This window comes from Podarcis gaigeae (genome assembly GCF_964106915.1).
Source record: "Podarcis gaigeae genome assembly, chromosome: 5".
Classification (NCBI taxonomy): domain Eukaryota; kingdom Metazoa; phylum Chordata; class Lepidosauria; order Squamata; family Lacertidae; genus Podarcis; species Podarcis gaigeae.
The window spans coordinates 7,182,162-7,410,203 of NC_139681.1; the positions used below are offsets into that span (position 1 = coordinate 7,182,162).

General features: G+C 44.5%; 1 protein-coding gene across 1 annotated transcript; it reads left to right on the plus strand.

Moving 5' to 3' along the window:
* Positions 1–18,047: 18,047 nt before the first annotated feature.
* Positions 18,048–171,941, plus strand: ANO2 (anoctamin 2). The gene is made up of 24 exons (XM_083738731.1): positions 18,048–18,253; positions 24,564–24,947; positions 49,589–49,687; positions 52,032–52,183; positions 53,646–53,700; positions 54,554–54,605; positions 57,671–57,726; positions 59,800–59,841; positions 67,139–67,203; positions 73,554–73,688; positions 77,319–77,479; positions 80,892–80,974; positions 91,668–91,751; positions 139,571–139,645; positions 141,586–141,787; positions 144,473–144,584; positions 147,000–147,057; positions 147,768–147,868; positions 152,569–152,717; positions 162,720–162,872; positions 163,015–163,067; positions 165,967–166,148; positions 170,876–170,981; positions 171,659–171,941. The coding sequence occupies exons 1-24, from the start codon at positions 18,224–18,226 to the stop codon at positions 171,938–171,940; spliced, it is 2,871 nt and encodes a 956-aa protein (XP_083594857.1). The 5' UTR covers positions 18,048–18,223; the 3' UTR covers position 171,941.
* Positions 171,942–228,042: the final 56,101 nt, after the last annotated feature.

A 228,042-nucleotide genomic window follows, 5' to 3' on the forward strand; every position in this document is an offset into this window, starting at 1 on the left:
TGCAAGCAGACCCTGATCACAACAGAAGTCTCTCCACTTGCGATTCCCAACAAATGACATTCAGAGGCCCATCCAACACTGGAGTTAAAACTGAAAGCCCTCAACAATCCCCTTATAAAGGCCATCACTACATTTTAAAGGGAGTGAATTCTATTGTTTCACTAGGTGGTTTATTTAATCTGTTCTGTATCTTATAACATACGGCTCATCTGGTACGGGGCTAAGTTGCAGCTTGCCCATGCGAAGCTTATATACGCCTGGCGGTGAGGTGTGATTGGCTGGTGGGGTGCAGCCAATGTCAAGAGCTCCTGTGATGGTGTTGGCATGACTGGGGTTGGAGGGGTGGGGCATTGAAGATCTCCATCTTGGGCCCTTCCATTCCTTCTTGTGGTGGAATTTCTTTCGCTACCCATTCCTCACCTTAAGCGCAGTCCCTTAGTCACCTTTCCACCTGCGCTTCTTCCTCTGCATGGTACCTCTTTTGGGGGGTTGCTAAAATGTGTGGCACTTACTGTTAACAACTTCATGATGAGTAGCGGCACCTATTTTTCCAGAAAAAAAGCACTGGTGCCACCACTGATATTGTATATTTAAATACGTTTTGAACTTGCCCCAACCATTTCAGCCAATTGGAGAAGAACTGATTTAATTGCAGCTCACCAGAGAAGATGGATTACAGGAACATTAAATGGATTTAGGGAGAAGTTTTATATAACTCCTCAATTATTAACTACATGTAATCTCTCAGTCAACTTTAAAGACTTTCAAGCACTATTCTCCTCCAGTACGTGAAACACTATCTAGCATAACGGCATTATTTGTCACAGCTCTGCATTATCAGCTAACACCACTCTCCTAGCCTTGGGAAGAAAACAAAGACACCCAGTGAAGTTGGAACTAGGATGCTTTATATAATCTAAAAACACCTGTGTTTCTCTATTCATCTCAACTGAAAGTTGTACTACATTTATCATTTATTTAATTGGACATGTAAACCACCCCAAGGTCTTGGGTGAATAACAATATACCCGTTATTCTGTGCTATCCCTGGACACCAGAATCCAGTTTGAATAAGGACATCTCACAACATTTCCCAAAGGCAGAGAAGAGAGGTTGAGGTTCTGCTGAAGAAGTAGGAGGTGATCCCAAAGTTGAGTAACAATGTACATGACACCAGTCAAGCTTGCAAAAATATACCATTTACCCGATAATAAGTGTTGGAAGTGTAAAGAAAATGAAGGTACATTCTTTCACCTTTGGTGGACGTGCCCAAAGATTAAGGCTTTCTGGGAAATGATCTATAATGAAATGAAAAAGGTATTTAAATATACCTTTCTGAAGAAACCAGAGGCCTTTCTCCTGGGCATGGTCGGCCAATTGGTGCCAAAGAAGGATAGAATTTTCTTTATGTATGCTACAACAGCAGCAAGAATACTCATCGCAAAGTATTGGAAGACACAAGATCTACCCACCTTGGAAGAATGGCAGATGAAAGTGATAGACTATATGGAATTGGCGGAAATGACTGGCAGAATCCGAGACCAGGGAGAAGAGTTGGTGGAAGAAGACTGGAAGAAATTTAAAGACTATCTGCAGAAACACTGTAAAATTAATGAATGTTAAAATGATGTAGGATTGAAATGAGATGGCCTTAGCAACAAAGTTAAAAGAATATGTAAAAATGGATTGATAATTAGATGAAAATATGAAGTTCAACATGTTAAGATATAAAATTATGATAAAATCAAAGAGGGTAAGGATTTGCTGAATTACCATGTAAACTGGAATACAAAAAAGGGAGGCGTGAAGAGGTCAGGAAAATAAGTAAATGAACCTTAAGACGTGAAAAGATTGATTTGTTTTTAATTGTGTTTTTTTACTTATCACTTATTTTTTATGTATTTTGAATCTTTCATTTGTATTCTTGTATTTTTTCCCCTATTTTTATTTTTTCTCTTTTTTATTTTGTAACTTTTTCTTGTTTTAAAATTTTAATAAATATCTTTTTTTTAAAAAACAACACACAAAGTTGAGTAACAATGTCCCGCCACCCACCCATGAAGATCTGTTGGTGTACTTAAGACAGCATCCTTTATTTTGGCAGAAACTGAAAAACAGATTGAATCTTGGTTTGTCACCATGTCTTATGTTTCTTTTAAAAAATAATGAATTATTTTCCTCCCCAGATCTTCTGGGAGATATCTCACCTTGTCAATATAAACAGCAATTGGGGATCTGTGGGAAGATAATTGTTTGAGCTTCCAAAAGGTGGGTGGTCAAATAGAAGGGGAAGACTCCCTTCTAGTCTATAGTCCAAATTTTTAACCTCCTTAAATGCATAAAAAAATCTTATGAAACTGAAAGTTTTGACAAGTATAAGGTATCCCTTGCTTTCAAAGATTGTAGTTACTGACTTTAATTGTAAGCACCACTGAGGAGGATAACTAAAGGAAGATTCATCTTCATTATATAAAAAGGTAATATCTATCCCCCTGGTAACTGACTTTAACTGAAACCATCTGAAATAAATTTACAATCTCCAGGAATACAAATGGTGGAGGTCTCAGGCTCTACCAGAGGGATGTGTCAATGGACAAGGAATGGCCTACTTCATATCCTGTAAGCTGCTTTACTTGGCTATGTAAAAGTTAGGGTCTTAAGAAGATTTTGAACTGGTTACAAAGATGTTAGCCTCGACTAGATGAAGTAAATAACAATTCCTGCTTTGGAAGGGTGTTTTGGGAAGTAGTCAGGAATTGGGGCTCTGGGTAAAAGCAGACATAAAGCCTTACATACAGGCAATGGTAGGGGACGTGGGTGGCTCTGTGGGTTAAACCACAGAGCCTAGGAATTGCTGATCAGAAGTTTGGCGGTTCGAATCCCCGCGACGGGGTGAGCTCCTGTTGCTTGGTCCCAGCTCCTGCCAACCTAGCAGTTCAAAAGCACATCAAAGTGCAAGTAGATAAATAGGTACCGCTCCAGCAGGAAGGTAAACGGTGTTTTTGTGCACTGCTCTGCTTCACCAGAAGCGGCTTAGTCATGCTGGCCCCGTGACCCGGAAGCTGTACGCCGGCTCCCTTGGCCAATAAAGCGAGATGAGCGCCGCAACCCCAGAGTCGGTCACAACTGGACCTAATGGTCAGGGATCCATTTACCTTTACCTTACAGGCAATGGTGGAATTTGGGGTGGGGGGCAAAATGGCAATCCAAAATATACCACAAAATATTGCCTGCCTTCTTTATCTCAGCAGAGACATTCCCATGGCAGCATGTAAGAAAGAAATACAGACTTTCCTTGGATCAAAGACAAACTTCACACATGATTCTTTCATGGTATTGTTTCCTGTGGATGGAACAAAAGGTGGTAGATTTAAGCAAATGGTGAAGTTAAATTCGTATTTGATGTTAAATCTTTGCCTAAAATGGGAGGGGTTGACCTTAGAAAGGGGTGCAAAGAGGAGAAACTGATTCAACAGAGTTGCTGACTGAAATCAAGAGAGGTGTTTTAGTTTATATAATCAACCTAAAAAAAAATAATTCACAGCTTGGGCAGCCTTTCAATTTAGTCATAAGTGCAATGCAACATTCAAGATATTTACTTCCCATTATTCCTGCTGTACCTGTAACTGTTGCATCTGTGTAGAGGCTTTTTCAAAGTGGATGGACATTGAAATTATTTGTACGGTTCTCAGTGGTGGACTTGGGTACCATGGCACCCTGTGTGAAGCAAAAATTTGGCGCCCTCCGTCCACGTACTGCCTTCCCAAGGGCAGGCAAGGAGGCACCTGACTTTGGGAAGGAGGAGGGAGGACTATAGGACCCGGTCAGAGCATAATGCCTCCTTCTTCTTCTGCTGCAGGTTTGACCCTTGGTGTCGCTTCTGGCAGGTGGACTGGAAATCCAGCGCCTTTGCCAAACCTCTCACATCTGTTGTCAATAAAGCTGTGGCCTTATTCGATCCAATCTAAGTGTGTTGTGTCCATCATTGCAATGACCATGACAATTGGCAGAAGATGGTGCTTCATGACTGATATGCAAAGTAATATGACTGTGAGCGGCTGCTGAGTCCACATAACACTGGTCTTGAAAGACCTACATTGGCTCCCAGTACGTTTCTGAGCACATTTCAAAGTGTTGGTGCTTGACCTTTAAAGCCCTAAACAGCCTCGGTTCAGTATACCTGAAGGAGTGTCTTCACCCCCATTGTTCTGCCCGGACACTGAGGTCCAGCTCTGAGGGGCTTCTGGCAGTTCCCTCACGGCGAGAAGCCAAGTTACAGGGAACCAGGCAGAGGGTCTTCTTGGTAGTGGAGCCCGCCCTGTGGAACGCCCTCCCACCAGATGTCAAAGGAAAAAAAAACTACCAGACTTTTAGAAGACATCTGAAGGCAGCCCTGTTTAGGGAAGCTTTTAACGTCTAAAGGACTGTTGTATTTTAATATTTTGTTGGAAGCCGCCCAGAGTGGCTGGGGAAACCCAGTCAAATGGCAGGGTATAAATAATAAGTTGTTGTTGTTGTTGTTGTTGTTAGCTAACTGAAGCTTCAAAACTGCCTTCAAGTTTCAGGTTAACAGTTTCAGGTTAAGAACGGACCTCCAGAACAAATTAAGTTCTTAACCAGAGGTACCACTGTATTTAAAATACACCACAGTGATCTGGAAATAACTAGATCATGAATAACCTAGGCCATCTATAGTTTCTGGTGAAGCTCAAAACAAAGGAATTGCAAAGTGGTCCTAGCCACTGCCACAACATTTCAGTTTAGAATAATGGGACACATTTTCACGGGTAGCATTAGAAAAGGCTGATATCACTCTGCACAATGACTACAGGCCAGGCAGAGTCTCATGTTGTCAACAGTTTAGTGGTATTACGCCTATCAACCAAGACAATAAAGAGCACATGAAGTCACTCGAGAGCTTGGGGCCTGGCTAGATGCTACTAAATGAAAAGAAAAGTTAGGAGAGGTTTTTGTACAACAGCGTCTGGCCTGACTCATCCTAGTCCTGTTGTAGCCAAAGCAGTCTCTCCCAGGTGTTGTTGGACTCTGGTGCTCTCAACATGATCAGGGATGATAGGAACTGCAACCCCACAACATCAGGAGGGCACAATGTTGACTATCTGAGACGAGAACTTGGCATCGGTACCCTGCAACCATTCTTAACTCACCCCAGATTTACCAGCCACTCAGCATAAATAAAGGGACACAGGTGGCGCTGTGGGTTAAAGCCTCAGCGCCTAGGACTTGCTGATCGAAAGGTCGGCGGTTCGAATCCCTGCGGCGGGGTGCGCTCCCGCTGCTCGGTCCCAGCGCCTGCCAACCTAGCAGTTCGAAAGCACCTCCGGGTGCAAGTAGATAAATAGGGACCGCTTACCAGCGGGAAGGTAAACGGCGTTTCCGTGTGCGGCTCTGGCTCGCCAGAGCAGCGATGTCACGCTGGCCACGTGACCCGGAAGTGTCTCCGGACAGCGCTGGCCCCTGGCCTCTTAAGTGAGATGGGCGCACAACCCCAGAGTCTGTCAAGACTGGCCCTTACGGGCAGGGGTACCTTTACCTTTACCTTTTACAGCATAAATAAACAATACATGGCCTTTTAAACTGTGTGTGTGTGAGAGAGTATTGATTTTGTTTGTTACTATGGTATGCATTTCTGTTTTTAAACTGCCCTTTGATCCTTGGATGAACGGTAGTATAGACATCTAATAAATAATATAATATAATATATATGTATTTATTTGACAAGCGTCCCAAACATGCAATGCCATGGCAAGCGAAGGAGGAAACACCCATGAAAATAGAGGCACATATTTTGCACAGCCCTTTCACCACTAATCTGTTTCCTAGTAAAGAGGTCAGTGATCTTTTTGGAATACTAATCTAATGTGGATTGGTTCCCTGTGGCTCTGTCTCATTTCCTAAACCAATAAGAAGCAGCAAGTGTCTTTTTAGATTATTGCTAGTTGAAGAAGGGAGAAACTCTTGCTGATGTGAACTAATTAATACCACACTGACTACAGTTAATCCCTGGGTTTTATTCTACCCTGTCATTAAAGAACACATGGTCAGCATTTCTAAGAGGCAAATCTTTTGCAATGTTCTGTCTTTTTGTGCTTTAAGGAAAATGTTTTCAATAAACAGGCAGCCTCATTTTCTATTTCTCCCATGTGAGAGATGTCACAGTACAAAATTGTCTAGGCTACAGAAGACAAAATAAAAAATCATTTGGGATACCAATGGCAAAGGGAAATTTCCCCGGGGATCCACACTTGCAACATTTCCATTCTTCTGCCCAAGAAAACTTTTACCAGCAAGAGCTCAAGCACAGACAAGGACTTGCTTTCGCCTCGGGGTTCGAGGCTAAGTAGGACCCGGTGGCCTTGCTCTGATTATACCATTGATTACAAGATAATCCCTTGAATATTTCATGTTGAAATGAGCATGCAGCGACCAGGTAGTATGGTAACATGAGCAAGCTGAGGTGCAGGCTTTTAAAAAGTCTGCCACACTTACCTCCTGCCAGGTAGCATTGTCCACTCTTTCAGATGAACTGCGGCTTTTTGCGGCAGTAATAAGCTAGGATTCCTTGCCTAATCCTCACCGACAGAAGCAGCTGCTCCCTTTGGCTTTTGAGCAGAGCGGATTCTAACTTAAGACACTGGCTTTGCCCTGGATTTTTCTTTTTCTTATCCCTCGCTGTTTGTGCTCTTGCTTTTGGCAGTCTGTACAGCTGGAGGCAGAGATGCTGCCGTCCCACCTAGGAGATATTCTTGAGCGTCAGCGGCTGGTGGCTGGTTATTTTTGCTCTTTGCTTAGATGGTGATTCTTGAAACAGAAGATCTGGCTAATTTGCTTTGGCTCGTGGTTGACTTTCAGAAAGCACAGGCTAGGATGGAAATAGCTGCTCATCAATGATACCCCAGCGTGAGACCAACGCAGCCGCGTCCTCTTAGTGTCCGGGCAACTTCTAGGCAACTTTAAGCCCTCGTTGAAATATGGAAGCCCACGGTAAGGTTACCCTTGGTTTCACTGTTAATTTGACACTAGGAGGCGAACTCATGGAGGGGAAGGAATGGAGGTGACTTCAGAATGGTATTTGACTGGTTTTCTTAAGTATGCTTTCCCTCCTAACAGGGTCCAGGAAAAAGGTCTTCTTGTATCTAGTTTTAAGTTTCTTTCTGGGAAAATATAAATTGGCACAGGCAACATAATCTATATGGGAAAACTAGAAAAAGGGCAGGGGTGATAATTTGAGTATTATTATCTGCATATTTCCCCATATTTGTGGATTCTGAGATCATGTTCACAGGTTGCTGTCCTACGAGGAACTGGGGAGTTTTCAAAGGGCTTAGGCATGCTCTCTAGCCTGCATATTTCACAGGCTACAGCAGTGGGAAATGGGAAGTCAGACTGGGATAAGAGCATCTTAGCAGCAGAGAGAGGGTGGGTCAGGCCTCTCAAAGGAGGACATTCTGTAACCTGACTGCAGTGGCGGACCATGGGGTCTCAAATTTCAGCGACACCTATTGGCGCGACACCAAAATCTGGTGCCTCCCACCTCTCACACTCCACTCTGAATCATAGCTGCACCGTCCCCTGAGGCACCCCCAAAGCTCCACACCCAGTGCAACTGAATCAGTAAAGTAAAGGTAAAGGGACCCCTGACCATGAGGTCCAGTCGTGACCAACTCTGGGGTTGTGGCACTCATCTTGCTTTATTGGCCAAGGGAGCCAGCGTACAGCTTCCGGGTCATGTGGCCAGCATGACTAAGCCGCTTCTGGCGAACCAGAGCAGCGCACGGTAACGCCGTTTACCTTCCCGCTGGAGTGGTACCTATTTATCTACTTGCACTTTGAGGTGCTTTTGAACTGCTAGGTTGGCAGGAGCAGGGACCGAGCAATGGGAGCTCACCCCGTCGCGGGGATTCGAACCGCTGACCTTCTAATCGGCAAGTTCTAGGCTCTGTGGTTTAACCCATAGCACCACCCACATCCCTAACTAAATCAGTAGTGCTCCCCTAAATCCGCCTCTGCTGGCCACCACAACAGGGAAGGGCCAAGTGCATTGCAGGGGTGTGTGGTGTGTGCGGCCCACTCCGGGTGTCCCCACTGGGGGTGGCAAAATGGTGGGCAGCACTCACCACGGGGCCTGTGCCACGCGTCTCTCCTGGGAGTGACGCGGTGGCTTGAGCACCTGCAGGCTCCATGCTGCCCAAACGGTCTGCCTGTTGCCTCCCCCCCAGCTGTAGGAGGAGGCAGGCAGACTCCTCGGAGGTCCCGTGGAGCATCCTGCCCCAGCTGCCCCCCTCCCCGGGCACAGGGCACGTGCACCACCCCAGGTGCCCGATCGGCTTGCTCCGCCGCTGAGAAGGTCCTGCCAATCTGAGCCCCAGTGGGAAAGAGATGCCAGTTAAAACTAGCCGTGTTGAAATCAATTTGAACTGGAGAAACCATTAGCCTGCTTCAAGCAGCCTGGTCCCAAACAGCCAAACCCTCTTCCTCCCCTGCCTTATTTTCCCTGAGGTGCCTTTTGTCTCAGTATGGCTCTTGGACAGAGCTGGACAGAAGATCAGGCTGTGGGACTCACTGTGCACGCCTTTTGTAAAACTGGGACCTCATTCCCCCCCTTTTTTTATTTGAGTGGGGCTGACATACAAATAAGAACGGTGCCTACCCCATCAGATCTACTTTGGTTCTGATGAAACACTTCATGCAGAACTTTCATATGAGTGTAATAAATAATTATTATTATAATAATAATTTTATTATTTATTTGCCGTCTGCGGGGCTCCCAACAAAATATTAAAAACACCACACACTAAAAACTTCGCTGAACAGGGCTGCCTGTTTATCTCTTTGGCATCTGATGGAAGGGCGTTCCACAGGGCAGGTGCCACTACCAAGAAGGTCCTCTGCCTGGTTCCCTGTAGCTTCATATCTCGCAGTGAGGGAACCACCAGAAGACCCTCAAAGCTGGACCTCAGTGTCCAGGCTGAACGATGGGGGTGGAGACGCTCCTTCAGGCAATTAGCTTCATCCGCTAATTGTTTACTGAAGGCAAATGAGTGCAACGGTCACAAATCCAACTCTTCGGGATTGGCACAGTCCTTAAGCTGCAGCAAAACCTTAAACTTACAATAATACTAAAACCTTAGCACTTAAAGATGCTATGTACAGATCACCACACAGGGACGAAGTAGAGAGAACCAAGAAAGAAAGAGAAAGTGAAACCAGCCTCCTTCTGGCTGTTTTATAGTTAGCATGACCTTGAGAGAGATAATAGAATCAGTTTGAATCATCTTAAACCAAAACAACACCTGCTCTCAGCACAAAGGAAACTTACTTGTCAGCTAGAAACTTCCAGCTTGCACCAAACAGAGAAAGTTCCAGAACCTTCTTGAATCAAGTAGAATAGAAAAGATCCCTACAATTTGAACCAATACTTTCTGTGCCAACAAAAATGCCAGCCATGACACTGTTGCCCCATTCAGGACCCGGGAGTCCCCCATACCTGCCCTCCCCCTGTCCCCCAGAAACAGTAGTTCTGTCTTGTCAGGATTCAATCTCAATCCATTAACCGCCATCCAACCTCCAACTGCCTCCAGACATTCACATGCCCTCACTGGTAATGCCTGTCAATGGAGGCAAATTCACACATGCTACTGTGAATCAAGTCCTAAGTAGGTAGTGAATTATTCAGTTGATTTAAATATTACAGAATTATTCCTCTTCTTGACCTTTGCTCCTCAGATATGCCTTTAACTCTCCCACACCCTGCCTACAACAGAAAAGTCACCCAGATCTCTGCTTCAAAAAACAGCAAAAAATACCTCACCGTTCCTCAAAATCAGCGCTCTGTACATTTTGGAAGAGTCAATGGAGCTTCAGAACCTTCTGGCTACAGAGTGACTCATAAAAATTCTGTAAGTAGAATCAGTGGAATGACCATTGACTTACTTGAACTTATCTGGGATCTGGTTAATTAAGCAGTTATGAATGAGTCAGGATATGTCTGATTAAAAAGTCGATCTTAGCAACTGGCTAACTGAATGCTCTTCTGCTAGAACTCCCACCACCAGAGCTTTTTTGCTAGTCTTACCAAAACTCTTCTTTCCTCAATATTCTTCAGACATTTCACCTCAAAAATGGGTGACATTTGATTGCAGCTTAAAGATGTGTGGAACCTCCTCCATGTGGAAGCTCACTAGCCTTATCAAAAGCAGCAACAGGTGTGCTCCTCAGGTGCAGCCTGAAACATCAGAGGGGGTTGTACAGAAGAAGAAATTTCAAGCAGGAGTATCTTACCTTGCCTTTGCAGGGCTGCATCTACCAAAATTTGTTCTTGCATCACATGGAGTCTTAGCTTTTCTATCACTGCTCCTGGCTGTTGTTGCTTTATAAAAAGACTCCGTCTTATGTCTCTCCACAGCCACTACCACTTTTGCTGTGTGAATATATATGTCTTGTCTGAACTTGCATTGCTCTCACACTCCTGTCCTCTCTCCAAACACTGGAACCATCCCCATGTGCAGGTAATCTCTGGGTTGGCCAAGGCCAGGCACTCCACACCAACCATTGCAACTCATGAGCGGTTTTTCCTTGCAGAACCACACCCCAAAAGCACAGAGGGGAGCAAGCTGTCACCACAGTGTTTGTTACCAGAAGGAAAATGGAAGGGGTGAGTATACTCGCAGTCACTCTAACCTCCTCCTTCCCCAGTGGCAGGACCTAAGGGAGCCCGAGGCACCTGGCATTGCACTCAGGTGGCACCACTCCTGCCCAAATGGCTTCTGTGCACGCAGGGGCAGGGACCATGTGCTCCAACTGCTGCCCTTTGCTCTTCCTCTGTGCCTTTCCTTCTTTTCCATTGATGCTCTCCAGCTGGCACAGGACCCATTCTGTGCTGACAAGAGCAGAGGCCCGCCACCTTACAAGCAGCAGCAACCATGATGCTCCTGGTGTTCTGCTGTGGGGGTTGCTTCATGCAAACTCCTACATTCATACATTGCCAGAAGTTCAGCCTACACTTGAGTAGGACCCTGGTAGAGACACATGCCTGACTGGCATGTTCCGTCCCTCCTGGTCTCTCGTTCAGGAGCTTCAAAAGCTTTCTTCAGCCCAAACATCACAGCAACTGATGCCAACTGACACCGGCACACTTAGGGATCCGCAGAGTTTGCGCAGTTGGGTAACAGACCTCAGCAACTCAGCATTTTGGCTAATCTACTTTATATAAGCACACACTGCAACATGGCTCCCCCTCTCTCTCTAGCGTCAGACAGCAAAGAGAAAAAGAACAAAGGACAATAGTCCCACTTCACGGAACACAGGAACACAAACACCCTGCCTCCGTCACTTCCCACTCTGTGGAGTCAAAACATATACCGTCATGTGAAAGACAACAATCCCATGAGTGCAATCATGGAGCAGGAATTCTAACAGTGCTGGTCTCCTTGTATCGAACTGGTGGCATAAGGGGCACTCTGTTTGCTATTCTGATGTCGGTCTTGACACCCCCCCAAGTCATAGGAGCCCTGCAGGAGGGACTGGCTGGCAACCCTAAATGTTGGCGTTGCGTTTTTAGGATCTCCTCCATCCCTGGTGCTTTTCACTCAAGGTTTTAACTTTATTGATGGGGAGTGGTAAGCAGGGCCCCTTGCCCACCTCAGCTGCCTCAGGAAGAGATTCACTCGGGTTCCCAAGGTTGTGAGGGAACAGACTTCTCATGGTACTCATGGGGGATACTGCCATGGTGTGAGAGATAATCACAACAATACGAACACAACCCATAGAGGATATATAATAGAATAATGATATCATTCAAATTGTAGGAATAAGCTAACCAAAATTCATACGTACAATATAACAGCAAGGACCGTCAAGCCGTGTGTTCAGAACAGATGTCTAAGGACAGTCTCGCAATAGTCTTTCAAAAGTTTCAACAGAAGACGTCTCAAAAGTTTCAAAAGTAAAATCTCTCAGTAGTCTTTCAAAAGTTTCAACGGAAAACGTCTCAAAAGCCTCAAAAGGACAGTGTCTCCAGAATGATACTACTGTTTTGTAATAGTCTTCATCAGCTGGAAATAAGATACAAGGCATACAACTGATGAACTGAGCTACCTGCATACACATTGTTATTGTACATATTAATTTTGACTGGCTTATTTCTACGGGTTGTGTTTGTATTGTTGTGATTGGTTCTTATTGCAACACAGGGGTTTGTTTTTGGTTCATGGTGTGAGAGATAGGCAGTTGGACATGGGAGGGACAATTGACTGGTAGGGAAGAATGCAGAGTTCTATCGGGCTACAATGAGGGGGCAGCCAAAAGAGTTGGTTGACCCATGAAGGAGCCAGGCTTTTGGTTTCTGCAGGGCTCCTGCCAATTGGCTGAGGTGTGAGCCCCCTCCCGCCCCATATGTCATTGTGCCTCAGAGACAAACCAGGAGTCTTCCACACGCATGTTCCCTGCTCCCCAGAGCCAGATTCCTCCAATACCCCCTAAGCTTGTGGGATCTTTGTTGGGACTGGGGGAATGGCCATCTGCAGCTGTGGCTTAGCGGTTAGGGTGCAGCTCTGTGGTGTCTGCAGTGTTTGAGCATAGGAGCTTGTTGATATGGAAAAGGCAGGGGGGTCACCTTTCCCCCTGGTGGTGCTTGAACTCCTGCCTCCAGCTTATCTAGTGGACTTTGCCATTGTAGCTACCTATCCATTCTTAAGGAAATCAGCCCTGAGTGCTCACTGGAAGGACAGATTATGAAGCTGAGGCTCCAATACTTTGGCCACCTCATGAGAAGAGAAGACTCCCTGGAAAAGACTCTGATGTTGGGAAAGATGGAGGGCACAAGGAGAAGGGGACGACAGAGGACAAGATGGTTGGATAGTGTTCTCAAAGCTACCAGCATGAGTTTGACCAAACTGCAGGAGGCAGTGGAAGACAGGAGTGACTGGCGTGCTCTGGTCCAGGGGGTCACGTAGAGTAGGACACGACTAAACAACTAAACAACAACAACAACAACATGCTGGGGTGTGTGTACAGAACATTATTGGGGGCTGCTGTCTCCATATCTCTGTGCAGAGACAGCAACTGTGGGCTTTATCTTTAATTAGTTACTATAGGGTGCAGCCAACCTATTCCAGTGTCCAATGCTTTTTTCTGCTGGACTTGTCTTTTCATCCTGTTATTTTTTAGCCTCCCATGCTGGGCTGAATAGGTTGTGGCCAAAACTCAATTGGGAAAGTGCTGCTAAACCTGGCATAAATGGGAATATAGAATTGATCTCCCCAAGTCATGTTGCTTCTGAAATTGGAAGTTGCCTATATAACTAGTGGCCATTGGTTAGACTCCTCTCCCATGAATTCATTGACATTTTTTAGTTGTCAAAATCCATTCAAGTATGTTGTCAAAATCCGTAACTGCCTGCCACACAAGGCTCAGATGAACATAACACCTTCTCTTTGAAGCTTTGTAGCAGTTCTGTATATGTACAGAACATGATTTATATCTCTTGCAATGCCAAGCCCTGGGTCCTATTTACTGTTCTGAAAGACCTAAGCAAACAAGGATGATTTTGAAGGCTAGAAGAACCAGGGGAAAAGCCTTGTGATGCTTCAAAGTCTGATGTCAGAGGAAAGCTATGCAGCTCCTGAATTTGTCTCTGGAAAGCTTCTAACTCCAAGGAACCAACAGCATGTGTAAAAGGCTCTGATATTTCCCATATTCTAATTTTTATTATTTATGGTGAGAAATTGGAAAAGATAATGGCAACAACTACCTCCTTGATTGCTTGGTGCTTAATGCATATTAATAATCCATACAAGACACCAAGGCTTCTTCATGGCAGTCTTTCCTCCCCGCACCAGAAGAAAACAAATCTTTAAAAACTGAGATGGGGGGGTGGCTAATTGCAGGAGACCAAGTTGCTGTTTAAGTGTACAGTACAAAGTGATAGGGTAAAGGGTAAAGGGACCCCTGACCATTAGGTCCAGTCGTGACCGACTCTGAGGTTGTAGCACTCATCTCACTTTATTTATCGGCGTGCAGCTTCCAGGTCATGTGGCCAGCATGACTAAGCCACTTCTGGCGAACCAGAGCAGTGCACGGAAATGCCATTTACCTTCCCACCGGAGCAGTACCTATTTATCTACTTGCACTTTGACGTGCTTTCGAAGTGCTAGGTTGGCAGGAGCAGGGACCGAGCAACGGGAGCTCATCCCGTCGCGGGGATTTGAACCGCCGACCTTCTGATTGGCAAGTCCTAGCCTCTGTGGTTTAACCCACAGTGCCACCCGCGTCCCTTGTACAAAGTGATAACCAGGTGCTTATACAACAGTGAGACCAGGCATCCCGTATCAGTGAACACAGGAGCATGAATCTCTGCTCATTCAGTGCTCTCATCTCTGTGAAGGAAATCCTATGAATGCAGAAGCAGTCATCTTCAGATGGATGCCAGCCATGGATCAGTTGGGGTGGCAGCAGCAGACAGACTGCTCCCTGTTGTTGAGGGGGTTGACTAACCCTATGGGTTCCCATTGACCCTGTCAGACATTTGGTACCCATGCACACTGAATGCCTGAACAGAACTTAGCTCTAGGCTACACCTTTAACAGTTGTCTTAAAGGAGGGAATTTTGTTACGAAATGTTTGCTGTGCAAAGATGAAAGATAGTGAGGGACTTGGTTAATTCCCCTCTCTACACAGTTCTGCAAGGCAGAAGAAACATTTGGCTATCCTATTGTTTAAGATCATTGCAAGATGTAGGGGAATACTTTTGAAACATAAATGGGCTATAGAATATTTAAAATGGCTATTTAGAATAAGTGATAAGCTAAACAAATTATGAAGCTAAATGCAAATTGCTGTTAATTAGCTGACTGATCATGCATGGAAGGGACCCTGGAATGTTGTGATAATAGGGGCATTTCCCCGTACACATCTCTGCATCACCAGAGCACCTCTACTCCAGCCTCCAGTAGCTCACTCCATTGGGCATTGGCCAGCATGCTTCCAGTCCCCTCTTGCATGCTTTGGACAGGTGGGGTGAGCCACATTGGGGTCCAAGACTCAAAGCCACACTGCAAGCTCCACAGAGCTGTTCTTTGACCACTCAGCCACAGCAATTAATGACTCTCCCTGGATGTTCCCAGTCAAAAGATCCAATCAGGCTCCACAGGAGCTGCCTTAACCACTCTGCAAAAATGCATACGTCAGAAGAAATTCACACAACAACGCCGATGAATTTTCATGAGGACTCTTTTAAAAAAGAGAGAGAAATAGCAAACTGATGCAGAGGATCTGAGGTTGGAAAAAGGTGAAAGAGACAGACACACACACACACCCGCCAACGTGGTTGTGGTGCTGGCCAGGAGGTGGGCCTCTCTTCTGGCCAGTGTGGAAAGGGACGTGAGGGGGGGGCGCTGCACCTGTGGGAGAGCAACCTGTTTGAGAGCAAGGGGAGAGACCGAAAGAAAGGTTCAGTCGGCAGCTGGAGCACATCATCCCTGAACCAGCATGCACAGGAGGTCCTGTGGGGGGAGGAGAGGAGAGGGCATGGTGCGACCTGAGTGTTCAAGTGGGTCTCACGCCTCAGCCCCCTGGAGAGGGAGAGACTTCAGTGACTGCGAATGTACGTACTCTTCTCCCCCGTCCCCCGCCGCCGCCCTGTTTGGGTGTGGCAGTGAAACACTGCATGTATGGTGACCGAGTCTTCTGCTCCATGTATGTGGCCATGTGAGGTACAGTGGTACCTCAGGTTAAGTACTTACTTCGTTCCGGAAATCCGTTCTTAACCTGAAACTGTTCTTAACCTGAAGCACCACTTTAGCTAATGGGCCCTCCTGCTGCTGCCGCTCCGCCAGAGCACGATTTCTGTTCTCATCCTGAAGCAAAGTTCTTAACCTGAGGTACTATTTCTGGGTTAGCAGTGTCTGTAACCTGAAGCGTATGTAACCTGAAGTGTATGTAACCCAAGGTACCACTGTAATTAAAAAATGCCCTTGCCCTTAGTTTCCCCTCATGAGAGTTCCCCATTGTGAGCAATACATGTATATAGCAAAATGCCAGAGATATAGCCCCATATCTCTGGATGTGACTGGAGACTGGAATAACACTATAAACAAACCTCTATTGTAGCAACATAGGCAGGGCTCCCTCACGGTGAAATTAATGGAAGGGAAATGTCTTGCGCCAGAGTTGGTGATGGTGCAATGGATGCACCAATGTGGGCATCAAGGTGTATAGCCTTTGGTGCATGTGTGTCCAGCGCCACATTCTTACTCTGTTTTCTCCCAGTCCAGCAGTGTATCTTCACTGGGGGAACAGTGCTGGTGGAGTGTACCTCAGGCTTCACTCACAAGGTAGAACAAGGCTTCCACCAGATTGCATGACATTTTAGCAGACAGATCTTGAACAGAGGAGGATTGTGACATTAGTCCCACTAAACATGCACTGCAGTGAGGCAGTCCAATCTTGTGCATCTTTACTTGGAAGTAAGCCTTGCTGAGAGGGATGCAGGTGGCGCTGTGGGTTAAAGCCTCAGCGCCTAGGACTTGCCGATCGAAAGGTGGGCGCTTCGAATCCCTGCGGCGGGGTGCGCTCCCGCTGCTCGGTCCCAGCGCCTGCCAACCTAGCAGTTCGAAAGCACCTCCGGGTGCAAGTAGATAAATAGGGACCGCTTACCAGCGGGAAGGTAAACGGCGTTTCCGTGTGCGGCTCTGGCTCGCCAGATGCAGCTTTGTCACGCTGGCCACGTGACCCAGAAGTGTCTCTGGACAGCGCTGGCCCCTGGCCTCTTAAGTGAGATGGGCGACAACCCCAGAGTCTGTCAAGACTGGCCCGTACGGGCAGGGGTACCTTTACCTTTACCTAAGCCTCGCTGAATTCAGTGGGACTAGACTTTCAAACAAGCGTACCTAGGCTGCAGCTCAATACAAAATTACCCAAGAGCAAGCTGTGATGAACTTCAGTAGGATTTGTTTCCAAGAACTATGCAAATGCTTAGACCTTTAATCATGGATGTGGTGCATGGCGTTTAACAGTTCATGTTGAAATGATGAGTTGACCAAAGATGAGTGACCAAATTTAAAACTGTGAAACCGTTTTTTCTATCAAAGTTTTGGAAGATGATAGTGGTGGCAGCAAGGCATGGGATCGGATTTTATTTTACAAATAGTCCTTCCTAAATTTATTTGCCATATAATGTGAACCTAAGCATATTTAAAGGTAAAGGACCCCTGACCATTAGGTCCAGTCATGACCGACTCTGGGGTTGCGGCGCTCATCTTGCTTTATTGGCCGAGGGAGCCGGCGTACAGCTTCCGGGTCATGTGGCCAGCATGACTAAGCCGCTTCTGGCGAACCAGAGCAGCACACGGAAATGCCGTTTACCTTGCCGCCAGAGCAGTATCTATTTATCTACTTGCACTTTGACGTGCTTTCGAACTGCTAGGTTGGCAGGAGCAGGGACAGAGCAACGGGAGCTCACCCCGTCGTGGGGATTTGAACCGCTGACCTTCTGATCAGCAAGTCCTAGGCTCTGTGGTTTAACCCACAGTGCCACCCGCGTCCCAAGCATATTGACCGAGATGCAAATTGAGTGAGTTCAGTTAGACTTACTTCCTATTAAGCTTGCTTTTGATTGCAACCATGCAGCCGAATTGTATGTATATTTATTTGGAAATAGCTTGCACAGGGTTCAATAGAGCTTGCTCCCACATGAGTGGCCCATAGGATTGCAACCATAGGATTCAAAACTGTGCATATATCCCTTGCTCCCTTGAATCTTTAGTGCCGCAGAACCCACCTGAGTCTGTAACTTTATGCAACCAGAGGCATCTTTGCAAGCTCCTGAAGTTCAGCCTCTTTGCAGCCACACCTGCTTCTTTGTCTCTGGTGTTGCTATGGTGACTTCTCAGGTGGCAGCCATGGAATGAGGCCCCTGGGTACCTCGAGATGATAAAGAGCACAACACTTTCAGCAACAACGACACTGGTGTTGTTCTCTTTCCTTCTGGTCCGGAGTGCTTTTTAAATATATATATATATATATATACTTTTACATGCAAGGAAGGCGAAATAATACTTGAAGACCAGCTTATCTAGACTTGGCTTATAGATTTCCTGGGATTCCCTCCTGGGCCAGCAACTACGAAATGGTGCTGTGTACGGTGTGTCTCCCTTTGAAAGGGTAGACTGAAAATCTGAGTCTAGGCATTTTCACTCTTGCAGGGATGGAACCAGAAAATCTGCATGGACTGCCTGTGAGTACAGCATGACAATTACGCAGTGGGGGATGCTATAATCGACCCAGGGCTATGTCTCAAATAAATATGTAACTAGTCTGCACCAAGAAAGCCACGTTTCTACATTTCCCCCATGTAATTTATTCTGCTTTTCCTATTCATGGAAGGAGGGAGAGTTAAGTTCTGCAGGGCTCTAATGCTTCTCATTCAGCCAATGAACGTTCTAATTCCTCTGTTCCTTTAGCTCCAGAGATTTCACCAGGCATTGCCCACACACTTTACCTGAAGGTGTGAGGGCTGTAAACTTTCTTTTTACAATCAATGCCAGATTCTATGGCTGTTGCGCACTGCAAAGCACTGTAGAGTACACACACAAGGCTCTGAATATGCTATCACCATCGCTTCCTCAATCTGCCAGTGATAAGTGTGTATAGAGGAGGCATGACATGGAATGACATGGAATCTGTGCTCTGTATTTGAATGTGACAAGTAGGTATGTCTTTTGAATGCAGTGCATCATGAAAAATAAATAAATAGACATGCCTGAGTTGTAGGTATGGCAGATGGGGAAGGATGGAACACAACACAATGGAAGAGTGAAATTCTGTCTCCAGAGAAGGTGACAATGAATTTGTTGGGCAGGGGGGATATTCCAAAGAAAGCAAAGGCTACTATTCACTACTGTGTGGCTACAAAAGGAAAGGTATATCAGCTAGCTGATTTACATGGTGCTATAAGCAAAATAAACTATCAAAGGGAGGGGGGGAGTCCAAAAGCAAGCAGATCCTTGCTTCAAAGACCTTACAATCAAATTTTCAACAAGTGAGAGACATGAAAGAAGGGAAAGCAAAGCCAAGAAGCAGGGATGAATCAGAGAGATGCAATTACTTGTTTTTAGGCTTTGTTTTAAGTTGCAGGTGAGGCTAAGGTTAAGGGGTGAGTGAGGAAAGATTTGAAAGAAGAGAGGAAGAGGCATCCTAAAAATAGTCCTGTGTATAAGAGCTCAAATGCACAGCATTATACACAAAACTGAACGTCAATGTTGAATGAATTGCCTCCTTATTTGCATTCTGTTGCTAGGCTGGGTTTTCAAAGAAGGACTTGTTTTCAAATTCATATATCCCAAGACAATAACTTCCTCACCCACTATTCCCTTGCTCTTGACTAGAGGTTTACAGAAGCTGAAGCCATATTAAAATGAGGGTTGTTGCTCTGGGAGTTTCGTAGAGCAACCTGGCATGCCTTTATTGCTTTGCTTCTTCAAGTTAACTTTACACAAAATACTGCACCTCTATGTCCTGCAACAGCTGAAATAGCTTCTTGGGGTCTGTCGGTTGTATATACAAGATTTATTCAAAGTATTTGAAATGTTCACTCCAGGTGAACATCCAGCTGTTCCTCCTTCTGCTAGGCAATATTCTTCCATTCTGCATATCTCAAGTTTGTTGACCTACCACACAAAAAGTTTCAAAGAGATTCTCTGAAAAGTATTATCGATAAAAGCCAATAATAATCTTCCCCCAGTCCAACATAACAACTTTGCCTCCAATATTGAGAAACAAGACATCCTTTATCTTAATTCCCTCAGGGGACTATTCGCTGTGGTCATATACTGAGACAGTAATCCAGTAATTGCTTATTGTTTATTCATTAATTCACATCAAAGTCCATATTTTCCAATTCCATTTCCTGTTTTCCGTCCCTTTTTTTAAAAGTCGGCTTCCGTTTTCTCTTCTTCCATTCTTTTTTTCAACAATGTTGTCAGAGACTTAGTAGCTTTGCCCTCTAATTTAACTCCAAATTTTATGCACCTCTGTCTCTGCTGACTCAGGATAATTATTAATTTCTCTGTTCATGGTTTCCTTCTCCTCCAACATCATAACTCCACCATTTGACTGTTTAACTTCTCCAGACAGCTATGTGGAAGACGTCTCGATTTCATCATCTATTGCCTCCAGCTTTACCATTCCATTCTCACATTCTGGCAATCCTCCATTAGTATTTTTCCCCAAGTACTCTTTCCCCCTCAGTCCATTTTTATTCACTGTTCTATGCATTTCTGTTCTAAGTTCTTCCAATTGATCATTCAATAGTTGTTGCATGATACCAGCAATCAGTGGGGTGTTTTTCCAGTATTTTCACCATACTGAGTGTCCCCCCCCCCCCGAGATCCACACAGTCCTTGCTTACATTCCTAACATTCAACTCTCACAGTGAGCAGCCATGTAGTTTTACATTACAGTCAGCACATTCATCAGTGAATAGGAGGATTTAAAATAAGACAAAATAAAGTGAAAAATTCTCAGAGTTGGAGCATCTCCTGTCTGTTTATAAAGTTTCTTTGCTATTTATTACTGGAGCATAATTTTTGCTAGTTTTTCTTTCAGCCCCTTAATGGTTTCTCCTCTTAAGCCAGCAGCCTGGTCATATTGCAGACGAACATTTTAGCCAGCAGAGAGATGGCCTTGGTCATAATTTATAGAAGTTTTGGAAATAATTGAAGAAAGGGAAGTTAGCTTATATTTGTCCTAAGGACTAACACCTAGGATGGTTATGCAGTGTTCAGGAATGATTACAGTTCTTCTACTCTTGGATGCTCACTCCATCTGTCGAGGTCCTTTGAAGATTTATTGTTCCCGCAGCATGGGAGCAGCCCTTTTAGAGCACTGGAAGTTAATCCCTGTTATCCCTGTTCCTCAGAGGTCACTGTTTTACATGCTGCAGGTCCTTTTGTGCCATTAGAAGCACAAAGCATCAGATACTGAATAGCCCTTGATGGACATCATTGCAGTAAGCGCTACGGCAGTGAGTCGCTCCCCTTCCTCCCTATGCCATTTTGAGAAATCGAACTGGCTTGCATTCCAGTGACCTTCTCCCAGTCTTTTTCACGTACGTAGAACTGCACTTTGATAGGTTTGCACCCATAAAGTTACTGAGAAGCCCCCTTCATGGCAAACACATGTATATAAATTGGACGTAAAGCTGGTGGGGATGTGGATGTTGAGGTTCTGCATGCAACCACCACCAACTTCTAATAAGCCTGAATATGGTTTATATCTCTTCCAGTTTGTTTGTTTGTTTGTTTGTTTGTTTGTTTGTTTGTTTTAAACTCCCTCAAGTTCCCTGTGGGAAATTCTTAGCAGAGGTAAGAACTAATCTTTGTTTATGTGGGGCTGAAATGACTCTTTACTGGTTTTGTAGATACATTTAAGCTGCAATCCTTATCTATATACCGTATTTTTTGCTCTATAAGACGGACCAGACAACAAGACGTACCTAGTTTTTGGAGGAGGAAAACAAGAAAAAAAATATATTCTGAATCGCAGAAGCCAGAACAGCAAGAGGGATCGCTGCGCAGCGAAAGCAGCAATCCCTCTTGCTGTTCTGGCTTTTGGGATAGCTGCGCAGCCTGCATTCGCCCTATAAGACGCACACACATTTCCCCTTACTTTTTAGGAGGGAAAAAGTGAGTCTTATAGAGCAAATCAATCAAACCTTTATTGCATTAGCATACAGCCATAGCAGGATAAAAAAAAAAAATGCTAGAGACAAACAACCAAACAAAATTCAAAGCGATATTACTGCGAATGTATATAAAGTATATAATGGCCCCAAAATAGGCTCGGGACATTAGGTTAAAAAGGTAATAAAAGAATTAAGACAGGTCCAGGTTTGGACACACTACCCCGTCAGAGTAGCCCTGAGTTTCAAGGCCTGCACTATAAAGATTGCCACCCCATGTGTAACTTGGGGATTTGCGTCCACAAGAAGCGATTTCAAACAGTCTTCCTTAGATGTGATGGTGGACGGGATCAAGAGGAGGAGCTTAGTTCTTATTAGCTCATAAATAGGGCAGTAGAAAAAGAAATGTATGAAGTCCTCTACTTCATTCATTGTGCATGGACATAGACGCTGAGTAATAGGGGTCTTAGAGTAAATCCCCTGCAGGAAGGCCGTGGGTATAGAATGGAAACGGGCCATGGTAAACGCTCTTCTCAAATTGGGCTCCGTCAGGTCTATCAAGTAGTTGGCAAGTGATCTTACCACTTTCACTTTAGGGAGCCACATGGAGAGGTGAGCTGTGGTGGACTGTGCCCGGTCCATGGCCTCGTCATAGAGCAAAAAATACGGTATTTGGGGGAGAATGCCCCAGTGTACACAGTGGAACATGTTTCCAAATAAACATGTAAAGAAATGAGTTACAAATCTGATGCATTTTCTTTGACCTGAAAATATTGTGGCCCTTTAGAGTCAGAGAAGTTTTTCTTTAACCCCTACATACGATGGGGGGGGGGGAATTCCTCCCAATGTCCCCAGGAGCACCAGAAACTGTCTGAAACATGATGCTTGTGCACCATGAAGATGTGCCCAATTAAATGTTATGGGGGTTTTCGCATAATTGGGAGTTTAATTTGCTGTATTCGGGATCAAAATAGAATTTCCACAGGTCAGATTTGCAATGGTGAAGCACCAACCATCTTGCATAGTATATTTTTAAATTTAAAGCCACTGCTGCATTTTTTAATTTACAGAGCAAGAATGAATACTCAGAATCTTTTTTTAAAAAAATTAAGTGATCTGGAGCAGTGTTCCCCAACCTTGGGCCTCCAGCTGCTTTTGGACTACAACTCCATCATCCCTCGCTAGCAAGACCAGTGGTCAAGGATGATGGGAATTGTAGTCCAAAAACAGCTGGAGGCCCAAGGTTGGGGAACACTGATCTAGAGTATCTTTAAGAATATCAGAAGAACCGTGCAGCATTAGGCCCAGGTCCACTTAGCTCTGCACCTAGATCCACATGGATCATTTCAAGGAATACTGGGAACAAGCAGGTACAGTGGTACCTCGGGTTAAGAACTTAATTTGTTCTGGAGGCCCGTTCTTAACCTGAAACTGTTCTTAACCTGAGGTACCACTTTAGCTAATGGGGCCTCCCGCTGCCACTGCACCGCCGCCTCATCCTGTTCTCATCCTGAAGCAAAGTTCTTAACCCGAGGTACTATTCCTGGGTTAGCAGAGTCTGTAACCTGAAGCGTCTGTAACCTGAAGCATCTGTAACCCGAGGTACCACTGTAATTGGTGGTCCACCAGAATTTGGCCAATGGAACACTATGAACCTTCATCTTCTTTCTGTCCACTTTTCTTTCTGGATTAAAATGTGGTTTAGAAGAACATGACACATATTTCATGACATATAATTTCTGATATATAATTCCTGCATTGCAGAGGGTTGGACACTAGATGATCCTCAGGGCATCTTCCAACTCTATAACTCTATGATTTATAAAAGTATGAACAATGAGGAGAGAGGAGCTCCCCCTTCTCATAAATTAGGACTTGGAGATCCCACAGTCAAGCTGATTGACAGTAGGCAAAAAAATGTACTCCTTCATCTAGTCCATAATTGACTTATCCGGTTCACTAAGACAAGGTCTGGGAATGACAAGTGGCTTAGATGGCTTTTAGAAAGGATTAGACACATTCACAAAGGATAGGACTTTCAGGAGCTATTAGGTAGGCTAAGCAAACATAACTTCTGTGGGGGGAGTTGCAAATGAAAAGATGTCTATGTGTCTTGAACCCCAAGCAGACTGACAAGGGTCAGGGCTTTGTGGCTATCAGGACCAACAGAATTTTGAGAACAGGTGAGGATCAGCTGAAGGGATGGGGGTAGGATTGTCAAGCACAACCAACACCAATAAAGTTATAGTACAGTAGAGAGGCCAAACTCCACACTCTGCATTATATAAGGAGGATTCAGGAAAGATATTATCTCTCCCCACCCCACCCCACTTGCTTCTTCCCCAACTTCCGCCATGTAGCAGGTTCTTGCTCCAAGCTGGCAGGAGCAAGGAACTGGAGCACCTTTCTTAGGGGGCGTAAGATAGCAGGTCCCTCCTTCTCACTACCAAATGTAGTCAGGGGAAAAACGAAAAGGGGTGGCAGTCACTCCAGTGCCCTGCTGTTGAGTACGCCGGGGCATCTGACTAGATGAGATGACCTGATCCATCAAATTGGCAGATACAGCAAATCGGTTCTTATGTTCTTAGGGGGCTGGGGGTTGTGTCTTGCAGTCCATGGCCTGGCTTGAATAATCTCAAGTTATTTGTTCCATAAGACGCTTTCTGCAGGGCACCTGCACTCTGTTGCGTTATACTGCTTAATCTGAGCCTCATCCGTCTCACTCTTCTCATATAACTGCTAATCGCTGCAGTTGCTCCACGTATCACGTGTCTCCATGGCTTATGGGCAGGAAGACATTGAGTCCCCTTTCTTGAATTTGTCACAGGAGGCTTCTTTCAGTAACTTTCTTTGAACTTTCCTCCAGGTTATCAACAACTACCTGGATGGGGCTCAAGCAGGTTCCACAGAAAGGCTCACACCTGGAGGGATGCACTTCCGAGACAGCAAGAGGAAAGTGGACTATGTTTTAGCTTATCACTATCGGAAATCTACCTCGCAGTCCAGTGGTGGTTCTCCAAGCATCTCGCAGAGACCTCCTTCTTTGGCTATCATTTCTAATGGGGAGACGGCCAAAAGTCAATCTGAACAGCAGCCGCTGCCGCCACAAGGCCAGGAAGCAGCTTCTCCAGATGCCGAGGTCATCGATCTGGGGCCGTTGGAGGCTCTGGAGGAAGCAAAACGGGAGCAGAGGAAAGAGTTTGAAAGCAACCTGATGGAAGCTGGTCTGGAGATAGAAAAAGATGCAGAGGTAAGAGGAGGAACTGCCAACAGACAGGTAGGAAAGATCTGATGGATGAGGCCAGAAATCAGACTGGACTGTTGGCTTTCATTTTGCAAAGAAAGTAAGTACCTAAGGCAGGCATGTCCAGAGTCCGGCCCGTGTGGCAGTTTATTTTCTGGGGGGAAATCCTAAAAAAAGCTTCAACAACTTTTGATAAAAATCCTCCCCAAAGCTCAAGAACTTCAATTCTAAAAAAAACAACGCTCAACAACAACAATTTCAATCCTAAAAAAGCTCAACAACTTCAATCCTTAAAAAAGGTCAAAAAAAAGGTCAACAATGTTGGTCGGCCCTCACACATGTTCACTTCATCAAATCTGGCCCTCTTTGAAAAAAGTTTGGATACCCCTGGGCTCTTGCTCAAAAGTTGCCAGACAAAATGCGAGCTCCTCCTCCAGCCCCAAACGTCAATGAAATGGGCTGCCCTGGCTGGTAGTCCCTGCCATAGGGGGTTTTAGCCAGTTAATCCCATTTTGGATATTACACAAGAGCTAGTGATTTCTAGAGCTCCCTTTTCTGCTTCTGTCTCATTGTTGCCCAATCCAGACTTGCATGTTGGTAATAGTAGTGCCCGTGTGCATAGCAGTAGCTGTCCACGGCCCATCCACTTCCTCCTCTCTCTGTGTCCTTCCAGGCATGCACATTCAACAATTTCATGGCTGATAATAAGTGTACATGCGGCTTTAATTTATGATTATTTTTGCAAAAAAAGGAGGATGTTATACATTTTATCTATCAACTATGTTTGGAGAGAAATATAAAAGTGTATATTCAGTTTATGATGTCATTTAAATGTGTTGTACTCCCTTCTCAATGTTTTAATATTTTTTATTTAGTAGACTGATACCTCTACACCTTCCTCCAAAGGAGTCTAGAGCTATAAGAAGTTTAATTTTTCCTGGGTTTCTAAACCGGACAGCTTGGCCTGTTTTGAATCTGGTCTTTGTCAGCTTCCTATACTCACTTTTCTGTGAGTAAGGCTGCAATCCTAATCCTATTTATCTGGGAGTAAGCCCTATTGAATTTAGCAGGACTTATTTTTCAATAAATGTGGTGTGTATGTGTAGTTTTTCTTACAACCTGTGAGGCAGGTTGGGCTGAGATTTGGTTCAGTCGCCAAAGCACACAGCATGCTTACAGTATTGTGTGGGTTTGGTGTTTTGTTTTTTTTGCCAGAGTTGGCAAGCTTTTCTCTTTCTGTTTGATATAGCTCTTGCTTCACAATAACACGGCAGTTGAAGCAAAAGCACAGTGTCCCTTTTGCAGCGATTTTATACCTCCTGCACCTTCAGCCATGTGAGATACGTTTAGATGAAAGTTGGTGGCTAGTCCAAAGCAGTAAGCCCAACAATGATGAATTGAGTGACTTTTAAATGTTTAAACCGTATGTTTCAGAGGATGTATGTGCATACCTGTACCTGCGTATCTAGTTATCAAGGTTGGAAAACTGGTTTTGCTTTTCGCCTGCTATGAAAAATTAGGAGTGGAGGGTGAGAGGTTGCCTGTTTTCCTAGGTTTGCTTGTGTTTTTATTTCCAGCGTTTCATCACCTTTTTATTCCAAATTATACGGTTGTAGAAGTTAGTTTTTAATATATTAAGCTGCTTGGATGTTTTGGTCCTCTTGTTTTTACAATATGGAACAGGGGAATGCTGGTATAGAGAGAAATGTGCTTTATAGTAGGGAGTGTAGTTGTTATCCAATCTCTTGGAGAGTGTATTTCTTCTAGGGCAGGGATAGGCAAACTAAGGCCTGGGGGCTGGATCCGGTCCAATCACCTTCTAAATCCGGCCTGTGGATGGTCCGGGAATCAGCGTGTTTTTATATGAGTAGAATGTGTGCTTTTATTTAAAATGCATCTCTGGGTTATTTGTGGGGCCTGCCTGGTGTTTTTACATGAATAGAATGTGTGCTTTTATTTAAAATATAGTCTGGCCCCCACAAAGTCTGAGGGACAGTGGACTGGCCCCCTGCTGAAAAGGTTTGCTGAACCCTGTTCTAGGGAAATGCAGCAGTCAGATAGCGCATGGAGGGGGGGTGTTCGTTAAGTTGATTGTGGCACCAATTGGCAGGAAGAGGTGATTAGCTGCTTTCCCACCCATGGAAGGAATTGGGGGTTCTTAGAAGTGGGTTGGTGCTGCTGGAATAAAAACTTAAATGAATTGTTATTCAGAGAGTTTGAGGTGGTGTCCATGGCTCTTTCCCTTTCCATTTTATCCTCACAAGATCCAGGGGAACCAAGGGAGCTTCATGGCTGAGTGGGGATTGTAAATCCTCTGTACTCAGAAGATCTTAAATCTTCACTGTATTCAGCATGAGCATCTGAACAGAGTCGCTGTAACTCTCAAATCGCTTTTGACCCTCCCTCTGTAAGAAATGCCATGCGCAAGATCAGCAGGTGAAAGACTGACAATAACATAACCCCTTTGGCAGCTCATGAAACTTGATGTTGTGTAGGACTGCCATACGTATGGTATTTCCCGGACACAGCCGGTATTCAGCTGTCGATAACAGTGCCTGGGCAGAAAACGATTAAATGTCCAGGAAAACCCGGACGTATGGGAACCCTCTCAACAACTTTGGCCAAAAAAACCTTAACAACTTTTGTGTCCGGATTTTCACTTTTTGAAATATGGCAACCCTAATGTTGTCCCAGCTGCCCTGCCCTGGTTTGGGGGTGGCGTGGAGAAGAGCAGGGTTCTCATGCCTTAAACAGCTATATGACAAGCAGATATTAAACACAGTAAGCAGTAGAGAACTACAATTATGGGGGAAACGCCGCCCTATTTAATGATCTGTTCATTGGTGCATTACTTTTGACTCTCTATCCCAACCTGCAAAAGAGGAAACAACTTTCCTAGAAACATAGAATTGCAGGGCTGGTTCTATTGCATGCATGCATGTACACACATACACACACACACACTGAGCGATATCTCTCTGCCCCACCCCCCAACAATCATGCAAGCCCCTTTATATAGCTGGTGGCCTCTGAGCATGGGCCCTCCTGAGGTCATGAGCGCTCACCCAGTGCCCCACTAAGCCAGCCACTGCCCATAGCTGTCAACCGTCCCTTATTTGGCGGGAAAGTCCCTTATCCCAGTGCCGTGTCCTGCCGCTGTCCCTTATTGATGATGTCCCTTAAATTTCCCGGGTTTCAAAGGAAGCAGCTCCTCTCCCTCCCTCCCTGCCGGCCAGGGAGGAGGGAGGCTCCAACTGTGTTGCTTGGCTGCGTTGCTCACCCAATAAGGAGTCTAAGAACGACTGGGGGGGTGGAGCTTGCATGCTTTGTGCCGATCAAATTGGCCGTGTTGCCTGGGGACTTGCTTTTGCTCAGCGCTTCCCAGCAGAGAGGTGACGGTGGGTTTCCTTGCTGCAAACCTTTGCTGGGTTGCTGCGCTGTGGGAACCACCGCTTGAGGCTTCGTTTGGCTGCTGGTTGACTAAAATCCCTTATTTTGGCTGCTGATCCCTTATTTCCGAGGCTGCTGGTCCCTTATTTTCAAATCTGTAAGTTGACAGCTATGCCACTGCCCATGATTCTGATGTTCACGCCCATGATGCAGTCACGCTTATGAACATAAGAAGTGCCTTGCTCTATCAGACCAAGGCCCACCTACCCCACATTCGCAGACTCTACCCCTGCTCTACATGGACCATCAGTAGTTAAATGAAGCTTCAGTTGCGCTGCTCTTTAATAACCACAAATGGATCCTTTGCTGGATTCATTCATTATAGTATATGTCAAAGCCATAATAGGGCAGTCATTTGAGATGAGCTTTGGCACCTGGACAAAAAAGATTGTCTTGCAGGCTGTTGTGAATGAAATGCAGATTGAAAGGCACAGAGCATTTAGGAGATGAAGGCTATTTTTTAAAAGCAACCATTTTTTGATTTTTCTTCTAAAGGCAAGTAACCTTGTACCTCTTAGGACTTGGTCCCATAAACCCAGAGTTGTATACAACGCAGAACATCTTTTAGGCAAAACATCCCTGGTAAAGAAAGCAGAAAGGTGTCTGGTAGTTGCCTAGATGAAGATATAAGGCATCAGTTTATGTTTCCTTGCTTAAAGATAGAGATGTTCTTATATTGTGATTTTATGTTATGAATTGCCCTGAGACCTGCATGTATAGGGTGGTATACAAATATAATGCGGGTGGCGCTGTGGGTAAAAGCCTCAGTGCCTAGGACTTGCCGATTGAAAGGTCGGCGGTTCGAATCCCCGCGGTGGGGTGCACTCCCGTCGCTCAGTCTCAGCGCCTGCCAACCTAGCAGTTCGAAAGCACCCCCGGGTGCAAGTAGATAAATAGGGACCGCTTACTAGCGGGAAGGTAAACGGCGTTCCGTGTGCTGTGCTGGCTCACCAGATGCAGCTTGTCACGCTGGCCACGTGACCCGGAAGTGTCTGTGGACAGCGCTGGCTCCCGGCCTCTAGAGTGAGATGAGCGTACAACCCTAGAGTCTGGCAAGACTGGCCCATACGGGCAGGGGTACCTTTAACTTTACCTAATAATAATAATAATAATAATAATAATGCTCCTACTTAATCCAGCTCCATCTATCATAAATGCTCCTCACCTCTGCCAATTTTGGCTCATTTATTGAAGAAAACTACTTGGCGAAAAGTGGAAGCAACAGGTTCCTGCACATTTATTCTCCGTAAGAAGTTGGATGCCAAATTAGAGGAAATTCTTAGATATATATTTCAGATTCTGAGATCAACAAGTCAGCTGGCATTAAGTTTCTTCAGAAATATGTCACTATTTACAAAAACAGTGGGTGAGGTTCAGCGCTGGTCCTTCTCAGAGCAGACCCATTGAAGTTAATGGACATGATTAACTTGGGGTCATGGATTTCAATGGGTCTGCTCGGCACAGGACTTAGCTGAATGCAACCCATTATGGATATGGATAATTGATAATCTGGGATAATCTGCTAGGGAATGAATGGGACTATGAACACCCTATTCCCACACCCCCTGGGGTGCCTTGAAGATGACCCTTTGTTGTTGCTGTTTAGTCATTTAATTGTGTCCGACTCTTTGTGACCCCATGGACCAGAGCACGCCAGGCACTTCTGTCTTCCACTGCCTCCCGCAGTTTGGTCAAACTCATGCTGGTAGCTTCGAGAACACTGTCCAACCATCTTGTCCTCTGTCATCCCCTTCTCCTTGTGCCCTCAATCTTTCCCAACATCAGGGTCTTTTCCAGGAAGTCTTCTCTTCTCATGAGGTGGCCAAAGTCTTGGAGTCTCAGCTTCAGGATCTGTCCTTCCAGTGAGCACTCAGGGCTGATTTCCTTCAGAATGGATAGGTTTGATCTTCTTGCAGTCCATGGGACTCTCAAGAGTCTCCTCCAGCACCATAATTCAAAAGCATCAATTCTTCGGTGATCAGCCTTCTTTATGGTCCAGCTCTCACTTCCATACATCACTACTGGGAAAACCATAGCTTTTACTATACGGACGTTTGTTGGCAAGGTGATGTCTCTACTTAGGGTCCCTCTACAATTCTAGGATTCTATGGGTTGGGTATATGGCTGGTAGGAGGAAGAAGGGGCCAAGACTAGAATAGGGACTTCATGTGATAACTGAGTGAAAGCATCACCAGGAGTACAAGGGGCTGCACTACTAACCCCAACCATAAAAGCCACATTTGGAAAACTAGCAGAATCTAGCAGACGTTCCATGCTCATTTCTGTGAGATTTGCTCCGGGGAAATCTGTTTGAAGCTTTGTTAACCCAGAAAATCATGGGGATTTTGAGCTGTAATTTCATGTGAAGAAATTTCAGGTGGTATTCTGGCATACAGATATTTTTCCCCATCATTTGAAATTTAGTGCAACATGGCAGTATATTGATTTTTTTAAAAAATTACAGTTCCATAACAGAACGGGTAATGCAGCATAAAAGGAACTTCTGGGACAGAAGTGCTAGCGTTAGAATCAGGAAAATGAAGATGGCCATCTCCTCTTCTGCACATCTCTCATTGCTGGTTCTTAAGGGCAGCTTTCTGATGGTGCCATAGAGGCAGGATTCTAATGTCCTGTTAGCCTGTGATAGCCGTGCAGCTCAGCTTCCACCCTGCTGTCCTTCCATTAGTGATCTTTCAGCGGAGTCATCATCCATTCAAACCATTCACTCATAGGATTACAGTACATAATTAGGAAATTAAAGACAGCAGTAGCAACAGAAAAGGTGTGAGGGCTAGGGTTGCCACTCTTCCTGCAATAGTACAGGATTGTCCCGTATTTCAGTGTTTCAAAGTTTGTCCTGTATTTGCGTGTCGAGGTCCCCAGGGCCACCCCAATAACTCACACATCACACAGAATTTTTGTTTAAGGTATTTGGCATAATTTTGGCCATAACTTTATTAAAATACATAAATGTGAGTGGTTGCTTAGGCATTGGTTACTTGCCCCCCACACCCCCATGGGGGACAGACTGACATTCCGCACAATGCGAAAGTCAGAAAAGGGGAATACACTTGGGGGTAGCGATGGAGCAGGGAACCTGCCCTCAGCCCTCCCCAAATGCAGCCAGGAGCTCATTGCTATGGCCCGAGCCCCCTTGACAGAGTGGACAAGCAATAGTTAGCCCCCGATTCCTTTAACGGAATCTCTTGCAGCAGCAGCAGCAGCATTAGAGGGGCAGGCACAGCCAATCCATGCCCCTCAACCAACCAAACCATAAACCAATGCCTAACTGCAACCTTACAAGTTGTGACGATTTGCTACGCAGTAGGCAAAAACCAAATGGCCCCAGCCAATCAGCCAGATGGACAAAATTCCTACCGGGCCCCTGCCCCAAAGCAGATGACTCCATGACAGGCATAGCAAGGTCAAAGTTAACAACCCTAAATATAGGGGGGGGGGGCAATCTGATGCACGGGCAAAAAGAGGAAGCCCTAGCCTCGTGCAAAGAGTTTTAGCATTTCTGGCTGTCAATCAACAAATGGCAACATTAACTTCTTCCCAATGACAAGCGAAGCCCAATCACATCAATTAGCCCATCCCCAACTTTGGAGTGTCCTGGCGGCCCCCACTGCAACACGTGATCTCCATGAAGGAGAACACGCTTTCCCCTATTTCCACTCTGCTGCTTCTCTCTCTCTCTCTCTCTCTCTCTCTCTCTCTCTCTCTCTCTCTCTCCTCCCTCCCTCCCTCCCTCCCTCCCTTCCAAGATAAGGATCCTTTCTAAATGCCCATCTCTGGACTCCAGCAGGGAAGGCTTGGCTGGAGAAACCTCCCCTCGCTTTCCCCCTTTCCTCTTTTTGCAAACACATGTGCTGAACCCTGTCTGTGGAGCCTACCTCCCCAAAGAATGAGAACCCCAAAGTATGGGTTCAAATTGGCCACAACTTTATTTAACTTCAGAATGTGGGGAACTTGGCATAGGCCTTGGCATGTAACCCTCTCAGCCCGTCCGGGACTGAGGATGTGCAGGGCAATGAGGTGCAGTGGGAGGGGACGGTAAAGCACAAACTTACACAGCGTCCCCTCGCACCTCACCTCTGCCGGGAGTTTGACCTACATGCTGCAGCTCTAGGGCCAGGGACTCCTGCAACCAATCCTTTTATGAAATGCCTCCCCCCAACTTGAAGATAGACTAAAGGATACCTTGCCAAGGCCTAAAAACCACCAAAGTTGTGATGAAATGATACGGGGAAGGCAAAACCTTCCAATGCAAGGAAAATTCCTACCCGGTTCTGAATACAGCAACCATCTTACGACCATAGCAGCTCCTGCTGACCTGGAATGGAAAATATTAGGCTGCAAGGAAATATTATTAATTTGGGAGGGATGGGTGGGCGAACCTGGAAGAGGAAGAAACAAAGTGAGGTTTGGTCGAGGGGGTCGGCCTCTTTCCCTTGGCCTTTGCTCCACCCCCAGCTGGCCGTCCATTGTCCTCCCAGGCCAGGGGTGGGACGATAGCCACCCTAACCCAGGTGGGAGGCACCAGACCAGGTAAACCTGCTCGGTGTCGCAAACCCCACCTACCTGTTGGGAAGGGAGGGTGGAAATTTTCTTCGCTCTCTCTCCTCATCCCGCCCCCAAGGAGGAACAAACCATGGCAAGGCTTTCATGTTGCCGCTTCCATTTCCCCGAAATTTCGGTGTGGGTTAAGGCAGCCATGCACAGAACTGCAGCCTAGGAGCACCGGGCCTCATCCTTCATGAGAGCAACAGGTTCTGAGTCCCTAGAAACAAGTGGTTTTGTGTCAGTGTGGCCCAGAAGCCCAAATTCTGAACTTAGTTATCTGCATGACATTTAAGAGAGGAGGGTGGGGAGAAGTACTGTATTTTTTGCTCTATAAGACTCACTTTTTCCCTCCTAAAAAGTAAGGGGGGAATGTGTGTGCGTCTTATGGAGCGAATGCAGGCTGCGCAGCTATCCCAGAAGCCAGAACAGCAAGAGGGATTGCTGCTTTCACTGCGCAGCGATCCCTCTTGCTCTTCTGGCTTCTGAGATTCAGAGTATTTTTTCCCCCTTGTTTTTCTCCTCCAAAAACTAGGTGCGTCTTGTGGTGCATCTTATAGAGTGAAAAATATGGTAGCTCCCCACAAGACTTGCCCTCCCCTCCTGACACCTAATATTTTTATATCTCAGAAATTTGACAAGTGGAACAAAGCCTGCCCCCCCATCAGAATATGCCCCCCCCCCGCTGTTTATTTATTGCCCTGGTCTGTATGTATTGCTGTACGCAACTGGATGTGTGTGAAAGGGTGTGTCAAAAGTCATGTATTTAAGCATGGGTAGCGTAGCATAGGCAGATTTACAAATTCGTATGTGTGACAAATTTCAAAGCAGCCCTCTGGTTAGGATGCAATAGATTATAATGGATTGCCTTGAAGTAATTTCAGCACCAGGTGGGGGGAGGAAAGCCTCCCGCCTCCCTCTGCCATCCTGTCCTTTATTTTGCCAGAACAAAGGTGACAACCCTATGTCAGACAAAAGAGAAATATAAAACAGCTGTAGAGGCACAGCACATTATAAAATACATAGCTCAATACTTCACATAGTACATTCTGCTTGACTTGTAAGAATGCAGAACCACAGAACAGAGGTTCTGAGAGAGACAGAGAGACAGACAGGCAGACAGACAGATCTGGACTCTGAATTAGCCGGTTTCAAGTAGATAAAATACTGAACCACACTTTTTAAGGGAATCTGAGACCAGTAAAAGTCAGACCCTTGATAGACACAGACTGTTGTTTGGTGTGCTGGTGAAATGTACTTTGTTATGTACTGAAGCTCTCACCCTGGGCCAGCAGGGGGATACCATAGATAGTTTTCACTCAGGTCCACATATGCAAATAAGGGATTGAAAGTGACGTTCAGTGATTGGATAGTTACAGAAAGTGTTACAGTTGCGTTGTAGTGGAGCTCTATATAAGCAGGCTGGCTGAACCCTTCAGTTCAGTTCAGTTCTGGCCTGTGAATAAACAAGAGCTGTTTGAAGAATCGCTGTGTTGTCTGATATGTTCACCCACAACTTAACATACTTCCTATCTGAAGTCGGTGACCCCCGTCACCCTTGAAAAATGTTGTGTGCACCTCCTTAATTATACTTTACTAACCTTACAGAAAGACTAGCCTCAACTACCTGAAATATTGTAAATAAAAGAATTAATCTCAGAATGCATATTGGGAATAAGAGACAGGACATCAGTCAGTCGTAGGCTTGAGATGATTGCAGACCTCCATGCTCAGTGCATGGGCATTGTGGAAAAGGGTCAAAATACTGCTTGACTTGTACTTGAGGAAATCCCTTCCATGATTCATGTGCGAGCAGGAGGCTAGATATCAGGGCCCGTGGGAGCCAGTGCTGCCCACAGGATTTACAGACCCGAGAACATAGAGGAGAGAAAGAGTGAGCTGTCTCCAGAGAGCGTAGACAAAGAGACACTACAATCCAGGGAATGCTGTTTAAATGCTTTTGTAATGTTCTTAAATGGGTCCCTTGTGCATCTACGCACATGGTCACATTGTCAACCGAGCACCACAGCAGGATCCAAGAGAACAGCAGAACGGTGGCTTTACTAACTAAACAGATGATAACAGGATTAGCTCTGAGAGCAGCTTACAAAGAACTGCCTTGGTACAGGGCCAAAACACACACACACACACACACACACACACACACACAAACACGTCATAAATCTTGCCAAGTCATAGGAAGAACTATGGTTTCAGTGTTCCCAAACAGTTCTTTAGAATAGACGACCATGCCACTAGACCCCAAGATAATAATAATTAGGTAAGTAGGGTTCAACCTTTAAAAGAACCAGGTAGGCAAGATTTTCCCCAAATCCCATTCCTGCCATTCTTAGAAAAAATTGCTTTCCAAATCTCCCTGCCTAAAGAAGGGTGAATCTGTATGTTTTGATCCTCTCAGTTTCTCATTTTTCTAATCTTAAATTCAGTTCTCCACATTTATGCAACAACTGAATACTCGGTAGCTCAGTAGGCAGAGCATGAGAATTTTAATTTCAAGGTCATAGCTTTGAGCCCTGTTTTGGGCAAAAGATTATTGCATTGCAGAGGATGAGACTGCTCTTGTGGTTCCTCCCAACTCTACAATTCTATGGTTCTCTTTGAAACGCATTTTTTAAAAATCCTTTGAAAATTCACCAGCATGGGACCATTTGGAGGCTTGTTGGGAATTTGCGGATTTAAAACTTTATTATACTTTGAGCGTTTTTGCTTAGTGCTTTGGAATCAGGAAAAGAGATAGGATCATTAGTCCAGCAGAGAAAATATTTCTCCATTGATTTGTTTTGCATGCAGTTGTAGTAAAAGAGCTTAACAGACACCAGTGGATATTCATTGCTCAGCCCAGGAAAGCCCTTTGTAATTATCAATGACTTTGTTTTTAGCAGAAACTGATCTTTAAATCAAACCCAGTGGGAAAGTCAAGGCAGGAACTGGTGGATGCCTCTAGGGAACACTTAGCAGTACATAAAATACTAGAAGCAACATGCGCATAGAATCTCATGGGAAGGAGTGATTGGTGGTTGATTTGGAGTGACAAAGGTTGGTGGGGAAATGTTGAAGTGTAACTGCTTTTCAACTCAAAATAGCCCACCTATTCTGCTTCTTTTCTTTAAGAAAAAACAGAACTCACCAACAATATGAATATTGCAATAATCAATATGGGGAAATAAGAAGGGAATAAAGGAAAACATTGGTTGACTCTGTAGGGCAGATTTTAGAAGCATCAGTTAATTGAAACTGCCAAGACTCAACAACAGAATATGAAAACAGAAACCCTTGCATTGCAGGGGGTTGGTCTCTGCAGTACTATGATTCTGTACCTGAGGTGAACAAAACTGCATATTAGCAAGAAAAAGAGATAATGATGTTGAGCGGCAATGCAAAGCCAGAAAGAAAAACGGAAGTTCAATTTTAGCACTGTAAAATTTGAGAGAATGCGTTTATGGCCTGTTCTAATCAGATTATTATGAATTAAACATGTCTGATCATAGGGTCACACACTCCTTATCCCCATCTCGTGCAGAAGAGCTGGATAGCAGCACGTCTTTGGAGAAAATAATAAGAACCCTTCCGAAATAGACCAAAGACCTTCATAGCCTAGCACCCTGATGCCCACAGTAGTTAACTAGATGCATCTGGGAAGCTCACAATAAGGTCATGAGAGCAATAGCCTTGTCCTTGATCTTCCACCATCTGACATCACCAACTGATCCTTGAGAGGGAGAAAAAGGTTTCTCTCACTACTTTCTCCATACCATGCAAAATTTTCTAAACATCGCTTATATAACCCCTTCCCCATCTATTGTTTCAAGGAACCTATGGGGGTATTATTTGGCTAAGATTTGGGGGAAGTCAGTAGGGTTGTGGCTCCAGGTGCCTTGAGGCCATGATCAGCCAGGGGCTTACATGGGAAGATGAAAGAATCATGGGAGAATTGCTTTGGGATAAAATAGGTCATGGTTTTATGGATTACAGATGTAAGTAGGTCTTGGCATAGGCATTGTAACCTGAATCACCCAGTCTGATTGTTTGATGGGATAGCTCAGTCGGTAGAGTATGAGACTCTTAATCACAGGATTGTGGGTTTGAGTCCCATGTTGGGCGAAAGATTATGCAATGCAGGGGATTGGACAAGATAACCCTCGTGGTCCCTTCCAACTCTACAATAATATTATTCTATGATATTATTCTGTGATTCCAAGTGTTAATCCCAGGTTAAGGATCATCTCACAATGTACATTAAATTTTCATCACTAGGGAGGGAGATGTCATCGCGCCACTCCGTAGTGTGTGGAGTGCCCAGGACGCAATCCTCTCCCCGATGCTTTTTAACATCTTCATGCACCCCCTTGCCCAGATTGTCCGGAGCTTTGAGCTGGGCTGTCACCAATATGCTGGTGACACTCAGCTCTATCTGCTGATGGATGGCCACACCGACTTGGCCCCGAACACACTGACCAGATGCTTGGAAGCTGTGGCTGGATGGTTTCGTGGGAGCTGATTGAAACTAAATCCTTCAAAGACAGAGGTCCTATGGCTGGGTCAGGATGGCATGGGGATGAGGGACCAACTCCCTTCTCTTACAGGGGCCCAATTAGTGCCATTGCCTTCCGTTAAGAGTTTGGGTGTAATCCTTGATGCTTCCCTTTCCATGGAGGCACAGGTTATAGCAACAGCCAAGGCGACATTTTTCCACCTTCACCACATTAAGCAGTTGGTCCCTTACCTCTCCCACCCCAATCTGGGCACAGTGATCCATCTTCTCACTAACCCTCAAGCAGAACCTCAAGCAGAAAGTGAAGGGTGGCTGGCTGGGGTTGCCGAGTGCCAGCTGAGCTCCAGGCAGGAGGTGTGGCCTGGCTTTATAGTTTTCCCTTGGGTCCGCTCCAAAGCCACAGCCACCATGTTGCCCACGATCAGTCAGAATCCAGAGCAAACCACCAGAGGGCTGTGCAACCAACTGGGGGAAGAAATGGCATTATCCCCAGCTGTGTGGGAACACAGCGCCTGCCACCCGCCCCCGGGGCCGCTCACCAGGAGAATAGTAAGTGGGTTTTTTGTGAACTTCCTTTTCTTTCAAGCAGTGACTTCAAGGAACTAAACCCTTCTTTGCCCATGTTTAAGTTGGTCTTGGGAGGTGAGGTAAAAAGGTAAAGGGACCCCTGACCATTAGGTCCAGTCATGGACAACTCTGGGGTTGCGGCACTCACACTATAGTAAAAATAAATGACTTTTTTTCCTGTTCATTTTTTAAAAATAATACTTTAGGACAACACCTGTTTTCGTGTTTGGTCCCACTTTTATAATCCTTGCCGCATCTAACAAATGAATTCTATTCCCAGAGTGACAGTTAGCGTGTAATGATGTTCTGGCACAAACAATCGTGTTTTGTCCTTTTGTTGTGGAAAGGCTGTGGAGTTGGTGCTGGAAAGAATGCAGAAGAGAAGCATTCATCTTCATAAGCAGAAAGCAAACTCCTCCTCCATTACTTCTAGAATTTTCTATACAAGCTGTTTTTAAAAAGCAATGACAAAGCTGAGGATGCACATTTGTTCACTTTTATCGCTTCTTGCTTTTTCAAACGGATTTTTCCCTGGGGTGGGTGATGAATTCAAAAGGACATTATTAAAACGCATGAAGATAAATATTTAACCAGTTGTAAAAATACACAATAAAGCAGTACTATACAGTACATTAAATGCAATTTAAATTAATTTAGCAGTTGCATTCAACTGCCTTTCTTCACAGCTTTAGGATGTTAAAATTGAATATTATTTTCTATGGTTTTTAAACAATCTTCTCCGTCAGTTCTGATATCAGTTTTTGGGTCTATATTTTCTTTGCACAGCTTTACAGACAATATGCACACATACATATTCTCCCACACTTATCAGCCTCAAATAGATCTAAACTTTATGTCTTGACAAGAACAGGTTTCTTTTTCATTCTTTTCTAGCAGAGTACTGCTGATCAAGTTCAATGCTGTGATTATAACACTCTGGTTTGGGCAGGAGTGCTTTCTCCTAAACTTTTTTGATCAGTGCTGTTTGTTTGTGCTGTTATCACCCGTCATTTAATTGTAAAATGTATTTCCTCTGAAACGGCGATTGTAACACCAGCAGTAGTTGAAGAGTACCTTGTAAAAAAATGCATGCTAATTTAAGACATTTTGCAGCAGTCTGTTCCAGCAGTATGTGCCCCATACACTGGGGAAAAGAGGTGGCTAACTTTGTCCAATTTCCTGTTGGCGGACTGTCTGTTCACTGCATGTTGTTGTTGTTGTTTAGTCGTTTAGTTGTGTCCAACTCTTCGTGGCCCCCTGGACCAGAGCACGCTAGGCACCTCTGTCCTCCACTGCCTCCCGCAGTTTGGTCAGACTCATGCTGGTAGCTTCCAGAACACTGTCCAACCATCTCATCCTCTGTTGTCCCCTTCTCCTTGTGCCCTCCATATTTCCCAACATCAGGGTCTTTTCCAGGGAGTCTTCTCTTCTCATGAGGTGGCCAAAGTATTGGAGTGTCAGCTTCAGGATCTGTCCTTCCAGGGAGCACTCAGGGCTGATTTCCTTCAGAATGGATAGATTTGATCTTCTTGCAGTCCATGGGACTCTCAAGAGGCTCCTCCAGCACCATAATTCAAAAGCATCAATTCTTCGGCGATCAGCCTTCTTTATGGTCCAGCTCTCACTTCACTTCACTGCATGGTAGCGGTCATCTACATTCTCTGCTCATCTATATTCCCATCCCAGGCCCCAGGTTTTATAGGCATTATCTGGGCATGAGAGGGACAATTGCTGGGCACCCCGCTCAGCTCCTGGAAATAACAGCGATCTTCTGTGATATTATCCCAGTAATATGCATAGCAAGCAACACTCCCATTTGAGTACAAAACAAGAACACCACTTAGGGCACAAAGACAGGCTAATGTTTGGCTCTGGGGAAATGAAATAGTTTGGGGGATAAAAGAGGGAAATCCCCAGTTCACAATGCCATGCAAAACGCAATGTTCTGTACAGGCACTCACCAGCTAAAATGCCCCTTTGCTACCCTGCCTGTGCCTCTTTGTCATTTCCGCTGCATGTCAGCTTTGCACAAGCTTAATCTCTTGTCATTTGCATTTCATAAAATACATGGCAGCTCTGCCTGATCTTGCTGTTTGGGAAGACATCAATTCTTCTGTGCTGAAGATTTCACTGTCTGCTACCTTTAACCACGGCCTATCATCAAGTCTCTGTTTGTATGCCCCCAGGGGTATTGTCATTCGTCTATTTTCCTTGAAGTCATCCAAGGAAGTTGTGGCCGTTGCAGGAAGGTGGGGAATGAAGAGGACTGAGATTTAGTACTTTCTTTTACTATTTGACTATTTTTATAATTTTTTTTAAAAAAATAATTTTATTGAAGAAATTTTAACATAATCAAACGTTCTGATTACCTTTTACAATTTCAATTAACACCCCACCCCCACGCAACTCCACCCAACTTCCTTCCCTGGTTTACAACTTTTTTAAAAAAATGTTTTTACTGTATTTTATAATTGGTGTTAGCTGCCCTGAACCAGGTCTTGGCCTGGGAGGGCGGGGTATAATTATTATTATTATTATTATTATTATTATTATTATTATTAATTTCTTCTGCTTATATTTTTATATAGCTTATGTATATTTTTACTTCATATTTATATTTTCTATTTGCATTTGTCCATTGTAAGTGTATTATTCAAATCCTGAATATTTGACCACGGTGGTACCTCAGGTTAAGAAATTAATTCGTTCTGGAGGTCCATTCTTAACCTGTAACTGTTCTTAAAATGAGGTACCACTTTAGCTAATGGGGCTCCTGCTGCTGCTGCACAATTTCAGTTCTCATCCTGAAACAAAGTTCTTAACCTGAGGTATTATTTCTGGGTTAGCAGCATCTGTAACCTGAAGCGTCTGCAACCTGAGGTACCACTGTATTTTTAAAGTTGATCCATTCATCAATTCTCAGTTGTGTCCTTAGCCCTAGCTGTTTTTTGTTCACTGTTTTGGTGCTGCTGACAAGTCTAAGTTGTCTGTAATTGTTCAAAGGATCTGTAAAGTTTACTTTCTCTTTGAAGAAGGAGAATTCATCTTGGCCATAACTCTGTGGATTAATACTAGCTAGAAGTAGTAGTAGCAACAATATCATTTGTTTAGCTTTAAGGCATAACAAAGAAAAAAATACCCGTATTTTTCGCTCTATAACACGCACCTGACCATAACACGCACATAGTTTTTAGAGGAGGAAAACAAGAAAAAAAATATTCTAAACGAAACAGTGGATGTATGATTCTTGTGGTTCATGCTGTGGCCACAGACATGTGATCTGACAGTGAGTTTGGAGTAGCCCAATGCAAAAATCCTGAGGATCCATGTGGATCCGTGCTTTGTAACCACGTTTTAAGTGGGGAGGGAAGGAAAAGCCCTCAAGGGACAAGGAGCACACGTGGGGTGTGTGGAGAAGGATGCTGCTAATAATGCAGAAGAGGGGTATAAGGGGAGAAGGCTCCTCTCCTCTCCCACTTTGCTCCTTTAAATCAAGCAGGCTCTGCTTTTCTCCCTCCTCCCCGCTCATCCCCGGCTTAGTGAGCTGAAAAACTTTGCTGCTATGTAGCGAGCTAAGTGGGGAGGAGAGAGGGACAGAGAGCCTGCTTGCTTTAAAGGAGCCAACCGGACAGGAGTGGCTCCCCTCCTCTCCCGCTTTGCTCCTTTAAAGAAGCAGGCTCTCTGTCCCTCTCTCCTCCCCACTCAGCAGCTCTTCTCCCGCTTTGCTGTTTCAAAGCGAGCCACGGAGGAGGGAAGGAAGGGGAACCATGGACCCTCTGCTCACGACTGCAGCAGATCCCCCCCCCCCCGCCACCCGTAGGCATTCCCTCCATAACACGCACAGACATTTCCCCTTACTTTCTAGGAGGAAAAAAGTGAGTGTTATGGTGCAAAAAATACGGTACTTTGAGGGTTGAGCCACAAATTACCTGGCAGCCAATGCAAATAGAGAAATGTCCAAGCTGACATAATTTTCTTTGTCCAGCAACAGAAAGTACACAAACTCACTTGATGAAACAATCATGCCGATGAACTCAGACATATATTTTTCATAAGGATCTTTGAGTAGGTCATGAACCTCCAATTTCTTATAACTCATCCATAAAGGTAGAGGACAGAACACAATTCTGTAAAAGCAATTCTATGAGAAGCCAATGTAATTACTGTTAATTCCAAGAAGTCAGTTTTCCAATAAGGTGGGACAAACCATAGCAATGATCCTTGGAGGAATAGAAATTTCTAAAAACCAGCTTGCTCTTCACACAGAATACAGTTGAAGGAGACCTACTTCTACATCTTATTAAGTAAAAAAGTGGCATATATTTTACTACTACTACTAATAATAATTTATTATTTATACCCCGCCCATCTGGCTGAGTTTCCCCAGCCACTCTGGGCGGCTCCCAATCAGTGTTAAAAACAGTACAGCATTACATATTAAAAACCTCCCTGAACAGGGCTGCCTTAAGATGTCTTCTGAATGTCAGGTAATTCTTTATCTCTTTGACATCTGATGGGAGGGCGTTCCACAGGGCGGGCGCCACTACCGAGAAGGCCCTCTGTCTGGTTCCCTGTAGCCTCACTTCTTGCAATGAGGGAACTGCCAGAAGGCTCTCGGCGCTGGACCTCAGTGTCCGGGCTGAACGATAGGGGTGGAGACGCTCCTTCAGGTATACAGGACCGAGGCCGTTTAGGGCTTTAAAGGTCAGCACCAACACTTTGAATCGTGCTCGGAAATGTACTGGGAGCCAATGCAGATCTCTCAGAACCGGTGTTATGTGGTCCTGGCGGCCACTCCCAGTCACCAGTCTAGCTGCCGCATTCTGGATTAATTGCAGTTTCCGGGTCACCTTCAAAGGTAGCCCCACGTAGAGCGCGTTGCAGTAGTCCAAGCGTGAGATAACTAGAGCATGCACCACTCTGGCGAGACAGTCCGCGGGGAGGTAGGGTCTTAGCCTGCGTACCAGGTGGAGCTGGTAGACAGCTGCCCTGGACACAGAGTTAACCTGCGCCTCCATGGACAGCTGTGAGTCCAAATTTTAGAAGAGATAGCCAACAAACTGGTTGACTTCTTATTCTGCAGAAAATAGGGAATACTTTTTTAAAAAAATAGGATAAACAACAGAAGAAGTGAACACATAAGATGGAAATTAAAACAATAAAACAATTTATTTAAGGTAAACATTTCTACAAAAATCTACAAAAATCCCCATTTTTCAAAGAAAATGTTTTGTTTTTCAATGTCCCTTAATCTGGTTTGAATATTGCAATAGATATATTGCTCACTTGAATTATACAAGAGTTCCAAGTCAATACCAATAGATCTGATTTTGCTATGTAAGAGTTGGAACCATCTGGACTTATAAGAGTCCTTAAGTAAGTTGGAGAGCAGGCTCGAAGGTTGGCAACGAAAATGGCAACGCAACCAGTATTTTATAGTGCTAGTCGACACCCAATATTCCGTCGTGTGTATATCTAGTTCTGCACACATCGTCTCATACTTGATTTAACTTGGGAGCCCCAGGATATGTCTCAAGAAACTTGAGTTTTTAAATGAAAACATAAACTGTCAGTTCTTTGAATTTCCATCTTCTCCTCAGTTGAAAAAAAGCCTCTTTGTATGAGAAATAAATGAAAAACATGATATTAAGAAGACTAAATAAAACTTGTGTAATTCACCATGACCTCAGTTTTCTTTATAAAGCTGCTCATAGTGCCATTAAGCATCATTACCTTTTCGGCACCCTAACCACTTGCAATCCTGTCATGCAATGGGGAGGAGAGCTATATAGGTAGGAGACAGGGTTTGGGAACCTACAAATGCCTGTTAATGGCTACTGTCATCACTTCAATAAGTGATTCCCAAGAGTTCTTGCGAATATATATTTCAGTATTCAGAGCTGACAATGAAATGCATTGCACAATTATAATGGTCTGGTTCAAAAAGTTGCTAATTGTGTTTTGTTACCTTTTCGCTGCTGCAACTTAATATCACTAACACTTGCATGAAAGCCCAATCAGCGTATAAGGTAAAGCGACCCCTGACCATTCGGTCCAGTCGTGACCGACTCTGGGGTTGCGGCGCTCATCTTGCTTTACTGGCCGAGGGAGCTGGTGTACAGCTTCCGGGTCATGTGGCCAGCATGACTAAGCCACTTCTGGCAAACCAGAGCAGCGCACGGAAATGCCGTTTACCTTCCCGCCAGAGTGGTACCTATTTATCTATTTGCACTTTGACCTGCCTTTGAACTGCTAGGTTGGCAGGAGCAGGGACCGAGCAACGGGAGCTCACCCCATCATGGGGATTCAAACCACCGAATTTCTGATTGGCAAGTCCTAGGCTCCGTGGTTTAGACCACAGCGCCACCCGTGTCCCAATCAGCATATAAATAATTGCAAATGAGAGATCAGGACTCAGCTTGCATTGAGGTTTGACTGTTTCAAAACTCATAAACCTACTGTGGAGTGGAGTGGACTAGGTGGGGGGGGATCTCAATCCCAGCTGTAGGGGGGAAGGTCTCTCATTTTGCAGAGAAGGCCCACCAAGATGATCAAGGATCTGGAAACCAAACCTTATGAGGAACTGTTGAGCAAGTTGGGTATGTTTAGCCTGGAAAAGAGGCTCTCCCATGGAAAATGGAGCAAGTTTGTTTTACTCCTGCTCTGGAGGTTAGGACCTCCTGTGGTGCAATGGGTCAGTGCGTCTGGCTGTTGTTTGGTGCTTTGAGCCCACCCAGGGATGGCTGTGGGCAGAATTCCTGCATTGCAGGAGGTTGTTTTGAGACTACAATTCCCATCACCTCTGACTCCTGATCCTGCTAGCTAGGGATCATGGGTGTTTTAGGCCAAAAACATCTGGCAGGCTGAGTTTGAGGAAGCCTGGACTAAATGATTCTTGGAGTCCCTTCCAGCCCTAGAATTCTATAATTCTTTGACCCAAACCAATGGCTTCAAGTTACAAGAAAGGAGATTCTGACTAAATGTTCAGGAAGAACATTAGTAAGAGCTGGTCGACAGTGTTCAGAAAGCGGTGGACTCTCCTTCTCTGGAGGTTTTTAAACAGAGACCATCTGCAGGGATTGCTATGATCGCAGGGGTTAGAACTAAATGATCCTTGAGGTCCCTTACAACCCCAAATTTCTATGATTCTGCAACATGCTATGGCTTAGCTCAAAGTAGCGGGAGAACTGGGGAAGGAGTAAAATGGCTTCTATCTCCTGTTCAGGAACCCTTGCATTTGCAGAAAGCCACGATTTGTCCCAGTCAGTGGCGTAGCGTGGGTTGTCAGCACCCGGGGCAAGGCAAGTAATTTACACCCCCTAACTCGTGGATTTGCACCCCCTAACCCTAACCCCCAGATGTTGCGCCCGGTGCGGCTGGCCCCCCCTGCACCCCCCACGCTATGCCACTGGTCCCAGTGTTCCATGTGAACCTGATCACAGAAATGGAGCCAGGAAAAAATGTTGATAAAATATTTTTTGCTTATATTTTAATGTAACAACATAAACATTATTATTCAATGGAATAATGATGGAGTTGTGGGGGAGGCGCCAGAAATCTAAACTGAGCCCATCTGAAAATGACTCAAGCAAACTGTTATTTCAACAGCTCAAATGCAACTACTAACAGGTAGGACCAGATAGTTCGAGAGATCATGAATTAATATGCGCAGGGGCATGATGAGCACAGCCTGATTGTTAATATAAGAAGCATTTTCCCCAAGGTATTAGTTCATCTCTGAATGTTCAGCCCTTGTATAAAACTGTTTTAATGGGGTTGAACCAGAATGGGTAATCCATGATGAAAGATTATATATTTCTGCATCTTTCAACAATAGAATCATTCGTTGTCAGCTATTTTTCCAACCAAGTAAACAAATGCTGGGTTTCAGCTCTTCTGGACACATTAATTAAATTTTGCATCTTTCAACAAGGGAATATAACAATACAAAGGTTATTCAATAAACTGAAATTAAACACTGTGCCATTGTTACTGCATGCAAAAAAAAAAAAAATCAGACGAGAAATATTATAAATATATTTTATTGTTCCTAACATACTTAGTGTTTTAACAAGTGGGGCCTACAGAAAAACGTTTCAAACTCCCCTCACCCCTTTATAGGCATGCTCCTGTTTAGGGCGCCAGCCAGTTATGTTGTCCTTCAGGGTGGTGCTGTGGTCTAAACCACTGAGCCTCTTGGGCTTACCGATCAGAAGGTTGGCGGTTCAAATCCGCACAACGGGGTGAGTTCCAGTTGCTCAGTCTCAGCTCCTGCCAACCAAGCAGTTCGAAAGCATACCAGTTCAAGTAGATAAATAGGTACCACTGCAGCTGGAAGGTAAACGGCATTTCTGTGCACTCTGGTTTCCATCATGGTGTTCTGTTGCACCAGAAGTGGTTTAGTCCTGCTGGCCACATGACCCGGAAAGCTGTCTGTGGACAAACACTGGCTTCCTCGGCCTGAAAAAAGATGAGTGCTGCAGCTCCATATTTGCCTTTTACTGAACTTAACTGTCCAGTGGTCCTTTACCTTTACTTTATTTTACTTCAGTGGGACGCGGGTGGCGCTGTGGTCTAAACCACTGAGCCTAGGGCTTGCCGATTGGAAGGTCAGCGGTTCGAATCCCTGTGACAGGCACTGGCAGAGGAAGAGGAGTGTGGGAGGAGCTCACCAGCCCTGGCAGCACGATCCCAGTGGGGTGCCATTGTGGCTGCCCCCCATCTCCACTGGGCGCCACGGCCCCAGGATGCGCACCAGCCCTCTCCCTGCCTGCTCTCCCCCCCCCCCCAGTGCTGGAGCATGAAGCTCTGCCACTGGCAACGGGGTGAGCTCCTGTTGCCGGTCCCAGCTCCTGCCAACCAAGCAGTTCAAAGGCACATCAAAGTGCAAGTAGATAAATAGGTACTGCTCTGGCAGGAAGGTAAATGGTGTTTCCGTGTGCTGCTCTAGTTCACCAAAAGCGGCTCCGTTATGCTGGCCACATGACCTGGAAAAACTGTCTGCGGACAAACATTGGCTCCCTTGGCCAGTAAAGCGAGATGAGCGCTGCAACCCCAGAGTCATCCGCGACAGGACTTAACTGTCAGTGGTCCTTTACCTTTACCTTTATATTAGGTATGGTATATAGTTTAAGATGATGTTATCCTCTGAATTTTTTTAACTCTTCCCCCACAATAATACTTATACATCCAAAAAATTGCTAACACTGCACTGGAATTACTCTCAAAATGTAGATTAATCTGGGAATAATATTCATTTTGAGAGCATTAACCCTTCCCCACAGGGTACGGTTTAGAGATTCCCATCTATCAATAGCTAAATAAACCTCATTAATTACAAATATTCCTATATTACTGGAAGCTATCAGTCATTATTTTTCAACCAATGAGGACACCTACATAGAGATTTCTTTTCAATGCAGTGACCCGGAATCAGGTTTTGCAGTGCAATTCCCATTAATATTAAAATGAATTATATGATTCAAATCCCATACACAAACATGGAAAATCTGTATCTTGATGTTTGTTAATTCAATGCACATTGTGAATTGCATGGTAGCTCCCTGGGACTAGTGACGAAGCAATTTGTGTAAGCAGAGGCAGTACCAAGTGACCCAGAAGGATTCTGTAAATACCCTAGACACCACCTCTGAGCGATAGCTGGTCTCACTTTACATCAGAACTGCAATAAATCAGCAAAAAATACCCAACAAAAAATCCCATTTCCTTGGCTTCATCTTTTAGAGATGTATTTTTATAAAACGAACAGGAGCAGTTTTATTCACAGTTTCACTTGATTACAAAGCAGCTGTGTTACCTAACTCTGTCAAATGTAGTAAACAGAGCCCCTGAGTGTGCTGGGTGCCTTGAGAAAAGTGCATAATAGAGCATGAGAACTTAGGAAAAGCCATTTCCCATTCCCGGGGAGATGACGTTGTGGGCTGGGAGCAAGCCCTCCCCACGCGCACAGGGTGGAATCACCCCTACGCCATTGGATGGTCCTTGGCCACGTCATCCTTAGGCCGTCCAATCCGGATGGTCCAGGGGCGTGGTGCAGGCTATTTAAACTACCCACGGCCGAGGGCTTGCCCCTGTTTTTCTCCCTGCTAGGTCAGTTCTCCCACCCTCCCTCCCTTAGGTTAGGCTCTTCTGTTTCTTGACCTTGCTATGGACCTTGGTTGGTCGCCTTGGTTGTCCAAGGGGCCTGGTAGGAATTTTTCCACTTGGCAAATTTGCACCGGCCATTTGGATTTTTCACCTACCTTGTAGCAAATCGTTACAACTTTGTAAGGTTTAGCGGTTAGGCATCAGAGTATTAGGTTGAAGGTGAAGGGAGGTGGTGGCCTCACCTACCCCTCCTAATTTAAGGGTATTCCGTTAAAGGAATCCAGTGGGCGTGGTCTCCATCCAAAGCCCCGGGGGGGGGGGGCTGGGGCCATGGCCGACCCCTAGCAGTGACCCTGGGGGAGTTTCTGGTTGATGTCCATCAGCAGGGCTCCCCCTACTGGTGGTTAACCATTCCAAGACTCCTGGAGATGGGCAGAAGTCAGATATAGTCAGGTGGTTTCCAATGCCTAAGCCAATACCACTCACATTCTGTAACCAATAAAGTTGTGGCCCTTTTTGCCCATTAACCTAAAATACTGTTTCATGTGTCTTTATTCCAATTCCTGGGAGGGTTTAGGACCTTGCCACGCAACTCCTTCACAATGATTAACAGGATTGATCTATGTAGCCCAAGTGTCAATATTTCTAGCAAGATACGACATGCTACCATCCATATCACCAGTACTAGGACTATTTAAAGTGTTGTTGTAGCATTGTTCGAAGGACAAGAATCTAGCATCGTTAGTGTTCATGTTGCATTACAGAAATAGCATAAACAAAATATGGGTCCCTGACTTGCAGGTCTCTTTATGTAAATTAAGGATAGGTTTAATCTTAAATGAAGAAAAAAAACCCACCCAGTAATTAGTCAGAGCATCTCTAACTGATTTCTCTCTTGCCCAACGATTTAAAAAAACAACCCCTCAACTCTAGTTACTAGCTCTGTACATATTTTTAAAAGAAAAAAAAGGAAGGATATATGTTGTATCCTAATTATACATTGTGATATTTTTTCATTTTTTCATGCAATGTAAATACCAATTCTCTTATTTAATGCACTATCTCAACCACCTTCTTTGTGGTTCGGGCCATATTGATATATTGATATTGATATGCAGGCAGGAAAGTGAGGTTGAAGATGGCTTTTCCAAGATACCCAATGGCACTCCAGCTCAAGCTGAATGAGACGTGAGCCCAGGATGCTTCGTGCCTTTAACCCTGAAACACTTTATCCACTATAATTAATATGTTATCACTGAAACAACACTATAAAAGTGTGCTCTGTTTTGAAATTGGAAAATACGAAATAAAGGGCATTACTTTTATATAATCTGCACCTTCTTTTTCAGCTGCCTCTTTATTTTGTATGTTGCGCCTTTAGTTCCTCTAATTTAATTTGTAATTTAATCTGTATTTCAAGAAAATATGTCCTCTTTTCACCTTTCAGAATAAGACACAAGGACTGAGTTTTGTCCGGATACATGCACCATGGAATGTACTTAGCCGAGAAGCAGAGTTTCTTAAAATAAAAATGCCCACTAAAAGGGTAAGTAGTACGCAGCTCTGTTTTAATTATTTTGAAACTTGCAGAACATTACAGAGGAAAGACAGTGAAGGCTGGTTATTTCTAACTTCTGAGTATGGCAAAGAAGAAGCCCCTCTCCCCAGTGACTACCTATGATATGCTCCCCTCCACTTATAACGTTGTTGTTGTTGTTTAGTTGTTTAGTCGTGTCCGACTCTTCATGACCCCATGGACCAGGGCACGCCAGGCACTCCTGTCTTCCACTGCCTCCCACAGTTTGGTCAAACTCATGTTTGTAGCTTCGAGAACACTGTCCCACCATCTCGTCCACTGTCGTCCCCTTCTCCTTGGGCCCTCCATCTTTCCCAACATCAGGATCTTTTCCAGGGAGTCTTCTCTTCTTCTTTTTTTAAAAGATATTTATTAAAGTTTTCAAGAAATTATATATAGTAAAAACAAAAAAGAAAAAAACAGAAAAAGCAATAAGACATGCATACATACAAAACAAATACAATAACAAGTATAATTTCAATCCCTTATATTCATATAACTTACTTTCCGGACCTCCTCATACCTCCCCTCTCTGTATTCCAATCTCTAATTAAATCAATTCAGCAAATCCTTCCCCTAATTTCTGTTTAATTTTTTATCTTTCTTTTCTTAATTACATAATCATTACAGCTAAAAACCCCTTAATTTCTAAATCAACATCGTTCTAACATTCAGTAGTCTTCTCTTCTCATGAGGTGGCCAAATTATTGGAGCCTCAGCTTCAGGATCTGTCCTTCCAGTGAGTACTCAGGGCTGATTTCCTTCAGAATAGATCGGTTTGATCTTCTTGCAATCCATGGGATTCTCAAGAGTCTCCTCGAGCACCATAATTCAAAAGCATCAATTCTTCATAGATCAGCCTTCTTTATGGTGCAGCTCTCACTTCCAGACATCACTACTGGGAAAACCAGAGCTTTATAAGGAAATTGGCATGACACACGTTTCAAAATGTTAGTTGTTTAATGGAATTGTAGTGTTGGGAGGGACCCGAAGAGTCATCTCGTCCAACCCTCTGCAATGCAGGAATCACAGCTAAAGAGGCCCTGACAGATGGCCACCGAACCTCTGTTAGGAAATGTCGACTATCTGAGGTTGGGGGTGCAGGTGGCGCTGTGGTGTAAACCACTGAGCTTCTTGGGCTTGCCGATCAGAAGGTCGGCGGTTTGAATCCCCGTGACGGGGTGAGCTCCCGTTGCTCGGTCCCTGCTCCTGCCCACCTAGCAGTTCGAAAGCACATCAAAGTGCAAGTAGATAAATAGCTACTGCTCCGGTGGGAAGGTAAACGGCGTTTCCGTGTGCTGCTCTGGTTTGCCAGAAGCGTCTTAGAAGCTGGCCACATGACCCTATAGGCTCCCTCGGCCTATAGAGTGAGATGAGCACGCAACCCCAGAGTCATCCACGGCTGGACCTAATGGTCAGGGGTACCTTTACCTTTACCATCTGATGTGGTTTGTTCCACCTTCAAGGAACTCTTAACCCCCAGACAGTTCTACCCAATGCTTAGTCCTTTCTTGTAATCTCTTGATTTGTAGCAGCATCCACTGGTTTGAACCATCTTCCCATCAACAGCTGATACGCCGGCTCCCTCGGTCAATAAAGCGTGATGAGCGCCACAACCCCAGAGTCGGCCACAACTGGACCTAATGGTCAGGGGTCCCTTTACCTTTATCCTGTGCTGCAGATCAACTGAACGAATGATGGCTGAGAAGCACTATTGAATGTTTGTACGTTAGTAAAGCCAAAGGCAGAGACGTAATCTTTTTGTAAACCACTTTGAGGTTTTATAAAAGCAGTATATAGATAGGACCAGCCCAAAACATTTTGGCACCTGAGGCGAACCACAAAATGGTGCCTCTTCACTGCCAGCAAAGAAGGGGTGAGTAAAGACCTATATCAAGAACAGGGGGGGATAAAGATCTACTTTGGCATCTGCTGCCCCTGTGGATCCTACTGCCCAAGGCAGTTGCCTCACCTTGCCTCATGGGTGGGCCGGCCCTGACACAAATGTTGTGAAATGATAAAATAAAATAAATATTCCTAGCTAGCAGTTCATATATTCCCAGGGTCTATTCAGACATTGCAGACAACCACTTCAGGGGGTGACATTTTTTCTTTAAATAGGAGCTCATTTTCTGGAACCAAAACTGGTGGTGGGACAATACTCAGTAATTCTCCTTCAATATTGGTGCTTCACTAACTTTTATTGGATATGGGCTCTGGGAACACTGCTGGTGAAAAGATGCCATTCAATTATTCTAAACAAATTAATATTTGGGAAGCCACCTGCTCATTCATGCTCTCTTTGTTTCTCCAGACGTATGAAATAACAGAAGAAACGGGAATTGTCAATAAGTTGTCTGAAATATGGCAGAAGTTTACAAAACCTTTGCAGCCCAATGTGCCACAGCAAAATACCACCAGAATGAAGCATTTATCTTACCCTTTTTCCAGAGAAAAACTCTATTTGTGAGTACTTAACAGTATAATTCCCTGAGAAATATAATTCATTGAGGAATGTTGTGGTGATTGAGACTGCACATACCGTAACTTCCCATCGTATACAGTCTTCATGGGACTGTACTATTTAAGAAAACAGTTGAAAGAGTTACATCTTTGAGTGCCCTCACCTACCATGTATGGTGTCAGGGATCTCAAACTGAGGATCGTAGCATCAGAACAGGCACCTAGATGCTTACAGAATTTGATTTCAGACCTAATCCTCTCTAAAGTTAGTGTGCAAATCAGAGCGTGTGTAAAGGTGTGTGCATACATATATATTTGTTAAGTATTGTTGCGTGCTGAGGTCCCCAAGACACCCCTACCCCAATAACTCACACACCACACATTATTTTTGTTTAAGGTTTTTGGCATAATTTTGGCCACAACTTTATTATCATACAAATTGTGAGTGGTTGCTTAGGCATTGGTTATGACTAGCTGTCCCCCCCCCCCGCCTTGGGGGACAGCACTGACTCCTGGATTCCAGCGAGAGTCAGTGTGGAGGAACAAGATCAGGGATAACTGGAGCTGCCACACAGACCCTCAGCTACTCCCCGCATGCTTCTTGGAGCTTATGCAGCCCACACCCTGCACCAAGGGTTTGGACGAGGGGATGGTAAGCCCGAGAATTCCTTTAACGGAATTCCCGTGCAGCAGCAGCATTGGAGGGGCAGGCACAGCCAATCCATACCCCTCCACCAACCAATTTAACCAATGCCTAACCGCCAACCTTACAAGTTGGGATGATTTGCTACGCAGTAGGCAAAACCCAATTGGCACACACTAATCAGCCGAAAGGAAAAATTCCTACCAGGCCCCCGCACCAATGCGGACGACCCCATGACAGGCATAGCAAGGTCAGAGCAAAGCCCAATCAAGGGAGGGTGGGCGGGTGATCCGGTGTCCACAGCGAAAGAGAAAGGAACATGCTGTGGACCTTGTTTAAATAGCCTCTGATCCCACCCCTAAATTGGCAACATCAAATTTACCCCAGTAACTCCAACCTCCAATCTGATCCAAGCCTCTTGAATCTAACCTGCCTGACAACCATGGGGGTGTCTTGTTTGGCCCCATCCGCAACCCGTGCTCTCCTTTAATGAGAACACGCTTTGTTTAAAGTTGCAGATGCAATAAATCCTGTATTTTATCTTGGCTGTGTGTTGTTGTTGTTGTTTTAACCAGCTAGGTTTGGAATGTATAGATTCTTATTCCTCATATACGAATTATGATAATGATAGAAAAAGAAATTGTGCAGCTCAGCAGGTAGAGCATGAGACTCATGCTCTCAGAGTCTGGGTTTGAACCCCACATTAGGCAAGTTTAAGGGCCTTACTCTCAGGGAAGTATGCATAGGACTGGCCTTCTTTTGCTCTTCTGGGAATTGCGTAAGGCACATTTTAACTGATCTTGTCTATCACTGTTTCTCAAGGTACAACATTCAAGATAAAGACACGTTTTTTGACAATGCTACCCGCAGTCGAATAGTAAGTCAGCTGAGGGGGTGTGACGCATGAGGGAACCCCCCTGTGTTTAATTGCATTCACTGTTATTGCTGATAAATACATATTTTTTAAAAATCTATATTTGTGTCTCTCTACAAGTGGGGGAGGGAGTTAGTGGTTTGTGGGGATTTTGCTTCTTGTTTTTATCATGTATTTTGTGCTTTTATCTTGTATTTTTACGTTGTGAACCACTTGAGATCTGCGAAGGAAGGGTGGTATTCAAATTTCATCATCTTGGGTCCCTGGTTGCGTGGTGATTTATAGTCACTGAATAAGGCAGAGGCTACAAACCCTGATTATTTCCAGTGCTTTTTTTTCTGGGGAGATGCAGAGGTACACAAACTCCCAAACATTTTGGGAATCTTTGTAATTTTGTCCATTTACTGTATTTATTTTTCCTGATTTGAACTATAAAATGGAGTCAAAATGAGAGTACCCCTAAACTTTTTTTTTTTTTTTTAGAAAAAAGCACTGCTTATTTCCATTATTTTTCATTGGGGAGGGTATCTTCTTTAATTTTTATATACTGTACGTTGTTGTTATCAAACCCTTGATGGGGGAAGCCATGACGGTCAAACCCTTGATGGGGGAAGCCATGACGGTCAAAGAGATGGGTTCAAAAGCTTCCAGTTGCTTGAGTCTCAATCTGCAGTTTGACATAGCACAGGACTATGAAATACTGGTTGAAGAAAGCTATTTTATTTACGGTAAATATAGTTTAAAAAATATGGTATGGTGAACATCATCTTTATGTCTTACTGGCTTCATGCAGAACATCTATTTCTTGGAAAGAAGTTATCTGTTAGTTATACCATGTTTGTGTGTTTTGATGCAGGTACATGAAATTTTGAAGCGTACATATACTACGAAAGCCAAAAACAGCATGGGTAAGAAATAATTCACTTTTTAAAAAATGTTATTTCGGAAGCTGCTTTTTAATATTCTTGAATTCTTGTTCTAAATTTTGAATCTCAGATGCTTGTTAAGATATATTTATAGTGCATTCTGCTATGTCGTAATGTTGTTGTTGTTGTTTAGTCGTTTAGTCGTGTCTGACTCTTCGTGACCCCATGGACCAGAGCACGCCAGGCACTTCTGTCTTCCACTGCCTCCCGCAGTTTGGTCAGACTCATGTTTGTAGCTTCGAAGACACTATCCAACCATCTCATCCTCTGTCGCCCCCTTCTCCTTGTGCCCTCCATCTTTCCCAACATCAGGGTCTTTTCCAGGGAGTCTTCTCTTCTCATGAGGTGGCCAAAGTATTGGAGCCTCAGCTTCACGATCTGTCCTTCCAGTGAGCACTCAGGGCTGATTTCCTTAAGAATGGATCGGTTTGTTCTTCTTGCAGTCCATGGGATTCTCAAGAGTCTCCTCCAGCACCATAATTCAAAAGCATCAATTCTTCGGCGATCAGCCTTCTTTATGGTCCAGCTCTCACTTCCATACATCACTACTGGGAAAACCATAGCTTTTACTATACGGACCTTTGTTGGCAAGGTGGTGTCTCTACTTTTTAAGATGCTGTCTAGGTTTGTCATTGCTTTCCTCCCAAGAAGCAGGCATCTCTTAATTTCATGGCTGCTGTCACCATCTGCGGTAATCATGGAGCCCAAGAAAGTAAAATCTCTCACTGCCTCCATTTCTTCTCCTTCCATTTGCCAGGAGGTGATGGGACCAGTGGCCATGATCTTCGTTTTTTTGATGTTGAGCTTCAGACCATATTTTGCGCTCTCCTCTTTCACCCTCAATAAAAGGTTCTTTAATTCCTCCTCACTTTCTGCCATCAATGTTGTGTCATCTGCATATCTGAGGTTGTTGATATTTCTTCCGGCAATCTTAATTCCGACTTCGGATTCATCCAGCCCAGCCTTTCGCATGATGAATTCTGCATATAAGTTAAATAAGCAGAGAGACAATATACAGCCTTGTTGTACTCCTTTCCCAATTTTGAACCAATCAGTTGTTCCATATCCAGTTCTAACTGTAGCTTCTTGTCCCACATAGAGATTTCTCAGGAGACAGATGAGGTGATCAGGCCGGGCACTCCCATTTCTTTAAGAGCTTGCCATAGTTTCCTGTGGTTGACACAGTCAAAGGCTTTTGCATAGTCAATGAAGCAGAAGTAGATGTCTTTCTGGAACTCTCTAGCTTTCTCCATAATCCAGCGCATGTTTGCAATTTGGTCTCTAGTTCCTCTGCCTCTTCTAAATCCAGCTTGCACTTCTGGGAGGTCTCGGTCCACATACTGCTTGAGCCTTCCTTGTAGAATTTTAAGCATAACCTTGCTAGCGTGTGAAATGAGTGAAATTGTGCGGTAGTTGGAGCATTCGTTGGCACTGCCCTTCTTTGGGATTGGGATGTAGACTGATCTTCTCCAATCCTCTGGCCACTGCTGAGTTTTCCAAACTTGCTGGCATATTGAGTGTAGCACCTTAACAGCATCATCTTTTAAAATTTTAAATAGTTCAGCTGGAATACCATCACTTCCACTGGCCTTGTTATTTGCAGTGCTTTCTAAGGCCCATTTGACTTCACTCTCCAGGATGTCTGGCTCAAGGTCAGCAACCCCACTACCTGGGGTGTACGAGACATCCATATCTTTCTGGTATAATTCCTCTGTGTATTCTTGCCACCTCTTCTTTATGTCTTCTGCTTCTGTTAGGTCCTTACCACTTTTGTCCTTTATTATGGTAATCTTTGAACGAAATGTTCCTTTCATATCTCCAATTTTCTTGAACAGATCTCTGGTTCTTCCCATTCTGTTGTTTTCCTCTATTTCTTTGCATTGCTCATTTAAGAAGGCCCTCTTATCTCTCCTTGCTATTTTTTGAAAATCTGCATGTCGTAATAGGTTAGGGCAAATCCTGGATAATCAAATAAAAAGACATGTTTCTGAATCCTGCTCTGTTGGACATCATGGAGAATAAACTACGCAAAATCGTAAAAAAATAATAAATTTATTATTGACAGAATAAATTGTCTAAAACCAAAGATTAACAATCTGCATAATTTATACAGGTTACATTATTAGTTTTTTTGTTGGAAGAAAATGTAAAGGTTTTGTTAAATCACAGATTGCACACATTTCTTTGAATTTTCCATTCAAAGAAAAGCATTCTCCTTGGGCCAGTATGAACAACACCTAACATTAGGGTGCAAACTGTTCTGGAAACATTTTGTAGCTGAGTGAATTCAGAATGAATTCCCTGCAAGAAAATAATATTGCTTGATTTTAATTTTAATTTTATGGCTAATATTGAGCCGTGAGCTTTATTGGCCTTGCCTAGAATATAATTGGAAACTTCCCTTCCCCCTTCTCCCAAATTCTCTTCTGCAGCTTCTGTTAGATGACATAATCTTTAGTTCTACAAATATTCAGTGCATAGGTGGCATTGAACGTCGACACTTGATATACGCTTATTTTTCAGTAGCACTCACAGTTTAAGCACTTTTGCTTGGAGTGGCAGCAATATGTAAGCAGGTGACAGTAAATTTTGTTCAAAATTGGTGAATTGAGATGCTGCAATCCGAAAGCTAACTCGGATGTGACAAAACAAACCAGCTAGATTTCAGATTCAGATGCCAGGTTTTGATTGCAGAGTTCAAATCATTTTAAATTACTGTATTTTTCAAATGCCCCCATGTTTAAGATACCCCCTATTTTGGGGGACTCCAATTTAAGAAAATGGGGGGAGATGGCCCCTGTGTATAAAACGCCCCCAAATTTTTGACATTATTTTTTAGGGGGGAAACCTAGTCTTGTACATGGAAAAATACGGTACTTTTAATTTTAACATTACATTCATAAACTGGAATTCACATTGATTTAAGGTGGCATTGGGGGAAGAGAAGGGAGGAGTTCCATTGTGCTAGTGGTATTGCATTCTTTGGCCGAAAAGCAAATATATATGTGTGTTTAAAAATAACTATTGCTATCTTTATTTTTCTTTAGGTATTAACACATTAATAGCAAACAATGTTTATGAAGCAGCCTTTCCCCTCCATGATGTAGGTATACACTCTCTTGTCAACTTTCTAAGAACCTTGTTAAAAGTGAAAGAATGCTTAATTGCTGCTACATATGAGATTCCGCTGGAGTGCAAACCTCCCGTTAAGAAGCAGTATCCTTCAAATAAATAATGGATATTCAGTGTTATGTTGGAGGGGATGCCAGGAAACAGGGAATTATGTTCACATGTGGTGAGGGTGTAAATATGTACAATTTTCTTAAAAAATATATTTATTGAAGTTTCAAAAATTATACAAAAAAACAGTGATAAAAACAAAACACCAACACAAAAAATAACAAATATAACACACAAAAAACAAATATAATAAATATGTACAAATTTATTGGCAAAGGGTGTTTAAGGAGATAACAGAAATCACTGGATTAAAGCTGAGCAAAAGTCCAGAGGTAGCATTATTATCAATTTACAATGGGGTGGAAGGTTCGCAGACTATGAAGGACTTGCTTACAAATTTAGTGACAGCCGCACGAATCATTATAGCTAGGAAGGGGAAGGGGCAAGCACAATATAAAATGGGAGAATGGTACAAAGAGGTTTGGGATATAGCTATTAATGATGTGCCATTAAGGTAAGATGGGGAATATGTAGGAGAAGTGATTTTGAAGAGATATGGAGGGTGTTCGTAGAATTTGTACTGTTAAAACGGAAAGGGGTTAAACCAGCACAAGAAGTGTTGAAATTTTGGGAGGTTGGATAGTTATAATGGAATGGTCTTGGTGGTGGGGTGCACATTTTTGTGCTTATTTATGTATGATTAATTATTAATTTAATAATAATAATAATAATAATAATAATAATAATAATAATAATAAAAAGCAGTATCCTAGTTTTAGGCTTATACATAGGACTCCTTCACACAAAAAAGTTCTCGTGGGATTTCTTGTTGGTCCATTGGTTTCAGCGGGCCAACTCCAAACATGGTTTAGTTGATGACCACCCTTGGTTTTCAACATTCTAGCAGGCGGGGGGGGGGGTGTCAATATTATATTTATCATCATCACCATCCTGCTTTAGCTGAGATTCCTGCATTTCAGGGGGTTGGACTAGATGACTCTTGGGTCCTTCCAAGTCTATGATTCTATGATTATATATAGCAAGCATGGGAAAACTGTGGTCCTCCACCTGTTGTTGGAATCCAGCTCCTGGCATGGGAAGGGGTGCTAGATGCAATATCTGGAGGACCCCAGGTGCCCCACTGTTGGTAGTGGTTAAGAGCGGTGGACTTGTAATCTGGTGAATCAGGTTCGCTTCCCTGCTCCTCCACATGCAGCTGCTGGGTGACCTTGGGCTAGTCACACTTCTCTGAAGTCTCTCAGCCTCACTCACCTCACAGAGTGTTTGTTGTGGGGGAGGAAGGGAAAGGAGAATGTTAGCCGCTTTGAGACTCCTTAGGGTAGTGATAAAGCGGGATATCAAATCCAAGCTTCTTCTCTTCTTCTTCTTCTTCTTCTTCTTCTTCTTCTTCTTCTTCTTCTTCTTCTTCACTGGACAGCTTCAGTGAATTTTCAGTTTAAGGCATGGTAGTGGGGTAGAGAACAGATTACAGAGATGGGCAAGAGTAAAAGGAATTTTAGAAGTACAATGGTACCTCGGATTACAAACACCTCAGGTTACAAACACTTCGGGTTACACACTCCGATAACCCAGAAGTAGTACCTTGGATTAAGAACGTTACCTCAGGATGAGAACAGAAATCGCCCAGCGGTGGCAGCGGGAGACCCCATTAGCTAAAGTGGTACCTCAGGTACCTCAGAACAGTTTCAGGTTAAGAATGGACCTCCAGAATGAATAAAGTTTGTAACCAGAGGTACCACGGTGCTTAGATTTTCTGACACTTAGAAATTACTAGTTTCTAAAACCTCTAGGGGTTTCCTCTGAATGACAGGGAAGGCATTGATGTGGATTGTATTGACCATGTTTGGCTTAAAGCACCTTAATACTAAAAATTGTTGTTGCTGCTGCTACTGCTACTGTTCTTGCTACCTGCCCTTCGCTAGCAGGTGACTCCTGCTCCCTACAATATTTCTTACCAATAGCATTGTCTTTTCAGGGTGAATATGACTGTGAAGACAAAGAAATGAATGAAAGAAAGGTAAAATAATTTACATCTTCAGTTTGGTTGGCAGTGGGTTTGACTGTGTCAATCTGTTCCCTGCAATCAAGCCTTTGTGCTGAAAATATACTGCAAACTGGGCACAGTCCAGTCTGAAGCTCTCCTGCTCTGTCACAGCTCCTGTTTATTTCAGTAGTGTTTGCACAGAGAAATTTTCCATTGGGTTGTATCCATATTTGTTGCCCACCACCCCAGTCTCCAAGCGGTGCAAGATTCCAGGGGTCCCAGGCACTTATCCAGGGTTCAGTGTCCTTGAAACAAGATACAGCAGAGATTGCATGTCGAGGTCCCCAGGGCCACCTCAATAACTCACACATCACATGGAATTTTTGTTTAAAGTTTTTGGCATAATTTTGTCCACAACTTTATTAAAATACAAACATGTGAGTGGTTGCTTAGGCATTGGTTGCGACTATCTGCCCCACCGTGGGGGACAGACTGACATTCCGCACGCCTGCGAAAGTCAAAAAAGGGGAATACACTTGGGGCTAGCGACGGAGCAGGGAATCTGCCCTCAGCCCACCCCAAATGCAGCCAGGAGCTCTTGCAGTGGCCCGAGCCCCCTTGACAGAGTGGACAAGCAGTAGTTAGCCCCCGATTCCTTTAACGGAATCCCTTGCAGCAGCAGCATTAGAGGGGCAGGCACAGCCAATCCATGCCCCTCAACCAACCAAACCATAAACCAATGCCTAACCACAACCTTACAAGTTGTGACAATTTGCTACACAGTAGGCAAAAAGCAAATGGCCCCAGCCAATCAGCCAGATGGACAAAATTCCTACCGGGCCCCTGCCCCAAAGCAGTCGACCCCATGACAGGCATAGCAAGGTCAAGCGAACAACCCTAATTCTAGGGAGGGGGGACGGGCAATCTGATGCACAGGCGAAAAGAGGAAGCCCTAGCCTCGTGCAAGGCGTTTTAGCATTTCTGGCTGTCAATCAACAAATGGCAACATTAGCTTCTTCCCAACAACAAGGGAAGCCCAATCGCATCAGTGGCCAACGGTCAATTAGCCCGCCCCACAACTTTGGAGTGTCCTGGCGGCCCCCACTGCAACACGTGCTCTCCATGAAGGAGAACATGCTTTGTGGCAGAAATTTTAGGATATGTGGTTTATTTACACACATATTCAACCTGAGCCTACAATGGAGATGCTCACAGCATTAACAGCCCAAGAAGGTCTTGCTTCTCCCATAGTCACAGACTTGTATTCCTGCAGAAATCAAGCATGGCTCTCCCTCTCTGGCTTCTGTCTCCTTCTAGCCCAGCTGACACACATTCCACGCTTGCTTTTGTCTTCCTTACTACCAGCCATGCGAGGGAGGGGGGGCATCTTCCACAGAGCATCTTCCTTTCTTATACTATCCGTACCTAGGGCCTTTAACTCAGCAAGAGACTTGCCTGGCTAGTTCAAAAATGGATTCCTCCAGGACCCCGAGCATAGCTGTCAACCGTTCCTTATTTGGTGGGAAAGTCCCTTATCCCAACGCCGTGTCCCGCTGCTGTCCCTTATTGATGATGTCCCTTAAATTTCCTGGGTTTCAAAGGAAGCAGCTGCTCTCCCTCCATCCCTGCCAGCCAGGGAGGAGGGAGGCTCCAACTGTGTTGCTTGGCTGTGTTGCTCACCCAATAAGGAGTCTAAGAACGACTGGGGGGGGGGGTGGAACTTGCATGCCTTGTGCTGATCAAATTGGCCGCGTTGCCTGGGAACTCGCCTTTGCTCAGCGCTTCCCAGCGGAGAGGTGACGGTGGTTTTCCTTGCTCCATCCCCTTTGCCGGGTTGCTGCGCTGCGGGAACCACCGCTTGAGGCTTCGTTTGGCTGCTGGCTGGACTTTCTGCCTTTGGCTCGGAGGGGCTCAGAAGTTGAATATACCTGTGCTTGGAAAATCCCTTATTTTGGCTGCTGATCCCTTATTTCCAAGGCTACTGGTCCCTTATTTTCAAATCTGTAAGTTGACAGCTGTGACCCCAAGAATTACAAGGAACGCAGGCATCATGCAGGGTGAACCCCCCCAAACTCACAACAATATTGTGTTGCTATGACCTCTGTGTTATTCTTCCACCGGGTGTCTTCAGAATAACTGTTTGTAGAAATGGTCAAATAGATATAATTTATGAATGCTGCCTGTAAAAAAATGAATCTATCATAGCTAGCTTTCAGCATTATATCCCATGCTAATAAAGAAACAAAAGCAGAACTACTAGTTTGATAAAACAAAAAAAAATCCTTCCAGTAGCACCTTAAAGACCAACTAAGTTAGTTCTTGGTATGAGCTTTCGTGTGCGCACACGAAAGCTCATACCAAGAACTAACTTAGTTGGTCTTTAAGGTGCTACTGGAAGGATTTTTTTTTGTTTTGACTATGGCAGACCAACACGGCTACCTATCTGTAACTGGTACTAGTTTGATACTTGGAGAGGAAAGGGAGTGGTGCATTGATTTCAGAAGAAAGAAGAAGGGGGGTTATTGGTCATTTATATACTGCTTCTCTGACTCAGCCCAGGCCATTTAGCATTTTTGGGGGGAAGATAGTAGGGGAAGAGAGTTCAAGATGAAGCTGCCATAGTTTTAATATTTATTTGTTTTTTTAACGATCCCCCCCCCCAATGTTTTTACCTGTACTTATTTTATATGTAAGCTGTCTTGAATCCCTGTCAGGGGAAAAGGCAGGGTATAAATGCAAATACAATAAGAGGGCCCTTATCCAGATTGGGAGCACATTCCAGATCAGAGTCCCACATATGCCCCCCCTTAAAACTACATTAAGTACCTAAAAAAAACATGAACAGCCTAATTTATACTTTGGCTCTCGTTTTCCTCAGCTAAATGCTTTAACATTTCCTAATATAGGAGATGGCCAATAATTTTGGATGGTCTTCTTTTAGTCTACAACATCTTACTTGAAATGGAATGGCCCACCCCACACCTGCATATATATTTCCTAAATGTGGCCACAAACAGTGTTTTTTTCTGGGGGGAGGGTTACACAGGGGTATGCATACCCTTTAACATTTTGTGAATCTTTGTACTTTTGTCCATTTACTGTATTTATTTTTCCCAATTTGAACCATAAAATGTTGATATAACCATAAAAGGTTGATATAGCAACATTAGCATGCTCATTGCCATCTCCTTTCCTAATACAGTGGTACCTCGGATTACATACGCTTCAGGTTACAGATGCTTCAGATTACATACTCCACTAACCCAGAAATAGTACCTCGGGCTAAGAACTTTGCTTCAGGATGAGAACAGAAATCGGGCTCCAGTGGCGCGGCAGCAGCAGGAGGCCCCATTAGCTAAAGTGGTGCTTCAGGTTAAGAACAGTTTCAGGTTAAGAACAGACCTCCGGAATGAATTAAGTTCTTAACCCAAGGTACCACTGTAATTCCTAGTGGTCCATTTGCTTTTTTCCCACTCAGGTGAAAATGCTCCACATTTCTTCAGATTGAACTTCCTCAGCAAAGGAAGCTAGGTTAGTCAGGCCGCTGGTGCATGTTTTAGCTGCCTTTCTGAAGTCTCAGAGCTCTTGCTCATCACTGCACCATACCATGCTATGAGTCTTCCCCTTCTTAGCCTTGCTTTCCATCATGTCTCTATTGGACTGGTGAAAGATTTCCAGTTTTCCTTAAATACTGAAAGTGCTAAATGTGCCCATGCACAGGAACATTTCCTGGTGGGATTGCCCCCCCAAAGGAGAGTTTGGCAACACAGCATCTGGCCACTAAGGGGTGCTGAAAATCCACAAATGGATGACATGTTGTCAGAGATGCACAAGTCATCAGTAAATGGAGGTGCATAAAGCCTGAATAAATGGAGCGTCATTTTTATCTGTATCCGCCCCAAGGAGCGGTAGCTGAAACTTTCTTCTGGAGGGCAAAATGCTGACATAGCAGCTAATCTTGCAAGGACTCACTGGATATCACAGCAAAAAGTGGAAACGCTACTTTAAAAAGACTTAGTGCCTGGAAAAATATTCACCCCAGAAGTTGGGCTGCCCTTCTCCTTAACCTGCCCATTTAGGTCCTCTTATGAAGTGTTAAGTATTAAAAACATAAAGGGTTCTTTCCAGAAATACTGCATTGATTGCTCACACATGTTCCTATGGCCCAGCCATAAGACTTGACTATAGAATTTCTACGTATAACATCATCTGTTTTCTATCTGAACCTGAATAGTTTCAGTGTTTAATTTCCTGAAATGCCCTGATCAGGTTTAAAGTGAAGGGAGACATTTTTTTAAAAAACGGTTTTCAGCCCTTTTGATGGTGTTTCCTTTAAGGTACATAATACAGCTTCCATTTCCTTGCAGTGTGTGGCCATCAGACAAAGGTAGACTGACACTAACTGGGTTTTATTTTCTTGTAAGCAAGCTCCCTTGATTAAGATTTATGTACCAACTCATAATTTTGAATTATGGTGCTGGAGGAGACTCTTGAGAGTCCCTTGGACTGCAAGAAGATCAAACCTCTCCATTCTGAAGGAAATCAGCCCTGAGTGCTCACTGGAAGGACAGATCCTGAAGCTGAGGCTCCTGAAGCTGAGGCCACCTCATGAGAAGAAAAGACTCCCTGGAAGAGAACCTAATGTTGGGAAAGATGGAGGGCACAAGGAGAAGGGGATGACAGAGGACGAGATGGTTGGATGGTGTTCTCGAAGCTACCAGCATGAGTTTGACCAAACTGTGGGAGGCCGTGGAAGACAGGAGTGCCTGGCGAGCTCTGGTCCATGGGGTCATGAAGAGTTGGACACAACTAAATGACTAAACAACAACAAACAGACTCATAAAGCAAAGGCCAGTCCTAATCAACCGCCTTCAGGTTTTTCTTGTGGGGGAAAACAAATGATGCAAATGTTCATAGAATTGTAGAGTTGGAACAGACCCTGAGGGCTATCTAGTCCAACTCCCTGCAATGCATTCATGACAGATGGTCATGCAACTCTGCTTGAAAACCTTCAGTGATACAGAATCCACCACCTTCTCGCTGTCCAAAAGTTCTTCCCGATGTTTAGTCTCCTTTCTTGCAATTTGAATCCGTTTGTTGAGATCCTACACACTTATGGAAATGACACTCAGAATTCAGGAAAACCAGTGATTTTATGAAGCTTTGGTTCAGCCTCAATGGGGACATTTCCTGAAAAATGCTTTAATAGTGAGAACATTCTTATTTAATCCGTCTTGGTGCTCTTGCTCTCACTAATACTGGTTCAGATTTCTTGTTTTCTCCTGATGCCAGCAAACTAGTGAGTGTGATGGATCACAATGATGCATGGCCAGTTAGATTTATCTGGGTGATGATGTGCCTGAGAACAACAATTCCCATATTAGCTGGCTGGGTGATCTCAAAAAATAAGGAATCCCATCAATGAATGCAATTCAGTTTTGGCTGCATGATGACACCATGGATAGCAAAGGAAGCCAGTTGAGAAAGAGATTGAGAGGGGAGAATATAATTGAATCAACAAAACATTTTCACAGTCACTGCCAAAATAATGACAAAAGAGGCAAGCACTTTTCAACATTGCAATAATATTCCTTAAAAAGTGAGTCATTTTGTCTCAACAATTCTCATAATAAATATATTTTAGAAAAGCTGCAACTCAAATATTTTCAGCAACATTTTCCATCTTGATAGGCGGCTATGCAGACAGCCCCCAAAAGGAACTGTTTATTATTTGTTTTGATATATACTAGAAATACATAATTATCTCACAACATATTATCATTCTTAGAAGTCAATAATGAACCTTACTCATTGCAGTATGCAAAATAGTGGGCATTTTATTTGCTTTTCAGTGCAATTCTATCCATGTTTGCTATGATGTAAGTTCCACTAGTAATCATGTTTAAGATTGGACAAGGCTGCATCTTACTAAGTTATACTTAGAGTAAACTCATTGAAATCCCTGCCTTGTTCATTGATTCTAGTGGATCATATCTGCATATGACTTAGCTGGATATATCCCATAGCCTGTACATAGTTGTTTTAAAGACAATATCCTGGAAAGGTCATTGAGGAGCAATGATGTGTGAGGAACAGTTGCCAGGAAACTGGAACACACGTGATACATAGGGGTGCAGCGTTCATTCAGAACTTCCACTGACACCTTGTCTGAATTTACTGTAAACCCTATTCAGTTATAGTTGTGTCCAGGACATACAGCCCAATTTGATAATGTTTATTTGGATTGCAAGCCCCACTGCTTTCAGTTGGCTAAAAAAAAGGTAAAGGTAAAGGGACCCCTGACAGTTAAATCCAGTCGCGAATGACTCTGAGGTTGTTGCTTTACTGGCCGAGGGAGCCGATGTTTGTCTGCAGACAGTTTTTCTGGGTCATGTGGCCAGGAGGACTAAGCTGCTTCTGACAAAACCAGAGCAGAGCACAGAAACACCATTTACCTTCCCGCTGGAGCGGTACCTATTTATCTACTTGCACTTTGATGTGTTTTTGAACTGCTAGGTTGACAGGAGCTTGGACCGAACAACAGGAGCTCACCCCATCGTGGGGATTCAAACCGCCAACCTTCTGCTCGACAAGCCCTAGGCTCAGTGGTTTAGACCACAGTGCCACCTGCGTATACTACTAGATTAATGCACATTATTTATCTAGTCCTTACTCTACCCCTTCCTGTTTAGGCTTTTTGGGTTTATTTGCTTAGATTACAACCCAAGATTGTATTGTGTAGACTTAGAATTATTTTAAGCACACTAAGTGGTAATAAACCCCATTGCAAGGCAGGTGCTATAGGCCACCCCCAACCCCTGTCAAGGGCAAGGGCAAATAACCAGAACACAACATGTTGAAACAGACCAGAACTTTATTGACTGTAGAAAAGTAAGCAGAGTTGGTGTGGCATTGAGATAAGGCTCCGTTTGGTCAACAGACCGATCATGGGTATGCGATGAAGAGGGTGAATCAGTGTAAAAGAAATTTTCTCCCCATTTCATTGATGGAAACCTGACTGTCAGCTGACTAGCTTTGTTTGATACAACCCTTAGTGGTTAATTTTGAAAGAGGGGTGTTGGGCCTTCTTCCTCCATGTAGCAAGCATCTTCTTCCTCAGATATTCTGCATTTTAATCCAGATGTTCATATATGTGCTACATGATGCACTTTTTGTTATTATTTTGCATGTTCTGGAGCATGTTCAGGTTTCAACCTTGAGCTCACATCTCATGGGACCCAGTCATGGCTGCATTTAAGCCCTGAAACTTTTTTTTTTTTTGGTCATTTAAATGCAGTATGTCAACAGTGTATCTATTTTCCCCACACAGCTGCTGTATCAAGAATGGGCACGATATGGATCGTTTTACAAGTTTCAGCCTATTGATCTTGTAAGGTAATTAATTGCGCAGCAACAGCTTCTTGGCAAAATTGTAAAGTTCCTTCTTTGGCAAAACTGGCAAAGTTGCACTGATTTGCACTAGGGGAAGATTCTGGTCAGTGGGGCCTTGTATCGGGCAGTTAGCCTCTCCCTTTCCATTATACTAAATCACAGATTTTATTGCAGAAGATTTAATGAAAGGTGTCAGGACTGCCGCTAGGTCCCAGCTCACAGAGGACCAACGCCCAGTGGATATTATATACAAAAGTCTTTATTGAAGTTTAGTTTCCATTTCCAAGCTCTGGGCGCGCAGGCCCACGTCTTAACGCTAGACCGGCTAAGTCCCCTCTGACTCACTGCTCCACCCACACCAGTTTAAGATTCTAGCCCGGCTCCACCTCTTGCGCTGCTCTTTCCTGCGTTGGGTCCTTCTGCCCTCTGGGGTTCCCTCCTTCCTGGACTCCTCTGACGCGGAGCCTCCTGAGTCTTGCCCCTCCCTCCGGCGGGCTTTAGGACCTGGCTCCCTTCCCGGGCTCCCCGCTGTGCCGCGCTCCTGTACATTTGAACTTGGCGCGCGCGCCCAGCCGGTGACTTTCCTTCTGACCGTTTCCCCGCTTCCCGATGTGGGTGTTGCCAAACCTGACTCCTCTCCTCCCTCTGGTGGTGAGGACACTGGTCCCGACTCCTGGGACTCCCCCTCCCCACTGCGCTCTGGTGGAGACGCTGGCCCTGATCTCCAGCTGCTGTTCAGGGACTCCCCGCTGGCCCCTCCCTCTTGAGGTTTCTCCCTTGGAATCTCCCTTGCTCTGGCCACCGGCGCTCCCTTCTGTGAGTCCTCCGATTCGCTAGAGAGGCTTGTGGAATAACTCTGGCCACTGTCACTGCCTGCGCCCCCCTCGTACTCCTCCTCCTCACTCTCCATTTGCTCCCCCTCCTGTGTCTCTCCTTCTGAACCCCTGACAAAAGGTGATATTAATGAAAGGTGATGTACCTTTCCAAAATGTCATTTAGTAGTTTTTGAAGGTTCTGAGTTAGTTTCTGAGAGGCAAAGTCATTTGCATCTCCATCTCCTAGCTTTGCATCTCCATCTCCTAGCTTTGCATCTCCATCTCCTAGCAGTTAAATGAATTTCCTCTTTCTGTTTAGGAAAATATTTACCATCCAGTACATTAACTGCTCAGTTCCATACCATCCCACGTTCCTCAGATGAGAATAGGGACATTTCTCACTTCCTTGCAACTGACCCTCCTCAACCTCCCATCTTTTGTGACCCTGTCATTCCCACCACTACTATATCAATGGGACCAGCACACACGTCCTCCACTGACTCCTTAATCCTGATTTGATTTGATTCTTTGGCAGATTGAAAAACACACATCAATAAATAAATTTTAGAAAGTGGGAAGATTAGACTCAGGTGCACAAAGCATTTTTTTATAATAAAAAAAAAAAATCAAGACTCCTTGCACTGTGCACCCCCTTTCTTCCCACCCAGGAAGAAGAGCCAGTGTGGTGTAGTGGTTAAGAACAGTGGACTCATAATCTGGTGAACTGGGTTTGATTCCCCGCTCCTCCACATGCAGCTGCTGGGTGACCTTGCGCTAGTCACACTTCTTTGAAGTCTCTCAGCCCCACTCACCTCACAGAGTGTTTGTTGTGGGGGAGGAAGGGAAAGGAGATTGTTAGCCGCTAAAGTGGGATATTGAATCCAAAATCCTCTTCTTCAGGGCAGCTCTGTCCTCTGCCTGCCCCTCAGAGCCAGCCCATCACACAAGACTGGGCCTTAGAAGCCATAGCCTCTCCTTCTCCTCACCTGCACTCCAATAGCTGCTTGCTACGAGCTGCCCAAGAGAGGCGACCAGCAGCAGCAGCCATGGAGACAGCAACAGGATGTTCTCTCACAGCCGCCACAGCCATCATCATCATCATCATTCAAGATAAGTGCAGGCTCATCCTCCTCCGTGAGCTCACTGGTGGGGTAAATAGGGACATTCCAAGGTCAAATCAGAAACCAGGGCTGTTGTAATTTCTGGGCTGTCCCTGGAGGGTATGCAGTTCATGTTGAACTCAGGTGCCAGTCTTGCGTAAGCCAGTTCATGGAGTGTGAGCCTTCGACATGCAACACCATTCTTGTGGAATGCCAAACAAGCAATTGTTCTTCATGCAGCCACCATCATGTTTAAATAGTGTGTCAAAAGAACTTCCATTAATTCAAATGTTTGGTTATGTAATCTAGAGATGCATAACCTTTTCAAAACTGTGGGCCACCGTCTCTGTGTGCAGTGAGCAGGGCCAAAGGCAAACGTGGAAGGGGCAGCCCCCACACCAGCCACAAACATCCATACACCCCACCTTCATACTCATCCACCCCCCTGCCCTATTCACACACAGCCCATGTTCCCCTTTCTCAGTGCTGAGCAGGGAAATGCAGGGAATGGCCAGTGGATGAAAAGAGCAATCTCTCGTTCCATCAGCAGTTCACTTCCATGCTGGAGGATCATCAGGCCTAGCTAGCAAGTTGTTGAGACTGAAAGTGTAGCCTAGAACATCGTTCAGTGGTGCATTGTGCAAGTTTGCAATGTGCAAATAGCAAATTGCAGTGTGCAAATAGGAAGTTTGAAAACCACAATGCGGAGGCATGCGTCTGTACGGCAGCACCCAAGCGGAGTGAAGTTATGAGACAGAATTTGGATTCTTCCTCCTGTGCTCAAAAACTGCTCCTGCCAGAGCTTTTTGGTTACCTTTTGCCAGGTGTTGCAACAGATATGACTTCTGCTTGCCATTCTGTTGTGTAACAGAGATAAGTAGCTGCACATCATATGACTCACGGTTGCATGAATGTGGGAGATTTAGAGAGAGAGGCTGGGGTGCAAGAAACCAAATAGGCATCCCAGATAAGTGACTCAGCAACATTTAGTATATTTTGTTTATCTTGCCCCTTTCTGTCCTAAAGGCATTTCAAATTCTTTCCAGTCTATGTCACACGTCAAAATGCTGTTCCAGATAGCCCAGGCATGTAAAATGCACCCCCCCCCACTTTTTATCCCTCAACTCCTTCTTTATTTACATTTGGGTTACCATTCCAGTCCATCAACCCTTTTACCACTTTGCTCAACACATCTAGGAAACTCCCCGGCAGAGTGTGCGGTCTAACCCTCTAACCCTCCGCCCATGGTTGTCTCCAGCAATTGTTACCCAATTGCATACTGCCTCCGACCTTGGATGTTAAATTTGGCTATCTTGATTGGCGAGTTCAGACCCAGAAACCTCCCCCCTAAATAAATTTACACTTGACTCAAATTTTGGTTTTGGTTTTTGGCAGAATTTAGGCCACAACTTTATTTATTACAGAAAGTGACTGGTTGCATAGCTTCTGGTTCGACTAGCTCCCTGCCACGGAGGCAGCGCTGACCCAGGGCACCAGCATAGGTCAGCCAAGGGTGAACACCAAACCATCAAGTCCCTGGATTCCTTTAACGGAATACCCTTCACACAGGGATGGCGAGAGCGTTCTCCCATCCCTATCACCTGAACCAGAGCCTATCCACAACCTTACAAGTTGTGACGATTTGCTACGCGGCAGGCAAAACCCAAATGGTAACAGCCAATCAGCCAAGTGGGGAACATACCTGCCGTGCCCCTGTCCCGACGACAGACAACAGACAGTGGCATAGGAAGCGCAAAATGCCCTAAATATAGGGAGAGATGGGAGGGGGGTGTTCCGATGCATGAGCCAAAAAAGGAAGCTCTGGGTCATATGCATGGGCATAAATAGGTCCCTCGAACTGTTTGGACTGCATCCCATTGGACAGATTGCACCCAGCTTCGAGGGACCTACCAATTGGGTGTTGTGGCTGACCAATAGAACCCACCCACAACACAGGGTGTCAGGTGTCCAGGTCTCACAGCAATATGCGCCCTCTTTAAGGGAAGACCCAATTAACAGGCATTGCTAGACATCTCCATGAATTTGCCTAATCCTCTTTTAAATCCAGCTACATCTCAAGAAAGCAAATTTCCTAAATTAATTATTGGTTGTATGAAGAAGCATTTCCCTTTGGTTTTCCTGAATCTATGGCCTATCAACTTAATTAAGTGACACTGAGTTCTAATGTTATGGGGAAACAAGAGCATTTCACTCTGTATATCTTTGCAGTGGCGTAGCGTGGGTTGTCAGCACCCGGGGCAAGGCAAGTAATTTGCACCCCCTAACCCGTGGATTTGCGCCCCCTAACCCTAACCCCCAGATGTTGCGCCCGGTGCGGCCGGCCCCCCCTGCACCCCCCACGCTACGCCACTGTATCTTTGTAACTTTGATGCACACTGTGCCCGACTCAATTCCAATGGGTCATACATAGGAGAATTTATTGTGGATTGAGCCTTAATTAACTCTTGGTAAGTATTTATACCTACTTAAAAAACACCACTTCTGACAGGATTGGGGTGTTAAAATGCCCTTTGCTCTGCAAGTAAACTCAGTGGACTGTTCTTTTGAATATATATAAGTAGGATTTTGCTGCTGATCTCCTAAAGATCTTTCCATGTTATGTACATCTTTTTTCTGTCTCTCTGGCAAATCATCTTAAATTTTAATTTAAATTCTAGACAACATTGCTTGGACTCAGAAGAGGCAGGTGCCTCCAAAATACCTTGGAACTCTTGATTTAGAAACAAAAGTAATTGAACTTTATGATCTGAATGACACTTTTTGACATCTTTGCTCTTTTCCCTTCTGAGACTTCCTCAAAGTCCAATTTTATTTGCTTTAAAAAATACCAGATGTACACATCTACAGGGAAAAAGAACTTGTTGAGAGTACACAATGATCGGAATCATGCAAATGAAAGAGAATGTCTAATCCTGAGCTTTAAAAAAGAAAAAGAAAAAAGGATGTATTGGTTCCTACTGAGCTCACTCTTACAGTTTTATAAAGGTCTCTTTAGTTCTAACTTTGTGATACAGGAGGAATAGAAATAAGTGAGACAATTAATGTCTAATAAATTGCAAATGAGCTTCAAATTGCTAGGGTTTAAATGTCATCCATCGTTTCTCGAGAGTAAGCATGAACTATCTAGATGATTAGCAACTAGATGCACTTGTCACTTTTTATGGCTTTATCTCTGTTCTCTCTCTCTCTCTCTCTCTTTCTCTGTCTGCTTTTCCATTCATGCTCATCACTCATTCTTTTGTCTAATGCAGATTTTAAGCCTTTATTATCTGTCTGTTCTGGTTAATCTTGTATGACTAAGTGATACGTTGACAACATAACAATGTTAACAATTATGATGCTGTGTTTAATAATACATAAACATGTCCTATTTTCCCCCTCCTAAATATTTAAAGGAACTTGATTGTTTCAAACTTCTGTGTCTATAAATTTACTGCTCACTGAACAGCTGAATGTAACCTTTCCGGCAAACTCTCAGAGAAGATACTTGGCAATTACAAATAAAAATAAAAATAAATAAATGCCAGCAATTGTGTATTGCCACAAGGTAATAAGCAGGGCTGGTCAATTTATTTTTGCTATCCAAGGCTGCTTCATGGCATGAAATACCCTTGAAAAGAGATGTTAGTCTGAGAATTAAGTCAGTAAGTCACCCATAAGAGGGTAGTGCTGGAGTAGATTTCCTTTATTGATGTGATATCTAGATGTCTACCTTGCCTTAATGGAAACCACTCAAGTATAAAACCTTTTGGGTTTGGTGCAGAGGCTAAGGAGACACTACACTTGGCCTACACTCAAGTAGGACCCTGGCAGAGACACATGCCCGACTGGCATGTTCCCTCCCTCCCTCATGGTCGATTGTTCGGGAGCTTCATAAGCTTTCTTCAGCCCAAACATCACGGCAACCGATGTCAACAGACACCGGCACACTTAGGGATCCACAGAGTCTGTGCAGTTCGTGTGACAGATCTCAGCAACTCAGCATTTTGGCTAATCTACTTTATTTACATATAAACCCACACGGAGCACTGCAACATGGCTCCCCCTCTCTCTCTAGCGTCAGACAGCAAAGAGAAAAAGAACAAAGGACAATAGTCCCACTTCAGGAAGCACAGTAACACAAACATCCTGTCTCCGTCACTTCCCACTTTGTGGAGTCAAAACATATACCGTCATGTGATAGACAAAAATCCCATGACTGCAGTCATGGAGCAGGAATTCTAAAATGGTAGATGAGTCCATAGCAAAAAGGAAGTTCACTTTCTTTTCATATCTTGCACATCAAAGCAGTTTTACTTATCTGTTTTACAATGGGTGGTTAACTGCACTGTTGGTAAAATACGTTGATACTGTTGAGGGAACCCTAGAAGGACTGTTACTAATCTTTTGAAATTTACATTATGTTTTCTTTCTTTAGAAAGTATTTTGGAGAAAAAATTGGAATGTATTTTGCCTGGCTGGGCTTATACACAGAGTTTCTTATTCCATCTTCGGTAGTTGGAATCATTGTGTTCCTGTACGGATGCTTAACCATTGAAAGTGACATTCCTAGGTAAGATTGCACATCCACAGTGTGGTTTGATATCTAAGATGATGCTCAGGTGCATTGTCGATGACTTTGTGCTGAAAGGCATCCATTTACAGAGCCGGTCAGCTGAAAAAGAATGAGGATGAAATTTTTTTACTCCTCCAGTTTCTTTTAAATGCTTGTCTGTCCTCCATTCGTTAAAAGCACATTGCCCTGCTTGCTACCATTGCAGTGTCCTGCCATACAAATATCTGCCCAGCACCTTCCATTGGTATGTTGTTGTTGTTGTTGTTGTTGTTGTTGCTGCTGCTGTTTAGTCATTTAGTCATGTCTGACTCTTCATGACCCCATGGACCAGAGCACGCCAGGCACTCCTGTCTTCTACTGCCTCCCGCAGTTTGGGCAAACTCATACTTCGAGAACACTATCCAACCATCTCGTCCTCTGTCATCCCCTTCTCCTTGTGCCCTCTATCTTTCCCAACATCAGGGTCTTTTCCAGGGAGTCTTCTCTTCTCATGAGGTGGCCAAAGTCTTGGAGCCTCAGCTCCAGGATCTGTCCTTCCAGTGAGCACTCAGGGCTAATTTCCTTCAGAATGGAGAGGTTTGATCTTCTTGCAGTCCATGGGACTCTCAAGAGTCTCCTCCAGCACCATAATTCAAAAGCATCAATTCTTTGGCGATCAGCCTTCTTTATGGTCCAGCTCTTACTTCCATACATCACTACTGGGAAAATCATAGCTTTAACTATTTCTGTTCTGGCATTCTCAAATATATCTCCATCCTCTGCCTTTCCCCTCCCTTACTCCCCTGTCTTCATATGCCTAATCACTGAGGGCCAAACTACCAATTATCTTCAGTCATGTGTAGTGGTTTGCTTCAACATTGACTTCTCCCTCTCCACCCCAGCAAATGCAGCCATATTGGCTGCAATCGATAGTGGAAGATCAGGGAGTGTATTTGGGTGCTTTTAACAGAGAGAATGTATACATAAGTTGGTGCCATGCCCCTTAGATTGTAAATATGAAGGTAGGATTTGTGACTCTTTATGTCACAAATAATGGGGCACGGGTGGTGCTGTGGTCTAAACCACAGAGCCTAGGACTTGCCAATCAGAACGTTGACAGTTCAAATCCCCGCAACGGGGTGAGCTCCCGTTGCTCGGTCCCTGCTCCTGCCAACCTAGCAGTTCGAAAGCACACCCGTGCAAGAAGATAAATAGGTACCGCTCCGGCGGGAAGGTAAACGGCGTTTCCGTGCGCTGTTCTGGTTCGCCAGAAGCGGTTTAGTCATGCTGGCCACGTGACCTGGAAGCTGTACGCTGGCTCCCTCGGCCAATAAAGCGAGATGAGCGCCGCATCCCCAGAGTCGTCTGTGACTGGACCTAATGGTCTGGGGTACCTTTACCTTTATTTTATGTTCTGTGAACAATGCCTAGCTACTGTAAGCAAAATGATTGTGATCACAAAAATTACTATTAAATAAATATTGTATTCATTTTGCATTCTTGGTTAAAGACAAGCAAACATATCAGAAGCTGTGCAGTTTCCCAGTTACACTATAAATGTGACTTCTGTTCTGTCCATTAACTCCGTATTATACATTCTGAAACTGTGCTATCATTGGGAGAGGTGAAAGTAACATTACTGTGGGTATGAAAAAGGTCCCACCTTTCCAACCAGAATGTAATTTCCTTGTCCTACAAAAATACTCTTTTAATATCTAAAGTGGTGGAGTTTATGGCAAAACTGTATCTGTAGCACCCTCTGCTGTTTTTCTGCCATAAGAATGTGTTTTTGTATTTTAAAAGGAGGTGATGGACTTTGGTCCTCCAGGTGTGGCCAAACTAGGTATATTGAGAGTTGTCATTCAAGAATATTTGCAAGTCCAAGGCTTCCCCACCTTGTTTTAAAAGGTTCAATGCTAATTTTACCTTTTAAGGAGAAACCTGCTTTCATGCTCACTGAATTTCAGCTGCTCACGCTGTGTCAGTCTCTTTGCATTTTGCTGAGCTTCTTGTAAGCCCTGCTCAGAGAAATTGAATATCACTGGTAGATTTGCGATAGATCAGAATGCAAAGGTCATGTGTTTCCATGGGTGCAAATGGCTTCTTGATGCAGGATGTTCTGAACAGGAAAAGCCGTTCAGAGAAAGGGCTGAGGATATTTGTGAAAAGAAGCAATAGAAACTAGGTTTGAGGTGGCAAATATGACAATCGGCTGAGAGGAAGTGGAGAAACAGAGAGGGCTTGCAGGCTTTGTAAAGGAACAGCATCTCTTTCTCTGGGATTAAGCTGTGCCTTCACCTATGTCTACCCTTTTATATTTGCAAATAAACTCCAATATTCTTGAAATATCAAAATGACCTCCTTCCAATGGAAACTGAACCTAGTTAAGCATTCCACCTAGAACACATCACTCAGAGGCGTAAGGTGTGCCTAACAGTCCTATTATGACCAAAGTGAGTGTTCATTAGAGTGGGAAGAAATAAATGACAAAGGAAAAGTGCTTACCCCTTCCCCTGCCTGTCGCTTCTTCTCCACACTAATAAATAATAATAATAATAATAAATAATAATAATAATAAAATTTATTTATATCCCGCCCTCCCCAGCCGAAGCCGGGCTCAGGGCGGCTAACAACAATAAAATAGTACAACATTCTAAAATCATTCATTCTAAAATTAATTCAAATCAAATTGATGGCAACCATTGGGCTGGAGTTCTGTGAAGATTGCCAAAGGAGGGAGTCAGGCTGTGCCCTGACCAAAGGCCTGGTGGAACAGCTCTGTCTTGCAAGCCCTAATTGCACCCCCGCAAAAGATGGGAGTTGGCCCCCCCCATCCCATATTGTCCCATCCCAGCCACAGGACCTCTGTCTTCGAAGGATTTAACTTCAACCGGCTCCCACGTAACCATCCGGCCACAGCTTCCAAACATCTGATCAGTGTATCTGGGGCCGAGTCAGGATGGCCATCCATCAACAGATAGAGTTGGGTGTCATCAGCATACTGATGGCAGCCCAACTCAAAACTCTGGACAAGCTGTTTTTCTTCCACCTGCAGCAACCACTTGAATGGGAGAAATGACTGGGGAGGGGGAGGGCAAGGAAAATGGTGAGCAGAGCCACCTTCTCCTGCGTATTTCTTGGTGCCACTAAATAGCACCCTCCTCTTAGCATTTTGTCAAGTTCCCACACCTAGAGGAGGATGCTATTTCAATTTCATTTGGCATTAAGCCCGAAGAAATGCTTCTTAGTGGTTCTTAGTGATTTTTTAAAAATTTTATTGCCTTACTGGAGCCATTTTTCATTCTCTTTTTGTAATTAAATTGTATTGATTGAATCTGCAAAGAAGTGGGTAAGATCTTAATTATCTTTTGTTCCTACTGCCGTTTGTCGTAGTTTTCATTTGTAAGTCACTACAAATATTTTTTTTTTAATAGAAACATGGCCTGCAGATATTTCAAATAGATAAATAAGAAGGAAAACAACCAATGAATTTAAATAAATACTCCCTTCTCTTAGCCATCATTTGGATGTCTGAACTTCTGCCATTCTGTTCTCACTGAATGAAAGTCTGTGACTGTTCCGTAGCAGAAAGCAACTTCCCTCACAGATAACATGTTATTCTAATCTTTTGGATTTTGCTCTTTATAGCAAGGAGATGTGCGACCAACATAATGCCTTCACCATGTGCCCTCTGTGTGACAAGACATGTGACTACTGGAACCTTAGTAGTGCTTGTGGCACAGCACGTGCCAGCCACTTATTTGACAACCCCGCCACCGTCTTTTTCTCCGTTTTCATGGCACTTTGGGGTAAGTTTTGCTTTGAATGTTATATGCCTCAGTTAGACAGGGCAATATTCATAAGATGATGCTCAACGATGGGTTCCTTCCAGGTTTACAGAACACCACAAAAGTAGTACCAATAAGGAAACAAGGGCCTGTTGGTAGGTTAAGAGGCAAACATGTAAAGGGGTTAATTGGTGTTTTAACTGGTATGGGGAAATTATAGAATCATAGAATTGTAGACTTGATTAGATTTGTTCTTGATGCAGTCTTGGTTTGGTTTAGTGGGTTGTACAGGCAGAGGTGCGGGAACTGTTGTTAGAATCCCCCGCTCAATTAGCCCTAACAAGACAAGCATATTAACCTTGATGCCTTTCTTAAGCAGTCCAAGCTCTGAAATTTTTCCCCCATTAGTTTGGGCATTAAGGAGACAATGGTCTCAGAGGCAGCCATACAAATGTGCAAATCTTTCTCACTCTGCCATATCAGTTCCTTTGCCTGTGGACTGAGCCTGTTGATTAGGGGTAGAGCTTGTGTTGAACTCCATGTTGTTATGATCCACGTGTGTTATATAGTGGTACCTCGGGTTACAGACACTTCAGGTTACAGACTCTGCTAACCCAGAAATAGTTCCTCAGGTTAAGAACTTTGCTTCAGGATGAGAACAGAAATCACGCGGCAGCAGCAGGAGGCGCCATTAGCTAAAGTGGTGCTTCGGGTTAAGAACAGTTTCAGGTTAAGAACGGACCTCCGGAACAAATTAAGTACGTAACCAGAGGTACCACTGTATAAGAATTTTCACATACTAGTGCTGGACCAGGAGACCAGTTACCCAGCTGTTCTTGGCACTGGCGGAGGAAGAGGTGTGCAGGGGGAACGCACCACCCCTGGCAGCGCGATCCAGGCAGGGTGCCATTGCAGCTGCTCCCCTGCCTGCGCTGGGCGCCATGCCCCTACGGGTGGCACACCACGCCCCCAGGACATGCGCCACGCCCCCGGGATGTGTGGCAGCCCTGCCCCCACCTGCTCTCCGCCCCCCAGTTCCAGAGCATGAAGCTCTGCCCCTGGTTCTTGGTCGGAGGAGTTTTGCCAACCTTCTCTTTGTTGGTTATGGTCATTAATGCTCTTTAAGGATGCAAGAGTCAATGACTCTTGGGAAGGGCCAGTGGGGTTAGCCCTTAGGGTATCTTCAGTAGCTATATGGCAGCAGTCTAGGATGGTCTTTTGTAGGAGAGGCTGGGCTGTTTCTTTATTGCTCTGCTTCCTCTCCTGGGCTCTAGTTAGCACCATGGTGGATTTATTGTACATTCATAGAATTGTAGAGATGGAAGGAACCCCCAAGGCCAACCCTCTGCAATGCAATGAAAGCATCCATGGCAGTTGGCCATCCAACCTCTGCTTAAAAACTTTCAAGGAAGGAGAGTCCACCGTCTTCCTAGGGAGTCCGTTCTACTCTTGAACAGCTCCTACTGTCAGAAGGTTCTTCCTGGAATCTCCTTTCTTCCACTTAACAGGATCCAGCTGTGCGGCTGACCCTGGTTTCCATGCATTTGTGCGCAGGGATGTACAACTCAGCTCCCGCTGAGTTCTATAAGGCAAAGTAAATCACACAGTGGGAAGGACCAGAACTGCTTCTCACACCCTGGGCCCTGGGGTCACCAGGCTCAGTGGGCAAGTTAATTCCCCAGTCCCAGTGGTGTTCTGGTGGTTGCTGTTCCCTCCTGTTATGTTGGGTTCCCACTGGTGGGTGGGTGGGCACCGATGATGGACAGGGGCATTTATTTATTTATTTATTTATTTATTCATTTATTACCTACTCTTCATCCTAAGGTCTTGGGTGAGGGAACAACAATTTAAAACACAGCATTAAAAACAGTTTTAAAAAGTACAGAAAATGCAATCAAAGAAAATAGGGTGGGTCTTGAAAAGACAGACTTTCAAGTGACATGCACCAGGGTGAAGAGGCACATCTTCATCATAATAGAGTTCCTGCATGGGCTCTATGTTTTTTCCAGGGGTCTTTGCAAAATAAACCACCCAGTCACAACTTGTCATAGTGATACTATTTGCTAGTAGAGTGTGATAGCATAGCTATAGGCCATTTAAAAAAATACAGTTGTTCAGTTTTTCCTATATCCATCCAAATCAGACTGGCAAAATAAATTAAGAGAGTATGTTGAATTAGCGAGAATATCAGCAAGGCTACGAGACGTTACAGACGAAAAATTTACCAGAGAGGGGGATATTGACAGAGTTTATGTAAAAGAATATTGTCAAAATATTAATCCATTGGCTGGCCTTGATTGCGTTTCTGCAAGTAATAGGTCAACTTTATAAATTTAAAGTAATTAGAATAACGAGGAGAAAATAAAGCCAAGTGTGTAATTAGGGTATTCAGTTTGGGAACATAATGGGAGGATCAGAGGTCATTTCAAATTCATTACAAAATGATATACAAAACAGGTATCAATTAAGGAATGAATGTTTGTTTATTTTTATTATTTCTTTAACACCTGTTTAATATTTTGTTATATGGTTTTAAAACCAATAAAGCATTTCTAAAAACAAAAAACCCCAAAAAACCCATGTTATATGTTGTGGACTAATATATAGACATGTTCAGATATTTGGGCATTGGGTATTGCACATGTGTAGCCAGTGGAAATGATTAGGGTGGTGAAGGACTGTTCTACCTGCCGTCACCCTGGGATGTGGGTGCAGACCCACAACCATGCAAGTGAATAGTCCTGGTCTCCTTTTCTCTAGTTACCAGTCCTGACATTTTAGAAAGACTCCCTTGACTGCAATGAGACCAATAGGTTATAATTCATGATGACCGTACAGACTAATATTCAGTAATTTGAAGTTGGATTATGATAAATGCTACCCAAATTATTAATGTTAGGATTTCAAGACCGAATGAGATCTGGTGCTCTATTCAAGGTATGGGAAAATATAACCTCTGGAAAGCATGTTAAAATTTTCTCTCAATTACCATATTTTTCACTCTATAACACGCACCGCACCCAACCATAACACGCACGTAGGTTTTAGAGGAGGAAAATCCGTAGGCATGCCACCCGTAGGCATTTCCTCCATAACACACACACAGACATTTCCCCTTACTTTCTAGGAGGAAAAAAGTGAGTGTTATGGTGCAAAAAATACAGTATATGCTGTGTTATAATTTCAAGGTCATGCAATGAAACTGTTTGGCAACAGGTTCAAGTCAGGCAAAAAGTAGTGCTTCATTTCAGAAAAGTTCCCTGTATTGCTGATTATACTCTACCTATTCTAGGCGTCATTCTAGACTGCTCAGGCTCTGATTTGCTGCATATCTGTATTAGGAGAGTTTGAATATTCAGCATACTGGTGATCAGAATAATCAATTTTGACTCTGAAGCCCTCTTCTGATTAAAATTGGATTTTTCTTTCTCAGCCACTATGTTCCTTGAAAACTGGAAGCGTTTGCAGATGAGACTAAGTTATTTCTGGGACCTAACTGGCTTGGAGGAGGAAGAAGTAAGGGTTTTTTATTATTACTTTTTTAAGTAGTCCAAATAGTTTCCAATAAAAAAAAACATCAGGTGGAGACTTGCTATTATAAATCCGTAGGGTGTGGCTGGATATGACATTGGGACAAAAAGAGGTTCAATCTAAAGTAAAATAAAGGTAAAGGACCCCTGGACGGTTAAGTCCAGCCAAAAGCAACTATGGGGTGCAGCGCTCACCTCTTCAGGCCGAGGGAGTCGGCGTTTGTCCACAGACAGCTTTCCGGGTCATGTGGCCAGCAGGACTAAACCACTTCTGGCGCAATGGGACACCGTGATGCAAACCAGAGCAGCGCACGGAAACACCATTTACCTTCCCACTGCAGTGGTACCTATTTATCTACTTGCACTGGCATGCTTTTGAACTGCTAGGTTGGCAGGAGCAACGGGAGCTCACCCCATTGCAGGGATTCGAACCGCCGACCTTCTGATCAGCAAGTCCAAGAGAATCTGTGGTTTAGACCACAGTGCTCCCTGTGTTTACCTTACCTCAGCCTAGAATGAGATGATTGCTGTCACAGGAACAGAGAGGTATAGTAAGAGTGGATTCAGTACCAAATAAAGTCGGATTTGGTGGGAACCATCCAGCCATTCATTTGTTTAGTAATATAATATTAATAGCAAGCATAACATGGCACTGAGATTTTAAGTTTTCTTTAAACAACTTCCATTTCTGTTATATGCTGTTGGTGGAAAATTGTTTCATAGGAAAAAGAGATAAATCGCTCAAGCCTTTTCAGCTGAGTTTATCTTTGGACTATAGTAACTCTGTCCAGAATAATGTTTGGAGGAAGCCTCCCTTTTCTGTTGCTCAGCCCAGTTATCATGCAATGAAAATCTTAATGTTTTCTTGTATCCGTCCCTGGTTTAACACTGACCTATATTCCCTTATTCTACCTTTTCAATATGCTTTTTAAAGAAGGGTTAACATGATTTGCAGCCTTCTAGATTTCAACCCCTTTCCCCTTTTTTCTACTAGCTACATGTCAGAATGAGAGGTGGACAATGTAGATGAATTCTAAGATTCTGCAGATGTTGAGTGGGGAGGGAGACAGGGGAAGAGTCAGAATGTTAATAAATGATATAAATGTGAAGATTAAAAGGATAGGAAAGATGGTTAGCCTTAATCAAAAAATTAGAAAGATTACTGGAAAGAAGAAAAAGAAATAACTTGGGATTGACACAGTGAACTACCATTAGGGCAACTGAGATGCATGAGAAAATGAAGGGAATCAGAACTGAACATTAGAGCAGGGATAAAAAGACTCCTGCATTAGCTCTGTTTCTGTCTTGGATGTGAGTCATTGATGGAATTCTGTTTCTCAGTATTTTATTTTTGCTGTGTGTTTAAATTACTGGAATTACACCAGTTCAGAACCCAGTATAATTATGATTGTTGTTTAAGATAGGGAAAGCTGTTTGATGTAGGAAAATTCTCCAGTCTCCAGACCAGGGTTGAACCTTCAATCTATCCAACTGTTAGTTATATGTAGGGAGGAAAGTATATTGTTTCAAACAGAAAACATATCAATGGATGTCAGAACTGTTAAAAAACAAAACAGATATCCAAGTTATTTTAAAATTCCCATAGGTAACTTCCATAGTGTAAACAGTATATTTGAGTCTATTCCTTGGTCACAGAAAAGTCCTACTGACGTCAACAAGGCGTTTGCATAAGTAAAAAATTTAGGATTTTGTTTTTTGTTTCCGAGATGGGAAGTCTCAGTTTTCATTTGGAACAATTATTTGGTCTTTAGCTTGGCTCACATGGTTTTCAATAAGTGTCTGGCAGCTGGACTGGCTTCCTTCCAGCATTAGTGGATGTGTGTGATGTGGATATATATATATATATTCTCCGTACATGGATATTTAGACTTCCTCAACACATCAGAGTCATTTACAATATTGTTCTAAGTCAAACCGCTTTCCCTCTCTTAAACAAAGATCTTAATTCCACTGGCTTCGGCACCGGTGTGACTCCAATAATTCCAGCTAAACCACACTGGTGAAAATAAGTTCGGAATTAAACCCAAAGATCAGAAACTTGTGAGCTTAAAGCTGTCTTTGGGTGTTTTTCATTTGAGTTAAATCAAGAAAGGGGCACAAGGATCATTGGACTACCTCTGTCCCTTTTGCTGATCTCCCCAGACTTCAAAGTTGGAAACTTTCTCTGCTCATGGAGTCTTCACATACGTTTCAGAAACCTGATTCTCCAGGTTTTTAACACAAATGAGGGGATGCAATGAGCATTCTAGGTGACCAAAATGGTAGCAGGGCAGAGCGATTGCATTCATGTGTACTCTCCCGCTTTCAAGTATCCTTATTACTCTATAGACCAGGGGTCAGCAAACTTTTTCAGCAGGGGGCCGGTCCACTGTCCCTCAGACCTTGTAGGGGGCCGGACAATATTTTTTTGGGGGGAACGAACGAATTCCTATGTCCCACAAATAACCCAGAGATGCATTTTAAACAAAAGGACACATTCTACTCATGTAAAAACACGCTGATTCCCGGACTGTCCATGGGCCGGATTGAGAAGGCGATTGGGCTGGATCCGGCCCCCAGGCCTTAGTTTGCCTACCCATGCTACAGACGAGCAATGGAAGAAGACTATGCTCGCTGGTTGTGACCTATAGACCAAAACGATACACACAAAGAGTGGGTTTTCTTTTTTTTCCTGGAAGAATGCTCAGGTATGAGTGTCATCCATTTGTTCTGGCCACATTTGCCTGTGCTGGGGAGCCTGAAAAGAAAAAGGTGGGGAAGGAGGAGTGACAAGGATATCTCCACATGCTCAGGCCACTGCTAACTGCTGGCCAGGTGGACCTGGCAGGGTCCAGGAGTGCTTCTTTTGCCCCATGCTGGGCTTGATTTTTTTAAAGGTAAGCTAGCGAATCAAGGAGGGATGCAGGTGGCGCTGTGGGTTAAACCACAGAGCCTAGGACTTGCTGATCAGAAGGTCGGCGGTTCGAATCCCCGCAACGGGGTGAGCTCCCATTGCTCAGTCCCAGCTCCTGCCAACCTAGCAGTTCGAAAGCACATCAAAGTGCAAGTAGATTAATAGGTACCGCTCCGGGGGGAAGGTAACAGTGTTTCCGTGTGCTGCTCTGGTTCACCAGATGCGGCTTAGTCATGCTGGCCACATGACCCGCAAGCTGTACGCCGGCTCCCTCCCTCGGCCAATAAAGCAAGATAAGCGCCGCAAACCCAGAGTCGGTCAGGACTGGACCTAATGATGGACACGAATCGACCAAATATGGATAACTAGAGGACTGGCACCCAAGACTAGAAAGATGGAAATCTGCCCAAAAACCTGCTCCGACCATAACGCTTTGAAAATGGAACTGAGACTAAATACAACCGGATCCTTTAGATGGAAAATGAATGACACCTTACTAAGGGATGAGAAGATTGTTAAGAAGGCCCAAAAAACTTTAAAGGACTATTTTGAGATAAATTTAAATACCACTGTGGAAAAAAGAACAATCTGGGATGCAAGTAAAGCAGTCATGAGAGGGTTTCTAATACAACAAAATATGATCAAGAAAAAGCTCTGGAATGAAAAGAAGGAGAAGATATTGGAAAAAATAAGAGATGGAGAGAAAAAATTAAGATCCAAGCCCAAGTTGAAGGAAGTGCTGAGAGAAGTGAAATTTTTCCAAGCACAATATTTGAAATTGATAAATCAAGAGGTGGAATGGAAAATTAAACAAATGAAACAAAGATCTTTTGAATCAGCAAATAAGTGTGGGAAACTGCTAGCATGGCAGTTGAAAAAGAGACAAAAACTCAATACAGTTACAAATCTAGAGATTGAAGGGAGAATGGTTCAGAAACCCGAGGAAATTAGAAAGTGCTTCCAGAGATATTTCAAAGAACTTTATTTACAAGGGCCGCAGAAAGATTCGGAGGTGGACCAATTTCTTAAAACTAACGGATTACAGAAAATACCTCAGGAAATGAGAACAACCCTGAATAGTAATATCACACAGCAAGAAATTGAAAGTGCCATTCAGAACCTTTAATTAGGTAAATCTCCAGGCCCCGATGGACTTACCTCCAAATATTATAAGGTTTTGAAGGACTATTTGATACAACCTTTGTTGGAGGTCTGTAACCAGATTATGGAGGGGAGGAAGGCACCGGAAACGTGGAAAGAAGCTTTCATCACATTGATACCCAAACTAGAAACTGAAAAGACCCAGCTTAAGAACTACCGCCCCATCTCACTCCTAAATGTGGATTACAAAATTTTTGCGGACATTTTGGCAAGTAGGTTCAAAAAAATGCTCAATGAAGTGATCCATAAGGACCAGGCCGGCTTTCTCCCTGGTAGGCATTTGTTTGATAACACAAGAAACATTATTGACATTTTGGAACTTCTACAAACAAATCTTAACACTAGAGCGGTGTTAATTTTTATTGATGCGGAGAAAGCCTTTGACAATATCTTTTGGATGTTTATGAAGAGAAACTTGGAAGGGATGGGAGTGGGGCGGGGGTTTGAAAATGCAATAGAAGCAATATATTCAGAACAAAAAGCCAAATTGATAGTAAACAATGTGGTGACAGAGGAGTTTAAAATTGAAAAAGGGACACGACAGGGGTGCCCTCTATCCCCCCTATTGTTTATTTCAGTTCTGGAGGTACTATTGAACATGATTAGAAAGGACCGGTTGGTACAGGGGATTGAGGTCGGAGTGAAACAATATAAATTGAAAGCATTTGCAGATGACCTGGTATTAACATTACAGGAGCCAGTCTCTAGTACTAAAAGAGTGTTAGAATTAATTTCTGACTTTGGTCGGGTGGCGGGATTTAAGTTGAACAAGCAAAAAACTAAGGTTCTAGCAAAAAATTTGACAACTACAGAAACAGATGAGTTCCTGAAAGAAACAGAACTAAATGTGGTTAAAAAAGTAAAATACCTAGGGGTGTATCTGACCTCCAAAAATTTGAATTTGTTTAAGGATAACTACGAGAAATGTTGGTCAGAAATCAAAAGAGATTTGGAAACATGGTCAAGATTGAAACTTTCCTTGTTGGGCCGAATAGCAGCTATAAAGATGAATGTACTGTCGAAAATGTTATTTTTGTTTCAGGCCCTACAGATCGTGGACAAGGTGGAATGTTTTGGAAAGTGGCAGAAGGATATTTCCAAGTTTGTTTGGCAGGGCAAAAAGCCCCGAATAAAGTTTAAAATATTAACTGACGCGAAAGAAAGAGGGGGATTTGCCCTGCCAGACTTGAGGTTATATTATGAATCTGCAGCCTTCTGCTGGTTGAAAGACTGGATTTTACTGGAAAACACTGATGTCCTAGATCTGGAAGGGTTTGACAATGCTTTTGGGTGGCATGCGTATTTGTGGTATGACAAGGTTAAAGTGCACAAACTGTTTAAAAACCACATTGTCAGAAGAGCAATTTTGATGGTCTGGACAAAATATAAAGACTTACTGGAGAGTAAGACTCCGAGGTGGCTCTCACCGGTGGAGGCCAAGGCACGTAAGAGACTTAACATGGAGGCCAATTGGCCTAAATATGGGGAAATAATTGAAAAAATTGGAGACAATTGGAGGTTGCAGAGCTTGGAAAAATTAAAAAACAAGGTGCGAGATTGGTTGCACTATGCACAAATTCAAGAGGTTTTTAAAGTGGACAAGAAGGTTGGATTCCAGGTGGAAAAATCGAAACTAGAGACAGAACTGCTAGAGCCAGAAAGTAAACTACTTTCGAGAATGTATAACTTGCTGCTTAAATGGAATACTCAGGATGAGACAGTCAAATCCGCCATGATAAAATGGGCGCAGGATCTGGGGCATAACATTATGTTTGAAGACTGGGAAAGGTTATGGAACACCGGAATGAAATTTACGGCATGTAGTGCCTTGAAGGAAAACATTATGAAAATGATATACCGGTGGTACATGACCCCAGTCAAGCTTGCTAAGATATATCACCTGTCTGACAATAAATGTTGGAAATGTAAAGAGGCGGAAGGGACATTCTTTCACCTCTGGTGGATCTGCCCGAAAGTGAAGGCCTTTTGGGAGATGATTCATAATGAACTAAAAAAGGTACTTAGATTTACCTTACCTAAGAAACCGGAGGCCTTCCTCCTGGGCATGGTGGACCAGAGAGTGCTTAAGAAAGATAGAACTTTTTTTATGTACGCCACTACAGCAGCAAGGATCCTGATTGCAAAGCATTGGAAGACACAAGATCTACCCACACTGGAGGAATGGCACACGCAGTTGATGGACTATATGGAACTGGCCGAAATGACTGGCAGAATCCGAGACTTGGGAGAAGAAACAATTGAGGAGGACTGGAAAAAATTTAAGGACTATTTGAAAAAACATTATAAGCTGTATGAATGTTAAAAAATGCACCTTTTAGGAAATTCCAGCTTCAGCAATGTTAAACTAAAGAAATGGAAAATAAGGTACAAGAAGTCAGAGATAGAATAATGAAACAACTTTATTGTGTTTAAATGAAAATGTACATGATTTGGGTTATAACACATTTGAAATTGGGTAACATGATAAAATGAAGGATACAACAAGTATTGAAACAAGTTAACAAATTGCTGATGTTCTGTATTACAGAGAATGCAGGGTTGGGAGGATGCGGGGAAGTCCAGTTGATTTGGAAAAAAGAACATGAAAATTTGTAACCTTTCTATTTTATTCTTATAATCTGTTCTTTATTCTTTTTTCTGCACTTTATAAACTTAATAAAAAATATTATAAAAAAAAGGACTGGACCTAATGGTCAGGGGTCACTTTACCTTTAGGGAAGCAAGGAAGGAGTTGAGGTATCTTTGCAGACTCAAGCCTCTGCCTCTCACCAGTTAGATGGCGTTGACGGTGAGTGCTTCCTTTGTACCGTGGAGGGGTTTTTCTGAATGCCCCCATATAGAACGTGTGAGAGAGATTCAGAGGTGATTTGTCTGAGAGAGAACATGTATTTGTGATGTGGGAACAGTGCTTTTTGGGGGGGGCAGGGGTATGCATACCCCTAATCATTTTGTGAATCTTTGTACTTTTGTCCATTTATTGTATTTATTTTTCCCGATTTGAACAATAAAATGGTGGTTTTCCTGAGTCAAAATGAGAGTACCCCTAGGGGGGAAAAGCACTGTGTGGGAGGGAGAGAGGGAGATCATTGTGTTCTCTGTGTGTGAGAGGAAAAGGGAGGTGTATTTTATTTTATTACATTTATATCCCACCTTTCCTTTAAAGAATTCAGTCTCCCCTCCCCTTTTTATTGTGAGCTAGGCTTAGGACAGGCTTCCCCAACCTCCACCCTCCAAATGTTTTTGGCCTACAACTCCCATGATCCCTAGCTAGCAGGACCAGTGGTCAGGGATGATGGGAATTGTAGTCTCAAAACATCTGGATGGCTGAGGTTGGGGAAGCCTGGTTTAGGATGAGAGACAGTGACTGGCCCAAGTTCACCTAGTGAACTTTATGATCCCTAGTTTTATGGCTGAAGCTCCCAGGTCCTAATTCAACACTCTAGCCTCTCCACCACACTGACTCTCTGACATATGTGTGGTTGGGGAGAGATGCACTTGGGCAGAGAGGGAGAGATCTTGGGTGAGAGAAAAAGAGAGAGGGGGGGGGATCTCCCTATCATATATTTAGTATATTGCATCAGGTATTAGTTATTGTATCAGTGGTCTGAATACTCCACATAATTTAGCTTTCTGGAAAACGTGAAACCTGCTGAACTATAAATATTTATCATATTTTACATTCAGTGAAACATTTCAAATACGGTTTGGCGCCACAATGACCATAGCTGTCGGTTGATGGACTGTTGTAAGCCGATGGAACTGTTGGTAGGGGCCGAGACCGGGGAGGGGAGACGGTGAAAGAAAATTGGGAATTTAAAGTGTATATATTGAGATTATTATTTTTTAATTGCTTTTAATGAGAGATGGAGAAATCGTGGAATGGAATTTTTATGACCCTAGGGGAAATGTTTTAAGAGAATAGGTTTAAATATATCAGTTTTAATGAGAAATAAGATTAAATAAAGTAAAAGTGGTTGGCTAATTGGTGAAAGAGAGAATGGAAAATTACAGTATATTAAGATAAATTATTAGGATAAAAATAAAGATGAAGGATTTGCTGAAATATCTATTTGAACTAGAAAACAAAGAGGGGAGGTGTGAGGAGGTCAAGGAAATAAGTCATAGAAAGAAAATTATGTAAAGGTTTAACTTGTTTTGGGTTTTTTTCTTTTTTGATTGTATGTATTTTCTAATTATTTTTTTCCTTTTAATCTGTTTTTGCTTTTTTATTTTTTGCATTTTTTCTTGGAAATGTCTTGTTTTTCTGTATTGTGTTTTTGGTAATGTTTTAAAACCTGAATAAATATTATTCCAAAAAAACACACAAAAAACAATGACCATAGCTGTCAACTTACAGATTTGAAATTAAGGGACCAGCAGCCTCGAAAATAAGGGATCAGCAGCCAAAATAAGGGATTTTGCTACTGCAAAGAGTTACTTACATTGGTAGGATTGACAGATGCTGTCAATCCGGCATGAGGTGGTTGCAGCACCGTGGCGGCCGCTGAAGCGCCGCCCTTCTCCATCCCTCCCCATCCCCTCCTCTTCCTCCTCCCTCAGGCTGCCTCCTCAGCTGCCACCACCACTGCTGCCTCCGGGCTCGCGTGCTGGAGTCTCTCTCCCTCCCCCCCCTCTAGGGCAGAGAAGGGCCGATGGAACTCCTTGCGCCAGGACGACAGCGTCAGCACTCTCTCTCTCTTGTGGTGGAGGACCCCAAACTGCTGCTTCCCTCCCGAGCCGGGCGAGCATGAAACCTGGGAAATTTAAGGGACATCATCAATAAGGGATAGCAGCGGGACACGGCACTGGGATAAAGGAGTTTCCCACCAAATAAGGGACGGTTGACAGCTTTGCACAATGACACCCCAAATGATGTAATTGCTTCAGATGCTTTGTATTTAAAAAGAAAGCTGGTCCACTAAGCTGAGCCCATGAATAGCCCATCTGTTGCTTGACTAGTCTCCTGTTTTTGCTGCCTGTGTCGGTTTGCACAGGATCAGAGAAGTTGTCAGGCAAAGGACACTCTGGCTTCGGCCACCAGCCACAGGAATAAGGTCTGATGCGAAGCTGCACCGCTTCTGTTCAAGCAAGAACACCAGGAAGGAAGTATGAGCCTTCCTGAACTGGTTATACAGTCCTGTTTACAACTCACTGCTCTGTTCTAGCACTGTCTGAGTGATCTCCCTCATCTCCTCCTGCTCATTGTCATTTTAGTTTGTAAGCCTCAGGACAGCGCTTGTGCCTCATTTTCGTTTGTGAATAGTGCCTGCCACTATAGTTTTCTACCTGATATTAGCTGCTCCGAGAGATAATTGTTTGAGTGAGATTGAAATATAATAAATAAATAAATAAAATATACATTTGCCGGGCAGGATTTGATTTGGTTCATGAGTTGTGTAGGTCTCATCAATATATATTCATTTGAAACAGACAACAGGCAAAGTGTGTTCTCCCTCATGGAGAGCACGTGTTGCGGTCGGGGCTGATGAGACACCTCACTGTTGCTAGGCAAAAGGTTTGGCCATCTTTAAGCAGGGGCGGGCTATTAAATTTATATGTTGCCATTTATTGATTGACAGCCCTATTTGTTAAATACAATGCACGCAGCGACGAACTTCCTCTTTTCGCTGCGTGATTCGGATCACCTGCCCTCCCTTCCCTAAGTTTCGGCTGTTTGCTTGACCTTGCTATGCCTGTCATGGGGTCGTCTGCTTTGGGGCAGGGGCCCGGTAGGAATTTTGTCCATTTGACTGATTGGCTGGTGCCATTTGGTTTTGCCTACTGCGTAGCAAATCGTCACAACTTGTAAGGTTGCGGTTAGGCATTGGTTTGGGAATTGGTTGGTGGAGGGGTATGGATTTGGCTGTGCCCTCCAAAATGCTGCTGCTGCAAGGGTTTTCTGTTAAAGGAACCCAGGGGCTCCCCATGCTTTTGTCCGAAACCCCCTGGCAAGGGGCTATGGCCACACAAGAGCCCCTGGGAGCATTCTGGGGAGAGGTGAGACATGATTCCCAGTCCCGTCTCTCTCCCCAGGTGACTTACCCTTGCTGACTTCGCGGGGTGTGTGTGTGTGAATGTCAGAGCTGTCCCCGTGCGGGGTCAATTAGTGCTACCAATGCCTAAGCAACCACTCACATTGCTGTAATTTGAATAAAGTTGTGGCCAAAATTATGCCAAAAAACTTAAACAAAAATTAAGTGTCATTGTGTTTTTATTTGGGGTGTCTTGGGGACCTCGACGTGCAAATGCCGCATCTTGTTTCAAAACCAGTTATAAGGTCCAGTGTGACTATTTTAATTCAATTGTTTATTTAGTAAGTATTGGAAGATGTTGGTTCTAAATGTGTTCTCCCTTCCTCTCCACTGCCAAAAACGTCCCAAGGAACTAGTAAAGGTTAGACTTCTTTTTCCATTTTGATAACCATATCAGTGTTACAGTGTAACCAGATAAGTATTTCTTATCTGATTGGTGTGTTTTTTAATTGTGAGCTACTGAATCGTGTATCGATGTGCTTTTATTCCATTTGATTATATACGAATCTTCTGATGTTAAATCTGCACCACATTTTTACATTTTTCTTTAGGAACATCCCAGACCAGAATATGAGACCAAATTGCTACAGAAGAAATCCCAAACCGAAAAATGCAAAAAAACATGTCAAGATGAGGTATGACATTTCAGTTTTACCGTAAAACAAAATGACTGCCTTGGTTTCTTCCATCTGTCTGTCTGGTTGTTTTAACTGTATTTAGTTTTGAAATTGTTTTGTGGGTCTTTGGACTGCAATAAAGTTTTGATTTGATTTGATTTTTTACTGTATTTTTGCCTTCCATTTCTTTTCAACATGCATATTATGTTTTTCTTAGGGCCATAACCTTTAATTGATTAAAGCCTTGGTTGAATAAACCAGGTTTTGCTCCAAAAGAGAAATTCTTGCTTCTTTTGAGGTGGATGGGGAGGGTGCTATTTTGATTTTGTTGTGTTCCTACAATTGAAAATGAAACGGATAATTTTCCATTGATGAATGGTGGTTGTTGTCCCATTAAACTTTAATTAGTTTAATGTAAATGCCCAGTGCGCTTCCATCGTCACAAGTCCCACTACAGCAGAGTATTTCGCACAGCAGTTGAAGAGCAGGAGAGGCAGTATCTTTTCAAAGAGGAGTCTTGGAGCATGCGGTTTGTAACTCAAAGATAAGGTTTATTTACAAAACAAAAAAACAACCCTGGCGAAGAACCACACATCTCAGCAAACACGCCCAAAAAGGGGAGAAGGGAAGAACAAACACACAGGAGACTATTTATACAAACTCATGTTCCTGGAAGCCTAATGACCTCCAGCTGCTCAGTGATTAGAGCGTTTCTGCTACCCTTTAACCCTTTGATAGCAACACCCCCTCTCGCTCGTAACACTGAGCTGTACCAACCTTAATTCAAATTTAAACCTGAACAGAAACATTTATGAGATTGCGGACCCAAAGCTTTCGTAAAACCGTCTGCGAGATTTTCTTGGCTTGGACAATACTTTAGTTCAATTAAACCTTGTTTTACACTTTGGCATACATTTTGATAACGGATATCCAAGTGTTTTGTGTGTGCCTTGAATTGACCTGATTTAGCTAGTTTAATACAAGGTTGATTGTCTTCCCACACTCTGATAGGTAGGGAACATTCTCCAAACAATTCTTGTACCAGTTGCTTATAAAATTCCAGTTCTCTACATACATCTGATAATGCATTGAACTCAGATTCAGTTGAACTTAAAGCTATAAGTGACTGCTTTCTTGATCTCCAACCAATCAGTGCATTTCCAAATTTTATCGCCATTCCTGACACTGATTTTCTATCTGGTCCAGCATCTGCCCAACTGCTGTCGGCCCAACATTCAAGTTGTGTGCTGCCCTCTGCTGATAGTTTTAAGCGAAACCTTTTGGTAGTTTGGAGATACCTTAAAACTCTTTTTACTCCTTGCCAAGCATGCATTGATGGTTTTTCAGCTTGTCTACACAGCATGTTGACAGCATATGTTATATCGGGCCGAGTCCACTGTGCAATGTGGAGTAGACTGCCTATCGCTGACTGGTAAACCCCGGGATTACTGAACTCTGTCTGTTGCTCGGCTTGAGCATCCTTTGTGTAACTTAACTCCATTGGGGTTTTAACACCAGCACAGTTGTCCATTTTAAACCTTTCCAGCAACTGCTGGATCTTAGCTTCTTGGCTGAGCCAATAGTTCCCATTTTCATCTTGCTGAATTTTAACTCCTAGATAAACAGATACATTGCCTAGTGATTTTATCTGAAACCTTTCTCCAAGCTTTGTGGCAAATTGTTGTGCAAGTTTATCATCCTTTCCACTGTATAATAAATCGTCAACAAATATCAAAACTGCTTCTTGTTCACATCCCGAGCCTTTTAGATAAAGACACGCATCTGCTGCGCTCTTTCTGAACCCCATGCTCTCTAGAGCATCGTTTAAGCAGGAATTCCAATTACGGGCGGACTGTTTCAACCCATAAATGGATTTGTGTAGGCGCCAGACCTGGTTTGGCTTGTCTCCTTCAAAACCTGGTGGTGGTGTCATATAGACTTCCTCCTGTAAGTCTGCATTTAAATAAGCCACATTGACATCAAAATGAAACAGCTTATTTCCCTTCTTAGCTGAAGAGGCTAAAAGCATTCTTAATGACTCCGATCTTGAAGTTGGGGCATAGATTTGAGAATAGTGAACACCTTTGCGCTGCGAAAACCCTTTTGCAACTAGTCGGGCTTTATATTGCAACTCCTCAGTAGTTGTGGGCTTTAAACGATATACCCATCGACAACCTACAGCTTGTTGCCCTTTCGGAAGCTCTGTACTTGTAAACACACCGAGAGACTTCATTGAAGCCATCTCTTTTTCCATTGCTTCCTGCCACTTAACGGCTTCTGAGCTTGGAAGCTGTTGTACCTCCATATAGCTATCTGGCTCACACTGTGCCATATTTACGTATACACTTGTCACCTTAAACCGCTCTGGCGGCTTGCCCTTTGTGGCACGATTTGACCTGCGCAATTGTTCCTCTTGTGCCCCCTCTGACCGTTGGCTGTCAGAATCTGTCTCAGACTTTATACCTGGACGCGCCCCTAGGGATAAAGACCTCCGTTTAGATACCTCCCTTGGGCTTGGTGTTGCAGGCGACCTGCTTCGCTTTTGCTGTCTGCTAGGCCTACTGACTGGCGATGTTGGAACACCCCTAGATTTTGGCCTTTCTACCTTAGGAGAAGGACCTTGTGCCTGGTCAGAATCTGCATCTGAACCATGTGCACCATCCTCTTCTGGCTCACTACTCTCTGGACTTTCATTCTCAGCATAAATGCCTAAATCATCTCTCAAAATGTCAGGGTTAGCATGTAAGTGAGTCCATCCGGATTGCTCACAAAATTCAGCGCTCCTACTGAGGACCACTCTTGTAGTATCCCCATTTGGGTTCACGAACCTCCAAGATTTGGTGTGTGGTTCGTACCCACAAAAGATGAGTTTCCTAGCCCTTGGACCTCCCTTTTTCCTTAACGCTTTTGGGATAAGTACATAGGCTGGACACCCAAACACCCGAAAGTAATTAATTTTGGGCTTCTTCCCATATAAAGCAAAATAAGGGGTAGTGCCAATCACCGAATTATATACTCGGTTCAGAATATGAGTAGCCGCCTGCCAGGCTTCCGCCCAGTAACTTTGAGGGAGTTTAGCATCAAACAACATAGAGTTTGCCAACTCTTGCAGAACCCTGTTTTTACGTTCGGCCACGCCTCCTTCTTGGGGGGAATAAGGTGTAGACAGACGATGCTTAATTCCCTTTTTCTTAAAGAAATTCTGCAACACAGACCCGGTAAATTCTGACCCTCTGTCTGTCTGAAAAGCAAGTACTCTAGTACCGAATTCAAGTTCCACTGCATGAACCCAATTTTTAACTGTTTCTGCAGTATCTGCTTTTGTTTTGAGAGGAAAAAACCATGTAACCTTTGTTTTGTCATCCGAGAGACACAGTGCATACCTCGAACCTCCCATGCTAGCAACAGGCATTGGGCCACATAGGTCCATATGCACAAGTTGGAATACTTTGTCAGATTTCCTATCTGAACTGGGATAGCTGCATCTATGAACCTTCGCCCTTTTGCATGCAGTACAATCCAAATACTTAGTACATTTGTTCATTTTGCACCCTTCTGATAATTCAGGTTGCCTTTTAACATACTGAAAATTAATATGTCCCAGACGGCGGTGCCATAAATGGACACAAGAATTATGGGTAGGCGTGTTCACACAACCAGCATGAACCTGTTCAACTTCATCTGGACTTGTCTCAAAATAATATAACCCATCTCTGCATTCCACCTGCAAAAGAGATACGTTATTCTTTGAAATAGTGCAAACCCCATTTTCAAACACAGTTTTAAACCCAACTCTATCAAGTTCTGACACAGACAAAATACACCCCTTCAATCCCTTTAGCACGTAGGCATCAATTTCTGTTTGCAAACATTTCAAGAACACTGTGCCTACGGTCTCTAAGGAACGTTTAGTTGAATCTGCCATTGTCACAACTTTAAGGGTTTGCAAATGTCTGCAATTCTGCAAACGGACACTAGATGGCGCCACCAGGTGGTGAGATGCACCACTGTCGATCAACCAGCGTAGATTGCTGCCTTGGCCACGCCCTTGCATCAACGCCATTGCTGAAGCCATGTGCTGTGTGCTGTGGGAGTAGCCACGACCTCCTCCTCTTCTTCGACGTCCCCTGGAACTCCTTGTCTGGTAACTAGGGGTAACGGCCTTGGTGCTGTCTTGACCAGGTTCACGTGTGCAATTCCTAATTAAATGGGAAGGGGAACCACAGCGAAAACAGTGTCTAGCTGCAAAAGCATTTACTGTGTGCTCAAACTCAGCATCAACACTCTTAGGCACAGCATAACTCCCCTTTAAAGACAAACCTCTTTCTCTTTGCCTCTTATCCTGTTCATCTGCAAGCCGAGATGAAATGTATTCAAGGGTTAATTCAGTTGAAGGCATAGCTTCCAAAGTTAGAGCTAGAGTCTCATAGCTTTTATCAAGAGAAGACAACAATATGTATGACTGCTGCTCCATAGAGAAAGGAATGCCCAGCTGTCTTAGTTGATTAAAGGCAGACACCATTTTGGCAATATGTTCTTTCACACACGCTCCCGGATGGAGACGTAAATCAAACAAACATCTTGTAGCATGGATCTTGGCCCCCGCAGTGTTTCTGGAATTTAGCCGCTGCAGAACCGTCCAGACCTCATGCGTGTTCTTTAACTCAGAAACATAAGGCATTTGTTCTGGTCCCACTGCCAAAACTAGTAGACCTTGGGCTTTCCTGTCACGTTTCTGTGAAGCTGCTGCTGTTGCTTTGTCTTCTGCAGACGCGTCTGCAGCTGCCTGTAAAGGCGGTGCTTCAGTGCAACTCCACAACTCTTTTGCTTGCAACCAAACCCTTACTCTAGCCTTCCAATCTTGCCAATTTTTCCCATTGAGTCGCGTAAACGGGACAGAAAAACTTTCCTGGGACTCTGCCATCCTCCCTGGGGCTTAGGAACGATACTCACACACCTGTAGACCGTCTCCCAGCTGCTGAGGTGGCTCCTTGAGGAATAAGACGTCTTCCAGCGAGTACAAACTGCTCAGTGCCTGTTTAAAACTTTTCTAGGCACGTTGCAGGACTCAAGCTGCTTTGAAGGCTTTCGTTGTCGGCAACCGCTTCTGACTTCGCTCCAGTCCTTTCATAAATCACTCTGAACTGCACTCCTTATCTCCTTCTTGATGTACAAACAGCCATAACCTGTCCCATTAAACTTTAATTAGTTTAATGTAAATGCCCAGTGCGCTTCCATCGTCACAAGTCCCACTACAGCAGAGTATTTCGCACAGCAGTTGAAGAGCAGGAGAGGCAGTATCTTTTCAAAGAGGAGTCTTGGAGCATGCGGTTTGTAACTCAAAGATAAGGTTTATTTACAAAACAAAAAAACAACCCTGGCGAAGAACCACACATCTCAGCAAACACGCCCAAAAAGGGGAGAAGGGAAGAACAAACACACAGGAGACTATTTATACAAACTCATGTTCCTGGAAGCCTAATGACCTCCAGCTGCTCAGTGATTAGAGCGTTTCTGCTACCCTTTAACCCTTTGATAGCAACAGTTGTTTTTTTTAATGACTGATCCTTAAGCAGTAAAAAAGACTCGTTTTCATAAGATACACATTGACTGATATTTATTTCAAGTGAATTGCTTGGTTAACCACCAGCTTTGGAGAATTCAGTGTTTCTGCTGCCACTGCCTAGACTCTGCAGAGTGGGACAGTCACTGCCACATCAGCAACCCGGCCATTTATGGTGGCAGTAGGAGAAGGACAGGCAGATGGAGTCTGATGCCAGCCAGTGTTGGCTGTAAGAGCATCTTGGAATCCAGCAGATTCTAGGCTGGCTTCGCTCATTTTGAGACTTTCTGCTGTTAGGGATATCACAGGCGTACCTTCTGGTTTCCCTCATATTCAGGAAGCAGAAGAGGTAGGTCTGTACCAATAGGAGGTCAGCTGAATAGCCCAGAGCAGGGGTGCCAACTCCTGGGAGCCCAGCCCTCCCCCGCCCCAAATTTTTAAAGGAATGCCTGGGCTCTTTCCTCAGAGCAAGGTGTTCTGGGCAAGGTGGACCATGAGAGTTTCTATGCCACTGTGGCATTGTTGAGGCAGCTGAAGTTTATTTTTTAGATTTTTTAAAAAAGTTAATAGTTAAACAGCTAAATTTAAAAGAGAATTTCTAACTACAATGGCAAAATCACAGCAGCACAGGCCCTCCCTTTGACCACCTTACCCGAATGCCTGTCTTTGAGAAAATACATCACAGCCTGTTCTCAGAGTGAGGCAGTGGCACAGTGAGACAAGCCGCAGCATTAGGAGTGTCAAAATGATGAATGAGTAAGGTGGTAGGTTGGGGGAGAGAAGGAGCCAGGGTCATGGCGGCAGTGGAGGAAAGGAGGAAGACGGGATTGCTCTGGAGAGCCATAGGAGCTGGCAGGGCAGGCACAGGCAGTGGCAAGCGAGGAAAATAAGCGGAGGGCCTGTGGGGTACTTATTTGCCACCCATCCTGACTGAGGCAATTTGCCTCTTCCTAGAGCTTGCCTAGGAACGCGGGTGACGCTGTGGTCTAAACCACAGAGCCTAGGACTTGCTGATCAGAAGGTTGGCGGTTCAAATCCCTACGACTGGGTGAGCCCCTGTTGCTCGGTCCCAGCTCCTGCCAACCTAGCAGTTTGAAAGCACGTCAAGTGCAAGTAGATAAATAGGTACCACTCCGGTGGGAAGATAAACGGCATTTCCGTGCGCTGCTCTAGTTCGCCAGAAGCGGCTTAGTCATGCTGGCCACATGACCCAGAAAAACTGTCTGCGGGCCCGCTCCCTCGGCCAATAAAGCGAGATGAGCGCCGCAACCCCAGAGTCGTCCGTGACTGGACCTAATGGATGACAGTGCTGGATTTATGTATAAGCTAAACAAGCTATAGTTTAGGGCCCTACTCTCTTGGGGGGGGGGGGCAAAAAAATTAAAGAAAAAGAAAACTGAATGTACATTTCCAAAATATAAGATAAAAAAACAAATAAAATAAAACCTACATACAGCAACAGTGTTTTGTGTTGTGTAGGCTCCTATGATGTAAGTAATGGGCCCTGCCTGCTAGCCTGCTCCCTAAAATATTACTGGTTTGCTCATTTTTATATACAGTGGTACCTTTGTTCTCAAACTTAATCCGTTCCAGAAGTCTGTTCCAAAAGCAAAGCGTTCCAAAACCAAGGCACGCTTTCCCATTGAAAGTAATTTGTTGTTGACAAAGGGCAGCTGGATATATAAAGGGCCCCATTACCTTCAGTTGCTTAGGGCCTCATCAAATCTAAATCTGGCCCTGCTGGATAGTAAAGCCCAATAGGCTGGTTAGTCCCCTATATCTAACAATCTTCAAGAGAAGCACTAAGTTTCAATGCAACCAGAACTTCTCAAGGGGTTTTCTCCACCCACCCAGTTCATCAAAGTTTACCATACTGAGACAAACCATCTGAATTTCAGCAGAAGCCAAAACAGTTTCAAAGATGTGTTCAATTTCTTGCAGGAGGGTTTTACACAACCCAACAAAAACCACAGTGCACTTCATAGTGTCATAAATTAAGATACTATAATGCTGCGTTTCATCACTCCTTTGGAGTAATAATTCTCCATATTCTAGTAATGCAGCTTTCATCCCAAAATGAGCATGACTTTCTCACCAGGCTGAGGTTTCCCCATAAAAGGCAAGGAACTGCAACTGAGCAAAGACTGTAGACGATAATATTAGTTCTTCCATTGCCCAGACTATCATGGTGCATTAAAATGTATGCATTGGAATAATTGTTTCCATTAATATCAGTGGCTGTCATGCATGCATAAACCCTGGCAGGATAATGAGGATACGGATAAGCTTTCTGTCTTCTACAAAGCGGATGTTTTGTCCGTTTGATGAAGCTGCCAAGTTAGGAAAGTTTTAACAATATCCATATTCATCAGAGATCCGCTTTGCACGACCCTTGCTCTGCTTTGTTAAGGACAGATGTAGGTTGTAGGACAGATGTATGCATTGTGTTAACCTTTTGCGTGGACTTTGCTTTGGTCAAAACTGTGTTTGGGCTTGTTCAATGGTGTAGCTCCCATAGGAAAGCTAGTACCAGAAACTAGCGTTTTCCTTTAATTTTCACCGATATATATTTATATATAGACACACAAACAAACTTGTGTACCGAAGAGAGTTTGTTGCCAGTACTTACTGCTGTTTTCCCCTTTCCTGTATAAAGCTACCTTTGTGGAGGGAGAAAGAGAGAGAAGAGACAAAGATAAATATGGGTAATAATAGATGCTGATGCTGGAGTCTGATGGATTCTTGAACTCACCATTAATGGAGCCCCCTCCATTAGAATATTCAAATGAATTGCTATGCACTTGTCTAATGTCTAATGTGTTATTGTTAAAGCTTCCTTTTTAAAAAATACCATATTTACTCAAATCTAATGCTCATCTTTTTTTGGCAAAATTATGTTGTGAAAAGTAATGTGCACTTTAGATTTGATTACACATTTACATTCGCCAGCAAATACTTTTTTTTTGGTTTCAAGGTTCTGGAAACTGAGGTGCGCATTAGATTCAATGGCACATGAGACTTGAATAAATATAGTACAGGTTTATTGATTCTTGAGAATGTACCAAATCAAAGGAGAATAAAAAGCCATAACTGTGGCTGTGACTGAGTGAAGTACTTCTTCTTCTTCTTCTATATTAATAAATATGGAGGAGTGGCTCAGAATTTACATTAGAATGAAATCAGATCAAAACCCATAAAAAGTTGGATGTTTAGCCTGGAAAAGAGAGGAGATATGATAGACATCTTCAAATATCTAAAAGGCTGTCATGTGAAGGATAAAGCAAGCTTGTTTTTTCTCCAGCTCTGGAGGGTGGGGTTCAAGCCACTTACAAGAAAGGAGGTTCCGGCTCAACACCAGGAATAATAATAATAATTATTTATTATTTATACCCCGCCCATCTGGCTGGGCCTCCCCAGCCACTCTGGGCGGCTTCCATAAAAACCAAAAATACAGTAAAATCACACGTTAAAAACTTCCCTGAACAGGGCTGCCTTAAGATGTCTTCTGAATGTCAGGTAGTTGTTTATTGCTTTGACATCTGCTGGAAGGGTGTTCCACAGGGAGGGCGCCACTACCGAGAAGGCCCTCTGCCTGGTTCCCTGTAGCTTTGCTTCTCGCAATGAGGGAACCGCCAGAAGGCCCTCGGCGCTGGACCTCAGCGTCCGGGCAGAATGATGGGGGTGGAGACGCTCCTTCAGGTATACTGGACCGAGGCCGTTTAGGGCTTTAAAGCTCAGCACCAACACTTTGAATTGTGCTCGGAAACATACTGGGAGCCAATGTAGGTCTTTCAAGACCGGTGTTATATGGTCTCGGCGGCCGCTCCCAGTCACCAGTCTAGCTGCCGCATTCTGGATTAGTTGTAGTTTCCGAGTCACCTTCAAAGGTAGCCCCACGTAGAGTGCATTGCAGTAGTCCAAGCAGGAGATAACCAGAGCATGCACCACTCTGGCGAGACAGTCCGCAGGCAGATAGGGTCTCAGCCTACGTACTAGATGGAGCTGGTAAACAGCTGCCCTGGACACAGATTTGACCTGTGCCTCCATGGACAGCTGTGAGTCCAAAATGACTCGCAGGCTGCGCACCTGGTCCTTCAGGGGCACAGTTACGCCATTCAGAATAACTTTCTGATAGTGGAATGGACTCCCTCGGGAGATGGTGGACTCTCCTTCCTTGGAGGTTTTTAAGCAGAGTTTGGATGTCCACCTATCATGGATGCTTTAGCTGAGATTCCAGACTGGATGACTGGACTGTACAATTCTACGATTCGAGGCAAAAGAGGGATAGGATCAAATGGTTGGGGAAAGGGAACAGTCTCAAACATGTCAAGGCCAGGCAAAAGGAGAATCTGTTAGAGGGGAGGGGAGTTTGATGTGTGAGTCATTGGAGGTTTATATAATACACTATTTTTGGTTATAGATGTTATAAATGGAAACCAAGTGACTTCAAGCCTGGCGGTGGCCAAAAGCAAAGCCCCCAAGTCCTTATGTTCTGCAGCGGCATTACAGGCAATTTGAAATAATAATAATAATAATAATAATAATAATAATAATAATAATTTATTTATTATTTATACCCCACCCATCTGGCCACTCTGGGCGGCTTCCAACAAAATATTGAAATACAATGGTCTGTTAAACATTAAAAGCTTCCCTAAACAGGGCTGCCTTCAGATGTCTTCTAAAAGTCTGGTAGTTCTTCTCTTTGACATCTGGTGGGAGGGCGTTCCACAGGGCGGGTGCCACTACCGAAAAGGCCCTGTGCCTGGTTCCCTGTAACTTGGCTTCTCGCAGCGAGGGAACTGCCAGAAGGCCCTTGGCACTGAATCCCAGTGTCTGGGCTGAATGATAGGGGTGGAGACGCTCCTTCAGGTTTACTGGACCGAGGCCGTTTAGGGCTTTCAAGGTCAGCACCAACACTTTGAATTGTGCTCAGAAACATACTATGAAAGCTATGTGTTTATGCTGTTTATGCAATATGGGAAGTCGAGTCATTTCTCATGTGGTATACAAGGGCAACTTTGTGCTCACAATGGGAATATGTCAACCCAAGCATTCGGCATTTTGGTTTGGTTTCGGTTTTCTCACCATACTTAACTCCATTTTATAAAGGTGTGTTCCACAAAATCAATAATTTATCTGCTGGGGATTATGTTGCAGTTATTAGAGGTTTTTATTCTGTTGTAGTAGTGTTTCTGAGCATGACACATTTTGCCATCGAGGTCTCCATGATGCAGTAAATATTTTATCTGTTAGATTGAAAGTGGGGGAAAGAGCTTGTCAGGAGTGGAACAGATACACAAGGTTGATTTATCACTCTAACAATGCCCTAAAGGTGCTAGTATTTCAAAAGGAAGCTGAAAAGGCTGGAACATTTATAATGAATGCCTAAGGTTAAGCAGCGGAACAAACAGTGAATAATTAAAAATAATTACATGCACCTGAAAACAGATGATGACAAGTTCTTTTTTTAAAAAGTGATCCAAAAAGGCTTCGATGAGAGTCCTCACCATATTGCGTGTGAGTTATTTTATCATTGGGATTCTTCGTTTTCAAAACCCATAATTATTTATTCATAAATATGGAATTATAACATAGTAAACGATGCGTAAGTATAATATTCTTACAAGCATCCACTAGCGTAAGAATTAAAAACAGTCACTGCCTCAGATGGCTTTAAAGGTGATTAGATCAGTGGTTCCCAACCTTTTTTGGGCCATGCCCCAACTAAGTATCTCTAAAACCCTGATGCCCCCCCCCCCCCCCGCTGTGACATATAATTCTCATTATTCAAAAAGTGAGCTCCTGTTCATGTGGAGGAAGCCTAAAATGCCATTCACATGGTCTAAACAAGCTTCCAAATTGCCCCCCTTAAAAATCAAATTGTGCCCCATGTGGGGAACCACGGGATTAGATTAAATACATAGATAGAACCGATACGGGACGTGGGCGGCACTGTGGGTTAAACCACAGAGCCTAGGACTTGCTGATCAGAAGGTTGGCGGTTCGAATCCCCGCGACGGGGTGAGCTCCCGTTGCTCGGTCCCTGCTTCTAGCAGTTCGAAAGCACGACAAAGTGCAAGTAGATAAATAGGTACCACTCTGGCGGGAAGGTAAACGGCATTTCCGTGCGCTGCTCTGGTTCTCCAGAAGCGGCCTAGTCACACTACCCAGAAGCTGTATTCCGGCTCACTTGGCCAATAAAGCGAGATGAGCACCACAACCCCAGAGTCGGTCACGACTGGACCTAATGGTCAGGGGTCCCCTTTACCTTAGAACTGATACAGTCCATTGTTGAGAAGTAGACCTGTGCATACCAATTGCTGAGCAGCAAATCGTGCAGGAGGACTCTTGTCCTCAATTGTTTCCTTCACGTCTGCCTGTGGGCATCCAGCTGGCCACTGTTAGTTACAGGATGCTGCCTAATGAGCCTTTGGTCTGATCCTGCAGGGTTCTTCTACTTCACATATCCTAAAATAGTGTATCCAAGAATTTAATGATTTCCCCCCTTGAGGTCTACAGTGGAACCTCAGATTGCGAACGTGATCCGTGAGGGAGGCACGTTTGCAACCCGCAGCGTCCGCAACCCGCAGTGCCGCATCTGCGTATGTGCGGGTCGCGATTCACCGCTTCTGTGCATGCGCGAGCGTGAGCACCAAAACCCGGAAGTAACCCGTTCCAGCACTTTTGGGTTCGGCATAGTACACAACCCCAAAACGTGTAACCGGAAGCGTCTGTAACCCAAGGTACCACTGTACTCTGATTGTCTACCTGTTCAGGGAAGTTTTTAATGTGTGACATTTTAATGTATTTTTAATCTTTGTTGGAAGCCACCCAGAGTGGCTGGGGAAGCCCAGCCAGATGGGCAGGGTACAAATAAATTATTATTATTATTATTATTATTATTATTATTATTATTATTATTATTTATTTTACCTTCCCTTGGATCAGGGATGGAAAGCAAGGGATCACTCTTCCCCTAGTATTAAAGTTGTAAAAAGAAAAAGAAAAATGAGTCTAGTTCAATAAAGTAGTTCATTTTTATTTATTTACTTTGCATATTTTCTGTACCGGCTTCCTTGGCTTTCCTGAATTAGAACATCAGGATTGGGGCTAGCATTTTTAAAGCATTATTGCATTTGAGTGTCCAGGCTCCATTCAGCATAAACTGAAGCTCGGTGTGAACATGGTCAGATGTCATACCCTGAGGTAAATTCTGAAGGCAACCTGTTGATTTCAGAGCAGCAAGTGCTCCACTGGCTTAGGGCAGTAAGAAAACCCGATGCAGGGCTCACCCACACTTCCATTTGGTCTGTGTTTCTAGGCAAAAGTCCAGGCTTCCCAGATCTCTGTCCAAGAACTTTTTTTTTCTTTCCTCCAGCAAGAAAAGCCCCGCTCTTTACTGCTGAATCAGAACAAATGACAATCTGCAGCAAACTCAAATTGCCGTTTGCTCCAGTAAAGATCGGGTTTTCCTGGGGAAAGTGGCTGGACCAAAAAAATAAAATAAAAAAATGTGCTAGGACACAGAAAGTGCAGACCAAGCCTAGAAAATGGAGGGCCACAAGTTCATGAGGTGTTTTGAGAGCTGCACATTAACTTTCCACCTTTGTTTTACATGAAAGCGTGTTCTCATTAATAGAGAGCACGTGTTGCGGTGGGGTCTAGAAGGCTGGGCGGGTTAGTTTGGATGACCATCTGCAGTGATTTCGCAGTTGGGTTGTTGGGCAAATTTTGGTGTTGCCATTTCAGGGGTTGGTCCAAAGGTTATAAAATGAAGTCACCCAGCTCTGACTGGGCTCTTTTGCTGTGTGCATCGGATCACCCACCCACCCTCCCTAATTTTAGGAATCTTGGTTGACCTTGCTATGCCTGTCATGGGGTCGCCTGCTTTTGGGGCAGGGGCCTGGTAGGAATTTTGTCCACTTGGCTGATTGGCTGGGGCCATTTGGTTTCTGCCTACTGCGTAGCAAATCGTCACAACTTGTAAGGTTGCGGTTAGGCATTGGTTAAAAATTAGTTGATGGAGGGGTAAGGATTGGCGGTGCCTGCCCCTCCAATGCTGCTGCGAAAAGGGAATTCCGTTAAAGGAATCCAGGGGCTTGCCATTCTTTCATCCGTACCCCTGAAGGGGCTTAGGGCCGTGCAAGCCCCAGGGAGCGTGACGGGGGGTGAGGGTCTGGTGCCCAGCCCCATTTCTCCCCAATATTGTTTTCCCTTACTGGCTTTTGCTGGAATCCGGAAGTCAGTTCTGTCCCTGGGCGTGGGGACAGATAGTCATAACCAATGCCTAAGCAACCACTCACATTTATGTATTTTAATAAAGTTGTGGCCAAAATTATGCCAAAAACCTTAAACAAAAATTATGTGTGAAGTGCGAATCATTTGGGGGTGGATTGGAGGACCTTGACATGCAATTAGCTTCTTGAGTTGCTACAGACATAGCTGACATACTGAAATGGGGACAGAAATGAGGAGCATGAATGTGATGGTGTACTATTCTTCACAAGGACATTGTACAGTGGCCTGTGAGGGATGTTGTTATCATGATGAACAATCCCTCAGCGGCATTTCCATCCCCGTTTAAGAATTTGCAGGATTCACGAGAAAATAAATTAGTCCTAAGCCTCACGTTGTGCATCTTGATTGACATTTCCAACTTGGAGAAAGTAACTTAACAGACACTAAACTGAGTAATTTTAGAAAGGGATTCAGAAATAGGTTGTTGTTGTTGTTCCCAATGTCTGCTCCAGGAACTCAAGCCAAGGAATGAGAGCTCTGTTCAACTGTAAAATATTTTCCTTGAGAAAAAATGTGGAATCTACCGTCTGGGTTCAATCAGGATTAAGAATTAGTGTAACGTGGTCACATTCCTCCAGCAGACAGATGTAGAGGGCAGGTAGGCGCAAAGCTAAACGACAGACTTTACCGTAACTCTGATCATCTGCTTGAATGGGCAAACAAGTGGAGATACTAAGGAGGGGTAGTGGAGAGGGCAGCCAAGTGAGTAGCAGTGACTACTTCTTCCCATTGCTAACCATTGTTATACAGTGGTACCTTGGGTTAAGAACTTAATTCGTTCCGGAGGTCCATTCTTAACCTGAAACTGTTCTTAACCTGAAGCACCACTTTAGCTAATGGGGCCTCCTGCTGCTGCCGCTGCGCCGCTGCTGCACGATTTCTGTTCTCATCCTGAAGCAGAGTTCTTAACCCAAGGTAATATTTCTGGGTTAGCGGAGTGTGTAACCTGAAGCGTATGCATAGCTGTCAACTTACAGATTTGAAAATAAGGGACCAGCAGCCTCAAAAATAAGGGATCAGCAGCCAAAATAAGGGATTTTAGTCAACCAGCAGCCAAACGAAGCCTCAAGCGGTGGTTCACACAGCACAGCAACCCGGCAAAGGGGATGCAGCAAGGAAAACCACTGCCACCTCTCTGCTGGGAAGCGCTGAGCAAAGGCGAATCCCCAGGCAATGCAGCTGATTTGATCGGTACAAAGCATGCAAGCTCCACCCCCCAGTCGTTCTTAGACTCCTCATTGGGTGAGCAACGCAGCCAAGCAACACAGTTGGAGCCTCCCTCCTCCCTGGCCGGCAGGGAGGGAGGGAGAGGAGCTGCTTCCTTTGAAACCCAGGAAATTTAAGGGACATCATCAATAAGGGACAGCAGTGGGACACAGTGCTGGGATAAGGGACTTTCCCACCAAATAAGGGACGGTTGACAGCTATGAGCGTATGTAACCTGAGGTACCACTGTATTTGTATGGAATAAAGAGCAGGTGAATGAACAGTAGCCAGCAAGGAGCATCTATTGCTGTTTTCCCCCAGCCCTCTGTGAGGCAGATGAAAATGAACGGCTAGTACCATAAGTGCTTCTTGGAGGGGTGGCTGCCAATGGAAACCCCTGCCAAAGGCTCATCAAACCCAGGAGCAAGTATTTGGCAATGAATTTAGTTTTCAGAAGATTCAGACGCATGGTAGGGAAGATATTTGTCCCTTTCTCATAATGCACTGGCCTCATTTACTCTCATTCGCCATTAGGTGTGGATCAAAATGGCGTCCCAGTTAAACACCCCATTCAGTTTCACTCATAGCCCCATTTGGTTCTGATTCGGGGATATTTCTTTGCTCTCATGCAGAGGTCCTTTTTCGATTCTACATGTGGGGGATTTAACCTCAGCTGCCACAGCTTATATGATTGCAGAAATATTTTATAGGCTTCTGCAGTTGCATCTGCTGCAAATATCTTGCTGCAGGATAACAACGGTTCTTACGAATGGGGACTTCACATTTGTGAAGCCTGGCTGAAAGTTGTATCAGCAGAATCCCTGTATGCCAGGCATAGGCAAACTCCGGCCCTCCAGATGTTTGGGACTACAATTCCCATCATCCCTAGCTAACAGGACCAGTGGTCAGGGATGATGGGAATTGTAGTCCCAAACATCTGGAGGGCCGGAGTTTGCCTATGCCTGCTGTATGCTCACTGAGCTTCAATTTCAGGGCAACATTGAGCAAGAGCTATAGTGAGTAGTGCTGTGCAGAAAATTTCTCAGTAAATCTCAACAATAGTTTTCTTCCAGTCCAACATAACAAATTTACCTCCAATAAATCCTTCATCTTTATTCACACATGTGTCTCTTTGCTGTGGTCATATATTAAAGCAGTAATCCATAGTTATTTACTTATTGTATTTACTTATTGTTTTAATTTGCACCCAGTCCCATATATTCCATTCCCATTTCCTGTTGTTCTATTTTTCTATCCTAATTTAGAAGAAAGTTCTTACACTTCCATTCTTTTTCCAGAAGTGTTGCCAGAGGCTTGGTAGCTTTCCTCTCTAAATTCACTCCAAATTGTACACCGAATCCTTTCTTTCTCAGCTCTGCCTCTGCCAGATCAGAATATTTCTTATTCTCCTCCAACACATAACTCCACTGTTTAACTTTCACTCCTCCAGACACCTGTGTGGAGGTCCTCCCCATTTCAGCATCTTGTTGTTGTTTAGTCGTGTCCGACTCTTCGTGACCCCATGGACCAGAGCACGCCAGGCACTCCTGTCTTCCACTGCCTCCCGCAGTTTGATCAAACTCATGCTGGTAGCTTCAAGAACACTATCCAACCATCTCGTCCTCTGTCGTCCCCTTCTCCTTGTGCCCCCCATCTTTTCCAACATCAGGGTCTTTTCCAGGGAGTCTTCTCTTCTCATGAGGTGGCCAAAGTATTGGAGCCTCAGCTTCAGGATCTGTCCTTCCAGTGAGCACTCAGGGCTGATTTCCTTCAGAATGGATAGGTTTGATCTTCTTGCAGTCCATGGGACTCTCAAGAGTCTCCTCCAGCACTATAATTCAAAAAGCATCCATTCTTCAGCGATCAGCCTTCTTGATGGTCCAGCTCTCACTTCCATATCTACTGCCTTACTATTCCACTCTCCTGTTCTGGCAGTTCTCCATCAATATTATTCTCCAAAGGTTCTGTGTCTTCGTTAGCCTCACCTTTCTCTGATCCATTTTCATCAATCATTTTATACATCTCTGAACTCTTCCAGTTGCTAATTCAGTAGTTGCTGCATGGTGCCAACAGTCAATGGGGTGTCAAACAGTATTCCGCCCCCCCCCCCATTACTAAGTGCTCTTGGTCTTATTAACAACTCAGTTATCTGAGCCTTCACAGTATGGTCACCATAACTCAGATCACTGTACACAAATTAAAATATTTCAGTTAAAAATCTCAATATACATATATAATAAAGCCTAGATCACTACTAGTGTTAGAAAGTCTGACATTAAAAAAAAGTCTTTATCTGATGTCAGGACCTGCCCAGCAGGTTGTTGCAGCTGCTGTGATTACAAAATCATACCACAATTGTTAACAGTCCCCTGTTGAAGGCTATAACCTTCTCTGGAATTGTTAATCAATAAACTCCTGTTTATTTATATATCTACTATACATTATAGCTAATTACATGGCAAAATTATCACCTGATTATACATTGTAATAGTGTATCCAGTTTTCAGTCCCATTATGAGGTGTGCAAAATCACTCTAGAATGACTCGGGTAAAGAAAGAGCAATTCACTTCAGGAATGGGAGGATTTAAAAGCATGATTTTTGAGATTATCCAGTTCTTGCACAGCAAGCGTCTTAAAATACACTTTGTGATTGGTAGGACAGAAATGCTCCAGATAATAATATTCAGTAAACGTAAGAATTGTCAAATGCTCTTGTGCTGCCACCACCAGAGGAAACCTTTATCAGCAAGAAAGTGAGAAGGTGGTGGTGACGGATTAGCTCTCTGGGCAAGTGGCAATGTGGTGACACTCTACAGACAGTAACAGAATTAAGGTGGGGGATCACACTGAACCGAGAACTAGGCATTAAAGGGAAAGAAAACAATCAGATATGGGGGTTGCCATCTCAGTGGCGGATCTTGGGGTCTCATATTTCAGTGGCACCCTGGGCAGTGCCAGAATTGGGTGCCCCCCACCTCTCGTGCTCCATTTTAAATCATAGTTGGGGCATCCCTTGTGGCACTAACAAGGTTCCGCTCCCAGTGTGACCGAACCGGTCAGGCACACCTAAATGTGTCTCTGGCCATCTTTGTGGCAGGCCTGAAGAACATTTAGTTGGGGACATCAGATTCTGCCATATGGGGCCATTGATTTTTGTGTTGCTTTTTCAAAAAAAAAAAAAAAGTCAACAGATACCAAAAGAGAGAAAAGTGTCCCCCTAGAAGTTTTTTCATGTTCAAGCAAAAAAACCACCCTCCTGTGAAGGTAGCTTTTACTGAAACTTGCGTGTCTTTCTAAAGAAATTGGATAAAGGAATTGAGGGGATGCTTATCAAATTCGCAGATGACACCAAACAAGGAGGGGTTGCTAATGCCCCAGATTCTAAATTACCTTAACGGATTGGAGAATTGGGCCCAAACTAACAAAATGAATTTCAATAGGGACACCAGTTGAAAGGTTCTGCAGGTAGGCAGAAATAACAAGCTGCACAAATGTAAGGTGGGGGACACCTGGAGTACATGTAGAAAAGATCTAGGGGTCTTAGTAGACCACAAGCTGAGCGTGAGCCAACAGTGTAACACAGCAGCAAGCAAGCTAATGCTAGTCTAGGCTGCATCAACAGAAGTCTAGTGTCCTGATCAAGGGACGTAATATTCTCATTCTATTCTGCCTTGGTCAGACCATACCTGGAATGCTGTGGCCAGTTCTGGGCACCACAATTTAAGAAGGATATTGACTAGCTAGAATGTGTGCAGAGGAGGGCAACCAAGATGATCAAGGGTCTGGAAATCAATCCAGTTGAGGGAGTTGGGCATGTTTAGCCTGGAAAAGAGGAGACTGAGGGAAGAGATGAGGCCATCTTCAAGTATCTCAAGGGCTGTCAAAGGGAAGATGGAGGAAGCTTGTTTTCACCTGCTCCAGTGGCTAGGACCCGAACTAATGGCTTCAAGCTCCAAGAAAGGAGATTCAAACTAAACATCAGGAAAAAAATTCTGACAGTAAGAGCTGTTTGACAGTGGAAGGGATTCTCTCAGGAGGTGATGAACTCTCCTGCCTTGGAGGATTTTAAGCAGAGTTTGGGTGGCCATCTGTCATGAATGCTTGAGCTGAGATTCCTGCATTGCAGCGGGGTTGGACGATGATATTTGAGGTCACTTCCAATTCTTCTACATTTCTATGATTCTATGAAATTCAATATTCTGTTTACCTCAGTGGAAACGACACATTGATATGCATGGTTTACTCGTTTCAAACAGAAGAAAACATATGGCTATTGAGAGTCAGCGATAATCTCCAACTTTAACGGTTAGTTTGAAAACATTGAGACTCAATTGTCAGAAGAATCTAATATAGATTGTGTATCCACTATCCACAACTATATAGATCGTGTATCCACTAGCCACTGACCCCAGTTCAATTCTTTGGAATTCAGCAAAATTCAATACAGCAGAGTATGGAAACAGCATGTTTTTCTGTTGCCATACATGAAATAGTCCTCACCCCGCCCCCTTTATGGAACAGGGAGGAAATGCCCGGGGGGGGGGGCAAATTTAAGTGGGAATGAACTATCCTGAACTTGCATTTTGAAATATCACATTGTCTCTCCAGTGTGTACACTGAACTAATTACACTATCAAAAGTTGACAGAGCATTCCCAGAGCCAATTAATGATATAGTTTTCTTGTTAAAACAGTAATAGCATCTAGATTTAATTGCACCGATTTCCACTTATGTCACTATGTTGCAGTGACACTGATGCATATTTGTTTTATGTGGTGAGAAAGAATGTTTTACAGAGAATGTGAAGAGCTTCTAGGGAATGAAGAGACATTCCTTAATTGGACTCTATATCATCAAGAAGGCCAAGCTAGAATCACTCTTGTGACCAGTCATGAGTAAGGATAGACAAAAGTGGCTCAGTTGGTTCTGACATTCATTCACACTTCTGTCTGGTATTTTCCATTCTGCAGCAATTGGTTTATTTGCTCAAGTTTCTCTTTACTTCCATTGGCCATTAGTGCAGAAATATACACATTTTTATATACTGTATATAATTGCGCACAATAGACATTCATGTCTTAGCATGAACAGATATATACAAATGAATTACTTTCTCTGTGCGCTGCATTTCAAGGTTAATGAATTTCCGGAGGCTAACTCTGTTAGTCTTTAGCACCAGAAACAACAGAACCTTGTGGCAGCTTAAGGACAAAGTTAATTAATCAGCTAATGGCCTGTCAGAAAGCTGTCCATGCTTGAGGTTCTACCCCATGTCTACTCAGAAGTAAGTCCCATTCAGTTCAATGGGGCTTACTTCCAGGTAAGTGGGGTTAGGACTGTAGTCTATCACATTAGCACAACCACAAAGAAGTATTTTTATTGCAATGTTTATTTCCTAAATGCATACTTCATACAGAAAATAGCTGTGTATGTGTCTCCTGAAATATAACACTCAAACTAATTTATGTTTTAGATGTTTGCAGTAAACATGATTTTGTGTTTGACAGCTTTGAATCCTTTATTGTGACAATGTATATTCCTGTCATGTGGAAAAGAATAATAATTATGTGCTCAGTTTGTTTTCGAATTCAATTGGAATTTGTCTGGATTACAGCAAGGAAACAAAAATTGCAAAACCAAGATTTAGGGGTTGGGTGGATGGTCAAAAATGAGCTGTCAAATCTCGCAACTGTAACAGGCTTGGTCTTTTAACCAAGGAGCACAGATGAAGTGTACAGGTTACAAAATAGGCAGGTTTTAAAAGATAACGAGAAAGAGGATGCAGTGAGACCTAATTCATATGCATTTCATAAGAGCAGCATGTCTTTTGAATATTATTCTCCCTTCAGTCAATGCGGAGAAGATGACATGGTGGAGGGTTGTACTTATGAGTAAAGGTAACCCCTGCCTGTACGGGCCAGTCTTGACAGACTCTGGGGTTGTGCGCCCATCTCACTTAAGAGGCCAGGGGCCAGCGCTGTCCGAAGACACTTCCGGGTCACGTGGCCAGCGTGACATCGCTGCTCTGGTGAGCCAGAGCTGCACACGGAAACGCCGTTTACCTTCCCGCTGGTAAGCGGTCCCTATTTATCTACTTGCATCCGGAGGTGCTTTCGAACTGCTAGGTTGGCAGGCGCTGGGACCGAGCAGCGGGAGCGCACCCCGCCGCAGGGATTCGAACCGCCGACCTTTCGATCGGCAAGTCCTAGGCGCTGAGGCTTTAACCCACAGCGCCACCTGCATCCCTGTACCTATGAGAGAGGACAGTAATTTTTTTTTTTAAAAAAAAAAATCAGTTCTAGGCTGGAGAAGAATTGGGGCAAAAAGTCAAATGAATGAATTGGTAGACAGCAGCCAAATACCAGCCAGGATGAGTCACAACTGGGCAAGATAAAATAGGGGCTACTTTCGCTGGTACATTGTACATGTGAAGCAGAATAGGTGATGGGGATCAGTTGCACCAAGAAAGGGAAGGAGCTGTTGAGAGTGACTATCCTCCATTCTGGGCCATTTTCATAACAAGTTTGACTAAAGGATTGATTCTCAACTAAAGGATTGATTCTCAACTCATTTTTGGGGTTGCTGCTGCTTGTTGGCAGTCAAACAGTTGTTCCTCCAGGAAGGGGACAGCTTAGCATGAATAACTGAGACCTGCCTAGACAAGACAGGGTGTCCTATTCCGTCTCAGGTATGTGCTCCTAAGTTCTCAGCACAGCATCGATGAAGGGCAAAAGGGGAAAGAGTTGCTGTAGCATTTCCATAATGTTTACTTATTTCCCCGTTCACCAGACTACCTTTAATGAGTGCATGGGCCCAACACGGAGCTCTAGGAGCAACTTGGCAATTCTGTAAATATAGTGACATAACTGCAGAAACATATTTGCTGATAGAGTTGGTCTCCAAGTTAACGTTGGGGTTCTTCAGGCTTTTGTTGCTTGTGGGGTTTATGTGTCCACATTAGGACCCCTCTATTTTGGCGATAGCAAAACACCATGACAACAATGAGGCTGCGCTGTTATATTTTAGATCCACCACATGTTTGGGTATTCTACTCAATTTAGAGTATGACTGCTCAGTGGAGACCACTGCACCCCTATACAAAGGTAGAGGGGGTACGTTGTGTGATCCATCTAGGCAGCTGGCAGATCCAGATGTATTTCAAAATGCTCGGTCCCAGCTCCTGCCCACCTAGCAGTTCAAAAGCACATCAAAGTGCAAGTAGAAAAATAGGTACCACTCCGGCGGGAAGGTAAACAGTGTTTCCATGTGCTTCTCTGGCTTCACCAGAAGCGGCTTAGTCATGCTGGCCACATGACCCGGAAAAACTGTCTGTGGACAAATGTCGGCTCCCTCGGCCTGTAAAGCGAGATGAGCGCTGCAACCCCAGAGTCGTTCACGACTGGACTTAACTGTCAGGGGTATCTTTACCTTTATCCTTTCCAACAGACTTGAGCCCATCAAAGTCCTTAGTAGTGGTACCTTGGTTCTTGAACTTAATCCGTTCCAGGAGTCCATTTGAGTCCTGAAACCGTTCAAAAACCAAGGCATGGCTTTCAATTGACTGCAGGAGCTTCCCGCACTCAATCATAAGCCGCGTTGGGCATTCAACCTCCGGAAAACATTTGCAAGCTGGAACACTTACTTCTGGGTTTGCGGCATTCAGAAGCCGATTTGTTCAACAACTAAGGCGTTCGGGAACCAAGGTACCGCTGTATCATGAACAAGTAAGCCAAGATTATGCAAATGGAGAAAGCATAGAACAAAGAACATAGGCTAGAGTCCGCTTTAGAGCAGACTCCATGATGGCAGTTTTTTATTGCCTTTATATATCAGATGCCACCATTGCATATGCACAATGCAAGTAAAGCTTTTCTGGATGATAAGTCTTCAAAACTAGAGCTCTCTTCAGGGACCAAAGATTGTCTGTTAGTATGCTGGGGCATGTCTATCCAGCATCTGCTGATGAAATATTTAACATCTGCTGCCCCTACCTGCCTGTGCTCCAAAATAATTTGTGGTTTTCTACTGTTGGACACTTAAAAAAACCCCAACAATTTCTGAATGAGGCCATTGTGTGGTCTCCCCTAATCAAGCTGTTCCTTTAACCTTTAGACTGAAGTAATTATAGGCCTGTCTTCAATATAAGTGGCTGGTTACCTAAAGTTCTCTTAGATGAGACAGATTATTTACAGCCATTTTAACTTGGCTTCAGCTCTGGCTTTGGAACGGAAGCTGACCTTTGCTGAGAGAAAGATGGGAGAGTATGTTCTTTCCAATATTCTTGGGCTTCTCAGAGGCCTCCAGCATCATACACAATAGTACCGTTTTGAACTACCTGTCAGGCAAATTTGAGAAGGGTTGCTGTAGCGCCATTTCACAAGGATGAAAGAGGTACCGTATTTTTCTCTCTATAACACGCACCCGACCATTACACGCACGTAGTTTTTAGAGGAGGAAAATCCGTAGGCATGCCACCCGTTGGCAATCCCTCCATAATACGCACAGACATTTCCCCTTACTTTTTAGGAGGAAAAAAGTGAGTGTTATGGTGCAAAAAATATGGTAGGTTTTTTTTAACCTATATGCTCACATCCTTTAGAATGTGGGGGAAATGGGCAAAGGTTTTAGCCCCAGGACTGTCACATATAATTCTGATACAACATCATCCTTTATTTCAAAATAAAATAAAACACCATATAATGCAAATGTGTGGAAAGAACAGCAGTTACATTATTCAAAATATTTTATCGCAAGGGACAACCTCTTACGGTAGCAGAGAGTCATTTAGAAAATAATCAAATTTTATGGTGATTAGGATATCACTTGAGATCATTTCTTACAAATATACAAATTAAACATGAAGCTACAAGAAAATTAACAGAATATGAAAATATAGTGATAAGAAATAGCATAATGACTAAGGAATTAGTTTCCCTTTTATCCAAAACGTTTCTTGAGAACCACTTTTGCCCCCAACAAAATCTAAAAAGCTGGTGGGGATTAAATTGAGATATAAACACTGAAGTGGATAAATGGAACAATTTATGGACAAAAGCAACTACTAGGGAACATTGACTAAAAATTGTGCATGGATAGTATTTAACACCAAGGTGCCTAAAGCCCAATCTTTCCCTCTCATGCTGGAGAGGATGCTAAATTGCAGGTACATACCAATGTATGTGGTGGGAATGTCCACAAATAGAACAATTTTGGTAGGAAGCTTTGAAAAAGATATCTCAAATTACAGCTCAGACAATCTGCATAGCCCAGTTTTTTAGTCTTGCTTAATTGATATACTCCAGATATGGACAAACTGAGAAGTAAGGAATTTACATTTACAAGCACATTTACAAGTACATTTACAAACAGCAGCCAGAATGGTAGTAGCCAGAACTTGAAGAACTTTGCGATTAATGAATGTTGTTAGGCAAACAGCCATAATGCAAAGATTGTCACAAAAATAGAATGTGGGAAGGAGAGAGCCAAAACAGGAATTTTTTTATGCTGTATGGTATAATTTGATTAAATATACAGATGAAACAAAACATGGACAAGAAGTACCTGTTTATAAACATCTGCAACCTTTTAGATTTCTGCATTGCAGTGGTTGGACTTGATGACCACTGTGGTCCCTTCCAACTCTACAAGTCTATCTATCTTTTATTTCAATAATAAACAGGCAATACTCTTTAGCTCACTCATATACCTCTGCATTTTCCAAGTTTATTTACTGAAGGATCCATTGAACTGGTTTATGTAATCAACCTCATTATTATATACTGTGAAATAGTGTTTCATATTTACCCCCCAGTGACTCATATTTTCTGTCAGTCATGTTATGGTTTATGTCCTGTTTTATGATTTATGTTTGTACAATTTTGTAACAGAAACTTTATTATTATTATTATTATTATTATTATTATTATTATTATTATTTACTGCTTCTTTGAAGAAGTGATTGGTCTCAACCACCGTGCAAGAGGAGGCTGAAAGGCTATTCCTGAAGAAGCTTAGAGCTCTTCCAAAACCTGTCCCCCTACTTATTGGAGAATTTCCTCTCCCGCAAAACAAGCTTATGTTTTTCTGTCTCATTTGTAGAGCACTGTATAATTCATTTAGAATCTCAGTGGGTGCTGCATGGAACTTACTTTATTGTTGAGAGAGAACTGGTGGAGATGGCGGCGTGTGTGTTTGTTTCATTAAGCATTTTCCTAGCTGGCTGCAATTCTTGATCTGAATAAGTCCCAAGAGGATAAGGTAACTCATGGCATCTTCCCTTGGGCTTTAGCAGAACGGTAGGAAGCTGAAGAGGCTCACTACCTGGTCTAAGTGCACTTTGATGATATTGTTTTTAAGTTCTTCCTCTTAACCTTTTAAAAAGTTGGCTTGCAGGATGATGGGAGATAAAGATCTGGCCCCATAGCTCAAAAAGATGAACCCCCGTCCCAATCTATAATCATTACCAGACTGACTCAGTAAAGTTTTAATGGCGTCCAAGAAAGAATGTTGTTTCTCCTTCTGAGGCATTAAAAACATCAGAGAATGAGTTGTGCTAATGACCGAAGGAAATTTTGTCTACGTGAAGCTTGTTGGTTTAGTTTTGGGGATTCAGCTGACGGCCATATATGGAAGAGTACACATCAACGCTCTTGGCGGCGTGTGGTGTTTGGTTTTTATTTTTTCCATGCAGATGTATGTGGCAGAGAAAAGGAATTTAGTTCTTCATGCATAATGGGCTTTTACAGTTGTATGACAAAGGGAATATTTTAAATAGCTTTGTTTCTGGAGATTTGATTCTTGGTCAACAACTTGCGAGAGTGCTCAGTTTAGTCCCTGAAGATACGTATAAACGCCCTCCACCCACCCCAAAAGAGAAAAACTCTAATGTCCAAGTCTCGTTTTCCATTTGCATCCTATGAATTGTGTGAGAGAATCTGCAGGTAAAAAAAGCAAAGTGTGTTAATGTGAAGTGGCGCATCCAGCAAATGTCACCAAATTGGGCACTTAAGACAGGCCTGAAACTCATAATTTTGGAACAGGATTTATAAAAGCTCTATGTGATTTCATCATATCCTTCACCAAACACTAAGGGATTTATCAAAGGCAACAGAAATGAAGTGCCAGAAATGACTGGCAAAAAAAGAAGAGCAGGGCTCTCATCTTTGAAGTGCATTTCTTTCTTTTCTTTTCGTTTTACCTTGAATATCCCAATTAATCCCAGGGGCCTTTTACACGCGATATATGCATAAAGATATATGCATAAGTGATTTTAAAGGAGTGATGCATGGAATTCATATGAATATATACTTACTCTTTGTTCTATTTCCAGGAACTGAACTATTGCCTAATGCATTTTCCTTTCGAAATGAGTAAAATAAGTATGTAGGGCTGCCTGAAAATTTGCAGTATGCATTTTTGTGCTGCAAGAAACATTACGAAGTCTGGAGTGCTGTTTTTGTGTTACAGTGCTATCTGGCAATTTTCTTTTTTCCTAAAAGCATTTGACTAAATCAAGAAAACTAATGATTGCTACTTCAGTGATACCCAATCTGTGTGTCAGGGAACACTAGTATTGCCATGAGAGGGGACTGAAATGTTCTTGGCAAAATTAATCCTTCCTTCAGCATCCACCACACTGTGCATGGTGAAAACACCTTGTGAAGTATTGACCCACCACTGCCAAATCAATATCTCAAGGGAGAGATGGGCAGCAGCATCTCAAGGGACACTCTGATGCTTAGGATTACCACCTTGGTTTATTTTTTTTGCAGCCCCTGTTCCGCTGCCTCTGACAGCACCTTAAAAGTAAAAAAACTCAGCAGGTGAAGCTGGTTGCTTCATCTCCATGCCAGGCAAAGCTACACCTGCTTAGTATCTGCATGCCAGCCTGCAGTTAAATGCATAGGTTGCCTGAAGATAAAAAGGTAAAGGTAAAGGGACCCTTGACCATTAGGTCCAGTTGTGACCGACTCTGGGGTTGCGGCGCTCATCTCGCTTTATTGGCCGAGGGAGCCGGCGTACAGCTTCCGGTTCATGTGGCCAGCATGACTAAGTCGCTTCTGGCGAACCAGAGCAGCGCACGGAAACACCCTTTACCTTCCCGTCGGAGCGGTACCTGTTTATCTACTTGCACTTTGACGTGCTTTCAAACTGCTAGGTTGGCAGGAGCAGGGACCAAGCAACGGGAGCTCACCCCATCACAGGGATTTGAACCGCCGACCTTCTGATCGGCAAGTCCTAGGCTCTGTGGTTTAACCCACAGCGCCACCCGCGTCCCTACCTGAAGATACTAAACTAGTTTTACTAAAAACATTTAATAATAATACCTTTATTGTCATTGTACAACCTGTGTACAATGAAATTAAACGAGCCTCCCCCCACCCACCCAAACACTCAATCTCTTATCGAACAACGCACCACCTCGCAAGTCAATTGTGCTATGTTATTTTCCATTCAACAGCCTAACAGCCCATGGATAGAAGCTATTTTTTAGCCTGTTGGTAATGTTGATTATACTTCTAGATCTCCTGCCCGAGGGTAGAAGATTGAAGAGGTGCTGGCTGGGGTGTGAGCCATCCCTGAGAATTTTTCTTGCTCTCCTAAGGCAACGATCCCTTGCGATGTCATCTAGCAGACTCAAGGGACAGCCCATGATATCATGGGCTGTATTCACCACCCTCTGTAAAGACTTTCTATTCATGGCTGTCAGGCCAGCATACCACACTGTGATACAATATGAAAGGACACTTTCTATTGTGGACCGACAAAAGAGGTTCGTCAATTGTTGTTTATCATTGTTCTTTCACAAGACCCTGAGGAAATGGAGTCTCTGTTGGGCCTTTCTGACAACCTGAGTTATGTTGATTTTCCAAGTGAAGTCCTCACTAAGGTAAATTCCCAGGAATTTAAAGGAGGAGACTCTCTCCACACAGCCCCCCTCTCTTCCTCCAGAAGTCCAACACCATCTCCTTTGTCTTATCCAAGCAGGTGCTTCCAAATACACCTAGAATTTTGCTGGGAGAGACAGGGGCCAGGCTCACTAATGCCCATCTAACACTATGTGGCAATGCAAACTTTTGAACCCTTTCTGCATGTCTACGAACTTGTCAGGGAAATCTTGCAAACAGAGGCACAAAGCGAAAGCAAATGCTAGTGTAGGGCCAGTAATTGTGGCCTCCAGGACCAAAGGTGACCCTCGTAACCAGGAATATTATCCAGCTTCCCAGCTGGCAGTGCAGAGGAAGTGGGTGCATTGGTAGGAAGAGGCACTTGGGATTGGTTGCCTTTTGGGAGTGAAATGCAACTTTATCCCTCCAGCAGAGCTGCTTCAACATTCAGCAGAAATGAGAAGGAAGCAGGAATTCAGAAGGTGAAAAGGTAACAATTAGGCAGATTGATGGGCAAGTATATCGGGAGGTCTGAAGAACCATGTTTCCTTCTCTATTAACATTTTGCTGATGTTACACTTTTTTCCTGTGTCAGGCATTAAGCAGGGGGCACACCTTTCATTAATGAAAGTGTTATCAAACTATAACCACAGATGAGGTTTTGCTATAGACAGGGTATGACATCATAGCACCTTTCTTGAAGGGCAAGTCACAGATAAAGTATTGCAGCATGTTTAAAATCTTCAGCAGTTAATTGTCCCTCTTGGCTATTTCTTATGCTTAACTCTTTACCATGTTGGAAAAGGGAAGAGAGGCATTTAAGTGAACACAAGTGTGGCAATCACACACAGGGCCCCCGGACGTTTGACGGTCTGTTGACCCTGTGCCGCCACTGCGATTGCTTTTTCCGCTGCCACCACCCCGTATCTCACGGGGACACACGGAGTCCAGTCAGTTATTGACATAAACAAATAATCAAGTTTATTTTTAAATGCAGGAACAAGCTTATGGTTCCAGTTAGTTTTTCTTGACAGTTTCTTATTCTTAGTTCCTAACAACTCCAAACTGATTATTCCAACTATCTATCTGACTCCACCTAACAATTCCTCTCACTCTCTCACAATACAACTCTACCAACCCACACCTGAACCTCCCTCTTCCTTCTTCAACTCCCAAACCTCAACCCTCAACTCAACTGACTTTCAAAACCTCCTACTCTAACTTTTATTCCCCCCTTGCCAATCACATCACACCTATTTTAACCCTTTCCTTATGACCCATCCTAGGAGTCAAACGCCACAACAAATAACTCAGAGCTTGATATTCAAGCCAAACGGAGGGCTTGGCCTGTGACTAGAGAGTCAGAGTGCTTTTCGCCTTTGCACTGCTCCTTAGCACTCTTCAATGCTAAATTGGAGCAAACATCAATTCAGAGAAAACCTGAATAGCTGTTTGCTCCAACTGAGTGCTAAAAAGTGATTTTCCGGGACAGCAGGACAAGAGGAAGCAGTGTGGATAAGCCCTGAGTTGTGCAGGCTAAGGAAAGTTTGGCTTTTTACCCAACAGAAGGTGTGCTTTGACATGGCACAAAAGTTGGTCCTGCAGTCTATTGCGTGGACAGGCGGAGTCCCCAGATCCCGAGTGGTCCCCCCCCCCGTCATGTGGAATAACGACTCTAGACAACGTGCTATGGGATTAAATTGGCCACAACTTTATTAAATTTCAAATGTGGGTAGACCTTGGCTCAGGCATTGGGCGTTCTCCCTCCCCAGTCCCCAGCCGGGGACCGAGGGAGCATCAGGGTTATCCAGTGTGTGTGGCGGGGGATGGGCCGGCTCTGGAGAACATATGTTCAAGCAGAGATAGCCGCCCCCGTTATGCCGCTGCCGCAGGGGAGAGCAATGACGACCTTTCGGCGTATGGTCAAAGCCTCCCTTCAGAAAACCCCTTTAACGGGGAACCCTGGTATCGCCGCCGCAAAGAGGAAGATGGACTAAAGGATTCCGCCCAAGGCCTGATACCGCCAAAGTTGTGACGTTTTGCTATGGGAAAAGTGAAACCTGCCAATGCAGGGAAATTCCTTTCTGGCCCTTTAACAGCGACCTTATCGTAGCAGCGCCCGCATACCTGTGGAGAAAGGTTAACCTGCAAAACCTATGAAGAAAAGTTAACCTGCAAAAGAAGACATTAACTGAGGGTGGGTAGGGTGGGTAGGGTGGGTAGGGTGGGTAGGGTGGGAGAAGCTCTGGAGCCAAGTGAGGATTACCAGATAAGATCCACCCTCAAGTAACTACTGATTTACAAGACTTCAATTCGGTTTTGAAACTTTTTAACCTTCTTATAACAAACCTTACCACTTTTTTTACATCACCTCCTCAAAAGGCAAAAGTGGCGCATTGCAGTGCTGGGGCCCCTTGGTTTAACACCTCTTGCAAACAAGCAAGATCCCTTCTTCATTCTATCTATAATGAATACAAAAACTCTAATGCCCAGGCTCTACCACCCTCCTATTTACAAGCCAAAAGAGCATACAAACAGACTTTAAAGCTGGCCAAACGCGAATGGTACCAAAAGCGTTGGCGAGCCTTGATTGCGGCCTCTAGATCCCGCAGACCACAGGAATTTTGGGCTCTGATAAACAAAAGAGGAAGGAAGTACCCACTGGCGATTATCCCTGCGCCCACATGGGAACAATTCTTGAGTAAATATTTCTCTTTGGCAGAGGAATCCAACTCATCCACGGAATTCCGAGCCGACCATCTACCTTTGTGGCCCTCTACCGACCCAGAGCTGATAATGGACTTGATACTAGATCTGAAAACGGGCAAAGCCCCTGGGCCAGATCTAGTCCCTGCTGAGGCTATTGTTGCGCAACCGAGGTGGTGGGCTGAAATTCTGGCCAAAGTCTTTGATGCAATTAATTCTACGGGGCTTATCCCTAGGTCATGGAAGGAGGCCGTGATCGTACCAGTCCATAAAAAGGGTCCCCCTGCTGACCCAGAGAACTACCGGAACATCAGCCTTTTGTCTATCATCGGGAAAATCTATGCAAAATTTTTGCTGTCTAAGCTGTCCCATTGGGCATACGACTCAAATTTGATTGGCCATGAGCAAGCGGGCTTTAGGAACAATTATTCGACCACGGACCATATGGTAATTATGTATCATCTTGCCAGAAAATATTCTGCCCCGAGTCGGGGGCGCCTATGTGTCGCTTTCATAGACTTAAAGGCCGCCTTCGACAGTATCCCAAGAAACTGTCTATGGAAGAAATTAGAGAGATGGGGCATAGATAGAAGGCTGTTATGGCTTATAACCCAATTACACCACGGGTCGTCGGCTAGAGTGAGACTCACACCGGCGGGAAACCTATCCAATGAGGTCCCAATAAATAGAGGAGTGCGCCAAGGCTGCATTTTGGCCCCACTCCTCTTCAACTTGTTTATTAGCGACATGAAGCTCTTTCTGAGTGAGTCTCAAGCCAACATTCATGCCCCCCGCCTAGCTGATTTTCGCTGCCCTCTGCTCCTATATGCTGACGATGCAGCGATCCTTTCCTACACTAGAGTCGGTTTATGCAGAGCTCTAAAGATTTTTGCGGCTTATTGCAAACTCAACCTTCTGACAATTAATCATGGGAAATCTAAAGTACTGGTCTTTACCAGGTCTCGGAAAACTTACAGCTGGAAGTTAGATGGAGTCCAATTAGAACAGGTTTTCAAATTTAAATACCTGGGAGTCTTTTTTCACTACAACCTAAGCTGGAAGCCACAGATACAGTATTTACTGAACAAAGGGAAAACAATACTTTACACTCTACTCCAATTTTTTGCGGTCGACGGAGCCTCCCACATCCCTTCTGCATTGAAGGTGTACCACGCAAAAGTGGTTTCCACCCTCTGTTATGCTGCCCCACTCTGGGCCCCAGGGTCCAATTTAACATCGCTGGGGACATTGCAGAATCAGTTTCTCCGTCGCCTCCTGAAACTCCCCATGTGTGTGAGCAATGCAGCCATACATCTGGAGCTAAGGACTGCATCATTGGAGACTGTCATCTGGAAGCGAGTCTTTGGCTACTGGCTGTCCAGCTGGCATAGGCTTCCCGACCATTACCTCTTTCAGTGCCTCTGGCGGGATGACTTTGTTAATCCGTGGGTAGGAAAAATCCATGCCAAACTTCTGAGCATCGGAATTTCCCCAGCAGACTCCTTAAAGATGAACCTACGCTCAGCCAAAAGCCTTATCGAGCAAAGATTAGCAGACATTGAAAATCAACACAACCTCTCCAGGGGTGGGGGTGTCTGCTCCCCCAGGTATCATGGAATAACCCCACCACTTGGCCTTCCATCATATATGTCATCTCTTTCATCTGTACCACACCGACTTGCATTTATTCGTGCAAGGTTCAATGTTTTTCCATCGAACCTGCTGAGCCACAGATTTTCCAAGGGTTTGGTGTCTCCGCTATGCGAGTGTGACGGGAAAACAGTTGAATCTCTTCCACATATAATGTTGAACTGTCCCTTACATAGCATAGCCAGGACTAAATTCCTGGGTCCTGCTTTACTGCGCTTGGTTGGCAGGCCTGTTGAGTCACATGCCGCACTGCTTTTGCAGGATACAGATCCTTCTGTAACTCTGCAGGTGGCGAGATTCCTGAATGCGGTTATCTCACACACAAAAACCACCAAAAAACAACATCAACAACAAAAACTAATCGGACAGTTATGATGAGAGTGCATGACGGATCTCGTCTCCAGTTCTCCTTTTTCTGTGAACCGTCCCTTGGATCTTTCCGGGCCCCAAGCTGTTATTTGTCACTGCTCAATGACCCACCCTTGCATCGTGGTGTTCCCCTTCTGTTGTTAGATGTATTGGTTTTTATGTTTCTGTGCTTTTAGGTTTGTACATATTTTATGGGCTAATAGCCGTAAATAAATAAATAAATTTGATTTAAATAAATCCACCCTCTATTGTGTGGGCAGGTAATCCCTCCCCCTACCTGGCCTGGTTTCCCTGGCAACGCTTCCCCCAGGTGGGATTGGACAACTCACTGGGGTAGGCGGGGACCTCCAGGTATCCCACCTGAGGGAAGGCAAAGCCTATGCTGATGGGGCCACTCCAGATCCAGGGCTGCACGCGTCCACGCAAAGGGCGCCCCCCGTTTTAAGTGGGGAGCGGTCATTTTATGCTGCATTCACTCATTAAGTGCTGGGCAAGTTAGAAAAAGAAATAAAGAACCTGCCTTAGAATTTGGATGCCACCTGTGACTAGTGTCTTAGCGAACTGGGCAGTGTCTTTGTGACAGCCAGCACAACTTGTGATCCAGAGCTACCAAGCTAAATTGCAGCCTGTCAGCCATGGAGAGTGGTTTACCAAGTGTTTCCCCTTTCCTTTATTTATTTATTGCTTTGGTTTTCACAGAGAGCAGAAGCATGAGGTTTATCAAGTTCCCGATCACCTGCTATACAAAACTGATGGGCTGCAATTGGCTTAAATGGCCACCGGCAGGACTGTCACCTAAACAGAAAAAAGCCCAAACTAACCTTTTGCTTTCTTTCTGGACGGTTTCCAGAAAATCATTTCAGGACTCTTCCACTCCCCCTTTAGCCTTTTTTTCAAATGTTCCACCACAAGCCCTGTTCGAATAGCACTTTTTAAAAGAGTTGGCAACCCTACTCACATGTGTTCCAGCATGCCAGCCTGCTTTGGGGCTAAACCTGTCAAGGAAGCACGACACACATGCATATCTCATATTCATACCAGTTTTTCTCGTATTGCCCCACTCCCCATGTTTTGGATGTTTTCCCATATTTCCTGCCTTGCCTTATACTCTCTCCATTTGCTGGTGGTTATTACTTGCATTGTCAAAATTCAGCATGAAAACAAGATAATGTAAAACACGGAGCAAGATTTAGAATCTGTTTTAATAATAATAATAATTTTATTTATACCCTGCCCTGCCCTCCCTGGCCAGAGCTGGACTCAGAGTGGCTAACGCCAGTAAAATTACAGTAAAATCATAATGGGGGGGGGGGACCAATTTAAAATACAGGTTAAAATGCAATTTAAAATGCAGCCTCATTTTAAAAGTAGCCCATAGATCAAAAACATAAGGGGAGGGAAACATAAGGGTCAGACTGAGTCCAAACCAAAGGCCAGGCGGAACAGCTCTGTCTTGCAGGCCCTGCAGAAAGATGTCAAGTCCCGCAGGGCCCTAGTCTCTTGTGACAGAGCGTTCCACCAAGTCGGGGCCAGTACTGAAAAGGCCCTGGCCCTAGTTGAGACCAAGAACTACAAGCCTGTAATTTGCTTCCTTCCCACTGGGAGAGCGCCATTTTGTTGACTGCTTTCTGAACTACCTGACCTTGGTAATCTTTACACCAGATGTGTAAGGTAGGCCAGTGTTGTTGTCTTTCTCATATTGGAGATGGGAGATGGGAGCTGAGAGCGAGAGGCAAGGATGTAAAAATCCAGCTACCCTCATTGATAGCAATTTAAAAACTGGGTCTGGCGAGTGTCAGCTGGGCTGCTCAGGACAGCAAGAAACCTGTTTCTGTTGCCCCAATATGAGCCCCAATATGTGTGGGATCTGGCTGGTATCTCCTTATAATAATAGCAACATGCATATAGTGCTTCTCTCTCACCCCAGAGTAATTACAAACATCAACCACTAATTGGAGGAAGGGCTCCCAAGTCAGACTTAGCTGTGGAATGCATTTGGCTCCAATTCTGTCAGCACTCAACACCCGAGTTTGCAAATAGCAGAACTGATGATAGATAAAACGATTAGTTAGATATCTCCTCCATTAGCAATGCAGATTGAGGAGTTCTAAAATTTCCCAAACAGTGTGTGCATAAGGCAATATTTCACCTAGCTGACAGCAAGCCATTCTGAGATGTGCTAGCCTGCCTGACTGTTGGTATACCTTAACCGGTCCTCTTCTATGAGTGCCTGAGGCCAGGGGTCAGCAAACGTTTTCAGCAGGGGGCCGGTCCACTGTCCCTCAGACCTTGTTGGGGGGAGGACTATATTTTTTGGGGGGAAATGAATTCCTATGCCACACAAATAACCCAGAGATGTATTTTAAATAAAAGCACACATTCTACTCATGTAAAAACAGCAGACAGGCCCCGCAAATAACCCAGAGATGCATTTTAAATAAAAGGGCACATTCTACTCATGTAAAAACAAGCTGATTCCCTGACCATCCGTGGGCCGGATTGAGAAGGTGATTGGGCTGGATCCGGCCCCCGGATCCGGCCCCTCGAATTTTTAAGAGCTGTCCATGATGAAAGAATGGGCCATGATAAAGAGACTTAGTGGTTTTTAATGGTAGGTGACGTTGCTGGGGACTGGGGAGGGAGAACGCCCAATGCCTGAGCCAAGGTCTACCCACATTTGAAATTTAATAAAGTTGTGGCCAATTTAATCCCATAGCACGTTGTCTAGAGTCGTTATTCCACATGACGGGGGGGGGGACCACTCGGGATCTGGGTGTTGGAGATAAGCAGTGTCCAGTGCACAGCGGAATGATGAAAAGTACGTGCCAACATGCTCTATATTACTTTATTTACACTTCAAAGCTGGTAATTTACAGGAAAACATCTTCCCTCTGCCGGAGCAGATAAAGGCATCCTCTCTCCTCTAAAGCACGGAGAGAATCACACCACTGAACTGCAAAGAACAGTGAAAAACAGGAAACCAGTGTACGTCACATCCAGTCTCCTTTCCCGTGAGAAAACCCAACAGCACTTGACTGTTGAATGTAAACATTGTCTTGTGACAAGCACTTCGCTGCTCAGTGAAGGAAGCAGAAACCAACATCCTCCCCCTTTCTGTGAACATCACTGGGCAGCGTGTTCGTACAATATCAGTACAAACCCAACTTCTGCACATAGGTACAGTGTTGATCCCTTGATACAATCTTGGACAATACATCAGCAGGAATTTCATTACCTGGCATATAGGACACAGTTACGAGTCCCTTCTGAATACGTTCCCTAGCATGTTGCAACTTCAATTGCAAGTGCTTCGTGCTTTGCTTACAACCTTCAGAATTCAGCAAAGCCAAACATGCTTTGTTGTCCTGGTAAACCTGGATTGGACATTTGACAGGAATTTTCATGTCTTTGCACAATTGTAACAACCATTCACAATCCTTAAGTGAATAAGACAGTGCATTCAGTTCTGCTTCACAAGTACTTAAGCTAACTGTTGTTTGCTTCTTGCATGACCAATCAAATAGACCCTGATTGTACTTATAGCAAACTCCAGACGTACTTTTCCTGTCTGTAGTGTCACTTCCAAAACTTGCATCTGCAAATATCTCAAGACCACCAGACTTCTGATTGTTAAATCTCAGTCTGTAATGCATAGTGCCTTTCAAATACCGCGCTATGCGTTTCAGAGCTTTCCAATCCTTAACAGTAGGATTGTTGACTTGTCTGCTTAGCAAATTACAGCTAACAGCAATGTCAGGTCTTGAACATCTGGCAATGAAGTTTAGCTTGCCTAGCACACTTCTGTACAGTGTAGTATCAGAAAATGCTTCTCCAGTGTCATCTACCTGATAACCTGTTGTCATCGGTGTGTCTACAGGGTTAGCATCCATCAGGTTTAGTTTGCTTAACACATCAGCAATTTTACGTGACTGGTGTACTAGAATGTTACCATCTTGATCTCTCTCTATTTCCAGAGATAGGTAGTTGTTTACCTCACCAAGATCTTTCATGTCAAAGTGCTCTTTCAGTTGAGCTAGGGCGTTATTGTACATTGTGACATCTTCCCAAAAGAATAAAAGATCATCAACATAAAACAAACAATACAGTTTCTTTTGCCCCTCCTCTTTGACAAATACGCATGGATCAGCTTTCCCTTGCTTAAAACCTAGAGAAAACAATACTTCAGTGAGTTTTGTGTGCCAACACCGTGCACTTTGTTTGAGACCATAAAGGGACTTCTTCAGAGCACAAACAAATCCCTGTTTTACCTGTACGCCATCAGGTGGAAGCATATAAAGTGATTCATCTAGAGATCCGTACAGAAAAGCTGTATTCACATCATGGTGACTAATGTGTAGATTCTCTTCTGCAGCTAACTTGAGCATAAGCCTAATGCTCTCATACCTCACGGTGGGTGAGTAGGTCTCGTGATAGTCTTCACCTGGTACCTGTGCAAAACCTCTGGCTACCAATCTGGCTTTGTGTCTGACTATCTTGCCATTTTGATCTGTCTTCGCTTTGAAGACCCATTTGCTTCCAAGCAGTTTCATTCCTGGAACTACTGGAACAAGATCCCATGTTTTGTTCCTTTCCAAGGAATCAAGCTCAGCCTTCATGGCATTTAACCATGGCTCAGCTTCCTTTGAATCCAAATCCTGGATTTCTTGGAAACTTGAAGGTTCAAACACCTTCTTGGAGCTTTTAACAGCTGTTACTGCTATCTTAGCAAACTCATCAGCAAATCTCTTTGGAGGTCTGCCTTTTGTTGCTCTCTGTGACCTACGAATTAGCCTTAAGTCTTCAACACTCTCCTCTTCCTTCTTAGGAGAAAAGTGACCTATTGTGAACAATGGTTCCTCTAATTCTAGATCAGAGCTTTCAGAGGGTCGCATAGAGGCTTTCGCACTCTTGAAATCCTCTGAATCACCTGATTCAGTTTCAGACTCAGACTCAGAACCTTCATCAGTGGGTGTGGGTTGTTGCGGTTGCTTTTGACTATCCTCAGTTTCATCACTGTCATCAGGATAACATTGGAAAATTCCCACATTCCCCCCCCCCCCACTTGGCATTGTACTCAACACTTCTTGTGAGCTTAATTGCCTTAGAGTCAGTCATCATTATTCTGTAAGACCCTTTCTGATAACCTAGAAAGATACCATGCAATCCACGCTTGTCTAACTTGGAGTTTTGTGGTGAGTGAACCCACATGTCAGAACCAAAAATTTTCATGTGTTTGATGTATGGCTTCTTGCCAAACATCTTCTCATAGGGGGTACAACCAATCGCTGAAGATAACCTGCGATTATAACTGTAAGTGAAACATGAGAGAGCTTCGGCCCAATAACTCTCTGGAAGATTGGCATCATGCAGCAAGGTTTTTAACCCTTGAAGCAATGTCTGATTTGCTCGTTCTGCAAGTCCATTCTGCCATGGCGAGCGAGGACTAGACAAATCGTGTTGAATTCCTTTCTCAGTCAGAAAAGCTTCAAACTGCTGAGAAGTGAATTCTCCCCCGCGATCACTGAAAAGAGTCTTTACCTTCTTACCATGCACATTTCCCAACCAAGCACAGAATTCCTTGAACCTTGGAAAAGCCTCTGATTTCTGCTTGAGATTGTACACATAAATATACCTGGAAAATGCATCAATGAGAACCATGAAGTACCTGTTTCCACCCAAAGAGGGCGCTAGTGGTCCAACCAAATCAGCATGAACAACCTGGTATGGTTCTGTAGCTTGCCTACTAGACACCTTACCTTTCGCAGCCATTTTTACCTTGTTTGCTGCGCATGCCTTGCACTTCATGTGGTACCTGCAGGGTTTAATAGTCATACCTTCAACCAAGGCAGGCATTTTAGATACTGCCTCAAAATGCAAATGACCAAATTTTCTATGAAAATCGTGAATACATTCTGCATGCAAACTTTTGTTAGAACCTGCAATGCAACAAGTGTCATCCTGCACAACATCATCAAAATACAAAACATACAAACGATCAACATATTCAGCATGCAATACATAATCATTTTTCTTTGTGATGATGCACCTTTTGTTCTTAAAGGAAACGTCAATTTTCCGCTCATTCAGCTGTCCAACGCTGAGCAGATTATGCTTGGCATCTGGCACATAAAGCACATCCTGTATCGATAAGTCCAAACTGTGAAGAACAACAGTTCCGTAGCCTTTACTGGGAATTGTGTGGTCATCCGCCTGGTGAATCGCACCTTCCTGCGGTGTAAAAGACACGAACAGTCGCTTATCGTTGCACATGTGGTGGGTCGCCGCTGAATCAACAACGAAGAAAGATCTAGACGTCTTCTGGACCTCTGCAACCTTTGGAGTGAAGCGTGAGACCATTGCCTTGTGCTGCGTTGTCCTGGACACCGGACCTTTGCCTTTGCCTCGGCCTTTTCCACGCGATGAGCTTTCGCTGCGCTGCTCTGTCTTGGCCCTGGGATATCTGCATTCCCTCTTCATATGGCCTAGACGTCCACACGTGTAGCATTTCACTGCCTTCAAAGCTTTGGCGCCATCTGGTGGTTCCACTGCACTCTGGGATGACGTCTGTGAAGTCTCCCCCTTGCCCATGCAGCTATCACCCTGGCGGTCTGCTTCATTCTGAATCATGGCAGTATCACAGGCTACTCTGAGCTGAGCATGTGGCTGATTGGCATCAAATTCCCCACTTGCCTCATCCAGCCTTCTGCAGCTAGCCATCTCTGCTGCTTTAAATCAAGCTGCTTTATACAAGCTGCGTCTGTGTACAGCTGCTTCAATCCAAAAGCAAATTCAAAAGTACTTTCGATTTCCAGCCTCTGCCAGTGAACCTGTGCCTTTCTGCTTAACTGCTTTGCTTATCTGCAGCTGCTTCAAACCGCATTCCAAAGGCAAGTTCAAAAGTGAAAGTTCTCTCTGCTGTCTTAAATTCATGCTGCGACACTGCTGCAGCTGCTTTACTTTCGATTTCCCCCAGCATAGGAAAAATTTATCCTTCTAGCCTTTTGCCTGTGCCACGGCAAAACCGGCTATAAAAGTTCAAAGTCCAGCCATAAAGCCATTAATTAGAAGCTGGCAGGCTGCCCGGAGCAGTAGCACATACCTCATCAATCATCTTGACGCGCAGAGATATCGTCCGATCCAGCCCTCTGCATTCCGATCCTTTGCCGGCACTCCAATTCTTTGCTCCTTTGTTCCTTTGCCAGGAGCCCGACTTCTGGAGTCCATTCTCAAAACACTGCGTTTTTCTGGGCCCGGAACCAAATGTTGGAGATAAGCAGTGTCCAGTGCACAGCGGAATGATGAAAAGTACGTGCCAACATGCTCTATATTACTTTATTTACACTTCAAAGCTGGTAATTTACAGGAAAACATCTTCCCTCTGCCGGAGCAGAGAAAGGCATCCTCTCTCCTCTAAAGCACGGAGAGAATCACACCACTGAACTGCAAAGAACAGTGAAAAACAGGAAACCAGTGTACGTCACATCCAGTCTCCTTTCCCGTGAGAAAACCCAACAGCACTTGACTGTTGAATGTAAACATTGTCTTGTGACAAGCACTTCGCTGCTCAGTGAAGGAAGCAGAAACCAACACTGGGGACTCCGCCTGTCCACGCAAACATCTAAAACATAAATTAGTTTGGGTGTTCTGTTTCAGGAGACACATACACAGCTATTTTCTGTATGAAGTATGCATTTAGGAAATAAACATTGCAATAAAAATACTTCTTTGTGGTTGTGCTAATGTGATAGACTACAGTCCTAACCCCACTTACCTGGAAGTAAGCCCCATTGAACTGAATGGGACTTACTTCTGAGTAGACATGGGATAGAACTTCAAGCATGGACAGCTTTCTGACAGGCCATTAGCTGATTAATTAACTTTGTCCTTAAGCTGCCACAAGGTTCTGTTGTTTCTGGTGCTAAAGAATGCCCAATGCCTGAGCCAAGATCTACCCACATTTGAAATTTAATAAAGTTGTGGCCAATTTAATCCCATAGCACGTTGTCTTGAGTCGTTATTCCACATGAGGGGGGGGGGGGACCGCGCGGGATCTGGGGACTTCCGCCTGTCCACGCAATGTGTTGCCATGAACTTTTCTACATCAAATACTGAGAATCTAGTATTAGGTACTCATTGGGAAAGCAGAAAAGCCATGGGGTCAAGTAGGTTCTGCCTGGCTTGAACTTTATCCATCAGGAACAGAACAGTAAAGCAGATTGCCAAATTCAGTTGGTTTTGTCGCTACTGTCATACCCTGAAGTTAATGCCATTCTGAATTTCACCTTTTAAAAATGTAAAACAAACTTGTTTCCTTGCACAAACAAGTAACTTGTTCTTTGTTTAGTTTTCTCCTATCTGATCAAGCTCATTTGTGGTGAACAAAACATTAAGGAATGATGCCCAGCAGAAGAAAAACAAATCTTTTCCTAATAACGATGCACGTTTTGTTAAAAGTTTCCAGATGCCTAATCTGTTGCTAATTTGGTTGTCCTTGCTTGGGCACAAATGAAACGGTATTAGGATGATTCCATTTTGTAGCCACATTGATGCTTTTAAGTTTAAGAAGTTGTTCCATTAGAACCACTGAGTTCCGCTGGATTGTATGTACCAATGTAAGTGATTTGTGCTGTGCAGACTTGTTTTTTTAATAGCAAAATTAATATAGAAAAGGGAATAATAATGTGGGTAACACTCTGTGTCTGAGATCCACATCAGTCATAGGATCAGACTTGGGGCGAGGGTGTCTGTGCCAAGGGAGAGATATGCAGGTCTTCCCTGGATATTTTTAAAATTTAAATTATTTCTTATTCCCTCAAAATTAAGTTTAGGGGAAAATAATTGGCAACTTTGGTCCCAGATTTTGCAGCCATTTCACACTTAATGGAACTTCTTCTGTAACCTTGGACCTCATCCCCCAGGACTCCTGAGGGGCAGAGGGTGGCACACACAAAACAGCTTGCCTAATGGTCTCCATTCAGGCCCTCCATGAATCACCGTTTAGGATGTGCAAACTCCCCCTCCCATCCGATATATCTTGCTGGTCTCTCAAATGCCTCAGATTCCTCCTGCCCCCAAACATAATGTTCTACATTTGCCGTGAAAATTTGTATTTTGGTGATATTTGGTGTAAATGCCCAATTCTTACGTTGCGGTAAAGAGGAACAAAAACTCAGTGCTCCCAAAGGGGTACCCAGATAGCATTTGAAGTCTTATTCTCATCAGGTCTCGTTGATTAGAATCTGAGCCAACTGTATCTTTTGTCCATGATCCTTGCTGTTACTCCTTTTTAATAATATATTATAGTTCATCTATTTTTAAGGGGCATTAATAGTTGCACGTTGTATAGGAGTTAATATAAGGAGTGTTAGCATGTCATCTAAACTGGCAATTATATCATGTTGTAGATCCTGTAGAAAGAAAAATACACTCAGAGGAGTTACATGGAAAGTATCAGACATATGAAGGGCAGCCCAGGACGCGAGGCCTCTGGAGAGAAGGAGAAGGCAGTGAATGTGGGAAGGCCTGAGCGTCCTCCTCTCGCTTGTCACTTTTAATCACTGTCAATAACTTTTTTGTGGCTGAGTCACATTCTCGGAGTTGAGCCTGCCAGCCAGAGTCCCACAGTCGTTAATTGCGGTGATTCCAGGAGAAGGTTTTGGAAGGTGGTATTGGGAGAATGTTGTTCCTCCCTGTGGGAATTATCCTTCTCAGGACTGTAGTATCATATCCTGTATAATGGCTGGATCTAGACACATGAAAGAAGCATTTCAGTTCAAAGCGTGGTAAACTTCATAAATGGAAGTCAAGTTGGCGAAAGAACCATATGGTGCTGCAGTGTTGTATAATGCAGGTCCAGTATACCTGAAGGAGCGTCTCCACCTCCATCGTTCTGCCTGGACACTGAGGTCCAGCGCCGAGGGCCTTCTGGCGGTTCCCTCCCTGCGAGAAGTGAGGTTACAGGGAACCAGGCAGAAGGCCTTCTCGGTAGTGGCGCCCGCCCTGTGGAACACCCTCCCACCAGATGTCAAAGAGAAAAATAACTACCAAACTTTTAGAAGATATCTGAAGGCAGCCCTGTTTAGGGAAGCTTTTAATGTTTAATAGGTTATTGTATTTTAGTGTTTTGTTGGAAGCCACCCAGAGTGGCTGGGGGGACCCAGTCATATGGGTGGGGTATAAATAAATTATTATTATTATTATTATTATTATTATTATTATTATTCATACAAAATGGCTTTTCTTTACTAATGTAGCTGAGACCAACATCTGGCCAGTTGCAACCAGTTCAGTGGTTTGCTGGGTAAAATCAGTGAGTGCCATTATGTGTCGAAAGAGCAGCAAAAGTGTGTATCTCATAACAAAAAAATTCCTTCCAGTAGCACCTTAAAGACCAACTAAGTCAGTTCTTGGTATGAGCTTTCGTGTGCATGCACACAAAAGCTCATACCAAGAACTGACTTAGTTGGTCTTTAAGGTGCTACTGGAAGGAATTTTTTTTGTTTTGACTATGGCAGACCAACACGGCTACCTATCTGTAACTGTGTATCTCATGTAAGAGTATTGTGTGTTGGATAGGGAAGGAAGGATTCGGCAAGGCAGCGAATTATTCTCTAGGTACCATTTCAACACTTTTCCCCTGTTAGGTTCCTCCAATACTACTGAGGAAAATATCTGTAACCTAGAGGCAGGCGAAAGGACCATTAAGTGCTGCTAAGAGACTTCGGCATAACATTGTAATTTGAGCAATACAAATTGCAGAGTAAATTTGCCAACTGGCAATTTCCATTTCCATTAGGCCAAAGCTGATTTTATTATAGCAAATAATGTTGGTTGAATGGGTAATTTTTGCAATAGATTTGTGATAAAATACTTTCTGTCAAGAGATGTAAAAGCTTGGACAGGTGGAACCTGTTTAGCAAGGCATTTTATTTTTTTTAATTTTAGCAGGAAAAGCATCGTGAAGGCAGCAGAATAATTGTGATTTTATTTGACAGTTTGTGGAAGAGCAGATGTAGGCACATGACATTAATCTTAAATCTGTATGTTAGTAACTTTAATGACTATCCAGTTCAAATACTGCTATGGTACTGGAGTAATTAAAATGAAATTATAGTCTTAAAAATTGCTCTGTCTCTTTGGTATCTGTTTATTGTTCCAATAATTAACCTAGTAAAAATGCTCCTTTCATAAGTAAAATATGTAGGGAGGGTGATATTTTATTGATTTTGTGACACAGAAAAACCCCACAGAAACAAAATTGAACTTTTCAAATGAAGTTCAAAAGTTAATCTATTTTTATGGGCTTTGCAACGTACCAACCAAAGCTTACTTAGCTTTGCTTGGTTGAACCTTTTAATTAATTTGAAACATATCCTCTTAGTTTCAACTTTAAGTAATCTTTAAGTGACTCTTTAAGTAAGAGTCAACTTTAAGTAATTGTGTTTGGTTGGCTTGCTTGCTTAAATATAAGAAGTAGATAAGTTAAAATGAATTGGTTGCAGCTTTGTTAAACAATCAGTTAAAAAGAAAATGAAATGTTGTTACAATGGCACATGATTTCTCATATAAAACCTCTGGAGTTCCAGTAGCCAGAGCAATGCTCAATAGCAGCCATTCTACAGTGAATATTCTAGCAATATGGGAACATAAAGTTCCTGAGTCAATCCGAGGTATATTCTCTTTAAGACATCTGTTTTCTTGGGATTTTAAAACTATTTTTTAAAATGGTGTAAAAAAACAGTCAGCAGTTCAATCATATATTGGACTCGCTGAGTTCAGTGGAACTTTTTCCTGGGTAGGTCTGGATATTTAGGATTGTAGCTTAAGATTTCTATATAGAAGGCTGTGTTATATCTGCAAAGCTTGTGTTAAAATGAACAGCCCAAATCACAAAGAAGGAAACTTAAGTCGCCAGAGTTAGGAAGGGCGTTTTCCTGAGCCACTGCCAGATGGTATAAGCATCATTGGCCCAGCTGAATCAGTGGCCTAACTTTTTCCAAGACATCTTTATGCATTCAGTGCTTCTTCGACTTTCTGTACTATTCATACATTCATATGTACATAGGCCTTGCATCCACACGCTTCCCACCCCCCCTCAAAATAAGGTGGAGGGGAGGTCGGGAGAGGAGGAATCATAGCAGCTGAGTTTTGTTCTCATCCAGTTTTCTTATATACAAGCAGTCCTGAGTCATCATGACACATACAAGATTTCCAGAGGGTGATAATGCAGGTCCCCTCAGTTTGTCTTCTGACCATAAAGGTAAAGGGACCCCTGACTATTAGGTCCAGTGGTGACCGACTCTGGGGTTGCGGCACTCATCTCACTTTATTGGCCGAGGGAGCTGGTGTACAGCTTCTGGGTCATGTGGCCAGCATGACTAAGCCGCTTCTGGCAAACCAGAGCAGCGCACGGAAACACCATTTACCTTCCCGCTGCAGCAGTACCTATTTATCTACTTGCACTGGCATGCTTTCGAACGGCTAGGTTGGCAGAAGCAGGGACCGAGCAATGGGAGCTCACCCCGTCACGGGATTCGAACCGCCGACCTTCTGATTGACAAGTCCTAGGCTCTGTGGTTTAACCCACAGCGCCACCCGTGTCCCCTTCTGACCATAGTTGCATTATAAAAATGAATATCTGTAGCTATTCTTTGGCCGCTTCTGCTGATGGTTTTTTTTGGGGGGGGGGGCAGGGAGAGATTGGGATTTGCAAAAGCAGATGTGTTCTTAAGAAATAGGTGCACCCTTTTGGTGGAAAAAGTCTTCGATTCAGCCAGCCACATGACTTAGATCAGGCCTGTCCAACAGGTAGATCCTGATCTACCGGTAGATCGCTGGACGTCTTTCTTAGATTACTGGTAGATCACTGGCTCCCCCCAATGAAGCTCAACAAGTTTGGGTCCCCTAAAAAAAGATCAACAACAACTTTGACCTGAACCCCCAAAAAGGGGGCCAATCACTGCCAGTTTTTTAACTCTGTGAGTAGATTGCAGTCTCTTGGGAGTTGGCCACCCCTGACTTAGATGTAACAGCTACTCTTCTGTTTCAGAAGTCATGGCATAGCTATATTTAGGAAAATAATATAAGCACCTGTGAATATGTGTGTTTCTTTGTGTGGTGTGGGAATTGGAGGGACATATTTTGCTGGTCACAAGGGCAACTTTATTTAGTGATGCTGCTACATGACATGAAAGGCGTGTTAGAGAATCATAGATGTCAGGGGTTCAGAAGGAGAGACACAGGAGGGGGAGCAAATGGAGAGTGAGGAGGAGGAGTACGAGGGGGGCGCAGGCAGTGACAGTGGCCAGAGTTATTCCACAAGCCTCTCTAGCGAATCGGAGGACTCACAGAAGGGAGCGCCGGTGGCCAGAGCAAGGGAGATTCCAAGGGAGAAACCTCAAGAGGGAGGGGCCAGCGGGGAGTCTCTGAACAGCAGCTGGAGATCAGGGCCAGCGTCTCCACCAGAGCGCAGTGGGGAGGGGGAGTCCCAGGAGTCGGGACCAGTGTCCTCACCACCAGAGGGAGGAGAGGAGTCAGGTTTGGCAACACCCACATCAGGAAGCGGGGAAACGGTCAGAAGGAAAGTCACCGGCTGGGCGCGCGCCCCAAGTTCAAATGTACAGGAGCGCGGCACAGCGGGGAGCCCGGGAAGGGAGCCAGGTCCTAAAGCCCGCCGGAGGGAGGGGCAAGACTCAGGAGGCTCAGCGTCAGAGGAGTCCAGGAAGGAGGGAACCCCAGAGGGCAGAAGGACCCAACGCAGGAAAGAGCAGCGCAAGAGGTGGAGCCGGGCTAGAATCTTAAACTGGTGTGGGTGGAGCAGTGAGTCAGAGGGGACTTAGCCGGTCTAGCGTTAAGACGTGGGCCTGCGCGCCCAGAGCTTGGAAATGGAAACTAAACTTCAATAAAGACTTTTGTATATAATATCCACTGGGCGTTGGTCCTCTGTGAGCTGGGACCTAGCGGCAGTCCTGACAATAGAATAGAATCATAGAATCATAGAGTTGGAAGAGACCACAAGGGCCATCGAGTCCAACCCCCTGCCAAGCAGGAAACACCATCAGAGCACTCCTGACATATGGTTGTCAAGCCTCTGCTTAAAGACCTCCAAAGAAGGAGACTCCACCACACTCCTTGGCAGCAAATTCCACTGTCAAACAGCTCTTACTGTCAGGAAGTTCTTCCTAATGTTTAGGTGGAATCTTCTTTCTTGTAGTTTGGAACCATTGCTCCGTGTCCGCTTCTCCGGAGCAGCAGAAAACAACCTTTCTCCCTCCTCTATGTGACATCCTTTTATATATTTGAACATGGCTATCATATCACCCCTTAACCTCCTCTTCTCCAGGCTAAACATGCCCAGCATAATGTGTAGAATGATATAATGTGTAGAAGGTAGACCATAATAGATTTGCTTGCTGACAGGATGAGTAAGCCAGAGAAAACAATGAAATAAGACAAATAGCAGTTCTTAATTTCTAATTTAAAAAATTGGGGGGGGGACCCTAGGGAAGAAATGTCTACAGTAAAAATTCAGTCTGCTTTTTCAATTATAGATCGTATGAGAGTAATGTGTCTTCATATATTGGATAACATTTGGGATGAACAAGAAATATGGTTCAGTTTGCATTATAATGTATGAATCTACCCAATTTGCACTTCCCAAAACAATATGGGAATGAGAGCACAGAAATGTGCACATCTCCAAATATCGCAATGACACACTGAAACACTGATAAATTTTCACACGCACTTTAAAAAAATCACAAAAATGGTGTGGAGATGTGAAGGGCTGACTTTAAGAGTGGGAAAACAAGAAACTAAGAAAAACCCAGATTAACAGATAAAATCTAATTGAAGGCAAGGGGGGGCATAGTAACAACTAAGGCAGAAATCATTTCCACACTTATTAGGGACTAAGATCTACTGGAATCCATCAGTGATAGTGAACTAAGTTTTACTCAGAGTAGACCCATTGAAATCAAGAAACTTGATTAAGGTAGTTAAAACTTAGTTGAATAACACCCAATGGGACTTCTGAATAAACTGTTTATGATTGCACTGTATTTCATCACACTGATTCCAAATTGCGCTTAACTTTTCACCTTATTTATTTACTTGGCATCATAACTGATGTTTTCCCTATTATGGCTTGTACTAGGATGAGAAGGAAAAACTGACCTGGAAAGACCGTACCCCTGGCTATCTAGTGAACTTTGCATCTATCTTATTTATGGTAATTTTGCATTTTATTTCCTTGCTTCTTTAACAGTGGCCTATATTAAATTTGCCCTGACTGCATGGATCTTCAGATTGAATCAACATTCCCTAACATATGCATTACCTTTGCTGTTTTCCCTCAATGTATCCTTCTTTTAGACTGAATTGGTGATGGACTAAGAATTGCAAAAGTTTAAAACGTCAATTGCACCACAAAGTCCAGATTCAGTGCTTGGTGCCGGATTGGTTCAATTACCAGCTCATTTGCCAGATCGTGGCTGCCCCTCCCAGAACATCTCAGACCGTGGATGTTGGAGCACAGTGGTGACATTGTTCTTGCTCTTTGCCTGAGCCACTCCCCAATAACCATCTTCCTGAGCTGCTACCCAGGCACTGACAATACTTGCTTTTTGCTCCCTGGACTCCCTGGTTGTCTTATCCAGTCACCTTCTCCCAATGCATCACAAAAAGCATCACTGGGAAAGACTCTAACTGAGCTATCAGGCAGAGAGAGAGACAGTCCAGGCCACAAACTCCAGCAGATATTGCACATATACATGTGTTGCTTTGCTCATGTCCTGTGCACTGGTGCCACAGGTGTTGCATTGCAGCATTTGAGCAGGTGCCAAGGAGGTGCCAGGCAGAGTGGCATGTGGCTGCTCTGTGTCAGTCAACTAGCCTGTTGCTTTCCAGTGCAGTCGAAGATGATGTTCCCTTGCCAGTGTTGGAGTAAGAGTCAGCTTCTGATTGGCAATCAGAAGGTCGGCAGTTCAAATCCCCGCAACGGGGTGAGCTCCCGTTGCTCGGTCCCTGCTCCTGCCCACGTAGCAGTTTGAAAGCACGTCCCAGTGCAAGAAGATAAATAGGTACCACTCTGGCGGAAAGGTAAACGGCGTTTCCGTGTGCCGTTCTGGTTCGCCATATGAACCAGAAGCTGACAACATGGCCACATGACCCGGAAGCTGTACGCCGGCTCCCTCGGCCAATAAAGTGAGATGAGCGCCGCAACCCCAGAGTCATCTGCGACTGGATCTAATGGTCAGGGGTCCCTTTACCTTTAAAGATGCTAATAGCAGTCATCCTTTACAGATCCAACAAGGAGAATAATAGTTCTCTGAGCAAAGGCATAGACTGTCAATCATGGAGACGCAGACTAACCAGAAGACCCTACCGTGTGGGTCACCAAAAGAGTCCTTGAAGGACAGCATGCCCTCAACAGGATAAGCAGCCACATTTGTTCATGTGTTCTAGGGGCATATTTAGATGCACATTCAAAATTGACACTCGGTAGTTCTGGCCAGGTGGTGCTGTGGGTTAAACCACAGAGCCTAGGACTTGCCAATCAGAAGGTCGGCAGTTCGAATCCCCGCAAGATGGTGTGCTCCCATTGCTCAGTCCCAGCTCCTGCCAACCTAGCAGTTGGGAAGCACATCAAAGTGCAAGTAGATTAATAGGTACCGCTCCGGGGGGAAGGTTCGCCAGAAGCAGCTTAGTCATGCTGGCCACATGACCCAGAAGCTGTACGCCGGCTCCCTCAGCCAATAAAGCGAGATGAGCACCGCAACCCCAGAGTCGGCCACGACTGGACCTAATGGTCCAGGGTCCTTTACCTATACCTTTTGGTTCTGGCCAGTACTGAATATCCTAGAATTAGTGGTGCTCCTGTGCCCATGTAGTTCAGAATTGAGATCAGCAAACTGGATGATGCTGTGCTGGCATAAGCAGGGACAGTCCCGCACCAATACTATTTAATCCAAACCTAAAAGGTCAATGGAGAAAACCCATTGGCCAGCCATGTGCAGAGCATTTCCCTTCACAGAGGAAGCTGCTTAATATGTCGGCATTTGGGCTCTCTAACGTCACTCAAGATCATTAACTGCGGCAAGTAGATTTACTGTATGTGCAAAAATGCTTGAATGTATGCATATCTATGAATACCTGTGTGTCTCTTTTCAGATTTCACTGACGTTTTCATTGGTCTTTGGTGTGATTGTGTACCGGATAACTACAGCGGCAGCACTATCCATGAGTCCCAACGAGTCAACCAAGTCTAACGTCCGAGTGACGGTGACAGCAACGGCTGTCATCATTAACCTTGTTGTGATACTTATCCTAGATGAGATTTATGGAATGGTTGCCAAATGGTTGACAGAAATGGGTAATGCTTTTTCACCCTTCATAAGTGCATATGTTCTGCTTCTTGCCAATAATGTTTTTGCCCCACAAAGTAGGACTTTTCATTCATTCTATAATATTCACACCTCCTTCAATTTAGAGCAGGAGTTTTATATTGTACTATATTTTGCAAAATGCTGAAATTCCCCAGAAGCTTATAAGGGATTCCTCAACAATAGTATCAGTAATGTGGCACAATGGGTTAGTGCATCTGGCTTTTAACCAGAAGGTTGGTGGTTCAATTATTCAGTTATTGACTAAAGAAGAAGAAGGGACAGGGGCATAGAAGGATCATAGCTGAGTGCAACATCCCGGATAATGTAGCAAGTCAGTTACAATTTGCTTCCAGTTACGGTAACTACAAAAGGAGGGACGCGGCTGGCGCTGTGGGTTAAACCACAGAGCCTAGGACTTGCCGATCAGAAGGTCGGCGGTTCGAATCCCCACAACGGGGTGAGCTCCCGTTGCTCGGTCCCTGCTCCTGCCAACCTAGCAGTTCAAAAGCACATCAAAGTGCAAGTAGATAAATAGGTACCACTCCAGCAGGAAGGTAAATGGCGTTTCCGTGCGCTGCTCTGGTTCTCCAGAAGTGGCTTAGTCATGCTGGCCACATGACCCAGAAGCTGTAAGCCGGCTCCCTCGGCCAATAAAGCAAGATGAGCTGCGCAACCCCAGAGTCGGTCATGACTGGACCTAATGGTCAGGGGTCCCTTTACCTTTACCTTTAACTACAAAAGAACAGTTATTAGCCACCAACCTAGAAGCACCCTTATTGACTAGAATTCAGAAGAGTTCTAGATATAAACAGTTGCAAGCACCTGTCTGCCAAGGGCAGATTCACACAGTTAGTTAATGTATCACACTTTTGTGATTTGTTCCACTTCCATTCAGAAGATCCACAGAAGGTAGACTGCCAATAGACAAGTGATAAGGCTTTGACACAATTTCCTATCCATCTCATGGCTAACTGCTAATGGCTAGTGCCCACTCCCTGACTCTTTGCATTCCTTCATTCTTCCACTGCTTGCTGAATCTGAATCTTGGAAGTTTTGCAAAAGCAAGCCCAAGGCTGGGAGGAAACCCCAGTACCATTGCAAGGCAACTGAGACATGGTCTCTGGCCTCATGGAAGAGTCTGCCACATATTTACTTCCATGTAAATATTTACTTCCATGTAAATAGGGGACACAGGTGGCGCTGTGGGTTAAAGCCTCAGCGCCTAGGACTTGCCGATCGAAAGGTCGGCGGTTCGAATCCCTGCGGCGGGGTGCGCTCCCACTGCTTGGTCCCAGCGCCTGCCAACCTAGCAGTTCGAAAGCACCTCCGGGTGCAAGTAGATAAATAGGGACCGCTTACCAGCGGGAAGGTAAATGGCGTTTCCGTGTGCGGCTCTGGCTCGCCAGAGCAGCGATGTCACGCTGGCCACGTGACCCGGGAGTGTCTCCGGACAGCGCTGGCCCCCGGCCTCTTAAGTGAGATGGGCGCACAACCCCAGAGTCTGTCAAGACTGGCCCATACGGGCAGGGGTACCTTTACCTTTACCTTTTTAATTTTTTATATTGCTAAACCAAGCAAGGAGGGTGTCAAAACAGTGTGCATAAAATCAAAACACAACAGGCAAATATCAGAAAAACATGACACAGAGTTGAAAGACAGGGTAAGCTTGTGTAAATAAAATTGTTTTGGGGGTGCCGTCTAAAACTAGACACAGGATGTCTGCCTAATATACGAAGGCAATGAATTCCGCATTGTAGGTGCTGCTAGACTAAAGGCCCAATTCCTTGTGGATGCCATAAGGAAGAGTAATCAATGCTTCTCCAGCAGATATCAAAGAATGCACAGGAATGTATGGAGAAAGGCTTCTCCCAAGTGTAACAGTCACACCTGAAATCTGGCCTGTGACATATTGGCAACTAGTGTAGATTCTTCAGCAGTGGGGTCACGTGCTGTCAATAAGAAGCTCCAATCAACAGCCAGATTGCCTTAAGAGCAGCTCTGCGTAGAGTGTATTGCAATAATCAATGAGCCTGGACACTGAGGTCCAGCTCCGAGGGCCTTCTGGGGGTTCCCTCGCTGCGAGAAGTGAAGTTACAGGAGACGAGGCAGAGGGCCTTCTCGGTAGTGGCGCCCGCCCTGTAGAACGCCCTCCCATCAGATGTCAAGGGAATAAATACCTACAACTTTCAGAAGACATCTGAAGACAGCCCTGTATAGGGAAGTTTTTGATGTTCTTTGTGTTTTTATATTTTGCTGGAAGCTGCCCAGAGTGGCTGGAGCAACCAAGTCAGGTGGACAGCATATAAATAATGAAATTATTATTACTACTACTATTATCATCTGGAGAGGAAATATGAAGTAAGCATCAGTAGGACAGAAACAAAATGTGGGTGTTGGCTACCCATGCTTGACTCACTACCTGAAAGCTGAGGATGAAACCCAAGTCAGAGAGAAAGTGTATTAACTTCCTCCCCCCTCTCTGAGGCCAGCATGGAAGCTAAGAACCCTGTACTCCCAAACAGGTCTTGACCCTTCTTTCAGATGTAAATATGACATTTTGCAAACTTATCAGCATCCCCTTTGATCACAGAATATGACTTATTGGTTTACTGTGTGTCACATAAATTACCAGTTGTTTCCATTCATCTGTCTTTCTGCTTTCTTCATGACAGAGATACCCAAAACAGAAAAAACCTTCGAGGAGCATTTAATTATGAAAGCTTTCCTTCTGAAATTTGTGAACTCCTATGCACCAATTTTTTACGTGGCATTTTTTAAAGGAAGGTGGGTTGAAAATGATTCTTTAGCAGAAAGTTGATATTTGTTGTTATTGTTGTTTAGTCGTTTAGTCGTGTCTGATTCTTCGTGACCCCCCTGGACCAGAGCACGCCGGGCACTCCTGTCTTCCACTGCCTCCCACAGTTTGGTCAAACTCATGCTGGTAGCTTCAAGAACACTGTCCAACTATCTTGTCCTCTGTCGTCCCCTTCTCCTTGTGCCCTCCATCTTTCCCAACATCAGGGTCTTTTCCAGGGAGTCTTCTCTTCTTGTGATGTGGCCAAAGTATTGGAGCCTCAGCTTCAGGATCTGTCCTTCCAGTGAGCACTCAGGGCTGATTTCCTTCAGAATGGAGAGGTTTGATCTTCTTGCAGTCCATGGGACTCTCAAGAGTCTCCTCCAGCACATTTGATATTTACACATTGCAAAATTCAATATACATACGTTCACTGCATGGATTGGGGGGAGGCTGGAAGCAGATGGAGAGAATTGAACTGCTCCTGGCTATCTCCAGAAAGCCCACTGGGAAGTGAGAAGTGAGGCTTCTCCCTCATGTGAATATCCGTATGGACAGCACAGGGTGTGGGTTGTGTTTAGCCTGCTTGGCACAGGTTGAGAGACCTCTGGACTCTTTGTGACATGTGGGGTTCCTGCATTTGTGCCTCGTGTCTTAGGAATGGACTGTTGCAGAGGGAGTATGGCAGATGCCAGCACCTCCCCTCTTATAAGTTAAGGGAGCACGCAGGTGTTCTTCTCAAGGACACCCACAGGCAGCACACGGAGACTGCTCCAGAAGGGGGTTGTGACAGACATTGGTGAAGGATTCTCCAACACATAATTCTGATTTGCTACAGATACATATATGCAGCTTTCCTGTACCTGCTGAGTAGACCAGGCATAGGCAAACTCAGCCCTCCAGATGTTTTTGAGACTACAGTTCCCATCATCCCTGACCACTGGTCCTGTTAGCTAGGGATGATGGGAGTTGTAGTCCCAAAACATCTGGAGGGCCGAGTTTGCCTATGCCTGGAGGAGACACTATCCTTCTACAAGAGAAGGAAAGACAGCCATGTGTGAATATTTTAAAAATCTCAGTTACACAATATTAACTGAAATGAATGGAAGACTTCCTGCTCTCTGTAGGGCTGGATCGAGAAGTGAGAGTCACAACAATTTTCAAAGAATAATATTATTATTTTATATAACAAAAACTTTTAAAATTTCAAATGGCAAAATCTGCAACTATATATGTGTTTGTAAATTTATTTATATATTTATCACCGGAGATATTGGCTAAAATGAACAAATTGCTTAGTAGTAAGTGCTGAAAATGCACAAAGCAGATTGGAACCTTCTACCATATGTGGTGGACATGTCCAGAGATCAGAAAGTTCTGGGACATGATCCATGAAGAAATAAAAAGGTTACTAAGAATTTAACATAGCAAAAGACCAGAAACATATCTTTTGGGAACATTGAATAGTGATATTCCAAAAGAAAATACTAAATTCTTTCTGTGTGTGACATCAGCGGCAAGAATCCTGGTGGCTAAGTACTGAAAGGGTAACCAGGTACCGACCAAAGAGGAATGGTTATATAAATTATGTGAATATTTGGAACTGGCCAAATTGACAGATATAATAAGACCAAAGCCAATGAATACAGTCAAGAAGGAATGGAATTGCTTGAATGATCATTTAGAAAGACAAGGTTCTAATGTAAAAATTTGGCTGTGTATAGAACGACCTCATGAATGGAAAAGGGGAAACATACATATATACATATCTATATATGAAGATGAAAATAATACTGAAAAACAGATAAAATGTGAAATGTGAAAGGAAGTGTTGTGAGAGTGATGGAAGTCTATTATTCCTATTATTTTGTAAAATAGTGTTTATCATATTGAAATATTATACTTTTCTTTATTCTTTTACTGTCTATTTTTCTTTGCATTTTTTTCCTTTTTCTTCTCTACTTTTTCTTTCTCCACATTATTCTTTATGTGTGGTTTGCTATTGATGTATTCACTTTTTCTGGGTCATGTGGCCAGCATGACTAAGCCGCTTCTGGCAAACCAGAGCAGCGCATTGAAACACCGTTTACCTTCCTGCCACAGTGGTACCTATTTATCTACTTGCACTTTGACGTGCTTTTGAACTGCTAGGTTGGCAGGAGCAGGGACAGAGCAATGGGAGCTCACCCTGTTGCGGGGATCCAAACCGCCGACCTTCTGATCGGCAAGCGCTAGGCTCAGTGATTTAGACCACAGCGCCACCCGCGTCTCACTGTTGCAGCCTTAGTTAGTTATAAAATTTAGTGGTCCTCTATTTATTTTAAAACCGTATTCAGCATTTGGCTGCACAAAGTAATCAATCGTTCTAATACTGATTTAATCCAGATGTGTGTTCTTGTTCTCAGGTTTGTAGGCCGGCCTGGACATTATGTGTATGTATTTGCTGGTTATCGAATGGAAGAGGTAAGTATCCAGTTTTAAATCTTACTTTGAAATAGAGAAGGGAGAGGGATTCAGTTTGCTTTGAAATTTTTCCGTGAATCTAACTGAATTCACGTATCCAAATTAATATGGGAACACAGCTATCCTTCAAAATATGCTTTTCTCTGAGTTTTGCTGTGTAGTTCACTAACCAAGAAACATACACAGAAGTATGTATTAGGAGAAAGTGTGCATAAAAATGTACTTATATACATACTATTACAGATAATTGCTTGTACAATGTGTTACATTAGCTAAAATGGCATACAAAAATGTGCACCAGGAGAAACATAGACTAAAAGGCTGCTGAATTTTCATTACATACACACACACACAACTCAAACTGGTATAGAAATGGGATGAACTGGATTTAAGATGGGGGAGAAATGAGTAAAAAATAGATATCTCCTAAATCTGCTATGTTGCTTGAAAGTATGTAATATTATAATTCTGATTATCTGGAGGCAAAAACATAGAAGGGTGTCATTATTCTCAGCTGGGTTTTCTAAAGCTGCCGTTTTCCTGAAGCTCAGATTGATGCTTGGCAAATATGTGGGAATGCCCGGTTGCTTGCATGCCTTGCGGCAGTGGAAAGCAATAGCACTGCGGGTGTCCCCCCCCCCCGCATTACCCAGTCTCTGGAAACCTCTACTTAGTGGTGTTGTGTCTCCCCCTTGCCCTTTTCCCTCTAGTGTGCTCCTGGAGGCTGCTTGATGGAGCTTTGCATTCAGCTGAGTATTATCATGTTGGGGAAGCAGCTGATCCAAAATAACATCTTTGAAATTGGAGTTCCGTATGTATTTCATTCACATTCATGCTCTTGTTTCTGTAAGGTACCATGTCGTGACTTTTGGTTTGCGTGGCAAGACCCCCAAGCTGACCCCCCATAAGAATAAATAAATTCACATGGACACAGATATTTTGTTTAAGGTTTTGGGGCAGAAATTTGGCCACAACTTGATTGATTACAGGAATGAGAGCGGTATTGGCTTAGGCATTGGCAAGACTATATCTGACTCTTGCCCCCTTTGCAGGAAGTCTGTAAGGGTAAACCACCCAAAGGGAAATTGGGGGAACCCGCCTGCATCTCCCCTGGTGTTCCCAGAGGCCTGGCATGGCCCTCACCCTTCAAGCGGACCTTGGACAGGAACCAGGCCCCGGATTCCTTTTACGGAATACCCTTGAAACTGGAGGGGCAGGTGATGGCCGGCCTCCCCTCCCCCATTCACCATAAGCCAATGCCTAACCACCAAACCTTAAGTTGTGACGATTGCTAAGAGGTAGGCAAAAACCAAGTGGCCCGTGCCAATTTGCCAAATGGAAAAAATTCCTACCCGGCCCCCGACTCAACCAACCAAAGTCCAAAGCAAGGCCAAAGGATCTAAATTAAAGGGAGGGTGGGAGGGTGTTTGGCAGCGCAAAGCAGGAGACTGGCACACGTCATGCAGCTGCTTTTATACTTTCCCCCACTATCACCCTTTGACATGATTGGGCAATAGCCCTGGGTGATTGTGGTGCCACCCCAGCGTGAGGGTGATAGCTCCACCCATGCTGGGGGGGGGGACCAGTTTGAGGGTCTGCCCGCAACCAGGACCATCTATTAAGATGATCCCATTTGCCAAAGCCTACTGAAATATTACTATTGCTTGCATACATTATTATTATTGTTTAAACTTATTAGTTGCTTGTCACCCAAAGGTCTCACAACAAAGAAAAATATACAATACATGATACTATATGGGGGGAAGCGGGGTGGTGTGGAGAGTATCATATAATACATTAGTATTTGATATAACATAACATCCATGGAGGGGAAAAAACCCAGCTTTATAAATAGTAGTGAGCAAAATTAACAATACTGAAACAAACAAACAAACGAATGAATGAATGAATTCAACTGTCAAATTTAATTAGCATAAGAGAAAAGGTGCTGGGGTTTTATTTCCCCTAACAAATTAGTTCCTTATGAGTAAATTGATTAACATAAATAACTTGCAACACATTTAAAAACGAGAGTGATATTGCAATTTTTTAGGAACTCATGTGTGAAAAAGGTGTTTGATACAGTACTGGGAGGAGCCTTCTGTCATAAACAAGGTGGCCTCTCAATGCTATCTGTAGCAGGAATGCGAGGCAAGTATTTCGGAATGCTTTGGCAAAGACGTCTGAGCAAAAGTGAGGGAAGTCAAGAGAGTTTCCATAAGACGGTGAAATCTGTCTCACCAGAGTGGTGCATGCTCTAGTTATCTCTCGCTTGGATTGCTGCAATGCGCTCTATGTGGGGCTACCTTTGAAGGTGACCTGGAAACTACAACTAATCCAGAATGCGGCAGCTAGGCTGGTGACTAGGAGCAGTTGCCGAGACCACATAACACCGGTCTTGAAAGACCTACATTGGCTTCCAGTACATTTCTGAACACAATTCAAAGTTTTGGTGCTGACATTTAGAGCCCTAAACAACCTCAATCCAATATACCTGAAGGAGCGTCAGCACCCCATCATTCTGCCCGGACACTGAGGTCCAGCTCCGAGGGCCTTCTGGCAGTTCCCTCACTGCGAGAAGCCAAGTTACAGGGAACCAGGCAGAGGGCCTTCTCTGTAGTGGCACCCACCCTATGGAACACCCTCCCACCAGATGTCAAAGAGAACAACAATTACCAGACTTTTAAAGACATCTGAAGGCAGCCCTGTTTAGGGAAGCTTTTAATGTTTAACAGACCATTGTATTTTAATACTTTGTTGGAAGCCGCCTAGAGTGGCTGGGGAAACCCAGCCAGATGGGTGGGGTATAATAATAATAATAATAATAATAATAATAATAATAATATCTCTTAGTAGCAGGGGTACCACATCCCATTTTGCTGCTTGAGGCGAAACGGGCAGTGCCACTGTTTCTGACCCCTCCTGCCATGGCAGTGATCACAGCCAATTTTGGGCTAGGTCGCACCAATTTTGGGTGAAATCTTGCCTCAAATCGTGTGAGATCTTGCACACTCCACAACATCTCTTTCTCGCAGTTTTGGTTGAGACCTCGCTCAAAATGTGTCTGATCAAAATGGCCTCGGTCCAGTATACCTGAAGGAGGTCTCCACCACCATCATTCAGCCCGGACACTGAGGTCCAGCGCCAAGAGCCTTCTGGCAGTTTCCTCACTGCGAGAAGTGAGGTTACAGGGAACCAGCCAGAGGGCCTTCTCGGCGGTGGCACCTGCCCTGTGGAACGCCCTCCCCTAATATGTCAAGAAAATGAACAACTATCTGACTTTTAGAAGACATCTGTTTTTAATGTTTGATTTTTATTCTGTTTTTAATCTGTTGGGAGCTGCCCAGAGTGACTGGGGAAACCCAGCCGGATGGGTGGGGTATAAATAATAAATGATGATGATGATGATGATGATCTTGTCCAAATTTGGCACCGATCAAGGTGCCTCTTCACAACTGGGGGAGGTGGCAAGGCAGGCAAGGCACCCGCTGGGCATGCTGCCTGGGGGCCTCTGCCACCTGAGGCAGCAGCCTTACCCTGCCTAATGACTGGGCCAGCTCTGCTTAGTAGTGCTTAGTTTGTAGAATATCTACAAACTATTCTCCACCACTTTTTGTGGTGTATGCCACCCAACAAAGAACCCCAAACAACACCCCAGCCCAAGAGTCTGTCCAGAAATCTCAGCTTTTGTAGCTGGAGTCAGTCCAGTCCCCGCCCTCCTAGGCCAGGTGGAAAAAAGGCCTGCAAGGCAGGGAGCAGGGCTTCCAGGACACACGGCCAAGAATGTACTCACGGGGGTTATTTGTTAATCATATTTTAGGTCTGCACAGTGATGATCCGTACTGGCTCTCATTATAGTTACTTTAGGCAGCCTACCAGAGGGAGATAAGAATGAAACAGAACGTTAGTGGCACTAGTAATGGCCAGAAACACAAAAATGAAAAGTGAACCTCATACTGGTAATGGCAAATGCATTATATTGGATGGAAGTAGCCAGTGCTCCCCCCTTCCCCCCCTTTTTTGACAAATATGCTTTCCTCAGATGTGATCCCAGATGGGATCTGAAAAGCAACCTGAGAACTAAAACTGGCAAAGCACCTTGTAGCAACAGGGGAAGGGATTGAATCATCAACCTCAATGAAGACATATTTGTCAAAGCACATTGAGCATTTTTCTTCACTTTATTCAATTCTCCATATGGCACCAGTTTGAGGTCCAACTCTCTCTTTTTCCATTCTTAACAAAACTAAGAATATGGGGGCTGCAATCCACACACATCATTATTATTATTATTATCATTATTATTATCATTATCATCATTATCATTATTATTTTATTTGCAAAGTTAACAAGGAAAGGGGTGGAGGGAGAAAAAAACAATAACAACAACAACCAAATACTATTACTAATAATAGACCACCCTCAGACACGCTTATCTGAGAGTAAGAAATGGATCTTACTTCTGAGTAGACATCCATAGGATTGCACCAGAGTCCATTTCGGGGGCCTAATCTGGCCCTCCAGTTGGTTTAATCCAGCCCCTGTGGCAGTTTATTTTGTGAGGTAAAATCCTAACAAAACCTGAAGAACTTCAATCCTAAAGAAAAGCATAACAACTTTGGTTGGCCCTTTGGTCAGCCCTCGTGGCCCTTCACTTCATCAAATCTGGTCCTCTTCGGAAAAAAGTTTGGACACCATCGGCATAACGCTGTAAGTCCAGCTCCCCACCCTCAAAAGTTTTCAATTGATGGTTTTTTATTACAAATACCTGCCATTACTTCCCCACTTTGGTTAGGTGTAAAAGAAAACTTTTTTGTTTGAACAGGTAGCTAATAAATAGACCCATCACTCCATCATAATCTCTTTTACATAGCACGCATACTTCAGGTTCAAGGGATTTATTGCAGACTGCAGGGAGGAAGGTTTAGCGTGGCCCTTTGTTAAGATCCTGGCAGGAGAGGATTAACCTGGATTTTTACTCATAAGTATGATGCATGCGAAACATTCTTTGAGCATCTTTTTTCATGTGTGTCCTTAAGCCCTCTGGTGTCATTCCTGGAGAATACTTGATTAATATACTCCAAAGTTTATTTTCCAGACAATGCTTTATGTGTTTATTTAAGTAAATTCAGGCAGTGAGAGCTCTTACCTCACATCCCTGGTGCATAGCTGTCAACTTTTCCCTTTTCTTGCGAGGAATCCTATTCGGAATAAGGGAATTTCCCTTAAAAAAAGTAAAACATTGACAGCTATGCCCTGGTGAACTGCCAGAAAGCTCCTTGGTTTGTTGTCATCTCAGCCTCAGGATGGTTGGGAGGATGAAATGGAAGGACCCAGTGAGGCCTGAGCGTCTTCCACACACATTTATGTTTGCTACATAAAACAAAAAATAATGCTTTTCTTTTAAGCTGCTTCCCTGGGCAACAAGTGAGGCTGTTAAACGTTCCATTTGAGATCCCCAACCTGTTTTAATTAAATTTATTGCCTACATTTTTTTTTTTTATTCCCCAGTAAGTTAAAAAAACTGTTCCGGAAGCTAAAGGATGAGAGGCCTGAGATGAAGACAAATGAATCTGATCCTTCCAAACCACCTCAGCAATGGGAGCTGGACCACGCCTTAGAACCTTTCACTGGGCTGACCCCAGAATACATGGAAATGAGTAAGGCTTTTGAAATATCTCTTTTCATCCGCTAGTGTATCAAAGCCGTCTTTTTTCTAAAAAGCTTATACAGTAGTGCCCCGCAAGATGAACGCCTCGCAAGACGGAAAACCCGCTAGACGAAAGAGTTTTCCATTTTGGAGGCGCTTCGCAAAACGAATTTCCCTATGGGCTTGCTTCGCAAGACGAAAATGTCTTGCGCGTTCCTGCGGGTTCCCCCCCTTTTCCTAAGCCGCTAAGCCGCTTATCAGCTGATCCGCTGATAAGCCGCTTATTAGCTGATCAGCTGATCCGCTAAAAGCCGCTAAACCGCTAATAGCGCTAATCCGCTAAACTGTCAATCGGCTTGCTTCGCAAGACGAAAAAACCGCTATACGAAGAGCCTCACGGAACGGATTAATTTCGTCTTGCGAGGCACCACTGTAGAACTTTTATAAAGCATGCAGAACTTACTCCTGTTCTTTAAAAACATTTTTTTAAAAAAAACCCTACTAGGATATGGTTACCAGACGTCCCCGTTTCCCAGGGACAGTCCCCGGATTTACAAATCTGTCCCTGGACAAAATCCATCCCTGGGATGTCCCCGGATTTCATTTAAGTTCCCCGGATTTATATTTTAAGTGTTGTAGATTTATTAGTAGGGAATGAATGTTGCATGATTGGTTCAACGGCGCAAGACACATCATATGGGGACTTCTGGCAAGGTAAAATGGTGGGCGCCATGGCAGTGAGCAGCTCCTGAAGCCAGCCAGAGCCAACTGCGCTACCAGGCTGGCTCCGGGCTGCTGAGGCAGCCACTGCCGCTGCCAAGGGGGAACCGGGGATGCCCGTGCGGCACGTCAACTGGGGGAACCGCTGACACACCCCCCCCCGTGACTCAAATCAAGCCAGGTGCGAGAGCACCTGGCCACCCAGCCGACTGCCCAGCAGCGCTCCAAGACCAGGTAAACCCCAGAGCTGACACAGGGAGAAGGAGAGAGGAGAAGGAGAAGGAAGAAGAGAGAGAAAGAGGAAGGAGAAAAAATAGGGGAGCCCTGACCTTGCCGCACCGCTGCTGCTGCTGCCCCTGAGGGAAAGAGATAGGAGAGCACGGGGAGGGCAAGGAGCCCAGGCCTGACCCGAGCCTACTCCATGGCGGCTAGCGCTCCAAGAGAACAGGCTGTGGCCCAGAGGAAGACCGCGCAACAGAGAAGACTACAGAAGAGAAGATATTACTTCTTCTTCTTTTTTAAAAAAAGCTTTTTTATAACTTTTTTTTCTCTTTTCAAAAAAAAAAGTGTCCCTGGATTCCTTGAACAAAAATCTGGTAACCTTATACTAGGAACAATTAGAAATACTCATGAGGTCAATAAGTAAAAAAAAATCCATATTTGGTGGTATATTACCCCGGTCAAATTGGCGAAAATGTACAAAATGGGAAACAAAGTTTGTTGGAAATGTAAAAATAAAGATGGGGACCTTTATCATATGTGGTGGGTATGCGAGAAATGAGAAGATTTTGGAACCTGATTTATGATGAATTAAAGAAACTTTTCAGATACACCTTCCAAAAAAAAACCGGAGGCATTCCTATTAGGGATAATAGGCGACGAAATAAAAAAAGAAGACCATAAGTTATTTCAATACGCAATGGTGGCAGCTAGGGTCAAAAGCACAAAAATAGCACAAAAATGTAAGTCATCAGAGATACCAACAGTTATGGAGTGGCAGGCAAATCTTTTCGAATATACTGAATTAGCAATAATGATAAACAAAATTTGACACCAAAAAGGGTCAGAGTTCACAGAAGAATGGAGTAAATTTATGACATATATAGAACTGAACTGTAGAAGCTTAAGAACTACAGCAGGACTAGGATAACTCTTGTGTCGTGTGTAGAAAAGCAGAAGAAACTGTAAGAGGAGATGTATATTATGGAAACCGCAACTGGGAGTTGAAGCGCGATTTAGTGCAATGTAAATAATGGACGCGGGTGGCGCTGTGGGTAAAAGCCTCAGCGCCTAGGGCTTGCCGATCGAAAGGTCGGAGGTTCGAATCCCCGCGGCGGGGTGCACTCCCGTCGCTCAGTCCCAGCGCCTGCCAACCTAGCAGTTCAAAAGCACCCTCGGGTGCAAGTAGATAAATAGGGACCGCTTTCTAGCGGGAAGGTAAACGGCGTTTCCGTGTGCAGCTCTGGCGCGCCAGAGCAGCGATGTCACGCTGGCCACGTGACCCGGAAGTGTCTTCGGACAGCGCTGGCCCCTGGCCTCTTGAGTGAGATGGGCGCACAACCCCAGAGTCTGGCAAGACTGGCCCGTACGGGCAGGGGTACCTTTACCTTTACCTTTAAATAAGATGATATTAAGAATGAATGTAAAGATTGTTGTTGTTGTTGTTTTTGGAAAATGACAACAAAAAGTATTTTAAAAAGTAAAAAAAAAAAACCATATGGCATTGCATAAAACAATCAGAATAAACTAACCTAATTTAACAGCTTGAAATTAAACAGGAGAGAGAATAACACCTAACAGTAGTATATGCAAATGGAGAGGCGCCATTGTAAAAAGGCCTTCCACAGAGACCCACTCAAACCACACATTCGGAGTCGTGGGGCTTGGGGAGATGGGTGCCAGGTGAGTCTCCCTTAACCAACAGATGAGGAACCAGACACACTCAGGAAAACCCATTGCTTGTGCTTGGGGCAGAGTTTGGCTTGCCTATAGCATACAGGTTAGGAGGAGGTGGCAAGGCCACCCCAGCCTCAGCCTATGCTTGCACAGCGATTCAGGTTCTTGCTGCAATCTATTGTTAAATAAAAGCCCTCAGCCCAATATCAGTGGCCTCCCTCTTTATTTCTGGCTTCAGGTGCAATTTAAATATTATTATTCCAATTACACACACATATATATATTCCAGCAGGCGAATCTGATTATCTTTAATATTAATGGCTCACCATCTTTGTAATTTTACCATGCGGCACAATATGCTGAGTGCTGGCTATGAGATTCAAGAAAGATGGAAAGCCAGAGTAAAATTAAACCTTCTTCTCCCTGTGGTGCACAGTACGTATCACTAAATTCAGCTGTCAGATTCACTGCTGATTGACACAGACCACCCACATGGAGCGGAAGTCCTTTGAGATGCTCAGCACTGAAGCTGTCAGTTGAGATTGTTCTGAAAGGGCATCAGGCAGAAATGAAGATGAAAGGAGCACTTCAGTGGAGAATGTTTGCATACTTTCAAAACTGGGTAAAAGAACAGGACTCACAGAGAGAGTCACTGAATTCAGAAAGGAAATTTTTAACTGCAAAGGAGGGGGGGAAGTTGTGGTGAAATGCAGCAACATGCTCCTGAGAAGGAATGGAAATACTGATGTAGCCTAACCCTAAAATGCCACCTTGATTGGATTCAGTTTTGAAATCTGTGAAGCTTCGTGTGATTATCCGTCTTCACCTGTTCTGGTCCTTTTTGGCCATACAATCTGAGAGATAGCAGGGCAATTCTAGCTGTCTGTATGTTAGGAGGAGATATTCTGAAACAGTACATGGGAACCCCTAGTTTAGAGTCATGTGTAAGGTCCTCCAAAGGCAAACGTCTTCTTCTTCTTCTTTGGCAATCACTCATAGCCGAGTCAGATTGTTTTCCATAAACACGGTTTTAACAATGAGTCTGTAAGTGACTGTGGAGGCCAGTTCTGGACCCACACATCCTTCCACAGTAGGGACATTGGTTCCCAGGTGGGAGTTGATCGCGGTGTGGATTTGCCAAGCGTTCCTTCCTCTTAGCACGTTTTGAGTTCGAGTGTCTTCAAAGCCCATGACACCTTTGGTAAAGGCTGTTCTCCAACTGGAGCGCTCGCAGGCCAGTGTTTCCCAGTTCTCGGTGTTTATACTACATTTTTTAAGATTTGCCTTGAGACAGTCTTTAAACCTCTTTTGTTGACCACCAACGTTACACTTGCCACTTTTAAGTTCAGAATAGAACTTATATGATCCAGTGAGCGAGAAAGGCAAAAATATGTGTAATAAGAAACACAGACCTGCCAACAAAAATGGCAGGCCCATATCAGATACCTGCCTCCACTTCTATAGTACAAGTCACTCTGGAACTGATGTCATTATCTTGAACGCCTTTCCTTCCACATCATTAAATGGAGCAAGAGCAATGAAACATACAGCATAATGAGATCTAGGCCCAAAGGAAGTTTCATGATGGAGACGAAGCCCAACAAGGGCCAGTTTCTCAGCACTATCCCCTCTGTTTCTTACAATGTGCAGTTCTACCCCGGTAGCCAATGCTGATTGAGGTGTTTTGTTTTGTGGAATCTGCCCAGAATGCTTGCTAGAATAAGTAGCGCCCTGTCACTAGCTAGCGTGATGCTTTATACATTTCACTAGCTGACTTCAAACCAGAAATGAAATATAACTTAAACAGAAACTAAATGTGCTGTGGTAAGGACACACTGCATGCCAGAACACTAATACTGCTGCAATAATAACTTGATCTTGATAACGGGAGAGGTTTTTTGAAAGCCAAAAATCAATAATAATACACTCTCTTATAATTAGCTGAAGACTTTGTGAGCTTCAAAAGCAAGCTGCACCTTGACTGCATCTGGGTCTAGTTTGTACCTGCCATCGTGGGAATACTGTTCAAAGAGACTGCACAGGGCAAATGTTGAGACTTAAGGCAACCTAGGGACGCAGGTGGCACTGTGGGTTAAACTACAGAGCCTAGGACTTGCCGATCAGAAGCTCGGCTGTTCGAATCCCTGCGACAAGGTGAGCACCCATTGCTCGATCCCTGCTCCTGCCAACCTAGCAGTTCGAAAGCACGTCAAAGTGCAAGTAGATAAATAGGTATCACTCCAGTGGGAAGGTAAACGGTGTTTCTGTGCGCTGCTCTGATTTGCCAGAAGTGGCTTAGTCATGCTGGCCACATGACCTGGAAGCTGTACGCCGGCTCCCTCGGCCAATAAAGCGAGATGAGTGCCATAACCCCAGAGTCGGCCATGACTGGACCTAATGGTCAGGGGTCCCTTTACCTTTAAGGCAACCTAGCAGGATATTTACAGCGTAATTGCCATGCAGCAGTCAGGGGTGATGGCTGGTTCCTCAACAGAAAGCGAAGATTAAAATCAGAAAGTCAAACTTAAGAACAATGACCCTAGGCTCCAGCCCAGCTTCATGCCCTGAGAAATTTTTTAAGGATGGGATATACATTCCTTTGCCAAATAAACGTTCTAAGGATATGCAGGACACCAGTGTGGTGTAGTGGTTAAGAGCGGTAGTCTCGTAATCTAGGGAACCGGGTTCGCGTCTCCGCTCCTCCACATGCAGCTGCTGGGTGACCTTGGGCCAGTCACACTTCTTTGAAGTCTCTCAGCCCCACTCACCTCACAGAGTGTTTGTTGTGGGGGAGGAAGGGAAAGGAGAATGTTAGCCGCTTTGAGACTCCTTAAAGGGAGTGAAAGGCGGGATATCAAATCCAAACTCTTCTTCTTCATCATCCTACCAGAAGATTCTCTGTCCTGCATCCAGCTGGCATGTCTGTCACTGAACTTCTGTTTAGATTGCAATGAACGTATTTTGCTATCCAGTTTTTCCCTTCCCTTCTACTAAGCATGAGTACGTGAACCAAGGTTTTCTGTGGTACTTCGTTGGAAAGTTTCCAAAAAGCCAATATTTTCCTGCTGGAGGCAGTCAGAAGTCTAGCATCCATATAAAGCGAGGCAGAAAGAGGTTCAGGGTCTCTAAGCCTTCCAGGATTAATTCTGAAGATTTAGAAGAATTCCCCCTAAAGCAGGAGAATCCATCAAAACAAAAGAAATATTGCCACATTCTTCTGTAATCTCCACGATGTAGCAGGATTTGAAAGTGTCATCTTGGCGCATCTTGTGGAGGCATGTTGTATACATCAATTATGTGAGAAATCATTAGCGGCTATTGCAGACACACAATAGTCAGGCTCTTTCTTTGTAGTGCTGCATCAATTTTTTGTCAGTTTTGGTTTTTGCTGTGAAAGTCAACAAATGTTCATAAACAAACTCACATGCCAGTTTTCTATGCTTTTGCACAAATTTCTCCTGCTCGTTTGCTCTTTAGGGGGAAAGAAATACCATTCCCATTACAAGAATCAGTGATATTCTATTCAAATGTGCATTCTTTCAAAAGTAACAAAGTGCTAATGTGTAGAATTGCCTGCAGATGCACATCTGAATGTGAATCTTGTTCCTCTGCACTGCCTTATTTTTACCGCATCACAATGTGACACAGCATTGGTTCAGTTATGTCAACAAGAAGCAAGGTGTTCCCCCTTTCCCTTTACCTCAGTGCCTTGCAAACAGTTTTTCATCGTTTGGAGAATAATTGCCCAAAAGGAGGAGTTTAGTGGAAAGGAGGTCTGTTTCAGAAGGGGCAAAATGTTCACAAAGCAAACACCACTATTCTCTTCCATAGCCTGCACCAAAGCAGTCAGTTTAGCTGCATAGCCCTGGTTGACCCTTCTAACTTGAAGATTTCTATGATACAACTTTGGAGAGCTATGTTACAGGTGAGAGCTAGTGTAGCATAGGGTAGAGATGAAACTATGGGCTAATAGTATGGACATAATAGTGCAAGACAAAATCAAAGGCAGAAGGAAAGGAACTCATGGCCAACAAGGAGCAATGTCACCTAGTTGCTTATAACAAACAAACAAAAAAATCCTTCCAGTAGCACCTTAAAGACCAACTAAGTTAGTTCTTGGTATGAGCTTTCGTGTGCATGCACACTTCTTCAGATACACTGAAATAGAAGTTTCCAGACCCTTCTATATAGTGAGAAGGTGGGGAGGGGTATTACTCAGAAGGGTGGTGGGAATGGGTGATTGGCAGATAGCTGTGATGAGCCTGTTGACGACTCTTAACGACTGCAATAGGTCTTACAGGAAAAAGCAATGGGTGAGAAGGTGAAAAATGGCTTTGTCATGTATAATGAGATAAGAATCCAAGGTCTTTGTTCAGACCAGGTGTCTCCATGGTTTTAAGTTTGGTGATAAGTTGCAATTCAGCAGCTTCTCTTTCCAGTCTATTTCTGAAATTCCTTTGTAGTAAAACAGTTACTTTGAGATCTTGTATAGAATGTCCTGGGAGATTGAAGTGTTCTCCTACTGGTTTCTCTCATACCAAGAACTAACTTAGTTGGTCTTTAAGGTGCTACTGGAAGGAATTTTTTTTGTTTGTTTTGACTATGGCAGACCAACACGGCTACCTATCTGTAACTGAACCTAGTTGCTTATGTAAAGGTAAAGGTAAAGGGACCCCTGACTATTAGGTCCAGTTGTGAACGACTCTGGGGTTGCGGCGCTCATCTCGCTTTATTGGCCAAGGGAGCCGCCATACAACTTCTGGGTCATGTGGCCAGCATGACTAAGCCGCTTCTGGCAAACCATAGCAGTGCATGGAAACGCCGTTTACCTTCCCACTGGAGTGGTACCTATTTATCTACTTGCACTTTGATGTGCTTTCAAACTGCTAGGTGGGCAGGAGAAGGGAGCTCACCCCATCACGGGGATTTGAACCGCCGACCTTCTGATCGGCAAGCCCTAGGCTCTGTGGTTTAACCCACAGCGCCACCCGCGTCCCTTAGAGCAGCATGCAAACCTAATCCAGAAGTTTCCTCTTACAAAAGTCAGAAAAGTCCATCCATTCTGCACTCTTTGGTGTGATTAGGTTTTCTTGTTGGTGTGACAGATTTCCCTGCAATTCCCTCTTGTGACCAAAAGTGGATGATAGCATTCAGGCTGAATTTCCTGCTTCATGTCCCACGGCTCACCAATTCAAGACCCATTAGAAGGGGCATGTGGTCCCTCAGTCTTATCGAAAAAAGTTCCATGCACACACCTGAAAAATTTCTGCACACATGAAGGCTTTGCTGATGTGGATGCCACTCTAGAGCATCCAGAAATTTAATTTGCATTTCATTGGGCATTGTGACATTATGGTGCTTTAAGTAATGAAAAATACTATCTCCCTTCTGTTGCCATGCTTTCTCATGTATAAGAAAGATGTAGGCAATGGTATTATTTAAATACGCAATAGATATACACACACTTGCACAAATGCCTGGAATTGTGAGAGTCTACAAGTTGAGATTAAACCCTCAAAAAATGAGATGCTTTGTGTAGGGAAGTCATCTACTACATATGACGGTTTACAACTGAAGGTTTACAACTGGTGTAAACCACTCAGCCACAGAGTCTCCATCTTGCTGTGATCCAAGCTCAGTAATAAAAATGAATTCATGCGCGCTCAGACTGCAGACCTGCCCACTGAAGGAGAATGTAACTCCCACCTGAACTGGTTGACACCATCTTCCTGAACAGACAAACTACCCACCAGCAGCATATCCATCTGAGTTTCAGTTCTTTGGCCCTCATCTATTCCATTACTGCTCCCAAATACTGGTTCTGCACTTCAGCTAGAAAAGACTGGATGTCATCACCATTTTGAAAACACACAACTCCCAACCCTTTCACCACTTCACTCAGCAGTTTCATGTACTTCTTAAATCACCATGGGTGGTGTCATTCTGTGAAGCTGAACGTTCGGAGATTCAGGACAGAAAAAAGTAACAGCAGTAGCAGCAGCAAGAATATTATTGGCCCAAAAAATGGAAGCAAGAAGGATTACCAACGATGGAAGAATGGAGGATGAAATTAATGGACTATGCGGAACTTGATAAACTAACAGGAAGGATCCGAAACAGGCAGGGCCAGAAGTTTACCGAGGACTGGAGTAAATTTACGGAGTATTTGTGATGATCAGACGACGTTTGTAGGTCTGCAAGAAGGTCTGTGAGGAATAATATTAGAAATATTGCAAAAATGAAGAAGGAGATGGGATACGTCAAAAATATAAAGGCAATATTAAGTTAGGAAATGCGTAAGAAGTGAATAAGACGGAGGATTATCAGAGGTGCTGATGGAAGTCCAATAAGAATGTATTTGTGATAAATTGTGTGGTATGTTTTATAATTTTGTATTTTAAAACTAATAATATATATATATATATATATATATATATATATATATATATATATGAGAAAAAAGGAATGACTTCTTCACACAATGCATAATTAAACTATGCAATTGGCTGCCAGTTGCTGTAGATCACAAGTGGGAGAGTTCTAATGTGCTCATGTGCTCTTTGTGGGCTTGCCATAGGCATCTGGTTGGCCACTGTGAGAACAGAATGGTAGACTGGATAGACAGACCTTTGGTCTCCTCCAACACAGTTCTTCAAACAGAGCTCCTTAACATGAGGGCCAAAGAAAAGTCTGATACTGCCAGCTCCTGGAACTGGTTCTCTGGGGAGGAATGGATCCCCTGAATAAAAATGCCCTCAATCCCCAATTTAGAGAGCCTAAGCAGAAGGATCCTGTGATCAGTTGCGTTGAATGCGACAATTGATAGGGTTGAAGTCCGGCTGGTACCATCCAAGTACTATCAGGGTGACCAAGCCAATGTAAGCAGTTCATCCATAATATCCAGTGATTTCCCCATGAAAATGTCAGTCACAAATGATAGTTGCCATGATCCTCAAGATTCAATGAGGCTTTCTCACAGCTACCTCCTTCTGCCAAAGAGGCGTTTATAACCTTGTGGACCTAAGTGGTGTGCACCATGACTTAAAAAAATTATACAGTGGTACCTCGGGTTAAGTACTTAATTCGTTCCGGAGGTCCGTTCTTAACCTGAAACTGTTCTTAACCTGAAGCACCACTTTAGCTAATGGGGCCTCCTGCTGCCGCCGCGCCGCCAGAGCACAATTTCTGTTCTCATCCTGAAGCAAAGTTCTTAACCTGAAGCACTATTTCTGGATTAGCGGAGTCTGTAACCTGAAGCGTCTGTAACCTGAAGCATATGTAACCCAAGGTACCACTGTATATATTATATAAGCATAGCACTGTATGTCCATGGCTTTGCAAGTGATTGCAGACTTGGTTTTTCAGGCCTTAGGAAGAATGTTTTTCTGTCTTCTAGTTATACAGTTTGGATTCGTCACGCTCTTTGTCGCTTCCTTTCCTCTGGCTCCTGTGTTTGCCCTGCTCAACAATGTCATCGAAGTTCGCCTAGATGCCAAAAAGTTTGTCACCGAGCTAAGGAGGCCAGATACAGTAAGAGCAAAAGATATAGGTACGTTTTTTTTAATTTAAAATTATGGTAAAGATGGTGTATAGAAAGGCGGGAGAGAAAAATATGAGGTCTGGGGTTTGGTTTGCAATGACAACAGGAATGGAAACTGCGCAGCTTAACAAATCTTTCTTCTCTCTGACAGGGATTTGGTTTAACATTCTGAGTGGCATTGGAAAATTTTCAGTAATAATTAATGTGAGTATTGGCTTCTTGCTTATGTATGCTATGGCAAGAGGGGATTTTACTTAAACTGTCAAGAATTTCAGGCTTTTCTTGTTTAAACATCAATTTATTTGTTTATAAAAATGTATACCACTTAATATAATATAATTATTTAAGCAGTTTACATTAAAAAATGATAAAAATGCAACAACATTCCATAAAAATTTCCTAAAACCTAGATTAAAACAAAATGAAATTATACATCGCAAATTAAACTGAGCAGTGTGCTAAACAAGAGAGTCTGAGTCCAGGAAAGCTCGGCTAAACATAAAAGTTTTTGAAGGTCATTACTGTCTCCACCGCACTTTATTTCCTGGGAAAAGGCATTCCAGAAGGTGAGTGCTGTCACTGAGAAGACCCACTTCCAAGTTGTTGCTCCTCAGAACACCTCAAAAATCAGTTTGGTCTGTTCATTGTTTGAGGCTTTGAATATTGAACAACAAAGCCTTGACATTGGCTTGGTAGCTAACAGGTAGCTAGTACAGCTCTTTCAGCAATGGTGTAAAATGTGTAAAGCTGGATGTCCCACTAAGCACCATAGCAGCTGCATTTTATGCTAACATCGTAGCATAGAAAGGGTAGCTCCATATACACTGTGCTACTGTTGTCTAATTGTGCAGTAACCAATATATGGAGCACCATGGCAAGGTTATCCCTGTTTGACACACCAACCAAAGGTGGTAATGGTCCTCAAGAGGTCACCTTGGCCTCAAGTGAAAGCAGTGGATCTAAGAGCACCCCACAAATTATGCACCTGCTCCTTCAGAGGGAGTACAAACCTGTACAGAACTGATACCCAACCCAGTTCTTGGGACCTGGGAACTGCCCTGTTGATTCTCGGGCCTGAATCCAGACTGGGATACATTAAGATAATAAGCTTCACCAAAAGACAAATTCATGTCTACTGGCCGTGATAGCTATGGTCTACCTCCAGTACATCTCTGAAGACATTGCTCTGAATTTCAGGTGCGGAGGGCTATGCTCAGGTTCTACTTGCAGGCTTCCTGTGGGAATCTGATTGGGCGTTGTGAGATCCAGTAGGTCTCTTCTTGTGTTTTGATTGCAGCTGAATCACCACCACCTTCTAGATTGCTTTGACCAAGGTGTATTGGACCTGTGGGTCCACAGTGGGCTTCTTCAGTTATGGTTGCACATTGCTGCCTCCTTCGAGACAACAGGAACCATTCTATTATGCAAAAAGGCATTAAGCAGGTTCACCCATAAATTTGAACTGAATCAAATTTCTCCCACATCCCCATCTCACAGTGGGCAGTCATCTGCCTACGGGTAATCTGAATGCAGAGATTAAGTGCAACCACACACTCTCCATGTGTGATTCCTGACAACTGACGTGCTGCCTCTGACACGGCAAGTAGAGCCTAGCCATGGTGGCTAGAAGCCATCAATAGCCTTATCCTCCATTGCTGCTTTATTTTGAGTTCACATCACAGTCCCAAAACTCTGCTTCAGATTCAGGCTTTATCCTTCTCACTATCTGTTTTTGGGGGACAGGGGGCGGGCAGGTGTGGAGGATTCCCTGGTCCTGAATGGGGTAACTGTGCCCCTGAAGGACCAGGTGTGCAGCCTGGGAGTCATTTTGGACTAACAGCTGCCCATGGAGGCGCAGGTCAATTCTGTGTCCAGGGCGGCTGCCTACCAGCTACACCTGGTACGCAGGCTGAGACCCTCCCTGCCCGTGGACTGTCTCGCCAGAGTGGTGCATGCTCTAGTTATCTCCCGCTTGGACTACTGCAATGCACTCTACGTGGGGCTACCTTTGAAGGTGACTCGGAAACTACAACTAATCCAGAACGCGGCAGCTAGACGGGTGACTGGGGGCGGCCACCAAGACCCCATAACACCAGTCTTGAAAGACCTACATTGGCTCCCAGTACGTTTCCGAGCACAATTCAAAGTGTTGGTGCTGACCTTTAAAGCCCTAAACGGCCTCGGTCCAGTATACCTGAAGGAGCGTCTCCACCCCCATCGTTCTGCCCGGACGCTGAGGTCCAGCGCCGAGGGCCTTCTGGCGGTTCCCTCATTGCGAGAAGCAAAGCTACAGGGAACCAGGCAGAGGGCCTTCTCGGTAGTGGCGCCCACCCTGTGGAACGCCCTTCCAGCAGATGTCAAAGCGATAAACAACTACCTGATATTCAGAAGACATCTGAAGGCAGCCCTGTTCAGGGAAGTTTTTAACGTGTGATATTTTACTGTATTTTTGGTTTCTATGGAAGCCGCCCAGAGTGGCTGGGGAAACCCAGCCAGATATGCGGGGTATAAATAATAAATTATTATTATTATGGCTCACGGCCACTTCTTTTGTTCCCTTAACAACTCATACTTAGTGGGCCATTACTAGGCTGGTCTGGCTATTCCAGCAATTGAATCCATGTTGGATCCAGGAATTAGAAGGGGGGGGCATGCAACCTGCCCCCCCAAAGAACTCATAACAATATGTTCAATTTCAATTGCGTAAATTGCCAGAAGGCTCATCCTTCTATTATCATCCTTCTTTGTTCACTCATCTTTTAAACAAATAAACTGTTATCTAACATCAAACGGACGGCAGTAAAAATCTAGCCAAGATTTATATTAAAAAGGCATAAAAGGCCCCCTATGCAAAGCTCTTGAACAGCACATCTATTTTTATTAAACAGCCAGATTACAGGTCAGTCTGGTGGGATGCTCTTCCACACTGCTGTGGAGACAAATAATACTTGAAAGTCCAACTAGTTCTTGTCCTCAAGTCACAAAGCAGCTTCTCTGGGAATTTCTGGATATCTTTTGGATCACTGTCCTCATCCATAAACTGACTCCAAAGTATACTATGCATATCTGTGCTCATATGGTAAAGGTTTTTCTTTTCTCCCAGGCCTTTGTCATATCTGTCACTTCTGATTTCATTCCGCGCCTTGTCTATCAATATGCATATAGTCACAATGGAACCATGCATGGCTTCATCAATCACACTCTCTCATACTTCAACGTCAGCGATTTCAAGGCTGGAACGCAGCCAGAAGCCTCAAGTTTCGAAGAGGATGTTTCCCTTTGCAGGTAAAGCAGCTTTACCAATCACTGGCTATTGTATTTAAGACTTATGGTAGGAGCAATTTTGGTAGGTGGTTCCACTAACTTTAGTGGGTTAAAATTAGAGTAAGACTGATCTCTGTCATTGAAGGCAAAAGGTAAATTTTCCAGCTACATTTGCCCTTCCTGTAAGATCCTCACATTTTCTAAAGCTCAGTGTGCCCAAGACTTGACTCCCTAGAAAACACACACAATATTTCTTCTTTAATCATTTGGAAACAAATATGAGAACAAAAAATAGTATCCAATAGGTTTCCATGTTTTCTAGGGGCAGCCCCTATTTCTGGTCCCTGGCCCATATAAATCACTGTCCTTGTTTTGCATTCTGTGGATGCCTTCTTAAAATATTATTAGTGTGTGTACATGTTTACTGGAGTTGCCATTATTGAGGTTCATCCCTCTTCCTCAAGTCTCTAGAAGTCAAATCTCAATGTGGATGAATGTGCCTTGACTGAATGGATACAGTATGTTTTCCCCACAGGTGGAAAAGAATTTTGGGATTGACATTTTGATCAGAAAAACATGGGGAAAGATTGATCAGACCTTTCTCTTCCCCCTGCTCTTATCGAATTTAGAGCCCTCAGTGGAGGCATTTAAGTAAAACCAAAAACTGTCAGGGAGGCTGTCACACCTAGTTGGCTTCTTAACATAGAGGGAGGCTATGAGCTTTGTATTTTAGCTCAATTAAACACATAGATGCAGACATTTCATTTCTGAAAAAAATTTGGGGAGAAAGTTGACCTGATACAAGTCAATGGTATTACATGGAAGCAGGAATTTCCCATTATGGGCTTCACTTGATATTAAGGTGTCTTTAACTGAATCCATGGGATGCAGGTGGCACTGTGGGTTAAAGCCTCAGCGCCTAGGACTTGCCGATTGAAAGGTCGGCAGTTCGAATCCCTGCGGCGGGGTGCGCTCCCGCTGCTCGGTCCCAGCGCCTGCCAACCTAGCAGTTCAAAAGCACCTCCGGGTGCAAATAGATAAATAGGGACCGCTTACCAGCGGGAAGGTAAACGGCGTTTCCGTGTGCAGCTCTGGCTCGCCAGATGCAGCTTTGTCACGCTGGCCACGTGACCCGGAAGTGTCTCCGGACAGCGCTGGCCCCTGGCCTCTTAAGTGAGATGGGCGCACAACCCCAGAGTCTGTCAAGACTGGCCCGTACGGGCAGGGGTACCTTTACCTTTAACTGAATCCATAACAAATTCAAACACTCCCCAGTGATGCATTCTTAGAATAGGTAGGGCAACATTTTTATCCACTACTCTGAAATATCTGGTATTCGTTCTAAATGAACATTGCAACAGTGGCAATAATCTGTCAACAATCTGTGACATATAATTAGCCATAATTTTTTTCTTGCAGAGTACAAGGGTTATTTTTTTTTTATTCTGCTCAAGGCAAAATGAATATGACACCTTTCTCAGTTAAACACTCCTTTCGTATGGATCATGAGGATGAATTTATTGGACCCTAACATCAAGTTTGTCACTAAAAGCTTATCCACACGACACTAGAGCAAACCTGAGTTTGCAAACAGGTGTGCATTTGACAGACACTGCAGGCAATCCCATCACTTTGAGAAGTACCGCTGTCTGATACAAAGATTTGTGTGTTTCATTCATAGGCTATATTTTTAAGATACAGACTTTTAACAGGGAATGTCCAGCCTTTGGTTCTAAATCTCTGTCTGCAAAATGGTAATAACCATCAACAGCTAATTCCTCCTTCTTCAAAGCAACAATGTTTTAATGCAAAGTGATTTCAACATAAAAGGGAAAAGGTGTGTTCAGTTATGTATCATTTTTGGACTGAAAGCGACAAGTGTTCGCTGGATAGATTTTTTATTCCAAACATGGGGTGAATTAGCAAATATTGACAACTTACACTCCCATTTCTGTTTTTGCTGGAATTCTCAGACATCCCTCATCCTAATAAGTTACAATATGGCCAGATCATGTTGATCAGTTTGCCAGTATAATACCAGAATTGCACACTGCCATTATGTGCACATTTACAGGTGGAAATGCAGCCATTTGCCAGTGGACAGATACTTCCATATGATGCTTAAGTCAGACAAGTGGTCCATTTCATCAGGGCTGTCACTTCCAATTGGTAGTAAGCCTCCAGGCTCCAAACTCAGCACCTTTCCCACTTTTGTTATATGAGATCATTCTCAAGTCCAGGATGTAGGAAGGCTGCCTGCTCCAGGGAGGGTTCACCCCGCTGAAAGCAATCATTTCTCATCTATGCTGCTATTATAAATAACTTAATCTCATTGCTGGAAATACTTTCACACTCATGTGTGTACAGATAATTCAGAAACTCCAAAGTGCAGCACCCCAGATTACTGTGTTGTTGTTGTTTAGTCATTTAGTCGTGTCCGACTCTTCGTGACCCCATGAACCAGAGCACGCCAGGCACTCCTGCCTTCCACTGCCTCCCACAGTTTTAGTTACAGATAGGTAGCCGTGTTGGTCTGCCATAGTCAAAACAAAAAAAATTCCTTCCAGTAGCACCTTAAAGACCAACTAAGTCAGCTCTTGGTATGAGCTTTCGTGTGCATGCACGAAATCTGAAGAAGTGTGCATGCACACGAAAGCTCATACCAAGAACTGACTTAGTTGGTCTTTAAGGTGCTACTGGAAGGAATTTTTTTTGTTTTCCCACAGTTTTGTCAGACTCATGCTGGTAGCTTCGAGAACACTGTCTAGCCATCTCGTCCTCTGTCGTTCCCTTCTCCTTGTGCCCTCCATCATTCCCAGCATCAGGGTCTTTTCCAGGGAGTCTTCTCTTCTCAGGAGGTGGCCAAAGTATTGGAGCCTCAGCTTCAGGATCTGTCCTTCCAGTGAGCACTCAGGGTTGATTTCCTTCAGAATGGAGAGGTTTGATTTTCTTGCAGTCCATGGGACTCTCAAGAGTCTCCTCCAGCACCATAACTCAAAAGCATCAATTCTTTGGCAATCAGCCTTTTTTATGGACCAGATTACTGTGCTGGGGTTCAAATTAGAGCTCAAATAAGTCCTGTTTTAAAACAGCTACACTGGATGTAGGCTCATTTCTGGGCGCAGTTTAAGCTGTTCACATTAAGTGTTTAAAGCTCCAATTATCTGAAAGACTGTTTCCACCCCTATTCACCTTATTGGGGGCTTTCTTGGTCCTTTGGACACCCTCAGAGATGTTGGGGAAAGGTGGCTCAGGAGAGGGTTTTCTCTGTGTCAGCCCCTAAATTGTGGAACTCGCCCCGTCCCGTTCCCAGAAGCACCTAGCATCTTCATTGTTGCAGAGGCACCTCTTTGCAACAGCTAAAATGTTTTGTTTTTGTGGGACTCATCTCTCCTGCTTAATTTATACTGTTCTGGTTCATTTGGAATGGCTCGTTGGTCTTATAACTGTGGTGGTTTTATCTGTTTTTGCAATTGTTGTAACACGGCCTGGGATCTTAGGGTGAAGAGTGGGTAAGATCGTTTGTAATAAATAGAATAAAAGAACTGAAATTGAACCTGGGACCTTCAGCATGTCCAACTCTTCCCTTCCTTCCATATTTTGTCTCCCTCTCTCTCTCAGCCTTAAATTATCCCACTATACTAAATATAGGCCAGACCTTGCATGCTTCTCTTTTGAAACTCTCTACTGTGGGAACCTAAGTTGAGCGTTCTAAAACTGTGCCTTCTATACAAATAAATATATCTCTATCCTTTTGTATTCTTTTAAAGAACAAAATTGGTATATTTACGTGCCTAACAGCCATTCTCCTTTGTATGCTTTCTCAGAAGTAAGTCCTACTGAGCTCAAGGGGATCATAGCTCAACAAAACAATTTATTATATTTATCTTCATAAAAAGTGTATAGTTGTTCACTATTAAGCCTATTTACTTGCTGGTAGAAAGTGAGCTCCATGGGTACCAGTCACAAAATGGTTACCATGGGGAGCATGGCATAACACAGGCATAGGCAAACTCGGCCCTCCAGATGTTTTGAGACTATAGTTCCCATCATCCCAGGCCCTGTTAGCTAGGGATGATGGGAGTTGTAGCCCCAAAATATCTGGAGGGCCGAGTTTGCCTATGCCTGGCATAACACAAAGATGTTGCCATGTGGGAAGTGACATGACACAAAATGGTTGATGCATCTGAAAAAAGCAGAAAAAGAGAGAGCGCCACAATGTGTTGCAGGCATGCCAGCATTTCCGCCTCCCATCTCCTGCCCATCAACTAAGAAAAGGCACCTACATCTGCCACTGCTGGGCACAGACAAAAACTCTTTGCACCTCTCCTCTGTTCAGAACCATTTAGGGAGGACACGTGTGCAATCTGGCATCCAGTGAAATGTGGGCAGCTTTATTTATTTATTGAATTCCATTTATCAGTCACTAAAATATCTCAAATTTATTTATCAGTCACTAAAATATCTCCAAGCAAATGTGTTGCTTTATTTATCAGTGTCAACCCATGTCAGTCAAAATTGTTAAAGCAATCCATGACTGCAGCCCGACACATGGGGCTGTGGTTGGTGGGTGTGAAAAAGAAATATTGAAGCATAATCGGAGAACCCAAATACTGTTGCTGGAAATGAAGGGTTTAATTGCACAACTGCTGGGGAACTTTCTAGCTGGAAAACTGAACTGATCTGTGTTATGTGTAGCAGATATGGCTCAAGAATGTGCAGTTTAAAGCAATGGCTCCATTTTACAGGTTTAAGGATTACAGAGAACCACCATGGTCTGAAAACCAGTATGAATTTTCTAAGCAGTACTGGACTGTTTTATCTGCCCGTTTGGCCTTTGTCATTATCTTTCAGGTAAACCCTTTCTGCGTTATATTACTTCACTGCCACATGTAATGCATTGATTGCTGCCTGCAGTACAGTGGTACCTCGGGTTAAGTACTTAATTCATTCTAGAGGTCCGTACTTAACCTGAAACTGTTCTTAACCTGAAGCACCACTTTAGCTGCCGCCGCGCCGCCGAAGCCCGATTTCTGTTCTTATCCTGAAGCAAAGTACTTAACCTGAAGCACTATTTCTGGCTTAGTGGAGTGTGTAACCTGAAGCGTATGTAACCCGAGGTACCACTGTACTTGTTTGTCCATTGATTTTTCTTCACGCTTGTTCACTAACCCTTTCAAATTCCCTTGCCCTCAGCTAAACTAGAAGAGAATTAAAACATCTTGATATATTTGTTTCTGTTCAGCTAACAGTATATTGCTGATGGAGTATTGGACGCAGCCCAGAGATTATTATATTATTGAGCACCCTCCATGCCTGCTGTGCCTTGTCCCCGCCCAGCGTGCGAGAGCGGCGAGGGCTGGGTTAGCGCGCTCGGTCCACACTTGGGGGTATGCACACATGCACCCCAGGCACTGGTAGACAGTGCTACACCCCTGGCTATACCTCCCCAAAACGAGTGCTTTAGGGATCTTTTCACTGCTGTAAGGAACACGTCTTCCTCCTGCTTATTTAATTTATTTCTCATGCAGAACCTGGTAATGTTCCTCAGCGTGCTTGTTGACTGGATGATCCCAGACATCCCCAAGGATATCAGTGAGCAGATCAAGAAAGAAAAGAGTGTGCTGGTTGATTTCTTCTTGAAGGAAGAGCATGAGAAACTGAAACTGATAGAAAACTTTATCAGGCGAGACAAGCAAAAGAGCAAAAATGAGACAAGAGGAAGGAGAATTCGAGCGGCAAGTTTCTGCCAGTTCAACCGAAGTCAACGGGGCAGCTTAACATCCTTTAGTTCACACCACACTGATGTGTGATTCCTTGAGGGCACATCTGCACCACTTATAATCGCTCTGTCCCCAGAGAACTGTAGTAGTGAAAGACGCTTATGTTCTTCAGCTGAATATTCTCATCATCACTCTAGTCCTGCGACAGCTACCCAGATTTGGAGAGGAATACATGACAGCTGAGCTAGCATGATGCACATATAGGTTTGTAGTGCAAGAAATAACAGCCAGTACGAAACATATCGAATAATAATTTACCTATTGTCTGGTTAGATCTTGAGGGGGGAAGTGATTGGCTATTGTTTTGGACAAATAGATTATACTGGTTTTCAGAAGCTTCATTTTTAAATTTCTCTGCAGTATTCTTAATCAGATGTCCTACGTGAAAGCACGCTGTATATTTATGTTACAAACTCATGTAATTTTATACCAATTTGCCTGCATTGGTTCTTCTGCCCCATCCCAAATCCTGAGAATTATAGTTTGGTGAGAGTTCTAATATCACTCTTAGAAATCCCCCCCTCCTTCACAGAACTACCTTAAGAGTACAGCAGCTCATGTTGATGGACCTCGTTTTGAGTGGCTGGACTGAAAGCTGCAGAACCGTAATAACAAAATATTTACGGTCACAGAGCACTTTGACATTTAGCAATGTTTCTCTCTCATTAACAGCACAGTCCTGTACCTCCCAATAATAATAATAATAATAATAATAATAATAATAATAATAATAATTTATTTGTACCCCGCCCATCTGGCTGGGTTTCCCCAGCCACTCTGGGCGGCTTACAACAAAGATGAAAGATACACTAAAATGTCACATATTGAAAACTTCCCTGAACAGGGCTGCCTTCAGATGTCTTCTGAATGTCAGGGAAATGCTTATCGCTTTGACATCTGATGGGAAGGCGTTCCACAGGGCGGGCGCCACTACTGAGAAGGCCCAACTCAGAAGTAAGTCACATAGAGTTTAGCAGGGCTTACCCTCAGGTAAGTGAGTATAGGATTGCAATCTAAAAGTATGAAAAGGCCAAGAGAGACCACAGCATGCATATCTGATAGAGAGTGAGAAGAACACTTTGCTTAGCACCTGATTTTCTCCTCTTTCGAATCCACCATCACATTGTGTATCAGTTTCCACATACAGAAGTACATGTGCCTAGCACCATTCATGAAGTGTATCCACAAGAACCACCCCCCCCCAAAAAAAAATCCTGCATTGCATGGCAGGGGGGTTGGACTAGATGACCCTCATGGTCCCTTCCAACTCTACAATTCTATGATTTTAAGAGTAAATTATACTTTTTCAACCTAGGCAACCCACTTGTGATTTAGACAGTACCAAGCTTGTGTTCTTGTCCCATTGCTCAGTCCCATCTGATGAGCAAGTGGGACATAAATGATGGCGTTCATCTGGACAGGAGGCAGAAGACATAATGAGGAAGGTGGTGCAATAGTGGCAACCTGCCCTTGGGTACCAGCACCATTTAGAGTACAGGTAGGTTGTCTAGGTTGTGAGCCTCAACTCTTTCCCTCTCTGCTACCTTGTCTCCTTCTTGCCTCCTTTTGTCGTCTTCCCCATTGTCAACCTGCTCCATCGGTGCAGAGACCTGTCTGTTTTTGCTTTTGAAACTATGTAAAGCACCGTGTACACTGATGTTATGAATAAAAATAAAAATAGTAGTTTAAATCATGGGTTTTGCTCAACACCCACACAAACAACAGGAGAAAGCCCAATCCTGCTCTTCCTAAATAGTGATCTGCACATTTGGAAATTCGGACCGAGTACAAGAATCCATGAAACATCGCTTAAACCAGCTTTAATGGGGAAAATGTCCATTTTAGAATACTGAAGTTCTCATCGAAGTTACGGTGCTGTAAATGGCTGGCTGATACAAGCATATCTATAAGTGATCACCTGTAGCTTCATCTTCAGATGAAGCACAGCATTTTAGTTCACTGATATCCCTAAGAGGGATTTAATGTAATTTTATGCATTAACTTAGTCCTTGATCACACTTATCACTTGCTGCTGTACAATGACAGTAAATCAAGATGTTCCTATGTAAAATTCAGAGAGTTACCACTTAGGCATGCCATCTAAATGTATTTAAAGATTATTGTTATGAGGGGATTTTTGGATTTTTTGCCCCTCTTATTCCTTGATCAACTTTCTGTTAGTTAGAAAGACTAATGGCCAGAGTGGAGATTTGAGAAGCTGGATGCAAAGGCGGCAGGCTGAGAAGCCAGGGAGAGAGATTCTTCTGGAATCTAAGGCTGCAGCTACGGGAAAAGACATCCTTGAGTGTTGATGCTTTGAACCCCTCCATCATAGGCTTAGGTTGTACATATGTGTAAATAAACCATACATCATAAAGACCCTACAGTCTCCGCTGTCCCTCATTCCCAAAGGAAACACAAACCCAAGTAAGTTCCTGAAACTCCTGAAATCTTACACTAGGGATGGTGGCATGCAACAATAATTTTATTTCTATCAAGATTGGCCTTGCACCAGGGGCAAAAAGTCAAAACACCCCCCTGTGGTGAGCCTCATTCCATAGACCCTATAACCACCACATCTTATCTTTTGGGTTTTTGTGTGAGGTAAAACTTTGTTACTTGGAGACTTCAGGCAGAAGTTGAGCAAATAACAGTGGTTTATTATATAGAAGAAAGGTGTTAAAGCAAATGAAGTGTCGGGAGATAAAGTTCTTTCAGGAAACAGTTCACTCATTAATAATTATAGTAAACCAAGCGGATGTTACAGACTTCTAGACTAGTTGGTTAAGTGTTCAGCTTGTTTCTAGTTTGGTTACTTCAGTTTCTTAAAACTTCATTGCATAGGTGTTAGAGCTTAACACTTTGCTTCTCAGACAAGGTGGTACTTTCTGTCAGTTTCCCAACCTCTTAACAATCCCACTCCTGCGGTATTTCCAAATAACAGACCCAGGGGATCACCACCCCCTCATAAACTGGTTTGGGAGTCTTCTCTTTCTGGAAAATCTCTCCCCTCTTGACTGGAATGAGACCTGAGGAGACTTTATCGTCACAGCTCAGACTCAGCCCTCCAGAAAACTCCTGTCTGAATACTTTCACAAGACACTAAACACTGTCTTGCTAGCTAAGCTCAGAGACTCCTTTCTCTGGCTGTAGATATTTTCCTCGGAGTGAATGTTATACACACAGATCAGATCCAATTCTCCAACTCTCCCTCCAGCTATTTCCCTTAAACTATATGCCAAACTATCTGAACCCTCCCTCAGAAATGGCTCCTTTCCTTTTCCCTCCAAAAATTGCTGGCTCCACCCCCCCACCCCCGTCTGTCTGTCTGTCTGTCTGTCTGTCTGTCTGTCTTGGTAACAAATCAGAGAGAAGTTCTGGCCTTCTAGTGGAATTTTGAAGCACTATAAAACCACATTCTGGTCTGGCTCAGCTGTCCATCACAGCCCCATGCCTCCCCATGCCAGGGTCTCGATTCCGATTTTGGGCCCTTGGCCAGTTATTTATGAAGGAAACCCCTGCTCTTAAGAGGGCAAACCACATGGTGCAAATCTTGTGCACAATGCTCCATGATATGCACAAATGAGGGCACCCAGAATTACTTAGCATGATCTTTGGAATGTCTTGGACAGTTGCGTTCTCATTTGTTCATAGATCTTTCAGAGCACCTCAAGGAGAAACTTTCCCAATGTTTAATGCATTTTCATTGTATATAGCCTCCATTGTTCCACAGAATCTGAGAAAGTTGAGCCACTGGGGGGGGGGGAGGAGAGAGAGGGAGAGAGAGAGAACGAGCAGGTGGCTGTGGTTCAATTGCATCTAGAATTTCATCCTTTTTCTGTGAAAGTTAATGTATGTTAGCCTACTGGACAGTCTCTGGAGTCTTGCATAGTTCCCCACCCCTCCACCCCATCCCCAAGCTCCAGCAAGGCTGGGAAAAGAAAAAGCTGCCTTGCTGGGTTATCAAAGCCTTGACTGACAGCTTCCCTGTCTGCCTATGTGATACACTATCTATTTTTATCTTGATCCTGAAAGCTCAGTTTAATAGAAACTTGGCAGGTTGGTTCTGAGCGCTGGTTCGGTCCCCAAGGATTAACATTCCCACAGAAACCTTTGACTTCTCTTCCCATCCCCCAGGTCGCAAATGAAAGCCTCTCCTAAATGCCTATAACTGGAGATCTGCCGATTGCCCAACTCCCCGTTCCATTGTTGAACTCACCATTTTCTCACAGTGCAGTCCTTCCTTATCAGCCTGAAACTTGTAAGGCTACCCGTAAAGTGACTGCCATTGTGCTTTCACCTCTCTGAAGGTTCCCTTTCCCCTCTCTTTCTCCAGTGCAGTCGCCCAAACAGCATTATTCAATAGAAACCTGAAAGCATATGGAAATATAAAGTAAACCCAAACAATAAGCAGGACCCAATCCATTAAAAATAATGAAAAAATGTTCCTGGGGTATGATGGAAAATGATGGAAAGGCCACAGCAAAGCTAATACTGAAATCAATGGGTTCAAGTACACTTTCATACGCAGTGGGAAATATGAGGAACTACCTCCATGACAAAAATGCTTTTCAAAACCAAATACGAAAAGGACTTCGTTCATCTTCTAGAACCAGAAAGAGATGCAGTCCCGTGAGTTCCTCTGGTGTCACAGCTGAAATGGGGAAAACAAACATGAAGGAAAAGAAGAGTTTTGTGTGTGGGAAGCGAGGCAGAGAGAACGTAGAGGGGGGAATAAACTAAGAGAAAATTACTAAATTTGCCATAATTTTTGCTCTATAAGACGCACTTACTCCTAAAAAGTACGGGGAAATGTGTGTGCATCTTATGGAGCGAATGCAGGCTGCGCAGCTATCACAGAAGCCAGAACAGCAAGAGGGATTGCTGCTTTCACTACGCAGCGATCCCTCTTGCTGTTCTGGCTTCTGAGATTAAGATTTTTTCCCCCTTGTTTTCCTCCTCCAAAAACTCGGTGCGTCTTGTGGTCTGGTGCGTCTTATAGAGCGAAAAATATGGTAGGCCTTTCTATTGCACTTTGAACTGCAGCTTAAGAGAAGCTGAGCCTTAGTGCATTTTGCTCAGATGAAAAATGCTGTAATTAGGGTTAATACATGGAGTCAGGAAATGCCCGTGTGATGTAGGGGAAAATACGGCAAATTTAATACACTGGTCTCCCTTCACATCTGCAGCATCACCAAGTATGGAAACAGATTTTTGCTCATGGGTCTTCTTCACCTTTGAGGCTGGCTGCTATCGTATGCACACTATTCACACTCTTCATACTGTTCCTGCTGCTACTACTACCCCTGACCTTATACTATCCTGTCTCAAAGGCAAACTGAGGGTGGTGTATATATTGCCTTCCTTTGCTTATCTTCACAACAGACATGTGAGACACATCAGACTGTGAGTTACTAGCCAGCCATGACCCAGTTAGCTTCACAGTTGAGTGGGGACTTTGAACTTGGCTAGTTCAGGCTTGCTGCCCCTTCAGCTTAGTCAGAAAGCTGTTTCTTCCTGTCAGGGACTCTGGTAACCTCTGACTGCAAACTGACAGCTGTGTGAGCTACCTAAGGCTTGTCAGGCCCGGTCTGAAAGGAAAGGGAATGCGTTCCCTAAGGTGCCCTGTACCAGCAAACAATAGATCACTTTTGACATTTTTTAAAGCACAGGTGGAGGCAAAAAGTATTCATTCAGGAACAGGGCCGTTCCAATCCAGGATCAAGGAGAAAGACCTTCTATTTTTCACTTTCAAACTGAACACGCGAAGAGGGCTTTCGTAACACAACCAAACCAACAGCTGGTTCTGAGCTATGACTCATATTGTGTCTTAGTTCATGGTCATTATCTAGTTCATGGCTTATGGTTGTGAACCATACTGTTTTCCTACAACATGCTTGCACTTGTGTCAGCCAAGTCAACAACCTCCATCCTGTTGGCTTCTCGGGAGTTCACCCAGCCTCCTTTATTGCTGTCTACAAAGGGATTGCGAAAGCAGGGGAGGGGTTAGGAATCGGACAGCCCACAATTCGGGACAGGAGGCCCAAGCTGTACCTTGCATGACATACCTTGCATGTTCAGTCTCCAGCTTAAGGTATATGAGGCAACCAAGCCGGAAAGCACCTCTGTGAAAGCCTTTGCTGGCTCATACATTGTGTAAGTGTGTCCTACAGTAAGTGGCTAATAACAGAATGTGCAATCATAATAATAGAATACTTGCTTTTTAGATACATATTATATGAGGAAAAATAAGTCCCATATGTTTACATGACTTCCTTTTTATGATACAGTACTTTCTTTTATCCTTAATGGAACACAATTCCATTAATAGAGTGCCTTGTGGGAATTTTCTGCTTCAGTTACATGGCTTCATAAAACAGTCTTCTTCTTCTTAATAATAATAATAAATAATTTATAGTTTACAAGCCTGATTTTATTCCAATCTCAGCTCAAGTGTACATTTTTCATAGGAGTATTTAATAGTCTATTGTATAAAGTGCTTTTTTTAAATAGGACATGTATTTGTTTTTCCCTTAGTCAGTGAGGTTACTTTCCATATGGGCTAAGGTGCGTATAAAAAAAGGATTATTGTTGTTGTTGTTGTTTAGTTGTTTAGTCGTGTCCGACTCTTCGTGACCCCATGGACCAGAGCATGCCAGGCACTCCTGTCTTCCACTGCCTCCCGCAGTTTGGTCAAACTCATGTTTGTGGCTTCGAGAACACCATCCAACCATCTCGTCCTCTGTCGTCCCCTTCTCCTTGTGCCCTCTATCTTTCCCAACATCAGGGTCTTTTCCAGGGAGTCCTCTCTTCTCATGAGGTGGCCAAAGTCTTGGAGTCTCAGCTTCAGGATCTGTCCTTCCAGTGAGCACTCAGGGCTGATTTCCTTCAGAATGGATAGGTTTGATCTTCTTGCAGTCCATGGGACTCTCAAGAGTCTCCTCCAGCACCATAATTCAGAAGCATCAATTCTTCGGCGATCTGCCTTCTTTATGGTCCAGCTCTCACTTCCATACATCACTACTGGGAAAACCATGGCTTTAACTATACGGACCTTTGTTGGCAAGGTGATGTCTCTGCTTTTTAAGATGCTGTCTAGGTTTGCCATCGCCTTTCTCCCAAAGAGCAGGCGTCTTTTAATTTCGTGATTGCTGTCACCATCTGCAGTGATCATGGAGCCCAAGAAAGTAAAATCTCTCACTGCCTCCATTTCTTCCCCTTCTATTTGCCAGGAGGTGATGGGCCCAGTGGCCGTGATCTTAATTTTTTTGATGTTGAGCTTCAGACCATATTTTGTGCTCTCCTCTTTCACCCTCATTAAAAGGTTCTTTAATTCCTCTTCACTTTCTGCCATCAAGGTTGTGTCATCTGCATATCTGAGATTGTTGATATCCAAAAAAAGGATACACACACACAAAGACACACATACACCAGTCAATGGTGTAGATGCTCAAAGACAGATTGGGCAGAAAGGCCTCTTGCGCAAGCCTACCGAAATGAATAGGCACTGTACAAGACCATAGTCCTTGAAACAAGAGCATGCTAGACCTTCTGTGGTTCTGGATAGTTTAATAATGAATAAGCATTGGTGCTTTTTTTACTACCCATGTTCTTTTCATATTATTGGTTTAACTGTTCTGGGAACAGTTTGTTTAAAAATAATGAACTATGTCAACATTCTGCGGGAAATGAGGCCATAAGGAGAAACAGTCTTTCTTCTTCCTAAGTATCCTTCTCTACCATGCCAACATTGTATTCACATTCAGAGTTCTTATTTTTAATTCATAGGAAAATTTACGACATCCGTAACCAAGAAGCAAACAATGTGTAAGAGAGTGACTGTGATTAGATCCATCCATGGACATCTGTTGTCTTATATGACAGGGAGAAATTACGTATGCAAGTCAGGCAATAGACTCCTGGCCATGGTGAATTTCCGGAAGAATTTCTGACCCAGCACAGCTCCTCAGATGGTGCCACTGTTCATCTCCCTTTCTGACTATTTGTGGGGCAGACTCTCCCAAGTGTTCCTATTCAGTTCATGTCCAGAGACCTCACTGCTCAAGGCTGTCACTTTTCCAGCTCCCCTATTTGTAGCTTAAGGCCTCGGTTGCAGCAACTGACTTCAGAGACCTTGGACTGGAGAACAGACCACCTTCCAGGTAGATTTGGGTAGAGCACCCTGTGGCCTACTCTGTATGTGGACTTTCCCTTGTGAATTTGAAGCAATGTCCTCAAAATTGCAGCCCTTCTCTTTGATTGCCCAGAAGGTGGCGTTTTGTTTCATCATGGCAAATAGAAACATAATAATCACGCCTATGCAAATCCTGAAACCACACGTACAAAGCCACAACCTTACCTTATAAGTAATGGAGCAGCCTGGTACACCAACCAGATTGATCCTGTTACCGAATATTGTGTGACACTTCAGACAGCTTTTTGCCCAGTGAGAAACCTGAGCAAGGAACTGAGGGGTCAGGGAGGTGGGGGGTATAAAAGGATTTCAGTGACACTAGTAAAATCCCTCTGCAGGGTTTAACACATTCTTTGCATTCCACCACATTACAAGATGCACAAGAATAAGATTCAATAGTGTGATAACATTTCTTTTTAAAAAACAACAAAACTTCACAACGTTCCTCACAACATTGTGTCCTCAGCCGTGGTCTGTAATCGACACTTTTGGTTACAGAACATAATTGAAGATGCAGAGCAATTCATCTCAATGGCCCTGATGATGATGATGATGATGATGATGATGATGATTATTATTTTAATGCATAAATAAAGCCATTACACCTTTAATCTTGTGCACCTTTGAGACTCTGCCTCTCCCTGTGACTGGTGCCTTCCCTCCTTCTCTTTTTCCGCTGGAATCCACCAAAAGCAAAATCTGAGGCAAGCCTGGAGATTCCCGCTAAGGTGAAACTTCTGAGGGCTTGCCAAAAGTAGAATGGGTTTCATTGTAGCAGCAATAACAGCAAGTGGCTTAAACATGTTTCTGCTGAAGGCAACACATGTTTTTATAAGCAGAGACTGCGGAGGATTTAAATACCTGAGTTCTCTTTTCAGTGCATACTTGCCATCCTCCCAGGAGAGCTTCACCTATTCCTCATGCCGTCATCAGGCAGGAGTAAACTGCAGATGTGAAGCCCAGTGAGATGAGAGGCCCAGACAAAAAAACCTGTTCATACATGTAGCCCTCAAACATCCGCTGCCACTGGCTGCTACTGCATTTTATTTCAGAAGAATTTAACCATTTTTTCAGGAAAAGCAAAGAAGAGTGGAAGGGAAGAGGGTGAGCAAAACAAGGGAAGACTTTTTCATTAAAAAAATTTTTTTACGGCGGTCCTGATTTTGCAAGGTTGAATTATGGCCATTTATTTTTAAGCCACAAGTGTTACTCAAACAATTAAGAAACACCTTTTCCATAATATTCAGCTGGTGATCTGTTTTGATTTTTGTGTGGTTTTTATTGCATTATAATTGTTGTAAATGGCTTTGATATTTTATATGAAATTGCAATACGCAAATATTTTTTAATAACATGGACACATAATAAAAAGTTAGCTTATCAATAATAGTTACTACCTTCTTTATTTGACAGAGGCCCTATGCGCAGGCAGAAATTCAAATGATGCACATTTTCATAGCAGAGGAAAGCAGTAGCTGTTGAATTTCTCTCCCTTGGTCAGCTTCTATCAGTTTAAAAATATATATATTTGACAATTTTTTCTAGGTTAAAAATGCCATTTTCATTTTCTATGTTAAAAACCCTACTACCTTTAAGAATCAGTCTTACATATACAAACCATGATGATCTCTTGCATTTTTTGAAGTGTTTTTAAATTTTAATTTTCTTTTAAGTCACAGAGTCACATTCCCCAAGTATGCAGAAGGCATCCCCTTATTTTCGGGTGGTCTCATTTGCGTGTTCAGACCCAGAGACCTGCCCCCTAAATAAATTCAGACAAGACTCAAATTTTAGTTTGGGTTTTTGGCAGAATTTAGGCCACAACTTTATTGATTACAGAAGGTGAGTGGTTACATAGGCTCTGGTTCAACTAGCTCCCTGCACCCTTGCAGGCAGTGCTGACCCAGAGCTCTATCATAGGTCAGCCAAGGGTGAACACCTGGGTAGCCGAAAAGCCGGGAACAGACTATGCTCACCACCCAGATGCTGCCCTGAACTCAGGCACGGGCACAAGTCCCTCTCAGGGGTTGACCAAACCAGTTGAGTCCCTGGATTCCTTTAACGGAATACTCTTCACATAGGGATGGTGAGACCATTCTCCCATCCCTGTCACCTGAACCAGAGCCTATCCGCAACCTTACAAGTTGTAATGATTTGCTATGCAGCAGGCGAAACTCAAATGGCAACAGCCAGTCAGCCAAGTGGGGAAATTCCTGCCGTGCCCCTGTCCCAACGACACACGACACATGATGGCATAGCAAGCTCAATCGCACAATGCCCTAAAATTAGGGAGAGGTGGGCGGGTGTTCCGAATGCACGAGCCAAAAGAGGAACCTCTGGGTCATGTACATAGGTATATATAGGTCCCTCGATCTGTTTAGACTGCACCCCATTGGCCAGATTGAACCCAACATTGAGGGACCTACCAATCGTGTGTGGTGGCTAACCAATCCAACCCACCCACAACACAGGAGGTCAGTCTCCAGGTCTCACCGCAACATGTGCCCTCTTTTAGGGAGGACACAATTTCACTTATAAACTAGTTCATCAGTCGAATATTTGTAACAATGACTATCTGCTAAGTGCTCAGACTCGTTCTTTTTGTGGCATCTTGCATTGCATCTTTGGTTGTCTCTGGAGCTGAAGGAGGGGAGGACAGAGACTGAAGAAAGAACTGTGAGTGCAGGGGGCCGCTTTCCCCATTCTTTGGACCCCCGGGGAAGCCCAACATATCTGCTGCACCTGGAACAGGGTGTGGAGCATGAAGCTGAATGGGACACAGCTGTGGGCAGCCTGAGGATGGACCATACACCTGCACATAAAAAGCAGGTCTAGAGGGAGAGACTAGAGTGACGTCCACTGTTTAGAGAGACTCTTCTTATTGTGAGCTGAGAGTTTGTTTGGACTCTGGGTGAGAACCTGTAAACTCAGAGGAAGGTTATGTCAGAAGGGAAATGAACTGATATTGATAACTTTGTATTCATGTCACATTTTTATATGTAACTGTGTATTGTTGTAATATTTTTGTTCTGTCAGTTGTTGCTTCAGTTTTCCACACACCGCTTTTAGAGATATTTCTAATATATTAAACAGAATAGAAATCAAATAACCCATCAATCAATTAGTTGCCATCCTTGTATCGCTCTTGTATTGACATATGCTTGGAAAGATTTGCACTACAATCGTAAATCAATTTTAGAACTGTTTTTTAATGGTGTTCCTGAAAGAGTTAAAGAAATGATCGTTTTAGGAGAGGATTCTGTGTCACTCAGCCACAATTTCCATGATTCCTTGGCAATTAAATTGTTTTAAGGCTGCAGTGCAGATGTGAGTCAAAGCATCAGCTGACCATCTCTTGATTAATGGTGTGTGTTTTGGAAGTCAGATGGCAATTACAATCATCATCAAAGTATGATTTTAAAAGAATTAATAGTACATCTGCAGGGTATTAGCATAATGAACAGTCAGAGATTATATCCTCCAGTTTGGAAATCTACTATATTCCTGCCCTGTCATGGGCTCAGTCCAAATGGAAAGCAGCTTACAACAACCCTTCAGTGTAGTCTGATATTATCCTGGGCCTGTTGTTGTTCAACATCTTTATAAACAACCTGGATGAGGGAACTGAGGGAACGCTTATCAAATTTGCAGATGCCACCAAACTGGGAGGGGTAGCTAATGCCCCAGAAGACAGAATTGGGATTCAAAATGACCTTCACAGATCGGAGAACTGGGCCCAAGCTAAAAAACGAATTTCTAAAGGGACAAATATACTTCTACACTTAGGCAGGAATAATCAACTGCACTTATATATGATTGGAGAGACCTGACTTACCAGTAGTACATATGGAAAAGATCTAGGGGTCTTAGTAGACCACAAGCTGAGCATGAATCAGCAGTGTGATACAGCAGCAAACAAGCTAATGCTATTCTAGGCTACATCAGCAGAAGTCTAGTGTCCCGATTAAGGGAAGTAATAGCCTCACACTATTCTGCCTTGGTCAGACCATACCTGGAATGCTGTGGCCAGTTCTGGGCACCACAATTTAAGAAGGATATTGACTAGCTAGAATGTGTGCAGAGGAGGGCAACCAAGATGATCAAGGGTCTGGAAATCAATCCAGTTGAGGGAGTTGGGCATGTTTAGCCTGGAAAAGAGGAGACTGAGGGAAGAGATGAGGCCATCTTCAAGTATCTCGAGGGCTGTCAAAGGGAAGATGGAGGAAGCTTGTTTTCACCTCCTCCAGAGGCTAGGACCCGAATCAATGGCTTCAAGCTCCAAGAAAGGAGATTCAAACTGCGGGAGGCAGTGGAAGACAGGAGTGCCTTTTTATGTATGCAACAACAGCAGCAATAATACTCATCGCAAAGTATTGGAAGACACAAGATTTACCCACCCGGGAAGAATGGCAGATTAAGTTGATGGACTATATGGAACTGGCGGAAATGACTGGCAGAATCCGGGACCAGGGAGAAGAGTCGGTGGAAGAAGACTGGAAAAAGTTTAAAGACTATTTACAGAAATACTGTAAAATTAATGAATGTTAGAAAAATGTTGGAATGAAGTTATATGACTTTAGTAGAAATGTTATAAGGAACTAAGTACAAATAGAATATTAGTGCATTAAAGGTGTTATGTACTGAGTTGAATAGGATCCAAACTGCAGCAGTCTGATTGGTCCTAGAACAATAGGCTCCAAAATGCAGCAGTCTGATTGGTCCTAGAACAATGCAGCAGTATGATTGGTTAGCAGGAACCACCCAATCATGCTCCAGATAGCAGTGAATCCACAACCTGATTGGCTTACAGTAGAATTCCGGAATTAGCCAATCATGTGCAGCCTATTGTGTAAATAATGTATATAAAGCAGATACTTTGAGGGGACTTTCATTCATTCCTCCTCACCACTATGAGCTGAATAAAGAGCATGAAATCACTTTGCGACTCTGAGTATATTTCAAAAGGGAAAAATAAGGTTAGAATATGTTAAGATAATTACAGGACAGAAAATAGAGGAAGATGGAAAGGAATTGCTGAAACCATTAACTGAAGTGGAATACAAAAAGGGAGGTGTGAGGAGGTCGTTGAAACAAGTGAATGAAAGATAAGATATTGAAATTGTTTGATGTGTCTTAAATTGTTTTGTTTTGTTTGTTTAATGTCTTAGTGTTATGTAGTGTCTTTGTTTTTGTACTGTATTGTCTTGTTTATTTTTTTTGTAGTGTTTAAACTGTTAATACAGTGGTGCCCCGCAAGACGAATGCCTCGCTAAACGAAAAACCCGCAAGACGAAAGGGTTTTCCGATTTTTTAGCGGCTTCGCAAGACGAATTTCCCTATGGGCTTGCTTCGCAAGACGAAAGCCCATAGGGAAATCTCCGGGGACAGTGGGGAAGCGCAGCGCGCCTTCTCCTCTGTTCCCGGACCTGTCCTAATGCTTGCGGTGGGAGGTCCGGGAACAGAGGGGAAGGCGCGAAGGGCTTCTCCTCTGTTCCCGGGGCTTGCGGTGGGAGGAAGGTTTTTCCTCCCCACCGCCAACATTCAGAACAGCATTCTGAATGTTGGCGGTGGGGAGGAAAGCCCTCCTCCCACTGCAAGCCTTCCGGACAGGTCCGGGAACAGAGGGGAAGGCGCGAAGGGCTTCTCCTCTGTTCCCGGGGCTTGCGGTGGGAGGAAGGTTTTTCCTCCCCACCGCCAACATTCAGAACAGCATTCTGAATGTTGGCGGTGGGGAGGAAAGCCCTCCTCCCACTGCAAGCCTTCCGGACAGGTCCGGGAACAGAGGGGAAGGCGCGAAGGGCTTCTCCTCTGTTCCCGGGGCTTGCGGTGGGAGGAAGGTTTTTCCTCCCCACCGCCAACATTCAGAACAGCATTCTGAATGTTGGCGGTGGGGAGGAAAGCCCTCCTCCCACTGCAAGCCTTCCGGACAGGTCCGGGAACAGAGGGGAAGGTGCGCAGCGCTTCTCCTCTGTTCCCGGGGCTTGCGGTGGGAGGAAGGTTTTTCCTCCCCACCGCCAACATTCAGAACAGCATTCTGAATGTTGGCGGTGGGGAGGAAAGCCCTCCTCCCACCGCAAGCCTTCCGGACAGGTCCGGGAACAGAGGGGAAGGTGCGCAGCGCTTCTCCTCTGTTCCCGGGGCTTGCGGTGGGAGGAAGGTTTTTCCTCCCCACCGCCAACATTCAGAACAGCATTCTGAATGTTGGCGGTGGGGAGGAAAGCCCTCCTCCCACTGCAAGCCTTCAGGACAGGTCCGGGAACAGAGGGGAAGGTGCGCAGCGCTTCTCCTCTGTTCCCGGGGCTTGCGGTGGGAGGAGGGTTTTTCCTCCCCACCGCCAACATTCAGAACAGCATTCTGAATGTTGGCGGTGGGGAGGAAAGCCCTCCTCCCACTGCAAGCCTTCCGGACAGGTCCGGGAACAGAGGGGAAGGTGCGCAGCGCTTCTCCTCTGTTCCCGGGGCTTGCGGTGGGAGGAAGGTTTTTCCTCCCCACCGCCAACATTCAGAACAGCATTCTGAATGTTGGCGGTGGGGAGGAAAGCCCTCCTCCCACCGCAAGCCTTCAGGACAGGTCCGGGAACAGAGGGGAAGGTGCGCAGCCTGCTGCCCCGCGCGAGGGGCGCTCTTAAGCAGAGCGCCCCTCGCGCGGGGCCGACATTCGCCGCTTGGAGAGCCCTGCGGGGAAGTCCTGCAGGGTTCCCCAAGCTGCGAATGTCTGCCCCTCGCGCGGGGCAGCAGGCTGCTATCCGCAGCTTGGAGAGCCCTCTGGACCTCTTCTGAAGGCGGGTGGGGGGCAAAAGTCTTTGTCCCCCCTGCCTGCCTTCCCGGGGGATTTTAAAATGCTGGCGGGCGGCAGCGCTGCCACCCGCCAGCATTTTAAGATCGCCCCGGACAGCGGAGAAGTCCTCCGCTGTCCCGGGGTTTTTAAACCAGGACAGCGGAGAAGTCTCCGTCGGCCTTCAGAAGAGGTCGGGGGACAGACTGTCCCCAAACCTGGTCTGAAGGCGGTTTCCATAGGAACGCATTGATTGATTTTCAATGCATTCCTATGGGAAACCGTGCTTCGCAAGACGAAAAACTCGCAAGACGAAAAGACTTGCGGAACGAATTAATTTCGTCTTGCGAGGCACCACTGTAACTATTTTTTTTTTAAAAAAAATGGAAGACAGGAGTGCCTGACGTGCTCTCGGCCATGGGGTCACAAAGAGTTGGACACGACTAAATGACTAAACAACAACAACAATTGACAAGCTGGAATGTGTGCAGAGGAGGGCAATCAAGATGATCAAGGGTCGGGTAACCAAACCTTACAAGGAACAGTTGAGGAAGCTGGGTATGTTTAGCCTGGAAAAGAGGAGGCTGAGAAGAAGAGGAGATGATGGTGGTGGTGATGATAAATTATTTATTTGCTGCCCAACTGACTGGGTTATCCCAGCCATTCTGGGCGGCTTCCACACTGATAAGATAGCCATCGTCAAATATCTCAAGGGCAAGATGGAGCAAGCTTGTTTCTCTTGCTCTGGAGGGTAGGACTCGAACCAATGGGTTCAAGTTACGTACAATAAAGGAGATTCCAACTAAACATCAGGAAGAACTTTCTGACAGTAAGAGCTGTTCGACAGTGGAATGGATGCATTTCTTCTGCCTGAAATACAAGCTTGTGGTTTCTTCTTGGAAGGAAAGATTTCCGAGTAACATTTTGATGAGACAGGCTTTGTATTCACCCTAACAATGGGACATAAACTACACAAGCACCATAAGGAATGAATTGGAATATGAATTCCTAGAAGCACTGGATAACTTGCCATGAAGGCATTGCGGAAAATACATAAAGAGAAGGAGGTGATGTGAGAAGACAGCCATGTGCATAATCTTCTGCAGTCATGCAAAGACCCCCTGGGAGAGCTCATCTCCTTTGGTGAACCTCTTCTTACAAATGGAGTGAAAAAAATCCAAACACAACTTCACCATCCTTGCAGAAAAGGGATTTTGCTGAAACAAATACAGTGGTACCTCGGGTTAAGAACTTAATTCGTTCTGGAGTCCGTTCTTAACCTGAAACTGTTCTTAACCTGAGGTATCACTTTAGCAAATGGGGCCTCCTGCGGCTGCCACTGCGCCGCTGCTGCATGATTTCTGTTCTCATCCTGAAGCAAAGTTCTTAACCCAAGGTACTATTTCTGGGTTAGCGGAGTCTGTAACCTGAAGCGTATGTAACCCGAGGTACCACTGTATTAGACCCAAACCTCCTTGCCAAGACTGTTGAGACCTTTTTAGTCATTTCCATAGTCCCTCTCCCCTGCTTGGGGGCCAATTAGCACCCAGGTGAGACAGCTGAGTAAACTGGTATTTTTTTTTGGGGGGGGGGACATTTTTGGACCTCCTCAGTGGTATGATTTATTAGGGGATCTTTAGTTTTGCTTCCGGAGCAATGTTGACATATCTACCTGGGCAAGGGAAGAGTTGAGCTCTACCTCTCTCTTAAATCAGAACCAGTGAAGGCGGTGAAGGTCCTATGTGAGTGCCTGGAGGCAGTTGGAGGATGGATGGCGGCTAAAGGATTGAGGTTGAATCCTGATAAAACAGAAGTACTGTTTTGGGGGGACAGGAGGTGGGTGGGTGTGGGGGACTCCCTGGTCCTGAATGGGGTAACTGTGCCCCTGAAGGACCAGGTGTGCAGCCTGGGAGTCGTTTTGGACTCACAGCTGTCCATGGAGGCGCAGGTTAACTCTGTGTCCAGGGCAGCTGTCTACCAGCTCCACTTGGTACGCAGGCTAAGACCCTACCTGCCCGCGGACTGTCTCGCCAGAGTGGTGCATGCTCTAGTTATCTCCCGCTTGGACTACTGCAATGCGCTCTACGTGGGGCTACCTTTGAAGGTGACCCGGAAACTGCAATTAATCCAGAATGCGGCAGCTAGACTGGTGACTGGGAGTGGCCGCCGGGACCACATAACACCGGTCCTGAGAGATCTGCATTGGCTCCCAGTACGTTTCCGAGCATGATTCAAAGTGTTGGTGCCGACCTTTAAAGCCCTAAACGGCCTCAGTCCTGTATACCTGAAGGAGCGTCTCCACCCCCATCGTTCAGCCCGGACACTGAGATCCAGCGCCAAGGGCCTTCTGGCAGTTCCCTCATTGTGAGAAGCCAAGTCACAGGGAACCAGGCAGAGGGCCTTCTTGGTAGTGGCGCCCACCCTGTGGAACGCCCTCCCATCAGATGTCAAAGAGATAAATAATTACCTGACATTCAGAAGACATCTTAAAGCAGCCCTGTTCAGGGACGTTTTTAATATGTAACGCTGTACTATTTTTAACACTTGATTGGGAGCTGCCCAGAGTGGCTGGGGAAACTCAGCCAGATGGGCAGGGTATAAATAATAAATTATTATTATATTATTATTATTATTGAGGCTGTTTCTTCATGCCCATCCCTGTATATTTTTGAGCACTACATAAATCAGTGCCATAGCTAGGGGGGGGCAGGGGGCTAGCTGTTTTTTTTTGCCCCAGGTGAAGCCTCCAGAGGGGCGCTATTGACCCAGGTGAAATAAAGCCCAGTTTTCTCCCTGCATAAATGTCAGGCCTTCCTCTTGTCTGAGCCTTCTTCCTCTTATTCCAGGTTTATGGCATTCAGCAGATTAGTTATAGGTAGGATCCATAGTTGAAACTGTGTGTGGTGGCTGAGGGGGGAAAGCCGAATTCCATGCTAGCGATCATAAGGAAAGGGATTGAAAATAAAACCATCAATTTGTTGTTGTTGTTTAGTTGTTTAGTCGTGTCCGACTCTTCGTGACCCCCTGGACCAGAGCAGGCCAGGCACTCCTGTCTTCCACTGCCTCCCGCAGTTTGGTCAGACTCATGTTGGTTGCTTTGAGAACACTGTCCATCCATCTCGTCCTCTGTCATCCCGTTCTCCTTGTGCCCTCCATCTTTCCCAACATCAGGGTCTTTTCCAGGGAGTCCTCTCTTCTCATGAGGTGGCCAAAGTCTTGGAGTCTCAGCTTCAGGATCTGTCCTTCTAGTGAGCACTCAGGGCTGATTCCCTTCAGAATGGAGAGGTTTGATCTTCTTGCAGTCCATGGGACTCTCAAGAGTCTCCTCCAGCACCATAAATGCAATTACAGTCATACCTCAGGTTGACTGCATTCTGTAGTTCTGGTCACCTCACCCTAATATGGTATTATGGCATTGGAAAGGCTTTAGAAAAGGGAATGGAGCAGCTCTCTTATGAGGAAATGTTGCAGTGCTTTGAGACAGTTCAGAGAAGCTACGTGATAGAAGTCTATACAAACGCATGGCTTGGAGAAAGTGGAAATGAAGGAATGGGTTTCCCAAAACCCAAAACCGACTGTGCAGGCAGTTTGAAACTGCACCAAAATCCCCATTTTTCCTTAGCTAAAATCCATTAACTTGAGCTCTGAGTCAATGTATAAACAGAAACCCGGCCATGCTCAGAGCCCTCTCCTTTATCAGTTTGTGACCTCAGGGATGACCCTGACTGCACCAGTAGAACAGAAAAGACACATTTGTACCTTATCTTATGTGCTGACCACAAAAGACGCACAGACCTAAGTCCAGAACAACGCCAAAAGCGTGTTCTCGGAGATGACACCTTTTCCTCCAAGATAAGAGTAGGAAGAGGAAGATCCTTTTATGGCCAGAAGTACAGGAAGGAATCCCCTTTTATGGTTAAGAATACCAGAGCAAGAACATATGTGATGTCAATCTGCATACATAGGCCGACGTGGATGGATTTATATGGGAAGGAGGGAGAGGGTGCCTGGAGGATACATACACTGCATGAAACTTGTCATTTCTTTGGACTGGCTGTGGACTTGACCACGCAAGTGCCTTCTGCTATCCGGAGAGCAGAATAAACTCTTTCTTTGAATCAGCCTCGGTGTCATTTGACTTCCTTCCTCCTATCCCAGAGCAACACAGACCCAATCGGTGAACTCCAATAAGGCTATAGAAAGAGAAAAGTTTTTCTCCCTCGAACACTAGAACTCACGGACATGCAATGAAGCTGACCCTTAAAAGAGGATTAGACAAATGCATGGAGAAGAGGGATAGAAATGGCTGGTAGCATCAGAAACAACTCCTAGAGGCCCAGGTCCCTTCACCCCCTGCAATAAAATATTTGAGGGGACCAGGGCCTTGCTGCCTTTCATTTTCCTCCTCCTTTGGATTTTGTTTTCCAAAGTGTGTTCTCCTTCACGGAGAGCACCTGTTGTGGTGGGGGCCGCCAGGACACTCCAAAGTTGTGGGGTGGGCTAATTGACCATTGGCCACTGATGCGATCGCGCTTCCCTTGTTGTTGGGAAGAAGTTAATGTTGCCATTTGTTGATTGACAGCCAGAAATGCTAAAACTCCTTGCACGAGGCTAGGGCTTCCTCTTTTCGCCTGTGCATCGGATCACCTGCCCACCCTCTCTATATTTAGGGTTGTTCGCTTTGACCTTGCTATGCCTGTCATGGGGTCGTCTGCTCTTGGGGCAGGGGCCCAGTAGGAATTTTGTCCATCTGGCTGATTGGCTGGGGCCATTTGGTTTTTGCCTACTGCGTATCAAATCGTCACAACTTGTAAGGTTGCGGTTAGGCATTGGTTTATGGTTTGGTTGGTTGAGGGGCATGGATTAGCTGTGCCTGCCCCTCTAATGCTGCTGCTGCAAGGGATTCTGTTAAAGGAATCGGGGGCTAATTATTGCTTGTCCACTCTGTCAAGGGGGCTCGGGCCACTGCAAGAGCTCCTGGCTGCATTTGGGGATGGCTGAGGGCAGGTTCCCTGCTCCGTGTAACCCCCAAGTGTATTCCCCCATTCTGACTTTTGCCTCGTGCGGAATGTCAGTCTGTCCCCCATGGGGGGGGGGGCAGATAATCGCAACCAATGCCTAAGCAACCACTCACATGTTTGTATTTTAATAAAGTTATGGCCAAAATTATGCCAAAAATCTTAAACAAAAATTTCTGTGTGATGTGTGAGTTATTGGGGTGGCCCTGGGGACCTCGACACGCAACAAATCATGCAAAGGAACTTGTAAAAGGGTTGCTGGATGACAAGAGAGCTGGGATTGGGCAAAAGCCTCTGGCATCATTTCTTACGGCCCTTGCAACTGGAGGAAAGAGAGAATGCAAACTGCTTACTCTGTGTGCAGGTTCACTGCGCTCTGCTAGGAGAAGAGAGGAAGCAGCTTCCAGTTGCATATCATTAAAAAAAAATTAAACTAATTCAGACAACTTGGAGGGTAAAACTCCCCACCTATGAATCATCATTAATTTGCCGTTTACCCCAAGGTCCCTGGGTGCATTATGACAATTTAAACACAATATTTAAAAGCAATTTAAAAGAACTTACTGTCACAGAAATAAGGTGGGTACTAAAAATATGCCCAAGCAGGCAAATGCATCATATTGCAGCCAGCCTTGTTGATTTTTTTTGGGGGGGGGGCGGAGGAGGCAACCAGGTGCCTAGAAACTTGGGGAGAGTTGAGTTCAAGTCCCTTTTTAGCGTTAAGAATTCAGAGTAGCGTTGTTTCTGAGACCTGTCAGCCCCACAGAGCTGTTTTGTGTATAAAAAGTGGCGTGAGGGGGGAGTAACTGTTTCACCAACACAAGGTACCTCTGTTGCTAGGATTGGGGGCAGGAGCTTATCTGCCCCCCCCCCAATAATATTTTGTTCACATTGGTGTCCTGGCTACCCAAAATGTGTACTAAAAAGAGTGTCTATGTTCAGGAAACTGCCTACATATTTTTGTTGTGTGTTTAAAGAACAACAGTCAAATACTTTGTAGAATGGGGTGGACTTTTAATATTGGAGAAACTGAGAAAAACCAAAACTGACAGATTTGTCTATTTTTACCTATATTGCAGGTCAAAATGTGAGAACTTTTTGTTCAATTTAGTATTGTTTTAAAAATCACTTCTTTGAATTTATAGCATATCAGTGCAATATTCAAATATTGACCAATGAAGAGTTCTTCCGTCTTATCCAGATTTATATGAGTATCATTGTGGGCAAAATTGCCATAACTTTTTTTTTAAAGGAACATCCCACCTGATCAGAGATAGCTGGCCATCCACATTCCAGTCAGTTCACGGCGCAGGGCTCAGTTACAGGAAGTATGTCTGAAACCTAATGTAGCTTGTCCCCCTCAACGCCTGTGGGAGAACAAAGTATGTTGGCCAACTTGATGCACATAGAGACCTATAAGCTCAGCTTACCAGCCAGGCTAGAAACCGTGTGCCTGTTGTTACTTTGTAAGTGCCTTATCTTGTGCTAGGTAAAGGGACCCCTGACCATTAGGTCCAGTCGTGACCGACTCTGGGGTTGCGGCACTCATCTCGCTTTATTGGCCGAGTGAGCCAGCATACAGCTTCCGGGTCACGTGGCCAGCATGACTAAGGCACTTCTAGCAAACCAGAGCAGCGCATGGAAACACCGTTTACCTTCCCGCCCGAGCGGTACCTATTTATCTACTAGCACTTTGACGTGCTTTCAAACTGCTAGGTTGGCAGGAGCAGAGACCGAGCAACGGGAGCTCACCCCATTGCAGGGATTCGAACCACCGTCCTTCTGATCAGCAAGTCATAGGCTCTGTGGTTTAACCCACAGTGCCACTCTAGGAGCAGCTTTACTCCCAAGGTTGTAAACACATTCCGAAGCATCTACCTATGAAAGGAGACATTTCTTGCTGTTCTGAGATGTACCTTCATGTGTTCTAACCCCCTCAGGTAGAAAGGAATGCAAAGAGATCACGTGCTGCAGGGGGGCTGCTTAGAGAGAGAGTTCTTTGTTCCCTAGCTCAATGAATAGATAATGAAGGAAAGACCATACATGGTATAGTTAGTATTGTGTTGTAACTTTAGATTGGAGGACGTTTATGCATATGTATTTGTCAGGGTTTCAGAGACAGAGAGCGAGGGGGAAGGGTCCCAGGGTGATGAGGAGGAGGACGACAACGACCCGAGGTTGTCTCAGAGTCCGTCAAGCGATTCGGATGATTCCCAAAAGGGAGCCCCCCTGGCCAGGCCGAAGGGCGATAGAGGGGGAAGCAGTCAGAAGCAGGAGAGCGGAGGGGGAACCCCCAGTGGGAGTTGGAGATCGGGACCGGCTCCTCTGTCGGAACGGAGTGAGAGGGGTGGAGTTACCAGTGTGTCAGAAAGAGCAGAACAGGAAACAAAGGGGGGAAAGAGTTCGGAGCAAGACGTCCTGCCGGAAGGGGTGGAGAGTAGCACCGAGAGCAGTGTAACTGTCGAAAGGAAGGTCAGAGGCAACGTACGCGCGCCAAGTTCAAATGTGGAGGCGCGCGGAAGTGAGGAGAGTCCTGGGGAGGAGCCTGGTCCCAAAGCGCGAAGGAGGGGGGAGCAGGCGTCAGAGGACTCAGCCTCTGGGGAGTCCCGGAGGGAGGGAACACAGGGGGGCAGGAAGACCCTGCGGAAAAGGAAGGAGAGGAAAAGGTGGAGCAGTACAAGCCTCTTAAACTGGTGCAGAGGCGGGACGGATTCAGAGGGGACTTCTACGATCTAAGAGTAACAGATCCGGAGCCACGGAGCTTGGATGTAATGCCAACAATGTTCTTCAATAAAACCTTTTGTATATAACTTGGACTGGACTTTGGTCTCTTGTGAGCTGGGACCACGGGTGGCTCTGACAGTAAGTCCCCTCCCAAAGAACGCAAAAAATTTTTTGCAAAGCTCACAAACGGTGACAGCCATGAGTGCGGAGGATCAGCTGACAGCGCTGCAAACTACAGTTTCCGAACTCACCGCTGCAGTCCTTGCGTCTCAGAAGAAGCATGACGAAATGGAGAAGCGCTGCCAGGACCTGCAAACAAGGTGGGAGCGTGCAAGCAGGGAAGGGTTCCCAGGGTCCAGATCAGAGGGAATTGGACTTGGAAGGCGGGGGGGCAGTCTAGTCACCCACTTCGATGGGAACCTGAAGCACTACCCCAGTTTCAGAGCAGACGTCTTGTATGCACTGCACTTGCTTCGTCATGACTTTAAGGATGAGGAAGAGAAAGTGGGATTTATTATTTCTCATTTGCATGGGGAGGCCAGAGCGTGGTTGCGCAATTTGTGGCGTGAAGATGGCCCTGCCCGCCGCGATTCTGATGAATTCATTAAAGCGATGGATGCGTGCTTCCAGTCAACCGTGGATTTGGATCTTGCGCGCAAGGAAATATTTGGACTGAGGCAAGGCAAAGCCACTGTGCGTCAGTACCATTCCAGATTTTTTGCGTTACTGACTGCGTTACGCTGGGAAAAAGACTGCACACCTGTGAGGGATTTGTTCTGGGAGGGTCTCAGCGGTCCCATAAAGGATGAGCTTGCCAGGGGAGACAGACCTCAAACCCTGGAGGAGGTGGTGCAGAGGGCTCTTGCGATAGGGATACGACACGAGGGACGTCCTTGGCACAATGAGGAAGAACGTCAGGTGCGTGCACCAGCAAGGACGTCTCCTTTCATCCCCAGGGATTTCGGCCAGGCACATCCCTCGCCGCTGGTGAGGCAGGGGGAGGAGCCGATGGAAATTGGTGGTGCTAAGGCTCAAGCAACAGCCAGAGCCCCAGCTTCCGGTACAGTAAAGGCGAAGCCTCCTAGAGGGACCAGGAAGTGTTACATCTGTGACAGTGCACTGCACATGGCGAAAGAGTGCCCCCAGAGGCTCCAGAAGCACACTGCAGCTTTAGCAACAGTAGCAGCAGAAGTGATCCAAGAAGAGGAACCTCAGGGAAACGACAATGCCTGGCTGGAAGCAGAATTGCTGGGGCTCAGCCAGGCGAATCTATAGAACAGTCCCCAGCGTCTTTGCAACCCACAGACCCTTTGCCACCCAAGCCAGCGGTGCAGCTCACCGCAACACTTCAGTTGCCGAATGGGACCACCCTAGAAGTGCCCATCACGATCGATTCTGGGAGCAACGCCGATTTCGTGGGGATGCAGTTCGTCAAGCAGCATCGCATAGCGCTTCTGCCCGCCACAACGCCTCTGAACGTAGTCACGGTGGATGGCAGGAAATTGCTAGGAGGGCAAGTTGTGCAACAGACACCTCCCATGGTGATGCGTATTGGAGATCACCGAGAAGTCATTAGCTTCAATGTCACCCACCTGTCTGACACGCCTATAGTATTAGGCATGAGTTGGCTGGAGAGACACAGTCCTGCTGTAGCGTGGTACCAACGCCAGATCACCTTTTGCTCATCGTACTGTGCTCAAAATTGCATCCAGTCCTGCCAGGAGGAGGGGGCTGAGCAGCAGCTGCGACTTGGCATGGTGCAGGCAGTACCTAGCAAGTACGAAGGGTTCCTGGAGGTTTTCTGCGAGAAGGAAGCTGACCAGTTGCCGCCCCACAGACCTTATGATTGTGTCATCGACCTGTTGCCGGGGGCGCAGCTGCCGACTGCGAAACTGTATTCCATGTCTGAGGACGAGATGCAAGAACTCAGAGAGTTCATAGAGCACAATTTGAAGCGTGGATTCATCCGGGAATCTAAAGCAGTGGGGGGCAGTCCTGTGTTCTTTGTGAAGAAGAAGGACACGCCCCAAAAAAGACTCATTGTGGACTATAGGACCATAAACAGTATGACCAAACCCAAGGCCTTCCCCATGCCCAAGATAGATGATCTCCTAGCGACCGTGCGGAAGGGGAAGATCTTCACCAAATTGGATCTGCGTGGAGCGTATAACCTCATACGCATCCGGGAGGGCGATGAGTGGAAGACGGCCATGTTCACGCCTCTGGGCACGTATGAATACAGAGTTATGCCGTTTGGCCTCCAAAATGGATCTCACGTCTTCCAAGCCTTTATGCATCACGTGCTAGCGGGACTCCTCTACAAGAAATGTGTGTGTTTTCTCGACGACATCCTGATCTTTTCGGAAACGGAAGAGGCCCATGAGAGGGACGTAAAGGAAGTCCTGCAGAGACTACGGGAAAACAGGCTCTACGCCAAGTTAGAGAAGTGCCAGTTTGATGTGACGGAGGTGGATTTCCTAGGCTACAAGCTGTCCGACAAGGGGCTGGCCATGGACAGCGTCAAGGTCCACGCGGTGTTGGACTGGAAGAGCCCACGCAATCGGAAGGAAGTCCAGAGATTCGTCAGTTTCGCCAATTTCTACCGCAAATTCATCAGAGGTTTTGCGAAGGAGACGGCAGCCATCACGGACACTCTGAGTTCCAAGAAGAAGAAGTTCGTTTGGACGGAACAGGCGGAGCGCTCTTTTCGGAAGCTTAAAAGCCTTTTCGCCTCCGAGGAGCAGCTGCTGCATGTGAATCCAGGCAGGCCCATGCGAGTAGAAACCGACGCGTCAGACAGAGCGGTTGGAGCCGTACTCCTACAAGAAGATTCGCAAGGGAACTGGAGACCCGGTGCCTTTTACTCCCGAAAGCTCAGCAAGGCGGAGCAAAACTACACCATATGGGACAGGGAGCTGTTAGCCATTCACGCAGCTTTCAAAGCGTGGTGACACTTCCTCATAGGAGCCAAGCACACAGTACAGGTCCGCACGGACCACAAGAACCTAGAGTATTGGCGCACGGCGAAGCTCCAGAGCCAGAGACACATGCGCTGGGCGGAATTCTTCACGGATTTCGACTTCCGAATAGAGTACATCCCGGGAGATTCCAACGTTATAGCCGATGCGCTCTCCAGGAAACCGCAATATCTCGATGAAGCGGCGCCAGTAGCGGCCAAGCACATTTTCGCGCCGCAGGCGTGGGCGTGCGCTGCCATAACAGTAGACCTGGACGCGGTGCGACGCGCGTTGCAAGTAGATCAGTTCGCGCAATCCAAGATGGAGGAGTTGCACAGAGGTTTGCAGAGAGACGAAGAGTTCCAACTACACGACGGGCTGTTAACTCGCAAAGGTGCCCTCTACGTACCAAGCGACGAGCTTCGCGCAAAGGTTCTGCAGCAGTTGCACGACGCCCCCAGTGCGGGCCATTTCGGCAAGGAGAAGACAATAGAACTGGTGGCAAGAGACTTTTGGTGGCCACGGATGTGTGGAGAGGTAGCGGATTACGTCGCCAGGTGTGACACTTGTCAAAGGTCCAAGCCAGTACACCAGAAGCCAGCGGGGCTGCTGGAACCGCTGGAAACACCACAGCAACCGTGGGAGAGGGTAGCCTTGGACTTCGTTACTGACCTGCCCAGCTCCAGAGGGAAGACGGCGGTACTGGTGGTAGTGGACCTGTTCACCAAGATGGCGCACTTCATTCCATGCGCAAAGGTGGCGACGGCGGAACAGACTGCCAAACTCTTCATCGATCACGTGTTCAGGGTGCATGGGCTGCCGCAGTCCATCCTGTCCGACAGGGGGCGCCAGTTTGTTTCCAATTTTTGGCAGAAGCTTCTAGGTATCCTGCACATCAAGATCAACCTAACGTCGGCGAGACATCCACAGACCAACGGCCAAGCTGAGAGGGTCAACGCGATCATGCAGCAGTACCTGAGATGTTACGCCAATCAGCGACCCGCAGCTTGGGTGGACTACCTGCCGATGGCAGAGTTTGCCTATAACAACACGAAGCACGCGTCCACGGGGGTGACGCCGTTCTTCGCGAACAACGGTCGTCATCCCAGAACCTTTCCGGGGTTCGTGGCACCGGGAGAGGGGGTGCCGCAAGAGGCCGACCAGTTTGCAGCGGAGCTGCAGGAGGTGCACGAAGAGCTGCGGAGACATTTGGAGCTAGCCAAGCAGGCATATAAGGTGCAGGCAGACAAAAACAGGAGAGTGGGGGAGGACATCCAGGTGGGGGACTGGGTGTGGTTAGCGGCCCAAGCGATGCCAGCCAAGTCGTTGGCCAAGAAGAAACTAGGGCACAGGCAGTTAGGGCCGTACCAGGTGGAGGCTAGAATCAACCCTGTAGCCTTTCGACTGGCCGTCCCCGAAGGTTCCAGAGTGCACCCGGTCTTCCATAGGTCGGTGCTCACTCCCTACAAGGCACCGCACAGGTTTCAGGAGTCTGAAACAGTACCGGACCCACACATTAAGTCACCGGAGAGGGAGAGAGCGCCTAGGGCCGAACCTCTCAACGAGGTCACAGAAATCCTGGACTCGAGATGGGGGGAAGAGGGGGTAGAATACTTTCTAGCCAGAGAGGGTACTCCAGCCAGTGCCAACAGTTGGGTGCCGGACTACGCTTTAGACGAACCTCTTCTAAAAGACGAGTTCCATGCCCTTTTCCCGCATAGACCCATGCCAGCCGAGTACTTTGATGACTGGCTCTTTACGCCCACACTTTCAGACAGTACTTTCCGGGGTTTTTCTTCCGCCGAGGAGAGAACGCCAGAATCAAGCCCGCCCAGGGGATCGTGCTCAGGGGTGGACACAGAACCCTCTTATTGGTGGGACGAGCAACCAGAGGAAGACTGGCGCAGGAAATGGCTGACGGGACCTTGGCCGGCAGCACCAGACGAAGTGCCAATGGAAGAGGGAGAAGAGAACACTTTGGGTGAAGAACCCGAATTCGAACACTCATACACCGAACTGCAAGCAGAGGACATGGAAGTACAAAAACTGTATCCTGCATCTACCTCCGAAGAGCTGCAGCTCCCACAACCTGCACCCGATGGGCGGGAGGGGGGAAGGGGGGGCTTCGAGGGGGGGATGGATGTCAGGGTTTCAGAGACAGAGAGCGAGGGGGAAGGGTCCCAGGGTGATGAGGAGGACGACAACGACCCGAGGTTGTCTCAGAGTCCGTCAAGCGATTCGGAGGATTCCCAAAAGGGAGCCCCCCTGGCCAGGCCGAGGGGCGATAGAGGGGGAAGCAGTCAGAAGCAGGAGAGCGGAGGGGGAACCCCCAGTGGGAGTTGGAGATCGGGACCGGCTCCTCTGTCGGAACGGAGTGAGAGGGGTGGAGTTACCAGTGTGTCAGAAAGAGCAGAACAGGAAACAAAGGGGGGAAAGAGTTCGGAGCAAGACGTCCTGCCGGAAGGGGTGGAGAGTAGCACCGAGAGCAGCGTAACTGTCGAAAGGAAGGTCAGAGGCAACGTACGCGCGCCAAGTTCAAATGTGGAGGCGCGCGGAAGTGAGGAGAGTCCTGGGGAGGAGCCTGGTCCCAAAGCGCGAAGGAGGGGGGAGCAGGCGTCAGAGGACTCAGCCTCTGGGGAGTCCCGGAGGGAGGGAACACAGGGGGGCAGGAAGACCCTGCGGAAAAGGAAGGAGAGGAAAAGGTGGAGCAGTACAAGCCTCTTAAACTGGTGCAGAGGCGGGACGGATTCAGAGGGGACTTCTACGATCTAAGAGTAACGGATCCGGAGCCACGGAGCTTGGATGTAATGCCAACAATGTTCTTCAATAAAACCTTTTGTATATAACTTGGACTGGACTTTGGTCTCTTGTGAGCTGGGACCTCGGGTGGCTCTGACAGTATTGCTTTAATAGATAACAGATATATATATAAGGTGCTGGAGGAGACTCTTGAGAGTCCCATGGACTGCAAGAAGATCAAACCTATCCCTTCTTTAGGAAATCAGCCCTGAGTGCTCACTGGAAGGACAGATCCGGAAGCTGAGACTCCAATACTTTGGCCACCTCATGAGAAGAGAAGACTCCCTGGAAAAGACCCTGTTGTTGGGAAAGATGGAGGGCACAAGGAGAAGGGGACGACAGAGATGGTTGGGCAGTGTTCTCGAAGCCACCAGCATGCGTTTGACCAAACTGTGGGAGGCAGTGGAAGACAGAAGTGCCTGGCGTGCTCTGGTCCATGGGGTCACGAAGAGTCGGACATGACTAAACAACAACAAATGTATATAAGGAGGCCCCACCCTTTTGGTGCTTTGCTCAGCTTTTAGAGAGTGATCCCATTGAGCCTTTATTGCTAGCAATAAACACCCTTTTGTTATTCCTCAACACTGCTGGAGTTTTTCCTTTCAACCCAGACATTTATTTTGCTACAAACTTTGTTACTTTCTGATGGCCCCATGCATCCCTTACGAGATAAGCAGCTCCTTTGTTCATAATTAAAAGTAAGTCATGCAATAACAGGAGCTGAGCTGAGATTTTTGTTGTTGTTTAAGAAAATGCAGAAACGGCACATATTCAGATGCATGATAGAGAGTGGTTTGTTCCTGTTGCCATGTGCTCGGTCCTAGCTCCTGCCAACCTTGCAGTTTGAAAGCATGTCAAAGTGCAAGTAGATAAATAGGTACCACTCTGGCAGGAAGGTAAACGGCGTTTCTGTGTGCTGCTCTGGTTCACCAGAAGCAGCTTAGTCATGCTGGCCACGTGACCCGGAAGCTGTACGCCGGCTCCCTCGGCCAATAAAGCGAGATGAGCGCCACAACCCCAGAGTCGGCCACGACTGGACCTAACGGTCAGGGGTCCCTTTAGTCTTAGGTGTAGGTGGGGGGGGGGTTGCTACCCTGCTTAGGAAAGCAGATGCAATGAAGCTTAACCAACCACCAGCCTACCTGCATCTCAGGCTATTACAGTGGTACCTCAGGTTAAGTACTTAATTCATTCCGGAGGTCTGTACTTAACCTGAAACTGTTCTTAACCTGAAGCACCACTTTAGCTAATGGGGCCTCCTGCTGCTGCTGCGCCACCAGAGCACGATTTCTGTTCTCATCCTGAAGCAAAGTTCTTAACCTGAAGCACTATTTCTGGGTTAGAGGAGTCTGTAACCTGAAGCATATGTAACCTGAAGCGTATGTAAACCAAGGTACCACCGTAGAGGGAATGGAACTGGTCAACAAATGGACCATCTGTGAAGGCAGAGAAGGGTCTTATTTATTTACAGTATTTAAAATAGGTACAAGACTTCTGCAGACTAAAACTAGATTGCACAATATATATATATATTTAAGCTGAAAAGAACAAGGATTCCCTCCCCCCACCCGCAACTTCTGCAGCCATTTGGAAGTGACACCTGGGGTGCCATGACTTATAAGGAGGGAAAGGGGTCCTGTTGTGAGGCAACCACACGCAGCAGCTCTGTCGACAGCAAGCCAAGGTTTTAAAAGAAAGAAAAAGGTGGGATGGGAGTTGCTGCCTGTATCACTTATGGGCAAGCCTTCATCCCTCCACATCTGTAAGAGGGATTTAGGACACCTTTCACTAACCCAATATTTGAGATGAATTTTCTCACTGGAGAAATGCTGGCTGAATTCTACAGAAGGTCCATCTGAATCTGTCTGTCTTTCTGTTCAATGCAGAAACCAAGCCGGAGCGCACAATAATATATCTTTTCAAAGCAGTGTTATAACTGATGACAGTTTCTCCAGGCTCTGGGAGATTTCCACTGAGACTAACCTGGTAGGTTTCGCGAGGTACATTTCCCTGGGCTTCTCTGAAAGAGCAGCAGAGAGAAAGGAAATCTTTTGTTTACCTATTATTTTAAAGAGAGACGGAATACCACACACTCCCTAGGCACCTGGCATTCTGTAAAATAGGCAACCGCATGCTTCATTCATTCCTTCATTTATTTATCCATTCATTCATTGTTAACAGTATTCAGCAGAGCAACTGAGAAATAATCCAGTGACACAAATTAACCTAAATATACAAACAAGCATCTCTGCCCGCATCTTGGATGATCAGAGTTAGTGGTGGGGAGTCTACAGTGGGGGGGGAAAGTATTTGATCCCCTGCAAAGTTTGCCGGTTTGCCCTCTGACAAAGAAATGACAAGTCCATAATAGGGACATGGGTGGCGCTGTGGGTTAAACCACAGAGCCTAGGACTTGCCTAGCAGTTCGAAAGCCCGTCAAAGTGCAAGTAGATAAATAGGTACCACTCCAGCGAGAAGGTAAACGGCGTTTCTGTGCGCTGCTCTGGTTCGCCAGAAGCGGCTTTGTCATGCTGGCCACATGACCCGGAAGCTGTACGCCGGCTCCCTCGGCCAATAAAGCGAGATGAGCGCCGCAACCCCAGAGTCGGCCACGACTGGACCTAATGGTCAGGGGTCCCTTTACCTTTACCTTTATTGTAGCTGTGAGAGACAGAATAACAACAGGAAAAAACCCCAGAAACCCAGAAGACAAAAGTCAGAGATTATAATGAGTGAAATAAGTATTTGATTCCCTATCAGCCATCAACCAGCCCCTATCACTCATTATAATGCACATCAATCTCTGATTTTGTCTTCTGAGTTTCTGGGGGGTTTTCCTGTTGTTATTCTGTCTCTCACAGCTACAATGAACCTACCATTAAAATTATGGACTGGTCATTTCTTCGTCAGAGGGCAAACCGGCAAATTTAGCAGGGGGTCAAATACTTTCCCCCCTCACTGTAAGCGAGCCTCCTGGCTCAACTAGACTGCCCCCCTCCTCCTGTCACAGTCTGGGATGATGTTGACAGTTTTAAAAACTAAGTATTATTATTTTTTTTCCATATAATTTTTATTAATCCACAAATAAAACAAAACAACGTGCATAAATTTCACATCTTTTCCATTACTTATTTCTCTTTTGGACTTCCCTCAACTGTTCCGTAAATCATTCATAGTCGTAATTTGATTACACATTTCTCCAATTTGTATTGACATTATTTATCTCTTTTTTTTCCCTATTCCCTTTAGACAATACTTCTTACTTTTCTTACAGTGCTTCTTTAAATCCCTTAAGCGTCATCTGTCCTTCACTTAAACATTCCAGATATTCCACAAATTTCCCCCAGTTCTCGATGGATTTTTGGTCTCTTAAGTATCTAATCTTCCCTGTCAATTTGTCTAGCTCTGCGTAATCTAACAGTTTTATTCTCCACTCTTCTATGGTCGGTATTTCTTGCTGTTTCCAACCCTGGGCCAGTAACACTCTTGCAGCTGTGATTGCGTATCTAAAGAATTTGCAGTCTTCCCTTTTTATCTCATTTCCTACCATTCCCAACAGAAAGACTTCTGGTTTTTTCGTAAATGTGTATTTTAAAATCTTCTTTAACTCATTGTATATTTTCTCCCAGAAGTCTTTCACTTTCTTACAGTCCCACCACAAATGGAAGAAACTACCCTCTTTATCCCTGCATTTCAGCACCTATTGCATGTCTTGTACATTTTTGCCAGTTTTACCGGCGTCATGTACCATCTATAGAACATCTTCATCGTGTTTTCTTTTAACGTCATACAAGCAGTGAATTTTAATCCCTCATTCCACAGTTTCTCCCACTCTTCGAATTGTATATTATGACCCACATCCCTGGCCCAGCTGATCATCACCGACTTAACTTCTTCGTCTTCCAAATTCCAATATAACAACAGTTTGTACATTTTAGATAAATTTTTGCCATCATTATCAATAACCTCCCTTTGAAAATTCGATTCCTTATCCGCAAAGCCTCGTTCTTTACCGTCTTTCTTAAACATCTCATTTATTTGGAAGTAGGGACGCAGGTGGCGCTGTGGGTTAAAGCCTCAGCGCCTAGGACTTGCCGATCGAAAGGTCGGCGGTTCGAATCCCTGCGGCGGGGTGCGCTCCCGCTGCTCGGTCCCAGCGCCTGCCAACCTAGCAGTTCGAAAGCACCTCCGGGTGCAAGTAGATAAATAGGGACCGCTTACCAGCGGGAAGGTAAACGGCGTTTCCGTGTGCGGCTCTGGCTCGCCAGATGCAGCTTTGTCACGCTGGCCACGTGACCCGGAAGTGTCTCCGGACAGCGCTGGCCCCTGGCCTCTTAAGTGAGATGGGCGCACAACCCCAGAGTCTGTCAAGACTGGCCCGTACGGGCAGGGGTACCTTTACCTTTACCTAGTGCAGCCAAAACTAAGTATTATTAATTAAAAAAAAAACCCTTTGCCCTTATGAAATTGTTTCTTTGCTTCTGTTAGGAAGCGATCCCACGAGGGACTTTGTTTTTGTTTTTTTTTACTTTCGCATGCCAGGATATCCAAGGCAGGCAAACAACAAAACAAAACAAAACAAAACAAAACAGAACCACCTCCCTCCGTATTTTGAGACTGGCTCAGTCTCCTCTGGAGAACAAGCAAGCTTTGAGCCATTCCCTAAATGCCTCCACCCCCACCGGAAACAGTGATTCCGGCTCAGATTCCAATGGGGGTGGAATTCTCCCTGTTTGCTGCGCTCTGGTTCAGTGTTTGGGGCTGCGGGAGAAATTGTGCTGGATTATCAAGTGGAGTTGATAAGGCCTGGTTTGCCATCGGATTCCACGTCAAGTGAAAATTCAGGGTTTTTCTAGGAGCTTTATGCTGGCAGCGGGGGGGGGGGGGGTATGAAGCGAATAAAACATTTCAATTGCCAACATTTCTCAGGGAATGTGGGTCCATGCATCCTGTATCTGTGTACTGTATTTATGTGTGCGTAAATGCCATGTATACATTGATTATAGTCTATACTGTATTTATTGTGGCCTATGGTGGAAGTTTTTAATTTTGAAATTTATTTCATACAATTGTTGTGTTTTCGTGTTTTATAATTCCCCCTCTCTAATCTGCTTTGTGAAGGCAGTGTGTGTGTGTGTGTGTGTGTGTGTGTGTGTGTGGAACAGCTTTGGACAGAACCCTTTACTTAAACTGAAGTTTCAGTTTCCAGTTGAAACAGGAATAAATTGCTTCTGTTAAATCATTTAGGGCAGTGACATTTTCCTGGTATTAATTTCCAAAGCATCAAAATCCCAGCTAAGAAGGTGAAGGTGAAAAGATAGTCTTTTAAACTAGGAGCTACAGCTAATTTGTACGGCTTTTCCTGCAGTGGCCACTGAATACCCCCCTAAGCAAACTCTAGGATGGTTTTAGCCATTTCTGTTCAGGTAGGAAAACTGGTACCCAGGCAGCTGCGTTAGTTTGCTACTAGCCCTTTCCTGCTTTCTTAAAACACAGGGTACAATTCAGAAAGGAACGGGCATATATGTTATCATGCATGCATGACCTCAGGCTCAGAACCCTACTTTATAATTTTTACTTCATTCTTCTACACGTGTTTATAGTAGGTTAATATAACCTAGAGCCTCTTTGCCCTGGGCAACCCTATTCTTCTGACTGTAAATTGTTTTAAATTGTTTCAGAATTGCATTTTTATATGTGCTTGTATCCTGCTGCCCTGGAGCCATAAGGTGACAGATGGGTAAGTTAATATTATTAACCACCAATACAAGTATTATTAGGGACGCGGGTGGCACTGTGGGTAAAACCTCAACGCCTAGCACTTGCCGATCGTCAGGTCGGCGGTTCGAATTCCCGCAGCGGGGTGCGCTCCCGTTGCTCGGTCCCAGCGCCTGCCAACCTAGCAGTTTGAAAGCACCCCCGGGTGCAAGTAGATAAATAGGGACCGCTTACTAGCAGGAAGGTAAACAGCGTTTCCGTGTGCTGCGCTGGCTCGCCAGATGCAGCTTGTCACGCTGGCCACGTGACCCGGAAGTGTCTGCGGACAGCGCTGGCCCCCGGCCTCTTAGGTGAGATGGGCGCACAACCCTAGAGTCGGACACAACTGGCCCGTACAGGCAGGGGTACCTTTACCTTTACCTTTTACAAGTATTATTAATTAAGTATTTAATAGCTAATTAATATACCACTGCCGAAATGGCTCCTAAGCAGCTAACCACTATAAAATCACCCCATAATTAAAATTCACAACATTAAAACATCCTTACTTAAAATATATAATAAAACAAACAATTAAAAAAAAACATAAGAGTTAAACATAGTTTTAAAAATAAAACCACAAATTCAATTCAGCGGAATGCTTGTCTGAATAACTGTGTATTAAGGAGCCAGTAGGGTGCCAACACTAATGAGGTCTCCTCTTTTGTTTCTGCAGGGAGGGGCATTCTACACTACTAGTGCCAACAAGGGAAAAAGCCCACCTCCATGTCACCATGTGGAGAAGGAGGAGGAGACCCCCTAGGAAGTCCATTAGAAAATGAGTTTCAGGCATCAGCATGTTTAAAAAGGCATCCTTGCAGATCAGTTGTACGCAGACTGACAAGAAGATGTTGACAAGAAAATGACTCTGAATATCCTTTTCAGTGTCATATATCATTGCACGGAACAGGTTAGGTTATGAATTCTGAAACTAACGAACTTATATGAGTATACCAAACACCATAATGAAGTTAAGAAACTATGCTACCAAACATATAATAGCAGTGGAAGCCTATCTTTGACCAGCAAAGTGCTATGAGGACAGAAAACCACCAGAAATTATGGCCATTGTAACAATCACTCACATCTATTTCAAACAGATTTATTACCATAGCTGTCAACTTTCCCCTTTTCTTGTGAGGAATCCTATTCGGAATAAGGGAATTTCCCTTTAAAAAAGGGAAACATTGACAGCTATGTTTATTACATATATGGTAGCCAACTCATTTCCTATACAGTGGTACCTCAGGTTAAGTGCTTAATTCGTTCTTGAGGTCCGTTCTTAACCTGAAACTGTTCTTAAACTGAAGCACCACTTCAGCTAATGGGGCCTCCTGCTGCCGCCACGCCACTGGAGCCTGATTTCTGTTCTTATCCTGAAGCAAAGTTCTTAACCTGAAGCACTATTTCTGGGTTAGTGGAGTCTGTAACCTGAAGCATATGTAACCTGAAGCATATGTAACCCGAGGTACCACTGTACTTTGCTGCATGGAATGTCCAATTAGGACATACAGTGGTACCTCGGGTTAAGTACTTAATTCGTTCTGGAGGTCTGTTCTTAACCTAAAACTGTTCTTAACCTGAAGCACCACTTTAGCTAATGGGGCCTCCTGCTGCTGCTGCGCCGCCGGAGAACAATTTCTGTTCTCATCCTGAAGCAAAGTTCTTAACCTGAAGCACTATTTCTGGGTTAGTGGAGTCTGTAACCTGAAGCGTATGTAACCCGAGGTACAACTGTATTATGACTGTAAATGGGAGGCACAGCCATGCCCCTGCCTGAGGGAGGCACAATATGAAAAGCACATACTATAAAAAGCACATAGATACAAATTTGGGCTATGTACAAACATTCATCTTCAGTTATGCAAAGAAGAATTATTCTGATCTGCAGAATAAATCAGCACCTGGTTATCTCTTGCATAAGAAATCGAAGAAAAAGTAAAGGCAGTCATGTCAACCCATTAAGAAAAAAATCCAAAATACATATTAGGGCAATACCTTGATTAGGCCAACCTAAAGTGTTCCAAAATAGCATGGAACATTTTCAGTTCACAGAATCGTAAAGTTGGAAGGGTTCTTGAGCATCATCAATGCAGATATCTCAATTAAAGCATCCATGACAGATGGCCATCCATTCCACTGTCAGAAGATGGGGCCCAATGGCTTAAAATTCTGAATAAACATCAGGAAGAACTTTCTGGCAGTAAGAGCTTATGATGGTGGATCCATGATTCTATGATTTGGCCACTCATTTTCAAACTGTTCCTTACATAGAATACTACCTTACACCAAGTCAGACCATTTGTGCATCTAGCTCAATATTGTCCACACTGACTGGTGGTAGCTTTCCAGGGTTTCAGACAGGAAATTCTTCGGGCCTGATCTGGAGATGCTGGACCTCCTGTATGCAAAGCAGATGCTCTACTACAGCTCTTCCTGAGAAGCTTATCAGGAATTACTTGATAAGGTGGTCAGAAGTGACGGACAAGAATTTCTGAGACATTGTGCCATCCAATACTCATCTTTCCCTACAATGGAGAGCACAAGACAATGTTGGATGCATTCTTGGTCACACTGTCCTGGCCAATGTCCCATATGAGAGGAGCATAAACCCTTCTATATTCACTAGATTCATTTGTGATATACTGCACTGTGGTGTAAACCACTGAGCCTTGGGCTTGCCGGTTAGAAGGTTGGCGGTTCGAATCCCCGCGATGGGGTGAGCTCCCGTTGCTCAGTCCCAGCTCCTGCCATCCTAGCAGTTCAAAAGCACACCAAAAAAGTGCAAGTAGATAAATAGGTACCGCTCCGGCGGGAAGGTAAATGGCGTTTCTGTGTGCTGCTCTGGTTTCACCAGAAGCGGCTTAGTCATGCTGGCCACATGATCCGGAAAAACTGCCTGCATACAAACGTCAGCTCCCTCGGCCACTAACGCGAGATGAGCGCCGCAACCCCAGAGTTGTCCGCGACTGGACTTAAATGTCAGGGGTCCTTTACCTTTTTACAGTTATAATGCCTTTTGACAGATAAGTCAATATGGGGAGGGGAGTTCTTTTGGGGGTAGAAAGTTTGGAAACCACTGCATCCAGAAACATATACTTCCTTCTCCCTTTAAATCTTTTCTAATCTGAGTAATGGTACCCAATTTATACTTCACAGTTACTTTTGAGAAATCCTAATAGCACGACATGTCTGAGAGGATAAGCTGATCCTTAAAAAAAAAGAGAGAGAGGATTTTAAAAAATCTGGCTCTTATTAACTAATGCTCTTGCCAAAGAAAACTAAGTGTTCTCATTTTCTGAGAACAACTGGAAAACATTCTTTCTCCTGCTGACTTTTTGCAGTTCAGCTGCTTTTGTTGGGGAAGGTATTGTTTTTATTATTTTGCGCAGTAATGCTAAATATATTTCCTTGAAAGACTAGCCTCGAGGTCTGTGTCAAAACTCATCAGCACCTCTGCGTGTGTGTGCGTGCGTGCGTGTAAAGGCTACACCTTTCTGGAGACTGCTCAGGTGTGGCAAATAAGAGTGTTAGACTCAGACTGGAGATACTTTAAATTTCCACTCAGGCTGGGGGGAAGGGGCAATGATCTGCCATGTTATTTCCTTGCACCTCCCCCTGCCAGCAGCAAGGGATTTGGAGCATGGTGGGGATGTCGTGGGGACTGCGTAAGCCGACAAAACACAGTGCCATTCCCCCAGACATGCATAATGTTTTATTTGTAGAGGCAAAGCCTTCTTTCTAGTTCCAGAAGGAAATGCCCCAAACACTTTACACCCAGGAAGCCAATTAAACAATGAAAACATTAGGAAATCAACAACAGAGGCTGCTTCCACATTTGCAGTGTTCTGGAAGTGTTCCAGGCACTCATTTTTGGGTTCATATCCATATGGCATTGTGCTGGATTTGAGCATTCCCCAAGCTCCTCCCTTAGATTATTCAAGTTTCCCCTAGCTGGGGGGGCTGATAGGCGCAGTAGAGGCATGAAACATGTTTGTTTTAAAATAGATTCAAACAAAACCGTTCAATATTTGGAGTTGTTACTTGGCTGGCATCTTAAAGTGAAGCTTCTTGCTGTGGGTGTGCTATCCCCTTCCAACTCGCCTGTTCCTTAAAAAAAAAATTAATTAAGTTTTCCATTTTAATAATCCAGTAGAAACCACATTAAAACATTCCAAATTGCAATATAATCAAAATAGCCAAATATAAAAGCCAAATTATATATCTTTGAGTGACTTTCCATGCTCTGAATTTCACGGAGTGCTGATCATCTAATATCACATTGTATTTCTTAGTTAGTCAATAAACCATCCCGATGTTGATCCTTCGTTTAATTTTCATTTATGTTTGCAACCAGTGCTCTGTCCAACTTTCACCTTCGTAGTTCTGTATGAAATATTTTTCCCTGTTTCAAATCACCTGTTCCATTTTGGTACAGCGCAGCTAATTGTAGACCCTAATTGGTCTACTTCAATTAGGGAGCAGTCATAAAAGTCTGCCGTTTGCTTTCACCTGGACTGACAACCACTAAAAAAAAGCAGTGGTTGCAATGGCGGCGGCAGGACCCTTGATAACAAATATCAGTTGGGGGGAGACAAAAATCCAGGAGCCGCTCAGCAGCCGTCACAGATATTTTGATTATTTAGAGCACCTTATTTAATATTTGTTTGCATGGCAGCACAAAACAGACAGCAGGAGTGCCACAAGAAAAGTAAGAAAGGGGAAGGACTCTGCATGTACAAAATCGTGACATTCAAATAGTGACAGGATGTAGCAAATGTCAATATACACGTAAAATTTGGAAAGTTCTGGAAGAGGCTGTGCTAGTCCGGACTCTGATTAAAATGGGATGAGGAGGAGAGGAAAGCAGAATAAAGGTAAAGGAACCCCTGACCATTAGGTCCAGTCGTGACTGACTCTGGGGTTGCGGCACTCATCTTGCTTTATTGACTGAGGGAGCTGGCGTACAGCTTCCGGGTCATGTGGCCAGCATGACTAAGCCGCTTCTAGCGAACCAGAGCAGCACACGGAAACGCCGTTTACCTTCCCGCTGGAGTGGTACCTATTTATCTACTTGCACTTTGTGCTTTCGAACTGCTAGGTTGGCAGGAGCAGGGACCAAACAACGGGAGCTCACCCCGTTGCAGGGATTCGAACTGCCGACCTTCTGATCGGCAAGTCTGTGGTTTAACCCACAGTGCCACCAGTTTATGTAAAAAAAAAAAAAAAAGCCTACTGGCAAAGTGGGGGCCAGAAGAATCTCCTGGGGCAGAGAGTTCCATGTTTGCTCATTCTGGGCAAGTCACGCTGAGAGTTAAATACCCCACGTAGTTGCTGAGAGGACAAAATGGAATAACTTCAAGAAGGAAAAAGAACTTTGTAAGAAAAGGAAGTGCCATATATTTCAAGTAAAACTTATTTTCATAGGAAATGGTCTTTACAAACAAGTAGGGCAATTACATCCACTCACCAAAATTGTAGAAATCAAGAGATATATAGCTGCACCGGCAGCATATCTCTTTTTTCTTGTATCCAAAAATGCAAGAAGGACTTTGACACTCGCCAGAAGCTCGGCTCTGCCCTCGCCGGTCTTGGAAGGATCCTTTTAAGAAGTCCCATATGCCCAGAGACTTTGTGCCTGCCCACTAGGGAAAATAGGAAGCTCCGAACACATATTTTTTAAATGTCCCTTTTACCACAAGGCATGTAGCATGTAGAGAAACCATTGACCCCCAGCTGGTGAGGCTTGCTGACCTCCAGATAAAGCAAAAATTTGATCTTCTTCTGTTAGGCAAAGATCACAAGACGACCCGGATGGTCGCCAGATTCTGTGCACAGATCTATAGGCACAGACCATCCCCTGATTCAAACTAGATTGTTAAGAAAATTCCCAAACTCGGATCCACAGGTGACTCTGGGTCATTTTTCTATGGCAGTCTATCTTAAAGTTTTTATGTTATTATATGCCTACCACGTTTTAAAATTTAAAATCCACTGTTGCATATTGTTTTAAATGTTTGTTTTGCTTTTGGGTTTGTAGTTCCATTTTCATTTTACAAGCTGGTCTCCAACCGTAATAATAAACTCACATTTGCAACATTCATTCCCCTCCCCCTTCCCCCCCCCCCCATTGCTAAGTCTCTGAAAGAAAGGCTACCTCAAACCTTTGTTTAAGCATGGTGACAGGCTTAAACAACTGCTTTAAGAGTCATTTCCCTTGAAAATCATTTTCATTTGAAATGCATCAAAAATAAAGGGTAACAACTTATCATCATCATCTCCCCCTCCCTGCAAATTTTACAGCTGTTTTGATCCTTGTTGTCTTGTCTACTGGTGCAGCTAAGTAATTTTAGACCATGGACTCGACAATATTATGGAGTCCCTACTACTTACCTCAAATACGACCTGCACAATTATTCCTGGTCTTGCCGTCTTTATTCAGAAATTCCACTGTGCTCACGACAACTCCTTCCATCTAAACGAATTCCTCTTAAATTAATTTATTTCTCCAAATTAATGTTCTGCACAGACGATATATTTTCTCAAATTCATTACCCACTTAGATCGTGCCTCAAATCAATTCTCCCTCAATTAACCTGCAGTCCACTCACGTCCCTTTCCTGACCCCAGCTCCAGGCATGGTGAGATTAAACACTGTTAAAGTGTTTTTTCTTTCTTATAGAAAGGACAAAGAGCAGGCCAGCTAGGCTCTGTATTCAGGAAATGCTGCAAAGAGCTGTTTTGCTGCATGTCTGAATGCTTCCTGACATAGAAAAATAACATTAAAAAACCCCTATATTGAACTCTTCACCTTGGCATAATTTTATACAGAGATACCTCGTTAAATACTTATTTCATTCTGGAGGTCCGTACTTAACCTGAAACTGTTCTTAACCTGAAGCACCACTTTAGCTAATGGGGCCTCCTGCTGCCACCGCGCCGCCGGAGCATGATTTCTGTTCTCATCCTGAAGCAAAGTTCTTAACCTGAAGCACTATTTCTGGGTTAGCGGAGTCTGTAACCTGAAGCATATGTAACCTGAGGTACCAGTGTATTTGCAGAAGCTGGGTAAAAAAAAAGTTCCACCTGGAACTTAAAAAGTTAAAAACTTTTGAAAAAAGTTAAAAAGGGTATCAGCAAATTCTGATGGAAAGGGGAGCAGAAATTGCTGGCCTTTACTTATTTGTCCCATGTCAGGAATAGAAATCAGCCCGGTGGCATTTGCTGCTGTTTGGTCTGTCCACATAGAATAGGAATTGGGACTTCAGTGTTGCAGATAAAGGTAAAGATAAAGGTACCCCTGCCCGTATGGGTCAGTTGTGTCCGACTCTAGGGTTGTGCGCCCATCTCACTTAAGAGGCCGGGGGCCAGCGCTGTCCGCAGACACTTCCGGGTCACGTGGCCAGCGTGACAAAGCTGCATCTGGCGAGCCAGAGCTGCACAGCACACGGAAACGCTGTTTACCTCCCGCTAGTAAGTGGTCCCTATTTATCTACTCGCACGCGGGAGTGCTTTCGAACTGCTAGGTTGGCAGGCGCTGGGACCGAGCAACGGGAGCGCACCCCGCCGTGGGGATTCGAACCGCCGACCTGACGATCGGCAAGTCCTAGGTGCTGAGGCTTTTACCCACAGCGCCATCTGCGTCCCATTCAGTGTTGCAGATACCCACCCTTTAAATATTAGACAGGAGTTGTTGCTGTTCTCATTTTGGTGACTCCTGAAGACCTTTGTCTTTCAACGAGCTTTTCAAATTCAGATCTTTCCCAGTCTGCATTTGCACTAGACAGCATTTTCTTTTTAACATTCTGCTGTTTGTGTGTTTACCATCCTGGACTCACCCGGAAGGATAGGCAGCATACAACTTTGAAATGATGATGGTGATGATGATAATTCCTGGACCTTTTGAAAATTTTGTGTCCTGCTGCACAATGTCTGGAGGCAGGTAGGCTTTGTAGGCAGGTAGAATGCGGCAGCTAGACTGGTGACTGGGGGCAGCTGCCGAGACCACGTAACACCGGTCTTGAAAGACCTACACTGACTCCCAGTATGTTTCCGAGCACAATTCAAAGTGTTGGTGCTGACCTTTAAAGCCCTAAACGGCCTTGGCCCAGTATACCTGAAGGAGCGTCTCCACCCCCATCGTTCTGCCCAGACACTGAGGTCCAGTGCCAAGGCCCTTCTGGCAGTTCCCTCATTGTGAGAAGTGAGGCTACAGGGAACCAGGCAGAGGGCCTTCTTGGTAGTGGTGCCCGCCCTGTGGAACACCCTCCCACCAGATGTCAAAGAGATAAACAACTACCTGACATTCAGAAGACATCTTAAGGCAGCCCTGTTCAGGGAAGTTTTTAATGTGTGACATCTTAGTGTATTTTTGGTCTTGTGGAAGCCTCCCAGAGTGGCTGGGGAAACCCAGTCAGATGGGCGGGGTACAACTAAATTATTATTATTATTATTATTATTATTATTATTATTATTATTATTATTATTTTTTGTTGTTGTTGTTGTTGTTGTTGTTGAAGGTGTGAAGAGCAGCAGTAAGTCTGTGAGCTTTGCTGCTGAGCAAACAGACACAAACCAGTACTAAAAGCCAACTTGGGGTAGGGGCAGAGACCTCCTACTTGCATGCTCCTGAGTGCTTCTATTTCCTGCTCCAGTCCCCTCATCCTCTTGGCGGAAGCAGCCCAGCAAAGTGCTCCTTCTCACCCATTTCCCCTCCCATCCACTTCATTCCAAAGAGAAGCAGCTTCCCAGGTTACTGTCGCTTATACTGTCGCATAACCACTGCTTAGAGCTGAGACTTGGATTACCACCCTCTCAGGGTCGCCATCTGCTTGCGCTACTCAAACCTCTGCCATTGTTTTAAATTCACCACCTTCCCCCTCTCAGTGTAACTCCACCCCTGCTTTATTTCAACCTATGACATTTGTTGTTAATAATAATAATAATAATAATAATAATAATAATAATAATAATAATTTTTATTTATACCCTGCCCATCTGGCTGGGTTTCCCCAGTCACTCTGGGTGGCTTCCAACAAAATATTAGAATAGTGTTTTCTCTCCGTGCCTCTCCACCCCACTTTACTAAAACTTCTGCCAGTCTTTTGAACCACCACTTTCCCCTATCAGTGTGCCTCCCTCCTTGCTTCCATGTTGCAGCCACTGATATTGTGCAACTTTGCCTTCAATTTTCATTATATAGAAAGATGTCAAGCGCATTTGTACTCATGACTCTATCAGCTGTATGGCGGGCAAAATTTCATTTTGGCTTTATTTTATATGTGGTAGCCCTCTCAACCACTCCATCACCTAACCCAGGCTTCCTCAACCTCGGCCCTCCAGATGTTTTTTGGCCTACAACTCCCATGATCCCTAGCTAGCAGGACCAGTGGTCAGCGATGGTGGGATTTGTAGTCTCAAAACATCTGGAGGGCCGAGGTTGGGGAAGCCTGACCTAACCCTTGATATATACACATGCAGCAGTATAATCTGGAGGCAGTAGAATAAAATATATTATTTCAAGGTCGAAGGTCACATCTTGAATTCTTCCCTACAAAACTCCCTGCAAAAGAAAATTACAGCAGGGAATTGTTTTCTGCTTGTGACGATTTTTTGATTGATTTGGTGGTTTGTTTGTTTGTTTGTTTGTTTGTTTGTTTGTTTATTAATGGTATATCTACCTGTATCTGAACTGGTACAATTCTCTCCATCACAGCTGATTCCACCAGCTCATTGCATTGCTAACTGGAGTGATAAAGAGGGGAGAGTCTGAAAAAGGAGTGAAATTTTGGAGAGAAAACACGTAGAAAGGAGAGGGATATATAATTAGCAGCTTCAGAGGTGGAAAATTTGCATTACTATAAAGTGAACAGACAAACTTAATTTTTTCAGATTATAATTATTATTATTCTCTTGGCATTGAACTGATCTTCAAAAATCCTGACTGAAGGCTGCTGGAGTAACATTTTTTCAAGAGAGAAATGTGTAAGTTCAAGTTTCTTGTTGGCTTGAAAACAAGGCTCCTCTTCAGTAGCAATGTGTACAGGCCTCCCGCCTTAGTTTACAAACTCACCTCGTTCATTTACATCTCCTCCTCCCCTTGCTTAGACTAATGCATTTGTTATATTTTTGACAAACAAATGCATTTTCCATCACTGTTTCTCTCCGCTTCATCTACACTGGTGGTCGATTTGATGTTGGCTTTGAAAATTCCATCTGCTGAGCAGTTTATGCAGATTGATGTCCAGCAGCCATCAGCCATGTGGTATCAAATTGCCATTTTAAAAGGTCTTTGGGCTGTTCAGAAAAGCAGGTGTGGGTCTGGGTAGAGGTGGGGAGAAATACAAAGCTCGACCAACTATTTCTTTATGTCTGGCTCTATAGATTATGTTTTACTTACCCCGCCCCACGATTTCCAGAATCTGACCAGAGCAGGCCGTCAGGCATTTAGAAAGGGTTAGTATCTGGGTCTTAAAACCACATGTTCATCCCAGCTCTATGACATCAAAATAGTAGTGTTTCATCCCTGCTCAGGAGAACTATTTATTAATAAAATAATAACATATTTATATACTGAGAACTCCTCTTGCTGCTTCAGTTCATTTTTAACCTGCTGCCCTGGTCATTCACCATTTCTAAAACAAAATAAAATTATATATATATGGTCCCATCATACATTTTCACTTCAGTGATCATTTGTTGTTTTTGTTGTTTAGTCGGTTAGTTGTGTCCAACTCTTCGTGACCCCATGGACCAGAGCACGCCAGGCACACCTGTCTTCCACTGCCTCCTGCAGTATCGTCAAACTCATGTTTGTGGCTTCAAGAACACCATCCAACCATCTCGTCCTCTGTCGTCCCCTTCTCCTTGTGCCCTCAGCCTTTCCCAACATCAGGGTCTTTTCCAGGGAGTCTTCTCTTCTCAGGAGGTGGCCAAAGTATTGGAGCCTCAGCTTCACGATCTGTCCTTCCAGTGAGCACTCAGGGCTGATTTCCTTAAGAATGGAGAGGTTTGATCTTCTTGCAGTCCATGGGACTCTCAAGAGTCTCCTCCAGCACCATAATTCAAAAGCATCAATTCTTTGGCGACCAGCCTTCTTTATGGTCCAGCTCTCACTTCCACACATCACTGCTGGGAAAACCATAGCTTTTACTATACAGACCTTTGTTGGCAAGGTGATGTCTCTGTTTTTTAAGATGCTGTCTAGGTTTTTCATTGCTTTGCTCCCAAGAAGCAGGCGTCTTTTAATTTCGTGGCTGCTGACACCATCTCAGTGATCATATCCCTTATAAAGAGGAAAGAGATATAAATGCTCTTTAATAATAAATTTACAAAAAGAAGTAACAATTGTTAGATATATCTGCTGCAGCAATTTGCAAATGGATATGATCACTGAGATGGTGACAGCAGCCACGAAATTAAGGCCCCATTAGCTAAAGTGGTGCTTCAGGTTAAGAACAGTTTCAGGTTAAGAACGGACCTCCGGAACGAATTAGGTACTTAACCCGAGGTACCACTGTAATAGCATAAGCAAGAAAACGGTCCTTTCCCTGAGAAGCAGGGAGATGGTGATAGATGAAGGAAAGGAGCTGGAAAGGAGCAAACCCTGGATCGATTCCAGAAATATTTCCGCCCCACCTGCAACCTGCGGTTCCAGCCTGGATTCCTGTCAGGGCGGAACTCAACCCCATGCCGACAGAGAATTGTGCTTATCACAACATCTGTAAAACAAAAAACCAACCACGAACCTCCAGCCTTCTGTATGCATTTTGAATGTTCAGAATTAATTATTAGGGGAATACACACACACACACACACACAGAGAGAGAGAGAGAGAGAGAGAGAGAGAGAGAGAGAGAGAGAGACTGACAGAAACATACTGTCTGAACATTATATTATGATATGCCTCCCTTCGGGCTGTACCAAACTTTACGCTGAGGGAGGGAGTGGAGCTTGTGCAAGAGAATGTCACTCACTGATTTCAGTAGAGCAACTCTTCACTTGCAGGAGAATTACCGTACTTTTTGCTCTATAAGACTCACATTTTCCCTCCTAAAAAGTAAGGGGAAATGTGCATGCGTCTTATGGAGCGAATGCAGGCTGCACAGCTATCCCAGAAGCCAGAACAGCAAGAGGGATTCACAATATATATTTTTTCTTGTTTTCCTCCTCCAAAAACTAGGTGCGTCTTGTGGTCTGGTGTGTTTTATAGAGCGAAAAATACGGTATGTGTTTAAGGATTTTGAATGGCCCAAGTTCTGCTTTTGACAGCAGGGAAGACATGTGAGTAAACACAATTCTTTGCACATTAGCCTTAATAATATATTAAACCAAACTCACCCCGAATACGTGTTCCTGAAGAGCTAGCCTCTAAACCCACCCCCTCACATTTGGCTGGACTGAGTGGGAATACAGGTTTGCGTGAGGAATTTGCTAGGAGAGGTGTTGTCCTGATCGTAGACAGAGACCTACATAGCATCATATGCATGCAAATCTCACCACCAGTAGAATCACTGGTTAGAGTAATTATTACTCTTTCTCTTGCACAGCAAGGTAACAGGTTTAACAGGTCCATAATCTGGGAAGGGTAAAGCCTGTTGACAAAAGCCAAATAAAAAGACTGCAAATATCAGACTGCTTTAAAAAGATGAAAGGCTTCCCATCGCTGACCTTCACCTTTGCTTGGGGCTCCTTAGAGTGGGTGGTGATTTCTGCTGAGCTTTCTAAAGCAATTCACACTTCCTAATTCTCCTGCCCAGTGGAACCTGCCTTTCACATCTGTATGGATCAGACTGAGCTGACAAAATGTTCCATGTAAATCTTACACTCACTTATTCTAGAGCAACCTCCACTGAACTCAATGGGACTTGTTTCTAAGTAGGCATGGATAGCATTGTACCTTGAGTTCAAGGACAAAGTATTTTCCCCCTGACATTTATTTATTTATTTTTGCACAAATTTAACAAAATAATTAATTTGGACAATATTGTACAGTACCAGAGGGGCACCTGCATTCACCTATTTCAGCAAAAAAAAAAAAAGCAAAAAATTTTGTGGCACATTCAAAAACTGAACAATTTGTTATGCTTGAGATCTCAAGGACTAAAGTCCACTTCACCTGATAAATGATCCCCATTTCATTTCCCTGATTCTACTCCTAACAATTCTTCTCACCCTTTGCAAACATGTGCATAGACTCTGCAATTGAAGATTAGGCTTCATGCCTCTGATGAGTTTTGGATTTGGATTTGATATCCCGCTTTATCACTACCCGAAGGCATCTCAAAGCGGCTAACATTCTCCTTTCCCTTCCTCCCCCACAAAAAACACTCTGTGAGGTGAGTGAGGCTGAGAGACTTCAGAGAAGTGTGACTAGCCCAAGGTCACCCAGCAGCTGCATGTGGAGGAGCGGGGAATTGAACCCGGTTCACCAGATTACGAGTCCACCGCTCTTAACCACTACACCACACTGGCTCTCTATGATGGTGGTGTGGCCTCTAGTCTATGAAAGGTGATGCCATAATATGGTGATGCCATCATGTGATATTACCACGCCAGTGCCCAAAGGCATTTGCTCAGCCCAAATCACTGACCAGCTGAAGAAACATGACAACCCTTTAGGTATTTCAGGAGATAGGATAGCCATCTTCAGATATATAAAGGGTGGACTGTCCCATGGAGGATGGAACAAGCTTGCTTTCTCCTGCTCTGGAGGACCCAAGCCAATGGATTCAAGTTACAAGAAATGAGATTCTGACGAAACATCAGGAAGAACTTTCTGACAGAAAGATTTTCAACAGAGGAACAGACTGCCTCAGAAGGTGGTGGACTCTCCTTCACTTGAGGTTTTCAAGCAGAGTTTGGATGGCCATCTGTCATGGATGCTTTAGTTGAGATTCCTGCGTTGTAGGGGGTTCGACTAGGTGCCTCCTGGGGTCCCTTCCAACTCTTCAGTTTTGTGATTCTACGAAATGGGCAGTCCCACTCTGACTAATGTTTAGCATGTGCACCCAGCTGGGAGTGAGAGAAGGGCTAGGCTTATTCTCATGTATACAGCTGCACTTGCCGCGGAACAGCACACAAAACTCAATGTTGCTTTTCTTTGGGGAGGGGTGATTTGGGCTAGGTTACTTTCTTACTTCCAACCTGAGCTAAACCTTCCAGATCTTGCAACCACCCTTGGACTGGCTTGGAAGGCGATGAGGCTGGGCGTGAGATCCAAGAGATCTCATGCTCTTCTCTGTCACTTCAGTCTAAGATTCCTGGAAGAGAGTTTGTGTCCCACACTCTCAGTAACAGATTCAGGATTCAGTAACACACATTCACAGTCCTCTTCCTCATGGCTTTGGGGAGATTTTGACCCTTTGGGCGATGTCAGTAGTGAAGTGATATACTTCTGCCCCCTCCTCCCTGGTGTTCACTTGCATATGCAGTAACTTTCTTCTTGGAGGCTGGGAGTTTCTGGCTAGGTTCTGGAAATTCTGAGAACACCCCACAACTTTTAAAGTCCCAACAAGCTCCTCTTGTTTAGCAGCTTCCCTCTTCTCTTCTCTCCCACACATGCCTAAAGGTGCCAAGGGATCAAGCAGGTGGTGCGGGAGAGGGGAGCAGCTGAGAGGATTGGTGGTAAAAGCTTTTCCTAGGCTTCCACCCACCTGCAACTGAGAACAACAGCTGTTTTTGTTTTGCCTGGTCAATGAGTCAGGTGGACTCAAGAACGGCGGCAGCAGCAAACTTGCAGAACTGACAGCAGTGGAACAGATTAGAACAGGCTTGGGCAAACCCGGCCCTCCAGATGTTTTGGGACTACAACTCCCATCATCCCTGACCACTGGTCCTGTTAGCTAGGGATGGTGGGAGTTGTAGTCCCAAAACATCTGGAGGGCCGTGTTTGCATATGCCTGGGTTAGAAAGAGGCCCTTCGTGATAATGGCCTTGGCTGCCATTATCCCTCCTCTCCAACTTGCAACTTGGTAAATGTGTGACTGTGTGGGAAATGGGGTGGGGGTGGAGGCAAATGAGAGGGCTAGTAGCATTGCTCCCCCCCATTTTTGTGGAGTGTTTTCGATACAGAATGGAATCATTATTTTATCCCTAATGGGATCCCTTGCCTTCACTGGGTCCCCATGGCTCTCTGCCATGCCTCCTGTACCAGGTTGTGGGCAACCAGCTTTCCTTATTGAGTTTGCCGGCTCCGTTCGCCTCATGCTGTATCATGGGCAGGATCTCTCTTTAGCTAGTTTGCCCCTCACACACCCTCCCTCCTGTCATTCAGAGTCTCCCACCATAAACCAAGGGTTCCAGTTCCCTTGGGGCAAGTGCTTTAAATCATGCCTCAGAATTGACTATATAAATCCAGAGTCAACTCATCTGCCCATGTACTGAAACCAAAGCCACACATTGTTTGCCAGATGTGAAATATATTGGCATCATTTTCAGCTCTCTTAGCCCACTACTATGGATAGCTAGCTATAGGATCTACATATATATAAGAAGCAATTATAAGAGGCATAGATCGTGGAATTGTAGTTGGAAGGGTCCATAAGGCTCATCAAGTCCAACTCCCTACAATATGGTTACCAGACATCCCTGTTTCCCGGGGACAGTCCCCGGATTCACAAATCTGTCCCCGGACAAAATCCATCCCCGGATTTCATTTAATGTCCCCAGGTTTATATTTTAAGTGTCATAGATTTATTAGTAGGGAAGAAATGTTGCATGATTGGTTCAACAGCACAAGACACATCATATGGGGACTTCTGGCGAGACAAAATGGCGGGCGCCATGGCAGTGAGCAGCTCCTGAAGCCAGCCAGAGCCAACTGTGCTACCACGCTGGCTCCGGGCTGCTGAGACTGCCACTGCCACCGCCACTGCTGAGGGGGAACAGGGGACGCCCAGTGCATCAATTGGGGGAACCACTGACCCAAATGGAGCCGGGAGCAAGATGGTCCACCCTCCTGGCTGACTGCCCAGCAGCTGTCCAGGGTCAGGAAAACCCCGGAGCTGACACAGGGAGAAGGAGAGAGGAAAAGGAGAAGGAAGAGAAAGAGGAAGGAGAAAAAAAGAGGGGAGCCCCAACCTTGCCGCACCGCTGCTGTCTCTGCCACTGAGGAGAGGTAGGAGAGCACCGGGAGGGCAAGGACATGTAGCAAAGCCCAGGCCCGAACTGAGCCTACTCCATGGCAGCTAGCACTCCAAGAGAGCAGGCCGGGGGCCCAGAGGAAGGCTGCACAAGAGACTACAGAAGAGAATATATTACTTCCTTTTTAAAAAAACAACTTTTTAAATAACTTTTTTTTCTCTTAAAAAAGAAAAGTGTCCCCAGATTCTTTGAAAAAAATCTGGTAACCTTACCCTACAAATGCAGGAACATTTCACGCAACATGAGTCTCAAATCCGGAGATTAAGAGTCTCATGCTCTACGGACTAAGCTGTCCCACTATGACATGACCCTGAGGCCACAGCCCTGACAAAGGGAGCAATGACTGAACTTGCATTAACCATTCCATGTTGGTGCCAAGAGAAAAGAGAATTCAGATTAGCCTTGTGCTGGCCCTTCTCCACTTGCGTAGCTGGCCTGTTCAGAGTGGCTGTCAAAGGCTGCCTTTTGTAGATTCTGAAGGAATTAGAAGATGATGGTCCTCCCCACAGCTGCAGTTGATTAATCTTCCAATTAAGATGATTCACGGTTACATCTCTGCTTAAAAGGGATTAACTGTTTAAGAATACAAGGCTCAGAACACCAGGCTTTAGAATGCAATGCCCAGTTCTCAGAAGACTTTTTGGGAACCCTTGTGTTTGTTTACTATTGTCCAGGCATCTGGGCTTCCTTCAACCTCCTGCCATCCGCATTAACCAAATACAGGCAAAGTATTTCAAGAAAACAAATTCCCTCACAACTAGCTCTTTACCCTTTCCTCCTCATTTCTCAGGCTCGAGGACTGATTCCCGTGCTCTTTCGCTCTCCCTGCCACATCCGTGATGAATTGCATTTGCAAAGTGCGCGGAAAGAACACAGGATTCCATTGATTTTATTTTGCTCCAAAATGTTTCTAATAAATAAAATGGATGGTTCTATATATTTTGGGCTATCATTAAAAAATACATTTGCTGAAAGGTCACGATATAAATAACAGGACTGAAAGGTCAAGATATAAATGGAATTTCAAATAAAACCAATTTCCTGTGTCGAAAAGTGTCTCCTGCCTATGGTGAATTGGGGCATTTGTGTTATTTCTCAAGTCCTGTTGCTCCTCAGTCCCATCTTCCTTCTTACCATCCCTCAGCTTACCTCCTTTGTTTATACTGTTGCTTAGCTTTATTGGCTGTAGCAATCCATGAGTTCCTTGTCAGCAATATGTACGACTTGATGATGCCATAGGTGCAATTTCAGAATTGTTAGCCGATTGAAAAAAGCAGCTTACTTTTTGTACTTGTTCAAAGCAACTAGCCTCCACCTGGCTGAGCACAATAAAAGACTCTGGCTGGATCAGACCAAGAGTCCAATTACCATATTTTTCGCCCTATAGGACGCACTTTTCCCCCTCAAAAAATGAAGGGGAAATGTGTGTGCGTCCTATGGGGTGAATGCAGGCTTTCGCTGAAGCCTGGAGAGCGAGAGGGGTCGGTGCGCACAGACCCCTCTTGCTCTCCAGGCTTCGCGGACCTCTCTGCAAGCGGGGGGAGCGCTCCCGCCGCTTGCGGAGAGGTGCCTGCATGCCGAAGCCTGCGCGCGCTGAGCTCAGCGCCTCCAGGCTTCGCGGACCTCTCCGCAAGCGGGGGGAGCCAGCCCTGGGCTCCCACTGCTTGCAGAGAGCTGCCTGTTTAGGGGCTGGGGTCGGGGGAAGCTCGGGTGGGCCTCCCCCGCCCCAGCCCCGCACCTGGGGGGGGGGGAAATAATTTCCCCCCCAAAAAACTAGGTGCGCCTTATGGGACGGTGCGTCCTATAGGGCGAAAAATACGGTAGCTCAGTGTCCCGTTTCCAGCGATGTCTAGCAAGATGCCTCTAGGAAGCACAGGTCAGCGCAAAGGAAACATTTATCTACAGACCTGTTAGATAAATTAATGGAAGATAAAGAGTATCAATATCACATACACATAGCTCTAATGCGGTCCACAGACCCAAAACAGACAGTATCAATATCTACTTACCATGATGGCTATATGCTACCTTCAAGATCAGAGGCACCCAGCCTTTGAATATCTCCCGTGGGCTTCCTATAGACATCTAGCCATATGGTGGCAATGAGAGAAAATGCTATGTAGAGCAGGCATAGGCAAACTCTGGCCCTCCAGATGTTTGGAACTACAATTCCCATCATCCCTAGCTAACAGGACCAGTGGCCAGGGATGATGGGAATTGTAGTCCCAAACATCTGGAGGAGGGCCGGAGTTTGCCTATGCCTGATATAGAGCTTTGGTCCGTTCCAGGAGGTCTGTTGTCTGAAAGGATCCTTTGCATATCAGAAACTCTACCAAGTTCCTCTTGGAAAGGCAATTTCACATAAAGAACCAAGGTTATCCCACAGAAAATGCAAAGAAATAATGGAACAGTTAAGAAATATACAGGATATGAGGAGGAGTATGTTGAAGGAATGACCAGCATCCATTCTCCTTCTGGGTTAGCTTGAAGTGTTAATTTCTAAGGAAGGTGTATGCTATAGCACAAGGGGGGGGGGGGAACCCCAGCTATTGATTTGAATATGTGAATTTAATATGAAGAATGATCCAAAAGAACACTAGATTCTAAAGATTTTAAGCACGTAATGTAGTTGAGTGGTTCATTTCTTCACTAGAAAGCTACAAGAGAAGGTGGTTGTTGCTGAAGTGTTAAAACAGCATTTGAAGTGAGTATTATGGGTTACTGAAATTTTCTGTGGAGTTGTTTGAAAATTCAACTTACTTACCTGTTGGCTTCTCCCTGGATGAACACTTAGGCTCCTTGGCTGCTTCGTTTCACAGTACTTCAGAGCTACATTCCATACCAATTGGCTATTGTGAATTAATACTTTGGGGTTATTCAAAGCAAAATGCTAAAACTATGAACGTTTTATCCTTCACGTATGTTTTCCTGATTGATTTGTTATGCCTAGTAGTTCACCTTTTGCTTTACTGCAATTTTAGCCAATAATGAGTATGGTAGAATACCAGAGATGTGAACTCCAGATTTCATACAGAACACAAACATGAAATCATGGTTAAAATTAAGGAATGTGAGTTTACATCAATCCTTAAAAAGGTAAAGGTAAAGGACCCCTGACAGTTAAGTCCAGTCACAGACGTCTCTGGGGTTGCGACACTCATAATAATAATAATAATAATAATAAATTTTATTTATATCCCGCCCTCCCCAGCCAAAGCTGGGCTCAGGGCGGCTAACAACAATCAAAATAATCCAACATTCTAAAAACATTCATTATAAAATTAATTAAAATCAAATTAAAATCAAATTGATGGCAACCAATTAAGCAAAATTCTGTGCAGATTGCCAGAAGAGGGGGGTCAGGCTGCGCCCTGACCAAAGGCCTGGTGGAACAGCTCTGTCTTGCAGGCCCTGCAGAAAGATGTCAGGTCCCGCAGGGCCCTAGTCTCTTGTGACAGAGCGTTCCACCAGATTGGAGCCGTGGCCGAGAAAGCCCTGGCTCTAGTTGAGGCCAGCCTAACCTCTCTGTGGCCTGGGATCTTACGGATGTTTTTATTTGCAGACCATAAATTTCTCTGTGGGACATACCAGGAGAGGCGGTCCCGTAGGTACGAGGGTCCTAGGCCGTATAGGGCTTTAAAGGTTAAAACCAGACCTTAAACCTGATCCTGTACTCCACCGGGAGCCAGTGCAGCTGGTATAGTACCAGATGAATATGATCTCGCAGCGAAGACCCCATAAGGAGTCTCGCCGTGGCATTCTGCACCCGCTGGAGTTTCTGGGTCAGTCTCAAGGGCAGCCCCATCTCGCTTTACTGGCCGAGGGAGCCGACGTTTGTCCGCAGTTTTTCCGGGTCATGTGCCCAGCATGACTAAGCCGCTTCTGGTGAAACCAGAGCAGCGCACGGAAATGCCATTTACCTTCCCGCCGGAGCAATATCTATTTATCTACAGTGGTACCTCGGGTTAAGAACTTGATTCATTCTGGAGGTCCATTCTTAACCTGAAACTGTTCTTAACCTGAAGCACCACTTTAGCTAATGGGGCCTCCCGCTGCTGCCGCGCCGCCACCATACAATTACTGTTCTCATCCTGAAGCAAAGTTCTGAACCCGAGGTACTATTTCTGGGTTAGCGGAGTCTGTAACCTGAAGGGTCTGTAACCCAAGGTACCACTGTACTTGCACTTTTATGTGCTTTCAAACTGCTGGGTTGGCAGGAGCAGGGACCAAGCAAGGGGAGCTCACCCCGTCGAGGGGATTCGAACCGCTGGTCTTCTGATCAGCAAGCCCTAGGCTCTGTGGTTTAGACCTGCGTCCCATACATCAATCCTTAAGTAGCAATAAATATTATGTGTCAGCTTGTCTCTTAGCTCTTCTGTTTGCCTTCACTTTGGGGGCGTTTGTCTTATGGAACCATCTAAAATACTTGACAATTAAAGGTAAAGGTAAAGGGACCCCTGACCATTAGGTCCAGTCATGGCAGACTCTGGGGTTGCGGCGCTCATCTCGCTTTATTGGCCGAGGGAACCGGCGTACAGCTTCTGGGTCATGTGGCCAGTATGACTAAGCTGCTTCTGGCGAACCAGAGCAGCGCACGGAAATGCCGTTTACCTTCCCGCTGGAGTGGTACCTATTTATCTACTTGCAGTTTGACGTGCTTTCAAACTGCTAGGTTGGCAGGAGCAGGGACTGAGCAACGGGAGCTCAGCCCGTCGCAGGGATTTGAACCGCCGACCTTCTGATCAGCAAGTCCTAGGCTCTGTGGTTTAACCCACAGCGCCACCCGCGTCCCTATCTCGGCAATTACTAAATCACATAATACTAGCAGCCTCAAGCCCTTCATTGCTTGGGAATTCTAACAAACAAACAAACAAAATCAGTGCGGTTTTGAAAACAATGGTTAAATCAGTGCAGTTTTTAAAGGTTCAGTACCCCGTATTGATTCAAAATGACATCCGGTTGTATCCAAGCATAGATGAAAGCCTGCTCCTTGACCTCAGGAAGCACCATGCAAACTTTGGTTATGATGTCTTTGGTTATGCCCAACTGCACAGTGAACAAACAAGTTTCCAAACTACATAGCACTTTTTCTTTTAGTTTGTAAACTGAATTAAACCATTTCCCCAGCCTCTGCAGCTCCTCCTTAGAAGTAGATGAACATTCAGGTGTTCTTTCTCAGGAACATAATGATGGGCAAGGGCAAAAGGTTATGCATGGTAGCGTCGCTGCATCCCTTCATTGGTCCAGTTTCCAGACTAATACAGTAAAACACACTTTGCCACTGAATCCTGATGGAACAGGAGGAGAAACTAGAGACAGATTTCACTTCCCCCAAAATGAAAGAGCAACTCCTCTTAGGGTGTGCGCAGAACTGGGAATCTGACCCGAGTGCAGAAAAACGTGAGAGATTTTTTTCCTTAATGATATAGAAATCTCTGTATAACTAAGCGATAAAATAGAAATGACTAGCTACAGGCACCTGTTTCTTCATTCGAAATCTTTCTTTCTTGTTGCTGAATTGCTATTAAACCAATATAGTTACAATGAAAACAAACATGAAAACCCAGGAAGGGCTGGAAGGGGGTGAAAGGAAGTGTGGGAGCTGTGTTGCAAACACACATGTCCAGACACATCTGCACGCTAATCCAGAAAAAAAGATCGGCAGACAGAATTGGGATTGATCTACTAGCTGTTCCATATGACCAGCTATGCAAAATTGAAGGTGGAGTGCATTGAGACCTGGAAGGCTTACGAGTTCTCGTTCCA

Bases quoted from the DNA above. Each gene is read 5' to 3' on its own strand.
- ANO2 (XM_083738731.1), top strand. From the start codon at position 18,224: ATGGAACCAGAAAATCTGCATGGACTGCCT. The intron at 91,752-139,570 runs GTATGACATTTC...GGCTTGTACTAG, and splicing joins AAAAAACATGTCAAGATGAG to GATGAGAAGGAAAAACTGAC. The intron at 152,718-162,719 runs GTAAGGCTTTTG...TCTGTCTTCTAG, and splicing joins CCCAGAATACATGGAAATGA to TTATACAGTTTGGATTCGTC.